We start from the raw sequence: 210,304 nt of genomic DNA, 5'->3' as shown, positions 1-210,304 counted from the left end.
ATGGGGTCTTTGTCTGGTTTTGGGATCAAGGTAATGCTGGCCTCATAAAATGAGTTTGGAAGTTTTCCTTCCATTTCTATCTTTTGGAACAGTTTCAGGAGAATAGGTATTAATTCTTCTTTAAATGTCTGATAGAATTCCCCTGGGAAGCCAGCTGGCCCTGGGCTTTTGTTTGTTGGGAGATTTTTGATGACTGCTTCAATTTCCTTAGTGGTTATAGGTCTGTTCAGGTTTTCTATTTCTTCCTGGTTCAATTTTGGTAGTTGATACATCTCTAGGAATGCACCCATTCCTTCCAGGTTATCTAATTTGCTGGCATAGAGTTGCTCATAATATGTTCTTAAAATTGTTTGTATTTCTTTGGTGTTGGTTGTGATCTCTCCTCTTTCATTCATGATTTTGTGGATTTGGGTCATTTCTCTTTTCTTTTTGATAAGTCTGGCCAGGGGTTTATCAATCTTGTTAATTCTTTCAAAGAACCAGCTCCTAGTTTCGTTGATCTGTTCTACTGTTCTTTTGGTTTCTATTTCATGGATTTCTGCTCTGATCTTTATGATTTCTCTTCTCCTGCTGGGTTTAGGCTTTATTTGCTGTTTTTTCCCCAGCTCCTTTAGGTGTAGGGTTAGGTTGTGTATTTGAGACCTTTCTTGTTTCCTGAGAAAGGCTTGTATTGCTATATACTTTCCTCTCAGGACTGCCTTTGCTGTATCCCAAAGATTTTGAACAGTTGTGTGTTCATTTTCATTGGTTTCCATGAATTTTTTTAATTCTTCTTTAATTTCCTGGTTGACCCATTCGTTCTTTAGTGGGATGCTCTTTAGCCTCCATGTATTTGAGTTCTTTCCGACTTTCGTCTTGTGATTGAATTCTAGTTTCAAAGCATTGTGGTCTGAAAATATGCAGGGAATGATCCCAATCTTTTGGTACCGGTGGAGACCTGATTTGTGACCTAGGATGTGATCCATTCTGGAGAATGTTCCATGGGCACTAGAGAAGAATGTATATTCCATTGCTTTGGGATGGAATGTTCTGAATATGTCCGTGAAGTCCATTTGGTCCAGTGTGTCATTTAAAGTCTTTATTTCCTTGTTGATCTTTTGCTTAGATGATCTGTCCATTTCAGTCAGAGGGGTGTTAAAGTCCCCCACTATTACTGTATTGTTGTCAATGTGTTTCTTTGCTTTTGTTATTAATTGCCTTGTATAATTGGCTGCTCCCATGTTAGGGGCATAGATATCTACAATTGTTAGATCTTCTTGTTGTATAGACCCTTTAAGTAGGATATAGTGTCCTTCTTCATCTCTCATTACAGTCTTTGTTTTAAAAATCTAATTTGTCTGATATAAGGATTGCCACCCCAGCTTTCTTTTGGTGTCCGTTAGCATGGTACATGGTTTTCTACCCCCTCACTTTCAATCTGGGGTGTCTTTGGGTCTAAAATGAGTCTCTTGCAGAGAGCATATTGATGGGTCTTGTTTTTTAATCCAATCGGATAGCCTGTGTCTTTTGATGGGGCATTTAGCCCATTTACATTCAGGGTAACTATTGAAAGGTATGAATTTAGTGCCATTGTATTGCCTGTAAGGTGACTGTTACTGTATATTGTCTGTGTTCCTTTCTGGTCCATGCTGCTTTTACGCTCTCTCTTTGCTTAGAGGACCCCTTTCAATATTTCTTGGAGGGCTGGTTTCGTGTTTGCAAATTCCTTTAGTTTTTGTTTGTCCTGGAAGCTTTTTATCTCTCCTTCAATTTTCAATGACAGCCTAGCTGGATATAGTATTCTTGGCTGTATATTTTTCTCGTTTAATGCTCTGAAGATATCATGCCAGTCCTTTCTGGCCTGCCAGGTCTCTGTGGATAGGTCTGTTGCCAATCTAAAATTTCTACCATTGTAGGTTACATATCTCTTCTCCCGAGCTGCTTTCAGGATTTTCTCTTTGTCTCTGAGACTCATAAGTTTTACTATTAGATGTCGGGGTGTTGACCTATTTTTATTGATTTTGAGAGGGGTTCTCTGTGCCTCCTGGATTTCGATGCCTGTTTCCTTCCTCACATTAGGGATGTTCTCTGCTATAATTTGCTCCAATATACCTTCTGCCCCTCTCTCTCTTTCTTCTTCTGGGTTCCCAATTATTCTAATGTTGTTTCCTCTTATCGTATCATTTATCTCTCGAATTCTGCCCTCGTGATCCTGTAGTTGTTTATCTCTCTTTTTCTCAGCCTCTTTATTTTCCATCATTTGGTCTTCTATATCGCTGATTCTCTCTTCTGCCTCATTTATCCTAGCAGTTAGTGCCCCCATTTTTTATTGCACCTCATTAATACCCTTTTTGATTTCGACTTGGTTAGATTTTACTTCTTTTATTTCTCCAGAAAGGGTTTCTCTAATAACTTCCACGCTTTTTTCAAGCCCAGCTAGTATCTTTAAAGTCATGATTCTGAACTCTAGCTCCGACATCGTACTAATGTCGGTATTGAGTAGGTCCCTGGCTGACGGTACTACCTCTTGTTCTTTTTGTTGAGGTCATTTTTTTCGTCTTGTCATTTTGTCCAGAGGAGAATGGATGAATGAGAGAACAAAATGCTAACAGGTTAACAACATCCCCAGCAAATATACTGTATACAAATCAGAAAAGACCTGAAACCAGGGGAAAAGAAAGGGAAAGAAAGAAAAAAGAAAGAGAAAAAAAGATAAAAACAAAAACAGAACAATACAAAAAAAGCAGAATATGATCAAATATGATCAGGCTAGTGCATAGATCAGTGCCACACACTAGATTTTGAGCGTATTTTGGTCTGTTAGAAAAAAGTGCCTCCTAAAATTTTAAAGGAAGAAACACATATATGTACAAAATAAGGGTTGATACAATGAAGGGACGGAAGATGACTGTAAAGATGAAAATTATAAAAGATTTTATAAAAGGAATTGATAAGATAAGAAGTTGTTTGAAAAAGAAAGAAGAAGATTTTAAAAAAAAAGAAAAAAGGGAGAGAATGTGATCAGGCAGGAGACTAGAACAAAGCCATACACTAGTGATTTAGGGTATATTTTGATCTGTTAGAAGAAACTGTATCTCAAAATTTTAAAGAGAGAACAACTTATATATATATGCCAAAAATAAGGGTAACTACTATGAAGGGATAAAATATGACTGTAAAAATGAAAAATAAAAAATGTTTTTTTTTTAAAAAGGGATTGATAAGATGTTGGTTGAAAATGGGAAAAAGAAAAATTAAAAAAACAGTTAAAAAAATTAACTTTGATGAATTAATGAATCATGGTAAAAAAAAAAAAAAGCCATGAATTCTATGTGCAGTATTCCCCTAGTGCTGGAGTTCTCCCGTTCTCCTTGATCGGTAAACTTGGTCTTGGCTTGCTGGCTGTTCGGTCTGATCTTCTGGGGGAGGGGCCTGTTGCCATGGTTCCCAAATGTCTTTGCCGGAGGCAGAATTGCCCCGCCCGTTGTCGGTCCGGGCTAAGCAAGCTGCTCGGGTTTGCTCTCAGGAGCTTTTGTTCCCTGCAAGCTCTCCGTACAGCCTTGGAGGACCAGGGTGAAAATGGTGTCCTCCCAATCTCCGCCCGGAGGAGCTGAGAACTCGGGGCCCCCCTCCTCAGTGCGCCCCCAGAGAAAAGCAGTCACTCCTGTCTCCCCGGTCTCCGGCCGCACTCCGTGCTCACCCGGCCTGTGACCGAGCGTTTCTATGTCTGGCACCCGACCCCGTGTGGAGTCTCCAAACCCAGCAGATCCCTGCGGTGCGCTCCCGCGCCGCTCCTCCCGGGGGAGGAAGGGGAGTCTCCCCAGCTCTGCCGCTTGTTGGGTCCCTGCTGGAGGAGCAGTGGCCCGACTGGGCCGCGGATCACAGTTTATGGCAACCCCGAGCTGAGAGCCCGCGCCTCGGCTCCGTCTCTGCAGCCGGCTTCCCCGCTCCGATACCTGGGAGCTCTGCCGCACTCCGGCACCCCCGGTCTTTCTGTGACCCCGAGGGTCCTGAGACCACACTGTCCCGCGAGGGTTCCACCCCCTGCTTAGCCACTGGAGCGACGTCCCTCAGCGGAGCCGACTTCTAAAAGGTCCGATTTTGTGCTCCGCTGCTGTCAGTTGCCAGAAGTGGCTGACGGAGGCCCCCTCCCCACCATCTATCCTCCCAAATATGGCCTCGGATTCACTTCTCCGCACGTCTTACCTTCCAGTAAGTGGTCGTTTCTCTGTTCAGAGAGTTGTTGCTACTCTCCTCTTCGATCTCCTGTTGAGTTCGTAGGTGTTCAGAATGGTTTGATCCCTATTCAGCTGAATTCCTGAGACCAGACGAAATCCAGGTCTCCTACTCCTCCGCCATCTTGCTCTGCCCCCCCATACCAGAATTTTAAAAGGGCAAGATTAAACTACTGTCTACCACAGCACTGTCCAATAGAAATAACATGCAATACACATATGTCATCTAAAATTTTCTCGTTACAAAAAGTAAAACTTTTAATAGTTATAAAAAGCTTTTAAAAAATGCATTGTAATTAAAGAGTACACTTACCATGATGAGCACTGAGTAATGTATAGAAGTGTTAAATCACTACATTGTACACCTGAAACTAATATAGCAGTGTATGTTAGCCATACCAGAATTAAAATTAAAAATATAATAAATTAAAAAATAAAAGTATATTGTAAAAAGTAAAAAAGAAACAGTTGAAATTAATTTTAGTATTTATTTGAACCAGTATATACAAAATTTTATCCTTTCAACATATCAATAGGAAAAAAACCGTTAATGAGATAGTTAATATTCTGTTTCTGTACTAAGTCTTTGAAATCTTATGGGTACTTTGTACTTCCAATTTAGACCAGCCACATTTCAAATGCTCCATAGCAACATGTGACTCATAGACCCAAAACTGGACAACCCAGGTCTAGGGATGCACGCTCAGGAGACAAAGCTATAAAAGAATGGAAGGAAATTATTCCGTTAGAGTCAGGATGGAGGTCCCTTTTGGAGATGGGCTCGTGATGGAGATGAGGTACATGAAGGGGCTTCTGCAATGGCTGACACCAGCCAATTTTATACCTTGCATGGATTGCAAGGATGCTCACCTTATGATGATTCATTAATCTCTGCCTTTGTGTGTGTGTTTTTGTACCTGTGTTTTATGATTAAAAAAAATATTTACAAGAGTTTGCCTCTGGGGAACAGGATTTGAGAAGCAGAGAGATGTGGGGACCTTCTCTTTTCACTCTGAGTCCACCCAGGCCATTCAGATGTTCAACCACGTGCCCGTGTTACTTTGATTTTTAAAATACGAATAAATAAAATTCAGAAGAGACCCAAGAAAGTTGATTATGTTGCAATACCTTCCTTTTTTTCAACTAATGCTTCTCTTAAATATTATGTATGCCAAAAGGTATACATATCTTTAAGCACCCAATTTCCTTCAAAGCATTTCTACATTTGCAGCATGAAAATATACTTATTTTAAAGCAATAATTGTCTGGATCGTTCTTTTTTGTCTTTGTTCTTTTTAACCTAACTTTTTAAAGTAGGTAATATGATATGCATAAAAATTAACATAAAACTATTTAAAAGGGTAAATGACAAGTCTCCCTCCCACACCTGTCCCCCATCTGCCCTGTTCCCAGCCAGCAGCAACCACTGATATGTTCCTTGGGTGTCCTTCCATATATAAAGCTACTAGGAGTGATCATTCTCTTTGCATCTTCTTTTTCATGTGAGCTGGCATACTCACTATTTAGTACCTTGCTTTTTCACCTAATCTGGGAGCCCTTTCCATATCATTATATAGGAAGCTTTCATTCTTTCCCAGCTGGGTCCTATTCCATTATTTCAGATCAATATTTAGCCAGTCCCCACTGAGGCCATGGAGGTCACTCCCATCTTGTGGTATTACACCCACTGCCACAGCGAATCCTCTTGGACACAAATGATGTTTCACATATCTGTTAGATAAACGTCCAGAAGTGGAATTGGTGGCCCCGTGGGGATGTGTGCTTGCAATTTTGATAGGTTCGACCAGCCTCCCTCTGTGGGGATTATTCCAATTTACACTTTCACAACAATGTAGGAGATTGTCTGTTTTCCCACAGTCTCCCCAACAGGGGGGAGGAGGAAACTTTTGAATTTTTCCAATCTGATGATAAACAACAACATCTTTGTGTAGTTAATGTGTATTTACCTCATTATGAGTGAGGGTGAGAACACTTTCCTCTCAGTACCAATGTCTCAGCTCACAGCCTTTGCTTATTTTTCTGTTGGATTGTTGGAATTTTTTTCTCAATTTCTAGGAACTCCTTTCTAATTAGAAAGATTAGCCCTTTGCCTGTCACATGAGCTGCAAATATGTTTTCCCATGAGTTGTTTTTTACTTTGGTTAAGGCGGGGTTTTTTTGTTGGTTTTTTTGTTTTGTTTTGTTTTGTTTTGTTTTGCTGTACAGAACTTTATGCTTTAAAAAAAACCTGAGCTTTTCTTTGATTGCTTCTTTTATTTTACTAATTTTTTTAATTAAGGTATAATTGCTTCTTGATTTGGGGGCATAATTATAAAGGCCTTCCACAAACCATCCTCTTCTGAAAAATTCTCACGTGATTCATTTTAGTTGTTTTATGTTCTTCCCATACCACCCTTTTTTTCCTTTCATGAATTTTTAATCTTTAATTTATGCTGGTGAGAGGTAGAATCCAACTTAATTGTGTTCTGGATGATCACCCAGTTTCTCAATACCACTTATTAAATAGTCCATCTTTATTTTTCCAATATGAGGTGATACTTTTACCTCATACTAATTTTCAATGTGTATTTGAATCTATTTCTGGACTTTCTATTCTATTTCTTTTTTTGGTCTATTCATGCACCTATAGCATACTGTCTTAACTGTGGATTTTTTATTGTATGATACAATTTTTAATATATGGTAGAAATAACCCCTTTGTGGTATTCTTAATAATGGATCACTGAGGGAAATTTTTGAAATTCAGCACTGAACATTGGGAACAGATATCCATGTTGGAGACACAGATAAAAATGACAACAAAGTTTTCCATCCAAGAGCCAGGCCATCCTTTTGTCTAGATCCAGCCCAAATTACATTTGTCTTTTAATTCTTGATCCATACATTCGCATTTACATCTAAGTTATTTTTATATAAAACACTTTCTATCTACTTCACTAAAGGTATTATTATATTTTATGTATTTATTCTCACTCATATTGTTATATTTTAATTTAAAGATTTACCTGCTCTGAAACTCAATGGAAGCTCTCTGCTTTTTCTTTTTTTAAATTTTTAATTGTTATGTTAATCACCCTATATTACATCATTAGTTTTTGTTGTAGTGTTCCATGATTCATTGTTTGTGCATAACACCCAGTGCTCCACGCAGAACGTGCCCTCTTTAATACCCATCACCAGGCTAACCCATCCCCCCACCCCCCTCCCCTCTAGAACCCTCAGTTTGTTTTTCAGAGTCCATCGTCTCTCATGGTTCGTCTCCCCCTCCGACTTACTCCCCTTCGTTCTTCCCCTCCTGCTATCTTGTTCTTTTTCTTTTTTCTTAACATATGTTGCATTATTTGTCTCAGAGGCACAGGTCTGTGATTCATCAGTCTTACAACATTCGCTGCGCTCACCATAGCACATACCCTCCCCAATGTCTATCACCCAGCCACCCATCCCTCCCACCCCACCCCCACTCCACCAACCCTCACTTTGTTTCCTGAGATCCGGATTCCACACAATACTGCTTGCTGTCTATCTGAAATAATTTGGTGCAAGTTCTTAAATTTTTCACAGTTGCGACTCTACCAATGTATCAAACCAAATAAGCTACAGAACATCAGAGCAGTGATAAACTTGTTCTAGGACTGCTCAATGTATTGAGTAACACCAAAGGTCATAATTTTAAAATTTTACATATACTAGGAAATTTTTCTAGAATTGCCATAGCTTAAAAATCTAAAAATCTTAAAAATTTTTTTTTCTCATTCTATGTAGGTTATAATGGGGATTCTTCTTCCCCCTACCATTTTGTTTTTGGAGTTTCGTACATATGACGACTTCTCATATCAGACATCCAAGGAGAATGAAGATGGCAAAGAGAAAGAAGAGGAGAACATGGTCAGTGCTACCCTTGATCATAACAGTATCAGTTCACTCTCATTCTCAAAATTGTTGAGATTTCTCCTACCATGAGTTTAGAAACCACAATAATGGGGGAACTCTGTCTAATTCTTTATTTCTGAAGACACCTATCTGTTAAATGCTGTGCATTTCCCATTTGGCAGCCTGCTTGCCGTGTGCCATTCTGTTTTCCAGGACGCGAACGCAGACGCTGGTTCAAAAAAGGATGATGAGGAGAATGAGCACAAAAAGCAAAGAAGCATCCCCATTGGAATGAAGATCTGTGAATTCTATAACGCTCCCATTGTCAAGTTCTGGTTTTACACGGTAAGGCTTCCTCCTTAGCATTTGCCACATAGCATGTTTTGAACACACAGAATTGTGAGACCCAAGAAACATGTCAAAGCCTTTTAAAAATGTTTTAAAATTTACAGAATTAACATGAATTGTGAAAACAAAACCAGGACTAATTCAGATCTTCAGCTAAAATTGTATCTGGGTATCTTGTCCTATATTTACATGCATGTAGGAATGTGGCCATCCTAGCCCCAAATACACCACTTCATAAAGCAAAACAGTCCTGTTTGCTTAAGATGAAGGATTTTTTTAAATGCCTTCAGTAATACAAACTTAGAGAAATACAGTTTTATTTTTAAGTGAACAAAGATGTCTTGTGATTTAAAGAGCAAGCTCACAGATGCCATTTTTTTTTTCCATAAAACCAGTGGGCTTACAAAAGGAGTGTGGTTGAACCCAGATCATAAACTCCTAGAACAGGGGAGCAAATCAAGGCCTCTCTACTCTGAAATGCACACCAAACTGACCACTGCTTGGCTGCACACTCTCCTCCAGATGCCTTTGGTGGCCACTGTCTCCACATCCCCAAGAGAGAGGCACCATCTGTAACAAGAGTGGCCTCGACCTTACACATGCATGCTATGACTTCTGCAGATAGGCTCTGGCTGCAGGAGGTCCCAGCAAGCATGCAGAGGCTCCCACAACCATTGCAGTCTGGGAAAGGTGGGACCAGACTACTCATGAAGTCCAAGCACCAAGCTACAGCCTACACCAAGCAGGTCCTGGCACGGGGTTCCATTTGTAACTAGGCAGGAGCAGGAGATGGGAGATGAGGAGACGGGTCCAAGGCTGTGAATGGGGCATTAGGCAATGGGGTAGGCGGTAGGCAGAAGAAGGCTTCATGGGGACCTAGATCAACCATGGGCCTGGACACCCAACCTTTTGGTGGGCATGATTGGTAATATGGAGAAGCCACTGCTACCCACCTGCTCTGGTCAGAACGAGCTGAGCACCGCTGATGCCTCGGGCCTGCAGGAGAGCTCAGCACAGGGCCGAGCCAGGAGGCAGAGGAGCCCCAGTGTCACCCCACACCTCTGAATACTACCTCTGGCCTGTGGGAGGACATCGCATGTTTTACAGCTTCCCAGGGGATTCTGATGCAACCCAATTTTGAGAACTCTGGTTCTAATCCTTCTGCAAGGAACAAATCATGGATGCAAGGGATTTTACCTATGTTACTGGTAAAGATTATACAACTGGGAGGGGGTGGAAGGTGAATCTTAAAAAAAGAACCTGCTGAATCACAAATACACAACTGCTAGAACACCCCATCCCCACTCCTCAAGCCCACCCCCATAACTCCTGAAGAGGCCTGGACCAGCAAGAGGTTCTGGAGATGAAGATGATTCATCAGCTCCACAATGAATCAACCTTAGACAATCAACTTCAGACCACCTCCCTCCACCCCATACCTCACTTCCATATATCTCCAAACTTTGCATCTTTTCTTGCCACAAAGATAAGAGGCATGCTATGCCCACAGCAAACCATAGATATGTCGATCCTAATTGTGGGGACTCAGGACAGCTCTGTGCACCTGGGCAGACAGCTCTCACCCCCGCCCCCCACCCCCGCCTTCTAACCTCCCACATCCATCAGGAGTGAAAAGATTCAAGAGGAAAATTTGCAATGCAGGGAGAGTAAGTATCATTTTCCAGCTTCCAGGAATGTAGAGGACACGTTAGTGAAATATTAAAATTTTCCCTATTATTTATCATAATTTTATGCAGCTCCATAATTCCCCCATGAGGGTGACAGTAGCCACAAATACATCTTCATTTGTAAAATGAAATGCCAGTGTCCACATCATCCTAAAGTATAAAATGCCTCCAAACCTGCCCCAAAGTTTATCTGCACTGGTTATGTGAACAGGTTTCCTCTAGATGAGTCAGTCCAGTTGGAAATGCAAATTTGTTTTAGAAGACCTGTCAACCTGAAAATAGGATTTTCAAAAGTTTTTTTTTTTTTCCAGTGTGTGTTATCTCCCCAAACACTGCTAATAGTTGTTCTGCCCTTTAGATATCATACTTGGGCTACCTACTGCTATTCAACTATGTCATCCTGGTGCGGATGGAGCGCTGGCCTTGTCTACAGGAGTGGATTGTCATCTCCTACATCGTGAGCCTGGCCTTAGAGAAAATACGAGAGGTGATTACTCCAAAGGCCTGTCCCAGCCCCACTGAACACTGACTTTAATTCAGATATAGCTTCTTATTGCAAAAACACTTCATGCAAATCATGAGTGCCATAGTACTTTTTTCTCTTTTGGGCTATCACAATCCCAAGTTTATTCCATTCCCTTGCTTAAGGTTTCTATGTCTTCTGCTTCCAACTGAAATTTGAATTTGCAAATCAAAACACAAAGCAAAATAAATGATGTTTAGTAATAAAAACAGTCTCAGTACCTGTAAAAGCAGTAGTAAATGCTGCCAGGAGATAAACCAATTACTACAACTGGGTACAAATTTTGGCTCTGTTTACTGGGAACTGAAACTAAAAACAGAGAGAGACACAAGATGATGTTTTACCTACAATTTAGGACTCAGAATCATGGCTCCCTACCACCTGCAATGGGGATTCTTCCTTCTTATTAAGGAAGGAGTCTCAGGAGACTCTGAAAGTGGCTGAGGAAATAGGGCCAGGTACTTTTCTACAAGTTTTAATTCACTATATTAGCTTGTAGAGAGAAAGCTTATATCCAGGAAAAAATGAATCTGAACTGAAAAAGCACACAGAAGGATTTCACGTGCTTCTTCCAACTGATGTAGACCCAGTACTATTATTTTGCAATTGTTATTAACCCTTTCACTGAACTGAAAAAAAAAATATTACTGGCAATTTCTTCCCAATAGAGTGAGTTTGATGCTGGCAGTCTAATGAGAGCCTGAGGAAACAAAAAAGTGCCAAATCCAACATTTTACAACCCATCTCCTTTGCTACTAGTCTTTCTTTTCTAGTTGGGCTTATCAGACTCTGCAAATGTTACAACTGGGATTCCCCAAGTGGCCTGCCATGCCATCCCTATGCCACCATGATCCCACTGAGCATCAGCCATGTGCTAAGATACTGTTCTTTATTCTAGGAGCTCACCCTCTAGTTACAGCTCACCCTCCAGTGTACATAGGTGGTTAACTAGTGAATCCCTTCTGTGCTGGCCAAAAAATAGACACAGTGTACATAGGTGGTTAAACTAGTGAATCCCGTCGTGTTGGCCAAAAAATAGACACCACCCCATCCCACTTGTGGGGTCTCCAGGACCCACCCAGTCTCCATAACTAAAGGGGTACCACAGCAAACCCCCACCTTACTGCACACCATAGCTGCATCCATGGGGTTCACTCTCTGTGTACCTGTGCATGCTGTTTGTTAAAATTTTTTAATTTTACCCTGAGGAAGTAGTGATTTTTAATCAGTGGGGTTTTTTTTAAAGATTTTTTATTTGAGAAAGAATGTGCATTGGAGGAGACGCAGAGGGAGAGGGAGAGAGAGTCTCAAGCAGACTTCCCGCAGAGCACAGAGCCTGATGTGGGGCTAGATCTCATGACCCTGAGATCATGACCTGAGCCAAAATCCAGAGTCAGATGCTTAACTGAATGAGCCACCCAGGCACCCCAAATCAATGGTCATTTTTAAAGGGTAATATCTCAAGTAGGAGAAAAACCATTTAAGTTTCCCCTGACTTCTCATATCTAAGTTGCAAAGGAATTGTGGCGAACAAACATCTCCTAGCCCAATTCTGCCATCTCCAACAGGTGGATTACCCTTTTGTGGGACCACATGGGTGTATCTCCGCTCTAGACTTTTCCTCCTGAATTAACTCTGGAATGTGGGCTGATGGGCACATATCCAGAGAATTAAAAAAGAAATCAAGAGGCAACTGCTTTAATTTCACCCAGAAGGACATAATTTAGAAGGCATTTCCTGAGAATTTGTGAAACACTGCATCTAGGAATATAGAGGATTCCATGGAATTTCCCTTTCGAGATATCTTTCTCTGTCTGAGAAGATTAATGTTTAAAGGTCTTAGACAGGAAATGGGACCAGATGCCCTGGAATGTTCCACCAGTCCTATCTTTCCAAGATTCTAAGAGGCTTCCAACACAGCACACCCTGTTTGTTGTTCTTTGGCATTTGTTTTCAGATCCTCATGTCAGAACCAGGCAAACTCAGCCAGAAAATAAAAGTTTGGCTTCAGGAGTACTGGAACATCACGGATCTTGTGGCCATTTCCATGTTCATGATTGGAGCAATCCTTCGCCTACAGAAGCAGCCATACATGGGCTATGGCCGAGTGATCTACTGTGTGGATATCATCTTCTGGTACATCCGTGTCCTGGACATCTTTGGTGTCAACAAGTATCTGGGGCCCTATGTCATGATGATTGGAAAGATGGTTAGTACCGACACCCTATTAGGACCTAGAGATGCTGAGGCTGTGGTTAAGACCTGAGACCAGGCCTTGGGTATGGCTTTGTTAGACTTCATTTGGTCTTTCCTTTGCAGTTGGTTTCTTGCAGGAAACATTTTTGCTTTAAGATACATAGTTCTCTTACATGTTAATACTGTGTGTATATGTATATACACAGCATATACTACTTTATATAGGGAAATATATATACTGTATATATGTACAATACTAATACTGTGTGTGTGTATATATATGTATATATATGTATATGTATATATATATATGTATATATATATATATATAATAACCTGGTTCATAACATGGGATGAAAGCCAGAAACAAATAGGGCCCAGGGTCACTCTCCCACCCGTATTCCAAACAGTCTTCAGCCCATGTACTCTGGCCTGGAGTGGACACAGGCAATTCATGTTATTAAGGCCAAAATAAATCCATGGCAACATTTCTTTCAGAATAAATCATACAATATGAAACAAAAAAAATGAGTAAGCACATCACTTAAAATAGTTTCAGTGTTAAGACTCATCCGGAAGAAAGGAAGTCTCTTAAGTTTAGGAATAACTCTTTATAGAGCAAGCCGCTTTGAGTGAAGGGATATATGGTTTAGCTTATCCTGGCAAGGGCTCTCATCTTCAGGGATATCCAAAATTAGGAATTATACCAGTTCAGTATCCACAGTAACCAGAGCATTTGCTCACTGTAACCACTCAGCATTTGTGTAATGAATGAATAAATACTCTGTACTCTCAATTCATTATCTTGTTCCTTTCTTAGATATCTCTTCCTCTGTTTCCCTTACAGATTCCCATGTTTACCCCATAAATCTTCCCTTTCTCCATTTGTTGTTGTAGTTATGAGAGGAATATTTGTTTATGGGCAACAATAGAGGAGAAGAAAGAGTAAGAGCAAATGAGGGAGTCAATGTTCTAGAATAAGATGTATGCTTTGCATGGCATATAAAAACAAAGAGCCCATGGATGGGATAGAGAGAAGGGAAAGAGGCTCTCTTCATCCTAATTAAACACTCATGAAGTTATCAGGGAGAGCAATAGCAAGAGAACCTGGCCCATGAGTCAAGACAATAAGAGACACATTTTCTCTCTACTCAGATGATTGACATGCTGTATTTTGTGGTCATCATGCTGGTTGTGCTGATGAGTTTTGGAGTAGCCCGTCAAGCCATTTTGCATCCAGATGAGGAGCCTTCTTGGAAACTGGCCCGAAACATCTTCTACATGCCCTACTGGATGATCTATGGAGAGGTGTTTGCAGACCAGATAGACCGTAAGAATAGAATTGATAGTAAGATTCTCTTCCCTGCTTCTGAGGCGGATGATCAGTTCCAAATGAATGGAAGAGCATGTGTTAATTTGGAAATAAATTATTTTTTATTCTGCCATGAGCATCAAATTATTTTATGAAGGAATAAGTGCAGAATAGGAAATGTAGATTTTTGAAACATCAGTCATTTCTTCTATTCTAAAAACCATTAATCAGAATTTTGAAAGAGTCTCCCATTCCTTTAGCTGGACCTGGTGAACATCTGATCACATGAATGTAGTCCCAGTGTCAATATCCCAATATTTCTTCAACCTAAAATTCCTTCTACCCCAAGACAGAGCGGGTAGTGTTATTCCAATAGAATGAGATAGTAAGCATGACAGGGTGACTGGTGCCCTGTGTCATCCTCATCTTCAAGTCTCTTCTCCAAAGCCCATTACCCACATGGCTATCAATTTCCTCTTCATTTATGGAGTTCAACTTTTTAAAATTATTATTATAAACAATAATCTGGTTGTAGCAGAGGAAATGAGCCATAATCCTGTGTGGATTTCTGAGGAGTGTAGGACCCAGCTCCTCTCCAGGCTAAGCTGGCAGGTCATGCTGTCTTTTGTGTCGTAGGAAGTGAAGCTCAAATGTTCTTATACCTATTTCACCTGGCCAGTTAATGTCCCACCAATGAATGAGGCTCTTCAGATCCATTTTTATGTCCATACCCATACCTTCATTTGCATGTTGTGCTCTGTCACAAAGATACAGATGCAACAGCATGTCTGCTCTTTCCAGTATTCTGCTTCTCGGGGATAGATGGTCTTGAACATCCTCCTCTTGTATGAAATGCAGGGTTCTCAGTACATCTTCTGCTACTGGGTTAGACTGATAACTAGTTCACACAATGCCTTCTATCTAGCTTTTATAATATGATTCCAAACATGTCATTATCACCGGTACCTTAAAGTCAATTGTTGAATGTGTTTGTAGCTTGGTAAACTGGAACATAAAAATCTAACTTGCTTTCAAAAGAATATTTGCTTTGGTAAACATATGATCCAGACATAAATTGTAATATTTTTAATTTTTTTATTATTAAATTGGGTAATGAGAAGATAAAGAGGCAAACTTGAGGCTATTTTCAGTAACACCATTAAATGTTGGTTTTTGACTCTTGGTCTGACTATTGCATAATAATTTTTCATTTATTTGTGCCTATGAGATATTTGAATTGGGATATAGAGAACGCCTGATTGGCTAACCAATTGGTTAAAATGATCATCTGCCAGTAGCCTCATATCTTTTTCACAGTATTTTTAACTAGTGAGCTTTTTATTGCTTATGACATGGTAAAACCAATATTCATGAAATATATATGTACTTCTTAGAATTAATAATGTATACAGTTTCTTCTAAATAGACCACTGTTTCTAAGCATGAATCTATAATTCCCAAACTTGAATACTTTGCATTTCTTGACACCCAAAACTGTTCTTGTGTTGCTAATCATTTGTTTTACTTTTTTCTCAACTGTCATTTTATTTTCTTTCCTCCCTTTCTGTCACAACTAAAAAAAATAAAATCCTGCTTTCCAACTGCTATATAGTCTACGCCATGGAAATTAATCGTAAGTTTACACAGAATTGATGACTCTACTCCATGAAATGTGTGTACTAATCAGTCTCTCCCTTAGCTAATTACTAACAGCCTTACACTTGTTTTAAATACTTCTTTTGTTTTCTGGTGTCAATACTTTTCTAAACTGTAAGTAAGTAAAAAGTAAGTAGACTATAAATTCATGGAAGTTACTTCACTGATCACTGTTGGGATCATTCTATTTTTCAGTTCAGGACATAGGTCCCAAAGGATCAGAGTGGCATTTTGAATGAGCAGAGAGAGAAAAGATGATTTTCCAAACATGACACCAGAACCAGTGATTAATGGATTTGAGGGTAGAGGGCACCCTTACCTCCTTCCTCATAACAAAATTATTTCCAAAGTTCATGTACAAGTAAAACCAAGGAGACAACATAAGGTGATGTTAAATTATTAGAAGACACAATAGCTTTCTAATGGATAACAGTACACAAAAAAAATACAAAGTTAGATTTAGCTGCTTAGAAATTAAGGACTTCTGTACATGAAAAACACAAATACAGAGATGGGAAAATGTTTATAAATATGACAGGTCAAGTTTCTTATTTTCGTTGTATGAGTTGATATTTTTCATATGGAAAATTATTGCTTATGAAATCAGGAAAAAAATCATCTTAAAAAAGAAATAGATCATGTAATGGCATATGTAATTATTTATTCTATTCATTTTATGTAAAAATACAAAAAGAAAAACTTTTGTTTCAGCTCCTTGTGGCGACAACCAGTATGATGAGGAAGGCAAGCGGCTCCCTCCATGTATCCCGGGTGCCTGGCTCACACCCGCCATCATGGCATGCTACCTACTGGTGGCCAACATCCTGCTGGTGAACTTGCTTATTGCAGTTTTCAAGTATGTATCAAGGCTGATGACCGGGTGCCTATTATTTATTACATTACACATTTCCAGTTTAATCTTGGAACACTCATGCGGCCATGGATTTACACAGAATTTCAGTAGGGCTTTTAAATGTGTAGAATTTTTGCATTCTCTTTCAAACTTAATCAGCCTTCACGTATTCATGAATCAAAAGTTGACACTTAAATACATTTAAAAATTTTTTTGATGGTTCAATATTTTATTTTTTTATTGAAGTATAATTAACATACAGTGTTGTATCAGTTTCGGGTATAGAGTACAATGATTCAATAATTCTATACATTATTCAGTGCTCAGCAGGGTGCATTAGTGTACTCTGGATCCCCTTTATCTATTTCACCCATCCCCCCACCTACCTCCCCTCTGACAACCACCAGTTTGTTCTCTGTGTTTAAGAGTCTGGTTTGTTATTTTGGGTTTTTTTTTTCTTTCCTCTGTTTTTTCTTTGTTTGTTTTGTTTCTTATATTCCACATATGAATGAAATCACATGGTATTTGTCTTTGTCTTAAATACATTTAAACTTAATTTTGGTTAGTATTTTAACAGTTTAACATATATTTTAATCTAATGAAAATATTTCCTTAGATGAAAGTCTCCTGGGGTAAGGAAGATTTGATTAAGACATGCCTTCAATTCATTATCAGAGGCACAGAAAGCAATGTTAATTCCATAAGCTGTGACAATTACTGTAATGTTACATAAAATATTTTCCTAATTATTTACAGAATAGAAGATAAAATGGCCTAGGAAAGACATGGCTTAAATTATAAAATCAAGTTTCTGGTAAAACTTGCCCATTTTGGCATGATGTGTTGAGCATGTGACTGTGCTTAATAAATGTTCAAAAAAATTCTAGCTTCTAAGATGAAAAATATGAGGGAAAAATCCTTCACAGAAATACAGAATCTTAGAGTTGACCAGGGCTTTGGAAAGAATCTGGTTCAAACCCTTGTTCAAGTATATTTCAGGTTTAAATACTTCAAAATGCTTAGCTGAATAGCTCCTACCTTTAAAAATATGGAATAAAATTTTCCTGAGCATATGAATCAGTAGGCTGTAGTATGGTGTTTCAAGAGAGCAGTAGGCAGCAGTTTCAATATACTTAATTCTTAATTATTTATATGCGTAAAATGTCCTTGGGTGTAGATAATCCACATTGATAGATAAACCGAAAGGGTAATCTAGGAGTCAGTACTAAGGGGCACTAAAGGGCCATTTCACTGTTTATTTTCGTTTCAATGTGACTGACCGATTGCCCTGGGTAATCAAAATGAAAAGTAAAATAACTAAACCTTTATTCTTTTTAAAGCAATACTTTCTTTGAAGTAAAGTCAATATCCAACCAGGTGTGGAAATTCCAGCGATATCAGCTGATAATGACATTTCATGACCGGCCAGTCCTACCTCCACCAATGATCATTTTAAGCCACATCTATGTAATCATTATGCGTCTCAGTGGCCGCTGTAGGAAGAAAAGAGAAGGGGACCAAGATGAACAGGATCGTGGACTGAGTATGTGCAGGACTCTTTCATTTCTATCTTGGGCGAATTTCAAGAGTGTTCCAACTGGACACCCTCATGGAAATCTCACTAAACTACTTAAATTGTGTGAAAACATAACACTCTAGTCCAACTGTTGTTCTTCGCAAATGCTTCTCATTTTATGTCGATTTTATTCCAGTTCTGTTAGTTTATGAGTAATTATGTTATGAAAAGCCTGCTCGTGAAGAGATCAGAAATTGAGAGAGTTCTTGAAAATGACTCTTCTATATAAATTCAATGTTCCTTTAAGAATGTTTCCACTTGTTGCATCTCAAGAGGATAGGAAAATAATTCTGTCCACCCGACTCCATAAAATACATGCAAAATGTTCTCCAGAAAATAGTACTTGGTTTCACTTTGCAAAAGCTATAATAGTGGTATTTTGTGTTAAAAAGTAAGCCATTTTGCTCTAACGGAAAGATGATTGCTGTATATTACAACCTGTTTGAGTAGTAAACAATTGGAATAGTCAGAGAATTGCCCACAAGTGACGGGCAAGGGAGCGTAATTCCGGTTGGGGTGTGAAATTCGCAATGGCGCAACTAAATTGATTCTTCATGGACAGGGCTCACTTCTCACTTGGCAAACCGTTCTCCCTTCATGCAGAGCTGTTTCTCAGCGACGAGGAGCTGAAGAGACTGCACGAGTTCGAGGAACAGTGTGTTCAGGAGTACTTCCAGGGGAAGGAGGATGAGCAGCAGTCGTCCAGCGATGAGCGCATCCGTGTCACTTGTGAGAGGTGTGCCCAGGGCGGGGCCAGTGCCAAGGGTGTGCGGGCTCCTCCGCCCCATTCTAAGGCGGATGCCAACGTTCGTATAAATGTTCACTCCAAGTTCTCTTGTTTGTTCAAACTTTGAGTTCTTTACATGTTTTCCCCCCGAAATAGTGTGGAAATATCTAGCATGAAATGGTGATTGTAAATTGTATATAGAAGGGAATGATGACATGTATTGCAAATATTCCAGACCCAAACTAAACCAAACCAAACCAAAACCCCTGACAGTTCTTGCCCACCCCCAGAATGGGAGATTTTACTGCAATACCCTGCATCAGTGAAGAGAAAAATCAGCTGCAGGGCTGTGTAAACACTAGGGAAGCGGTCTTTTGACTTGTAGTTGACTTTGTCAAGGATGGTATTCCCCTAGGGACTGACCTGTTCATCCTACCCTAATGTTCTTGTTGCTCCGTTCCCAACTTGGCAGAGCAGAGGTAAAGGCTCCCTCCTCTTTGCTTCTATGAGACCAGGAACTACGGGAGAGGCAGAAGTGTCTGTCCCCCATGAGGGTGGAAACTTCTAAACTGGGGCAGGGTGTGTTTTTCACACCTTTGCATCCCCGGTCCCAACAAAATCAGCATCATCCATATGGTAGTGCTTAATAAATGCAGAATGAATGAATACATGTGTGCACGAATCTGTGAATGAGCAAATGAAGGCAGGTGAGGGAGAGCCATTAAAGGGTGACTTTTTCCAAACTTTTCAGTATTGCTCTTCCTGCAGCTGGGAACGAGTAACCAGCAAAGGGTAGACAAGAACAATAAAACTACACTATCTATATTTTTCTAATCATATAATTTTTAAGAACATTTATCACTTAATAAAAGCAATGTAAGCTTTTATTATTATTATTATTTAAAGATTGTCATAATCGATAAAACATCGTTCCAAAGAGTTTAACCAACACTGCAGGTAGAAGGATGATGCCTATGGGGATTCTAGCTTATCATTCTGTCCTTCAGTACTCAGAATTAAAGTTTCCTGGTACAGCTGCATGTATATATTGATAAACATAAAGACATTCACAAGAACACAGCAACTACAACAGAATTCACAATACACCTTGAAGTCTCCCTGCTGTGCACATTCAGGCCAGTGACTCTGCCACAGCGCACAGGAGAGACAATGCCCCTGGCAGCTCCAGGTCTCTTGTCCCTCTCCCCTCCTAGCCCTAGTCACCTTGTAATCCAGCCTACCAAATTCAAGGGTTATCTGCACCAACTTTTGGCCTTAATAAGGCGCATTTTCAAAAAAAAAAACACAACAACTTTTAAATACATCTTTGCTGTTTTAATAGTAATTGCTAAGCTTTCAAGATTTAAAAAATTATTTCTTCCTGAGAAAGATAAGCTACTCCCATCTTATAATCTAAAATCTCAACTTTTTAGTTAGACATTAACTTGGATTTAATCACAGCCAGTAATTTACAATGGAAATTGTGTTTTGTTTCACTCTGCCTCTTCCCTTTCGCCCTTCCCCCAGCATTGTTTGGATTTTTACCATTCTTGGAGCAAGCCTCCAAGAATGTGGTTATCAGGTCACTACCAAACTGCATTTTCCTCTTGGGGCTCTGTGCACACGTAATAGGAATGAAAGTGTGCTGGGCAGTAAAAACATCTACTTCCCGTTTCCCTTGGCTGAGATCTCCAGGAGTGATGGCAGTACATTCCTGCCCCTCCGGTTCCCTTGTTGACCCTTTCTAGGCTGAATCACAGGTGAATATTGGAGACAAATGGAGGAGAAGTTTTGAGGAGAAGGTACTTTTCCTTCTCCCTTAACCAGGACAGCTGAGGAGCAGGAAAGAGGGTGGAAGAATAGAAATAAAATTAGTTATTCTTACCTAAATTTGACACCAGTGATTACTTTTAAAATCAAATTTTTGAGTACTCAGATATTTCTGCCATTTTTAAAAAATCTTGTATATTGGATTGTTTTTATTTTCCACGTCACCATTTGCCATTTGATGATTCTCCTGTCATCCTCAGCACCATTCGATCTGCAGGATCTGGGTAGGAGTGAGCATCCATGAAAGGTGCGCTTGGCATTAGTCCCTGCCTGGCCTCCCTGTTGTCTGGTACTTTTCAAAACCTGGGCCAGCAATTTGCATGACTCAGTCTCACAAACGTGTTCACACAGGAAGTTTACATACTTGTGCTCCTCCATGCGGGGTGTTTTGAGGGCTTACGTGCAGGAACCAAATTCATGCTTTTCCCTTAACATTTGGAAAGTAATATATGAAATTCTAACAATTTCACCCAACTTCACCATTTTGTGAGATCCAACATTTAATCCCTCAATCAGAGATTTACAATATGATTCAGTTTTTAGTTAGCACAACCCTGCAGCAGGGTATTTAACCCAAAGCCCCACCCAGCATGCCCATTTAGCTAATTTAGGGCACTACATTTACGATTTTCCTCCCAAATTTGGACATCCTCTTCCGTGCTCTGAGCTCTGAGAGCATCTGAGCACTCCATAATCATTTCTCCTCTTCCAATTCATTTTGCACTTACTAGACTCTAATCTGGTTGCATCGCTCCCTGCTAGCTCTCTTTAAAAGTCTTCCAGTGGCTCCCATTGCTCCCAGGTCCAGCCTCACCCTGGACTGTCCTCCCTTCATGCTTGGTACTCCAGTCTTGTTGGCCTCCTTTCATCTCCTCAAAGCCACCACTCCCTTCCTGCCATAGGGGTTTTTGCACATGTTGTAACCTCTGTCTACTCATCCTTTGGATCTCTGCTCGAATGTCAATTCCTTATGGAAAACTTCCCTGACCACCTCACACCTTAGACTAGGTCGAGAAGCCTGCACATCTCCACGTAGCAGGAGCTTGAGTTTTTGAATGAATGGATGATTAAAAAGTTCATGTCCTGACTTGAATGCAAATTTCCATCCTATCCTTAATGAATATCAAATAGAATATCAACTATGTTCCCTCTGAGTTTGCAACTTTGATTTTGCTACTGGCAACTAGGAACAGTCTCAATATACAAATGATTCTCTACCCATAACTGTCAGGAAGAATCTTTAATATCAGCAACACCAAAACAACTGGTGGTGTTGAAAGGTGTTGACAGGTGTTGTTTCTTTGCTTGAAAGGTTAATATCAGATAACCAAGAGGGCTTGTGGAAGAACATTTTATGAATAACTTCTGCCAGCACAACCAAGGTAGAATTCATCAACCTAGATATTCATCATACCAGGCTAATCCCTAGTAACATGTATCTTCATCAATCAGAACTTGAAGGCCATCTCTGTGTCTCTTGAAAATTCACTGTTGCATACATCACTCCTTTTGTGGTTTGGCATCCCTTGGTTCACAGGTTCAAGAGCAAGTGAGTTGGAAAGAATCTTTTCTAAAAAAACTTTGCCAGAGACTCAAGTTCTTTTTCTTGAACAATGAGAATTATGTAATCCAGTGTGTTTTCCTTTTTTCCATGGCATCAAGGAAGCTTCACACGAAACTTAATATTTAATTAATACAGGTACATTATTAGAGGTTTTTGGAATACATGGTATACATTTCCTCCTTATTATCTCTTCTTCATTCGTATCTTCCATTTACATAAATTTTTATTTTGCATATATGATATTTTCAAGTATGCAGGCTATAATTCATAAACCATATATTTTAAATGCTCTTGGTCTTGTACTTAAGCATCTATGGGTCTTAGACTAGCCAAACCTATAATAGAAGGTCTGGATTCCCCCAGAAACTCTGGGTCAAGTGGTTTCTTGCCATATTTGTGGATCTGGGTTAAGGTGTTAAGTTTCCTCTAGGCTTGATTAGAAAAACAGCAGTTTGTGGTCCTGAGATCTTATTTGGTATCCTTTCCCTGAGGAATCAAGTAGAGATGCTGGTAACAGAGACCGTAACAAGAAAGACGAGAAGGAGAGAAATGAGATAGTCAGTAGAAGGAGACTTGAAAGAGAGATGGGTCTCAGAAAGGAGGTGGGTAATTCCTCTGGTGTAGACAAAGTCATAGACAAACACACAGGGCACCTGGGTGGCTCAGTTGGTTAAGCGACTGCCTTCGGCTCAGGTCATGATCCTGGAGTCCCAGAATCGAGTCCCGCATCAGGCTCCCTGCTCAGCAGGGAGTCTGCTTCTCCCTCTGACCCTCTTCCCTCTTGTGCTCTCTGTCTCTCATTCTCTCTTTCTCAAATAAATAAATAAAATCTTAAAAAAAAAAAGACAAACACACAGTGATGGGAGAGACGTTTGGTGAAGATTCCATCTGAATGCCTTAATCTTAGAAATGAATAGGAGTCAAAGTTGCTTGGATTATGGGGAAGGGGTGGGATTAAATGTGGGAGTTTCAATCTTTCTAGTAAATGACAATCTTGTTCCTTACCTAACTTTGAGAGCCAATTCAAGGACAGATGGAGATATCAGGCACATAGAGATAAAAATAGTATTGGCTTTATTAGTAATAAATATTGTGCTAGAGGATGTGGTTCAGTTGTTGCCAAATTCACAGAATTAGCCATAGCTACTCAGTCACAGGCACCTGCAGGCCTCTGTTCTCACAGGCAGAATCAGCTTTCCCCACTAAGCTTACCATATGAACAAAACAAAGTGAGAACCCATGCTCTCTGCAGGCAGCTAGCTCCCAAAGAGAGAGAGAGAGAGAGAAAAGCAAACTGGTGTCCTGGTCCCCAAATTCCAACCAGAAAATCAGTCCTACTCAGGAATAAATAAAGGACTGGAGAGAGGCCAAGAATTTTACACTAAAAGAAAGTCCAGACACATAGGAAGAAATGATAGGAATGGGGAAAGAGTACCCGCAGCAATATTACAGACTTGAAGCCACTGAGGAGGATTTGAGTTCACTTTTAGGGGAAATATGATAGGAAAGGAGCTAGCCAAGAGATTGCTCAGCAGGAACATGGAGGACATATGTGAAATTAGCTAACATGACTTTGTATTGAGCCAATTCAAGGTGACTCTGATGACCTTCATCAGTGACTCTCTACAGCCCAAGGGCAAGGATGCAGTTAGTGAATGAAGCATGGGGCATAGCAAAAGGGAGGCTGAAAGGGACCTATGATCCCAAGAACCAATCAGTGGGGATACCACAACAATGTTAGTGTTTGTAAATGGTAGCATAAACATATTAAACTGCCTCAAGCCACCATTTTTCCCTGCCCAGCTGTTGAGTCCTAGTGGCAATAGAGGAAGGAGTAGAGTTGACACTATTATGTTGAAAGTAAGGGAGAGAGAACCTAGGATATTACTAAGAGCTTCAGTGAGTGGCTGACCAGAGTCTTGCCTGAACAGAAAGTGGAATACAGCCAGAAAAGTCTAATGATTTAGATGACTTGAATTCTAGAAACCAAGGAGGTCTGAAATATGGCCATGTTGGTATATATAAATGATGTGGCCTAGAGCTAAAATCCTAGAGAGCTTAATATTCTTTTGGTAAGTCTTCAGTATTTTGCTTATTAAAAACAATGAGAAAGCCAGAAGATTGAAGGCTTAAGTCTTGTTCTGTGTTTAGTCTTTCACATATAAAAACTCTGTAAGTAAGCACAACCAGGTTCCATCCTGAGTGTTCTCACTGTAATTACTAAACTTAAAAGGCAGCCTCACATGAAGAAGTAGATGGAAATTAAAATAGCTGGATATAAAATTTGGGCTGGATTAGACAAGTTTATGATCTGTAGACCTGGAATAAAATTACAGGGTAAGAAGAGTCTTAGAACTCAATATGGAACACCACGGAACCTTGAAACATGGGTTTCTTCAAGTATAAATTGGGTCTAGTTGTTCCACTAACATTATGTTTTTAGGTTAACATTGAGCTCTATCATTAAGGAAAAATGTTCCCATATAATTTATAAGATGCCTTGCAGGTGAAGGGTAATGACTGCACATGAAAAGATAACTGCACCTAAAACAGGTTTTGGTAACTGCCATACTACACAACTCCAAACATCTAAGTTCTGTCCTTAGAAAACACACACAGGGACTCTTACCATGAGATCATGAATCTGGACCTTATATTTAATAGATAAGAGCCTATGAAACTCAATAAAGTTATGCCGTATATAGGTATTCTCTTACAAGTTACTACAAAAGTGCCACAAATTATATATTGTTGTATCTATTAGTTGAATGAAGTGCAAAACTTTATTTATAATGCCTTAACCAAAAAATGTGTTTTAATTAAGCTACTTTCAGGTTTAGTAGTATGATGTCCACAACCAAATACCCTAAATGATAAATATATGAAGATACAGGTGAAAACATCTGGAGATTTGCAATCACACCTACTTCACATGGTCATGTTATTTTACACTTGCATAGCATTTACAGCTCACAGAGTGCTTTCATTTACACGATTTCACTTAATTCTCACAACACTATCATGCTACTTCTGTTGTTATTGCTGTTCTTGCTGATGTTGTTTATTGTCACTGGTGACAGATACATAATAAAGAAGGAGCTGGTGGAGCACTTCATCCCTAACATGAATATGGGCACATCTCAAACAGAATCCTGAAGTTGACAAAATGTTGATCTGAAACAGCCTTTCTTTTTTCTTGAAAACAAGCTAAAACAAAACGAGTCCTGATATGCAATGTCAATTGTTAATCTGATACCATTGTCTGTAACTCTTTTAACTTACAAAACAAGTAGAATTATATATGTGCCAAATTTTGAGACTGATTAGGGCATTGGGATGTGGCCTTTTAATAGAAGACACTGTAGACCAATCTGTACTAATCTCTGAATCATCTTCAGATCGCATAAATCTTTTGCCTTTTACTAATCTCTGAATCAAACAGAGAGAAATGTGAGGGGGACAAATACAACTATTATTAACTAGAACTGATAAAGCAAGTTAGGTTCTGGGTTGCCAGTGGTTTTAGTAGGAGGCACACATTAAGTAGTAAAAGGCAGTGGAAATATTGTCATAAATCAAGGGCACCTTAAATTCTATTCAAAGACAGGAAAATGATTACTTTAGGCCCAGCCAGTTTATAGATTTCACTTGGTTCTAGTTTCCTCTGACATAAAAGTCTAGCCCTCACAAATTGTTCTTCTGGCCTGCCAGTTGAAACTCAGGTGTTTGGTAGTCAGAAAAATGGCCTTCATGCCCTTTCCAAAGTATTCTAAATGGAAGAATTTTTGCTGTGAAGTAAATGCTACCACAGTGCATGAGATGAAAACCTAGGGAAGCACACATGATGTGATGAGCACTGGGTGTTATACACAACTAATGAATCATTGAACATCATATAAAAAACTAATGATGTACTATACATTGGCTAATTGAATTTAAATTAAAAAAAATTAAAACTAGTGAAGCTACTTATGTGATCTATATGTAAATCCAAACACAGAAATAATTACGAGAAGCCATGAATTCAAATTGGCAAAAATAGATAGAGGTAGATCTGGTAAGAAATCAGTATTTCAGTCTAAGAAAGTTCATTTGTATAACAAAAATACTTACCATCCAGAGGAATAGTCCCTTTAAGTCAAATACCAGTCATACTACAATAATAGTTATAAGTGATTTGACCAAATGATTTGAAATAGTCAAAAGCAAATATTGACCTCTTTTATAAAATGAATATTATTTTGAAAAATAATGAACAATGCAGTCATGGTAACCTAATTAAGTAATACTAGAAGCCAGGGTAACAGCATAATTTTATATACAATGGCTGGGATCCCTGGCATCACCAAGGCAGTTTTCATTCCTCTGGTTCTACAAACATCAGAGGTAAGAAGTTCTAGAACAAATTTTCTCAAACTGAGGTCATCAAATGCCCTGGCATTTGGGGTTCTCAAGTTCTAGGAGAATTTTATTTTTCCATTTTGGTGATGATGGAATGTTTGTGAAGCAAATTTGAGGATGAAGAAGAAGATGAGACAGAAAGGGAGGATGGGGGCCAGATTCTGAAAAGTCTTGAATGTATATAAGAAACAGAAATCTTTTTTTTAAGACTTTATTTATTTATTTGAGACAGAGAGAGAGAATGCTCACAAGCATGCGGGGGTGGGGAGGGGCAGAGGGAGAGGGAGAAGCAGGCTCCCCGCGGAGCAGGGAGCCCGGTGCGGAACTCGATCCCAGGACCCTGAGATCATAACCCAAGCCGAAGGCAGACGCTTCACTGACTGAACCACCCAGGCGCCCCTAAGTTTTCCTTTTAACACACTCCTTGGTACCCAACATTGCAATAAATTTGGCTTTTAATCTTAAGGGTTATGAGAAGCTGCTGCTGTTGTTAAGCAAAGAATGATGTGATTGGGTACCTGTGTTATTGTTTTGGATTGGAGCAAGAAGCCATTGGAGGCAAAGAGGTTATTCCTAACAAGTAATACTTTTTGCTTTATCACCCTGGGGTAAAATATGAGGTCATATCTCTTTTAATATTAAAGAAAATTATGCTGAGACCTCATCCTCCTTATTCCAGAAGTGTCCTCTTTCCCTTCCTACTGTTCCCCTAACTGAGTCAATTGTAGGAGATCCAGGGGTCTATTGAAGTCCCTACCTATTGCATCAAGAATCAAGAGGGTGGGGCCAATTATTGCTTTTTGCTCTCTCTCTGTCCTCCTGCCACTTGGCCCTGGAAGATGTGGAAGTGCAGGGCAGAGTGGATTAATTAAAGCCCCAGATTTCTGATTGGAGGTTGGAAAGAAGGAGCTCCAGGGTACTGGAAACACCAAGCAGATTATAGAGAGGGATGAGCTGGGGAAAGTAACCCTATGAAGTTGCTTATGAACTTTAGAGCTCACCCCCAAACTGTATCTGTATGTGTATGTCTGTGCATGTGTGCATACATGTGTGTGTGCGCGCGCGTGTGTGTGTGCGCGCGTGTGTGGGGGGTTCTGCTCCTGATTAGTGTACCTAAAGCATTGAGAACAACAAAGTGAACAAAAAAATGACAGAGTAAGGAACTCTTGGATCCCATCCCTCCGTAAAACTGGCAAAACTTTCAGAATCAACCTTTTTATAAAGATGGAAATGAACCAACGGCTTGCAACAATTTGTGGCGTGCTTATTCAAGAAACATAGCTGAATCTTTTTTCTTTTTTTTTTTAAGGTTTTATTTATTTATTTGAGAGAGAGAGAGAGAGCACATGCAGGGGGAGTGACAGGCAGAGGGAGAGGGAGAAGCAGACTCCCTGCTGACCAGGGAGCCTGATGTGGGGCTCAATCCCAGGAACTTGGGATCATGACCTGAGCTGAAGGCAGGTGCTTAACCGACCGAGCCACCCAGGCACCCCTGAATCTTTTTTTCCTTAAGTGAGCTTTGTGGTGTTTCAATTTACCTAGTCCCATCCCCCACTCCTCAGTTCAGTGGCATCCATGAAAATAACATTCTGAATTCCTGGTACCAGTGGAAGCAGAAAGGACCTCATCCACAAGAACTGTAATTCTCTGTCTTGACCCATCTGGTGACTCCCCGAAAGATTGGCTCACAAGACTTGTCTTAATTTCCCCTGACTTGGAACTGGCCCAGTGCTAAAACTGCTGGCTAGAGGTGGGAATGGGGAGAGGGCATTTGTCAAAAACATTTACAGGCAAATATTTTAGTTCCTACTCCCCAGGTGATAAATAACAGAATTGCAGCAAACGAGACTAACCAAAAAGCTTCAGAGAAAAGGTCGGGAAATGAGATATCCATAGGACTTTGAAAAGCTCTGACATACTCCTGGGAATCTAGAAGGCCATGTGCATGCATAGGGCTGTGCACATGCTCATAAAATACCTGAGAAGGCAGAAAGCGTCCAATTCTAGCTGACCTAAAGGCTCTGTGCAAACAGGAAGTGAAGGCTAAGACAAAGATACAAACTCTAGCTGAGTGTTGAAGATGTGCTTGCACAGAGCTCTTCAGCAAAGACTGGGAAATTTTTTTATTCCAGAGATTTAAGGAAATCTCTGTTCAATCATCAGCTGACCACTGAGCTAAAAGAACAGGATTTCAGTGACCACACACAACAAAGAATACAGGCTGTATAGAATCATTTCAGAAAAATTACTAAATAAGCAAAAACTACTACAGTATGAAGCAATAATAACAAACCCTGGGGAGGAGAGAGAATCTGACTTCCAGAGTTGCCATGCTATATTACTCAAAATGCCCAGTTTCAAATAAAAAGACATGCAAAGAAACGAGACAGTAAGGTCCATACCTAGGGAAAAGGCAATCAAAAAAAAACTGGGCCTAATAAATCCCAGATATTGGACTTTCTGACAAAGTCAGAAAGTTTAAATCAGTTATTTTAAACACATTCAAAGAGCTAAAGAAAACCATCTGTAAAGATCTACAGGGAGGCATGAGAATGATGTCTTACCATATAGAGAATATGAATAAAGAGATAGAAATTATGTTTAAAAAGAGGAAGAAGTAGAAGAAGGAGGAGGGGGAGGAGGGGGAGGAGGCGGAGGAGAGGGAGAAGCATACAGGAATTCTGGAATTGGTAAAGTACAAGAACTGAGATGAAAATTTTACTATAGAGTCTCAAAATCAGATTTGAGCAGGTGGAAGAAAGAATCAGTGTACTTGAAGATAAATTGAGATTATCCAGTCTAAGGAAGAGAAATACAAAAGAATGAATGGAGTCTCAGAGATCTATGGAACACCATTAGCATAACAGCATACACATAATGGGAATGCCAGAAGGAGACAAAAGAGAAAGTGGCAGAAAATATCTGAAGAAATAAAGGCCAAAATTTTCCCAAATTTGATGAAAAATATGAATCTACACATACAAGAAATTTAATGAACTCCAAGTAAAATAAACTCAAAGACATCCACACTTATTCAAATCATATTCAAACTGTCATAAGCCAAAGGAAAAAAAATCTTGAAAGCAGCAAGAAAGAAGGAACTCATCACATACAAAACATCCTCAATAAAGTAAAAGGCTGACCTCTCAATGGAAATCAGGGAGTCAGTAGGCAGTAAGATGAAATATTTAAAGTGCCAAGAGAAAAATACTATCAACCAAGAATACTATTCTAGCAAAACACTGTTTCAGAAAATGAGGGGAGAAATTAAGATTTTCCCAGATAGCAAAAACTGAAAAAATTTGTTGCTACTAGACCTGCCCTAGGAGAGATATTAAGAAGTCCTTTGGGCAGAAAAGAAAGGTCACCAGACAGTAACTAAAATCTACATGAAAAAGTAAAGAGCACTAGTAAAGGTAAATACATACATAAGTATAAAAGACATTATAAATGTATTTTTTGTTTATAACTTCTTTTTATTCTGTATATAATTTAAAAGATAACCACAGAAAGCAATAATTACAAGTCTATATTGATGGGCACAAAACATATAATGATGTAATCTGTGACAACAGCGTAAAGTAGAGGAAGAAGGAATAAACTTTAAAAAAGCAAATTTTTGTACACTATTGAAATTAAACTGATATTAATCTGAATTACACTGTCATAAATTAAGATGTTCATTGTAGTCTCTAGGGCAACCACCAAGAAAATAACTCAAAAATATATAATAAAAGAAACGGAAAGGGAATTAAAAAGGTACACTAGAAAATGTCCATTTAACACAGAAGGAGGTAGTAATGGAGGAATTGAGCAAAAAAAGACATAAGACATGTAGAAAACAAATAGTAAAATGATAGGTGTAAATTCTTCCACATCAGGCTCCACTCTTAGTGGGGAGTCTGTTTGAGATCCCTTCTCCCTGTCCCTTTGCCCCTCCTCCCTCTCGCTCTCCCTGTCTCTCTGTCTCTCTCTCTCTCTAAAATAAATAAGTCTTTAAAAATATTAGTATAGCTGTGGTGGGTATACTAATATCAGAAAAAATAGATTTTAAGACAAAAATTGTTATTAGAGACAAAAAAAGGACATTAAATTATGATAAAATGGTCAATCTATCAAGGAGATAGAATAATTATAAACACATATGCACCTAATAGCAGAGCCTCATAATATATGAAGCGGAAACTGACAGAATTAAAGGGAGAAACAGACAGTGCTACAATAATAGTTGGAGACTCTAATATCTCACTTGCATTAATAATAGGACAACTAGAAAGAAGGTAATAAAAACATAAAAGACTTGAATAATACTATATGCCAACTCAACCTAACAGAACACTACTCAACAACAACAGAATATACATTCTTCTCAAGAGCATATGGAACATTATCCAGGATAGACCATATGTTAGACCATATAACAAATCTAAACAAATCTTTAAAAGATTGAAATTAATCAAAGTGTGTTCTCTGACCACACTGAAATAAGATGATAAATTAATAACAAAAGGAAATTTGGAAAATTCATGAATATATGAAAATTAAACTACACGGTCTTAAATAACCAATGAGTCAAAGAGGAAATCACAAGTGAAATTAGAAAGTACTTTGAGGTTTCACAACAGTGTGAATGTACTAAATGCCACTGAAAAGTACATTTAAAAATAGTTGGGATGGTAAATTTTATATTATATGTATTTTACCACAATTTAACATTTCTTAAAGAGAAAGAAAGAAAATACTTCATGAATAAAAATGAAAACACAACATAACCAAAACTTATACGATGCAGCAAAAGCGGTACTCAAAATAATTATAACAGTAAACGCCTGTATTAAAAAAAGAAGAAAGATCTCAAAGGCATTGAGTACTGAACTAATGAATAGACCACTTCCAAGGTCCCAAACTTGTTATAAAGAAGTTATAAAAAAAATACATTACAAATCACTGGGCTGTACATACACAGGACAGATTCCAAAAGCACTGCCAAGTCTTTGAAAATTGAACTGAAATTGGATCACAACCCACAAAAATCATGGTGGAACTTGCAGCTTGAACCTAACTAGGTCAGTCAACTGCTAAAAGAAAAATATCAACATTTTTCATGGGATTTATACAAGACTCTGTCACATGACATAATATTCAAAATGTCCATGATATAATGTAAAATAATTTAGAATATGAAGAATTCAGAAAAATCCCAGTTTACCTGGTGAAAAAAAAAATCAATAAATGTCAGACCAAGATAGTGAAGATGTTTGAATTATTTGACAGACTTTATTTTTTTTAAGATTTTATTTATTTATTTGACAGAGAGAGACACAGCGAGAGAGGGAACACAAGCAGGGGGAGTGGGAGAGGGAGAAGCAGACCTCCCACTGAGCAGGGAGCCCCATGTGGGGCTCGATCCCAGGACACTAGGATCATGACCTGAGCCTGAGCCGAAGGCAGACGCTTAACAACTGAGCTACTCAGGTATCCCTATTTGACAGACTTTAAAGCAACTGTTATAAAACTGCTTGAACAAAATTGCAAAGAATGTTGAAACTAATGGAAAAATAGAAAGTCTTAGAAAAAATAGAAGATATAAAGAAGAATCAATGAAAAGTTTAGAACTGAAAAATACAATAAATGAAATAAAAATTTCACTGGCTAGTCTCAATAGCATAATAGAGATGACAGAGGAAAGAATCTGTAAATTTGAAGATATATATATATATATATATATATATATAAAGAGAGAGAGAGATTTATCTATGTATCTATATGGATATATATATATCCATATAGATATATATATGTGGAAATTACCTAATTTGAGCAAAAGAGAGTAAGTAAACTGGGGGAAAAAAGGAACCTCATGGAATTATGGGACAATAACAAAAGGTGTAACACTGTGCCATCAGAGTCTCAGTAGGAGAAGAGAAAAAATGTGATGCAGAAAATAACATTTTAAGAAATAATAACTGAAAAATTCCCAAATTGGGTGAAAAACATAAACCTACACATTAAAGAAATTTAGCAAACAGCAAACAGGAATAACTCAAAGAAATCCACACCCAGGTACATGTTAGAATCTTCTGAAAACAAAAGACAAAAAAAAAAAATTACAGCAGCCGGAGAAAAATGACACATTATTTATAGGGGAACAGCTATTGAAATAAGGGCAGATTTCTCATGAGGAACCAAGAAGGCCAGGAAAAAGCAGCATCATGGTTTTAAGGCTGAAAAAAGAACTGTCAACCCCAAAATTCTATATCCAACAAAAATTCTTCAGGAATGAATATGAAATAAAGACCTTCTTAGAGAATTCATTGTTAGCAGTTAGGCTCTAAAAGATTACCACAGGAGATTCTTCAGACAGAAGAACCTATACCAGAAGTAAACTTGGAACATCAGGAATGAAGGAATGTTGGGGTTTTCAATACATGTCTATGTAATATCTAAGACAACCAAAGCATAAAGGGGTGGACAGAAAATGGACCTGTACGGTGGTAATGTTTTTACATCCAGTTGAGGTGGTAAAATATTGATGCTAAGTAGACTGTGAAATGTTACTATCCACCTTGTAGGCCCTAGAACAACCACTATAAGATCTATATAGTAGATGATATTGTCATTGTCCAAATTATTTCTGAGACCAGCATGACCCTGACACAAAAACCAAAGACAGAACTAGAAAAGAAAACTATAGATCTTATGATCATAGATATAAAACTTCACAACAAATATTACCAAGTTGAGTCTAGCCACAACCAGGTAGAGTTTGTCTTAGGAATGAAAGGATGTTCAACATTTGAAAATCCATGTAATCCACTACATTAACAGTTTAAAGAAAACATATGATAATATCAACTGGTGAAGAAAAAAAATATTTCCACAAAATTCAACATCCATTCCTGATTTTTTTAAAAAAGAAAGAATAAAATTAAATTAAAAACCAAAAAAACAGCAAAATTCTCAGCAGGAACAGAGAGGAACTTCCTCAATCTGATAAATGACATTTATAAAAAAGCCACAGCTAACATGGTAAAAGACTGAATGATTTCTCCCCTAAAATTGAGAGCAAGGCAAGGATATCCACTCTACCACTGCTATTGAACAACATACTACAAGTCTTAAACTTCTGGAACTTAAACTTCTATAACTCTTCTAAAATTCAAAACTCAATAATATGGGAGAAAATGACCCAATTTTAAAAATGGGCAAAAGATGAAAATAGACACACCAGAGAAGACTTAAATTTGGCAAATAAGCGCATAAAAAGATGCTCAACATTATTACCTATTAGTGAAATGCAAATTAAAATCATGATGAGATAACTCTACACACATATTACAATAGTTAAAATAAAAACATACTGATAATACCAAGTGCCAACAAAGACACTGAGCTTGTGGAACTCTCCTACACCGCTGGTGGGACTATAAAATGGTGCAGCCACTCTGAAAAATGGTTTGGCAGTTTCTTATAAAGTTAAACATACACTTACTGTATTCTCTAGGTATGAAATGAAAACTTACTGGTTTAGCCACTATGAAAAACAATATGGAGTTTCCTCAAAAATTTAAAAATAGAACTACCAGATGATCCAGTAATTCTACTCCTGGGTACATATCCAAAGGAAATGAAAACAGGACATCCAAGAGATATATGTACTCCTATGTTTATTGCAGCATTATTTGGAATAGCCAAGATATGGAAACAACCCAAGTGTCCACAACAGATGAATGGATAAAGAAGACATGGTTTACATATACAATGGAATATTATTTAGCCACGAGAAAGAAGGAAACCCTGCCATTTGTGACAACATGGATGGATCTTGAGGACATTATGCTTATGTGAAATAAGTCATACAGAGAAAGAGAAATGCTGTATGATCTCATGTCTATGTGGGATCAGAAAAAGCTAAAGTTCATAAAAACAGAGAGTAGAATGGTAGCTACCCAGGGGCTACCATGGGAATTGAGGATATGTTGTTTAAGGGTACAAACTTGCAACCAGTAGGTAAATAAGTCCTGGAGATCTAATGTACCTCATAGTGGTTATAGTAAAAAATACTGTATTATTAACTTAAGCATTGCTGAAAGACTAGATCTTGGGGCACCTGGGTGGCTCAGCCATTGGGTGTCTGCCTTCAGCTCAAGTCATGGTCCCGGGGTCCTGGGATCGAGTCCGCATCGGGCTCCCTGCTCAGCGGGAAGCCTGCTTCTCCCTCTCCCACTCCCCCGGCTTGTGTTCCTGCTCTCACTATCTCTCTCTCTGTCAAATAAATAAATAAAATCTTTAAAAAAAAAAAAGACTAGATCTTAATTATTCCCACCACAAAAAATAAAGGATAATTATGTGACATTATAAAGGTGTAAGCTGACACTACAGTGGTAATCATGTTGCCCATATATAAATGTATCAACACATTTGACATCTTAAAGTTACACAATGGGTGATTCATACAACTGAAAACCGAAAGAAAAAAAACAGTCAATTTACCATATGAAAATTTCTAAAAGAAAAATTAAAAAAGGAAAATATGAAATTAGAAATATGGCATGTGAGAAATATGTCTTTAAGAGCAAATCACTTAGCCTTAGAATACCTTTGTATTCTGTGGTATGCTGAAAAATATTTCACTCCATGCTGAAAGGAAAGCAGAATTAAGACTTATAAAGTAAAAAGTTCATATTTTGCTATGAGCTCTATCAGAAATGACAGACTTCTCTTGTGTGTTTTCCTGCCACTCAGTATGTCAACAGATCTGGGACTCTTGTCAAAGTGTTTCCTAGCTAGCCTGTCCTTCTGCATCTGAAATCACTCCTTGTAGGGATGTCAAGATTTGTGAAATGTCTTAAGTAATTGAGGGAAGTCACAAAATATGGCTAGCATAGGAGATGGTTTCTTATCCATCCTTTTTGTTCATCATTTCAGATATAAGTGAACTTAAACTCATGTATTTCTTTCTTCTTTCACACATACTATAAAAACTCAATACAGTGTCCCTTGATTTGGTATAACATTTAAACTTGGTTGTCTCCAACGCTGCAGCTGCTTACAGGCTTGAAATAAGCATCTGATCATTTTTCTTAATCTAAGCCACATCGTGAAACATCGTCTCTTCCATAGTTTCAATTAAGGGAGTGGCAGTAGGAATGGGAGGAGATTTAGAGACACCCACAGAGGAGTCCTACCACGGGGCTTGGTAGTTTATTCAATGCAGGGGGCTGGGGGGTTAGAGAAGTAGGGAGGCAGAGTGCAGTAAGGGAGACTTAAGGATCAGATGACTTTGCGATTTCCTTTTTATTTTATTTTTTTTATTGAAGTGTGTTTGACACAGAGTGTTACATTAGTGTCAGGTGTAGAATGGTGTTTTGACAACTCTGTACCTTATGCTATGCTCATTACGAATGTAGCTACCATCTGTCATTTCACAACACTAGTATAATACTACTGACTATATTTCCAATGCTGTACCTTTCATCTTATAACCTATTCTATAACCAGAGGCCTGCACCTCCCATTCCCTCCCCTTCACCCATTTTGCCCATCCTCCCTCCCTGTCCCCTCTGGTAACACCAGTTTGTTGTCTGTATTTAGGGGTCTGTTTCTGTTTTACTGTTTGTTTGTTCACATGTTTTGTTTTTTAGATTCCACATATGAGTGAAATCATAGGGCATTTGTTTTTCTCTGTCTGGCTTATTTCATTGAGCATAACACCCTCTAGGTCCATCCATGTTGTCACAAATAGCAAATTTCCTTTTTATGTATGAGTGGCTGGCCATGCTGTTATCTGAATTAGGTAATACAGGAAAAACATAGGCAGAGAATTATAAAAGATTTGAGAGGAGAGATATTTATCTATATTTTAAGAGTGTATTTAATTTTCAGAGTTTGCATTATCTCTTAATGTAGTATTTATTAAAGGCTCTCAAGTCTGACGTGACAGAGGATAGTGTGGATTTTAACACAAGGAATCATTGAGGGTAACAGATTTGAAGTAAGCAAGGAGGCATGACATTTAACAGAGAAAATCAAGTCTTACTTGAAGTAATGTAAATTAATAGCGAAAGTTCTGTTGGTCCCCAAAATGCTAGAGGAGAAAGAACCCTTAGAACATGTAGTATCTGTGGTACGGAAGTCAGGACTTCTCATACACAGTGAACTTGGTCCTCCCGGTGGCAAATTTCCAGGAAGCCAGACCCTTCCTGCTAAAATGATGTGGTTTCCTAGGGGACATATAAATAGTCTTTTCCCCACAAAAAAAGTTAAGAATAGAAGCCAAGGACCCTCCCACTCATCAGAGCGTGGCTGTCAATGTGGCCAACAGAAGCGCAGCTTGGCAAAAGCAGCGCTGGGAGAATGCAGGGAAGGGTAAGCACAGAGGTAGCAGGGGGTGAGAAAAGCTCAGGAGACGGGGTCGGAGAGCAGAAACTTAGTGTAGAAAAGAGCAGCGGGTGCTCCGGAAGTAGGTAAGAGGAAATCCGGGAGAACAGGTGAAAGGATTTATAAGGATATGTAAGAAGGTAGCAAAGACCTGCTAGAAACAGACTCAGTGCAAACTGGGTGACCCTGGAGACTGCCGGTATGTTTCTAAAAAAAGATTGGAAGGCGGGAGAAAACCAAAGCATGACAGAATCAGACCCAAGTATTGGTCTTCACCCAGCGATGAACTTGCTGGAATGGCCCACCATACCACTGGTTCAGCGGGCCCAGAAGCTTCCAACTGGGAGCCGTGATCCCCATTGCCCAAACCCACCCCGTCCTGGGGGGGCAAATTCAACTTTTATTTATTTTTTTTAAGGTTTTTTGTTGTTGTTGTTGTTGTTTTTGAGAGAGAGAGAGCACATGCACACGTGAGTGCAGAATGAGGGAGAGAGAGAATCCCAAGCAGACTCCCTGCTGAGTGTGAGCCTGAGGAGGGGCTCGATCTCATGACCCTGAGATCATGACCTGAGCCAGAATCAAGAGTCAGACCCTCAACCAACTGAGCCACACCGGGTGCCCTAAATTCAACTTTTAGAAGGCAGTGCTAGGTCCTGGGCATACCTCACTGCCTCTTAGAGTTAAATTTCACAAACCAGCTGAAAAAATTCATATTGTACATATTCCTGAAATATAAAACATAGTCTATACCAGCAGGTTTTAGTTCAGACATTATGGTTTCGTAAGTTGTTGCCTGATCTTCTAGGAGTTAAAAATCTAACAGCAGATATTTATAATCTACCATGGTCTTTTTTTAAACACCCATTAAGGGAATATTAATTATTAAATATAATGAGCAATTTAAAGTTAATGGTATTCTTCAGATAATTAAATGACCTTTTGTCCCTTAAGTAAACCGTCTGATAATCTGTACTTAATTACTAACAATTCGTCGTTTGAATCCCCTGAACTTCAAATAAGGATTTTAATTAATTTTATCATCATAACAATTAATTGCTGACAGCTATAATCAAACCTCAAAAACCTAAGTGCTAGTATCTTCCTTTATTCTCAGAGGCAATGAGATAGATTGTGTGCATTCAAATTGTACAGCCCCACTGCTTACCAGTCATGTGACTTTGGGCAAATTATTTACATGATGACTTGATTTCCTCATTAAAATGGGGATGATGATAATAGTGCTTATCTCATAAGGCTGTTGTGAGGATTAAATCAGCCTAGAATAGTACCTCAGTAAGTACTTATTAATGAATACATAAGACACTTGGAGCCATGAATGGTAAATAGTACGCACTGTATGCGTTAGTTAACTGTAATTCTATTACTTTCTAATACTCCTCACAGTCATTTTTAGTAGTTTGAAGTATAAAGTAGTACAAAGTTTGAAAACATGCCCAATGATCTCCATGATTCTCAAAAGACCCGAAAATCACATAACAATAATAACATTATACTTTTGTTTTTAATATTTAGTTAATCTCAGCTTAATAAATCTATCCCTCTGTGTTCACCAGAGTTGAAAACATGTCAATGAGATTGGAAGAAATCAACGAAAGAGAAAATTTTATGAAAACTTCCCTGCAGACGGTTGACCTTCGACTTTCCCAGCTAGAGGAATTGTCTAACAGAATGGTGAATGCTCTTGAAAATCTCGCAGGAATTGACAAATCTGACCTGATACAGACACGGTCCCGAGCTTCTTCTGAATGTGATGCAACTTATCTTCTAAGACAAAGCAGTATCAATAGTGCCGATGGCTACAGCATGTATAGATACCATTTTAACGGAGAGGAGTTGCTCTATGAGGATGCTTCTCTCTCCATGCCACCAGGGACAGGATTCAGGAAAAAAGCCTGTTCCTTCCGAATGAAGGAAGAGAAGGAGTCAAAAATGCATCTGGTACCAGAGCGTCAGGGCAGTCTTCACCTTTTATCCAGCACTAGCCCACCAGCAACACCAGACTGCAGTGAACTTGCATTACACAGTGTCAAGAACTCTTCAGAGCTAACATTAGGTCCAGATATTGGGATTTCCGCCGAAGATGATGGAAGGCAGGCCTACTCTAAACGGGAAGAATCTGTTCCCCCAAGTGTAAATCAAACAGATACCATGCATGGACAGAACAAATCAGATTTTCAAAGCCCGCAGCTCACAGTGGAAACAACACAGATAGAAGGCACAATTTCCTATCCCCTGGAAGAAGCAAAGTTGACACGCTATCATCCTGATGAAACGTTCAGTGCTTTTAAAACAATGAAGTCCAGAAGTTTTGTATATTCCCGGGGACGAAAGCTGGTCAGTGGGGTTAACAATTGGAGCACAGAGTACAGTTCAATCATGGACCCAGCACGCCCCTCTACAGTTCAACAGTGGACGACAGAATGGAAATATCAAGTTCAAAAGATCACACGTTCTCGCAGTACCGACATTCCTTACATTGTGTCAGAAGCTGCAATACAAGCCGAGCATAAAGAGCAATTCGCAGACACCGAAGATGAAAAGTGTGTGTCTGAAAGAGTCCCTCAGATCTCTCGTTTATCTCTAGCTGTCACTGACAGAACTGAAAAGGAAAATTTACTGTCTGTGAAACCAGACCAAACTCTGGGATTCCCATCTTTAAGGTCAAAAAGTTTACATGGCCATCCTAGGAAAGCTAAAGCCAGTCAGGACAAACTAGACAGACCTGGACATGCCGGCAGCATAAGTAACTTAGCAGTTGTGTCTGGGATTACAACAGAAGAACAGAAGGCCAGGCAAGAGAAAACTTCCACAGAAACTCCAAGTTGACATGTTCTGTTTCTTTGACTTTTAAATCAAAACCATTGATGAATTCCATCTTGGTCATCTAAATATCATCAATTTCTGAAAACATTGTCATGAAAAATGTTTGGCAATTTGGACTTAAGATTTAAAATTGAATGCATTAAATGTAAAGTAATATTTTGCTAGCATATGTTAGGAAACTTTGTTTAGTTGGAGTAGGATCAGATGAAAGTGACAGTACTCCAGTTGAAATAAATTGCTTAATCAGTAAATGATTTTCTCAGAATAAGCTGGAGAACCTATGACTGCTCAACAGAGTGGGTGTGAAGGAGGCAAAGCTTATCTTTGGAACTCCCACCTCGGCATTCCACAGCTTCCCCGCTCCCTTTCTGAGGTCTCTCCCACCCTGCCATGGGGCCAAGTCCATTTCCGTAAGTCTCATGAGATTTGTGACATCTGCCTCCTGTAGAGGTGTTGGCTGAAAGGGATGTGACATTCAGACCCAAGGAAATACATTCTAATGGTGGAATTTCAGAACCTGTGGCAGGGACCTTTCCTGCACACCTGAAATCATAACTATATGACTATGCACTCTACCATCTCAATACAGCTCAAATATTGAGGGCCTATTATGTAGGACTTGTGATATTATTATCACTGTCATTCTAAGTTTGCTAAATATGGGGCCCTACGTGTTAGGAACAAATATCCAATCTGATCAAATCTAGTGATATCTAACACAATTAAAACAGGAACACTGTGTATGTTCAAAGCATTTAATATAAAGTTGTCTTAGTAGGGACGCCTGGGTGGCTCAGTCGGTTAAGCACCTGCCTTCGGCTCAGGTCATGATCCCGGGTCCTGGGTTTGAGCCCTGCATTGGGCTCCTTGTTCAACAGGTAGTCTGCTTTTTTCCCTCCCTCTCCCTGCTCATGCTTTCTCTCTTGTTCTCTCTCTCTCTCAAATAAATAAAATTTTAATAAATTGTCTTAGTAAATAAATTATAAGCATATTTCCTGTTCTATGTAAAACACAGTAAGAAACATACTAAGAAGGCTTTATTCTTATATCCAGTAAATTCTGGCACACATAAATGTTATGATAGTTGTATAAGCTGAAAGTAAGCTCATTTTTTCACTTTGATCAAGAGGAATTAAGAACTGAACTCATTATTAAAGTGGCTTTCTCCTTTGAAACTATACGATTGTTTATTTTCTGAATATATATTGCATCACCTTGAGGTTCCTATAGGCTTACACAATTTAGGTTTCAAAATTTTAAAATTTAACTCTTAGCATTGTCCTACAGTTATTTCATATCAAAAAATGCGTTTTGGGGACACCTGGCTGGCTCAGTCGATAAAGCATGAAACTCTTGATCACAAGTTCATGAGTTCAAGCCCCACACTGGGCGTAGTTTACATTAAAAAAAAAAGTTTAAAAAATGTATTTTAGGGACACTGGAGCGGCTCAGTCAGTTAAGCGTCTGCCTTTGGCTCAGGTCATGATTCCAGGGTCCTGGGATCGAGCTTCGCATTAGGCTCCCTGCTCAGTGGGGAGTCTGTTTCTCCCTCTGCCCCCCTCCCTCTCTCTCTCTATACTCTCTATATATACTCTCTATATACTCTCTATACTCTCTCACTTTTTCTCTCTCTCTCAAATAAATTTTTAAAAAATAAAATCTTTTAAAAAATGCTTTTTGCTGGATATATATTGGAAATAAAGACAAATGAAGTGATCACCCTATCTCCAACATAAAAAAGACTATTTTAGAGAAGTTTTTATTATAAAGGACAGAGAAAATCACACAAAACAAATATATGACTTAATTATTTTAAGATGAACATCTTTATAGCCACCACCCATATTAATAGAATTTCCAGCTACCCCAGAAGTTTTAGAAGTTCCAATCTCAATCACCTTCCTCCCCACAAAAGTGACCACTATCTATTTACAGTAGTCATTTCCTTGTTGTAAAAAAAATGACTCTGAACCTAGATGGTTTGAAACACTTATGTTATTATGCTCATGGATGTTGTGGGTCAGGAATTCAGACAAGGCACAGAGGAATGCCCCTGATTTGTAGTATTTGCTGATTTCCTTGGGGTAAATACTCCTCCCAAGACCAACTGCAAGGTACATGTGACATCACTGAATGCGGAGTTGGGAGAAGATGTTGACAACTGGCTCCTGCAAGCCAGTACAAATGGGCTACAGCACACCACTGTCTTTATTTCATGGTGTTTGAGCTGAGAAGACTCAGTGTCTGGAGGTGATTCAACAGCTGGAGGCTGACGTCATCTAGAAGCATCTTCCCTCACATGTCTGGGAGTGGATCCTGTCTGTCAGCTGTGATCTGAACCTCAGATCACAGCTCAGATAGTCCTCAGCTAGGACTATCCACCAGAGGACCCAGGCATGGTCTCTGCATGTGGCCTGGGCTTTCTCCCAGCACGGCAGCCTCCTAGAAATCAGATTTCTTACACAGTAAGTAGTTCAGGGCTCCAAAAGTGAGTGTCCCAGTGAGCAAGGAGGAAATGTCATTGCTTTTTATAACTTAGTCTCAGAAGTCATGCAGAGTCACTTCCATTGCATTCTCTCAGTTACAGGTGAGTCACTAAGGCTAGTCCAGATTCAAGGAGAGGGAGGAGTGTTTAGAATTTTGCAGACATGGAGCGTCTGCGTGGTGTAGTCAGTTAAGCATCTCTTGGTTTCGGTTCAGGGCATGATCTCAGGGTCACAGGATTGAGCCCTATGTCTGGCTCTGTGCTCAACACGAAGTCTGCTTGAGATTCTCTCTGCCTCTCCCCCTCCCACCACACTTTCTCTCACAAATAAATAAATCTTTAAAATAAAATAAAATGAAATTCGGCAGACATGTTTTAAAATCACCACACTTGCATTTCATTATAGCTTCATCACCTGAATGTCCTTTAGCACTATAATTGAGCTTTGCTCTCTATTTCTTTCTTTCTTTCTTTTTTATTTTTTTACTTACTGACTCTCATTCCTTTCTCTTATATCTATCTGTTGAAGAACATGGGCCATTTGTCTTGCACAGTTTCCCACAATCTGATTTTTACTAGTTGAATATTCATGCAGTTTGACATGTTTCACTGTTTCTGCAAGTTGGCAGAATTTAGAGACTCAGGCTTGGATTCAATTTTTTTAGCAAGGCTATTTGGGTGGTGTTGCTTCCTTTCTCATGAGGCACATATGTCTATTTGCCTCTCTTTTTGGGATGTCTGTAGCTGTTGATACTGCTTGATAGTATGAACTAAAGTTTCTTAATTCATAGGAAGCTGAAAATCATAATAATCTACCCTATGATTTCTTTTTCCTTTATTAGAATACTTCATAAAGAAATGATTCCTTTCACCTGCTATTTGGTTTCATAGTAGTATAGTTCACACCATAAGCAAGGACAATGATTGACTTTTCCCATTTATTTGCCAGTTTTTAGGATATTGAATTGGTTCCCTATCATCCTCTAATGGTGACCAACAGATTGAAATATATGTATATATACATACTTATGCCCTCATTACCTCATGGATTTTTAACATATGGATATGTTTCAATTCCTTGCAATTACCATATTCTCACATTTTTTTCCCTTGAGTATATTAAATATGTTGCTCCATTTTCTTCTGGCATAAAGCATTGCTGCCAAAAAGTCTGAGGATAATCTAATTCTCCTTCATCTAAGTCACTTGCTCTTTTTGTCTAGATACCCAAAGAAATTTGCATTATTTTCTCTTTAAAGTCTAGTATTTTTACAAGAATGTGTCTTAGTGTTGATAATTCTAGGTCAGTTTTCTCAGGTGCAATGTGTTCTCTCAATACCTAGATGCAAACATATATATTTATTTCAAGAAGGCTTTCTTGAAGTCTAGTTTGTAGTATTTGTTTTCTTATCCCTGCCTCCTTTTTCCCCCCCTGGGACTCCTATTACCAGAATGCTGGGTCTCCTTTGCCTAGCTTCAATATTTGCCATTTTCTCTCTGATTTTTTTTAAACCTCTCTTCATTGATTTTTAAAATCTTCCTCCTCTTCATCTTAAAGCATAATCAAATGCATTTACTAACCTTGGGTTTCTTTTAGTTTAGTCTTCATTTCCAAAGTAATTTTTTTCTTATTTCGATTTCTATTCTGAGTTTGTTCATTTCATTTTGATTGTTTCTAACTCTGATTTATATAGTTCGTTCATGTCTCATATCATTTTCTTAGTGTCTTTAAGTAGTGGGCACATCTTTCTGCCGTGCTTTTATTGTCTGTAGAAGTGCTATTCAGTTCTTATTCTCTTTTTCACTACAGTAGTCTTCTATGGGATTTGACTTCCATACTTTCTTGTTGCTTGTGTATATGTGAAGTGGGTTTTCTTGAACTTTTTGAAGGAGGCAGTTTTCAGGATAGCTTTTCTCACTTCACAGAGAACCTTTTTCTGTTTTTATAGTGCGGTATTAACATTTTTAAAAGTCAGCTTACTTTCAGAGACTTTCTGGTCCTATTTTTTTTTTTCTGGACCTTCTCTTTCCTTTGTCTCTATCTGGTTCAAATTTGTTTCCCTGCCCATAAGTCTGTCCTCAGTGTGGGCCCCTTTCCTAAGGAAGCCTTGGTAGGTCAGTTTCAAGAGTTCCTACGGTTCTATTGCTCCAATCTCCTCAGACCTTACCGTTGAGTCCCTCGCACTCTGATGACCTTGAAGATAACAAACACCCTTTCCTATTTCAGCGGCTCTTCTCAACTTGACTGTCCGGGCCTTCTGGTGAATACCTTCTGACTATTTTGGAATTTTCCAGATGCCTCACTGATTCCCTTTGCTGATACCATAAAGATCTTGTGATGGCTATTGCTTTGTCCTCACTTGCCTGTCCTGGAGATCATGGGGATACCATTTCACTTAGGCTTGTTGTCAACGTCATCCATGGTTTTGGTTTTGCTTTAGAACTGCTTTGCCTGTTTTTATGTGGAGCAAACAATAATGCCACTGCTGTCATTTTCCCAGAATCTCCTCTCAAGAAACAGATTTTTTGTTGTTGTTGTCGTTTTTGGTTTTGGTTTTAAACAAATTACTTAATAGTCATCTTAAAGGTCCACATACCCAGGCAATGGCATAGTTTTGTAGTGTGCTTAACCATGTCTTACCTTTCCCACTGCTTCCACCATTAGCTTCTTTTATCTGGACTATTCTAGTAGCTCCCAACTAGTCTCCCGGCTTCTACCGTGCAGTACCTCTACAGCAGTAGAAGTGATTTTAAAGTATCAGCCAGATCATGTCACTCTCAGCTCAAAATATTGCAAAAGCTTTTCTGAACTTTCAGGTCCTCTGAGATCTGGCCTGTTCTTTCCGACTTTCTCTCCCAGTGGCTCAGGTTGCTTCAGCCAGCTGCATTGGCCTCCAACACACCAGGCAGGCTTTCACCTCAGGGCATTTGCACTTCCATCCCCTCTGTTCCCAAGCTTTTCCTTCTGCTTTCCACCTGGCTTGCTCCCTCACTACTTTGGTCTCTGCTCAAATGTCATCTTATCAGAAAGGCCTTCCATGACCTCCCCTCCCATCACAAAATGGAACTCTCATCCTCTTCCCATGTTTTATTTTTCTTCATGGCTCTACCATCTGACCTGTTATATATTCATTTTTTATGTATCGTTCTACCCATAATGCCATGAAAGTAGGAACTTTGTCTTCTTGGCAACTTGAACAGGTTTTTTTTTTTAGCACAAAGGTAGCACTTGATACAAATTTGGTAACTGAATGAATAATATAAAATACCTAGCACCTAACAGGTATTCAAGAAATGTTTGCACTTTTTTTTCTTCATAGGGGAAAGGAAGGGATCTGTAGGGAATACCACTATCTGCCATGATAGAACCAATAATGGAACAGAGTGAGAAAAATAAGAGAACAAAATAGTGGCATTAAAGCCCAAAGAAGGGGTAGTCAAAGTATCAAGGAGGTCAGAGCTGAATAGAGGCTATAAGACTGGTGCTATAGACTGCACTGTATCCTCCCAAAATTCATATTTTGAAGCCCGACCCCAATGTGACTACATTTGGAGATCCTTTAGGAGGTAATTAAGTTTAAGGGAGATAGATAATGATAAGGGTGGGATCCTGATCCAACAGGATCAGTGCCCTTAAAAGAAGAGATACCAGAGCACATGTGCTCACTGTCTCTCTCTCTCTCTCCCTCTCTCCTTCTCCCACCCTCAGGCCTACGAAAACACAGCCACCATTGGCAAGCAAGTCAAAGAGCTCTTAGGAGAAACCTATCTTGTCTCTACCTTGATCTTGGACTTCCCATCCTCTAGAACTCTGAAAAATAAATTTCTGTTGTTTAAGCATAGAGTCTGTAATATTTTGTTATGGCAGCCCAAGCTGACTAATACAACTAGGTATCTGAAAAGGTCATAAAATTTAGCATTAGCTTAATAAGAAATCTGGAAATCAAAGTTTTTCTACTTGTCAATTGTAGGGTCACATCTTAGAATTGTAGATCCTAAGAAAACCAATATGACAAAATTTAAATCACAAAGTCACTTAAGTATAAAGGAAAACCCATATATTGCTTGAAGAATATTTGTGGGAAAAAAATCCATTTTCCCCCAGTTTTGAGATATAATTGACATATACCTCTGTATAAGTTTAAGGTGTACAGCATAATGGTTTGAATTACATATACTGTGAAATGATTACTGCAATAGGTCTAGGTAGCATTCATCAACTTACACAGACACAATAAAGAGAAAGCAAAGAGAAAACTTTTTTCTGGTGATGAGAACTCATAGGATTTACTCTCTTAACAGCTTTCCTATCTATCATACGGCTGTATTAACCATACATTACACCACGCTATACATCTCTAACATTTATGTATCTTGGAACCATTAGTTTGTACCTTTTGACCACCTTCCTCCAATTTCCACCTCTGGTAACCACAGATCTGATCTTTTTTGCATGACTTTTTTTTTTTTTTTAATCCATTTAAGGAAGAAAAGTCACAGACTATTCATAAAAATTAAAAAAAATATATGTTCACAAGTGTTTTTAACACCTAAAACCACATGACCGTAACATTTTAAAGTACAATTGTGGTTCCTGAGCAAATGAAATCATGTGTTACCCAAATTAACAACAAAGATCAGTAGGGTTCTGAATCCAGGATAAGTTATTTTCAGAGAAAAAGCAAACTTTTGAATCTTAAAATTTAATGTTTCAATTAGCAATACTTGTCAGTATGATTGTGATTCATATGACCACACTGCAGCTTCCTTGTGACATTAGTTATAAAATGCTGGATTAGGGTTTTATTCTTCAAAGCGAAGAAGAATCAAGTCTCAACTAATAGACTCACCAAAATGATACATCACTGGCCCCTTTCCACCAAAGGCTGCTCCAGTTTAGAGTTAAGAAATGCCCTGTGCTCGATATGCTGAAATTCATCTGTTCTTTACAATTAATGGGTGGATTATTTGCCCCATAGCCTATTGAAGGCCCCCACACTGTTAGTGCCTCACTCTCACTGGGCTTTTGATCATTTTTCTGCTCACTAGTTATCTTTACATGCGAGGATGGGCAAGAAAAGAAAGGGAGGTAACTTGCTTAATGTCTTTTTCCACATTAAATTTTAATAAGGAGGGTAAAAGTTAGTAAACTAAGTTGAGGAGTCTGGATTGCCTGCCGATATCATCTGCCGAGTCCCCAGGCCCGCGCATCCCACGGAAATCAGCAGTCGGCTCAGCTGGTAGGACATCCCAGCCTCAAAGCTTTGGGCAAAGACAACAGACGGGATGATGGAAGAAAATCTTCCCCAATTGTGGAGCCTTTGAGCTTTATCACATGCGGTACAGACCGCGCTGGACGTTTGATCCTGGTCACTGCTGGCATTACCAGTCCACTTTCCCAGTGCGGGTCCCTCACACGCTGGATGCACAATGTGACTGAGTCCGGGGCCCCAGAGGCCCCTTCCCCAGTGTCCCGGGCTCCTCCACACGACTTAAAAACCACAATGGTCACGCGAGCTGGGTGACAAACGAGCAGCTGCGCAGAGAGCTGTCCCGGGAAAGGAGAGCACGGAGCAGCCAAAAAAGAGAGAGATCAGAGTCAAGGTGGCCGGCCCCCTCCAGCCTCAGCCATGACCCCCGCGGGCCGCCGTAGGTCCCCGTGAGGCGCCGTGAGCCCTGCGGGCCGCCGTAGGAGCGCCGTCCCTAGGCTGCGCTCTCAAGATGGCTGCCGAGCCCCGCTCCCCCCGGCGCCCTCGCTGAGGTCCCGGCAGCAGGCGAGCGGGCCGAGCCTTGCCTTCCGGCACCAGCGCGGCCTAGAGGCCGGCCGCCGGCCCCGCACGCACCGTCTCTCGGGGCGGGGCGCCGGGCCCCTTCCGGGGATGGGCCCCGGCACCCGAGTCGACCCGACTTTGCCCCGGCTCCTCCCCGCTCGGGCGGGCGCTCCGCCGTGTCCCCGCCCGTCAGTCCGCCCGGCCCGGCTGGCCGCAGACGGGGCTTGGGCGGCCGCGCGCGCAGCTCCGAACCCCCGGGCATCGGGGGGCATCGGCGCTACTGCTGACCGGCGGCCGGTCCCGGGTTGCGACCCGGCCAGAGCGAAAAGGCGGCGACACCATGTTCTCCCTCAAGCCTCCCAGACCCACCTTCAGGTCCTACCTCCTGCCGCCGCCCCAGGTAAACAACCCCCGCCCCGCGAGCGCCCCTCTCCTTGGCGCTTCCTGGGAGCCGCCGGGCCGACCCCCGGGAGGCTCCCCCGGTCTCCCTGTTCCCAGCCGCGCGATTGCCAGAGCCCCGACGCCGGGAAGAGCGCCTTCTCGGGAGCCCCCACTGGCTCGGTGGAAACTTGTAAAACTTCGCCGCAGCCATTCTCAGCCCGGAGACCTGTGAGCCGTAGTTGTGCCGTGTGATGAGACTCAAGGGAGTGTTTGGAGTTGGATTTATTTAGTTCTTCGCCCGGCAGTTGTCCGCACTGTGGCCGCCGGCACGATTGCATCGCTTGTGGGCATCTGGTGGAAGAGGTTACCTGTCATAAATGTGAACACCTGGAAGCGGCACAGGCCGTTTTAATATTTTTGTCAGACTCCCAATTGATAATGAAGAGGCCTTTAAAAGATCTGGTAAAACGTGAAAGATTTTAAGGGGGCGGGGGAAATATGTGTCTGTTGCATGTGTCATCACTTAGAAAACAAAAGTTGCTTTCGTATATCTCACGGGGAGGAAAAGTTTTGATCTTGATTTATTTTGCTAATGTATTTCAGACTGACGATAAGATTAATTCGGAACCGAAGATTAAAAAACTGGAGCCAGTCCTTTTGCCAGGTAAACATCAGAGTTTCAACAGATACTTGAGGAATGTGTTTTGGTCCAAGATTATTCTACCAACTAGTACTATGTGGCTAACTTCTCCCTTGTATTTACGTTAAACTTTATCTGGTTAAAAGTCTAACGACTGAGATGACAGAAAAACTTGGTTAGAACTAAACAACAGCAACAAAAAGTAGTGATTAATTTAGTGTTTGTCCTTGAAAATGTAAGCACCCTAGAAAGCTCTCAAGAATATCACTACCTCCTTTCTTTTTTTGTCTCCTGAAATGTTCATTTTTGAAGCAATCATTAATTGGTTAGGTAGTGAGAGTACCCTTTGCCCTTCTTGTCTGCAACTTCATGCATTAATGATTAATAGGTCATCATTTTAATAGTATGAAAAGCAACTTTTATTATGTTTGGGTCGCTATACCAATAACAAAGCTTAGTGAACATCGAATTACTTACATGGCAATTGTTTTTTTGAAGGTGTCAGCTGTGTTTGCAAATTGTTTCAGTTTAGAATGGGGTTTCACGACAGAGGCTCTGCCAAACATATTGGGCCCAGTAATCCTTTGGTATAGGGACTGTCCCGTGCGTTATAGGATGTTTAGCAGTATCCCTGGCCTCTACTCACCAAATGCCAGTAGTACCCCCTTCTCCACCTCCTAGTGTGACCACCAAAATGTCTCCAGACGTTGCCAAAACTTATTTTTTGTCTTTTGCGTCCAGGAGCAAAATCTCCTCCCAGTGGAGAAGCACTGGTTTAGAACAGAATTTACCTTGAAACACCTTAAGAGGTAGAGGTAGGAATTGGTGATAGGTAGGAGTTAAGTTTTAAAGTATATAAAATATGATTTAATTGGTATTTTGAATTGTCTAACAATTATGTAATGATTAGGAAAATTTGGTTGTTTAATATGATTCTTGCGAGGAGTAGCCAGATAGGAAAGCCTGTTTTTTTCAACCTGAAATCTAATCAAATACCAATTTGTGCGGCTACTGTCAACATTTAAAAATCTTAGTCATTACTTAATGCTAAATCTAGTAAAGTGGTTAGAACTTTATAGGTAGTAATTGAATATGGAAACTTTATTTTGTGCTTCAAATTTTGAATGTTAAGTAGGAACAAACATTATTACAATCAAACTGTGGTTCAATATTGTAGATGCTAACTCTTAAAAATTGTTTTCAACTTTATTATGGGACTTAGTTATAAATATTTTGCCTTTATTTTGTTAATGCTTTTTATCCAACCAGTGTGTACTAAATAATCCTTTGTACTTTTCCTGAGAGTGAACAGTAGAAATAATAAGTAACCTTTGCTCCCTGTGCATGCTCTTGTTTTAGCCTTAGTCACTCCAGGCATTTAAAAAAAATCGGCTGTGGGAAACAGTACTCATCTTAATTGAGTGAGTGCCTATGAGCTATTGAACTTTGGCTTCCTTTACTTTGTCTGAATAGGCCTTGTTCATAGGCCTTGATTTCCCTCTTCTGATATTATGATTTGGCATTAATAAACCACAGGTCTTAGATATAAATGATAGTGCTTGATTTTTTAGGATTGAGTTTTATATTTAAGATATGCTTATGAAAGAGTTATTAAATATCAGCAGAAAGAACTACAGAATTAACTAAAAGCTTACCTTTCTACTAAAAAGTCACAGTTCTCTGGGGGAAGATATGAACTCATTTCCTGCCTATAAGTGGTTTATGAGTCCTAGAAAGGGCAGCTAAATGTAGACATTCTGATACGTGTTACTTTTTCTTACATCGGCTCTGGTATGCTGGGTTCTGTTTGCAGCTAACCTGTTTTCTTACAAAACAGTTAGCCAATCCTAGATGAGTGTGTCTTTTGCTTTCTTTCCTCAGTCCTTTCTTTCTCATCTTGGCCTTCCCATACACTCCCCAGTTTCTTTCTACCTGGCCACCCCGTTTTTGTCTCTGTTTCCTACTTCCCCTCTTGAGCCACCTGTCTGACTACCACTAGAACCTCCGTTGCTCCTCCTCTGGCCTGCGTCCTACTACTCGACCTGTGAAATCTGGAAGACAGCTGGAAAGTAATTGAGGCATTGGTGATCTAAAGACCTGGGCTAGGTTAGGGTTTTTACTAAGAGGGCTTAATAGTATAGTTCTTGCCTTAGTTACAGTCAGAAACCAAGAGGAAGCTTGGTCAAGTCACCTGTGGCTTTACACAGGCACACGGAACAAGAAGTAATTGTTCAGAGATACAGTATTGCATGTTATACTTTGGCATAGTGCCTTAGGTTCAAGGATATCCTACTTCAGTTGCCCAAAGTTTGAACTTTTACAAGCAGATGAAAATTAGACACGAAATGAATCGGGTGCAGTTACTGTGTGTTCCTTTGGAACTTAACAAGGCTAAATTTAAAATGATCTTCATCTTTTATTAAGTGAAGAAAATTGAAGAAAATAGAAGAACCTGGTAATTTAATTTCGATTGTGCTTTGTGTTAGTAATTTTCAGTTTGCCTTGTTCATGAATCTCCTTGAGATAGAGGTTTGTGTCTAATTCAGCTTTGTAGGCTTGATGTCTAGTGTAGTGCATTGAGCTGCTGCTTGAGTGTCTGACTAAATGAAAGAACTCCTAGAACACAATTGTTACCATAGCCATACACACAGGCAGACAGACCAGCTCTCAGATTCAGTAGTGGGAGACTGTTATTTTATGCCATGTGTCTCTGCTGTCTCCGAGAGCCACACGTCTTAAGAGAATTATTATCTGAGCCTGGAACTGAGATACAGTGCCCTGTCAAAGCAGTTAGCTTTGGGCTTTCTCTTCATCTTCCCATCATTACAGGAATCTTGTTCTTTTAATGATTGTGTTGTATATGTGTAAAATCACCCCAATCCTTTTGAAAATAGGGAGCGTTTGAATTTTTAAATACGTGTGTGTGCGTGTATTTCCAGCATATATTTGTTAAGGGCGAGTACTGCCAGGCTATGTTCATATATTTTGGAGGGGAGGGCAGAGAGGGAGAGAGAATCTTAGGCAGGCTCCACACCCAGGACAGAGCCTGATGTGGGGTTCTATCTCAGAACCCCGAGATCAGGATCTGAGCCAAAATCAGGAATTGGACACTTAACTGACTAAGCCACCCAGGCACCCCAGACTATGCTCATATCTTTTTCGGATAGCTGCTGGACTGCTGAAGCAGTTCACTGAGCACCTGAGCTGGGTACCTGGCTCTGTGCTAGATGGGGAAAGTGCTAGAGGAGTGGTGTGCCTGCATCACAGCAACCCCTGTGGACAAGGTAGAAGATAGTGACCTAGATTACTGTTTTCCAGGATCTGGCTGGCATCAGATCTGGATGAAGTTTTTACCAGCCCTTGGTCCTGCAGCTTTTTCCCACAGCACTAAGTTGATTTAAAGGATTGTCCTGTATTCTGAGATTTTGTTCTTCCAGGTTCCTCGGTATATATTCTCTGTTAAATGATGGTGGTAGTAGCTATGGCTTTAAAGAAGTTTTTAAGTTAGCAATATAAAAGGTTAAGAACTCTGTGTTGGTTGCCTGAATTGTTTTTATAGTATACCTGATTTGTGGAATCTGAACTAGAAACCACTTGATAAGATTTTTATAATATAGATATAAATTTCTTAAAAAGATTTATTTATTTTAGAGAGAGAGAGCGAGAGCACACGAGTGGGGGGCAGAGGGAGAGGAAGAGAGAATCCCAAGCAGATTCCTCGCTGAGCAGGGAGCCCAGTGTGGGGCTGGATCCCAGGACCATTAAATCATGACTTGAGCTGAAACCAAGAGTCGATGCTTAACCGACTGCACCACCCAGGTGACCCCATAGGTACAATTTAATGAGCACTTACACAGAGAACATCAGTAATTTTGTCTGCCTAGGAATCATTTCACTGTCTTCTGAAAAACGCACCCTCTCTCCTTTGACACATCGCTCTTCCCCATCCCCACACTGCCTTGGGTTCTAGTGTGGCCAGCAAGGATAATAACCCACCCCCAGACTGCAAGAATGGGCACAGTTCTGCCTCTGGATATTTTCAGATTCCTTTTTGGTAGTTCTGCCAGTGGCCAGACTTCCAGAAACTATGTTTTAGACAGAGGCAGAGGCATAACACTAAGGAGGACTTCTGAAGGTGTTCAAGCTCCTGGGCTCCATTTTCCTTGAAGTCCAGCTAACACAAAAGCCACAGATTTCTTTTTACTTACTCAGGGAGGCACCCATTTATCTTCATGTGCCCGATGAGATGACTATAGTTGCACATGGTAACTTGCCCAGTACACACAGCTAGCAAGGGCAGAGCCGGAATTGTGAGCCCAACTCCCAGGCTATGCCTTTAACCACTAAGTAACAGGGCCTACCTGGCCACACTGGTGACATTAGGGTACAGATTTATGCTTTGGAACTGGAGAGGGGCTGGATTGGATGTCAGCCTAGAAGTTCTCTAGTGAGGTAAAAAGAGCTCTGTCCTTGGCTGTGCCCTTTCCACAGCAGTGACAGATTTTGACCCAACTTGAGGAGCAACTTTCAATTTCAGCTGCCAGAAAACAGACTGCCTTGGTGGCAGTGGACTTCCTGTCATGGCCGTGTCGAAGCAGAGGCTGGTGGAATGCCAGCGGCTTTGTCATGAGGTGGTGAGCTTTGCAGTAAGTGGACTTGTTGGCCTTTTCTCTCTTCTAACTCTAGGGCAGGATCTTATTAAGGATCTGTGAGGTGGGAGGGAGGATAGCTTGAAACACTGGCTAACAGTAACGAGTTCACAGTTCCACAGGTATCGAATGCATGTTCCATGCTGTTCTGTTCGGCGGAGGCATAAAAAGCTGAAAAAGTTGGGGTCCTGCCCTTAGGTGGTTTCAGTTCATTGGGGGAAATGCTTCAGGAGAGTAGAGGTGGCGAGGGCTCTGAGGAAGGTCACCGAAGCGAGACTGGGGCTTGGGAAGGTGTCAGGAAATGACTTCTGCCCTGCATCTTGAGTGCCTGCTGATCCTCAGTCACCGTGCTAAGGCTGTGTGTCAGCTCAGCTCTTTCCCGTTTCCCATCTGTAATGCCAACAGCGCTTTCAGCATCAAGATTAACTGTTAGATGGATAATGAATGCACTCATTGTCAGAGTCTTTTGTAATCGGATCAGGAAAGCATAGGACCCTGGGCCATCTGGAAAATGAAAATAGCCATTGTTGGGTAGATGTCTTGTTTATTTTTTTTTTACATATTCACTGTTTAGATCATTTTTGTACTGTTCTTGTTTTCTGCCTCACTGTAATTCTTATTTCTTCACTTGAACGGTAAATCCCTTAAAGGTAGACGTTCTCTTTTGGGTGTTTTATGTTTTGTGTTGTTCTTTTAATACCTTTTTGTAGATCGGCTTTAAAGATGATTGTAGGCTGATTTTTTGCAGCATTTTTAATTCATACATGTGTTGCTTTTGAAAGCACCAAAGGACTTGTAACTCCATTTTGGAACAGTGAGGCATATAACTATCATGTTTGTCCCTCACCTATAGAGCCTTCAGAACAGTCCTTAGGCTGCTGCTGCGGGACCATAGGCCAGCATTTCATTACTCGCTTCCTCACTTCTGACCATCAGTCTCTCTGTACCTTAGCTCCTGCTCAGAATCTCTCCGTGAACTTGCACAGGTAAAATCCTACTTACCCAAGATAAAAATCCAAATTCTGTAACCCCTGTAATTTGCCAGCACTCCACCTTGCTGACCTCTGCACTGTTTCCTAGCGTTGATACTTGCCTCAGTCAGGCTGGTTCCTTTCTTTCTCCCAGATGCCTGATTCCTTATTTAGGCCTTCGTCACTGTTGTCATCACATGTTCTCTCGATCTCAGTCCTCTTCTGCCTTCAAGATTTCCTTCTGGGGGGCGCCTGGGTGGCTCAGTTAAGCGTCTGCCTTTGGCTCAGGTCTTGATCCCGGGGTCCTGGCATCAAGGCCCACATCGGGCTCCCTGCTCCGTGGGAAGCTTGCTTCTCCCTCTCCCACTCCCCCTGCTTGTGTTCCCTCTCTTGCTGTGTCTCTCTCTGTCAAATAAATAAATAACATATTAAAAAAAAAAAGATTTCTTTCTGGTTTCTTCCCAGGGTCTGCACTTCTAACCCTCCTTCAGCCCACGTTGTGGGTGGCACTTACTGGACGTGCTACTTGATTATATGCTTTTCTGTATTGTGTGACCTGCAAAATTGGACCCTTAGTACCCACGATGGCATTAGACGTTTTGTGTTTGTCTTCCGTATAGTTTCAACCTCCCTTCATAATTTTTAGGCCACTTTAATTCCTACTTTATCTACAGCTAGGGTGACAACTGGTCCCACTTTGCCTGTGACCGTCCTGGTATTAGTGCTGAAAGTCCTGCATGCCAAGAATCCCCTCAGTTCCAGACAGCCAGTCACCATATGTAAAGCCATACATTGAATTCTTTATTGGCCTAAACACATTCCGTAGGTTAATTAGCCACTGTATACAGTAAGGCTTTGTCTTAAACTATTTTCCAAGCTAAAATGTATTATGGGAAAATTTATTTTTATTCATCAAACATGTATTGACTTTCTAAATGTGGAAGGTATTATGAAAGATGACATGATTTTTTGGTTCTCTGGAAGCTAAAAACTTCCTTAGCTATACCATTTTTGAAGATTTATTAATTTTATTTCCTTATTTTTATGGGTGGAAGGGTCTTATGAAAACAAATTTTGATGATTTCTTGATCCCTTCCCAGGTTGTAGTAGAAACTCTTGATCCATCATCTGATTTAGATAGCTTTTTCTGCGGTGCCTTTTGCTTACCCCACAGTGAAACAAATTTCCTACTTTATCTTCCATGAGTCCTCCCCGTGGCTTCCCTCCAGTGGTGTGCTGGAAAGTGCTTGGTGGTGAAAATCCTCCCACCAGGGCTGATTGCAGGCTGTCAACTTGAGGGCCCAGAGCCCCGGCTGGGGGTGTGGGGCGGGGGGAACTGGAGATGGTCCTGAGCCAGTGCAAGCCGGCTAGCACAGCACTGCTCTGCACCTGACAGGCACAGGAACAGTCCCTGGGAAAACTTCATGGCCCTCTGGAGTTCTGAAGCTTTTGATAGGCAGCTTTCTTTCTTAGGGCTCAGTAATTCAAGATGAAGCAAGGACAGTCTCAGTACTCTTCTATTTATGTATCTCTCCTCTCTAGGAAGAGGCCGTATCGTATCGTATCTTTTTCTTTCCTGTCTCTAAGCTAGTGTTCTGGCCCCCAGTACTGTAGTACTTGCCGTAGCTTTAACAGTCCCTACCCAGTGTTACTGCTTTTTTATGGAGTATGAGCAGAAAATTATTAGGAGAGTGGACAGCTGTGCTACATGAGCCAAACATTTTACAGCCTGGTTCCATGTGAACATAATTTAATGTTATCAAATAAAACTCAAGCCAGGTTAACTTGACACTTAATTATATGCTGATAAGAAGACCCAAACAGAGCATCTATCCAGCAGTGCCCTCCTTTTCATCCTCCCCTCCATCCCGCCCGACTTCTCTTTCTCTCCCAAAGCCTTGTTCCCATTTTCCGCTCTCAGCACTGTTTGACGCTTCAGTTTCCTTAAAAGACCACAGCCCAGAGAGTCCCTATTCAACTTCTTTTGTTGTTACTTTTCTATTTCTTGTCCAGTTTTTTCGCAGTTTTATTTTTAAATACACTTGGATTTACAAGAGTTGCCTAAAAGAGTGCCCATAGTTAACATATACTGTTCACCCAGATTCCCCTAATGATAGTATCTCACATGACCTTTTTAAATTTAGCTAAATTAAGAAATTAGCAGTGCAAGTTTTATTCACATTTCCCTAGTTTTTCCACTAATGTCCCTTAGCTGTTCCAAGATGCCATCAGGGATACCATATTGCATTTAGTCATTATGTCTCCTTAGCGTCTTTAGTCTGACAGTTTCTCCATTTTTACTGATGGACTGATGAATTCTTTCATGTTGGAGCCTGTATCCTTTTGAAATGTCCCCCCCCCCCAATCTTTCTCCTTCCTTCCTTCCTGGCATTCTGGAACTAACAGAGACTCCCTACTTATGTTGTGTTTCCTCTGCCCCGGCCCTGGAATTAGCTGTTTTTGCAAGGATCTCAGGTTCCTGTCATTGGAGAATGGTCTTTAAATACCAAGATCCATGTGCTCAATGTGCTTTGTTGCTGGAGTGTCACACCTTAGGCCTATAGGGGCCAAAGTAGAAAATATGCATCTGTGTTACTAACCCACGTATATACACATCTCTCTCTGTGTCTGTATCCATTTGAATATATGTAAAAGTTCTTAAGAAACCATGTCTAGCAAACTTTCTGTAAAGTATCAGGCAATAAATGTTTTGGACTTTGAAGGCCATAAAGTCTCTGTTGCAGGTATTCAGCTCTTTGTCCCGTGAAAGCAGTCATAGCCAGTACACAAACAAATAAGTATGGATATGTTTCAGTAAAATGTTACTTACAAAAACCAGGTCTGGACTTGGTCTGTGGGCTGTGCCCGGCCATCCCCTGGACTCATTAAATGATTAAATGCATTCTCCTTTTATCTTTGTCTCATTCTCAGTGCATTCATGGGCTTGACATTTTACAGTTGTGCCATAAGAGGATCATATTGCTAGAGAAGAAGGGCTGTCCTTGAGCGTGTGCTTTATAAATACAGTTGGCTGATGGTACTATGAGGCTGCCATGTCCTGTCTAACAAGACCTCCATCTCTTTCCGTTATCACTTCTCCCCTTCTCAGGAACCTAAAATCCTGTGGTATGGCTTTTTTTTTTTTTAAGTAAACTTTTGAGTATAACATACATAAAAAATATATATGAATCTTTAGAGTTACGAATGAATGAATTTTTGTAGCATTGGTTTGAGAGTCCTTGGGCAGATGAGTTTGCTAGTTAAGAAAAGTGGCACAGCATGAAGTGATGTAGGTTATACTTTCTGAGCCAGTAGTTTTAGTATGAAGAAATCAGTGTTACAGGAGTACGACATCTAACTGTGTGAAATGTGAATAATTAATTTAGGGTTTTGTTTTGTTTTTATTTTCAAGTTAAGGGCCCTCTTATAATTGGTAGCTAAGATTTCTTGGTGGGAAGAAAGGGTTGAGTATTCACTAGCCCACATTCTGATATTGGGAGGCATTGGGTTCAAAGAGCTATTGAAGATTTAAATTTTATGTATTTGAATTATTTGATGAGTTTCAATGTATAGCTTTGTCATTTAAAATTTTTTTCTCATTAGAATCCAGTTAAGACTAGTACTTTGAATCTTTAATTCAGTTTTGGTGCTTCCTGTTTCTGGATACAGTACATTTAATTTTACGTAAGCGTAGAGAAACAAATACTGGATTGATAACAGAACACTTGGTTATAAGTTGAAAACTTATTTTTTTTTTAAAGATTTTATTTTATTTATTTGAGAGAGAGAGTGAGAGAGAACACAAGAGGGGGTAGGGTCAGAGGGAGAAGCAAACTCCCTGCTGAGCAGGGAGCCCGATGCGGGGCTCCATCCTGGGACTCCAGGATCATGACCTGAGCCGAAGGCGGTCGCTTAACCAGCTGAGCCATGCAGGCGCCCAACTTCTTATTATTTTTTAAATCTTAGGAAAGTGATTCTTTGGGTCCAAGTCCCTTATCTGCCATACCTTACGGGTTGTTGAAAGAATCAAATGGGAAAAATGTTGAGAAACTTGCATTACAGCTCCTTATGTATGCGATAGGCGCGCACAGCAATTCTATTCCTTTTTTCTAACTTCATGTGAGTTTATGCACGCAGCTTATCTCCTCACCCTCTTGGCTGCTTGGCCATATTAAATTCCTGGGTTTTGTTCTGTCTGGAGCACCCTCTCTTCTATTGGTGGTAGTTGCTGGATGTACCAGGGAGCAGTGAAGTGATTTAATTCATTTGCATGTTCAACACTCATTTAATAGACACCTACCCTTGTGCTAGGCATTTGTCTAGGAACTGAAATTTCAGCATTGAGGAAAAATCAGACCACCTTCTACCCTCATGAAGCATATGATCCTAAGGGTGGGATGGGCAGTAATTTAAAAATATATGTATAATTGTAGCTGTGTAAATGCTAGGAATTACAAGTATATGATGCTGGGATTGAGGGATTTAATCTAGGCAGGGAGATTTAAAAAAAAAAAAAAATTTCTGAGAAAGTGATTAGGCTAAGGGAGAATATTCCAGGAAATGGGAACAACATGTGCAAAGACCGCATCCAGTGGAAGCAGTATGATCCCTAGGAGGGATTAAAAGAGCACTGTGGTGTGAGGGTGAGGAGGACAGTGGCAGAGGGTGAGCAGTGCAGGGCCTCACAGGCCATGTGAAGGAGATTTGTCTTCAATGGAAAATTACTGAGATGGTTTAAGCTGAGAATTTGACCTGAGTAAATTTGAATTAAATCCTCAAGTAAATGGTAGGTTGCTGTTCTTAAAATAATCTTGTGTATTTTTAAGAACTTTGAATAAAAGTTATTATTACAACTCAAATTTATCATAACAGTTTTGTCGAGCGAAAGGATCGTTTTGAGACTATAGTTGCATTCTTGAATTGGTAGGTATTTGGGGCTTGTCAGCAAACAGGTTCTATTCAGCACTGTTAAGGTTTTTACAATGATAAATATGGATGAAGTAGATCAGTACCCTCACTCTTCTACCCTTGACCCTGGAGACAGAATGCTTAAAAATGTCCCTGGGTCTAGTTGAATTTTAGATCTTGAAATTAAGGTTTATTTTAGTGAAGACCATGCTTTAAATAAATTATTCCTTTCAAAGCACATTATAAATTTTGTTTTGACCTCTTATGTTTCTTTCTTTAGTCTTCTAACTCTGAAACTATATTTTAAAGTTTTATTGCCAAGTACTCTGAAACTATATTTTAAAGTTTTATTGCTAAGTAAGTTATAATTTGGGTGCAGAGGGAAACTCACTTTGGCTTTATGGAATATACCTTATTTAAATTTTTTAAAAATTCAATTTATTTAAACTAAAAAAAAACCAAACCAGTTCACCCATTTCTCCATCCTCCACCTCTGGCAAACACTAAGTTGTTCTCCGTATCTAAGACCTTCGATTGTTTTTGTTTGTTTATTTTTTAGATTCCACATATAAGAGAGATTATACAGTATTTGTCTGACTAATTTCAGTTAGCATAATGCCCCCAGGGTGCATCCATGTTATTGCAAATGGCAAGATTTCATTTTTTTTAATGACTGAATAATATTCCTATGGGGGGCAGGGAATATGTGCCACATATTCCACAGATGGATACTTATGTTGTTTCCATATTTTGGCTTTTATAAATAATGCTGCAGTGACATGTGGGTGCATATATTTTTTCATGTTAATGTTCTCATTTTCTTTGGATAAATACCCAGAAGTGGAATTGCTGGATCATGTGGTAGTTCTGTTTTTAATCTTTAAGGAACTTTTACACTGTTTTCTAGCGTCTGCACCAATTTACATTCCCACCAACAGTGTAGAAGGATTGCCTTTTCTCCACATCCTTGCTAACACTTGTTATTTCTAATCTTTTTGATAATAGCCATTCCAGTAAGTGTGAGGTGTTGTATCATTGTACACTTGATTTGAATTTCCTTGACATATAGAGCATCTTTTCATGTACCTGTTGGCCATCTGTATGTTTTCTTTGGAGAAATATTTATTCAGATCTTCTGCCCATTTTTAAAATCAGGTTTTGTGTTTGTTTTAGCTGTTGACTTTTATGAGTTTTTTATATATTTTGGATGTTAGCCTCTTACACAATTTCAAAGTATTTTCTTTCATTCAGTAGGTTGCCTTTTCATTCTGTTGATGGTTTCTTTTGCTGGGCAGAAGCTTTTTAGTTTGATGTAGTCCCGCTTGTTTGTTTTTTCTTTTGTTAAAAGCTTTTGCTTTTGGTGTCAGATTCAAAGAATTATCACCAAGACCTATGTTAAGGAGTTTACCACCTATGTTTTCTTCTAGGAGTTAGTTTTATGGTTTTAGGTCTAACATTCGAGTCTTTAATCCATTTTAAGTTAATTTTTGTGTATGATGTAAGATAGTGGTCCATTTTCATTCTCTTGCATATGACTATCTAATTTTCTAAAACCATTTATTAAAGAGACTGTCCTTTCCCCATTGTATACTCTTGGCTCCTTTGTTAGAAATTAATTGGCCATATATGTGTGGGTGGGTTTATTTCTGGGCTGTCTTTTCTGTTCCATTGATCTATGTGTCTGTTTACCAATGGCCATATTGTTTTAATTACCATAGCTTTATAATATAGTTTGAAATCAGGGAGCATGGTGCCTTCAGTTTTGTTCTTTTTCAAGATTGCTTTGGCTATTTGGGTCTTTTATGGTTCCATACAGATTTTAAGATTGTTCTATTTCTGTGATAAATGCCACTGGAATTTTGGTAGAGATTGCATTGAATTTATATATTGCTTTTGATAGAATGGACATTTTAACAATATTAATTCTTCTTCCAGTCGTGGGCATGGGATACCTTTCCATTTATTTGTGTCATCTTTAGTTTTTTTCATTAATATCTCGTGGTTTTCAATATACAGTTTTTTTTTTTTTCTTCCCATCTTGGTTAAATTAGTTTTGGGTATTTTATACTTTTTGATACAGTTGTAAATGGGTTTCCTTAATTTCATCATAAATGGATGTTGAATTTTGTCAAATGCTTTTTCTGTTTCTATTGAAATGATCATAGGATTTTTACCCTTCAATGTGTTAATGGGATGTATCACATTGACTGATTTGCAGATGTTGAACCGTCCTTGCATGCCTAGAATAAAGCCTACTCCATCATGGTATATGATGGTTTTAATGTATTATTGAGTTTTTCTGTTTGCAAGTATTTTGTTGAGGATTTTTGCGTCTATGTTCAGGGAAATTGGCCGGTAATTTTCTTGTGCTTTTGGTAATTTATTCAAACTGTTGACAATAATAGAGTCCCCAACCGTTATTATATTGCCGTCTTATTTCTCCCTTTAGGTCTGTTAATGTTTCCTTTTTATATTTAGGTACTCCAGTGTTGGGTGCATAAGTGTTTACAAATGTTACATCTTCTCGTTGGGTCAACCCTTTTACCATTATGTAGCACCCTTTTTTGTCGGTTATCACAGTCTTTGTTTTAAAGTCTATTTTGTCTGATGTAAGTATAGATACTCCAGCTTTGGTTTCCATTTGCATGGAAGATCTCTTGTTCCATCCTTCTTTTTCAGTCTGTGTGTCCATACATCTAAAGCGAGTCTCTTAGAGGTAGCATATAGATGGGTCTTGTTTTTTTATCCATTCACCCACTCTGTATCTTTTGATTAGAACATTTAGTCCATTTACATTTAAAGTAATTATTGAGAGGTTTGTGCTTACTGCCATTTTATTACTTGTTTTCTGGCAGTTTTTGTAGTTCCTCTCTGTTCCTTTCTTCCATTGCTCTCTTCCTTTGTGGTTTGATGGCTTTCTCTAGTGGTATGCTTATATTCTTTTCTCTTTATCTTTTCCGTATATACGATAGGTTTTTGCTTTGTTTTGCAACCTTGAGGCTTGCATATAACAACTTCTACCTGTTACAGTCTATTTTAAGTTGATAACAATTTAAGTTTTATCCCATTGTAAGCTCAAGATTATTACTCTTCCCACCCACACTTTATAGTTTTTGATGTCACATTTTACATCTTTTTATCTTCTGTATCCTGTAACCAAATATTGTAGTTTTAGGTAATTTCTTTTGTCTTTTAACCTTCTTAATAGCTTTAAACGTAATTAATCCACTACCTTTACTATATGTTTATCTTTCCAGTGAGATGTAGTCTTCCATATGTGTTCTTGTTATTCATTAGTGCCCTTTCTTTTCAGTGTAAAGAAGTCTTTTTAACATTTCTTGTAAAACCAATTTAGTGGTGATAAACTTCTTTAGCTTTTGCTTGTCTGGAAAATTTTTTATTTCCTCTTCACTTCTGAATGGTAATTTTGCTGTGTAGAGGATCCTTGGTTGAAAGGTTTTTTCTTTAAGCACTTTGAATATATAGTGTCACCCTCTCCTGGCCTGTGCAGTTTCTGCTGAAAGGTCTAATGATAGCCTTGTGGGGCTTCCTTGTCTGTAATAAGTTGTTTTTCTCTTTCCACTTTTAATATTCTCTCCTTGTCTTTAACTTTTAACATTTTAATTACAGTGTGTCTTGGTGTGCATCTCTTTGGGTTCCGCTTGTTGGGAACTTTCTGAGCTTCCTGGATCTGGATGTTTGTTTCCTTCCCCAGGTTAAGGAAGTTTTCAGCAATTATTTCTTCCAATAAGATTTCTCCCCCTTTCCCTACTTCTGGGAGCCCTATGATGCAAACGTTAGTTCATTTGATGTTGTCCAGTAAGTCCTTTCAGCTATCCTCACATTTTCCATTCTTTTTTTCTTTTTGCTATTCTTATTTGGCTGGGTTCTATTGCCTTGTCTTGAAGTTGACTGATTCTTTTTTTTCATCTAGTCTGTTGTTGAACCCCCCTGGGGCATTTTTGGTTCAGTTATTGTATTCGACAACCCTGTGACTTCTGTTCAGTATCTTCTTACATCTTCCATCTTTTTGTTGAAGTTCTCATTGTGTTCATGCATTTTTTTCTTCCCAGTTCTGTGAGCATCTTTTTTTTTTTTAATTTAAATGCAGTTTTTAAAATCTGTGAAGTCAGAAAAACTATCCTGAAAACTGCCTCCTTCAAAAAGTTCAAGAAAACTCATTGGGCTTGACACACAGTGTTACATAGTTGCAGGTATACAACTTAGTGATTTGGCAGCTTTACACATTATGCTTTGCTCACAAGTGTAACTACCATCTGTCCTATTACAATATCAACGATGTATTCCTTATGTTCTGCTTTTTATTCCTGTAAGTTACTCATTCCATAACTGGAGCCCTGTATCTCCTGCTCCTTTGCCCAACCACCCACTTTCTTCCCCTCTGGCAGCCATCAGTTTGCTCTCTATATTTATGGTTCTGTTTTTAACTTTTGTCTATCTATTTTTTTAGATGATACTTATGAGTGGAATCATATGGTATTTGTCTTTCTCAATCTGACTTATTTTAGTTAGCATGATACCTTCTAGGCCCATCCATGTTGTCTCAAATGGCATGATCTCATCCTTTTTATGGCTGTGTAATATTCCATTGTGTGTGTGTGTGTGTGTGTGTGTGTGTGTGTGTGTGTGTGTATCACATTTTCCTTATCCATTTGTCTATTGATGGATACTTATGTTGCTTCCATGTCTTAACTATTGTAAATAATGCTGCAATAAACAAGGGCACTTTTATCTTTTTGAGTTAGTGTTTTCATTTTCGGTGAGCACCTTTACCACCATTACTTTGAACTCTTTATCAGGTAAATTACTTATTTCTATTTAAGTTTTTTCTCTGAGGTTTTATCTTGTTCTATCATTTGGAACATACTCCTCTGTTTATTCACTTTGCTTTACTCTCTGTGTTGGTTTCTATGTAGTAGATGAAACAACAACCTCTCCCAGTCTTGAAGGAGGGGCCTTGTGTAGGAGATGAACCTTATTGTTCAGCCCTCCCCCAGCTCTTTGTTCAAACCATCCTGCTTGTCCAGTCAGCCTATTATTTTTTTAATAGTTCCCAGTAGTTTGGGATGTGCCAAATCAGTCAGTGTTGCAGAGGGGAGGATCTCAGCACCTAGATTCCAGCTGACTGCAAGCCAAACCCTCAGGCATCAACTTTTTAAGGTATGCAAGATATATATATCGTCTTGGGGGACCACAAGTGTAAGCCTTACTGGCCACGAGAGCCAGGAGAGCTGGAGGTGTCTCCTGGGTAGCAGTTAGAAAAATCGGTGCTCCAGACAAGTGTATGAGCTCTTTTCTAGGTGATACTAGTAAGCTGGTGGAAGGCAGAGGGAGAACATCAAGATGGCCTCCACAGCCCACTTTCTTTGACAACAGTTCTCTAGACCACTAAATGTATGCCAAACCTGAAGCCTGTTCTAGCGCGAGCAGAGAGGCCTCCTTTGGAAAGACTGGGGAGAGGGTCGGGGGTGGTGGTGCCTGTCTCCTGTCTATGCAGCACCTTAGGGGTGGTTGCCTGACAAGAACCATCACTCTCATTGTCATAGGGTCATGGGATCCAGGATGCAAACCCCCCTGGGGGCCACTAGAGCCAGATGATCAAGGGGTGTCCCCTGGGCAGCAGTGCAAAAACTAGGACTCCAGGCATAAAAGCCAGGACACGAGAGGCACGTAAGACAAAGAACATAAGCTCCCCCTGGCCAACTTATTACAGACAAGGAAGCCCCACAAGGCTATCAACAGACCTTTCAGCAGAAACTACACAGGCCAGGAGAGGGTGACACTATATATTCAAAGTGCTGAAAGAAAAAGCTTTCAACCAAGAACCCTCTACACAGCGAAATTATCATTCAGAAGTGAAGAGGAAATAAAAAATTTTCCAGACAAGCAAAAGCTAAGGTAAGGACCCTGATGCCCTGGAGTGCTGCAGAGATGAGCACAAAGACAGCACACACCCTCCGAGGTTTCTAGAAAGGATTACAGTCAGACCCTAGATGTGTGTGTCATTAGAAACTTGCCCCTCAGGCCACGATTGTGATGTTTCGCTAATGGTCCTCCTTCACAGAAAGACTGTGCTCCTGGGTCTGTTGCCTCTTGCTGTACCCTGGGGGTGGTAGCTGTTTAAGAACTCTTTCGTTGGTGGTTACAGTCCTGTGGGACTTATAAGTGAAAGTCTCCTCCCAGAGCCACATGATGGAGAGATGTCCCCTGTCAGCAGGCACAAAAATCAGATCTCCAGGCAGGGGTATGAGCTCCTTTCTGGGTGACATGATTATTACAGTCCCATGGGACAAAGAACATAAGCTCCCCTCGCCTTCAGAGCCAGGTGATCAAGAGGTGCTCCCTAGTTGTCAGCCACAAAATCAGGGTAATAGATGTATGTAAAAGCTCCCTTCTGAGAGATCCTGGTGCTCTGGAGCACAGCAGAGGGAGTATGTGAATGTGGTATCCACTAGTCTCTGTCCCCAGAGAGTGTTCCAACAGGCTCCTAGATACATGTGTTAAATAACACACCTGCCCTTCAGGCCAGTGATTTAATATACGCAGGTAAGCCTCTTTCACTTTTAAGTCTGGGCACCATCGCTGCCTCTGACCTGGGCCCCCGGGTGTGTGAGTCCAAGTGTCTGAGCCTTTTAAGAGCAGTTTCTCAGATCTGTAGGGTCTTGGGACACAAGCCTCACTGGTTTTCAAAGTTCCATGTTTTGAGGGCTTGTCTCTCAAGGTATGTGTTAAAACTTGGGATGCCTTATGTAGCATTTGAAGCCTTCACTCCTTTGGGTTTTGAGTTGCATCCTGGTTGTGGGTCACCATGCAGAGATGGGGTTTATAGTGAGATTATGTCCCAGCCTCTCCTACCTGCTTGCATATGGTTTAGTTCTCATTTGCCCAGTGTGTAGCCATCACTCAGCTAGCCTTAAGGGGTTTTTTTTTTTTTAAGAGGAAATTGTCTGTATGTAGCTATAGACTCAGTATGTCCACGAGAGGAGATGCGTGCAGGGTCTTCCTAGCTCACCACCTGAACCCTATTTACCAATAATAGATTGTATTATTCATTTTGAGGTTAAACCCAAACTCTGTTTCTCATCACTTAGTAATCAAAGACATTGGTTTGGGATGTCAAGTCACATGTTAATAAAACACAAATATCCCATCAAGCAGTACTCTGAAGAAGAGAGAGTAGTTTCTCTCTTCTCCAGAATGCCTTTCAGTAAAAGATAAGGAGAGGCAGTATCACAAAACAATGCAGACTCGGTTTCAGCCTTTCTGGTTGAACCATTTCAGACCCCTCAGCGATTCGTGCCTCAGTTTCTGTGGGAAGCGCCTTGCCAGTGTTGTGAGGATGAAAGCACCTGTGGTGCCTGGCACCTGGTGGGCCTCCAGGGTTTATTCTTAACTCTTGTCATCATGAAGTAGTCCTCGTAGGCCACACGGTGACTGTAGACATTTTATGGTATAATTGTAGCTCACACAATATTTTTCTTTTTTAAAAAGGAGAAATTGTCGTAAATGAAGTCAATTTTGTGAGAAAATGCATTGCAACGGACACAAGTCAGTACGATCTGTGGGGAAAGCTGATCTGCAGTAACTTCAAAATTTCCTTTATTACGGATGACCCGATGCCATTACAGGTGTGTGTTATTTGTGTGCTGTTTGCTGTTTAATTGTATCAAGGATCTGACTCTAAGCAGTACATGTAATTACATAAAGCACAGGTATGGAAAATTATAATAAAATCGTTACGTGATTAACAATGTTGGGAATGTATTAAACTTCAAAATAAAGTGTAAGGAGAATGTTGGGATTCAAGGAGTAGAATTTGTGAGATGTTTGAGTCACCTTGCTTTTGTATCTCCTGTGATTTTTGCTTATTCTTTCAATAATTGACTTAGTATTTTCTTCATATTTTAAACTGCTTTTAAAAATGAAGCTATCCTTTTTTTTTACTAGTCCTAAAGAGAAAAGCTTAAGTATAGCAAATAATTGTATAAACACAGCACATTTTATAGATTTCATAGTATCTTTAATTCCTTTTCTGAAACATCAAATTCTTGTTTGAAATTTCAGATTTCCAGTACAATTAGAATGAAGAAAAATATTAATAAAATTTTTCTTTAATAACCCTCTTGCCATTTTATGGTCTCACTGGAAAACAGTAGTACTGTTTAATTTTGGTTTCTAAAAGTTCAGGTATTCATTTTGATTGACTTAAAAATTCTGGACTTTTCCTTGTCTCTTCTATTTTGGTTTGTAAAGTGTTATGTACTTTTATCCCCTAGATTTTTATTTAAATAGGAATTGTGCTCTAATCAAATATTTGGATAATTCATGTAAACTTTTGACTGAAGTGTCTGACTCCGGATACATATATTTCATATAGTCATTCATTAGTTTTACAAAATATTTACTTTACATTTGTGTGTTTATTGCAAACTATTGTAGGTATATTTAGACTAAAGACATTTACAGATATCTAGTATGTAGACATACTGACTTATTTGGCTGTAGACTTGGGTTTCTCCCCTTTGTTTTTAGCTTCATTTTTATCTGTGGCTGCAGACTTCACTGTAAATGAGGTGGATATACTTAAAAGAGCTCACGTCTCATACCACTGATAGGGGAAATAAACCAGTACTCTACTGACAGCAGGTTAATGTGTCAACTATGTTCTCAGTTTAAAAATGGGTATAAAGTGTTTGTTGACAGATTAAAAAAAAAAAAGCTGTAGTTTGAAGATTTTTATTTCTAGTAGAATTTCTGCTCTAAAAATTAACTTTCTAAAGACTGATTTTCTAAAGTCTCCTTTGTAAAATCAAGCCATGATTTTACCCATTAAAATCTGATGACTTAAGAGTCTTTTTTTCTTTATTATTTTATTGACGGTTTAACCAGAACTAGACTACAAATGGTTGCCTATGAAGTGATTGATAATATTACATATCTTGGATATTCTAATGGTATTATCGCATACAACTTAACCTCATTTCATATTTAAAAGTATGGAGAGAAAGGTGGAGGGAGTGTGAACACAGCATATGTTTCTTTTTCCTTTTCATGACTGAAGTGTGTTCTAAGATACTCCCTCCTTAGAACTGTCATAGTTCTGCGACAAAAACTTTTTATTCTTTTTAGAGATAGTCATCATAGTTTCTTATCACATGTAAGAGTAAGTCTCTTACTTACCCTTTGAGGTTGTTGGGGAAAGACTTAACGTGAACATAATTTTTATTTCAGAAATTCCATTACAGAAACCTTCTTCTTGGTGAACATGATGTACCTTTAACATGTATTGAGCAAATTGTCACAGGTATGTAGTATTCTTACTCAGTCAATAAAAAGCTGATTCTCCTCAGGAAGTATTGCTTGAAGAATCACACCTCTCAAATATTTGGGTTGGAATTTTATTTCTGTAGGTTTATGTTCCCCCCCCTTTTTTTTGAGTCCCAAGAATATTAAAGAGAAGTCAATAAATTATTTTTTTAAACATTTATTTATTTCAGAGAGGGAGAGCAAGTGTGAGCAGGGGGAGGGGAAGAGGGAGAGGGAGAGAGAGAATCTTAAACAGACTCCCTATTGAGTGCCAAGCCTGATGCGGGGGGCTCAATCCCATGATCCTGAGATCATGACCTGAGCTGAAATCAAGAGTCAGGCATCAACCGACTGAGTCACTCAGGTGCCCCGAAGTCAGTAAGTTATTTTTAAATGGAAATATAGCATATTTAGCTTTTTATGTTTTCTAAGTATTTGTCTTCTTTTAATTAAAAAAGACATTAAATGTGTCTAGATTTTGGTGGTGATTTTGTGCAAGGATCATTTAAAATATAGTCAAAAGCAAAGTTAAAACCGATCCCCTTTCCAAGTTCTGTAAATTGTAGAAAATATGAAAGATTCCAGAGAAGCAGTGGGTAACCTTCTAATTATTTACAGTAATAATTTGTTAAGGTATACTAAAGAGTGAGTAACAAAAAGAATTTTTACACATATTTTCTTTATTTTTTCATTTTTAGTAAATGACCACAAGAGGAAGCAGAAAGTCCTAGGTCCCAACCAGAAACTGAAATTTAATCCAACAGAGTTAATTATTTACTGTAAAGATTTCAGAATTGTCAGATTTCGCTTTGATGAATCAGGTCCTGAAAGTGCCAAAAAGGTAATACTATTAAGCTTTATCAAGTTTTGGGTTTCGTACCATATTTACCAATATCAGTTCTATATGGAAGTTCTCTTTTTTCAGTTGCTCAGATTTTTTGCGGGGGCGGGGGGGAAGTCATCAGATATTTCCTTAGGTAAAGTAAAAGCTAAGAATGTTAATAGAACTATTTCCTTGGACTAATTTATGGCTGCTTTAAAGTATTCTATATAGGTTTTTAGGTTTTGTGTTTTTTTTATCAGCTCCTACAATATTAGAAACTATGATGTGGAAATTAGTATGTCTTTTGCACTTAGACCATTACCAGCTTGTTTCTTTCTCAGAACTTTAGAAAATACCTCAGAACATCATCAATGAACTAAAAGTTAGACTTAAGTTACATAAGGATTAGGTAAAGGTATAGTTACGGGAGCAGCCTGATAATAGTGCTTTAAAGAAATCTTAGTGAATTAATTTGAGTGCTATTCCACAGGAACAGCTAAAGCTAGGGACTTTTTAATTGGCTTTGTTTTTCTCCTGCCTCCCAGGGAATGTTTATTGCCTGCTCGTGGAGTAAGATTCACGGGCAGAAATTCCCACTTCCTTGATCCCACATTTTGGCTTTGGCAGAGGAGTGAAGCTGGTGGACCTATTGCCCTACTGGTCCAGTCTCTCATGCAGCAAATGCAGAGAATCTAACACTTTCTAGAAGTCTGCTCCCACACATTGGAAATAAAGGAACAGTTTCTTAGTGAAGTGGAACCTTCTCTCAGAAATGAGTCAGCTTTTGCACCACCCCAGAATGCACAGGTGCATTTGGTTTCCATGGTTAGTAGACTTACTGCAGTGAATTTTCTTTGATATCCAAATGAGGCCTTCAAAAATTCTTAAGGCAGCTGTTTTCATACACTTTGGTGAGGACATTGTAGATTTATTTTTAGAACTTAGAATCAACAGTTTCCTCACAGGAAGGCAAGCATAAGATAAATATCAACATGCTGGACCTCGAGGACTAGATGATCTAGCAGAGTGATAGCGGGCTCTCTGGCTAAAAGTTTTCAGGTAGAGTTTGTAAAACCATCTTTCGGCATGCTGCGTTACTGAAAATTCAGCTAGGTAGCTGTAACTCGTTGGTTCACGTTTTGTGGGCCCCTTTCATCTGTTTAGTTCTGCCATTTGTGATTTTGGCATTTTACTAACTTGAGTTGCCTACTTTTCTGTAGAAAGACTTTAAGACTCGTTAGGTCGTAGGCTGTATATAAAACATTTTAGCTGAGTTACTTTCTTGAGCTTAAATATATACTTGTAATTTAATCAGTCAAAACATCAAGAATCTACTTATGAAAATCTTAGTTTCAGGATATATAGCATTTCAAGAATAGCGACACCATAGAACGTAAGAGATTTAGTTAGGACAGGATTTTTTTAAAGTAAGAAATTGATACAGTGGCCCAATATTCTTTCAGAAAGTTTCCCTCTCTCCCACTCTCAACTACATTTTTCAGATGACTCTATTTCAGTAATGGGAAATCATAATTATTTGGCTTCATTCTTGAGCCTTCTAATAAACACCTGCTGGTCATTTTTAATGTGTGAGGCAGTGTGCTTAGTGGAGAAGATAGAGCATAAACAAATGAAAATTGAACAGTGGTACAAAGTAAGGGCATAAAAGATGTTGCCACGTAAGTGATTAGTTGCCAAATGAATGAAACAGTTAAGTGCTCTGGAAATTCAGGATCTCCCTTGTCTGTTGTGCTGCTGGTAAGTGATGAAGGGGGCCGCACTGAACTGTCTGCATGAAACAGTGTTGTCCAACTGTTTATGCCCTTTCCCAAGACTGCATTTCTGGTACAAATCCTTTCCCCTCTTGTCTTAAAATATTAAAAGCATATAAGCTCAGGCCTGAAAGAAATGCTCTTTTTGTCTTTTGTACAGTCCTGTTGTGGGGAAGGGCAGGTGCAGGAAAGAAAATTAGAGGCAATAAGAATATAAATAGAGAAATTTTCCCCTGATTTACATTTCAAACACAGAGGTTAGGGCATGTGTGCTGCCAAAGCTTACTGGCTTCATGAGTTAAAAACAAGAATTCTAGCATATTTTTTTATTTCAAGTGAAAGTTTTCATCTAAAATTAGGTAACAGTTGGGAAGTTACAGCTTGATTTTACCTCCCGGAAATTTTGAAAGCTAAATTTTCTCTGGAAATGCTCTGATTTTATAAGTTGTTTTAAAATGACCAGATGCACATTCAGAGTTCTCTGGTGGGTAAACCACTGATTAGCTTTGAAATACGAAAAGCATTTATATTTCTGTTTGAAATATGAAATCTCAAAATGCTAAATTGGTTCACATTTTGTTAAATATTACTCTGTAACCTTCTGGTAGTCTAGTTGGTGTTGCCTAAATTGTGTTATGACAAAATTAGATGACACTGTGCTACTGCATCCGTTAGCATTCATCCTTATCCTTGGTCTGTCACAAATAAGGATGTTTGGGACAGATCTGTAAAAAGCAAGAAGGAATTTTATATTGCAGAATTGGATGTCTAGCCTCAAAGCAACTTGGAGCCACCCTTTCCTTTTGAAGAACCTCTGTTCAAAATGGAGGGGCAAAATCGTTTTTAATGATTTATCGCTTATAAAATATATATATGTGTGTGTGTACATATATATAAAGATGGTAAGTGAAACGAATGCCCTTTGTTTCTACTTTATTCTCAGATTAGTTGATTGTGAACCACTTGTCAGGCATACTTTCTCAAAGTGAAAATTCAACCCATCTATTTAAAGAATAAGTTGGCTCTTTGTGAACTGTCTTTTTTTCCCCCCCCCTTGAATCTGAGACTTACTCCTTGGTGACTTTCAGACCACAAAATACAGGAAACCAGTTTTGTTTGCCAGTGTGCTAGAACTTGATTAGTTTGAGCTTCTCCAGTGCTGCGCCCCCAGCTGGTCTTAGAGGAGAAACCAACTGGGTACTTATGGCTTCTGTCCACAAGATTGTTCTTGGTCCAGAAATCAATTCAGAAGTAGTTTACTTTTTTCCCCCAATGAAATATTTACCATCATTTAATGTCTTTAATCCCAAGATAGTCTTTCTTCCCTATGACAGCCAGGGCAGAGGAACTATTTTCAGAAGCAGTTTTTAAAGATGTAGAGTTTTTCTAAAAATTTTTAATGCTTATGGAGTACATTGCAAAATTAGAATAATTTTACATGAAAATGAGACCTTTTTTAAGTCTTTCAAGCTCTTAGTGACAGAAGCTAAGAATGTGGACATAAGCTTTTTAAGGAGTGTATATGGAAAAGCTTGAGGGAAAGGATTCTTGGCTTTATTTCCCTTCTCAGAATGTCCTACATAACAGCATGAATGTAACCCAGATAGCACAAGTGGTGTGTGCCTTTATCTGGGTCCCCAAAGATGCCCCTTGCTTAGGTTACATAGAAATAAGTTATACACACTTGTAATTACACTACTCAGCACCAGCTTTAGTTCAGTTTGTGCCCCCCCCATCAGCCATTGTGCAGGTGATTGAACAGTTTCGGTTTCACAAGATTGTTACAGTCTCCTTGCAATGGAGATGCTATTAGACATACTCATTTGTTTCCTAACCTTTATAAATGTGATGTGCTATTCTAAAGGGCATTTTAGAAATGGGCTCCGTTGGGTTTGCCTAGCAGATAGGCTTTGTTTGTTTTTGCTTTGTGACCATAAACAACATACTCCATAATGATCTGTGAATTTCTTTTGTGTAAACAAGGCCTGTGGCTGCTTTCTAAATGTGTTAGACAAGGTGATATGCTCGTTTCATTGGCTTAGAGCATTTTCCTTACTATGTTAGTAAATAATTTTGTCAACTAGTATTTTTAGCACCGCTGCTGTTGTGCACAAAGCACCTTCAGAAAGCTACTGAGGAAAAGCAAAAATGCAGAAGTCTTCAGGTCTTCACTCAGCTCTGCACAGAGGTCTTTCCTGGTCTCCTTCTCTAAATTATTAACCCACTCCCTTCTCTGCCTCACCATAACACTTCATATCCCTCCCTTGCTGGACTTTTTTTTTTTTTTCCTTTAGCACTTACAATGATGTCACTTACTATCGTTTTCTTGTTTATTTTGTTTCATGTCTGTCTTCCCCCCTCATGATGCCAGGGATCTGCGCCTGTGTTGTTCATGCTGCAGCCCCAGGGCTTTGGATTTGGTGAATGCGCAGGAGATACCTGTCGAATGAATGACAGAGGCAGCATCTCCCCTTGAGGGATTGAATTTAATGGTGGAAGTAAAATGAAGAACCCCTGTGCCCTTTTCAGCTACACTCAAATCTTTGTCATGAATACTCTGAAACTCATTCAGCTACACAGGCACAGCTAACGGAAGGGACCCTTTAATTCAGAGCGGTTGTGATTCAGAGAGAGCAGAAGGGTTTCTGCAGTTCATTCTGTGAAATTGGCTCGGGCTAGGAGGGCCTGTGAAGAGATTCGAGTTGAACAGAGCAGGTAGTTTCCAGAAACAGGGTGGTTGGCTCCGCAGTGCAGAAGGATTTCCTGGGCAGAGTGTGGCGGAGGCGGCGGCTGGGAGTAAGGCAGGCAGAGTACGTGCAAATATGTTGTTCTCTGACAGAAGACCACTGAGGGAACGTTGGGAAAGGAAGAGATGTCTGGTAGAGGAGAGCCAGCTTGGTGAAGAATCAAGGATGAGAAGATTTCTTTTATTAGGCAGGTATCGGGGAACCACAGCAGGTTATCTGGGGAGCAGAGCTGTTGGTCAGAATTTCATTTTTAGAAGAGACTTTTTAGGCATTGTGGATTTTTTTTTTTCCCCAAAATGTAGGGAAGCTCACAAGAGATGCCAAAAGGTGAGTATGGCTTAAGAATAATGGCTGTGGTAGTGCAGAGAAATGGAACAAAAATGAATGATAATCTTGAGGAAAGTACAACAAAGCTTATAAACTACATATGGTGCTGAGAGGAATAAGAAGTGGTCGAGGACTTCTTCAAGTACAGATTTCAGTAGTTTTGCCACTAGAAGAAGCTCTCTAAGGAAGACTTGGACAGATTAATGATGGGAATGTAGATTATTGCCTCCTAATTACATAAATGGGGCTGTTCTGGAAAGCTTTCCTTGTAGTCAATTAAATGGAGGTATTACATAAAAGTTTCAGGAATGTTTTGTTACTGTTTTAGTCAAAACTAAAGCTAGTGATAAACTCTGTCCTCTTATTTGTATATATATATTCTAATTTAGTAAGACAGGAAACATTTATTCTATAGAAGACTTTTAATATATATTTTAAAACAAGAACTTGACGCATAGTTACCCGTTAGTAGAATTTGCACCAACCCTCTCAAACACCACTAATTGACATGGACTAACAACTAAACTTTTCCTGCTTGCTCACTGTCAAAAGTATATTGTTCTGGCTTAATGCTTTTCTTCTAAATGATATTTAATCTTTTTAAGTAAGATCTTCTCTTCTCTCCTTTCATATGTCTTAAATTTCTTCTTTCTGCTCCAATCATTTATTTTCTTCTGCAGTCTAGTCCAGGGCGTTGTCAACATAGGGCACTGTCCATCCTTCTCTCCAACAGCAGTTGGGAATAATATCAACCGTATTTCCATGTATGGAGCTTCTGCAGAGGCCAGGCATGCATTAAGACAATCCTTACCATAGCCATAGGTATTATCTTCATTTTACAGTTGCACAAACCAAGGCTCAGAGAGATGAACTGATTTCATACCATTTACAGGGCAAGTGTTTGGTAGACCATAGGATTCAATTCCTGATCTGTTCGATTGAGCACTTTCTCCACCCTAGATGTAGTCTCAAACCATTTTCTTAAACACAGTTGTTGTTGTTTTATTTATTTATTTTTTATTTTTTTTAATGTACCTCTTTGAGCCACCCTGTACTTTTGGGTTTCTTGCTAATTTTATTTTTTGTGATTGTAGCTTTCCTATTAAGTCTAGATTTTTTTTAATCCATGAGGTATGAACATTAAAATTTCATACCTTACATTAAGCCTTCCAGATTGCTGGTATTAAATCATTTTAGTCCACCAAAAATGAAACTTTTTTTTAATCCTTTTTTTTAAGAAGATATATATTTTTATATATATATATATATATATATATATATATACACACACACATACACGTCACTGCCTTTTTGGAGAATGTTTCTTTAGGTTTCAAGTTTCTTTATTTGAATAAAATTACTTTCCTGTTAAAATTCAACTCAGCAAACACTTACTAAATACCATGTACTCCCTAAAGATTATAAACAGTGTCCTGGGGGCACAACAATGAATGAGATACCTGGCCTTAAGGAGCTCTTTCACATTCTAGGTTTAACAGAAAAAAAACATGTAAATAAGTATCTATAATCACTGGCCCACCCAGGATGATGCTCCCAGTAATCAAGGCCTTATTGTACATTTCATTTAAATAAGTGTGTTAAAATCAAATTCTAAATGTAGAATTTTTCCTAGGTATGCCTTGCAATAGCTCATTATTCCCAGCCAACAGACCTCCAGCTACTCTTTGCATTTGAATATGTTGGGAAAAAATACCACAATTCAGGTAAATATGAAAATATTAAATATTGTGACTAACTTTACATTGTTTAAGTTTTATTCTTATGTTTATCAGAGGCTTCCAAGTACATGAGCTTTAATGATTGTAGAATTATTAGCTTCATAACTGCTAGAGAAGAAAGCACTATATACTAGAAGAGACAATATTTGTTAGATTATTTCTTAGAAAGGAACCAGGAAGAACCTGTAAGCAGCTATAAACATAGGCTTATAAGAATCATGTGAGGTCTAGGGGGCGCCTGGGTGGCTCAGTCCTTAAGCGTCTGCCTTCAGCTCAGGTCATGATCCCAGGGTCTTGGGATCGAGTCCCACATCGGGCTCCCTGCTCTGCGGGAAGCCTGCTTCTCCCTCCCACTCCCCCTGCTTGTGTTCCCTCTCTCGCTCTGTCTCTCTCTGTCAAATAAACAAAATCTTAAAAAAAAAAAAAAATCCTGTCAGATCTTTTACCTATAGTCCCTGGCTTATATTTTATGGTGAAGAAAGATCCCCCTCCTCCCACTTTTAATTGATAGCTTGAGTTGAAATAATCTCATCTTTTAAACAAAACTGACAGAAAATTAAAAGATACTTGAAATGCATGATCTTTTCTGACATGGTGTGATTTCATGCAAAAGCTAAAGTGGTTAAACATTTTAGTGGAGAGATCATTGAGATCATCAAAATACTGACTTTATGTTTCTTAATAAGATTGATGGAAGGAAGAGGAGTGTCTATCCAAAGGACAAGTATATTCTAGGCAGTGTTTGTAAAAGTAAAGTAGTACTGTTCATATGTTTACTGAATATGTAATTACTCAGTGATGACATCACCAAGGAAAATTCCAGATGATCATGTGATTCTGTACATTTCTTATATCCAAATGTAATTTTAATCAGCCATTTAAAAAAAATCCCATAAAAGGATAGAGGAGAAAAACAAAGGGGTCATGTCTCATATCAGCCACTTGTGGATTAGGGACCACACATCGACTCAACCTACCAAGGCACGTGTTCTCCCACTATTAAGGCAGAAAAATAAATCAATTACGTATTTACGAGGAAAGATCAGTTCACTCCAACATGGTCTGAACAGGGATCTTACAAATTATTAATTGTACTGGGCTTTCGTTTTATTATCTCAAAACATACTGTAGTAATTTAGTCTATGAAATAAAAGCATATTTGAGTATCACTATATTGTAAATACATTAAGATGTAGGGAATAATACAGAGTATCTGCAGATGCATATGGTATAAGTGTATTTTCACTCCTTTAAAAGATACTTGTAAACACCATAGAGATGGTATGTGAAAGTCATGCTTTGCAGAAGGAATAGCTTTTATCATACAGTGCTGTATTTATAGAAATTGGAAGACAAAGTATTTGTGACTTAATCTTATCAAAATGTAACCAATTGTAATTTAGGCTTGAGCAAAATAATTTTTGAAGTTTATTTCTTACTATAAATTATAAAATTTACTTACTGTCTAAACATAAAAGTATTGTAGATCCTACACTACTCATTAGGTGAATATTTCTTTGGATCATCATCAAGCTACAGACCATGATCATCAAGGTTATTTCCAATAAGATCCTCACCCACACTTGCAAGAGAGTAGCTGAAATGAAAGTTTCAAGAGGTCCAAGAGTTGTAAGAGTCTTTGATTCCCCCTTAAATTTATTATACAGATCAATTCTTGATGCTGTTTTTTTTTCTAATAGAAATGATTCCATCCAGGATATAGATCTGTGATTTCCGCAGTAATGTAATGACCTGAGCTCAGCAAATGCAGTAAACTTCATTATGCATTTGGGAACCTGATGCCTCCTCTAGTTAACTTTTTAGTTTTCTTCATCCATTCCTTATGGGCATCTCTGGGTCAATAATACTGCAAATAGTTATTCTACCCATAGCTCTTCTACTACTGGGTTTTCTTACTTACATCAATCAGTTCTGTATGTCTTCTTATATGTAGCTTGTTGATAAAATTGGATAATTAATACTTAAAATATTCAGGAACACTTTTTTTTATTACATCTTTCAGTCACCTCTTGCTTTGATAGGTACTTCATAAACATAACACTTGGCCAGAGTTTTGTTAAGATTCCTCCTAGGGTAACACCCTTTAATATCCTTCCGTGCTGTTGCAGAAGCATAAACTGCATCCTTAAGATCAAAAGAAGCCTGAACTATCCACACACTGCAGTCAGAATTCATTAATTTGTGAGTGAAAGATGCCCAATAATCCACTCTTGAACTTCTGGATGCCACCTTGATTCATTGGCTGGATTAAAGAATAAAGAAGTCCTTTTTGCAGGCAGGTAGGTGACAAAGCTGTTTCCACGAATAAGATCTGAAGTTAGAGGATGTCCCCTGCAGTTATCTAGGGAAAGAATCTTTGAGATGGCCTTAGGCACTCTGAGGGTTTCTTCCATGTTCAGCATCCCTTGAGTGAGAACACCATCTCTGCAGAGCTCACCAGTCATCCAAGTACTTCTGTGAGGATCCCGAAGTAAAGGGATGGTGCGTAGCACTGGGGCCCCAGGCGCGGAGCCCCTCAGGGGGTGCTGGCACAGACAAGCACGGTGGTTCTGGTTTTTTCTTAAAACTTGAAAGAAACCACAAGGACTCTGCTTTCCTCAGTCAGGTTGTTATTGGGCAAATAATGTCACAAAAGTACAGACTGATCTTTGTGATAAAATTGATAAGATGTCAGATTATGCTTCCAGTCTGAAGAATTGAAAACCTCATGAAGTTGGGGCGCCTGGGGGGGCTCAGTCAGTTAAGTGTCTACTCTTGATTTTTCGCTCAGGTCATGATCTCAGCATGGCGAGATCGCGAGCCCCGCATCAGGCTCTGCCCTGAGCAAGGAACCTGCGTAAGATTCTCTCTCTCCCTCTTCCACTGCCCCTCCCCCCCTCTAAAAAGAAAGAAAAGACAACCTCATGAAGTTATCTGCAGCCTCAGTGTTAGCAGCTCTACTCCATGACAGACATTGAGCTTGCAAATGCTGTGATGTAATCTCAAGTTGTCATGTAGTCTCATGACAGAAAATGGGAATTTTCAGTGGTTTATTTTGTAATTTTATCCTTTTTATTAACAAAGGCCTTGGTATTAGATTTTCCATTAAATGCTTATTTGAAAACCACTTACAGAGTACATAGTCCATTTGAAACTGTAGAAATTTTTAAGGTTTGTTGCCTGTCAGTTCTTTTAAGATTCTCAAGTATAGCGAGACATGGTTGTGATTGATCCTTGGGTCTCTTGAATACTGGTGGTTCCCAGCCAGCCTCCCGTATCAGAATCCCTGGAGGAACTTTTAGAAATCCAGCCATCCCAGCTCTTCCCCAGGCCCAAAGTCCAAGTCTCCCGGTTAGAACCACTTCGTTGACTCACCCTGTTGAGCTGAACATCACAGCTTTGTTTTTACCCTTGTCATCCGTTATGACTTGATTTCTGCAGTATCATCAAAGCGATAGGCTTTCTTCCCATTTGTTGACCACTTTTATTGTCTTTGCTGTTTGAGGCCATTCTAAATATAGATGGGGCTAGTTAAGTGGATAATTTCAGCACAGCATGGGTTTAGACTTTTGAACTGTGTCACAGAAGATAGCCAGGGTGGGGCGCCTGGGTGGCTCAGTCGTTTGAGTGCATTCATATACTCTTGATTTCAGTTTAAGTCGTGATCTCAGGGTCCAGGCAGGGATCAAGCTGTGTGTTGGGCTCTGTGCTCAGTGGGAAGTCTGTTTGAGGATTCTCTCTCCCTCTGCCCTCCTCCCTCCCCCGCTTATGCGCACGTGTGCACGTGCTCGCTCTCTCACTCTTGCTCTCTGTCAGACAAATAAATAAATCTAAAAAAAAAAAAGAAGAAGAAGAAGAAGAAGATAGCCAAGGTCAGGAGTGCTTATGATCTAGTTTTCACGTTTAGTTGGCTGAGGAGCTGTCCTAAAACCTCAGATAACTCTCAGGAAAGCTGGATCTTCCTAAGATGACTGATTTTGCCAGTCTGTTGCTGCACCTGTTAGTAATCCACTTGTAGAGCAGGCCACAGGCATCAGGCCTTTGGGACTTTCTGGAAAGCATTAGAATTTCCAGACTCTCTAATGCCAGATTAAGTATCTATTACACATTCTCTAATAAGCTCTCACTGAAGACGATATAGAATATATAACCTAGTCCTGGTTGTTGAGAAACGGACAACCAAAACCTGTAAAATAGTAAAATAGTGCAATATCCTGTAGTTTTTCCTCACCTGATGTTCAGAAAATTTGTCTTTTTGTGGTTAGATCTTGAGACTAAATCTTGGCTAGAGAAACAGTCTCAAACTGTATGTTCTCAGCCTAGCTTACTAAAGTCTGTAACTTCAAAACACTCAAAAGTATTCAGTTCTAGCCTCCTAGCTGAGGGTATCCTGCCAAACTATTTACACAGCTCTTTAATAATGGTGAATGTGCTCTTTATACTTCTTTTTTGGTGGTGGTTGTCTCATTGCGTGGCAAGGACCTCTGGTACAATGTTGAATAGTAACCAGGATAGCAGGCATCATTTCTCTTCTGGATTTTGATGAGGATGATGTTTACTGTGTGTTTCTGGTAATTATCCTTTATCAAGTAAGGAATTTCCCTTTTATTCCCAGTTTACTGAAGTTTGTTTTTTTAAATTATGAGTAGGTGTTGAACTTGATCAAATATTTTTCTGCACTTTGAACTGATCATATGGGGTGTTTTTTTCCCCTTTAATTTGATCATATGATGAATTATATTTTCTAATGTTGAATAGCTTTCTGTGGTTTTTGGTGTTCTGGATCACTGTGTGTAAAGTGACAGTTGCCTGGACATTCCAAGAAGGTTCTTCATCCTGGAGAGATTACAGCTCTCAAGCGTAGCTACTCTGGAGAAGGCTTTGAGATGGAGTGGCACTCCAGGATATGTGCTTAGCTTTAGCCTTTTAATATTAAACAAGCTCTGCTGAAACTAGAATCAGAATCACTGGGTAATTCTGATGCCACGTAAAGTATAAAATTCAGAATTCCTAGCATGGTGCCTAAGACCCTTTCTAATCTAGAGTAGCACTGTCCAGGGAGGGAAATGTTCTCTCCTCTGCGTTGTCTGGTATAGGACCCACTAGCCACATGCGGCTGTGGAGCACTGGAAATGTGGCTGGTACAACTGAGGACCTGCCTTTTTTATTTTATTTTATTTTGTTTCAATTTAAATCACACGTGTGACTAGTGGCTACTGTTTGGGCAGCAGAGGCCAAGGGTCTTGGCCCCACCTCATTTTCCAGCCTCTCTTCCACCATCCCTTGCATCCCTCATGCTCTAGCTGTATCTCATTACTTGTTATACAGTATACCGTGTTTTTTATGTTCTGCTCTGCCCAGCATGCCTACCTCCTTCTCATCTCACCAGCCACCTGGCAACATTTGGCTCATTCCTTAGGTCTCTGTTCAGGTGTGGTCAGGTCTTGAGGCCTCTCCTGCCCCAGCCTCCATCTCCAATGAGCGCTCTCATGGCGCTTGTACATCCAGCTCACTGTGACTGGGGCTGAGCTTACCCTCCACTGTCTTGTTGGTGCTTTCAAGATACAGATAAAACCTTACTCATTTTTTAATTTTCAGGCCTTAGCACATGGGAGGCTCTCCAAAAATACCTGTCTTGCACCAGGTGTTAATAAATGGTCCACAGAAGTGGGCATGGCATGTTCGTGGGACAATGAAGGGGTTTCCGTGGCTATGGGGGAGCATGGGGTTAAGGCAGTAATGAAAGGTCAGGTTGATTATCTAAGAGATTTATAAGCAAAATTGTTTTGCTCCAGGAAGTTGGAAAATGAGCATGAGGGAAAGTTTGGGACAAGGGTAAAACATCATGAAAGCATGATTTTGGGGCATTGTGTCCTGTAGCAGGCTGCAGTCTGGTTTGAGTGCTGTAGAACGTCGTGTCGGGGATGTCAGGCCGGAGACCTGCCACCACCGTTGCATCCTGTAGCGATAAGACACGGGGCCAGGAAAGATTGTGCCGTCTGTCACCCCAGTTTGCCAGGGTAGAGCAGGCTGACTGCTGAGACGCTCTCTTTCCCTCTGGTCACTCTGCTGGCCTTCCTGAGGCTGGGGGCATCTCCCAGAGGACAGCAGTTCTCAATGAGAGAGGGCTCCTTGCTAAGGAAATTCAAGTGTAGGCCCTCTGCTGAAATCCCCAGGTGGGAGTGGCCCTCTGAGTACAAGGAACGCTTGTGAGCTTATCAAAGGAAAATTGAGTAGATACAGGAGACCAAGAATTTTATAATGAGCTGTAGAAAAGAGTGGGGTTGTCAATATTAGAAGGATGAAAGATTTGGTCGAGAACAGACATGATTGGATGCATTCATTGTTCCAGGCAAAACGTGTGGAAAAAATGAACAGTGATTTGAATTTACCCCACAGTTTAGGGCAGGGGGAATGAGGGAGGCTCATGAGTGGCTTCCGTGGAATGGTAGGGATAGAAGGTCATGGAAAAGGAGAAAATCTGGGCAGCAGGCATTGTTCATCATTTTGGGAAGATGGGCAGTAACAGGGAGGAGGGAAAAATGTATATATATGTAGCACAGTAGCTGGCGTGGTGCAGCTTGGTCAGATGAAAGTCATTTCAAAATCAAGGTGACCTGTTTGTGTTTGAGGGTAGACAAGAGAGAGCCAGTAGAAGGAGAGAGAAGTTAACGGTGCTGGAGGAGCCAGGGAAGAGCTGGATGAGGACGAGACAAGATGAGTTCTGACAAGAGGAGGCCGCCTCTTTCTCAGGACCGTTGGGAGCAGTCAGAACACCTTAGGGAGACTGGAAAGACACGCAGGGAGGAGACGTCCCGTCCGAGTGTATTCCTGACAGGAGGCGCCGAGACAGGAGAGGGCATGTGGGGCGAAATGTGACCTTGAAACAAAACTAATACTACTGCTTTTTCTCGTAGCCAGTAACATTAATGGAATACCCTCAGGAGGTGGCCAGGGGACTGGTGGTGGCAGCGTCCAGAACACTCCGCTCTTCGAAACGTACTCAGACTGGGACCGAGAAATGAAGAGGACAGGTGCTTCCGGTTGGAGAGTTTGTTCCATTAACGAGGGTTACATGATATCCACCTGGTAAGTCCAGTTTGAACAACCTTGTGAATAAGAATCAAACTCTGCTCTCTGATAACTTGCACGTTACCGTGAATGGAATATTTGTTTTTAATAGTGCTTTCACGAATATTTTAAAGATAAGGGAAGAAGAGAGAGAGGAAGATGTGTTACGGCACAGGGAGCCTGCCCACTAGGAATTGCTGTTCTGGCGGCGTCCTGGAGTCTGGGTGTCTTCTGGGGATGAGAATGGTTAGAAGAGGGAGCTAAGGAACTAAGGCTCCTGGGGTTTGTGGGTCTGGTTTGGTTTTGTCTTGTGTGCCGTTTGTCCTTACCCGTAGAGAACAAAGGTGGGTATGTTTTTCAGAAACTGCATACATCTTTGATTAAAAATCACTTTGGAGAATATTTCAGACATCTCCTTTGGATGTTTTCCTCTGCTATAATTATAAGTTTTGTGATAATTGACCAAAGGATACAGGTTTTAGACAGAGATGTCTAGGGTCAACCTTGTCTTCCATGGTAGATGCCATGTGGCCGCCAAGGAGGGTACACATTAAATGGGGATAAATTGTGTGTATATGGGATCTGCAAAGCACACTTACCTGCCTAAAGCACAGGAACACTTTGCTTTTTCCTCTCCAGCCTTCCAGAATACTTTGTAGTGCCAAGTTCTTTAGCAGACCAAGACCTGAAGATCTTTTCCCATTCTTTTGTTGGAAGAAGGATGCCAGTAAGTGATGTCTGTTGGATTTCATTCACGTCGATGTTCTTTTCTTCTCCCAGTCAAGTAAAGGCTCTGCTTCCCTCCTAGCTCTGGTGCTGGAGCCACTCTAATGGCAGTGCTCTTGTGCGAATGGCCCTCATAAAAGACGTGCTGCAACAGAGGAAAATTGACCAGAGGTAACCAAGACGTGGCCGTTGTTCCTTTGGACATTTTTAGTTGTCATAAATGAGTAAACTCCTGACTGCTTGAAAATAGTTGGAAAACGACATAGTTTTATTAATTAGTTAGCACCATGTATTCTATATAAGAATTACCATTTTGAAAAAAATGTACATATATTAAAATTAACATTTAAGTTATACTAAATATAATTTAACTCTTTGGCTTATAAGACACTGGAAGATCAGGACACCTGGGTGGCTCAGTCGGTTAAGTGTCTGCCTTCGGCTCGGGACATGATCCCAGGGTCCTGGGATCGAGCCCCACATCGGGCTCTCTGCTCAGTGGGAAGCCTGCTTCTCCCTCTCCCTCTACCCGTCCCCCTGCTCTCTCTCTCTCTTTCTCTCAAATAAATAAAATCTTAAAAAAAAAAGAAAGACCTCGGAGGATCTTCACATTGCTGACATCTTGCTATAGCAGTGTCACCTTTAACATACTTCCAAAGTGCAGTGATTTCCAGTTGAGCTATTTCAGGATAAATCAGGCTTTTCTATTAGTTCAGTGTGTCTTAAGTCTTAGAGTCACAGTAGCTTAGATGGTGGTTTTAATTAGCTACCACAAACAAGTTTGGCATCATCTGCTGAAGTCACCAGTAATCTCCGTGTCGTTAAAGCAGTAGGCATTCGGCAGTTGGCGGGCATCACTGCTGGTCTGTCTGTCCCTAAAGCACTCTGAGTCCTAGGCGCCTGCTCCTTCCCACTCTCCTGCAGCCCCTCTTCCTCACCGGTGCTCTGTGCCCTCTGCAGCCCTGGCTCTTTGCAAACATGACCTAGAATCTGTCTGAGGCCACTGCTTCCCAGTCTGTATTTCCTTCCTAAAGAAGTTCATCTGTGGCTGTGGCTTTAGTGACCATCAAATTTTTATCTCTAATGGGACATCTTCCGTGGAAGTCTCAAAGGCCCTTTAAACTCATGATGTCCAAACCCAGACTCCAGCATACGGGCACCACGCCCTCTCCCAGCCTGCTCTCAGAAACCCAGGAGTCCTTACTTTCGCTTCCTTCCCCACGTTCAGTCCATCATCAGCTTCTGTCACTTCACTCTCTCAAAATCTTACAGACCCGTGTGTGTCCACCCCAGCTCCACCCCCCCCCAGTGTGTTGTCAGGTGTCTTCATGTCTTCCTTCCGTGTCTCATCCAGTACCACACGTGTTGCTCTGGGCCCTGGCCCCGTGGACTATGCCCGGGGCTCTCCCACCTCCTGACGTTCGCCGGTGCTGTTCCCTTCCGGGCTGCCTTTCTTTGAGTACTCTCTACCCCACCCACTTTTGGTGCTCACTCATCCTTTATATCTCCATTCCAAAATCACTCCTGAAGATAAGCTTTCCCTCACCTGCCAGATTAGATCAGGCCTCAAGTTACCCATTCTCCATGGCGTGCTCAGTTCTCTTCAGAACACTGATTTCGGTTTTTAATTATATATGTGTGTGAGTTTGATTACTGCCTGTCTTTGCTACTAGGCTGTGAGCTCGTGAGCTGAAGGGATTACATTTTGCACACCATTGTTCATTCAGCACTCAGGAAATACCTGCCATATCGGATACTTGTTCAGTACTCTATAAATGAGGAACAAAGGAGCAGATCTTAGAAAACTGGCTCAGAGAGCCTCAAATTGTATATCACACCCTGTTATGGGTGTAGCCAGGTCTTAGGGTGTTTTCCACACTGCCATACCTAAGAAAGCCATGTTTGCTGAAGCAAATAGCTGGCAAGTGACCCGCAAACGAGCCTTCAGGGTTCTGGAAAGGACAGTGACTGGCTTCATGTAATCTCTGATGGAGTTTTTACCTCGGTCACGTTGAAACTGACCTGTGTGTCGTGTCGCGCTCCGAGGCCAGTGTTGGCTGCCGTGTCAGGGGTGCTGCTGGGCCAGAGTTCATTCTGGACCCTCACAGCCAGTGGCATGTTTCATCTTTTAACTTTATTAAGCTGCAAATTGTTTTAATTCCTTTGTTTTTCCAGCTGTCCCACCCTTCATAAGTAAGACACGTTCTCTGCGTTGTCCAGGCTCTCTCCAGGCCTTTCTCCTTAGACACATCAGCTCAGCCCCACTGGCCTTCTCTAGGTTTCTCCACAGCCAAACTTGGGTCCACCACAGGACCTTTGCCCTTACTGTCCCTCTGCGTTTAGAACACTTACCCACAGATCTTGCATGGCTCCTAGGCATTTGGGTTTTGGCTTCAGTGTTGTTTTTACAGAAAAGCCTTCCCAGCCACATGACTTGAACTAGCCTGCTTCCACTCCGGTGGTGCCACCATGGCATTCACGCCAGCCTGTGACTTTCTCATCTACCCTCCCACCACCAAGCTCGGAAGTCCCGTGAGAGCAGAGGCCCCACCGGTCTTGTTCATCTATCTCCAGCTCTTAGAGTAGTTCCTTAGCCCATAATAGATCTTCAAAAAATATGTGTGGCATGAATGAATGACTCAAGGATTTTATCTTTATTAGGATTTGTAATGCAATTACTAAAAGTCATCCACAGAGAAGTGATGTTTACAAATCAGATTTGGATAAGACCTTGCCCAATATCCAAGAAATACAGGCGGCTTTTGTGAAACTTAAGCAACTATGCGTTAATGGTAATTTCATTTTTATCTGTGTGTGTGTGTGTGTGTGTGTGTGTGTGTGTGTGTGTGTGTATGTATGTATGTATATAGTGAACTGGGGATACAGCATTGCATGAGGTATGTCAGAAAAAGTGACATTCCTTGAAAATATAGAAATAGATATATTTAGGTAGAGGCTCATTGAAATATCTGTACAAATTATTATATGTGACAATATCAGAAGCTCTCAGAAAATGAAGTTTAAACTGCTTTTTGTTTTGGAGGAAAGAAAGAAACCAGTGAAATCACTTTCAAAGCATGAACTGTTGTGGTAGGATCCTTTTGTAAAAGTGCCAAGAGAACGACGAGCTACCTTACGGACAAACGTATTAAGATTCTAATGCAGACAGTTGCGTTTTGAGATGCGGGACCTGACACGGATTTCAGACACAGCCATGTTGTAATCTGTGTGGCCTTGGAGTTCTAATCGTGTGTTTGAGCAGGTGCTTCTCGGGTGCTTTCAGTGTGTCCCGGGGTGGGGGTGACTCACACAAAAGCATCTTTGGCGAGAAGTGAGTCCTCCCTGAAAGGCACCCAGAGCCTCCCATGACGCGGGAGCCAGGAGAGGCAGTCACTGGGGTGGGTCTGCAACAACGAAGGGGTGCTGGCCTGGAAGAAGAGCTGGGGCGGGGGGGTGTTAAAAAAGTACAGTGACATAAATGATTATCAGCCGTCTGGTAAGTGGAATGTGACTAGAGCCTGGAGTTCGTGAGGCAAGAGACACCTTGAGATAGGCCAGGCAGGACTCGGGAGGGCATGCAGGCCCTGCCGGGAAGGTGCCCTCATTCCTGCCGTGGTCACGGAAACCATGTGCAGGAGGCAGTGCGGGCAGCAGGGGAGGGCAGGGCTTGCAGGCAGGAAGCTGTGAGTGGGGGCTCCAGAATCCAGGCATGGGCTCACCAGGAAAGCGGGAACCACTGGGTCTTAGGAGGCAGAGGTGCTAAGACTCTGCGGGACTTCCTGAGAGCCAGAGCGAAGGAAACCAAGGCCCAGGGGAATCCTTGTTTTGTTTTTTATAGACTCATAACATGTCTCTTCATGTTTATATTGTTAAATGAAAATGCATAGTACTTTTTTAAAGCCAACTTTTAAATATGGAAAATCTGTGACGTGTATCACTTAAAATGTGATCACATCAAATCGTTTAAAAAGCCTAAACGTGTGTATACATACGTATTGTGTATGTGTGTATGTATATATAATTGGCATATTTATTGCAGAGCCTTTTGAAGAAACTGAAGAAAAATGGTTGTCTTCACTGGAAAATACTCGGTGGTTAGAATATGTAAGGTTTGTACAACTACTTGCCTGTTTTTTTTTCCTTAACTTTTTTTTATTTTGAACTAATTACAGACTCATGGGAGGAACAAAACAGTACAGCGCTCCATGTACTCCCCACCAGCTTCTCCCAGTGGTAACGTCTTGCATAACTAGAATATGGCATCAAAACCAAGTGGTACAGGGGCGCCTGGGTGGCTTGGTTAAGTGTCTGCCTTTGGCTCAGGTCATGATCTTAGGCTTCTGGGATCGAGCTCCGCATCAGGCTCCCTGCTCAGTGGGGAGCCTGCTTCTCCCTCTCCCTCTGCTCCCCCTGCTTGTGCTCGTTCTCTCTGTCAAAAAACTAAATAAATCTTAAACAACAGGGTGCCTGGGTGGCTCAGTCATTAAGCGTCTGCCTTCGGCTCAGGTCATGATCCCAGGGTCCTGGGATCGCGTCCCACATCGGTCTCCCTGCTCGGCAGGAAGCCTGCTTCTCCCTCTCCCACTCCCCCTGCTTGTGTTCCTGCTCTCGCTGTCTCTCTCTCTCTGTCAAATAAATAAAATCTTTAAAAAAAAAAAAAATCTTAAGCAACAAAACAAAACCCCAAGTCGTACAATATATAGACCTTATTCAGATTTCACGCATTTGTACGTGTTTTCGTGTGTGTGTGTGTGTGTGTGTGTGTGTGTGTGGCGTTCTGTGCATTTTTATTGCGCATATAGATCGTGCAACCACCACCACAATCACTATGGAGAACTCCTCTGTCGCCACCGGGCCCTCCGTGCTGCCCCTTCAGAGTCGCATCTCCACCCCTGCCCCTTGGCAACCACTGATCTCTGCTCCATCTCTGTGTTTTGTGATTTATGATTTCAAGAATGTCATGTAAATCACCCCCCTTTTGATAAAAGGGCTCATGAACTTCCCTGATATAAAAATCAAAATGTACTCTGTTGAAGAGTCACATAGATACTGATGAAATTCATAAAGGTTATTGAGAATACAATATAGTGAAAGATTAGGTGTGTTTGATTTCAAGTACTTTGAAAGGAATATTTATAGTGGAAATCCGATTTTTTTTTAACAGTATTTTTCCCTTTCTCTTTTCAGGGCATTCCTTAAACATTCAGCAGAGCTCGTGTACATTCTAGAAAGCCGGCATCTCTCCGTCATCCTACAAGGTAATTAGTTACTGAAAACACTGGTCACCACGCCAGGGAGCTTGGTGACTGTCGCATTCCAGTCAGTCACACGACTCCTGGCCGTCTCTTACGACGGTGCCACCAGACCCATTATAGCTTCCGCACCTCCGTCGAGGACAGCACTGCTAACGGCTGCAGGCAGGAGACTAGAACAGAGTCCGGTTTTCTGCCCTGTGTTAAACCTTCCTTCCCCAGACAGCCACTAATCTGCTTTCTGTCCCTGTAGATTCCCTCTTTCTGGATGTCTCGTATAAACAGACTCATATAGAATGTGATCTGTTGCTTCTTCTTGCTTCTTTCATTTAACATACATGATTTTGAGGTTCATTCATGTAGCATGTATCAGCAGCTTGTTTCTTTTTATTTCTGAGTAGTACTCCTTTGTCAATACCACATTTTATTTATACATTCAGTTACTGATGGACATGGGGTTGTTTCCATGTTGTGGCTATTACGAATTATGCTGCTGTGAACATTCATGTAAAAGTCTTCATGGGGACATATGTGTTTCTTTCTTGTGGGGAGGTGCTTAGAAGTGGCATGGCTCAGTTCTAGGAGTTACCATCTTTAAAGAATGACGTTGGTTGCGGGTTTTCATAGATTCCTCTTACCAGGTTGAAGGACCCTCCTATATTCCTGGTTTGCTGAGAGTTTTCATCCAGAATGAACTTGGAATATCACATAGATGATTTTTATGCATCTAATGAGATGATTGTGTTATTTCTATCATTTATTTTATTTATATGAAGTGTTACTTTGATTGTTAGATAGATGTTAAACTAACCTTGCATTCCGGGAATAAAGTCTTGTGTTCATGAGATAATTTGATTTGCTCATATTTTGTTGATGATTTTATAATCTAATTACAAGGGATACTGGTGGACAGTTTTTTTTTTTTTTTTATTACCTCGGCTGGCTTTGATACCAGGATATTTACTGGCATTATTGAAAAGGACATCAGCTATAAAAGATGGGAGGAAAATGTTTGCCACCTTTTCAGATGATGGTGGGCAGTCCTATCCCCCTCATTCACTTCTGAGTCACCATGTGGAGTTGCCAGTAGAAAGATTACGTTATATTTCATACTCTTAGGAAACAGAAGTAGAATGGACTCAGGAAAGAGTTCTACCACAAACCCCTGAAATGTAAAAAGTGTGAGGGCTCTGCTCTATTTTCTGGAAAACATTCATGTATAAAAGACTATCTCCCATTAAACACTAATTGATCTGAAAGTCTGTAGTGTTTCATAGTTGCTGGAATCCAGTGAACTTTCCTAACTTGGATTATTTTGAAGGAGCCTAAGCACAGAGTACTGTATTACCCACTTTACCCTTTGTCTCAGAATTTTTCTCTGTAGTAGTCATTTTCTTTCCATTTTCTTGACAGAGGAGGAGGGAAGAGACTTGAGCTGTATTGTAGCTTCTCTTGTTCAAGTGATGCTGGATCCCCATTTTAGGACAATTACAGGATTTCAGAGTCTGATCCAGAAGGAGTGGGTCATGGCCGGGTATCAGTTCCTAGACAGATGCAACCACTTAAAGAGATCCGAGAAAGAGGTAAGGGAATCGTAATGCTCATTGGGAGGGAGCCTTTAGGTGTGCACAAGATAAAACTCATGTCATTGTGTGAAGAGGTGTTCTGTCTGTAAAGAGACGAGGAGCCTTTTTAAATATTGCATTTGGTACCCCTTAGCTTCTTTAGTCTAAGACTAACGATGGATTAGCATCCAAATTGATGCACTTACGAAGATGATTGTAACTATATAGGTAAAATTCAAAAAAAAAAATTGTTGCATTTCTCCAAGTTGAAAACTAGTTGAAAAATGCTGTATTATCTCTTCTGCAAAGCAGATAACAAGCACATTAGGTATTTTGAAAAATCAGTTTTGGAATATGACATTTTCTTAAAATGGGGCACATGTGGAGAATGCAGAGTTGGAGAGAGATGTCTTTGTAACCCCCCACTGTGGGTATAGTGGCCACCTTGGGTGCAGAGGTGAGGAAGCTGTGAACAAGCCTCTCCCGGACGTGCTTGTCTCAGAGGGCACAGTCTGACTCGTAGGGTCTCACGTTTAACAACAAGCCGCACCATCTGAGGAAATCTCAGCAGTGACTACTTCACTTTTAAATTGCCGGGATTCCCAAGATACAGTCACTGTCATCAGCTGCTGTACTTGGGAATCCACCATGTGACCTAGAGGCTAATGCCAACCGCTTCCTGAAACTCTGGGGAGTTTTCTGGATGCTGAGCCTGCACGGTCCACCAGAAGTGAATTACAGAAGTCGTTTTTTGCTTTGGGATTATTTTTTTCTTTTTTTCCGTGTTCTAAAGAATTATTTCCAGGACAGACTTAGTCACATCTTTTAGTGTCCCCCGTTCATACAGTGACACCTGCCTGTTGATGTTGCCATTTCAACTTGATGGGCTTCTTCGGCAAGCAAGGGCTGTGATGTTCATGGCCGTTGGACGTACTTCTGAGCTTTGACATAAGCCGTGTTTAATCTGTCCGCATATCCTTGGCTCGGGTTAGGAGCCAAGTGTTTTAGCTACGATATTTTCCTAGTAGTCTCTTCCTTAACATGAGCCATGAATTTGGAAGTAAATGGGAACAACTGAAGGACAACATTAAATGTTCCCATTTTCTGTCTGTGTCTGCCAGTCTCCCTTATTTTTGCTCTTCCTGGATGCCACGTGGCAGCTCCTGGAACAGTACCCGGCGGCCTTCGAGTTCTCGGAGACGTACTTAGCAGTGCTGTACGACAGCACCCGCATCCCCCTCTTTGGCACCTTCCTCTTCAACTCTCCTCACCAGCGGGTGAAACAAAGCACGGTAAGCGGGGTTGTGGCGGTAGCGACTTCTCTGGTCGTCTTACCCAGCTTTACTGAGGTAGAATGAAAGTACACTTAGCTGCATATTTAAAATATGTAAATTAAAACTGTCTTAGCTGCCATTTTAAGCTGCAATTTCTGAATGAATTATTTAAAGACATAAAAAAAAATCTGGGAACCTGTTTCATTTTTATGAGTGAGCACTTCAGGTATTTTTCTCTGATGTACATTGTTCATAATAAACCAGTTGATCTAAGAGAAAACCTCTAAGGTTTTATCTTAGATGTAAAATGCCAGCCCAGCAGCCTGGCGGTCCCAGTGACTGCAGTGCCTTGCACGGGTGCTGGGGCAGGGGGCGGTCTCTGTGGAGCCCAGGTTGGCCTCCTGGAGACACTCACTCCTCACCCCACTTCTTGGCTGGATTCTGGATGTGCCAACGTATGTTTACAAATAGACTTCTCTACAGGGATAAAAGTTAACAAATATTTTTTTAAAGTGTATCATCTGTTTTTCCTGGTCTGTGTTTCCGTGCTGTATTTTTTTAACTTGGCTTTTTTCAAAAGCTTTTTCTGGCAAGCACTAACATTGGATCCCTCCCTCCCTTGGCACTTCATATTCATGATTTGATGTAACAGCCAGACTGGAGGCCGTTAGTGCCTCCCCTGCCCTCCCTGAGAGACTGTCCTGATTTTTATCATGACCACTGTTCTCAGTCCCTTCCACAAAGACGTTTCCTTCTTTCCTCCATTCTGAGGCCACCTTAGATACTCATGGTCAGGTGCTGTTTGTGGAAAATCTGATCTTCTTCCTCGGAGATATTTTTAGTTTTCACATTGAAAAACAAAACAAAAAGATAACTGATTTCTGCATATTTTCCCAAGGGCCATTAAAATAGATTGGGGTTTATGTTTTACTAGATTTCAGCTCTTAACAATACTATTTTTTTTTAAAGCAAATGGGTTGTTTCTACATGCACATATATAATGAAATCTCAAATAACTAAAAAAAAGTTTTTTTTAATATATTTCGTGCTTATTGAGTTCAGTTTTACTCATTTGCAGTAGACAGTGTTGTAAACTGCCCTCTGCTGTTAGCTAGCCTCCCTGTTCCCTGCTGGTCCCGAGCCGTCCTGGCGGCGTGGGTCACACCTGGTCACAGCTGTGGTGGGGAGCCGGCCTCCTCACTGCAGCGCTGCTTTTCTGATGACAGTCTTTGCCTTTTTTTCTAATTTCCAAAGAAATTCGTGTGTTTTTGGAGAATACTGAAAGGTACAAAGCAGGAAATAAGAACCCATCATCTCCCACCATCCAGAAAATCGGTATCTTGAGAGATTTCCTCTGGAGAGCTAATAATCTTCATACACCTGCTTGTGTCACTCGCCGAGATGAGGGTCATGGTTTGAGATGCTCCTCACCTCCTCCCCACGGAAGCAGTGGGCTGCCACCTCGCAGCATTGTGCCGCTGGCTAACCGGGCCACCTGAGCCCAGAGCGGGCTGGAGGTGGGCTCCGGGGAGCAGGGGGCCCGGCCCACGAGCATGGTCTTCGTGGGCTTGGCCAGATGCCGGGACTGTGCACGGTGGGGGGCGGATTCCCTCCTCCCTGCCCCTGGGCTGTGGTTCAGATATCGAAGGAAGTGAAGGGTGGCTGTCCACTTGGAAAAACGGGGTAAAATGGACGGCAGTGATTGCCATCCGAAGATTGTCCTGCATGTCCATTCGCCATGTTTTATGCCCCGCGGGTAAATGCGTAAGTGTGCGATCGATCATGTGCTCAGAAAGTAAAATGCGCCAAGTACAGAAGTAACTGCGTTGTCACGATGTACTCATTGCTCGGAGGACCCAGTTTCCTTCTTCCAGAAGAAAACGCCCTCTCCTCGCTCACACAGCGTGGGGGGTGTCCTTCTGATCGTGGTGCCGAGAACGTCTCTTCTCTCAAAGCAAAACATGCTGCTCTCGGGGGTTAGAGTTGCTGCAGTCCAGAAATTCAACTTAAATAGTGATAAATGGCTCGTCCCAAAAAAGGGAAGGTACTTAAACTCTTTCATTTGGCATCTTTTCACAGATGTTCAAATATTTTATTTTGCAGGAATTTGCTATCAGCAAGAATATCCAGTTGGGTGGTGAAAAGGGTTTAAAATTCCCCTCGGTTTGGGACTGGTCTCTTCAGTTTACAGCGAAGGACCGCACCCTTTTCCATAACCCCTTGTACATCGGAAAGAGCACGCCTTGCGTACAGAATGGTTCTGTGAAATCTTTCAAACGGACAAAGGTAAATTACAGAAATGCACCGGCGCTAAAAACCTGGTATCTGCTCACACCTCACACAAGGCGTATTTTCAGAACACTGAGTATTAAGAGCCAAGTCACTTCCCTTGACAGCACGGCTGGTGCAGATTTTGAGGGATCATTTGCTTTGTCACTGAAATGACCCTGCCCTGCCTTCTCTTCTTGGTGACCGAGGCCACAGAGCTCGCTCAGCCTCTAGGATTTGGCCGATAGGAGCTCTGAGCCTGGAAGGCCCCGTTCCTGAAACCCCATCCACTCGCCTCTTCTTTCTAGAAGGAGCCAGGTCTACATTTTTTCTTAACCCGAAAGTCTTAGAAATTTGCACATAAGCAAATCACTGAACAGCAGGGATCCCTTCCGCACCCCGACGCAGGCCGAGGCTAATAGCTGGAGTCGGTTCCTAGAGACTGGAACTCCAGGGGAGGAGGAGGGGGAGGGGCGTTACAAGGGAAGGAGCAGAGTGTTCCGTTTTTCATCGCACTAGGCTTCCGTTTGCCACTGCCCCTTTACCATCTTCCCAAAACGGGGCGCTCCGGAGAGAGAATGCTAAACCCTCTGTTTCCCCCCAGAAAAGCTACAGCTCCACGCTGAGAGGCATGCCGGCTGCCTTCAAGAACGGAGTCCTTGGCGACCAAGACTTAGTTCCCAGGAGAAATTCCTTGATACTAAAAGCAAAGCCCGAGCCTCCTCAGCACCCCGACGGCCGGAAGAGCGGGATGGAGCGCTACTTGACAGAGTGGTTTTCCAAACCGGCCGACCTGCACGGCGTCATTCTGCCGCACCTCTCCGGGCCGCGCGTCAAACTCTGGAAACTCTGCTACTTCCGCTGGCTGCCTGAGGCCCAGATCAAGCTCGGCGGCTTCATCACCGCCTTTCACAAGCTCTCCCTGCTGGCCGACGAGGTGGACGTGCTCAGCAGGACGCTGCGGCAGCCCCGGGCCGGCCCCCTGGAAGCCTGCGATTCGGGGCTGGACAAGAGCAGGATGTACTTCCGGGCCAGCGGCCCGCACGACGCCTCGGGGACGCCGGAGTTCCTCTCTTCCTCCTTTCCCTTCTCGCCCGTAGGCAACCTCTGCAGGCGAAGCATTTCAGGAACACCATTAAGCAAATTTTTAAGTGGGGCCAAGATATGGTTATCTACTGAGACACTAGTAAATGAAGACTGAAACGTACTATTTTCTGAACGTCTTGAGGGAAGCCACAAACTTCTCCGCTGAATTAAAATTGCTAACCTAGGCATTTGAGGCTCTAAGAATTTTCTATGTCAGAATAACAGTTGAAATTTGCACTAATATTTGAAAACCTGTTGAATTATGCTTCCTTTGTAATTTTTTTTTTAAAAAAAACAGGCAGAACTTTTCTTTTTGATGGCCTCTTTTTGCCATTGCAGGTCTGGCCCAGTTGTAGGTGATCTGGAGGCAGACCTTCCCCCTCTCTTAACTACTGTGAGCAAACCAGTTAACAGGAAAGTTAAGAAATTAATGTTTAGTAGATTTTCAAGATGCATCCGGTAAGCGCCCCCCACAGGCGGTAGGAGGTATTCATATATTTTTCCGGTCACTTTCCGGTCTCTCTAAATCCCCTGAGGGTTCAGTATTTCCAAGGCCATAATTTATTGTAGATCACCTTGTTGGGGACCGTAGATCACTGTGTTTTAAAATCCTGAGTTTGCTTTTACCTTCATAGGACTAATATGCACGGTTGACTTTGAAAGCATTTGCTGTAGATAATACCAACTTAGAAGTGCCTTTGACATTAATATTAATTAAGGTACGCATTAACGCAAAGTAAAACACAATTTCAGTTTTTAAAATAAGGGTGTTAAAAGCCCGCATATTGGAAAACAGGCTTTTCACCTCGGAGCTTCCTACCAATGGCCAGGAGTCCCCAAAGCCACATTGCCTTCCCTCTGAAAGTCAGCGAGGACACAGCGGGCGTGTGGGGAGGTCCGTGTTGGTGGGACAGCAGCAGGGGGGAGAGTGCTGTCCGCCGAAACCCACCCTCAGAAAGAGCGGTCTTGCTCCGAGGCGTTTGGGGCGTTTCCCGTCTATGTCCAGTGTGGTGAACCGTTGCGGACACTTGCCCTTGGGAATCACTAAGGAGGCCATGAGTCCGCTCACCTGTGCGGAAGGCCCTCCTCCCACCGACAAAGTGCCTGGTGGCCCGGTAGAGCCAACAGGAGAAATGAAAGTGTACCTCTCTCAAAAGACTGCCATTTTCATGTGGAGAGAAGCCCCCCCCCCCCCCGGCCTCTGCCAGCCGTATGGAGAGGGAGAAGCACACAGAGGTGTGTGTGGGTCAGACCGTGGGACCGGAACCCAGCCAGCGCTGGGGGGGCCAAGCCGAAGCTCCTCACGGCGATGGCCTTCACCCCTCCCTCCGGTGCGCACCCCAGGCCCTGTTGACAGGGTGGATGTTTTCAAATTGGGCTGTTGTTTAGAGTTTCTTAATTAAACTGCCATCTTAAGCTTTACAAGAGTTTTGCAGTGAAGTGGTTAATCTTTTCTAAAAGTTTTTTCAGAGCACTGTTTTACTGTTAGGTGTCATGAATAGCTGTTTCTGTTTGAATTATTCGCCTTTTTAAGATTGACGTCTCTGGCCTTCAAGGACAGAAGTTCTTATAAAATGTCTTAGGAAATTCATCTTGTGGATAAGCCCAGTGTTTTTGCCAACTTTGCCTAGAAAATCAGGGCTTTTTTCAGTAGCACTGTTGGCATTAAACATTTTATAGTCCTTGATTGGAAACCAGTCCCAATCCCTTTAAAATCCCACAGCATATCCTGCCACGGAAAGTGTAATAATTCTCCCTTTTTGATTAAGCTGCCTTTTTATTATTACAAATTATTCTAAACTGGGGGGTTTTGGAGAGGGATTGTTGAGCATTTATCTCTCTATACTTCTCTTTCCTCACATTTATCTCAACTCCTTGAGCAATTTTTTTGTTAATTTACGAGTTTAAAGAAGATTAGGTACTGTTAATACTGTTTTAAAATAGAAAATGTGCATATTTTTGTATGGTAATCAGATGTAGTAAAATACAGTTTTTCATTTTATTTTTGCTGGACAGCTGTTATATCATGATTATCGTGCCACAGTTTATCGTGCATAATATGAAGAACAGCTGTAACGGCGTCGAGTCCCAGCCGTCGTAAAGCTTCCTGACACCCCTGCTGGCAGGAAGGGTGAGGGGCCGACTGAAGGCCTGCGTGCGGGAACGGACGCCACGCCAAAGAGCGCCTCACACCCCGGCCCCGCTGCCCCGCGAGCCAGCTTCGCGCCGACGGCATGCCGCACGGGCCCCAGACAGCTTGGGACTTCCTAGTACTGGCAAAAATGTACAATGTCTTCCTGTTATTTTATGATGGAAACCGGTTCTAAAACCAAAAATGTCTTTTAACTTTATTTAAGAAAAGTGTATTAATTTGTGCTAACGGGGAAAATTAGTCAACGTACCTTCAACGAAACCTGCTTGCCGTAGCAGTAACCTCAAGTAGTTAGAACTTGATTTTGAGAGAAAACTAAAAACCTTTGTGCCTAAAATTGATGGACTTCGATTAAAGTAGGATGAGCAGGAAGGTGAGAGAGCCTGTTCAACGGTGATGAATGTGAAGGAAATTTTGACTGCTAAATAAAATTCCCACAGAAATTGGTGGTTGTAGTTATCAGTATGAAATCATCTACGAGAACGTAGTGATTCAAGAAGTGAAGGCGTTTTCTTCCAACTATACTTGTGTGGGTGTCATCCACTCAGGTTTTCTGCCTCCTCTGAAGCAAGATCGTGATCGGTAACATTTTTAACATCGATTCAGAACTGGCTGTAGTTAAGGCCATGTGGGTATTAGTGGATCATACCCTAACCTGTCCTTCTGTTCAATAAATCACCAAGCTGGGGAGTAACATTCCCCTAAGAAGGTCTCCGAACTAGTCTGTGGGGAGACCGGGGTCCCCATCCCGGACTCCTGGCCCTACAGTTCTGGTTAGTTGCCTTCCTACCATATACCTTCCTCAGCCTAGGGCTCTCATGAACAGCCCTGTTGCAGTTACGCCGTCTATACAGAAAATTGCCCCTCTGGTCATAAGGGAGGTTAGCTAAGGGTGAAAAGGGACAGTTGCCTTTGATAAAGACTGTTCATTCCTTTGACGATCTAGGCCCAATTAGTAAGGGCAAGTTAAAAGTTGTTAAGGAATTTAATGAGAATTTATTTTTAATTCCCAGAGAAAGAATTTCATCTGTTTGTGTCCTTCTTAGATAATCCTAAAACAAGAATGTTTAACAGCTGAGTATATCAGAGCAGTCTAGAAAACCTTAAATACAGGTCTCTCCAGTATACTTACCAGAGACATTGGGTATGCTACTTTCATAAAAGACCGAAAGCTGTGAAACATCCCATTGGGATTTTTTCCAGCTGTTCTGCAAGTGTAGCTTAGTAACATAGATGCATCCATTTCCTAAAATGGCCACCAAGGTTCTAACCTTCTAGAAAGCTCATTACCTATGTGGAATCAATGAGTACATTCAAGCCAAGACCAAGTTTTATGACACACAGACACTGTACAATGATGAATCTTAAACTCTCAGGTTTATTACTGACATAACAAAGTTAAATAAAATGTAATGATGCTTTATGCTTTTGAAAATCAATCCATGTGTCACCAGACACCCCCAACTCAACAGCTGTTAGGTGAGGCTTTTGCTCTTAGCTCCAACAGCAACCACGCGGCAGACTTCTACGTCGGCCCCCAACTTCTGCAGTTCGTCCAACCAGAGCATTTGCTTATGTGAAAGACGATCATTGGGGCCTTTAACTTCGACCAGCTGGAATATAAGTTTTAAGAAAGTTAGTTATTAGTATCTTACTGAAACAGAATAGCCAAGTATGCTACAGTAGTTTTCACTTACATTGCTCTATTTACATATATAAAACAAAGATACATGTACGAAATTCACTTGAGAGTTATTCTGTAGAAAGTAGGCAGTTCTTCAGAGAATTAGTAAATTGTTTCTGAATATACATTTGAAAAATAGTTTTAAAGCATGCACTAGATTGTTGCTCCCCTGCTTAAAACCCTCTGATTACTTTCTGTTATATTTGCAGTTAAATCCAAGCTTTTGCCATGACTTACAAAACTATGATCTGGACCCTGCCAACCACTCCAAAGTTCCTGAGAAAGACTAACCTCTTCCCAACCGAAGGGCCCTTCCATATGCTTGCTGTTCCCTCTGCCCAGGACATTTCTTCCTGTTCTTCACACATCTGACGTCTTACCCTTCAATGCTCAGCTTAAATTCACCTCCTAGAGGTCCAGCACATCTCTAAGCAGGGTCCTTCTATGCACTTCCTCCACGGCATTTATCAGAAGACAAAACTGTTGATTACGTATCAGCTCCATGAAGGCAGGAACTGTGTCAGTTTTATTCACTGCAGATTACTGAACTTCAAAACAGCCATAAAAACTATCCAGATTTTCCAAATTTGATAGAAACTATAAACCCAAAGATCAATGAACCCCAGGCAAAGAAATATAACACTACACAAAGAAACATAATTAAGTTGCATAACTGGTGATAAAGGGAATATTCTAAAAGCAGCTAGAATTTTTTAAAGCCTAAAGGGAGAGACTACACATTTATCATTAAAAAACAATGCACGCTAGAGGTCAATGGACCAGTATTTCAAATTACTGTAAGAAAAAAAACTCTCAACATAGAATTTTTTCCTCAGAGAAAATATCTTTCAAAAGCAAAGATGAAATGAAGACTTAGACATAGAAAACCTAAATTATTCATTACTAGCAGGCCTCCATTTCAAGAAGTGTTAAAGTTCTTTAAGCAGAGGACTACGGTACGTGGAAATCTGGGTCTTTACAAAGGAATAACAAGCAGTAAAAATTTCTATCCAGGGGGACACCTGGATGGCTCAGTCAGTTGAGCATCCGACTCTTGATTTTGGCTCAGGTCATGATCTCAGGGTCCTGGGATCAAGCCCTGCGTCGGGCTCCGGGCTCAGCAGAGGCTTGAGGATTCTCTCCCTCCCTCTCCCTCTTCCTCTACCTCTCCCCCTGCCCGTGTTCTCTCTCTCTCAAATCAATCTTTGGAAAAAAAAGAATTTGTATCTAGGGGAGAAAAAATAATTTGTATCTATGTGAGTAATTATAAAGATTCTTAAATCAACTGTAGAAAGCAAAAAAATGTAGAGTTTAGAACATGTAGAAAAATGATGTATGAACAGTACAAAGGCCAAGAGAGGAGATACAAAAACATGTTCTTTATACTATGCATGGAATAGCATAACATCACTTGAAAGACAGGAAGCTTAAGATCTACACTGGAGCAACCACTTACAAGAATCATAGCTAACAAGCCAACAAAGGACTAGAAATAGAATCTTTAAAAAAACAAAGGGTAGAAAAAGTTGAGGAAAGGAGAACAAGACAGCTAAGACAAACAGTAAACAAGTATCAGGATGGTAGCTTTTAAGCCAGTCATCAATAATCACATCAAATGTAAATGGTCCAAATACCTAATTAAATGGCAAGAGGTTGTCAAACTGAATTAAAAAGTCAGACCCAGCTATAATGCTGCCTACGAGAAACCCATTAAAGATGAAATAAGTTAAAAGTAAGAGAAAAAGATATGTCCTGTTAGCACTAATCAAAAGAAAGTTGGAGTGGCTATTTATTAATATCAGTTGATTTCAGAATGGAGAACACTACCAGAAATAAAGGATGAAGAGATCAACTAATCAAGAGGATGTGACAGGCCTTCAAGTTTATACATCTAATCACAGAGCTTCAAAATATATGAAGCAAACTGGATAGAACTGCAAGGAGAAATACACAAATCCACAGTTCCAGTCCGAGATGTCCCATGACCCCAAAAGTATGATCCATTAAAGAACAGAGAAGTTGGGACTTGGCCAAAATAAAAATTTCTGCTCTTCAAAAGACACTATTATGAGAATGAAAAGCCACAGCTGGGATGAAATATACTTGATACAGGGCTTGTATCCAGAATTTTTTAATCTCACAACTCAGTAACAAAAACCAACCTGGGATGGGCAGCAGGGGAAGACCAGGGTGAGGCAAGGTGGCCCTGACCCAAGAACACGTGACGAGGAGCTCACTCCTGGGGAGCTTAGAGAACGGCTCCCCGTCATCTCAGCCTCCTGGTGTTCACACCTGCAGAATCCCTTCCCTTGCGGGGGGGGGGGGGGGCATGCACACTGGAATCTGTGACTTGCTTCTAACAGAATAATACGGCCAAAGTGACGGAACATCCCTTCCGCAATCAAGTTATAGGAGACTGACTCCCGTCTTGCTCACACTCTGGCTCTTCTCAGCGGCCTGCTCTGATGAATGAGCCAAGTGGTGCGCTGCACGGCGGAGAGGAGAGGCCCCCACGCCAGGGGCTGCGGGGGAGGGCCCCACCAATAGCCACCGGGGAACCATGGCCCTTGGTCCCACAGCTTTCGAGGTATTCAATCTTGCCAACAATCATGCAAGAAATGCCTAGATCGGAGCCTTTGATTAAGTTGCTAATGAAACTTTCCATTCTGGCACAACTGACCTTACAGCGACGACTCCGGGAGTCCCACACCACCAGGTCAGGGAGGCCCCCTCGGCAGTGTCGGAAGTCCGCAGCCAGGCGCCGGCACACGCCACTGAGGATGGGACCGCCCAAGCAGGAAACAAGATCCTGAACCCAAAACACAGGGCTGGTTAGCCATGCCTTACGACAGAGATCCTGCAATACTTTCACTGACCACGAGACACAGAAAAGTGTAATTCCACAGAAATGGGTTCCAAGGACGCCAGGGGTCATTCTAATGCTTGGGCCACAGGGCCACTGAGCCACCAGCCAAAATGCCCACCTGCAAGCTCTGGGAAATCAGGTTTCCTTTGCTCAGACTCCTATCTAGTCGGCAAAGCCCTGGGGAACAGCTGAGGAAGAGGAAATTTGGGCTAAATCCTCAGGAAAAGGACAGTGATGAAGACCAGTAGTTGCAGGGACAGGAACAGCATCCTTCCTGCTGAGGCTCACAGGTCAGGCAAAGAGAAGCTGTCAACTAAGGGGAAGAAGGCATCCCTGGGCTTATTTTGTGCCCTGACCTGGTCCCACCGGTAACAGTGGCATCCGGACTAGGGGACTATCACCTACATAAATGTATGCATAGCACCATCACATACAGAAATACATGTGCATATACACACACGCACACACACGTACACAGATCGTGCCAAAAGCACACCCAGCACCAGAAGGTGTTGCTTTCTGACCAACTCCCGCCACAGGGTTTCACCTGAGCTTGCTGAAGAGAAGCAAAGCGATCCCAGCTCACGAGGGAAGCCACCCTGCCCTGCTGGGCCTGCCACGCGGCTGCCACCCAGGCCCGCAGGCTATCCACGGGCGCGCTGTGAATCTGCCGCAGCCTGGCCTCCACAGCCGGCTGCCGGCTGGTGCAGAAGCTGTCTGTGCACAAGTCCAGCGGGAAGGCCTACGTCATAGGAAACAAGCCTCGTTCGGTGCCTGGACAGAACCGGTTCACCAGAAGAACATCCCATACCTATAAAACTTGGAAACTGGCCAATCTGATTAAATCGACACATTCTTCTTCTCAGAAGGTAAGTAAAAATTAAGTAATCTAACATAAAAACAACTTATTGCCCTGGTTTGTCAGAGTCGTAACTGGTGGAAAGAGCTTCCAGGTTACAGCGGTGGTGCCCTCAGCGGGCGCGTGTGCATGCACCAGCACACACGGGCGCCGGCCCTGATAGGAGCCCGGTCAAGGTCAAAGCTGAAAAAACGTACGCTACAAGTTTCAAGTGGAATGAAGGTAAAGTAGGTTCAAGATGAAAATTTAACAGACTTACATTTTAAAATCTATGAATCCGAATGTAAAATTAAAGACTATTCTAACAGAGACTTAGCACCACCCCCAAGACTGTCACTGGCAGGCTTCTGATGGCCGCAGACCCACACGCACACGGGTGGGAATGAGTCTCAAAGTGCAGAAGCATCTGCTCGCCTAAAAAGCACACACCAGGGATGGCGTAACCTGAGCACCTGGTAGGCGTTTCTGAAGACGTCTGGTATCCCATCCATGAAGATGATATCCCACAGGAGGAGGCCATACAGCGTGCTGAAGGTGGACCCTTCCCCATGAATCCCTAAGACAAAGCCAACACACAGGAAAATCAGGTTTTTCTGTTTTTTAAAAACCACCACCATAACCCACTGCTTACTCAATTTGAAGGAAATAGATTTTAGTTTCAAATGCAAAAGCTGTTTTCTTGTCATTCCTAGCTCATTTGTTTACATTACATTGCTTATGTACAGAAGACTCGTTTAAAAGCAAAAATCTTAGTAAGTACGGGAAAACTTAAATACACATTTCAGAGCCATAAAGTAGCAGCTCTCTAACTTTAGTGAGAAATGTAAGGAACGTGTTTAAAGATAAGTAAGTAAAAGCCCCCTCCTCAGGCTCCAGGGGTTCGATTTGGTGGGTGTGGGTGGGCCGAGACCCCCGCGGGGGACTCTGGTGTAGGGCCCCTTGGCCACACCTGCAGAAAGGCTTCCCAGAATAGATCGGAGAAAGACTAGTACCTGGGAGCCCACGCCCTCTAACCTGGCAGGTGCTGTCTCCATCCACCTCACTGGACCTTGCATTCCACTGCTTTGTCCTGGACAAGCGTGCCCAGTGTTTTTGAGATTTGGGCTCTTCTAGAAACCTTCCACCTCAGAGACCACCTAGCTCAGACCCCTGCCTCCCACCCCATACAAACTGTACTGACTGGGCCACGAGCTCAATCGACCATGCGTCCAGCCCACGCAGGTGTCATAGAGTTGAGACCAGGGGCTCGATCTCGGCATAGCACGCAGACCTGTCTCCCAGGCAAGTGCTCTGCACTTCCACACACCTGACCAGGGATGGGGCCACGGGGGCGCTTCTCTCCCCGCATTATGGCTTTGGCCAAAGGAGGTGCTGACCCCCACGACCCTGTCCCAATAGGCAGGCAGAAGGGCTCTTCCGGCCGGTGGGCCCCGTTCCAGTCTGTGCAAGGGCATGGTGCCGCACAGGCCCTGGAGGGCAGACACCAGGCTGAGCCTGCACGTGTGTCCCGGTCGGAAGTACACAGACCAGAGCCTCTGTCAGCAGTGGCACGGCCAGGCCCCCACCCTGAGGCCATGCCTTTCATCCCCCTCTCAGTTCTAGCCCCTCGTCCTTGCAGCCTGTCTCAGAGATGCGAAAGGACAGAGCGGGAACAACCGGAACTCACTCAGGTCTCTGGGCTGGAGCCGAGCCCTTTTCACCAGCAAGCTTTACGCTGGGCTCCCGGGCTCCTGCCCGGCCAGGGGGTACTGCGGGTCTCAATTCCCAGCCTGCTTCCTGCCCGGGAGTGCACACTGTCCACTGTCCAGGCAGGAGCACTGGCGGTCAGAATTCCCGCGCTCCTAAGCGGTCTACACCGTGCGTTTGTATTGGAAGTGAAATCATTTTTGGTGAGCTCCTTCTGAGTGACTCTGAAATAAGCTTCTCCGAAGGGAGCTTGAGATTGCCCTTAGTTCCAAATCTCCTCTCAAGGAGACCGACAGCAAGGGTTCCACTCATTTTCACTGCATCAATTTTAATAAATGAAGAAAATATTTTATATAAAAGTATTTTATACTCTGGAAACGGAATCGTCTGTCCGCTTTTCAGGCTCACGGCTAAGCCGAAAGCATTCCACCGCGTCCGCCTCACAGCGTGCCCGCCGCCCCCGGCTGCCCCATTTCCTGTCTCCGTGGCTCCCCGGGGGTAGCTGCTCCTTCTGCTCTTTTATTTCTAACCTTTCAGGTCTGTGCTATCTTTGTCTTCACTGGGGTTTGTACTTCTTCCCTTAGAGCATCTCCCTTCCCTGTGAGTAATAAAGATACCACACAGATCAATCTTAGCCGTTCTCAGACTCATCGTTTCGTGGTCCTCATTAATCTTCTGAACACTGACATAATGCTCAAGAGAAATAATGTCCTGATTTTCACGGATTTGAAGGTATCAGGATGTTTTTCATGCTTGTGACCCTTCGGCCTGGGTAGAGGGGCGTCCTGCCCGGATGCAGGATGGGCGTGGTGGGCCCTTCCAGAGTGAGCACGTGGGCCACTGTCCGCGGTCGGCTTCCAGGGTCTGAGGGCAGGGAGGGTGGAAGGAATGCCAAAGCGGGGCAGTACACGGGGCTCACTGCACCTCTGCGCTTGTGTACAAAGGCCTGTTCGATAGCTTCCATAATAAAAAGTTTTTAAAAAGAAAGAACGACTAGAGTGGGTCTCTCCAGAACTGCCTTGCCCTCCCTCTTCCTCTGCAATTCCCCTCTCACAGCGTTTGATTTTACTTTTTCTAGTCGGTGCTACATTTCGCTAAGGACAGACTGACAAGCTTCAGAAGGCAAATTCCCAACATCTCCCCTTTTCCTGGGCCTCAGATAAAGCACTCATTCTCTGCAATAAAAAACGCACAAAAAAGAAAACAAAAACAAAAAGCACTGCTCTTTCTAGCAATTTCTCCGGTTCCTCTGGTGCTATGCGATCCCAGGACTTGGTCCTTCAATCCCCTTAAAGCTGTTAGCTGACTATGAGGCCCGCTCAGTCTTTCCAGAACAGCCTGGCCCACCTCCATGGCACCTACCTCCTCTAATGGGCTTTGCTACCAGGTAGCACTCCTGAGAGTCATCTGCCCTCCTGAACTCCCAGGCCCAACATAAGCTCTCTGAGAGTAAAACCAGTCCCACTTGCTTCTAACATCCCACCAGAAAGCGCTGTTCCTCCCAGGCCTTGGGTGGCAGATGCTGGTTCAGTGGAAGAAGATGGCCTTTAGCAACTATCGTGAGTAAAACCCCTTCCCACACCCTCCCAGGTCAGCAGCATTGCCCACTGGGCAGGACGGAGAGACGGCAGCCACCCGCTGCGGCCAAACCATCACCAAGGGTCAGGCGGCCCGGGAGAAACGCCGTGCGTTACCCTGGTCGAAGCCGCTGCGTCTGTAGTAGGCCAGCGCCACCTCCTCCACAGAGCACAGGACTGCAGCAGGGGCGGCAGGCCCCCCAGCCTCCAGCACAAACACGGACTTGCCTGTCCCACGCTGCGGGCACAGCCGGCCCGTGATGGTCACCTGACACAGCAGCAGGACAACATCCATCAGCCTCCCTCGAGCTGCAGTCCCTGCAAACCTGACTTCCACATCACCTTCCGACGTCCCCACCCCAAGCCACCTATTCTCAGCAGAGTGCGAGGCCACGTGACCCATGCTCTGTGTCTGTGAGGGTATGGACCAGCCACTGCCCCAGCCCCAGGTGCATGTGTGGCTGGGGGGACACGGACCCCAAAGCTGCTCTCCAGGTGCCCTGACCAAGCAGGAGACACCGGCAAACGCTGTGAGCTCCTGATCCAGGAGTTTTAGAGTCACTCAACCCAGCGCACGGGCAGACCAACCCCCGGCCAGCCCAGCTTCTGATGTAGGAGGCGCTGGTGTGAAAACGGGGTCCTGTCCCACACGCGCACTAGAGTTTTTCTAAGTCTACAAGAAAATGCACACAAAAAACTGTTCTTAGGCTGTTTCCATTCAGGAAGAAAACCAGCATAGGTACTGAAGTCCAAAGTGCCCAAAGGATATTTACTTACATGTTTAACGTCATCCACAGTTATTTCTGGTAGCTGATGGAAGAGGTGCCTGTACTTCTGACAGCTCGGAGACTCTCTCAGGCGCAGAGCTCTCTGGTAAAGTGAGAGACGGTGTCCTGTTCGGACTTCTGGATCTGCCAGCCCTTCTGTGATGCACTTAATAGCCTAGCGAAGAACACAGCCCCACATCAGCATCCTGAAAGACCTCAGGGCAGCAGCTGCTCACTGAATGTGACAGGAAACCCCTCTGTTAGTTAATTTTTCAATTTCGCTAACTACCAATTGACAAAGCAATACTTCCAGAGATAAAAGGATATTCCTTAGATCTCATGCTGCTACATTTCTCCCTTTCTCTCTCTCCTTCTTTCTTTTCTTTCTTTCTTTTTCTTTCTTTTTTCTCTCTCTCTCTCTCTCTTTTTAAGTAGGCTCCATGCCCAACATGGGGCTTGAACTCCCGATGTGAGATCAAGAGTCACGTGCTCTACCAACGGAGCCCGTCAGGCTGCCCCGTCATCCTGCTACTTTTAATGCTCAGGTGCACTCAGGAACCACAGAGCTGGCCCAGAGGCCTCATTTACAGGGAGAAGAATCTTGGGTTTGGAGAAGTTAAATGCATTTCCTAAGGCTATTCAGAGTTGGACAAAAAAAAAAAAAGTACTGAAAATACCATAGCATATCACTTCACGCCTAATAGGATGACTATAATCAGAAACAAGGAAAATATTAAGTGCTGACAAGGACGTGGGAGAAACTAGAACCCACATGCACTGTTGGCAGGAATGAAAGAATGATTCAACACTGTGAAAGTCAATGTGCGGTTCCTCAAAAAGCTCAACACAGAATTACCGCATGACCCAGCAATGCCACATCTGGGACATACCCAAAAGAACTGAAAGCAGTGTTTTGAACAGATATTTGTACACCCATGTTCATAAGCAGCATTATTCATAATAGCCAAAAGTGGAAGTGAGCCAGTGTCCATGTTGAGATGACTGGACAGACAAAACGTGGTCTGTCCATACAATGGAATGTTACTCAGCCTTGAAGAGGAAGGAAATTCTGAGACTTCCTACAATGTGGATGAACCTGGAAAACAAGCTGCTGAGTGAGATAAGCCAGAGACATGAAAGACCAAATACAGGAAATATCTAGAACAGGCAAATTCAGGCTGTGGGGGGAGGGACCAAGGAGCAATGACTGGCTACAGAGTTTCTGTTTGGAGTGATGACAAAATCTAGAAATAGACAGTGGTGATGTTGGCACAAACACTGTGATTATAACTAATGCCACCGAATTGTTATATATTAGTTACTACAATAAGAGAATAAAAAGTAAAAACAAAGAAATAAACACCACCCTGAAAATCAGTGAAAGATGATCAAGAGTGGAATGGTCAAAGGAACCAGGAAGAGCAAAGGAGACCCGGCCCCGGCTGCTGAGCACCCTGCTGACAGATTCCTTCACCAGAGACTGATGTAAAGAAATGAACAGGATAGTAACAAAATGATGAAGACCATGAGTGTGGCCAGGAAGATCTTTGAGAAAAGGCTAAAAGGAATGAGGATTTTCTGTCAATCTCAAAAATATCTCAACGGCTCGTCTACCTCTGTGCGCCTGAGTCAATGCTCCTATTAGTGGAACTGTGAACAAGGGGGAAATCCAAACCCTTATGAACTTCTATTTCAATGAAAGAAAGAGGCAGCATAAACACAGGCTTTCTCCGAATTTGGCTGTGGGCTACCAGACGCTGTCCCCTTGCTATTTCAGCCTGAGTAAACACTGAGAGGTAAGGAAGCACCACACCCACCTCCAAGAAAGCAGACAGCTTTCACCAGCTTGAAGCACTTTAGGTAACAAGGCACTTTTTCAATTTAAGGCAATAAAAATAGTCTGTCATATTTCCACACCCATGGTCAACTTTTCCACCTCCAAATCACCCTGATTCATGTTGTCGCTGAAAAAACAAAAAGCTTCCAGAGCCACAGTCCCTGAGTTCAAGGCAAACGCAAAGCTGGCAGGGAGGAACCCCAGGCAGCCACACAAAGAGCCACTGTCACCTCTAGGCTCTCAGCACAAGCTGCCTTCGGAGGTCCCGCCCTGCTCAGCTCTGGCGGCAACCAGGATCCTAGACTCCCAAGATGCCCGCCACGGAGAACACCAGTGCCTGGAGGAGAAAGTGGCCTGCTCAGCGTTGGCCAGACAACACACTTCCCAGTGGAAGGAAACATCTTTCATCAGACTTTCTACCTGGAGGCATGCAACAAATGAGTAAAATCACCATTTCCAAAACAAAAAGCACCTTCCTTGAAAGCACCTGCTGAGGATGGGGACCTCTAACTCTCCTGCTCCCGTAATTCCTAAACCCCAACACAGAGCCCACTACCAACCCATCTCCCAAATCAGTGAGAAGTCTCCTGCCCTCACTGTAATGCTTCTGTTAGCATTTGGGGGGTTGGGAGAACACAGACAAAAGAAGAATGTTAAAAAAATATATATTCTCATTACACTTAGGTTCCTAAGGTATTAAGAGTTGGCTATGTATTTTCACTTAGGCGGAAGTTAAAGGCTCAGGTGTATCTAGTTACTGAATACCGGTTCAAGGCGTTTCAGGTGTTGGTGTAAGTTGAGTGCCAGTCTATCCCACCACCGGCCTCTGCTGTCAGGACAATACACTCTCTGGGACAAGAGGCTTTCAAGCTCCTTGACTGCTTCCTGTTCCAACAACAACAAAGAAAGTACGTTAGACTCGTACACTCCAAAATAAGGAACTACATTTAGTAACCAATAAGGTTGCCAAAGTACATTTAAAAAAGCCCATCTGCCATTCTATAAGGAGGCCAAGGACCCCTTTGGGGTCCAACCCTCTGGAGCAGGCCCGAACCCCTGAGGCATCCCTACTTTTCTCCTGCCAACCAGTAGAGTGAGCGTATGGAGCTCTGTGAACACTGCATGATCCTCTCTGCACAGCCAGTCAACGGATGCTGGGCTGCACACAATCAAGTTCTAGGCAGCCAAGCACTGGTCCGGGGCTGCAAGCCCACGTGCTTCTGGGAACACAGCAGGTCAGAGGGCCGACGGTGTGAGGAATGGGGTGGGCAGACAGTAATGAGCAGTGTCTTCATCCAAACACCCCACCTTAACAGGAAGACTTTCGGGCCTAGATTTATACACAAACTGTTCAGTTTTTGTGGTTCATGGATCTCTTTCAACATCTAGAGATTCCCCTCAGAAAGTGCAGCACAAACCCCCGTATACTTGCAACTGTGGGGTTCACAGACTCCCCAAAGCAATCCCATGGATCCTCTTGGGTTTCATGGACCCACGTCAAGAAGCCCAAGTTCCGTTATCCTCTTTGTAAAACGGCACTTTTCCATATAGAAATGTTAACATAATAAAAGTTAACTCTAGCAACCTCACAATGTTTTGTAGAGGGAGGGATGGGAACAAATCTCTGATTTGTGATTTTAAATTATTTCCAGGCAGACCATGCCAGTCGTCAGGCAAACACAAGCAGATGTGAGGTTTCCACCTCAGAGGTTTCTGGAGACCTCCCAAGTCACATGTGGAGTCCTGACAGAGACTCAGGCTCAGGCTGCAGAGACTCAGTCTGGGGCTCCCTGCATGGCTCCGTCCAGGACCCCCAGGCCCTTCTGGTGCATGCACAGCAACTCACAAGCAGATGAGATGGCTGGTCCTCTTCGGCCGTCTCCCCACTAACCCTGGAGACAGCAGGCTGCCCACATCAAGCCTGCTTTCGTGACATTACTGTATGCTGACCAAATACGTGGAAAATGCTGCCAGGCAGGCTCTCCTGCACAGCTTACCGATGACCCATCGGTAAGCCGGGGGTCAGGGCTTGTGCTCTAACCTCATACATGTGAAGTCGCTGCAATATTTCAACAGTCCGAGACAAAATCCGTGTATAAATCCACCCAACAGTAAAACAGCGCAGAAAGAGTGGTAAATTCTCATGGTATCTAAAATGAAGACGGACACCAGCAGTTTAGCAATCTGATTTATTCATGGCAAGACAATTATAAAAAGTGACAAAGCAGATCGAATTCGTAGCTTTTAAAAAGATATATTCCAAATACTGTCAGTTGTACACAATTTCCTACACCACAAACCTGCATTCTTCTAGCCAGCCACCATTTCCTAGCGCACTCGCTAGGGTAAAGTAAGAACAACCGGAAATCTTCTAAGCTGGAGGTCAGCAAACCAAGGCCAAATCCTGGGCCCACCAGCTGATTTTGTATGTCCTGCAGACTAAGCATGGTTTTCGCATTTTGCAATGGTTAAAATAAATGAAAAGGAGAACAGTCTGTGGCATGTGAAAATTATATGAAACTCAAATTTCAGTCCATAAATAGTGTTGGCATACTGCCCCTCTGGTTCATTCACATTCCTCCTGGGGCTGCTTCTGCCCAGGGGCAGCTGAGGTCAGCAGCTGCCACAGAAGCCGGAGGACAGACCAGCTGACCTTCTACGAAAGTCATCTACCAACCTCGGGTCTACAGTCATCTAACTTCCTGGCTATGACCTTTTTTTTTTCTTTCTTTGATGAAGAAAATCACCTATTAACTTGTTTTAACCATTTGTTTTGCTGTTTGGTGTGAGAAATGTTAATAAATTTACCTAATTTGTCATAAGAAAGCTTCCAATGTACATGGACATCACAGGAGTAGCGACTCTACCTTGGTTATCTCATTTCTAGAAGGGCTTTTAAGTGAATGGCTCAATTTTCTGAATTAATGAATACTTCTAAATGAAATATGGGCAAAATATGCAGTTATTTTTCTTTTCCCTAACTTTAAAGGCCATTTTCCCCAGCAGTGATTTTTAAGTCATTATCATTTCTGTATGAACTTTATATCCGAAAGGTTTTTTTGAAAGAGCTATTTAATAACACAAATTTTTCTCATCCCTATGTGAAAACAAAGGAATAAAATTTCTTAATACAGAGTATGTTTAACACTGATCAAACAAAAAAAAAATCATGTGCTGTGTACTTGAACTTTTAAAGAAAATGTTAGTTTTCTTTTTCAGATTAACACCTGCTTGAATTTCCATTAGAAGAACACATCCAGCATGGCTCTTACCACCTCTGTCCTGCTGCTTTCCCCCACATTTAAATTCAGCTGACCAATACTCAGAAAAGTCAACGTACCAAAAGACAGTGAGTTAAGGGGGTGAGGGGGTGCACAAAAAGGGTGAAGGGAATTAAAAGGTACACTTTCAGTTACAAAATAAGTAAGCCATGGGGATGTAATGTACAGCATGAGGACAATAATACTGGATTGTGTAAGTGAAATTTGCTACTGAGTAGAAAAAAATTTTGTAACTATGGTGATGGATGTTAACTCGACTTACTGTGATGATCATTTTGCAAGACAGAAATATCAAATCATCATGTTGTATACCTGAAACTAATATAATGTTATATGTCAATTACATCTCAATTTAAAAAAAAAAAACAAAACAAAAAGGCAAGCGAAAAGCCATTTGTCTGCCCCCGTGCCTGTTGCACAGCGATCTGAGTTATAGAAAATTCACTTCAGACTTGCAGACATTTCCTTCTATGTCACACAACACTGACTATGCAAAGCAAGTGGGGAATTCAACTGCACAGTGGATTTGACCACAGCACAAAAGGACTAAGTTCTTCATGAAGAGATTTACCTCAAGTGGTCGAAACAACTTGGTAGGGAAGTAAATTTTGACAGGTACCTGGAAAAGATCTCACCTCAAGGAAGGGTGGCTTTTCAGTTTGTTCCAGTCACTTTTTGCGCATTGAGAGAGCTCGTGAGCTTCTTTCCAGTTCCCATTGGCCATCGCGGTAGAAATGTCACTCAGCATGTGTGCGGCAGCTGCGTATCTGGGGGCAAAACCCCACAGCATCCAAGTTTCAAATGTGAATGAACATTCACATAACAAATACCACATCCTCTCCTCGAGATCTACTTCTGAAGGGTAAAAGTGTGTTGTTTGAAAATATGAAGGGTATTTAAATCTGAGTCTAGTAAAAACACAGTACTACTGCCCTGAAGTAGCCTGAAACACTGAATATAGGCCAGCCAGCTAGAAAGATAAAAACCTTCGCACCGTATTATTACATAACATGTTCCATTATATAAATGTAGTATTGACCAGCTCATCGGTTTTGATTCTTAGTACTCATTCGTTCATTCAACAATCTGGCAGCAACCCCAGAAACATGGAACTGACTGCGAAATCACATTAGGGCGTAGATCTGGTAACAACCATTTGGTCAGAGAGAGCCCGGCAAATGCTGCCCAAAGAGACACTCTTTGGGAGACAGCAATGCTGAAAGGTTATGAAACCACTTAGCTGAACAAAGACAACCTCTCATTGCATCTTTAGGTACCAAAAACAAAGACATTTGCCCAAGTGACACTTTGAGTGCCTGGTCATTGTATTTTGGGCTCACACCTAAAAGAAAAGCAAGAGATATCATTATGGGCAAGTGTGCTCAAATAAGAATAAAAGAAATTGCCTCTAAATGTAAAAATTTGCTCATGAACTCCTCGATCTAATTCTCTTATAAAATGCTACCGGATAATTGTAAGGTTGATAAGAAAAGAAAATGCAACAGGGAGAGAGCTGTCCGGAGGCTGGCCCAGGCCCGCAGGAGCTCCTCCATGGTCAGGAGCATCAGGAGCGGCCCCCACGCTCCCAGCCCGGTGGCCCCGACCAAGCCCCACCTTCGAGGGGCCATTGAGACCAACCCCATCGTGCTCATCTCCCGGTCCACCTCCAGCACCAATGGAAAGGGTTACCAGCTCTCGTCTCCTCCGGACCTCCCCAGTGCTGCTGGCAACTGCCCCTTCAGCACCCCCCCCCCCCCCCCCAGTCTCCTGCCTCCTCTAAACCCCGGGTGAGAACACGGCTTCCCCCTTCCTGCCGCACCCCCAGCCCTCTCACGTCGGGGCTGGCTCTTCTCACAGCCCTCCTACCCAGGGATGGCGGAGACTCCCCTTCTTCCCAGCTGCTTCCAAATCTTACTCTCCCCTTCCTGAAAGCCCCCCATTCCTTGGAAGCCTGTGCTCCCTCCTTGCGGGCACCGCCCGCCTCCTGTCTTCGGTCTTGCTCTGCCTCGTGTCTCCAGCCACAGTGGCCCGAGACTTCAACGTCTGTGAGGATGAAGAGCACGCTCCGTCTCGAGACCTCCTGGCCCATAACCCTTTCCCCACCTCCCTTCTGCTACCCACATGCCCACGGCCGCTCAGAACCGCTGTCTCCGAGGCACTGCATCACCCTCAAAATCTTCACTTTGGGCATTTCATTCACTGACCGCCGCCGCCAATCCTTCCGGCTCACTTACTGACGGCAACAATTCTCCAACTCCACCGACAGCCCCCGGGGACCCCCTTCTCCAGCCATCGCGCCCCCTGTCCGGCAGGCCTCCGTGCCCTCCCCGGAGGTGAAATCGCACTGGACGTCGGGCCCGCGCTCGTCACGGCGTCCACGCCGACCACGCCGACCACCTCCTCTGAGCCCGCACCCAGCTCCCTGAACCGAGCTGAGGAAAACGCCAGGGCCAGGCTGGTGGGCTTCCACGCCTCAGGCCAGCCCTGCTCCCCCGGGGAGCCTGTCCGCCTGCCCACCCTGCGGGGGGGGAGGGGGGCCCGCCGCACCCTCCCCCTCCCCCTCCCCCGGGGCAAGCTTCCCCATCAGACCTCGCCCGCAGGGACAGAGGCCATGCGAGGGGCCCTCTCGGCTTCCCATCACGGCAGCCTCCGCCGGTGCTCCGGACCGCCGGCCCTCCGGTGTCCCCACGGCTCGCCCTCCTCTGGCTGTCCCCGCTTCCCTTCCGGTCAGGCCCTCCTCTCCCGCCGCCTGTCAGGGCGGGAGCGCACACACAGCCGCGCGGCCGCCCGCTCACACAGCAGAACAAAACTGCCTGCCTCACGCTGCCCTGCGGCAGCAGCTCACTCCGGGCCGACCTCTGCCTCCCCGTCCCCCCAGAACGCCTACTGTCCTCACCGGCACCCTCCACCAGTTTCCCTGGAGCGGCTCTTAGCGCAGGCCACCAACTGCACACCTCTCGCTAAATCCAACCGGTCTGCTTCCGGCCGCACATCTACTCAGCCTCCGAGTGACGGCGGACCGCGACCACCCCTCCCTGAGCCACTCTCCTATGGATGGCTTCCATGTTCCTGTTCTCTCCCTGACCTCTGAACGCTGGCTGCCACAGCTCAGTCCGCCTCCTCCCCCTCGGGTCTCTCCAGTTCCAGGGCTTCCAACACCGTCCACGGGCCGGTGGCTTCTCTCCAGGCTGGAGCTCCTCCCTGAGCTCCTGCCAGCAGGTCCGGTGCCAGACCTGAACGGCTAGGGGGCATCCCAGACGGCGATCCCCACCCAGCGCCCGCGCCCCTCCCGCCATCCCTCTCCTGATCCCCGGGCTCACGGATGGTACCACCAGCCCAGTCAGAACCCCAGAGCCACCTATGACTCACGCCTGTCCTTCTCCCGCTGTATCTAGTCAGAATCATAATCAAGGCTTGTCGCTCCTCCTTCCAAAATATCTCGTACATATTCACCTCGCCGCTGCCACCAGCCAGTCAAGACCTTCGCCTGGGCCACCAAAGTTAAGTCAGCCTTCTTGTGGCCTCCCTTGCTTCCTTTCACCCCCTATTCCACGGGATGCTTTTGGAAAATGTGAAACAGATCACTGGCCTGCCTAAACCTCTTCATTGGCTGCCCATTGCTCAGAGAACACCACTGAGTCCACTCACGGGCCTTCTGAGGCTGAGCATCCCCGGCCGTGCATTCCTGTCCAACTACTGCCTCTGAGGCTGTGGCCACACAGGTCTTCTGAGTTTCTCCACCTCAGCAAGCTCGCTCCTGCCTCAGGGCCCAGAGCACGCGCTCCCTACGTGGCCCAGAGGCACACACCCTGCATGGCTAGCTCCCCCTCAATCCTCAGTCTCAATCCAAACATCACCTCTCCGGGGACACTCTCTACAAAGTGGAACTTGCCCAGCCTGCCCCTCAATCATACACGCTACAATTCTTCTGTCTTATTTTCTATCTCTCCCAGAAAACATAAACCTATGGTGGCAAAGACCCTCTCTGTTCTTGCTGCAACCCCACCACCTAGGCACATAATAGGTTCCCAGCACTCAACTCATGTATATTGAATAAATGAGGAAAAAGAAAAAACAGGATAAATTATTTCAAGTACCATCGTGGCCAATAAGAGTTCTCAGACCAGGTATCGTATTACCAGGTATCATATAATTACCATTCCTGAAGTCAGTTAAATCCAATTTCATTTACACGTTAAGGTCCTTTGGGTAAAAGGAGTTTTACTTATTATTTACAGGATACCTACTTTCTCAAAGGAATCTGGCATGGTTTATTTTTTTCTCCTAGCTCCCCACTTTTGAACCTGTCAACCATGGTTTTGTCAATCACAGAACTAAAAAGTAATCTCCCCTAGATATGCCAGTAATCAGGACAATTATAATGCTAACTAAGACATACTAAGCCATCCCCAGGGGCCAGGCTCTAAGCACTTTACATGTATTAACACAGATCTGGAGGAATATACTATTATTCTCCCCGTTACGGATGAGGAAACTGAGGCCCAGGGGTGGTTTCACGGTTCATTAGTAGAGAGATTGGAACTTGGCTTCAGGGTACACAGTCTCACGAAGGAGAACAGCATAAAGTCACTAAAAATGAAAAGGTAAAAAGATATGAGACAACTCAAAACAGAGTAAGGACATATTCTTATTATTAGAATTTATTCCAATCAGACACAAATAAGACCGTGAGCTTCCTGAGAGCTAAGCAAACTGGGCTGGAGTCCATTTATATCAACGCTGCTTTGATTCAATAATTTCAATGTTATTTTTTAAAGCACACATTAGACAAACATAAATGACTCTCCTAAAATCAAATATCAGAACCAATTTCAGTTACATTTGAGTCATAAACTTTAAGTCAAGAATCAAAAGTGCCATTTTAGGAATCTGAATTAATCTCTTATAAATGATGGGTTTTTAAAAGAAATCCAAGTATTTTTTTCCTCTAAGACCAAACCATTCTTTACCAAAACCTACTTTTGCCAGTCAAACCAAACATTAACTGAGTCCATATACCAAAACAGATTGGTGACAATCTCTAATCAAGCATATGCATGATTCGAGTATACACACACAAATTAGTATTAGCTTTATCTGAAGTGCTATTGTTAGGAAAACATTCATCCTCAGTCTTGTTCGTGCCAACAACATAGTCACAAGGCAGGTTTGTTCAAATGTCTGTATTTACAAAATGTTTCCTGCTAAAGCTATTTGGGAATATGAGCCAGGGAAAATTTTTGTAGTTCTAACTCAAAACTCATTGGTTTTGGCAACCTTAATCTAAGCACTTTTCTACATTCTCCTTATAGTCTCAAAAACGTATACAAGTAAGGCAGAAAGACAACAAAAAACAAAAAATTTCAAAAACTGCTTTGGCTATGGACTTAGGTTTCTACTGTAACTGGCAAGTAACAATAATGAAACCTTTTACGTACATGTAAAGTGACACAGTTATTACGAGCTAATATGATCTTACCTAATGAGATCGTCTCGGTCTTGGAAGATTTGGGTCTTCCGATTGATGGTGTATCTAGGAAACTCCATCCGGCCAAGACTGACCAACAGCACAGGAAAAAGCTGCCCCTGACCACCACAGGCGGCTTCCTCATCTTCCAGCGAGTCCGTCAATGTAAACAGCAGCAAGACCCGAGAGAAAACAGCTCGGGGACCTTTACAGACTCGCAGTGACTGTCCCGCCAAGACTTTAGCTCTGAAAAATATACAGTATAGAAATAACTTTCAGGTTTTTTTTAAGAAGCATTTGGATGTTAGATTTTACAAATTATTTTCAGAAAAAAATAAAGATAAGTGGCATTCATTATTCTAAGCCTAAAGTAAATCTACCACTTCCAGTTGTTGTGACCCTGGAGCCTAGCTTAACCTCTCTGGGGCTCAGAGCCCACCTAGGGACATGGTGAAGATTAAATGAAATTCTATCTCCAAATGGTTTCACACATGGTTTAGCTCATAAAAGAGCAACACAGATTTACACTGGTCATGAATGTGTAAAATACCAGGAAAACTCCCAAAAGTATTACCTATTTGACATTAGCCATTCTCACCTCTTGACAAGTGACATCCAGATTAAATAGTTCTTTATTTTAAATGTCATTATTTAGGTGCCTGGCTGGCTCAGTCAACGGTGGAGCATGTAACTCTTGATCTTGGGGTTGTGAGTCTGAGTCCCATGTTGGGCACAGAGATTACGTAATAAAAATTTTTTTGGAAAATATAAAATAAAACAAAATGTCATTATCAAAAGCTGTTGATTAGGTAGCATGATTTTGTGAACCAAGAAATGGTACCAAGATTTGGTGCTGTTCTGTGATGTGCAATGTGGTCCAGAAACATCTCCATTCCAGGGTAACCTCAGAGTAAATTCAGTTTGATTCTGGATGCCTTCAAGGTAGGCCTGGAGGTCTGAATTAAATTCAGGGCTACATGGGCCCTCTGGCTCTTACAGCTTGGATACCATCTAGAACAGGGTTTCTCAAACTTGGCACTATTGACATCTGGGCAGGATAATTCTTTGTGGGGGAGGAGGGTGCTGTCCTGTGCATTACAGGGTATTCAGCAGCATCACTGGCCTCTACTCCCTAAATGCCAGTAGTACCCACCTCCCTCTTCATCATGACAATCAAAGATGCCATGTTCCCTGGAGTGCAAAGTCCCCCCCAGTTGAGAACCACTGGCCTAGTGGAAGACCTCTCTTTCCTATCCATCCCAGAAGCTATTAACCCAAAAGCAGTGCTGCATCTCTAGGCTGCTGTAGAAATTAGTGCCACCATCAGATACATGAGGGGACAGGGGTGAGACTCCTATCACACCACTAATGACTTGAGAACCACTAATGACTTGAGAACCACTCATGTACAAAGACTGATACAAAGTGTCTACTTCCTCTATCTCCATTCAGAGCCCCAGGGATGCCCCAGGTGGCGAAGTCTCTGAGTTCAGAAGGAACTATTAAACATGGTAAAATGAACAATGACTATCTACTGGGATTAAGAAAGTATAAATAATGTGCCTTTTTCTGTTTCTTCCTGATAACACAGAGCACGGTAACAATGCACTGCCCTCCTATGGGGCTGTCAGAGACTTGGGTTCCATTGCTGGGATCTACAACAAAATGAAGAAATAAAGTACAATCTTGAAGGGAAGTGATTTTAGCACAACTAAAATAGCCTTGAGAATCTTATGTTCCTACAAGTCCAAAGTCAGGGATAAAAAAAAAAAGTTAACCTTATTTCTTTTATTTCTGTTCATATGCTTAGTGCTTATGCTGAGAGAGGGCTGCTAATTTTAATGTTCACTTACTTATAAAATGTTATATAAGGATAACATAAAATACTTAAATACAATTAAAGAAAGGACTTAGACGGGGCGCCTGGGTGGCTCAGTCGTTAAGCATCTGCCTTCAGCTCAGGTCATGATCCCAGGGTCCTAGCTGGATCAAGCCCCACATCGGGCTCCCTGCTCGGCAGGAACCCTGCTTCTCCCTCTCCCACTCCCCCTGCTTGTGTTCCCTCTCTCGTTGTCTCTGTGTCAAATAAATTAAAATCTTTAAAAAAAATAAATAAAATGAAATAAAGAAAGAAAGGACTTAGAATGCAGGATACAAAATCAAGGTACAGAAATCTGTTGCATTTCTATATACCAATAATGAAGCAACAGAAAGATAAATTAAGAAAACAATCTCATTTACAATTGCACCAAAAATAGTAAGATACCTAGAAATAAACCTAACCAAAGAGGTGAAAGACCTGTACTCTAAAAACTTAAAACGCTGATAAAAGGAAGATGACACAAAGAAATGGAAAGACATTCCATCCTCATGGAATGGAAGAACAAATATTGTTAAAATGTCTATACTACCCAAAGCAATCTGCACATTTAATGCAATCCCTGTCAAAATAGTAATAGCATTTTTCACAGAACTAGAACAAACAAGCCCAAAATTTGTATGGAACCACAGAAGACCCAAAATAGCCAAGGCACAATTCCAGGCTTCAAGTTGTATTACAAAGCTGTAGTAATCAGTTATCTCTACACCCAACATGGGGCTTGAACTCACAACCCCAAGATCAAGAGTCCCATGCTCTACCAACTGAACCAGCCAGGCTCCCACAGAGCTTCAGTCATCAAAATTGTATGGTGCTGGCACAAAAATAGACACACAGATCAATGGAACATAACAGAAATTCCAGAAATGAACCCATAATTATATGGTCAATTGATCTTCAATAAAGCAGGAAAGAATATCCAACGGGAAAAAGTCTCTTCAACAAATGATGTTAGGAAAACTGGACAGCAACATGCAGAAGAATGAAACTGGACCACTTCCTTACACCACACACAAAAATAAATTCAAAATGGATTCAAGACCTAGGGGCGCCTGGGTGGCTCAGTCGTTAAGCGTCTGCCTTTGGCTCAGGTCATGATCCCAGGACCCTGGGATCGAGCCCCGCATCAGGCTCCCTGCTCAGCGGGAAGCCTGCTTCTCCCTCTCCCACTCCCCCTGCTTGTGTTCTCTCTCTCGTTTTGTCTCTGTCAAATAAATAAATAAATTCTTTAAAAAAAAAAATGGATTCAAGACCTAAATGTGAGTCAGAAAACCATAAAAATCCTAAAGAAGCGCACAGGCAGTAACCTCTTTGACAGCAACTGTAGCAACTTCTTACTAGATATGTCTCCTAAGGCAAGGAAACTAAAGCAAAAATAAACTATTAGGACTACATCAAAATAAAAAGTTTCTGCACAGTGAAGGAAATAATCAACAAAACTAAAAGACAACCTATGGGATGGGAGAAGATATTTGCAAATAACATATCCAATAAGGGGTTAGTATCCAAAATATATAAAGAACTTACAAAACTCAACACCCAAAAAACAAATAATCCAACTTAAAAAATGGGCAGAAGACATGAACAGACATTTCTCCAAAGAAGACATCCAAATGGCCAACAGACTCATCAGGAAAAGATACTCATCATCAGGGAAATACAAATCAAAACTACAATGAGATACCACCTCACACCTGTCAGAATGACTAAAATCAAAAACACAAGAAGCAACAGGTGTTCAGAAGGATGTGGAGAAAGGGGAACCCTCTCACACTGTTGGTGGGAATGCAAAGTGGTGCAGCCACTCTGGAAAACAGTATGGAGGTTCCTCAAAAAGTTAAAAATAGAGCTACCCTGTTAGCCAGCAATTGCACTACAAGGTATTTACCCAAAGAATACAAAAATACTAATTCGAAGGTATACATGTACCCTGATGTTTATAACAGCTTTATTTACAATATCATAAATTAATCTGCAATATCAACATTTTAAATGTTTTTACTGTAACAATATCCAACAAAACCTTTTTAAAATCACTGCACCAATTCCAGGCTGATTCTTGCCCCATGTGCAAACTGAAGGCTGTTTGGCCAATTTGAGAAAGGTGTCCACCAGCCGCTGTTTCTGTCCGTTGGGATTCGCCAAGTGGAAGGTCTTCGCCAGGGTTTTTAGTTCAGGAGCAGAAAGCAGTTCAAGCACTTCAGAGAGTTCTTGCAACTCAGACTCTGAAATGGATTTAAAAAAAAAAAAAAAACAAAAAATGTTAAACGTTAAACATAGTTGCAAAGATTTTACTATTTTCTAGCTCTATTTAGGAAGAATGAAGCTTAGTTAGATACAAATATAATGAAATTCTACTGCAAAATTGTAATTAGTAGAGGCACCTGGGTGGCTCCATTGGTTAAGCATCCTACTCTTGATTTCTGGCTCTGGTCATGATCTCAGGGTTGTGAGACTGAGCCCCGCATCAGGCTCTGCATTGAGCATGGAGCCTGCTTAAGATTCTCTCTCCCCCTCTCCCACTGCCCCACCCCCCCTTAAAAAGAAATTGTGATTAGTTTGCCAAACCAATTATTACAGAATATGGAAAACAGGTATCTCATAAAAGTTATAAAATAGAATTTCTCACTAAAAAGTAAAGGAAAGTCTGAATAAAACAGACACATACGGATAGCTACTATGTTTTGGACATCCTCCTAAAAAACTCACTGGTGTATTTGCTCTCTGATTACAAGGCCTCCAACCCGATCTCTCCCAAACAGGTCAGAGAGTAAACTTGACCATCAGCTCTCCTCCCTCCCCACAGGCTCCGGCTGGACACCCTTTCGTGGGTTCACTCACTCAGCATACATCGACATGTCTGCTATTATGGGAGCCAGACACCATGCTAGACCCGGGATTCAACTGAGTCAGACCTGGCTGGTGTCTGCCTTCAAGACATTTACAACTTAGGGCAGTGTCTTCTTCCTCCATTTGGTAACTACTTACTGGGTGCACACTGCATGCCAAGTAATGTTCGATGGCCTTGGGCACACTACAATGAACAAACCAAGTCCTGACCCACAAGGAGCTCACCTCCCTGCATAATAAGCAAGTCTATGTGTCATGTGCTGATAACTATTATAAAGAAAGACAAAACTGACGAAGGCAAAGCGAACGTGGCGGGAGGGCTGGGTATGTACCCACGGCAGTCAGACAAATCTCTGATGAGCTGACACAGAGCTGAGTGAGATGAAATGAGGGAGCACGTGCGGGGAGCCAGGGAGCGTGGGGCAGCAAGTACGAGGCTCCGAGAGGGGAGTGCACCGAGCACGCTGAGGAACACCAAGGGCTCTGCGGCCCTGGTGGAGCGAGCAGAAAGGGCAGAGAGCCCGGGCCCATGGGCTCGTGCAGATCAACGGCAGGACTTGGACTTGACTGAGTGCAACAATGAGCCACTGGGGTTCTGGTTTTGTTGCTTAAAGGTCATTTAAAGGTAAGTCAAGGCTCACCTGAGATACCCGCCAAACTTGTGAATTTATGAATCTGCATTAAATGCTCCAAGTCAGGTAAGGACAGAAGCTCCCAGGCGACCCTTAGGGCACTGACATGTGGGAAGCAGTGCTCCAAGCAGGGCCCTGTGTCCCGCTGCCTAGTCCCTCACATTGGAGCTTCATCATGGCGCCTCTCTGCCTTTGCCCCCAACCCCACCACCTCACCTAACCTCACCTTACTAACTGCTCTCCTCGACAAACTTCCACACAGACACCACCTGGCTTTCGCCTGATTTGCTTATTTCAGTCTAAACTGTCAGCAATTTAAATAAATAAATAAATAAATAAATAAATAAATAATAAACTGTCAGCAATTACCCAAGACTCCCATTCTCCCTCCACTTACATTTCCAGTACAATACTGCATTCAGTATGGGTAGGTGCTTAAGGAATGCCACTGACAAGACCAGCAAGGCTACCTAAGTCTCCTCAGCTTAACTCAATGAACTTCAAAACTCTAAGAGCTCTATGTGTGTGCAGGAGGGGGTGGACGAAGCTTGAAGAGGCAATATTAGCTGCAAGCAAATGAGTTTTATTCTATCACAAAGATGAGGTGTCTGAACAAGTCAGATTCCTGCTGGAAGGTGAGAGCTGACAAAGAGTTTTCTCTGGCAGCCCATGGCCACATAGCTATCCAGAGGGGACTTTATCGTCCTAAACATGAGTCAAGAAAACAATAGTAGTCTTCATCCAGGCTAAGAATGGCTTTAACAGGAATAATGAGTTGTCCTAAGGTTAAAAACTCAACTAAAACAAAAACAAAAACAATTACTATTTACCAGGCACCAACTGGGAGATGACACCATACTAGTTATCACCACTGTTCTGCAGGATCTTAGTTCTTCATGTCCTATTTTCATTTTACATTTCCTTTGACTAATCATACCTGTCTGCAGAAAGCCTGTTTGCTGCAATTCTCCAATCACAGGTGTTAGGTCAGAGGCAATCTCTTCGTATTCCAATTTATTCATCTTAATCCAGCCGAATTTACGTTGAAAAAGTCTTACATACAACTTCTGACCACTAGCTGCAATAAAGTTAAGAAAAATAGTGAAAAATATCTCTTCTCAACACAACCAATATTCACGTTTTAAAACTGAGTTTAAAAGTAAAACATATTCTATTAAAAATACACTTATGCTGAGGCACCTGGGTGGTTCAGTCGGTTAAGCATCTGACTCTTGGTTTTGGCTCAGGTCATGATTTCATGGGTCATGAGACCAAGACCCGCATGGGGCTCCACGGAGGGTGTGCTTGAGTCTCTCCCTCTGCCTCTCCCCTCCTCAACGTGCACACTTGTGCTCTCTCTATATAATACATAAAATACATCTTAAAAAAGTAAATAAATAGACTCAATGCTTACTCAAATGATCTTCCAAGAAAATCTTTCTCTTCCTTTGGAAAATATTATTTCAGATAGAGGTCCCCATGGAGACATCTCCTTGCCCTGTGTGCCTGTCACCACAGGACAGGAAGAGCATCCAGGGTGGGAAGCCCTGGGCCAGCTCTACCACTTCTGAACTCTACAAGTCTATGAACCTCACTGAGACTCCATTTTCTCTTGTTAAAAAAAAGGGGGGCTGGGGCAATAATACCATCTTCCCAAAGTTCGTGAAAAGATTAAACAAGATGAGGTATTCGATTATTGGTGGATTAACCACTAAAAAGTTCCAATACTGGTAGTGGTTATTGGCCATTTCAAAATTTCGAAGAACCAGGATTCCCATTTTCCAGCCACCACCGTTTTTCCTCCCTTAGAGAAGCCCTACCCAGAATTCTGGTTATTTTGTTCTCTGCTTTCAGTTTAATATGCATGATTCTATTGTTGGCTGAAAATAATCTGAAAAGATTTTTCAAAATATGTATAGCTTTGGTAAGGCAGCCATCCCTAACTCAGTGATCTTGGTAAAGTTATTTAATTAACCTAATCACAGTTTTCCTGTTATCTGGATTATCTTTAAATTTCTGCCAATTCTAAAATGCTGTAATTATACTTCTTAAATCTTCAACTTTTTTCCCCTTTTTTCTTTAAAGAGGCCAACTCGATTAGCACTTATTTTCACACAGAGACATTGCAAATGATATCTGTGGGGAGCCATACACAAGAATCTACAGAACTTGCACTAAGTGAACTATTCATACTTCTCAATTACACAGAAGCACAGAGCCATGACTACTCGAATGCTCACATGAACGCAAGCAGCACCCAACCAAAGATCTGTGACTTCTGTAGTAAGAGTCAATGTGGTATCATTTATGTCCATGTTCTGGTGAGGACAGCACAAGTGGAGATGGAGGCTGTGTGGATAATTTATGCAACACTGCCCAGAGAAGTATCACTCACATGTTAAAAAGTAATACAAAGACTGTAATTCCACTGTGTTTACTTAAAACAAAAACCCTCCTCTTGAACATTACTGGTAATATTTAAGATATTTTTTTAAACTCAAGAGTCAGACCTGACTGCAAACTATGAGAGATCAGCGTAGCCCCCAAGTAAGCTTTTCCTACCTCAGGGGGAACTTGGTTCCATAAAGCCATCATGGCCCGTTGGATTAGCAGTGCAACAAGGGCGGCTTCTGCTCCAAATCTACACTGTCAGCATAGAGCCACCACCAGCTCCCAAGGAACTGAGCATAGACCAATATTTTTAAATGCACCAATTTAGCCTGAAAGTTTCCAATTCCTCCACACCCTGACCTTAAAAGCAGGGCCCAGAAACCTAAAATATTATTGGAGGAAAAAAACATGCCTTAAGATACCTTGGTTTGTTCTTTCTTGTATTTTACCTCATTTTTGAGAAAATGGTGTGTGAAAACAATAGAACAACCTAAGTTAAGCTTGATTACATGCTCAGAATGCAAAGTACCCTTTTCTAAATCACTTTTTTTTCTTTTTTATCCTGGAAAAGGCTGTTTTACAACCATCAAATACACATATAAAGGAAAAACAGCTGCTTCCATTAAAACCAAAGTACGCCTTGTAAGGAGATGATGCCGCAGAAGCAGACGTTACCAGACACAAAATCCTGTCTCTTTTTCAAGCATATTCTTCTCAAACCTTGTAGCTGGCTGATTTCCGTGAGTATTCCTGGAGGACTCACAGAACCACACTGACTCCTTGTGGTCATTAGATTACCGGCCATATCAGGACAGCAAATGGAAAACAAAAACTTGGAAGCACATAAGGTTGATACCTGATAACTGATAAAATTTAGTTACAATTTCCTGCTCATGTTCATCGAAGAGCATCCGATCCTCTTCGTTCTCAAATACAGCTTTCAGCACCACCAGGAAACTCTGAAGGTAGTAAGGATGACTTGGTGGTACTGTAATTGTTTTATCAGGAACATCACAGCTTGACCCCTGCTCCGAAGGAATTCTGCAAGTGATTTCATTCTTTAAGTCACTGTCACCTTCCAGAAGGTCCTGGATGTTACAACCCTTAGAATCATCATGTGTAGAACTATGAGATTTTGCCTCCCAATCTGACAACTGTGTTTTAGCATCTGAAGCAACAGTCATTTTTACTTCTTCACAACTACCTGCCTCACATTTTTCAACATCTTTACCATCTATTCCTGTGATAGTCTCCCACTCAAGACTGTCCTCTGAAGTAGATCTCAATGGATCCCCCAGCGTTAAATTTGGTGAAAGTAACACAGAAGCGTTATCTGAGAAGGCAGGGGTGAGGGGTGATCTCCCACATTCCTGGGTAGCCTTTTGGCTTTCAGCTTCCAGTACTTTAGTGCCTTCTACAGTACGTTCAGAAGTTCTCTGTTCCTTCAGAGAGTCACAGGTAAACACATTTTCCTTTTGAGAACTGTTCTCCAAAATTTGATCCTTGTCCTCAGTCTCTGAACACTTATCAACTGGGCTCCTAACCACTGTGGATGAGGGACTCTGTGGACTCTTACTGGCAAATTCTTCATTCTTCTTACCTATTGATCTTTTAGCCTCTATGTATCTTCTGGACAATTTAGATGATAGGCTTCCCAAAGTAATGACTTTCACATTATGATGTCTCAGCTTATCTGGACTTTTGCACGCCAAGTCATTATTATTTTTAAAGTAGGGGCTGGTCTGTTTTATGCCCACTTTTGCTGAATCACTTTGGTCAGGGGTTAAACTTGTCTGTGATGGTGACAACTTTTCTGGTGTTACATTTTCTAAGACAGTATTGGTTAAATTTACTGGAGACCCATTTGAATTCTCTAAGCCAACATGACTCAGATCAACTGGGGCGATGTCATTGTTAGCACACTTTTCATCAAGATGCCGGTTTAAGTCGTATCTCGGCACCATTTTACTACAAATGGGGCACGCAAGTTTAGCAGGTGGGACATTGTTAAAAAACGAAATAATAGAGTTACACTCGCTTTTTTTAGTTTTACTGATTGATAAACTTCTACGAGCTTTTTTCTTCACAGGAGATTTCCCTCCGGACATAATGAGTATTAGAAAAATGGGGTGTTTCCAGTAATAAAACCCAGGATATCACTGGGGAAAGACAGCACTGGTATACTTTTACGTCCCTGACTTGAAATAATAGCAAGTGGGATTCTAATTCTATTTGACTTCATGTTTTTCATTTAGTCAATTTCTTCTTCCTACAAAATAAAACACACATGGATTAAAAACTTATGAATTCAACAACGGGGGGGGGGAATAAAACATGCAATGGCAGTATCCCTTGAGATAAGGAGGAAAATCCTGGACTTGGGACAGAAGACCAGGGCTCTACTCCCAGGTCTACATGCAATCTCGGTGTGACTCTTAGCCATAAAACGAGCCCAACCCTGCTCCGCAGGGATAATTTCTGAGACTTCTTACGCTCTAAAATTATCCATTTTTTTTTTTAAAAGGGAAAATCTGACTACTCCAGATCCCTTTTTTAAAACCACTGCATCAGTAATTTTTTCCGGGCGAGAGAATGCCTATCTATGTGCACGATCCCCAGAGCCCCTTCAGTCTCACAGGCCGGTACAGAGGAGCTCTCCAAGTCGCGGGCATTTGTCAACACGCTTGGGGCCCCCACTGCAGCTTCGGCCACCGAACTTCCGAGGCTCTGGGGAGCACGGCCAGCCCTTCCCCCTGGGGCCGCGTGCGCGCACCTGGGACACGCACCTGAGACTTGCACCCGGACTCCGCCACCACGCCCTCCCGTCCGCCCTTCCTCCCCCCTCCCCGCCCGGCCGCCTCTGGCCGCCCGCGGGAGCCCCTCGAGCTCGCAGCGCCCACCGGAATGCCAGCCCGCGACCCCGGCGGGCCGCCCCGCGCTTCCCACCGGGCTCCGCGCGCCCAGGCATTCCCAGCCGATCCCCGCGTCTCGGCTCGGCACAGGCTCGGCAAATGGAGGCCCGAGTGATCGATCCTCCTCCCTTCCACAGTAAAGGTTTTCCCCCATCCAGAGTGGCCGAAGCTGGCCAAGCCGTCCGGGGGGGCCCCCCGAGCACCCCCTCCTCCACACCTGGAGACCCCTGTACGTGCATTCGGAGGGAACCCCTGTCCCGAGCGGGTGGGATGGTGGCCTGTGGCGGGGCGCACTCAGTGTCGCGGCTAAGCGGCCTCCTGCGGGCAGATGCACACGGGGGCGCCGTAATCCCGCGCGGACGGCTCAGCGCTGCGCTGGACTTTCCCGTGGATGTGCTGCCCGCCGCCTTGCTGCAGTAGATGGGACTAACCTCAGGAGCAAAGGAACAATAAAATGTAGTCAAGGAGTTAGGAAGTAGTGAGTGTGGAGTAGTCATTATTTCTGTTTTTCATATGGCTTCGTTGTGAAGTTATACAGTTTAGTGTATAATGCTCCTTAACAACGGAAAAATTTACCTGAAACACTATCACTCAGCTCTTGAGCACTGATACCAGCTGGTTCCAGCATGCCCATGAATGATCCGGAATGCCTGAGCGCAGGGGCCCCGTGTTGCCCTTTACCCGTGCTTACAACTGGGGCCAGCACGGTGTAATTACTCCGTAAATACGTGGAAGATGAATACATGAATAAATGAACAGGGAAAAAATAGGGAATTCACCAACAAATATGTATTGAGTGCCTACCTCCCGTCACGTAATGTTCTTGATGCTCGAAATATGGCAGTGAACAGAATGATGAATGGGAGAAAAATCCACGCCTTCCCGGAGAATGCATTCTGGTGGAGGAAGAGAAAAAAACAGAAAAATCAACGATGTAGACAATTAAAAGATGAATACTTTGAAAAGAAAGCCAGGAACCTCAGGGGGATGGCAGGGAGGATTACAATATGAGAGTGGTAAGGAAAGGCTTCACTGAAGAAGGTAACCTTTGAGCAGACTTGAAGGAGGTAAAGCGGTGAATACTTGAGAGAAGGGAATTGTTAAGCAGATGAAACAGCAACAGGTAGTGTTCCCTGAGGTAGAAGCTTGCCTAACAAATCTAAAAACACCAAGAAGGCCGAGACAAGTCCCTGGAGCAGAAGGGAAGTGAGCAAGGTAGCAGAGGGCAGGTCATGTAGGGTACCAAACATTTTCTGTAAAGGGCCAGGTAATAAATGTTTTAGGCTTTGCTGGCCATAGGGCCTCTGGTCACACTGCTGTTGTGGTGTGAAAGCAGCCATAGAGGATATGTAACATGAGTGTGACTGTGTTACAATAAAACTTTATTTAAAATAGCTGACCACATTTGGCCTCTGGCTATAGTCTGCTGACATTTGATAAAAGGCCTGGCTGGTCATACGGATTTTAGCATTTACTGTGAGTGATAAGGAGGAACCACTCTGCCTGTTAAGCATAGATGATGGGGCCTGGGGGGCGGAGGGGGGGGAGTGAAAACAGGAGGGGAGCAGGGAACACAGAAAGCTAAGGAAGTAATCCAAGGAGAGATGATAGCGGCTTGGGTCAGAGGGCTAATGTTGCAGTTGTAAGAAATAGCCAAGATTCTGGATACATTGAGTAGGTATAACCAACAGAGTTTGTTCCTGGTGGGGCGCCTGGGTGGCTCAGTTGGTTGAGCATCTGCCTTTGGCTCAGGTCATGATCCCAGGGTCCTGGGATCGAGCCCCGCATCGGGCTCCCTGCTCAGCAGGGATCCTGCTTCTCCCTCTCCCTCTGCTGTCCCCCTGCTTGTGCTATCTCTCTGTCAAATAAATAAATAAAATCTTAAAAAAAAAAAAGATTTGTTTATGGTAAAAGATGTAAGGTATAAGGGAAAGAAAAACTTTGGCCCATCAACTAGAAGGATGGAGGGGAAAAAAAATCAAGAGTTCAGTTTCAGACACATGTCTTAGTCCACTCACAGACTGGATGGCTTACAAACAACAGAAATTTACTTCTCACATTTCTCTTGGCTAGAAGTCCGAGATCAGGGTGCCAGCATGGTCAGGTGCTTCTTCTGGATCCCAGGCTTCTCATTGTATCCTCACAGGGTGGAAGGGGCTAGGGAGCCCTGTACGGTCCGTTTTATAAGAGCACAGTTCCCATTCATGAGGGCTCCACTCTCATGACCTAATCACCTCTCAAAGGCCTCACCTCCTAATACCATTACATTGGGGCTTAGCATTTCAACATGAATTTGGGGCAGGAGGGGTGGGGCATACACAAACGTTCAAACCATGGCAACATGTAAGTTTGAAATGCCAGTCAGACATTGTTGTGGATGAAGACACTTGAATTTATTAAATCAGGTCAGGAAATAAAAATTTGGGAATCATCAGGCTTTATATGGTATCAATATATGATACCATGGAGTGACTACGAAAAGAGAATTAAAAGGTCAGGAAGACCGGACAGCGCAATAAAAAGAAGGGGGATGAGAGTGAGCGCAAATGAGTCTGAGAAGTTACCGGTGAGAAAGAAGGAAAAGAGCTAGCTTCCGGAAAACCAGGTGAATGATGTGTGTTGAGGATTGGGACGGGGTCAGATGCAGCTGGAATGGAAGATGAGTATTGAGGGCAACCATTAGATCTAACAATGTGGAGGTATTTGGTACCTTTGACAAAAGATATTGTGGAACAGTGGGATGATTGAATAGGATTCAAGAAAGATGGGGAGACGGGAATTGGAGACAATACAGGGACCCATTCAAAACCCGAGTTGGTATGAAGATTATTTTAAGCTAAAGGCATTTGGGATTCAACAGATACAGAAAGAAGCCTTCTTGGAGCTTCCCTTATCTGACTAAAAGAAACTTCTAGGAAAGAAGGCTGCCGTAAATTCCCTCTTTGGGGGGGGGGGAGTGGATGGGGGTGGGCTTTTATTAGCAGGAAGGAGACCTAGAGAATATCTACCATAAATTCTCTCTCCAGGGAAATCTTATGGCCACAGAAATGGAAAAACCACCCCCACCTGCATGAACAACCATTATCACAAACTTTCTGATCTCCCATTTGTTCTTCTAGAAACCCATGTGCTCTTCCCCAAAGACCTTTTCTAACCCCTTCCTTTCCCTAACTTTAACCATTTATCAAGCTACTTCTTTTGTAAGCTCCCATAAGTATATGAATAATTTTTCCCGTTCATCTTCTTTTGTCAGTTTAATTCACAGGCCCCCAGGCTCTAAATCTAAGAGGGCAGAGGAAAAGTTTTTCCTCTCCAACAACAGGAGGTGTAGACTTCAAGAGGTTTTGTAGTGAAGGAAAGCAGAGAGGTATAGCAGAGCTAAAAGGGGAGGTGGGGCTAAGAGTTTTGTTTATTTAAGACAGAAAAAAAAACAGTATGTTTATATGCTGATAGGAACATTCAGGTAGAGTGAAATCTGAAGCAGGAGAGAGAAAGGAGACTTGCTGGAGTAATATTCTTAGGTAGGTGAGGGGATGGGATACAGTTCACAAGTGAAGGGGTTGGCCAAGTAATGAAATAAATAGCATAGCACAAGAAAATCCCAAACTATTTATGGCACTGCAATAAATCCAGTCCCCAACATAGTAAATGTTGTAGGGTACTGAGGGAAATCTGAATGTTCAATAAATGGCTTTTGAGAATATTTTACCTATGTGGAAAAATGAAATTGGATCCCTACCTCACACCAAATAAATACAAAGCTAAAAGGCTAACGAGATTAAAGTAACAATTGTGAAAAGGAAACTTCAAAACTTTTAGAATTCAGGCATTCCTCAGAGATATGGGTTTGGTTCCAGACCACAATAAAGTGTCACAATAAAGCAAATCAAATGAATTTTTTGGTTTCTCAGTGCATATAAAAATTATGTTTATACCACACTGCAGTCCATTAAGTGTACAACAGCATTATGTCTAAAAAAAAACTGTATATGCCTTAATTTAAAAATACTTTATTGCTAAAAAATGCTAACCATCATCTGAGCTTTCAGCAAGTCATCTTGCTGAGCTTTCAGCAAATCATTGATCACAGATCACCATAACAAATACAATAATGAAAAAAGTTTGAAATATTGCAAAAATTACCAAAATGCGACCCAGAGACATGAAATGAGCAAATGCTGTTGGAAAAATTGTGCCTATAGACTTGCTCAACACAGGGTTGCCACAAACCTTCATTTTGTAAAAACGCAGTATCCAAACAATGAATCATGGAACACTACATCAAAAACTAATGATGTAATGTATGGTGATTAACGTAACATAATAAAATTACATTAAAATAAGCAGTATCTGCAAGCACAATAAAGTAAAATACAATAACATGAGATATGCCTGCATAAGAGATAATTTTATTATCCTGAAGGAATTATAGGATTCCTTAAATAAGAGAAAAAGTGCTACCATAAAATAAGAGATTGATAAACACGACTATAGTTAAAAACTTTCTAGTAATGGCTTTGTAGTTTATATTTTATTGGGCTAAAAATCTTGCATATAACAAGTATAAACAATGTAAAAATTATAAACAATATAAAAATTACAGAAACAAATGTTTCATTGCAATTTTAAATTATAAACAATTATAAAGTGTAAAAGAAAAAGTCTACTTGAAAACATTGGAGAATGACCAAAAGTAGGCAGAAACTGGAGGGCCAGCAGCAAAACTAGTAACAATGCATCATAGGATTTCAACATACCTAGATGAATTAGAGATGACAACAATAGCAAAAAGGATGAGATTATAAATGTAAATATATCACTATAAAGGTCTTACATCTTATATGCAGTGGTAAAATATTAACTCTAAGTAGACTGTTTTAAGGATGCATACTGTAATTCCTAAACAACTGAAAATCAATGCAATGTAGAGCTAATACATTAAGAGAGATATTCAAGTAGAATATTAACATATTTGATTTTAAAAACAGAAAAAGAGGAAAATAATTAGAAAATAGCAAAATGGTAAAACCAAGTACAACCAAACCAATAATTACATTAAATGTGCATGGATTAAAAGCTCCAATTAAAAGACAGAACCAGAGGAACCTGGGTGTCATTGGTTAGGCATCTGACTTCAGCTCAGGTAGTGATCTCAGGCTCTCTGCTGAGTTGGGAGTCGGCTTGTCCCTGTCCCTCCCCCTCCCCCTGCTCATGTTCTCTCTCTCTCTCAAATAAATAAAAATCTTTAAAATAAATAAATAAGATAGAACGTGTCAGACTGGACTTAAAAAGCAATTCCTAACTATGTGATATTATGTAAGAGACACAGGCAATTGGAAAGTAAGAATGGAAAATAACATATGATTCAAACAAACATCAAAAGAGCCATAGTATTATATTGAAAATAGACTTCAAGACAGGAAGTACTACCAGAGAAAAAGACGTCATTTTATAGTCAAAAGGGTCAATTCGTGAGAAAGACATAAAAAACCATAAATGGATATATACCTGATAATAGGTCTTCAAAATGCATTAAGCAAAAACTGACACAATTATAGGAAGAGAAAAATCCACAATCATAGAGATTTTAATAAAAAATAAATAAAAAATAAAAAAACATAAAGATTTTATATGCTTCTCTAATTGACAACTAAACAAAAAAATCACTAAGGATACATAATAACTGAACAAAAATATCTAAGCTTTGGACTAAATGAAATATAGAACACTATATTCAACAACTGTAGAACACATATTTTTTCCTTTTCCTAGTGGTATAAGTTTACTAGTTCTAAAAACTACTTGTATATTCTAGGCTTGAGTAAATGAATAAATATACTAACGATAATGGGAGCAAGATTTCTCACTGTTGGAAAAGGCATCACAAATAAGGAAAGAGTGAATACTAGAATTTAATCTGCAGGGGTATTGGATTAGAATCAGAGGTTTTGGTATGAACTCATATATGGAATACATATAACACACACACGCCACACACCCACAATTTTCTAGCTCTGGTGAGTGGTGCTAGGGGCAACAGTAGCAATGAGCACATTTAGCACCTACATCTGTTTGAAAATACCATTCTCCAAGAGGAACCAGGGTTCTGTGGGAAAATGGCCAATTCCAGGGAAAAGACAGGATAAGCCTGGAACATTTATTAGCCCCAGAAAATAAGGAAGTGCTCAGAGAATAATGGGAACATATCAGAACTCAGAAATTAGTTTGAAGGGCCTTCCACTGTACTGGCCCAGGACAACTGGAAAATCAAAATTCATAATAAAATGATTAAAAAACACTGAATAATATAAAAATCAGTCAATACTGAAATAAATGAAAAGGGAAAACTTTCCTTACAGAATGCCAAGTAATAGATATAGAAGAAATTGTTAGAAAATCAATGGATGCCAAAACTGGTGAGTTTGTTGAGGAATGGGATATCCAGAGTATCAAAGTATCTCCCTGATTATTAAGTAAAAAGGAAAAGCAGTAACTTTATAGTGGGGAAACCTGGTGGTCATCACTATAACAAACTCGAAATGTTTTCATCACCAGCTTCACAGAAACAAACGGATTATCCTGACCCTCTCTGTACCGGAGGTACTAAAGACACACCTCGGCTTTGGCTTTCCTGCCGAAAATGTATAACCTCAATCTAATCCTGAGAAAATAGACAAATCCAATTTTGTGAGACGGTCTATATAACTGGCCTGTATACCTCAAAAATGTTAGTCAAGACAAAGAAAGGCTCAGGAATTGGAAACTAAACAGACATAACACCTAAACACAATGAGGAATCTTAGAATTACTTGGTCCTGGACCAGGGGAAAAGAGCTAGAAAGGACATTATTGGGACTATTGACAAAATTTGAATATGGACTACAGATTAATAGCATCATATTGATGCTAAATTTTCTGATTTTGATCATTATACTGCAGCTCTATGTTCGTGAATACTCGTATTCTTAGGAAATACATACTAAGTATTCAGGGGAAAGGGCCACAATGTCTCTTAACTTCCTCTCAAATTGTTCAGAAGAAAACAAGGATAATAAAGCAAATGGAGCTAAATTTCCTGGAATTTTTCTGCAAAAATTATATATTTTTATATTTATATTTATATATATATTTTATATAAATTTTAAAATATTAAAAAACTAGCTAAAAATGAGACAGAGAACACACAACAAAATGCTCCATCTCATTAGCAGAGAAATATAAATTAATACCACACAGGTGCATCATTTTATATCCAGCAGAAAGGCACATTTTTTAAATCCTGCCAATGCCAAGTCTAACAAAGATATGATTAAGTGCAAGTTTGTACACCTACTTTGAAGAACAAGACAGCCTTAATCTTCTGCACTTTCTACCCAGCAATTCTATTCTAAAGGGCATTAGAGGCTAGAGCATAAGCGTGACAGTGTCTGGGAACAGGATGTTCAAAACAGCATTATTCCTAATAGTATAAAATGAAACAAGTATCTTCACAAAACAGGGTAAATAAAATGATAGATGCATATGATATTATGGCAGCAGAAACAAATAGCATTTTCGATGAATGAGGGAAATCAAGAGTGAAAAAGCAAGCAATAGGTGAGTATATATAGTGTTCTATTTTCCTAAAATTCAAGTACTAGTAAACAATGCATTGACTAGGGATACATGTGGTCAAATACATATGAATGTAAAAGAATGAACACACCGCTCAGAACCATGATTTCCTCTTTACCTCCTTACATAGTCAAGCGAAGCAGATGAAGAGCACCACTGAATATTGCTTTGTGTTTTTAAAGATTTTATTTTTTTTAAGTAATCTCTACACCCAATGTAGGGCTCGAATTTAAAAACCCTGAGATCTAGAGTCCCATGCTCCACCAACTAAGCCAACCAGGCGCCCTGTTGTGTGTTTTTAGATAAAGGATGGTTTCTCCAACATTTCGTGATGCTTCTAATTTATAAAGAAGTAGTATGTAAATATTCCACCAGAATGAACACTTCTTAGGTGTAAGAATTATTGTTTTGTTCAGTTATATCCCTGGTACCTACAATACTGCCTGGCACAGAGTAGGTATATGAAAAAATACCATCTTTAGAAGGTATGAAATATTACATTAAAAAAGTGAATGAACAGATATGCCCCACCTAGAGGTGGTGGGGAAAAATGAAGATAAAAGGGATTCAAACTATGCAGACATCAAACTGCCCTTGGACAGGTAAAGTGAATCATCACTTCAGGATCAAACATTCTGATCCTGATGACTGATTATGAAGAAAAGACTCAAGGGAAAGAGAACTAAGCTCGCAGTTGAATGGGGACTGGCAAACTGAATTTAAAAAGAAAGCAGGAACTCGAGCCATATAATACTCACATCACTAAGGAAATGACACTTTCACTAAGGCTAGATGGAGACCCAGGGTTGCTCAAACTGTTCAGAAGACAAAGGCAAATAGTGAAGAGAACTCTCCTGAATAAAACTTCCAACAAATGACAATTCAGTACTGACTGGTACTCCATCTAGCCCCAGCCAGCCTGGTTCTACCCTGACGTGGCCAGCTTCTGTTTATTAGGAAGCAGAAATGCAGAAAGCACACGCCCACGAGCTCTTCCTTCCTGCTGACAGACCCCTGTAGATGAAAAACCAGAAGGGCTTTCCCTGCTGCTTTGAGAGAAGCTGCTCTGAGCTGTCTTAGGGCAATTCCATCAAAGCATAATATGAGTTCCTATCAGACAAAAGGCAATTTTCTCTAGAGGCAGAGGTGAGCACCTGGTAGTCATGGAAAGTTCACCACACTGCCAGTCTACCTTCCTTGCTGTGTTCACCTTCTATCAAGTCTAGGTCCTGCCTGCCCTCTATGCATCTGACTGGGGGCGGTACCCTAGAGCCTGCACGAAGCCTTCGTTCAGGTGGGTGGGAGATCACCTCCCAAGGGGAAGGACGGAAATCATGTGCAGTGTTTTGTGAAAGGCTGACAGGGCAGTGGGAGAAGAAAGTCAGGACTCCAAAGAGTGAGGACCCCTGCTGTAGACAGCTGCCTGTGATGGGGATGGCTGGCTCCTGGGCCCTGGTCAGCCTGCAGACCAAATCCTGCCCATTGGCCAGTGCCCAAGCTGGCCTTCACCTGCCCCAGCAAGGACACAGTGTGGAAAGGGCCTTGGGAGCGAGGTCCAGCTTCACAGAGGAAGCAATTCAGGGCTTTCCAAAGACAGTTTAGAGTTTGTCTTTTCAAAATGAGGAATTCTCAAATATCTGCCATCTATGCAAGGAAAAGTTCTCAAAAAATTTATTATAAAGGAGAAAATTGACAGAATATAAGCTTACACATTAATATTTACATTATACTCAAAATATATTACAGCTTTAATTTATGAACAGAAATATCCTGTCTTTTCTTCTTTTTCTTTCCTGTTTTCTTTGCATCGCTGATTTGCATTTTTACTTGATCTTGTAATTTGGAAAAGAATGCTTGAGATGACTTTAAGGCTTTGTCTTTACCTTCATCCTGCAATTAAAAATATAACACACTTATGCTATAAAATCTGCTTATAAGTAAAACAAGCCAAATGATTTCAACAGCGTACAAAGTATAAAAATCCAGAAACTGAGAAGAAATTATGAAAAATCACACCAGTTAGCACAGAGTTATTCTATGCCTTCTGTGCTGCTGTGATGTTCTTGTAACATTAAGGGAGGAGGGAGTGGAAGGCAAGGGCTGCCAGGCCCCAGGTGCTGTGAGGGCCCAGAGTTCGGGCCGTCACCCCCGCCAGGCGCCAGCAGTCTCGCACCGGCAGGCGGGCGGTGTCAGCAGGCTCAGGCCATGGAGCCGGGTGTGACCCACTGCTTGCCACCGCCTTCCCCACGAGGGCCCCCTGCAGTTTTCTTTCCTGCATCCTTACCTTTAGTAGCGAAGCTTTGCCTGTCTTGGTCAGCTGTTTTAACTTCTCAGAAGCCACTGCCTTCGTGTATTTCTCCGCTTGGTCTGGGTGGTTCTTTTCAAGCAGTTTTCTCCGCTTCTCCTTCTCTTTTAGTTTCATATGCTTCTGATATTTCTTTTTCCTCCGTTCTCGTTTCTTGTCTGTAGCTGTTTTTTCAGCAGCTGTTTTTACATCTCCGGCTTTGTTTTTTTCCTATTAAAGGTAACCACCAGCATACCAGTTAATCCAACTTAACACATCTCGGAAATGGGAGGAGTAGCAATTCCACAGAGCATGGCCAATGGGCTGTACCTACCGCCAAGAGTTGAGTAAGCAGTACCCATCTGCACCCCACAGAGCTTTGGGAGCTCAGCTCTTTAAGACCTGGAATGCATTCTTTGACAAAGCAGACTCTTACAGCAGCAGTTCAGCTCCCAAACTACATCGCAAAGGCAGCCTGGAGAGCTGGGTTATCCCGCTGACAGTCCCAGAAGCAAGCACCCTACAGCACTTAAGACTCCAGATGGGCTTTAGGGACAACTTCGGGGCTAAGCTGCTGAGGACAGCCACTGGCTGGCAGGAGGGGCTCCCAGAAATGGAAGGGAAACATCCAGGAGGATCCATGTCCTCTCTCTTCCCCCCAGCTGCCAGCTTATCCTGCCAGGGCCGTCACCTGCAGAGGTGGCAGAGGTCCTGAAGGGGTGGGTGTGGGTGCAGCAAAGCGCAGAGGGACAAAGAGCTGTGCTGCCAGGCCTGCCGGGAAGACGAGACCTGGCAGAAACCATTGTTCCTGTGTAATGCATGAGCTCCAATGTTCATGAGCCAGGGACTGCCTACATTTGGTTACATCCAACTTCTTCTAATAACCCAAATGTTCTATTCTAGACACTGATTCCATTGTTGATAAGCATCAAACGGATACAATAATGGGGGGGAAATGCTGATATTAAAGGATTGCTAGTCTATGAGCAACATAAACCGTTTATTTTAACCCAACATCACTGCTAGTATTCAAACTGGATTATAACAAGATATAGACATCAGATATTTACAAGAAGCTTTTATAATAATTCTGATACCTGTACCTCATAATATCAGATTATAGAAGACTGATGTTTGAATACTATGTAATACAATTAGTTTGACTACACTTAGAAACTGCTGATACATTACAATAAAAGCTACAAACTCCAGGATAATGACACTGAATAGAGATCTAGCTATAAACATAATATCTAATGTCTAATCTAAAATCTTATATATATATATTGCTAAATGTTTCAACACTGGTTTCTTACCTTGACTTCCTCCGGGGCCAGGAGAGCTGCGTCACTCATGCTCACTGGGGCTACCTCCTCCATGGTTATGGCTGGCAGGTTTGACACAACTTTAATCTCTGGAACAGGCTAGAAAAGAGACAGTACATTTAAGAGGAAGTCAGAAATAGTCCTAATATAAAATATTTATATTGTGAAACTATTTTTCTTACTATCCTTAAAATTGACTTTACTATTATTTTTATGTAGTGGTTCATCACTTACATACAACACCCAGTGCTCATCACAACAAGTACCCTCCTTAATAGCCATCATCTATTTAGCCTACCCTCCATCCACCTCTCCTCCAGCAACCCTCAGTTTGCTCTCTATTGTTAAGGTGTGACCCTATTTAAAGCATAATACATAAAATACTTTATGGAGGGGCACCTGGGTGGTTCAGTCGGTTAAAAGTCTGACTTGGTTTTGGCTCAGGTCATGATCTCATAAGTCATGAGATTAAGTGCCGTATATGGGCCCATGCTCCGTAGGGAGTCTGCTTGAAGATTCTCTCTCTCTGCCCCTCCCCCCACTCACTCACTCACATATAAATAAATCTTTTAAAAAAAGCTCTCCTAGGTTTAAAAAAAATAAAAGTTTATGGAGATTATTTAAAATGTGAGATGGTTGACGGCAAAAATATTAAGCTAACTGAAATGATGGCAGTGTTGGTGGGCATTCCTGCTTGAGGAATCCTGATATCTGAGTACTTGAGGGTCTTCTCTGTCTCACTGCTGCACCAAGACCTATTTCTACATGTTTGCAGGACATTTCTGCCATATCCAAACACCAGTTCTTTCGCCTACTACACTAAACTATTCCCATCTGCCACGGATGTGGACATTTTCCAACAATCCTATCTAATGTTAAATAAATTGATTTTTGTGAATATTATCCTGCCTTTGGTCATAGAAAAAAGGCCAGCTATAAGAAATATATAGAAAAAGATGCAAGGAAAAATGCTTATCAGAACAAGAGTCAAAAATAGGCTACCTGATAAACAAATTTTCTCATCTTCCAGCTACTGAAAACATAGCTTTACAAACAAATGTGAGATGATACAGAACTGCTTTGGAAAACTAAAACAGTATTGAAGTAAATCAAACCTATTAATTGTAAAAAGGAGAAATGTTATGCAATATTAACTGAAGAGCCTTTTTTTTTTTGGAAAGAAATGCCCAGGAAAGACAGAAATTAAAACAAGCTTCATGCTGATCATGGTAATAACAGGACACCAGTGATTATTACCTAACACTTACACTAATGCTCTTTGCATCTAATTCTTGCACATTTCTGAGGAGCACCAGGGGACAGGGACAGGGACTCTGTCGCTTGAGTGGAGTAAAAGATGGAAGTGTGTCCTGGAAAGAACACAGGACTGAGGAGAGAGGGGCTCTACTGCAGAGAGTGTCACTGATTCCTTCACACACCCCTTTTCCTTACCGCAGTCCTGGCCATATGACAATCAACTAGCAGATGTGTGCCCCAGAAAATTTCAGAGACAACAACAATAAGTCATTCACACAACAGGATCCTGGATTCTAACAGAAAAAAATGTCAGCGTCTGAAAGAAATAATTTCTTCCATTGCACCACTGTTTACTTATTTATTAGGAACATTGTATTGCATTCTACAATTTAAAGAGAAATACAGAGAAAATGGGAGATAGCCCAGAAAATAACAAGAACAACAAAAATGATGAATGGTCAACAGGGCTTAAGGGGATCATGAAATATGAAACTGAATATGAAAAAAAAGTTCAAATTAAGGGGAACCTGTACCAAAAATTCTATACTTCTGAAGAGAAATAAGAAAGGCTTTCAAACTGGGTCATGTAGGCCCAAATACATTCCCTCCTTCTTCAATTCCCAAGGTTCCAAGGAAAGTCTGAGTACTTCCCCATGTCAGGCTCCGTGTTAAGTGTGATGGACACAGCAGGGAAACAGCGGTGAACAAAACACGTTTGTGCTGGCTTGGAAACGAGTACAGGACGATCGGCAATTGACCAATGGCGATCATAGTGCTATGAGGGAGGAGGGAGACGGCATTCAACCTGACACCACAGAGATAGGAAGGAGCCAGCCATGGAAAGAAGGAAGTACAGCCTAACAAGCAGAGGAGAGAGCCCAGCAGGAAGATGTGAGGAAGGGGGGCATTCTGCCCCACTGAAGGCACTGGAAGAAGACCAGTGTGGCTGGGGGCAGAAAGCTGTGGAGACGAGAGCGGTGAGAGGGAACCAGATCACATGGGGCCTTGTAAGGCACAGGAAGGGATCATGTTCCTCACATCCATAACTTTTTCACAGTAAGACCTGCTGGCCAAGAGGGGTTGAAAATTCCTCTCTTTTCTTCATCTATTACATAGCCCACACTAGGCGCTTTGGTATCTAAAGATGGCTTCTGCCACCAAAAACTTACTGTCATAAATTACACCTGATTAACCAAAAACAAACAAACAAAAAAGCAGGTGATAAATGCTGATTGTCTGAAAAGACAAGATACTCACACATGACAAAACACCTAACCATCAAAGAATTAGAAGGATTTTGGTGATTACCTCTTCTGTATAGATGAAAAGTGAAGCAATTTGCCTAATTCACAAAGCTAGTTAGGGGCAGAATCAAATTCAGGTTTCTGACTTCTAGACTAGTCCCTGAAATTCATGATACCTCATTTCTAGAAAACACAAGGGACACAAAGGGGCAATAGGTGAACAAGTACCAAAAGGATGGCACAGCATATTTTATGGGTTCACAGAGGATAGTGAGAAGGAAAGGAAGCTCTAAAAAGTAAAGAAGCACTGAGCCAAGCGTGGGGGAGTCAGACAGACAAGATACTGGAGATCTGGGCCTGGTGCAGGGAACATGATGCAACGGGGAGAACACAGACCCACAGTTAGATCCAACCCTCCCAATGTCCTAATAAGCCTTGGTTTCCTCATCTGCAAAACAGAAAGACTACTATCTGCCTTAGTGTTTTGTGGATAAAGAGTTAATGGGCAGGGCCACTACCATCATCAATCCCAACTTTAGTCCTCCTCACAAGACCAACTAACTAGCAACTATCCATAGACGAGATAGCACTGGGAAAATCCCAGAACCGGAGGGTAAGGCTGAAGCAACCCTCCCCCACCACAGAGACTGAGAAGGACTACATTAGAAGGGTAGGAGAGGCTACACTCTCACCATATCATCCCTCTCCCAGGCTGGCACAGTGCCCCATTGAGAGAGACCTGGCCTATGGTTTCTCCAGTGGGAAGAGAGGCCAAGGTGGCATTCCAGCTCCCCACGACTACAGGACACTTCCGGGCAGGCCCAATCATGTCTGTGTCACGGGGATGTGGGGCTTGACCACTGAGGATCAGACTGGGATGAAGAACAAGGGCAGGGCTTCCAGCAACCAGTGCTTGGATCTTCGCAGACTGTTGCTCCTTGCAGGAGTGCTCAAGTCGAGATCCCAGCCAGCAGCCTTGCCCATCTCTAGAGCCAAGCTGGTGCTCCTGTCTGGCTCAGAGATGTCTCCACCCCCAAGATCACTGCAGCATTATTTACAACAGCCAAGTCATGGAAACAATAAAAGTGCCCATCAACAGATGAATGAATAGATAATATGGTGCATATATAAATACACGAGCAGGCACACGCAGTGGAATACCATTTAGCCATAAAAAGAAGGAAATCCTGCCATCTGTGATAACACTGATGGACCCTGAGGGCATTATGCTAAGTGAGATAAGTCAAACGGAGAAAGACAAATACTGTGTGATCTGGTTAGGCAGGAAACTAGGCACGGGACAGGAGGATGGACCTTAGATGTCCTGCCCGAGAGCCCCGCCCAGGGACCACCGCATTCTACCCATCTAGCAGTAGTTTTAGGGTTGCAACATCCCAGCAGAGAAAGAGTTAAGTTTGTTGTGCTTACTGCACTTAATGCAGAAAGCAACATTTGTCTTTATTTGACCTATGTCTCTAGAATAGAAATAATGTTGTGGTTGCCCACTCTTGCAGGCACTTAGAATACATCTTGGAAAGGACATGAATACTTGGCTAATCATTAATAATCCAGGCCTGTCACTGAAATGTTGCCACCCTAGGACCCTCCCGAAAGAAAAAAATGATATAAACCCACACCCCAGAGTTTCTGGGGCCTTTGTCTCTCTTGACTGGCCCGCTCCTCCCTTGGAGTGTATTTTAATAAAACTCTGCTCTGCTTTAAAACAGCAGGGTGACTACAGTTAACAGTATTGTATACTTCAAAGTTGTTAAGAAAGTAGATCTTAAAAGCTCTCATCATAAAAAGAAAACTACAACTATGTGGGGTGATGGATATTAACTAAACTTTTTTTTTTTTTAAGATTTTATTTATTTGACAGAGAGAGAGACAGAGGGAACACAAGCAGGGGGAGTGGGAGAGGGAGAAGCAGGCTTCCCACTGAGCAGGGAGCCCAATGTGGGGCTTGATCCCAGGACCCCGGAATTGTGACCTGAGCCGAAGGCAGACACCCAACGACTGAGCCACCCAGGCGCCCCTAACTAAACTTACCGTGGTAATCATTCCCCAATATACACACCCAGGTATGTCATGCTTTTCAAAAGTGCACACTAGGCCACGTTGCTTTCAAAAAAAGACCTACATTAGTACCTGTTTTTACTAACTGACAGAAATCTGAAAAGAATTTTCACTTTTACAAAAAAAGTGAAAGCAAAAATAGCATTCAGCATCTGTTCTACAGCAAGTGGCCCTGCCCAGCTCCTTCCTCAGGAACTACACTTGGTATCTCAGCATCAAGCCACCATAGCTTTAAACAGTGTCTTCAAGCATCTGTGCTTTATCTTGATTTATTTGTGCATCCATTACGAGATTGGTCCTAAAGTATCAGAAAAGCCTAGAACAGGTTATTTTTGGGGGTCTGAAAAGCTAAAAAAAAAAAAAATTCCATTTAATTAATGGTAATCGCTTTTTTGCTTTACCCCATTTAGGTTTGTGAAAGGTTTTATAGTAACATTTTGCTTTCTGGTGGTGGGGGAACCTATATTATCAAGCCACTGTTGTACATCTTAAACTTACACAGTGTTACATGTCAATTATATCTTAATAAAATTGGGGAAAAGGGGTTAACATAAAGAACTTAATATGGCAAATAGCAGGTATTCAGAAAATACCAGGTACAGACATTACAAGTCTCCAGACCAACCACAGGATGAAAATACAACTGAAGGCTGAACAATAAGAAAAGTGTGAGAAATGAAGAGACCCCATGGCTAAGACTTTAGGTCTGGCAAGGGCCCATTTGGAGATCAGGGTGGATCAGCAGAGGAAGCCAGAACTGTCTAGGACTAAAAATTCCTACAGGTTTGTATCCTAAAACCAAACAAAGAGCTAGCCTCACAGAAGCTCAAAGAGGAATTAAGGTCGTATCTGCTCTGTCTACACACAAAACTGTTAACACACTTACTGGTTTAGGGATGAAGTGAAAGTTTGAGAGGGCATCCAATTTTAAGAAGAGGGAATCCATCATTTTCTGAATTTCTTTGTGCTCTGGATTTTCTTCTTCTGCCGTTTTTTGCTTAGGAAATAAGTTCAACAACATCAGACTGAGCAGCTTAATACACATCACAGACAAAACACAAGGGTCAATAAGGGTATGCCCCCATTTCTCATCATCAAGGCTTTGGCTTCAAGACACATCACAAGGCAGAATCAAAGTTATCAATACCATGACAGTGCCTGCACCAGCCAAAGAAGCAATGTGGTGTGTATTTTAGGAGTGGCAGCAGCCCCTCCCTCTATGATTCAGAACTTACAATTTAATCCCCTTGGTATTTACTTCTGTCAAGAACTAAGCCACTCCCACTCAGACAGCTACCATTAAAAGAAAGGGAGCTGGGTAACAAGGGTTGGATGTTAAGGAATTGGGAATTGTTGTGCACTGTTGGTGACGATGTAAATGGTGCAGTCACAATGGAAATAAATGAGGTAGCTCCTCAGAAAGTTAAACAGGGAACTGCCATATGACCTGGCAATTCCATCCTTAGGTAAACACCAAGAGAATTTAAAAAGAGGTTCTCAAACACATGTAAACATCTGTTCAGAGCAACACTATTCCCAACAGCCAAAAGGTAGAAACAACCCAATGCTCACAATCCCCTTTTCCCTTTGCCCGTAATGTTCATTCTAAAAGGCTAAGACTGTTATTTGCTTTTTTATTAAGGCATAACAAAAACAAAACAAAACACACCAGAATGGGGAAGCAACTGGCTCTTTGCCTCCATGACCCTGATGCCAGAGATGCATCGGGGTCTGTCTCCAATGTCTGTCATCAGAGCCCACCTTCAGCCACATCTAAGCACTTGCCAGTGCTTCTTTATTTTAACTTAACTCATTTTTTTATCCTGAACATGTTGTTTGCCTTATCCCAGCTAGTAATGGCTGTGAAATCATACACATACAACTAGAAGTTCATTCATGTGCTGTGTACCATCAGCTTGCTTACTACCTCCAGGATGGATACAAAACTTCAGAAAATACTCATCATCATCCCCAGAGGAACTCCTAATGGAATGGCTCTAGAATTAGCCTAAATTAAGTCCATACTCAAAAACTTGTGAATTCTGAGACATAAATAAAACTAATATTTACAGAGCTGGTACAGCTGTCATGTTACATATTTAATTTTTAACTCTCATCGTTACAAAATGCTTTCTGTATTTACTGAACCCTCTCAAAGTAGCCAGGCAATGTTCAATGACATGTTCCTTCAACTACCACTTTGGGTTGCAAAGCAGCCAGGAAGAACTAATTCAAATCTTTCCAGATCTTCAACTTAACAGTGGCATCGAGGGCACTGATGGCTACTGCTGCTAAAGTGACATTAATTAATCAAATCTGGCAGAAATCTTAAATGGCTTTTGCAAATAAAAACGCCATCTCATCCCCAAGCACATACTGACCACATTCTCAATAAATCAAGTGTAAAGGAATAATTCAATTACTATACTGGTAATATAGTATGATTGGAAATACGACTTTGTCCTATTTTAACCAGGGTGAAAAGAAACAAGAATCAAAAACCAAATAACCCACCAGACCAAAAATCTGAATGAATTTCACAGATAACTTCTAAAGTATTAATGAGAACTGATTTTAAAATTGTAGGACTACTATAATAATTGCTGGAAAGTTAGTAATTAGCTGTGGAACAATTAGGTGACCAATGAATAATTGCAAAATAAGCTCTCCTACCCCCTCAAATTCAGTGGCAATATTATAACCCCTCTATCCTTAACATACTCTGTCTCACATTTAAATGAGGTGAACCAAGGGCTCAAGATTTATTTCATGATTTTCAGCCACCAGGGTGGAATCAGTAGAACTGATTCTCTACTTCTCTTTTTTTAATAATGATGGCTTTGCCTTCTGGGCTTCCTTACCTGGTTGAGTTTGATGTACTCCTGCTCATAAATTTCAGCAAGGCTCAATTTGCTCTTCTCATGGTCTAACGTTAAACGTTTTTTATATTCATATGCATCCTCTTTCGGTCTTTCTTTACGTACTACATCATCCCAAGCCTGCAATGTAAACGTTGGAAGGCACATAAATTAACAGAATCTATCATTTCATTCTAGGCTCACATAAGACTCTTCCCCTGGAATATTTATGGTCAATCCAGAGTAAGCAAATTATAGCAAGAAGTAATTAATTTCAACCTGCAAAATGACTATTCAAGTCACAAAAAAATAAGTATTAATGAAAAGCAAAGAGGGCATTACTTAAGTTTCCTTTTTGTTTTTGTTTTAAGTGCATCTTTCTCCTCGTTACCAACTTTAATTCCCCATTTCCCCATCATGGTTTGTTTAAAAGTCAGTACTTTTTGTTTGTCTTGTTGCATTCAAATTTAAGGATAGTCCACATATAGTATCTACCCTTCAAACTCTTCCTATTTGGAGCAAACATCATACACGTTTTAAAGCCATCCCTTATTGTACATGTCACACACCCTGTTTTATTCTAAGTTCACAAAATAAGATCAATTCTTTCTTTTCCCATGTGATTGATATTTATTGAACACCTGTGTAGCAGAGTGTGTAGACGCCCTGCTTCATATCTCCGGCCCATCTCTGAGTTCACCTGTAGCTGCAGTGAAACCATGTCTGTACATGCTGACAGCTTCCCATATCAAGCTGGGACTCTGCTTATCCTGTGGGTTTTCTGGAATGCCAGAGGATCTTGCCTGCCTGCGCTCAAGACAGCTCTGAGGTGTCTAGCACTTAACACCTCCAGAGGCAGCTCCTGACCAGTTAAGGACTGAGTTTAGTGGATAAATATTCCAGCAGATCCATTCCCAGTGGGGTAAATCTGAGACAAATTCTACATAGATCCTCAGGGGTCCCCAGCAGGTTTCATTCCCAGTTGCCCATTGTGATGGTTAATTTCATGTGTCAATTTGACTGGGTGAAGGGATGCCTAGATGGTAAAACATTGTATCTGAGTATGTCTGTGTGGGTGTCTCTGGAAGAGATCAGTATCTGAACTAGTAGACTGAGTAGAAGATGCCTTCACTAATGCAGGTGGACATCATCCAATCTACCGAGGGCCCAAACAGAACAAAAAGTGGGAGGGAGGGTGAATCTGCTCTCTGCTTGAGCTGGGACATCCATCTTCTCCAGTCCCTGGACATCAGTGCTTCTAGTTTTCAGACCTTTGGACTCGGATTGGAACTTCAGCACCAGCTCCCCTGGTCCTCAGGTCTCGGGACGCAGCATTCCTAGTTTTCTGCTCGTGGATGGCAAACCATGGGATTTCTCAACCTCCATCATCACATGCGTCCTTTCCTTCCTCATTTGGGGTTATTGAAACACTTTTCAGTATTCGATTTTAATGTATCAATTGTGTTTTTGATTATCTTCCTATACTTTTTAAGTGGGTGCTCTAGGAATCTAAGATCAATTCTTAAAAAAAACTTTGCTAGGTTTGTTTTTTTTTTAAGATTTTATTTATTCATTTGACAGAGAGAGAGCACAAGCAGGGGGAGCAGCAGGCAGAGGGAGAAGCAGATTCCCCGCAGAGCAGGGAGCCCGATGCCGGGCTTAATCCCAGGACCCTGGGATCATGACCTGAGCCGAAGGCAGATGCTTAACCCACTGAGCCACCCAGGTGCCCTTTTGCTAGGTTTTTAACATTTGAAAAAAAAATAAACCCTTTATTTGTCCCAGCAGATACTGTGCCTAGATGAAAGGTCCCAAGTATGACCACATCAGGTCAGAACCAGTCACCATACCTATCACCCTCCACCAGCTTCACCAGGCACCACCAGAAAGGTGAACAAGGGGCAAGGAAGACTGGCAGCGGCTCTGGCTGTCCCCTTCTCCTCACGAACAACTGCCCATCTTTCCAGAGCACTAGTGAAAGGCAGTGTCTCACACAACAAAAGCAACAACAAAAGATGAGGATAGTGTATACTTAGTATAGACTTCAGGGTAGATTTAGGGCTTTAAATGAAGAATTGATAAACAAAATTTCTATGAAAACAAAGAAGAGTGATGGTCCCAAAATAGTCTCATCCTATTTCTAAAAATTTCAGTGAATTTTAAATTGTTAAGTTTCATTCTTACTGACCTGATCTCTTATCCTCTGCTTAATGATATCTTCCAGTTGAAGGGTGGTTTCCTCTGTGATCACAGGTGCTAAAGGAAATATAACATGTACTCATTAGGTAGATAGAAACTAGACCAGTGGTTCTCAAAGGGTGGTTCTTGAACCAACAGCATCAACACCTAGGAACTTGTTAGAAATGTGAATTCTTGGGCTCTATCCCACACCTACTGAATCAGAAAGTTGGGGGTGGGAGTGGAGAAGGGCCACCCTCTCTGTGTTTAAGTAGCTCTTCTGATGCTCCCTCCAGTTTGAGAACCACAAAACTAGAGGGTATCTGGTAATAAGCACTAATACTTTTAGTCCATGCACCTGGGGACTCTCCTCAACTTTTTTATTCTCTCTAGAACTGGATAAAATGGAAATTCATTTTGACTTCATAGGTACAAGAAAGAATTTGATGAGATGACCAGGGTTTCTGGTTAGAGTACACAATTTGATCGGCAGACAATGACAGTAGGCAATGCACACAGATCACTAGCAGAAATCATTATAAATTACACATTAGGTACCCTGTAGGCACTAACTAGCATATTAGTAATTCCTGGGTGAATTAATAGTACTGTGGCTATGTAAGAGAATGTCCTATTTCTTAGAAGATACATGTGAAAGTACTTCGGAGCGAAGAATCATGATATTGATAAGTTACTTTCAAGTGACTCGGGAAAAAAGTACACACCCTCGATCACTTACATACCCAAGGAAGGGAAAGCAAATATATAAAATGTTAACCGGTGAATTCCGGTGAACAGCATCTGTATGTCTGCTGTACTGTTTTTTCAACTTTTCTGTATGTTTACAAGTTTTTTTAATTTTTTTTAATTTTATTATGTTAGTCACCATACAATACATCATTAGTTTTTGATGTAGTGATCCATGATTCATTGTTTTCGTATAACACCCAGTGCTCCATGCAGAATGTGCCCTCCTTAATACCCACCACCGGGCTAACCCATCCTCCCACCCCCCTCCCCTCTAGAACCCTCAGTTTGTTTCTCAGAGTCCATAGTCTCTCATGGTTCGTCTCCCCCTCCGATTCCCCTTCATTTTTTTCCTTCCTACTATCTTTGTTTTTTGTTTTTTTTTTTTAACATATAATGTATTATTTGTTTCAGACGTACAGGTCTGTGATTCATCAGTCTTACACAATTCACAGCGCTCACCACAGCACATACCTTCCCCAATGTCCATCACCCGGCCACCCCATCCCTCCCACCCCCCACCACTCCAGCAACGCTCAGTTTGTTTCCTGAGATTAAGAATTCCTCATAGCAGGGAGATCATATGATACTACAAGTTTTTAAAATGAAAAGTTGGAGGGAAATAAATAAAACTTCTTCTCTATGAAATAGAACCGTAAAAAAGCGCGGAAACACACGCTTGCAGGAGCCCAGTGGGCTCACGTACCCATGCGGACTGCGTGGTCAAAGTGCAGAGTCTCCTCTAGGAGGCTGTTCTCTGGGCGCTTTTGAGCTGTCACTTCCCCTTGAAGCTGCCAAGGTTTTTTTTCCAACAACTCTTTTTCTAAAAATGAAATTTTTTCATTCATCTAAGAGAAAAAGTTATTACACATTTAGGAAACAAAATCAGAATTATAGCTAAATAAAAGCAACAAACAATTTTTTTTTTTTTTTTTGACATAGGGAGAGACAGTGAGAGAGGGAACACAAGCAGGGGGAGTGGGAGAGGGAGAAGCAGGCTTCCCGCCGAGCAGAGAGCCCGATGCAGGGCTTGATCCCAGGACCCTGGGATCATGACCTGAGCCAGAGACAGACACTTTTAGTGACGAGCCGCCCAAGCACCCCTCAACTAACATCTTTAAAAGCACAAAAACAAGAAACGCATTATTCCTCAATACGCTTGTTTTGCTCTTGCCACCGTTTTATTACTAGCCAACAGTGACCTCCTATTCCTGATACCTGAGGTGGCGTGATGAGCTGCAGATGACCCTCCTCTTTCCCTCCCTGATTTGAAATGCCACGTTTATAATATACTGAATTCCCCCAGAAGAATTTGGGTAGATTTCGGGGCTCTATTCTAGTCTAATGGTCTATCTATTCACAAGCCACTATCAATTTTAATTTAATATTAGAGCATTACAAGATTAATTTATTAGAATATCAGTAACTGAAGAAGCCTCTTTTGACCCCACTCCCAAATCCAAATTATCTCTAACTACTAAAAGACATCTATAATGACTTTATAGTGTTCAGAATGCCAGTCTTCTCAGTCACTTTACTGAGTTCTCGTATTTTTCCTAATAGCTTTCATTCATCTGCTTAGGTTTTTCCAGTATCTTTTGCAAATATTAATGCTCACTTTAGTTTTTCTTACCTCTTATCTTTCTCTTTTGTAGTTGCACTAATACTTCTACAAGGATGTTAAAAAACAGTGGTAACAGTAATTGTGGACATTCTTATTCTTCCTTTTAAAGGGGTATTTCTAGAATTTCACCACTGAGCATGACAGCACTTTCTGGCTAGATGGGTTTGTATAAAAGTGAAAATTAGGAATGAATACTAAATTTCATCAAATGTCTTTTTGACATATAAGAACCATATGGTTTTCTCCTTATTCTGTTATTCTGTTAAAACCAAGAATTATATTAATAGATTTTCTAATCCTGAGTCAAGAAAATGAGGCCCATTTGTTTGTGGTGGTGTTAGTCTTTCACTGTGTTATTTTGGATATTTACATCACTATTCATAAATGAAACTGTGTGTGAGTGTTTTAATGTCAGGTTTGGGTATCATGTTGTAATAGCTTCACAAGAAAAAAAGTTTAGAAGCTTTACTCTTTATATGTGGGAACTGATCAAACAACATTCAATTATGTATTTCTTGAAAGTCTGATATAATTCTCCAGTAAAACTAAACCTGCTTTTCTTTTCTTTTTTTTGAGAAGACACAGGGAGGTTAGGACACTAACTCAATGCAATTTCATATTTTCTTTCCCAATGCTGCCCGCCCCCTCCTTTAAATCTTCTCTCTCTTCTAGGAACAATCTGACAATCATGGACTTAACTCATTCTTTTTCTAATAATTCTTTTGATATCCTTGATATATTTGATTATTTGCCTAGTCTCATTTCGAATTGTGTGATATAATTTTAATGTGTTTAAATGGCAAAGACAAATGATTGGAGCCAGGCTATATCTATTTTTTGCAAATGGCACTTCATTTGTCTGAAATCATTTCATAAGGAAATAATTTTTATCAACTTTGGAAGATGTGTCTGAGATGGAATTAACATTCAGACTATGTGAAGCCATCTACAAATTATCTCAAAGAAGCAGTATCCTTATGAGCAGTTGAAACAGCTACAAAGAGAGGTTCACAGGATAGCTAATAAAAAAAAAAAAAAGCCATTAGTATAAAGAAACCAGGGACAGAGGGAAAAAACACATTTTTACACAAATCGAAAGCCACATGTTGGGAAATACAGCATTTTTGCAAATTAGCTACCATCCACATGGGGATTTTTATAGAGTGTCTGGTAGAGAGTAGCACCAAGATTTTTGTTTTTTATTTCTTTTTAAAGATGTTATTTATTTATTTGAGCGAGTGAGAAAGAGAGGGAGCACGTGGGGGGGGAGGGTCAGAGGGAGAAGCAGATTCCCCATTGAGCAGGGAGCCCGATGCAGGACTCAATCCCAGGACTCCAGGATCATGACCTGAGCTGAAGGCAGTCGCTTAACCAACTGAGCCACCCAGGCACCCAGATTTTTGTTTTTAAGCATCTGCCTTCAGCTCAGGTCATGATCCCCCCCATCCTGGGATCAAGCCCCGCCATCAGGCTCTGTGCTCAGCAGGAAGCCTGCTTCTCCTTCTCCCTCTGCCTGCCTGTCTGCCTACTTGTGATCTGTCAAATAAATAAATAAATATTTTTTAAAATAAATAAATAAATAAAGGATAAGTAAGCATTCCACCAAGAACAAGAGTAGATTAGTTATCTGTGAGTTGCACAGTTCTGGTAAACATATAAAAAATTCCTTTAATTCCCAATTCTTACCTTTTCCTGTCTTTTTTCAAAAGAGGATTTAACTTCATCAGAATCTTTCTGTACATTTAAGATATTTGTATCCTCACTTTCCTCATCATCTGGCAAAGCAAAGGTCACTCTTTTCGAGGTTTCTTTATGCTGTTTACTGTCTTCACTCTCTTCAAGGTCATTATCTTCATCACTATAGTACCAAAACACTTATGAAAGGATAATACACTATTTTTCATTAGGAAAACAAAACCAATTCTCTAGAAAAGATATTCTATATACCTCATGCAAATAGAATTCCAAAGTCATTCAGTTATTAAGGAACAGAAGGTATTATTATTCAGGTGAAACAGAACAAAAAGTGTGCAATATATAAAAAATAAATTACTCCTCAATCTATAATACAAATGTATCTCACAATAATAATAGTAAAGGTATTTTTATTGGAACAAAAAGCAAACAAAAGCTCCTTGTAATAAAGGTTTGATTGCCACTGCCAGTGATATTTATCTTCATCGGATCATCTTTAAAGCCCCTTTAAACTCAGAGACTTTCTTCTGGCTACCTTGTAACTATCTGATCTTAGAGAATATAACTTCTTAGGACAAACATATTTGACAATTATGAGTACACACATATAATTGGATGGTTCTAGCTTACAGGATTCAAAATACTCACGTTTCAGAAATGCTCCCTTCTCCTTCTTCGTCAGCAATTTCTTCCTCATCTTCATTTGAACCCAGTTCATCGTCATGAACACTTGCTAGTTCTTCATCACTTTCAACTGGATCAAAAAAGTCTTTGTATTTCAAGTTTCTGGAACTTTTACCTGACTAAAGTAAAAAGACTTTTCAAACTTTCAATTAAGAACAGAAGAACACGTTAAATCATGCGTATATGTGTATGCGTATTACATAGGGGGAACTGGTAACTGACAACATTACCATAAAACTGTAAGAACTACTAGACTTTAACAAACTGGAAGGAAGCATAGATTCATTTATAACTGGTAAGACAGAGCACAATATTCCTAACTCTAAAGCTTCTAACTATAATTATTTCCAAAATATCCCTGCCTAAAGTATACAAATGCCTTCCTCTATTATTATTTTTAGCATTTGGTGAGAATATGTTTGAGGGAAATTCTGAATACCTCTAACATGTGTGATTATGGTTCTTATACTACAAAACAAATATTCTGTGATAAGGAAATGATGGCTTTGGTTTAATTTTTCTAGTCCATTGTTTTCAACTGATCTTATATTTCATTTACACCCTGGTGAGTTTTGAGGTATTTTAAACCTCTTCTCAAGAAATAGAACAAAATCTAATTTAAGGAGGTAGAAAGTCCTCTCTCTCTTCTCCCAAAACTTTACCTTAGGTTTTTGACTTCTAAGCAGTTCTCCCTCATCTTCATCAGAATCAACGTCTTCAAAAAAATCAATGTCTTCCTCTTCCTCATCATCTTTTTGTTCTTCTTCCTTTTCCATGTTTTCTAAAAAGGTCTCCATTTCAGACAGTTTGAAAAATTTATCATCTACTATGGACTTCTCTCTTGGTTTCCTAGGCACTTTGTCTTGCACCTTGCTCTGTTGCTCCAATTTGCTGATATCAAAATCAAGATCAGAATCCTCATCGCTGAAAACTGGACTTTTCCTCAGATCAACTTTGCTCAAGTTTTTAGCTCTCTCATCCACTTTAGGATCATCACCACTCAGGTCAGCCACTTCCTCCTCCTCATCTTGTTTGAGGGCCTCCTGGCCATCAGACTCCACCTCTGAGCCTTCCTCTTCACACTCCTGCTCTTCATTCTCTGGAAGAAGACTGATGTCTTTGTCTTTAATGGTTTTACTAACTGCATTCTGGAAGTACTGTAAAATTGGTTCATTTTGCAATTCTAGTTGTTGCCAAATCTGCTCATCATCAAAATTGTCTATCACCAGTTTTTTTAACGGACTTCCGTGGATCCTGTCATTCTCTAATATTTTATTAAAATCATAAAGTACTTTTGTTAACGAAGTGAAGTTTGATGCCAATTCATCTTGAATCCTATTAAGGGAGCACAGGGAGAAAGTTTAAAGAGATTTATAATTAAAGGCAATAACCACACCTAAGCACTGTGAATTAAAAGGAAAAAGAAGCCCAACTCTTGTGCAAAATCAAACTTGAATGAAATATCAATTTTAAGTACAGATTCTGGCCCCTAAGAGTGTATTATCTTGCTAAGGAGCCACACTAATATATAACTAAGTCTATGATCCGCTATATGGATTTTAGGCAGGGAACTATTACACACCTCTTTGCTTAAAGATATATAGTGAATCTTAGCCTTAAATGCTCAACTCTGCTATATTATACGCCACTCCGTTCAGTCAGCCAATGGTTAACACTTGCTTTGGCAAGAGTGCTTAGAGAATACATCTGAAGATGTGACATCTGAAATGAGACCTGTATATAAGGAGACAGTCTTACAAAGACCTGGAAACATATATTTCAAGCAGAAAAAACAGTGAGAACAAATTTCCTAAGATAGAAATGAACTTGGTGAGTTTGAGGAACAGAAATGCCAGCATGGCTGGAGTGTGGTGAAGGAGGCAGAAGGCCAGGGAGGTAGATGGGAGCTGTATCATGCAGGGCTCAGAGGTAAGAGTTCACTATTTTAAATGTAAAGAGAAGCCATCAGATGATTTTAAGCAAAGGAGGAAAATGATGTCATTTACACTTTGGAAAGATGGCCAACTGAGGGAAAGGAACGAAAGTACAGTAATTAGGTTGACACAGCCATCCAGGCAAAGGACAATAAACAACTGTGCAGGGGTTAGAGCAGCAGATACTGTGACAAGCAGTCAAATTTAGAATATAGTTTGAAGATACAACCGAAAAAATTTGCTGATGAATTAAGAGGTAGAAATGAGAAAAAGGAAGATATCAAGGAAGCAGCTTAGTTATATGTCTGAACGACTGAAAAAAACAGAGGTGCCAGTTACTGAGATAGGGAAGGCAGGTGCACGTGGAAAAGATTTTAGGGAGGGCAGAGTATAAAAGAGTAAAACAGAAACAACAGGTCATTTTGGACATAAGAAATTTGAGATGTTGAGAGCGTATATAGCTGTAGCTGCTGTGCCCCTGAAGCTCAAGGGAAAGGTCGGGTGTGAAACAAATCTGAGAGCCACCCTTTCATAGATCATACTTTTAAGTCCTTCAACAAAATACAAAGAGCTTGTGTTGGGAAGAGAGATTAAAGTCCTAATTCTCAAGAAGCTCATCGTGGGGGCTGCAACAAACAACAAATTTAATACTTTCAATAAAGTATGATAAATAAGTAAGCACTGGGTGGTTTGGGAGCATGTTGGAGAAAAGAGCAACCAACCTAGTGCACGCGCACCTGTGTGTGAAGAGTAGGGGGGTGCGTAAGACTCAATGGAAGGCTCTGGGCCTTCCTAATCGAGCTTAGTTTGGTTACTACACGACTGGGAGATCGCACTGTACAGCATTTAACAATTTAAACTTTTTTGATAGGCTAGCGGAGCGTAACTATCTGAAATCTGGGGGAAACAGATGTACGCTTCCCTTTACCTTCCCCCTACTCCAGAATTTGCTGGGGACCAGCAGTCCGCACCCACGTGAGACCTGGGCCGCACCCCGAGCCCGGGCTCCGTTCACTTACGTGAGAAAGCACTCTGGCTGGCCAGTGGCTTTATCAACCTCCTTCAGACACCGCTCCAAGGTCCGTCGACGCCAGACCCGCGGGGCCATTGCTGTCTACAACTCGGGACACAGCGCCGCATGCACAGGAAAGGGCCGCCCGGAAACCGCGCCACAAAGACGCGCCTCGCGCAAGCTGGACCCTGGAGACAAAGGTTCCGCGGCGTACAGGTTCCGGACCCACCCCCTGATAGGGCCAATGGCAGCGCAAGAACTTTCACTGGGCCGTTGGTCAGTTCTAGCGCCTTTCTCTAAACTTTCTGTTTTGTATTCCTGAGGGGCCCACAGGGGTGACGCGTCTTTCGTTTAAGTTTCTGCTTTAGATGCACTGGGTGGTTTCAATACGTAAAATAAGAACAATCCCACCCGCGGCACCATAGGAACGCAGCAACGCTCGCCACGCCCTCGAGCCCCGTAGGCCCCGCCCCCGGCCGGGTTGACCTGCCCCCCGACTGAGCTCCTTTCCCCGGGTGAAGCACCTCAGGGTTCATTGGGTCACTTCCCAAAGATGGCGTACATGTTGAAGGCGGCGGCGGCGGCGGCGGCGGTGGCGGCCGAGAGCGCAGTAGGTGAATACCCCGCGCGGTCGGGGCTCTTCGGGGGGCGGGGCGCGCGGGACGCGAGGCCTGGAGCTGGGGGAGGCGGCGGGTGGCCAGAGCACCTAACGTCCACTGCGCTCTGTCCCCCGATCAGCACCTTAGGCAGAAGGTATCTCCGAGGAACGCCTCAGGTTAGCGTGAGGGTTCTAGTATTCGATTCTCACAGCCACCTTAGGAGGTGTGTGCAGTTGACCTTGCCCCTCTTTGTAGGTGGCCCCGGAGAGGCGAAGGACTTGCCCAAGGGGACAGACAGCAAGCCTGGGACAGAAGTAGATGAAGTAAGTGGCAGAGAGACATTGAGTGTTGATTTCCAGTACACCATAGGAGACGCGAGAAACCAGAAAGAAGGGCAAGTCCTTTAAAAAAACGTAAGCTGAACTCCCAAGTACTTCCAGTATCCCTCTGGAAACACTTGGAGGTCAGTTGTGTGAAGAATACGAAGGGAGTGTTTTTTCCCTCCTGCCCTAATATGTTTATTATTCCGTATATAAACAGGAAAGACAAAGGCAGACGGATTTGGAAGGTTCCTTGAGTCCTCTACACCTCCATTTAAAAAAAAAAAAAAAGCTGGACAGATCAGTAATGACAGAAACTCAAGTTTTCTGACTCTCAAGCCACCCACTTTCTCCTCTTTCTTTTTCCTCTTCTTCATCAGAGGGCCACTATTTCAATTAATTTGAAATTCCCTGTTAGGAAGAGTCCCAAGTGGTAATGTCTCAAGAGTTACTCCTGAACATTTGCCATAAAGCCTTCAGCTTAGAACCTTCAGAAAGTGTTCAGGGATGAACCTTTAATAATGTTAGATCGGTTTGCTAGATAGTGCTCTCTCTATTCCACCTATTCAAATTTACAGCTCTAGCCATCCGTTGAAGTCCCATCTCCAACTAACCAGTTCTTTATTGATCACTATAGTCTTCCTTACCGGTCACAACATTTCTTATACATTTATCATTGCAAGTCACCAGGGCTAAGTGATGAGCCACATAACAAAGAAGTGCACCATAGTAGTTTTAGCTGTCTCCACACTTTATCAGTTTGAAGAGGTGATATGTTACATGAAAAAATATTATAATAGGCTGAGTACAGCTTGTTGAAATGAATCTAATAGGTGATTCTCGAGTTTTTATAGTAACACACCCTCCTGGTCCCTCCTTCCTCTCCCTGGTAAGATATAAGCAGCATCTTAGCTCACACACAATTGCAAGTAACCCTTTGCAAAAAAACAAAGATAAGAAAAATAAGACAAAGAGTCATCTCTTATTATCTCTTAGAAAGCCATCTGTTAGAATGTGGATATTGTTCATAAAACATACACTGGAGATATTAAAAGTTGAAAATCAAAATAATGGTAAAAATTTCAGAGGAAAGAGAAGATTCAACATCATGGTTTAATAACATCAACTTTGATGTCAGACAGACCTGGGCTTGAGGCCCAGCTTAGTGTGACCTTGAGGAAATTACTTAATCAGGCCTATTTTCCTTGCCTGCAAATGGGAAAAATAATATTGTCTGATGCACAGAGTTATGGTGAAGATTGAAGTGCTCACTGAACTATTACTGTTATGTCCATTTTATGGCCCTGAGAACTAATAAGCAGAGCTAGGCTGGCACATGATGTACTCCCACTTCAGAATTCATGATTTCACAGTTTGCTTAGGCAAGATTACAGACTTAGGCGAGCTTACAGGGCAGTATTGTTGCATAACTCTAACAGTGAAATAAAGCCATGGGTCTCTACTGGTAATGAGGTCAAATCAACAAGATGGTCCATCATGGTATGCCATAGGATTCAATTCTCTACTATTGGTAAATCCCAGCAGTATGGAGACTAGGGAGTATCTGCATTGGGGATAATAACTAGCTTATACAGTTCTTGAAAGGCAGAATTGTTACATAGTTTCCACTTATATATGATATTAAAAGGAGTTCTCAAAGCAATAGTCATGAGCAGTGTGGGTGAGTCAGAGGGTTACTATAAACAACTAATTTTAACTTGAAAAAATTGTAAATCACTATTCTTGTATCAAAAAGCAAAAGGAGAACTATGCCTATAATACCTTCCAGCATTATTATTCCACCAGGGTGTTAGTAGTCACTAAATACTGAAATACTACCAAAGATCTTCTAAAATCACAGCGCACACCATAAGTTTTCCAGAGTAAAAGGAGACTAGTCTCCTTGTCATAAAAAGTAGTTAAGTTGTGGATTGATGAAATGATTCAGGGAATACAGAAATACCATGTATGTCAAAACATTAATACAAGTAATACAAGTAATCTTTAGTGTTTGAGAAAGATTTTTAATATAAGTCTACTATCATATATAGGGTAGGTGCACGGTCAGTTTTTTCCTTTAAAAGTGTAAAATATGATCAGAGATGCTTACATTTATAAGCAAGTTATTGATGTAACCTTTCTGTAAGTGCTAATAATGATTGTTCTTGGAATTTGTTATGTACTTTGTGCCAGGTACTTTCCTAAACCCTTTATATGTATTATTCATTTTAGTCTCATGAAAATTCTATGAGGTAGGTATTATCTTCCTATATGAGAAAAGAAGGACACAGGGAGGGTACGTAACTAGCCCAAGTTACAGAACTAATGGTAGGGTCAAGATTTGAACCAGGGCAGCTTAACACTGGAGCCCACATTCTTAACCATAAGGCATGCTGCTTATATGACATTTAGACACAAAACCTGAAAGTGAACATATAAATAATAATTTGAATATTAGAGAAGATACATTTTTATATGTGTATTTTTAGAAATACTTTTATTCCATAGTTGATGGGGGGAAACCAAGAGGAAGGGAATGTAACTTCCAAAAAGTCATACATTTATTGCAAGAATTGAATGCTAATAAAGATACATTTTTTTTTTTGGTAGATTATATAGACATCTTGTCATAAGGGAAAAGTAAAATGAAAAAAGTGTATTCTAAAGGCCAGCTCTGATTTATCCTCCTGTTTTAGATGCTTGAAGCTTAAATAACCCCACTTTTTCTTTTATTGTGGTTAAATGTACATAACAAAATTTCCCATTTTAACCATATATAGTTGTACAGTTCAGTGGCATTAAATACAGTTGACCCTTGAACAACACAGGTTTGAACTGCATGGATCCAATTATACTCACAATTTTGCAGTAAAGTACTGTAGATATATTTTCTCTTATGATTTTCTTAACATTTTCCTTTCTCTAGCTTTATTGTAAGAATATAGCATATATATTACATATAACATGCAAAATGTGTGTTAATCGACTGTATGTTATCAGTAAGACTTCTGGTCAACAGTTAAGATTTTAAGTAGTTATATGTGGATTTTTGACTCTGTTGGGGGATGGCACTCTTAACCCCCCATTTTGTTCAAGAGTCGACTGTATATTCATATTGCGCAGCCATCACCATCATCCATCTCCAGAACTTTTTCATCATCCCAACCTGAACCTCTATACTTATTCAACAATAGCCCCCGTTATCTTCTTCCCCCAACCATGGTAACCATTATTCTACTTTCTATGAATTTGACTACTCCAGGTGCTGTACATATGTGGAATTATACAATATTTGTCCTTTTGTGAGTGGCTGTTTCTCTTAGCATGTTTTTAAAGTTCATCCATGTTGTACCATGTGTCAGAATTTCATTCCTTTTTAAGGTTGAATAATAGTCCATTGTATGTGTCCACAACATTTTATCTTTTCATCTGTCAATGGACACTTAAGTTATTTCCAGATTTTGGCTATTGTGAACAATACATCTATGAGCATGGATAAATAAATATCTCCTTGAAGCCCTATTTTCAGTTCTTTTGGATATATACCCAGAAGTGGGATCGCTGGATAATGTGGTAATCTTATGTTATGACCCCACCTTTAAGGAACATAATACTTTACAGAAAAACAGGAGAAGCTCAGAAAAATGAATTCTATTAAGCACACACAATAAATTTCATTTCGGCTTGCAAAGGATTACCTTCATGAAAAAAGGTAGTTTTGAAAATAGAAGATGATCCTAATAGGAGACAACAGTGGTCAAGTTATACAACTGTGAGAGATTTACTTCTATAATGAAGTCATATGTAAATGGGGTAAAAAAAACCATGGTCTATTTGCTGACTGTGCTGAGTAAAAAGTTATTCCCACCAGAGTTTTAAACAGGTTGAAAATATGTATATGGTGCTGTGAATCCACTGGTTAAATGCTGAAAATATATGGGCTTCTTACCAAACAACTTGAAGGCACTTCTGATGAATGGCTTTCTAAGTATGTTATGTCTCCTCAAATAAGATATACAAAAGTTCAGACTTGAAAACTTATTACATGCTCTAAAATTAGATTATGTAAAATTTGCACAACTTTGCAAATATATAAGAAAACATTGAATTGTGCACTTCAAATGAGGGAACCTTATAGTGTGTAAATTATAGGAAGACCTTATTAAAGGTGACTATTAGACCTGTTAGGAAGACCTTATTACAAGTGACTATTCACAGTTTTGTGGCACCTTATGTACAAATTTAACATAATTTCTTTTAAACAGTAAGTACCCTTAATGCATTTGAGTATAGACCCTTGCAGCTAAGCCTTTAGTTGTTTGGAGCCAGTGTTTGGAAAGACTGGTCTGAGATAAATGCAATCTAGATGGAAGGAAATGCAATGTTATTTTTAAGTCAAGGCACTGAAAGTATTTAGTAAGAACCAATATTGAGGGAAAGATAGGAATCAGAGCTAACACACACACCAGATTTGGTAACATATCTCTTTCTTATATATCAGATTCCTGATTTGTGGAAGTCATTTGTTTCTTAAATCTGTAGACACTCATCTTTGCAATCCTGTTGTGTTTTACACTGCTGTTTCGTTGTTGTTGTTTTTTTTTTTTTAAGATGTATTTATTTATTTGAGAGAGAGAGAGCAGCACGTGCAAGCAGAGAGGAGGGGCAGAGGGAGAGGGAGGGAGAACAGCCCATGCCAAGTGCAGAGCCCAACATGGGGCTTGATCTCACCACCCTGAGATCTTGACCTGAGCCAAAATCGAGTCAGCCACTTAACTGACTGAGCCACCCAGGTGCTCCAACACTCCTGTTTTTAAATATCTGATACATTTATTCACATATTTATACATTGTAGTTTATTGTGAAGCTATGTGGAATAGTCACAAATTACACATTATGGAGTTCAAAGTAATGTAGTTGTACCTTTCTGAGATGGGAGGCAGAGAAACCTCTAAAACTAGAATTGTGAATTCCTGCCAATCAGAGGGCAACCTAATTAAAAATATCTTTTAAAAGTTGCCAAAGGCAAAGGAGAAAGTATAATTTTTTAAATGTTCACAGCAGACTTTTCAGAAATCTTTTTTATTAAGTAACGATAAGGATCTATATCACAGTACCCCTTTATTCCATGTTTCATGTTCCAGTTTGCTTGGTCTACAGGATTTCACTTTAGACTTTTTTAAAAAATATTTTATTTATTTATTTGACACAGAGAGAGCGAGCGAGAGCAGGAACACAAGCAGGGGGAGTGGGAGAGGGAGAAGCAGGCTTCCAGTGGAGCAGGGAGCCAGATGTGGGGCTCGATCCCAGGACCCTGGGATCATGACCTGAGCTGAAGGCAGACACTCAATGACTGAGCCACCCAGGTGCCCCCACTTTAGACTTTTAGCTAAAGTCATCCCATTATTGTTGTCCTTGTTGTTTTAAGGTAATTCACATAACGTACCATTTTAAAATGTACAATTTAGCAGCATTTGTTACATTCACCATGTTGTGCAAACATAATCTTTATTTAATTCCAAGACTTTTTTTTTTTAAGATTTTATTTATTTGACAGAGACACAGCGAGAGAGGGAACACAAGCAGGGGAAGTGTGAGAGGGAGAAGCAGGCCTCCCGCAGAGCAGGGAGCCTGATGCGGGGCTCAATCCCAGGACCCTGAGATCATGACCTGAGCCGAAGGCAGACTCTTAACGACTGAACCACCCAGGTGCCCCTAATTCCAAGACATTTTCATCACCCCAAAGGGAAATCTCATGCCAGTTAAGCAGTCAATCCCCATTCCCACCTCCATCCAGCCCTTGGCAACCACTGTCCTGCTTCTTGTCTGTGGACTTACCCATTCTGGATATTTCCTATAAATGGAGTCATATAACATATGACCTTTTTTGTCTGGCTGCTGTCATTTAGCATAATGTTGTCACTTGGTATAGTGTTTTCAGGGTTCATCCATGTTGTATCATTGCTTCAAATCCACTGTATGGACTGTACGAATATGAATCATTTTCCATGGGTATTGGGAATAGTGCTGTCATGAAAATTTGTGTACAAGTTTTTGTTTAAGTACATGTTTTCAATTATTTTAGGTACCTAGGAGTGGAATTTCTGAGTCACATGCTAATTGTATGTTTAACTTTCTGAGTTTTCCAAACTGTTTCATGGCAGCTCTATCATTTTACATTCTTGCCAGCAATGTACAAGGATTCCAGTTTTTCCACATCCTCATCAAGCTTTTAGTTGTGGGTGTGAAGTGGTATCCTGTTGTGTTTTTGATTTGCCTTTCCCTAATGGCTAATGATATTGAGTATCTTACGTGCTTTTTGGCTACTTTTATCTTCTTAACCCTTTATTTTTTAAGTTTATTTATTCAGGTAATCTCTACACCCAATGGGGACCTCATGACCCCAAGATCAAGAGCCTCATGCTCTACCAGCTGAGCCAGCCAGGTGCCCCTCTTAACCCTTCATTTTAAAGAATTATTGAATTCTCACCAGTATCACTGGGTTTATTTTTGTTCTATTCCTAGAGACCAAATAAGACCAATAAAGTGATATTTTTTTCTCAAGCTAGTTTACATTTCTAGAGGTAAGATAAACCTGTAACCAAAAAGTCTTGACTTTTACATTATATAAAGATGTTAGGGGCGCCTGGGTGGCTCAGTCGTTAAGCGTCTGCCTTCGGCTCAGGTCATGATCCCAGAGTCCTGGGATTGAGCCCCACATTGGGCTCCCTGCTCAGCGGGGAGTCTTCTCCCTCTCCCACTCCACCTGCTTGTGTTCCCTCTCTTGCTGTGTCTCCCTCTGTTAAATAAATAAATAAAATCTTTTAAAAAAAAGATGTTATCTTTCTATTTTCCTAACATATAATGAAGATTTTGTGTTCCATTAAAAAGAAAAAGAACCAGTCATTCTAATAACTATTTCCTCATGATAAAATGGTTATGGAGAAAGGTAGACCACAGGGAGACTTCCGATAGCATGAGTTGCTTGGGCTTCCTTTTCAGTGTCAGAGGTTTTGGAATGTCCCCCAACAAACCGGAACAGTATATAAAACTTCACCTTCACTTGGACATCTTGTAATTTGTTCCTTTGATATTTCCATGTGTTCCATTGCTGATAATAGGATGCCTGCCAAAGAACCACCAGCTAGCTGCCCCAATTCTTATAGAGATAACACTGATAAGGATGGGGCGCCTGGGTGGCTCAGTCGTTAAGCGTCTGCCTTCGGCTCAGGTCATGATCTCAGGGTCCTGGGATCAAGCCCCTCATCAGGCTCCCTGCTCGGCAGGAGGCCTGCTTCTCCCTCTCCCACTCCCCCTGCTTGTGTTCTCTCTCTCGCTGTGTCTCTCTCTCTCTCTCAAATAAATAAATAAAATCTAAAAAAAAAAAAAAAACACTGATAAAGAGAATTCAGAAATACCTAGACTCAATATTTGATACCCTTAAGATTTCACAGGTCAAACGACTTCTTTTGATGTGCATTTTACTCTAAAGATCATTGCCCTTACCTACAATGTTTTTTTTTAATACAAATACGTTCTGTATTGAACTTTCATTGCAGATGCACAGATAGTAGAGATGCAAGGGAAGAGCAGTTTGACCAATGATTTTGTTGGTTAGCATTTTTAAAATTCACTGTTACCATGCTCTTGAGATAGTTTCTTGGTCTCCACAGATTACCCTGCATACCACTCAGTTAGCAAATGATCATCATGAGAGTGGCTGAATTTATTGTGAACCTATTATGTATGTCTGGCACCGTATTATATTTTTACACCAAATATCTAATCTTTACAGCAAACTTAGCAACATAGATATTTAGTAGGTAGTAGCAGAATTTTTTTAAAAACTGAAATAAAATACAACAGAGTAGAAAATATCAGAGCACATCATATCTATTGAGGATTAGGTATGCTTTTCATGAAACTTACTTTCAATTGTACATTTATGTATGTACGTACTAGTTTGGAATACACTTGAATTTCAAAATACAGTGAGTCCATAGAACTGAGCTGTGTCAACCTATTGATAATGACAACCTTTGGGTATTTCCATAATCAGTAATACAGGCTCGAGCATAGCAGAAGACTATCTTAGGCTGAATTTTGCCTTCTACTGACCTATAATGCATCACGTTTGTCAAGCAGTACCATACACTGGTTAACAATCCCACGGGAGGACTCTAAACACTTCTCCCCATTGCATCTTGGTGCCAGAGTCTTCAAAGAAAACACAAGCAGTAGATGGAACAGTGCTTTACTTACATAGAAAGGAAACAGAGCAAGATTACCTTTAATAGTGGGTGTTGGTCCACCATTGCCAGTGAGTTTCTCCCAGTGGCCATGCAGGACAGTTTACCTATGCACACTCCTCTTGTGCTGTCCCCTCTCCACAGAGGACTGATATAACAGTGAGGACTCATGTAACACATGACGCACACACTTTAAGCTGAGACCAAAAAGCATTCATTGAGCCTGAAAGAGGGAAAGATACTCCCAGGGCAAGATGATAAGCCCTGCACAGGCCGTATGGGCTCTTTATCTCTTGGTAAGGAAGTTTTCATCCTTATGCAGTTGAGTGGGGGTTGAAAGACTATACACATGAGACTGCCTTTCCCCACAAGGTTTGTGGTCTTAAATAGTGTCACTTTAATCTCATTATCAATAATTTCAGTAAATGAATTAATTATTTGTTAGCTGGAGCTCTCTGATACTAAGTACTGTTTAATGTATTTTCCATTAAGAGCTAAATCTAATTGTTTAGAATATGTGTTCTTCAATTTGCTATTTTGTACCTTTTTTATTAAGTGATGTAGTTTTACAAGATTATTTTTAGACCTCGTATATGTATATAGTTTTAGTTCTGGGGAGAATCTAGCTCTTAAAATCCAGTGCGTTGGGGACTGGGGAAACAGTAATCCACAGGGAGAACACATTACAAGTCTCTTCTGTTTCTAAATGAAAACAATTTCTTCACATTCAGAAGCAGTTCTGCTTCTAATTCTTCAAAATTACAAAAAGAAACAGTTTTTAAAAATCTGGTTTCAGGGGGAATTCTCACAAGTTTAAGGACAATCTTAATCTTTGCTTGTTTTTCTCCCAACGATATATTTTCCTTAGTAATCATTAAAAAAAAACACATTGAAAAGCACTGTAACAGTCACGACTTTAATACATATTACTATAAGACAAAAAAATTCGTTATAGGTAGGGAAGAAAATTACTTGTTCTCATCATTAAATGTGTGTTGTTTCACTGTCACATTCAAACTTAACCTCTTGTGAAATGCAGAGAATAGCAAGTAATTCTTAATGCTGTGCAGTTATCCTTTAAGTGTTATCAGTAAATAGAAATTATCATGAAAAATGCCATCTTTGTTTTAAATCTAAAAAGCTCAGAATTAATTTTTTGATTCCAGACAGTTGTTTCAGAGCAGAGTAATATTGACATAGTTTTTCCATTTATCTCTCTGATTTAATTTCAGTAATTAAAACCACAATATGTATATAAATGATTTTTAAATGTATTATGCATTTAGTTTTTTAAAAAATTAATTTTATAAATCCATTAATTCTCAAAAGAAGGATGTCAATGGCTGTCCCATTTTTCAGGGCTTTTTTCCAGACTTCAGACTCCAGTTCCAAAAGTAAGAACTTTTTCCACATCACTGTCCTCGCTTCAAGTGGCAGGTCCTGTGTGGAACCTGGGTCGACTCAATCATGTAGCAATTGCAGTGCCAGACTTGGAAAAAGCCAAGGCATTTTATATGGATATTCTGGGGGCCCACGTAAGTGAGACGGTCCCTATTCCTGAGCACGGAGTATCTGTTGTTTTTGTCAACCTGGGAAACACCAAGATGGAGCTACTTCATCCGTTGGGAAATGACAGTCCAATTGCAGCTTTCCTGCAGAAAAACAAGGCTGGAGGAATGCATCATATCTGCATTGAGGTATTTTATTTCAATGTTTGGTGTTTCAAATTTCTCTTTTACAAAGTGTCTTTTTTTTGCATTTTTTTAAAGTTTATTATGTTATGTTAATCACCATACATTACATCATTAGTTTTTGATGTAGTGTTCCATAATTCATTCTTTGCATATAACACCCAGTGCTCCATGCAGAACGTGCCCTCTTTAATACCCATGACCCATCCCCCACCACCCCTCCCCTCTAGAACCCTCAGTTTGTTTCTCAGAGTCCATCGTCTCTCATGGTTCATCTCCCCCTCCAATTTCCCCCCTTCATTCTTCGCCTCCTGCTGTCTTCTTCTTTTTTTTTTTAACATATAATGTATTATTTGTTTCAGAGGTACAGGTCTGTGATTCAACAGTCTTACACAATTCACAGTGCTCACCATAGCACATACCCTCCCCAATGTCTATCACCCAGCCACCCCATGCCTCCCACCCCCCACCAAAGTGTCTTTTACTCTTTAAGACTAGATATTGTCACTGTCATCAGAAACTGGTATTAAGTTCTATAAAGGGAATGGTAATATTGGTCTTAATCAAAGATGGATCCATGGATATATTCTCTTTTCCTCTAGAAAACTAAATAATAATAATAATAAATTTTACTGAAGTCTGGATTTAACAGCCACAACAAAGGCTAGCAAAGCTGGCCAAAATAGATTTGCATCTTTGCTATAGTATTTATTGATTATACATAACCTCCCATGTAATAGGAATACAGCTGCTTTCACTATCACAAGGCAATTAGAAGAAGAAGGTGAAAAGACTTTATAGAGTAAGAATTTCTATATACATGCTAAATTCTTATGATTATTTTCTATCCTTTCAATTCTAATAACTTGTTCCTTATTACAATAGCAATATATTTTCAATTACTGACCGTGATTTTAAGACCTTTCAATTGCATCTGCTTACAATTCCCGAGAAAAACTTGAAATGTTAGACAAGAACATTCTCATTAGAGAGCCCGTATCTGTAGATATTCATGTTCAGATAACTGCCTTTTGTAATATCAGCAATACTAATTATGCTTCACTTTAAATTATTTTGATAGGACAATTCTTTTGATAGAAAGAATGGCATAATTAATTGGTAGGCCTCATTCCTAATCTAGAAGAGAAGGGGGTTGATTCTAGAGTGAATTCAAGGATTTATTCAGTTCATTTTGCAAACATATTTGAGAACCTACAATATATACTCCACTGAGTAGAGGGATTCAGCAATGAAGAAGAAATGGACCATGCACACAGTGAGGAGGGGGCAGCTATTTAAACAGGCAAGTACACTATCCTCTGATAAAACAGAATTAATACACACGTCTTCTCAGTAACATCAATAAGGGAAAGGTTGCTCCCGGCCAGCAGAGGAGGTGAGAAGGTATCACAGGGCATGAGTTGTAATGAATGTGAAGGAATTCCCCAGATCAAGGAGGAGAAAGGTATTCCAGGCAGAGGAAATAGCATATGCGAAGGAACAGTTATACTAACAGCTCACATTGAATCCTCGGGCAGTATACCAAGTACTCAGTGTGTACTATTTTCTTTAATTTTTACAGCTACTCTATGAGCTATTCTACTCCCCTTTGACAGTTAACTTGCCTGTAGTCAAATTAGTAGTAAGTGGGAAGGCTGAGAGTCAAACCAGATTTGTTCTGATTCCAGGATCTGCACTATTAGCCATGGTACCACATTGCCTCCATTATATTGGCTAAGTTTAAAATTTGAGGTGAGGAAGCCATAACATGTTAGTAGATAAACAAGCCTAATATTTAACCTTTACACCTTTTTGGAGGTTAATTTTGGCTGCAAGTCTTTATTTCAGTGGACTTGTCTAAGGGTTTGTCTAAGACACCCCCCCAAGATGAGAAGCAGGATCATCAACCTTTGAATTGACTCTTCCCTTTCCCACACTAGTGTCTGTGTTCCACATCAGAGAGTCCAGGCCTTCAAAGGAAGCTGCCATGTGAGTTAGAGTTCAGTTAAGTAAAGAACAGTGGAAGTTCAGTACTGCAACAGCGAATTCAAAAGTACAGATTAAAAGGGGGAAATGAAAATGTATGTCAGTATAAAATGAAGCTGTGCAATAGGAAAAGGTGTGAAAAGTTAGTTGCTAAGTTAGTATGACACTCCCTGCCATTGTTCTCTACTCTCTGTAAAAAATAAAGTGGCTTAACTAGGTAGATGGATAGATGGATTTTATTTTTCTCTTCTCAGTCTAAAAGTGAGGTGTCCCAGAGGGGAGGGGAGGCAGAGAGAGCATACAAGGCAAAAGAGAGGATCTAGAAATTAGACATATCACTCCTGTTCGTGTCCCATTGGCCCGAGCTTCATCACCTGGTACTCTTGGCTGCAAGTGCGGTCTGTAGTCAGGCGGTTAGGTACCCTGCTAAAACTTGTGCTATTGCTATAATTAAAAGGAAAAGGGGAGGGCGTATTGGAGACCACCCATCTATGCTGCACTTGGTAAATTTGAAAAAATGATATTGCCAGAATAGCATGACACTTTTTCTGAATGAAGGTATGCTGTAGGATGGAAACATAGGAGAGTTAGGGTCGCCTGCTGCCGCAGTCTATGAAATGAAGTCGTCATCACATGCAGGGGTTTGATTCCCTGACTCACCAGATAGAGCAGAATTCCTCACCTATCCTTGAACAGGACACATTTCTGTTGAACGAAGCCACTGAGATTTCAGGGTAAATTTTCTTTTTTAATGTAAAGACATATTTAATGATTCTTAATAATCACAGATACAGGATTAGGGAAACAGCAAGAAATGCATGGCATATTAAACTGGGTGATTCTAGGAGAGTTTAGTAAGGGAATTCCTTATAAGACATGGGCAAAGTTTAGGTAGTCAACAGTACATGGCGCAGTATCCTTAAGGCTAGCTCTGGGATGGGATGGGGACTGTTAGAACCTCTTAAGTCTGAAGGGACAAGTGAAGGACCATTACCAGGACCTACCGAGGGAAGTGTACTGAGCAGGTCTCTAAACAAGAGTGGTGGCCTTCGTTAGAGGGAGCAAGCCAGGGAAACTGGGCAGGGTGGGGGCAGGGGACTAAATATCCCCACTTCACCTGTTCCCCACCCTCCTATCTTCATGTTAGTGGACCCAGAGAAAAGCAAGTTTTTGAATGCAAATAAACTTCCTGACACACAGAGCGTGATGAAGCAGAGTGGAACACAGTGAAGAAGGAAACCAAAGGGGCGAGTGGAAGATATCTGGCACACCTTCCATCCCATTGACTCTTCAGGGTAAATTATTTGAGCACAGTATAACCTAGTCTGTTCTGGCTAATACCACTTGGGTCTGAAATTGCCTTTTACTGAAAGTGCAAAAAGTAATAGAATTGGTCAGAGAAATACTTTCTTGGTCATTACAGTTACTGTTGCCATTGATATGCATTATCCTACAACTTTGGGGTGGCAAACAACAACTATTTGATTTTGTTTAGGATTTTGTGGGCTGGGAGTTTGGGGGAGGGCTCTGCCAGGCAGTTCTAACTTGGGATCTTTCATGTGCTTACAGTCAAATGCTGGCTGGAGGTACAGTTGTGTGAAGGCTCGCCTCATTTGAGGTGGCTGTTGATTCCAGCCAGCAGCTGGGTGCTTGGCCAGGCCTTCCAGTAGGAGCACCTGCATGTAACCTGTTCAGCTTCAACTGCTGAGGGTAGTTTTAAGGATAGTTGGACTTCTTACTGGGCAGCTGGCTTCCCCCAGAGTGAGTGTCCCAAGAGAGCCAGGCGGAACCACATGGCCATTTCTGTCCCAGCCTCTGAAGTCCCACACCAGTCTCTTGGTCATACACAAGCTTTTCAGGCAGACCAACTGCAAGAGAAGAGGACATAGACCCTGCCTCTTGATGGGAGGAGCAGCAAAGAATCCATGGACAAGTGTATAGCCGTCAATATACTAATGTGTTCTAAGCAAAAGGAAAATGTGGGAAACTTTTAAATGGTATAGAATGATTTTATTTTCAAAGATCCAGAAGTGGGAACCAGCAGCATTCTCATATGCATGAGGAAGTAACCTATCTGGCCTTTGTAAATATAAGGAGATTCAAGATAGGTGCTTGATAAGGTAGAAAATGATAAATATCATCTACATAGTGATATTTAAAAACCAGTGACTTTGGCTTTTCCTGTTTGAGGGATAGGCAACATTCAGAATGTGTCTTCTGAAAATGCTCACAATCTTCTATAGCTTTATGGCTCCTAGCCACTTATTTCTTAATGCCCTTCCTTCTTTTGAAATGTTAAATACACCCCATCAGAGAAGTGAATTTCTTCTCTGTAATTATCACCAGGATACTTTATATTCTTTCCCACTTGGACTTCATATAAAACCCCTGGTTTAGCAGTGTGTCTGCTGTGGGCAGACATCATAGCTTTTTGTTGACTTAACAGATTTTAAACAAAAGGTACTTTTTTCTCGTACATGAATTAGTTTCTCACCAACTTATCAACAGCTTTCTGTCAAAGTTGGCTTTTGGTTTCATTTTCATGTACACGTGCACATACACACAATTCATTAACACTTTCAGCAGGGGTCTTCCAGAACTGATCCCCAACAAGTTCCCCTCTATTCTATTTGGTTCATGTCTTTGTCTACATTATATTGCTGATTGTCGAGTATTTTCAGTTTCACTCTGATCCTTGCTGCCTTAGGTGCTGGAGATATGTAGCTGAACAAAACACAGAGTCCCTTTCTTCCTGGAGTTGTGCGTGCCTCATTTATTCACACAAGCCCTGCGTTTTCCACAGAGGATTGGTGGGTGACTGACCAAAATATAGTTTATAAGATATAAAATAATGAACATAAGTAATAGTGCAAATTAGAACAAAAAAGAAATATAAGGCAAAATAAAACTAAAGGTAAGATTAGTATGTCTATTTGTTTTACCCAATATCACTTTGTAGTTTCCAAAACAAGAGGGAAAATAAAGAATATTCAGAATAATTATGGCTCTTTCCTCCTTCCTTCCTTTCTCTTCTTGAACAATTCAGTATTGAAGACTTTAGGTAGGACGCAGCAAAATAGTTGTCCGTGTTTGTGGGGAGAGCTGGAGTAGCCCAGAGCAGGGTGTTGGGGCCAGAGTTGGGTAAGAAGAGCATCTGCAAGTGGGAGCTGCCTGCCATGGGAAAGCCAGGGACTGAGTAAAATGCCCATGCATGAGGAGGTCCAGCTCAGGGTGTCAGTATCTGAACAGGATGGGGTTGGGGTGTACCTGCAGGGAGACAGCTCAGCTTCAGATGTCAGCGTGAGAAGGGCATCAGCATGGAAGGCTAGCCCAGTGCAGGCCTGTTGAGGGTGGCATCCATGTGGGTGGGAGCAGGCAGCATGGAGTGTAAGAGCCTAAATAGTGTGAGGGAGGTATTAACACTGTGGGGGAGGGGGGGGGGGAGGGTAGAGTCAGGACCTGAGTCCTGTGAGGAGTGTATCAGTGCAGGGGGAGATGGTGACTCAGAGTGGGGAATTGAAGCCAAGTGGGATGGTATGATAAATGTTCTCGCATGAGGTGGCCTGATATGGGGAGCCAGGGCCTGAGCAGGGTGAGGCAGATATCCACATGGAGTGGAAGCAGGTATAGGGAATCAGAGCCCAGAGTGAGAAGCATGTGTACACCTTGGGACAATTCTGTGCACAAGGTTGGGGCCCAAGCAAGGTGAGGAGGACTATTACACAGGGAGTGCCTGAACCCAAGTGGGTTAGGAGGCCTCCACACGGGGTCTGGTGATGTGGGGTAGTGATTGGGAGCTCAGATGGAGGGGGAGGGGCAGCCAGGGGAGTGGGGAGGGGACACACGTGGTGAAGAGTACATTGCTGAGGGAAGGACAGCAGCGGGGGTAAGGGCTAATTTCTTAGAGGGTTTAATCAAATAAGTATAGTGAGGATCATGGGAGTCAGGCTTGCCAGTCTGAGAAATGGCATTACAAGTACAGAAAGGATATTAGATTTCATCTAGAGGTAACCCTGCACCAGGCTGATGGGGAAACATGAATGATAAAAATGTTATGTAAAAAATAGGATTGGGGTGCCTGGGTGGCTCAGTGGGTTAAGTGTCTGCCTTTGGCTCGGGTCATGATCCCAGGGTCCTGGGATCGAGCTCCACGTCCAGCTCCCTGCTCAGTGGGGAGTCTGCTTGTCCCTCTCCCTCAACCCCACCCCTGTTTGTGCTCTCTCTCAAATAAATAAAATCTTAAAAAAGATAAAATAAAAATAAAAAATAAGATTAAAAAAAGTGTAAAGAAATGCAGCAGTTTTATTTTCTGAGTAGTCCCATAGTAGAGGACCAGTTTTTTTCTTTATGGTTTTGTATGTTTTATAGATCTGTTTCCATTGAGCATATATTCCTTATGAAAGAAAAATTGTAAGGCTAGTAAGACAACTTATTTTTTGCATACTGGGGAATGTCTATTCTTCAACCAAAAAGGCAGAAAATTCTGCTTTTTAAAAAGTTCCATTCTCTTTTTGGCTTTATGATAAACCCTAGGGGATAGCTAAGCTCCATGAGTGATCTGTATGTCACCAGTTCCCAGATGTGAGGGTTTCATAGAAAGATAACATTTCCAGAAAAAAGAACAAAACAAAAAAGTAGACAGTTTAATGAGGTTTTAAACTTTGTGTTAAGGAAAAAAATCTAAACTTCCAACTACTGCTAACATCATTTTGTAAAAGAAAATGCAAATTTATTACCAAGAAAAAATAAGAAGGAAAATGAGAGATCCTCTTAGAATAAAAGAATCCTGTCAATTAAACAAATGTGGAAGTTGAGGTGATCTATGCCCTTCTGTCATAATTCCGAAGAATACATAAGAACCCTCTGAACCCCATGCAAAGTAACATTGTTAGGTTTGCACAATTTACTTAGTTTTTAGTTTGGAAGGCGGGGAAGACAGTTGAAACAAATATTTTATCCAGACTTTTCATTTTAACTTTAATGGGTTGATGTCAATTTGAGGATTAAATTTCATTCATTGTTGATATCATTTAGGATCATTCTAATATTAAATAAAAAGCCTATATTTTTGGAAGTAGTCAAAATATGCACCATTGAAAGCACATTATTCTGTACATTACTCAGTGTAGAATTATTGAATCCATATAATTGTATACCTGAAATTAATATGTTGTATGTTAATTATACCTCAATAAAAAGTTTTTTAAGTAGCACACTATTGTTCATAAAATTTGGTTACAGAGAATTATATACCTTAAGATTTTTAAAAAGATGTTACTTAGTCCAACTCCTTATCGTCTAACAAGTACGACTGCATTGACATTTTTTAGATGAGGCAGTTCAGGATCAAAGAGAGCATAAGATTTACCTGAGGATTCTGAATTCCGACTGTGACAGTCCAAACATCTTTTATTTGGAGTATTGGCACTCTTAATTTACAAATGACAGGAGAAAATCAAGATAAATTTCCTCAGACACAAGGTACAACCCACACAACCACTACCACCAAAAAAAAAAAAAAAAAGCTGATAAGAAGATGAGATAAATAGCGCAGATTTTCACTTAATGGCATTCAAGGTCATAGAGAGCTATAAGATGCATAACTGTAATTGTACAAAGGACTATAAAATAAAAAATTTGTAGATGGGTTATTATTGACTGTGTTACTTTTATTCCTTAAGGGGAAAGACTTAATTTCCCAAATCAAATTGCTTTGCATTTCTTATAAACTTAAAGTACATAATGCATCCACTTTCAATTCAGAAAATTAAGACAGTTTTATTTCATTGTTTTTATTACTGCCAAGCAAAATATTAGGAGTACTTCCGAAGAATTGTAAATTTTATAGCAACACTCTAACAAAAGGATGAATATGGTACAAGATCTTTAAAATCAAAATCAGTAATAGAAATAGTAACAGAAATAGAAATAGATGCTAGTGCAGTGTTAATGTAGGCATCAGAGACACAGGGGTCAACTCAAAGTGCCCTGTTAAGTGTCTGTGTTAGTGTAGGCATTTTTTCAAAATATAAATCTAATTTATTAAGTCTTAGAAGTATTTCTTGAATTAAAGGATATTGAAGAGGCAGTATACTAAAAATGGAGATGCAACATCAGAATTGTAGATGTTTGTACTTGGGTAGAATGTTCTATGAGAATATCCATGATTATATTTATAGAGTAGAAGTTACCAAAAGGGCACTTGGAAAAAAGTCATGATTCTGTTACGAATTTTTTCAAACATATAAGAAGTAGAAAAAAATAATGTAATGAACTCCCATCACACAGATTCAGCAATTTTCAAGATCTTGGCACATTTGCTTTATTTTTTTTTCTTAAACTATTTAAGAATCATTCACAAGATGTCATTTCATCTTTATGTAGTTTTTGTCTCTAAAAAATTAACCATGATGACGTTATCATATTGATCAAAATTAAAAATAAATCTTTTGTCACCATCTTATACACAGTCCATGAAGCAAATTTATTAGATTGATTCACAAATGTCTCTAGATTGACTTATTCTAATCAGGACTCAAACAAGGTCCACTTATTACAAATGCTTGTTAATCTCTTTAGGTCCTTTTTAAAAAAAAAAAATTATTAACCTCTTGCTAGTATAGTACATTTGTCACGATTAATGAACCAGATTGATAAACATTATTATTACCTAAAATCTGTATTTAGATTTTCTTAGTTTTTACCCAGTGTCCTTTTTCTGTTCTAGGATCCCATCTAGGATACCACATTACATTTAGTTATCATGTCTCCTTAAGCTCCTCTTGCCTGTGACACTTTTTCAGAGTTTCCTTGTTTTTGATGACCTTGATATTTTTGAGGATTACCAGTTAGTTATTTTGTAGAAAGTCCCTCAATTGAAATTTTTCTCATGATTTAGACTAGGGTTATTTATTTTGGGGAGGAAGACCACAGAGGTAAAGTGTCATTCTCATCATATCACATCAAGGATACATATTATCAACATGACTTATTACTGTTAATATTGACTTTTATCCCCTACCTGAGGAAATGTCATCATGTCTTTCCACTGTAAAGTTACACTTTTTTCCCCCTTCTCCATAATATAAACTTTGGGAAGGAAGTCACTGTATGAGGCCAACACTGAAGGGATGGAGAGTTAGGCTCCATCTCTTTGATAATTCCATAAATTATTTGGAATTTTCCTGAATGGAAGATTCATCTGTTCTTCCCTGTTTATTTATTTAATTATTTGTTATTCAATAAGTTACTTATCCATTAAGACATTTATATCAGTGAAGATTTATAGTTATTTATACTTTGGGCTATAACACAATACCACTTTATTTTGTTGCTCAAATTGTTCCAGCTTTGTCAAAAGGGCACTTTGGGTTGACTCCTGTCGCTCTGATGTACCCCATCTTTTTGTTTGTTTGTTTTCCTCCCACACATCCTTATTTTCTGGCACTGCAAGATGCTCCAGACTTATCATCTATATTCCCTGCCCTAGCCTAAAACCAGATATTTCTCCAAGGAGCCCTGGTGCATTTTATTGGAGAATGGTATTAGAAACCAAGATCTGGGCTCTGGTATGCTTGTTGCTACTGGGGTGTCTGTCACTGTTAATTGGCCTTTTGAGCTAACAGAGCAAGGGCATATATGTGTATATACTAGATAGATAGATAGATAGATAGATAGATAGATAGATAGATAGATGATAGATATTTACATAACCAGACAGAAATTTTATGATGAACTCATGAGTTCATACTGGTGTCTCTAGCTATAACCCATTACCATGTGAACCACTGGGAGCCTTTTTTGCTATTCATAACTGCCCGTTCCAACAGTGAGAAACTTGACTCCCACCATCTGCATTTATTTAATTGTTCAATTTCAGTATGGATATATAGTGGTTGTATTTGTTTCCTAGGGATACCGTAATAAATTACCACAAACTTGGTGGCTTAAAAGAGCAGAAATTTATCTTCTTAAGTTCTAGAGCCTAGAGTCCAAAATCAAGAGGAAGAAATATGGAGGGGGGAAAAAAACCAAAATAGATCATAAGAGAGATGTAGAACATGGTCAAAGGTTTTATAGTTGTATAGTTGGAATCCCAGAAAAAGAGAAGAGAGAAAATAGAACAGAAACAATAATTGAAGAAAGAGTCTACAAGTACATTACCAACCTGAGGTAAGACATCAACCCACAGATTCAAGAAGCTCAGCAATCCCAAGTAGGGCAAATTCAAACAAAACCATACCTAAGCATACCACGGTCAAGCTGAAAGCCAAAGATGAAGAGAAAATCTTAAAAGCAATCAGAAAAAAAAAAAGACAACAGAAATTATGAAATAACATATGTAATGACATTTTTTTAGATACTGACAAAAAACCCTGCCAATGTGGAATTCTAATTTAGCTGAGATAATATAACAGAGGCCAGATTTATCCATTTGCCTCAAACAAACAAGCAAAAAAATCTAAACAAAATATATGAAATGATTTTTGGCATTGGACATCAGACGGCACAACACATTCCTGAAAGAAGGGAAACAAGATGAGCCCTTCTATTTCTCAGCTTACTGGCTGGGGAGAGTTTCGAGACTGCAGTGCAGGAAGAGGAATCCAAGTGAGAGTTAGCAGTCTCCCTGAGTTGAGGAAATAGAAGTTGGGAGTCCGGGGAAGCCAGGGTGATTGAGTTTGCAGTATAAAGTATGGGAAAGAGATCTGCATAGAGAGTGTTTTCTAGAGATCTGCAGTACCTCCCAGGTCTTCATCTGAATATTGAGCAATGCATGCATATGAGGAAGCTACCTGAGGTTGGGAATAGAACACTTTGAAAGTATTAGAGGGGACAATCCTTACACCAGTTGGAGTAGTTTGTGTTCTTACCCACCATAGTGGAAGTCCTTGTGATTTATGGGACATGGGGTAGAGTATTCAGGACTGACTTATCAGTGAGGAGAATCAGTTGTAGATTAAAGGCTGCTCTGATCCTTCAGTAAGTGAATGGGTAAATAAACTAGTACATCGAAACAGTGGATTATTTTCAACACTGAAAAGAAATAAGCTATCAAGGCGTGAAAAGACATGGATGAATCTTAAATATATATTACTAGTGAAAGAAGCCAATCTGAAAAGGCTATCTAATATGTGATTTAACTATATGACATTCTGGGGCGCCTGGGTGGCTCAGATGGTTAAGCATCTGCCTTCGCTTCAGGTCATGATCCCAGGGTCCTGGGATCAAGCCCTGCAGCGGGCTCCCTGCTCTGCAGGGGGCCTACTTCTCCCTCTCCCTCTGCTTCTCCCCCTGCTCATGTTCTCTCTCTCTGTATCTCTGTGTCTTAAATGAATAAATAAATCTTTAAAAAAAAAAACTATATGACATTCTGGAAAAGGCAAAACTATGGAGACGGTAAAAAGATAAATGGTTACCAGGGGTTGGGGATGGGGGAAAGGATGAATAGGCAGAGCACAGAGGATTTTTAGGGTAGTGAAAACACCTTGTATGATACCATAATGATAAATACATTTGTCCAAACCCATAGAATGTACAACACCAAAATGGCCCTAAGGTGAACTGCACTTTGGGTGATAATGCTGTCAGTATAGGTTCATCAGTTGTAACAAATAGCACACTTTGATGGGATATGTTGATAATGACAGAAGCTATGCATTTGTGGGGGCAGGGGTTATATGTATGAAATCTTTGTACCTTTGGTCAATTTTGCTGTGAACTCAAAACTACTCTTACAGAAAGTTTAAAACAAAACAACCCGTCATCGTAGAATTTTGCAATTGATGAAAATATCCTTCAAAAATGAAAGTGAAATGGAAACATCTTACATTGAACAAAAATGAGAGGATTCCTGTCCAGTAGACCTGCACTACAAGAAAAAACAAAGAAATATTCAGGATATCTTTCAGTATTCATCCTTTTAGGATAAAGGGAAATAATACCAAATGAAAATTCAGATCTGTACAAGGAATGAAGAGCACCAGAAATGGTAAATTTGTAGGTTAAAATAACTTTCTTCTTACCTTAAATTATGTGAGAGACAATTGACTTGAAATTTTTAAAATGTAGGGTTTATAACAGAAGAAAAACTTATGATAATAGTATAAAGGAGGGGAATTGGGCAAAGGGAAGTATACTGTTGTAAGTTTCTTATATATGAAGTGGTAGACTAATAAGATTGAAATGTACATTGTAAGCTCTAGAACAATCGTTAAGAAAATTAAGCAAGGGATAACTAAATATAATTAAGATAAAATTGAATAGTACAGAAATACATGTTTTTTCCCCCAAGTTTTTATTTAAATTCCAGTTAGTTAACACACAATGTAATATTAGTTTCAGGTGTAGAATTTAGTGATTCAACACTTACATACAATACCCAGTGCTCATCCCAACAAGTTGCACTCCTTAATCCGCATCACCTATTCCACCCTTCCTCCCACCCACCTCCCCTCTGGTAACCATCAATTCTCTGTAGTTAAGAATCTGTTTCTTGGTTTTACTCACTCTCTTTTTTTTCCTCAAAAATACATGTTTAACCAACAGAAGTCAAGAAAGGAAGAATGAAATATTAATAAGACAAAAAAATAAAATGATAGACAAATTCAACTATATGAATGTTAATTAAATGTAAATGGATTAAACAATTAAAATGCAAAGATTATGTATCTGGATTTTTTTTTTAAAAAACCCACACATCTGAAAATTTAATTAAGAAAGCAATTCCATTTCTAATAGCATCAAAAATGGTGAAATACTTAGGAATAAATTGAACAAGAGAACTGCAAAAATTGTACTACAAATCATTGTTGAAAGATTAAAAAGGCCTCAATAAATGGAAAGATATTCTATGTCATGCATCATATGACTGACTATTATTAAAAATGGCAATATTCCCTAAATTGATCTATGGAAAGAATGCAATCCCCATCAGATTCTAGCTGGCATCTTTGCAGAAATGGACAAATTAATCCTAAAATTCATATGGAAATGCAAGGGATCCCAAATAGCCAAAGCAATCTTGAAAGAGAATAGTAAAGTTGGAGGATTTACACTTCCTGATTTCAAAACTTTATACAATGCTACAGTAATCAAAATGGCATGGTACTAGCATAAGGATAGATATAGAAATCAGTAGAACAGAGCTAAGAGTCAGACATAAATCCTCATATTTACAGTAAGTTTTCAACAGACATACCAAGACCATCCAATGGGGAAAGACTAGTCTTTTCAACAGATGCCATTGGGACAGCTAGATAGCCACATGCAAAAGAATGTATTGGGACACTTGCCTCACACCTTATGTTTTATAAGATTTAAAGATTCTTTTGATGGTGGGACACAATACAGTGACACTTGGATAGATGAAAAGCAAAACTCTTTGTTCCTTAGAACTCCAGATGAGAGAAAGCTGCCCTGTAGGCCACATAGGATTGCACCTGGGGACAAAGTACCCGCAAACTGGAGCTGTAGGGGCAGCTTAGTGGGGCAAGTGGGGTGGGGTTAGTTAGGTTTCATAGGCTCCCTTTAGATTGGCTAATTTGAATAATTCTGTGGGCTCTGGGGCATAGGGATTGTACCTGGTTGTCTGGTATCTATCTCTGGGTCAATTAGAGTGGGCACATAATGGCTAGAGAGTGTAAGGCTGACAAGAGAAATGGTTGGGATGTGGACTTTATCAGTTGCTCAAGAAGAACTAACCAGCCTCTAGCCCAGGGCCTCAGAACTGGGTCAAGATGGCATTTTACTACAAAGCTGTAGTACACCATATATAAAAATTAACTCAGAATGGGTCAAAGACCTAAATGTAAGAGCTAAAGCTATAAAACTCTTGGAAAAAACAGGCACAAGTTTTCATGACCTTGAATCGAGCAATGATTTCTTAGATATAACACCAAAAGCACAAGTAATAACACTGGGCTTCATCAGAATTAAAAAGTTTTGCATAAAGACAACTCACAGAATGGAAGAGAATATTTGCAAATCAAATATCTGATAAGGCACATATAACCAGAGTAGTCAAAGAACTACTACAGCGTGTCTTTATCCTTAATCTTTTGTCTGCTTGATGTATGAGAGACTGAGAACTATGCATGTTCGGTTTGCTTTCTATTTTTCAAGGTGGTACTATTAGGTACATGCAGAGTCAAGATTGTTTTGACATCTTGGTGGATTGTTCATTTTATTTTTGGATATATCTATTTTTATTTATTTAGCGTGTTTCGCCTTAAATTTTGAACACATGGTTGAACTGTCTCCAGATCTACTGATATCATGTGACCCACAGCTCCTACCTTAAATCGCATGGTTTCTGGCATGGCCAGCCCCCACACTAAGACTTGGGTATGGCCAGCTCTACTTTAAGAATCAATCTGGTCAGTCTCTACCCTAAACAAAGACACTCCTCTCAGGTTACATAGATTATCTCCCAGACATTGAAGCAAGACCTCTCTTCAGACAAAGCCAATTCTTTACTAATACACATATATTTAAATTTATAAGTTTATTTCAGGATTTGGAGGAACATGTGCTGAACTGAGGATAATAGTTCCCTCTGGAGAGAAAAGTGATAGTGGTGGTAGTAAATGGGTACTTAACTTTATCTGGATGATTAAATTTTCATGTACTGCATAATTTTTTAATTATTTTAAAATGAAAAGACTAAGACTAACTTTGGGAAAATGGAAAGAGAAGTTAACATTCAATAGAATGAAATTCATTAATTATATACAGATATGGAAAGATAAGCCATCAGGAGGAATTCTATTGTTATGAGAGTAGACCAATTATTTCAAGATACATGAAGTAACCATGATCATAGTCTGGGCATGACTTTGATATAGCTATCAAGTTTAAAATGAAACATTGTCAGGAATGTACAAATAGGATGTATACTATTTGAAGAAATCATCATTTATATATAGTAACATCTAGTATCCTTATCAGTTGTTTGTCAAGTTTTAGAATTTAGTTTATAATCCTTGGCTCATTAAAAATCAGATTGTATAAATATGAACATTTGTTTTTGTTTTTTTCAAAGATTTTATTCATTTATTTGACAGAGACACAGTGAGAGAGGGAACACAAGCAGGGGGAGTGGGAGAGGGAGAAGCAACTTCCCACTGAGCAGGGAGCCCAATGCAGGGCTCGATCCCAGGACCCTGGGATCACGACCCGAGTTGAAGGCAGACACTTAACGGTTGAGCCACCCAGGTGCCCCAATATGAACAATTGTAAATCTATATGTTGGGTACATGGGTATTATATTCTCTGTGCTTTTTTTATGTTTAGAATGCCATTAGATTATTAAACTCCAGGGTAATTTATGACTGCCTAGGAATAGGAGATCTCATATAGCTTTCCATCCATTTACTGGGTTCTCAGTCTAAGAAGGATGACTTTTCAAGATAGAGGAGCATCATTCTTTCATCAAGTGTATAGATACAGCCACTCTGGAAAACAGTGTGGAGGTTCCTCAAAAAGTTAAAAATAGAGCTACCCTATGACCCAGCAATTGTGCTACTGGACATTTACCCCAAAGATACAGATGTAGCAAAAAGAAGGGCCATATGCACCCCAATGTTCATAGCAGCAATGTCCACAATAGCCAAACTATGGAAAGAGCTGAGATGCCCTTCAACAGATGAATGGATAAAGAAGATGTGGTCCATATATACAATGGAATATTACTCAGCCATCAGAAAGGATGAATACCCAACTTTTGCATTAACATGGATGAGACTAGAGGAGATTATGCTAAGTGAAATAAATCAAGCAGAGAAAGTCAATTATCATATGGTTTCACTTATTTGTGGAAAATAAGGAATAGCATTAGGAGAAGGAAGAGAAAAATGAAGGGGGGGATTCAGAGGGGGAGACGAGCCATGAGAGACTGTGGACTCTGGGAAACAAACTGTGGGTTTTAGAGGGGAAGGGGGTGGGGGGATGGGTTACCCTGGTGATGGTTATTAAGGAGGGAACATATTGCTTGGAGCACTGGGTGTTATACACAATGAATCCTGTAACACTACATCAAAAACTAATGATGTAATGTATGGTGACTAACATAACCAAAAAAAATAGATACATATTACAAATACCCATCACCTTTTCACTCTTTTGGGGGAGAGTCTCTGAGGAACAGAAGTTATTAATTTTAATTAAATCAAATTTATCTATCTTTAAACAAAAGTATATAGAAACACATTTGTTCCTTTCCCAGACTGCCAATAAATATGAAGAAAATAGAAATGATTTAGAAGAGAATTATAAAATTATAAATGTTTGGATTTTTTAGAATGGGAAAAAACATTAGGTGGCAATTTCATAGTAATTTATATGAAAATATGAAGTTTTAATCTCAAAAGTAATAACTAGGTGGTTTGGCAGGTGGGAGGTTTGGGGATCCAGAGAAGCACTCCTATCTTTTGAATACATACTATTACCGTGTCATATACTGCAAAGAGCTTCTGTCGTCTCATTTTTATCTCTTGCCCATTTATATAGGCCTCATCTCTCTATTATAAATTAGGAACTCAGAGCTTTTAAGAAAAAACAATATATGTAGTATTGCCAATAGTACTGCTAAAAGAAAATATTATAAAGTGTAACAAATTTTTTAGGTTGTAAGGAGAAATGTTTACTAATGGTGAAAACTCTAAGCATTGTGGTTGCTCACCTACGAAAATTTACCAACTTCTTTTCCTTCTCTGGAAGCATTAAGCTTATTTTTGTGATGGTTTAAGAATGATTCTACCCAAAGGTGGAGGAGAAGGACCTCATGAGCTTGCAAAGTTTCTTCTAAGATCCTATACTTTGGTATGTTTGTGATCTCAAAAGTGTCCTTATTTATTTCCTTTTCTCAAGGTGGACGATATAAATGCAGCTGTGATGGATTTGAAAGAGAAGAAGATTCGTAGTCTAAGTGAAGAGGCCAAAATAGGAGCACATGGAAAGCCAGTGATTTTTCTGCATCCTAAAGACTGTGGTGGTGTTCTTGTGGAATTGGAGCAAGCTTGATTTATATTTGCAAGAAACTTTAAAAATCCCCACCAAAATATCTAAAAATCCCCATTGAATTATAGTCCAGCATTGAATCCTGCACTCCTTCCATCACTTAAGAGTTCACAATTAAAGGGGCACCTGACTGGCTCAGTCAGTGACTCTTTATCCCAGGGTTGTGAGTTCAAGTCTCACGTTGGGTGTGGAGATTACTTAAAAATAAAATCTTTTAAAAGAAGTTCATAATTAAAAGCTAAATTACAGGGGTGCCTGGGTGGCTCTGTCGATTAAGTGTCTGCCTTCGGCTCAGGTCATGATCCCAGGGTCCTGGGATCAGGCCCCACGTCAGCCTCCCTGCTCAGCGGGGAGTCTGTTTCTCTCCCTCTGCCCCTCCACCCGCTTGTGCTCTCTCTCTTTCTCTCTCTCTCTCTCAAATAAATGGATAAAATCTTTTTTTAAAAAAAGCTAAATTACAGAAAGAGATTTTAAATTGTATATATGTATAATAAATATCAATATATATAATTGACATATTTGGTAATTACTTTGGGTTTTTTCTGATTTGGAGGAATCCTTGATTATTAAATACTTAGGGAATATTATTAAAATCATAAAAATAAATTATTCTTGTCCAAAATGGGGTCATTGACTACAGTATGTTACTGTGTGAAAAAGTGTATCTGCACATGTGCACATGTGTATGTGAGTTGGGGTGGAGTTAGGAAAGGGTGCTTGACAGCTGCATAGCTACATATTTGGGGCAGAGTGCTTTCTGAGGATGTCATGGAGAGTTTTTTACACCAACTTTGAGGTTAAGGAGTTTCGACCTCAATGTTTTTGCTCTTCTACAACAATTCTTGTTCACAGGTTCCATATGGGCAGGTATTTTGGGTGCTAGTGCTAGATATATGAATATGAAGTTTTGTGGAAAACTTCATTCATGATCTAGTGAGTGCATAGGTAGCTGAATTTTTTTATTCTTTACTTAAATTCAGTTTAGTTAATATATACTGTATTACTGGTTTCAGGGGTAGAATTTAGTGATTCATCAGTTGCATAGAACACCCAGTGCTCATGACATCAAGTGCCCTCCTTAATGCCCATCATCCAGTTACCCCATCCCCCCACCCACATTCCCTCCAGCAATGCTGTTTGTTTCCTAGAGTTCAGCATCTCCTACGGTTTGCTTCCCTCACTATTTTCATCTTATTTTTTTTCTTCACTTCGCATATTTTCATCTGTTTTGTTTCTTAAATTCTACATATGAGTGAAACCATATAATTGTCTTTCTATGATTGAATTCTTTCACTTAGCATAAAACCCTCCAGTTCCATCCACATCATTGCAAATGTTACGATTTCTTCCTTTTTGATGGCTGAGTAATATTCCATTGCATATATCTATACCACATCTTCTTTATCCATTCATCTGTTGATGGACATCTGGGCTCTTTCCATGGTTTGGGTATTACGGACATTGCTGCTATAAACATTGGGGTTCAGGTGCCCCTCCAGATCACTATGTTTGTATCCTTTGGGTAAATACCTAGTAGTGCAATTGCTGGGTCATAGGGTAGCTCTATTTTTAACTTTTTGAGGAACCTCCACACTGTTTTCCAGAGTGGCTGTACCATCTGGCATTCCCACCAACAGTGTAAGAGGGTTCCTCTTTCTTCACATCCTTGCCAACATCTCTTGTTTCCCAAGTTGTCAATTTTAGCCATTCTGACCAGTGTGAGGTGGTATCTTACTGTGGTTTTGAGCTGTATTTCCCTGATGCTGAGTGATGTTGAACATTTTTTCATGTGTCTGTTGGCCATTTGTATGTCTTCTTTGGAGAAATGTCTGTTTGTTTCTTCTGCTTATTTCCTGACTGGATTATTTGGTTTTTGGCTATTGAGTTTGGTAAGTTTTTTTAATAGATTTTGGATACCAACCCCTTATCAGATAAGTTATTTACAAATATCTTCTCCTATTCTGTAGGTTGCCTCTTAGTTTTATTTTTTTATTTTTATTTTTTTGCCTCTTAGTTTTATTGATTGTTTCCTTTGCTGTGCAGAAGTTTTTTTTATCTTGATGAAGTCCCTATAGTTCATTTTTGCTTTTGTGTCCCTTGCCTCCAACGACGTGTCTAGTAAGAAGTTGCTACAGCGGAGGTCAAAGAGGTTGCTGCCTGTGTTCACCTCTAGGGTTTTGATGGTTTCCTGTCTCACATTTAGGTCTTTCATCCATTTTTAATTTATTTTTGGTATGGTGTAAGAAAGTGGTCCAGTTTCATTCTTCTGCATGTGGCTGTCCAATTTTCCCAACACCATTTGTTGAAGAGACTGTCTTTTTTCCATTGAACATTCTTTCCTGCTTTGTTAAAGATTAGTTGACCATAAAATTGAGGGTCCATTTCTGAGTTCTCAATTCTGTTCCATTGATCTATGTGTCTGTTTTGTGCCAGTACCATACTGTCTTGATGATTATAGCTTTGTAACAGAGCTCGAAGTCCGGAATCGTGATGCTTCCAGGTTTGGTTTTCTTTTTCAACCTATCTATGGTTATTTGGGGTCTTTTCTGGTTTCATACAAATTTTAGGATTGTTTGTTCCAGTTCTGTGAAAAATGTTGATATTTTGATAGGGATTGCATTGAATGTGTAGATTGCTTTGGGTAGTATAGACATTTTAACATTTAACAATGTTTGTTCTTCCAATTCATGAGCATGGAATGTTTTCCCATTTCTTTTTGTCCTCTTCAATTTCTTTCATAAGTGTGCTATAATTCTCAGAGTACAGATCCTTTACCTCTTTGGTTAGGTTTGCTCCTAGGTATCTTATAGTTTCTGGTGCAATTGTAAATGGGATTGTTTCCTTGATTTCTCTTTCTTCTGCCTCATTGTTAGTGTATAGAAATGCAACAGATCTCATCTACAGCCATACCACCCTGAACACGCCCAATCTCATCTGATCTCAGAAGCTAAGCAGGGTCTGGCCTGGTTAGTACTTGGATGGGAGAAATGCAACAGATCTCTGTACATTGATTTTATATTCTGCGACTTTACTAAATTTCTGTATGAGTTCTAGCAATTTTTGGGTGGAGTCTTTTGGGTTTTCTACATAGAGGATCATGTCATCTGAAAGTAGAGTTTGACTTCTTTGCTGATTTGGATGCCTTTTATTTCTTTTTGTTGTCTAATTGCTGAGGCTAGGACTTCTAGTACTGTGTCGAACAACAGTGGTGAGAGGAAATCCCTGTCGTGTTCCTGACCTTAGGGGAAAACCTCTCAGTTTTTCCCATTGAGGAAGATATTTGCTCTGGGTTTTTCATATATGGCTTTTGTGATATTGAGGTATATTCCCTTTATCCCTACATGGCAGGGAGTTTTTATCAAAAAAGGATACTGTAGGGTTGCCTGGGTGGCTCAGTTGGTTAAGCATCTGCCTTCAGCTCAGGTGATGATCCGAGGATCCTGGGATTGAGCCCTGCATCAGGTTCCCTGCTCAACGAGGCGTCTGCTTCTCTTTCTCCCTCTGCCCCTCTCTTCCACTTGTGCTCTCTCTCGTGCACTTTCTCTCTCTCTCAAATAAATAAATTCTTTTTAAAAAGGAAAGGATGCTGTTATTTTGTTCAATGCTATTTCTACATCTATTGAGAGGCTCATATGGTTCTTATCCTTTCTTTTATCAATGTGGTGTATCACATTGATTGATTTGTGGACATTGAACCACCCTTGCAGCCCAGGAATAAATCCCACTTGGTTATGGTGAATGATTGTTTAATGTACTGTTGGATCCTATTAGCTAATATCTTACTGAGAATTTTTACAACCATGTTCATTACAACCAGGGACATTGGGCTGCAATTCTTTTTAGTGGGATCTTTGTCTGGTTTGGGGAATCAAGATAATGCTGGCCTCTAGAATGAGTTTGGAGGTTTTCCTTCCATTTCTATTTTTTGGAGCCGTTTCACAAGAATAAGTATTAATTCTTCTTAACTGTTTGGTAGAGTTCCCCTGGGGAGCCATCCTGCCCTGGAATCTTGTCTGTTAGATTTTTTATTACTGCTTCAATTTCTTTGCTGGTTATGAGTCTGTTCAGGTTTTCTATTTCTTCCTGTTTTAGTTGGGTAGTTTATGCATGTCTAGGAAGGCATCCATTTCTTCCAGATTGCCTAATTTGTTGGCATATAATTGCTCATAATATTCTCTTATAATATTTTCTATTTCTTCAGTTTGGTTCTGATCTCTCCTCTTCATGGTTTTATTTATTTGGGTCCTTTCTCTTTTCTTTTTGATAAGTCTGGCTAGGGGTTTATAGGTCTTATTAATTCTTTCAAAGACCTAGCTCCTAGTTTCATTGATCCATTCTACTGGTTTTTAAAATTTCTGTATCATTGATTTCTGCTTTAATCTTTATTATTTCTCTTCAGCTGGATTAGGCTTTATAGCTCCTGTAGGTATAAAGTTTGGTTGTGTATTTGAGACTTTTCTTGTTTCTTAAGAAAGGCCTATATTTCAATATACTTCCCTCTTAGGACCGCCTTTGTTGCATCCCAAAGGTTCTGAACTGTCGTGTTTCATTTTCATTTGCTTCCATGTATTTTTAAATTTTTCCTTAATTTCCTGGTTGACCCATTTATTCTTTAGTAGGATGCTCTTTAACCTCCATCTATTTGTGGTCCTTCCAAATTTTTTCTTGTAGTTGACTTCAAGTTTCAAAGCATTGTGGTCTGAAAATATGCAGGGAATAATCTCATTCTTTTGGTACCAGTTGAGACCTGATTTGTGACCCTGTATGTGATCTGTTCTGGAGACTGTTTCATGTGCACTCAAGAAGAATGTGTCTTCTGCTGCTTTAGGATGCAATGCTCTGAATATATCTGTTAAGTCCATCTGGTCCAGTGTGTCATTCAAAGCCCTTGTTTTCCTTGTTGATCTTCTGCTTAGATGATGTGTCCATTGCTGTGAGTGGGGTGTTAAAGTCCCCTAATATTACTGTTATCAATGAGTTTTTTAATTTTGTTATTAATTGGCTTATATATTTGGCTGCTTCCAAGTTAGGGACATAAATATTTACAATTGTTTGATCTTCTTGTTGGAAGACTCTTTTATTATGATATAGTGTCCTTCATTTCTTATTACAGTATTTGGTTTCAAATCTAGTTCATCTGATACAAGGATTGATATTGCATCTTTCTTTTGATGTCCATTGTCATGATAATCGTTCTCCATCCCCTCACTTTCAATCTGGAGCTGTCTTTGTGTCTAAAACGAGTCTCTTGTAAAATTGATGGGTCTTGTTTTGCTATCCATTCTGATACCCTCTGTCTTTTGATTGGAGCTTTTACTTAATTTACATTCAGAGTAATTACTGAAAGATATGAATTTAGTGCCATTGTGTTACCTGTAACTTTGCTGTTCCTGTAGATTATCTCTGTTCCTTTCTGGTCTTTGTTACTTTTCATCTCTCTCTTCACTCAAAGGATCTCCTTTAATATTTCTTGCATGGCTCCTTTAGTGTTCACAAATTCCTTTAATTTGTGTTTGTCCTAGAAACTCTTTATCTCTCCTCTATTCTGAATTACAGCCTTGCTGGATAAAGTATTCTTGGCTGCATATTTTTCCCATTTAGCATGCTGAATACATCATGCCAGTCCTTTCTGACATGCCAAGTCTTTGTGGACAGGTCTGCTGACAGCCTTATGTGTCTACCCTTGTAGATTAAGGACCTCGTGTCCCGAGCTGCTTTCAGGATTTTCTCTTTATCTTTGAAATTTGCAAGCATCACTATTATATGTTGAAGTGTTGACCTATTTTTATTGATTTTGAGGGGGGTTCTCTGTGCCTCCTGGACTTGAATGCCTGTTTTCTTCCCCAGATTAGGGAAGTTATCAGCTATAATTTGCTCAAATAAACCTTCTGTCCCTGTCTCCCTCTTCAACTTCTGGGACCCCTATTATTTGGATATTATTTCACTTTATGGAATCACTGAGTTCTCTAAGTCTCCCATCATGATCTGGTAGTTTCTCTCTTCCTTTGAGCTTCCTTATTTTCATCATTTTATCTTTATCACTCACTCTTCTGCCTCATTTATCCTCACTCTTAAAGCCTTCATTTGGGACTGCATCTCGGTAATAACATTTTTAATTTCGGCCTGACTAGATTTTAGTTCTTTTATTTCTACAGTAAGGAATTCTCTAGTGTCTTCTATGCTTTTTTCAACCCCAGCTAGTATCTTTATAATTGTTGTTTTAAATTCTAGTTCAGACATCTTACTTATAACCATATTAATTTTATCCGTGGCAGTGAGTTTCTTTTGGGGTGAATTTCTCTGTCTCTTCATTTTGTCCAGAAAAGAATAGAAGAGAGAAAGAGAAAATACACCAATAACCACAATGACAACAGAAACAAAACAAACCAGAAAAAAAACAAAAACAAAACAAGAAACAAAACAGAACAAAACAAAAAACTAGATCCTGGGTGTGTTTTTGTCTGCTTGTTAAAAGAAACTAGATCCCAAAATAAGAAAGAAAAATTTATATATATATATATATATATATATATATGTATATATATATATATATATATATACAAAAATTTTAAAAATAAGATAAAATACAATGAAAGGAAACAATAAAACAATAAGTATATATAATGTATATAAAAATAAAAATTCAAAAGAATTGAAAAAAATAAGGAAATAACTGAAAAAATAATACTGAAAGACTTAGGAATAAAAAACCCATGGGTGCTATATACTGTTGTCCCCAAGACCTGAAGCTTTGCAGCTCTCTATGATCAGTAAACTTGGTGCGGGCCAGTTGTTCTTGCTGGTCTTCTCAGGGAGGGGCCTGTTGTGCTGATTCTTAGGTGCCCTTGCCCTAGTGGAATTGTGCCTCCCCTTGCTGGTGGGGGGGAGGGGGGGAGAGGGCGGGCTCAGTGTAAGCAGCTCCAGATTCTACTATGTGGTGCTCTTTTGCTCCCTGAAGTCTTTCAGCACTGATGGGTGGGATGAAAATGGTGGTGTCCTTGTCTCTAGCCCTGGAGCTGAAAGTTCATGGCCTCCACTCTTCAGGGAACCCTCACATAAAAGCAGTCAATCACTCTTGTCTCCCTGGTTTCCATCTGAACTCTGTGTTCACCCAGGCTGTGACCAAGCATTTTTATCTCGGGCACAAGACTGAGTTTCAAAAACCAAAGTTTACAGACTCCTTTGGCGTGAACCTGAGGTATTCCTCCTGTGGGAGGGAGGGGGGGGATCTCACCGTGCTTCTGCCTTTTGCTGGACCCCGGCCAAGAGAGCAGTCGTGCAACCATGCAGTGGTTCACCGTTTATGGCAACGCAAAGCAGAAAGCTGGGACTTAGACTTGCTGTTTTCAGCCAGCTTCCCTCTCCCATGCCTGGGAACTCTGCTGCACTCCAGCACCCCCATTCTTCTTGTGACCTTGGGAATCCTGAGACAATGCTGTCCCACCTGGGATTCCAACCCACTCCACCACCTGAGCACCTTTAAGCCAGGGACATACCCCACAGTAGCAGACTTCTAAAAATTCTGATTTTGCACTCCAATGCTTGTAATAATTTGTGGTAACCTTCTTAAGCAGGCTCCCTCCCCTCCACTGTATCCTCCAATATATTACCCTGGATTCAGGTCCCCGCACATCCTATCTTCCAAAAAGTGGTCACTTTTCTATTTGTAGAATTGTAGCATTTCTTTTCTCAGATTTCTGATTTATTTCACAGGTGTTCAGAATAATTTGATAACTATCTACCTGTATTTGAGGGACCAGAGAAATTTAGGGTCCCCTACTCCTCTGCCATCTTAACTCCTTCCCCTTTTTTTTTTTTTTATCAGCAGACAGGGAGAGGGCAGTGAATTTGTAGGGTTATCTATCACTTCATGTGGTGGAACACCACAAATCCTAGAGGAAGATACAAAATAAATAGAAACTCATTGCCAAGAAGCTTATGGTCCAGTTGGGAAAACTACTTCATGAAATAAATGTAAATACTTAAAAAGCAACATGAATGATTTGAAAGGAAAAGAGAAGAGAAAGGAATATAGAGCTCAGAGGATGGGCTTAGTGGTATATCAGGTTAAAATATAATAGAAGTAATCAGGAGGAGTTTCAAGAATCATGGATTGGTGAAATGCATAATGTATGGGAATGTGGCTAATGTCTTCAATTCATGGATGATTGGATGTTGAGTAAATGAGTAGTTGTGTAAACACTGAGCTGTTATGGAAGACAAGTACAACATCTGGTTATACTTGTCACTTAAAAGTTAAAAGCAAAAATCATAATATCTGATGTGGTTGTATGTATGCAGAGGCAATATTTAAGACAACTGTAACATAAGGGAGGTGAGAAGAATAATGGAACTTAAGTAGTGATTAAATACCTACATTCCCCTTGAAGAGGTAATTGTTGACACTAGTGGACTGTGATAAACTGCATATGTATATTGTAATCCCTAGTGCAACCACTGAAAATACTACACAAAGAATTACACTAAAATATGTAGATAAATCAAAATGGAATACTAAAGAATGCCCAAATAACCCAGTTGAAGACAGATAAAGAGAAACAGGAAAAAGAAAGAAAGAAAAAGAAAGAAAGAAAGAAAGAAAGAAAAGAAAGAAAGAAAGAAAGAAAGAAAGAAAGAAAGAAAGAAAGAAAGAAAAAACAATAAAATGATGAACCTACATCCTAATGTATCAATAATTACATTAAATGTAAATGGTCTAAGCATACCAATTAAAGGAGATTAAGTAAATGGATAAAATACAAGGCCCAGTCATATGCTATGTACAAGAAATTCACTTCAAATACAATGGTAGACAAAAAAATGAAAAATATATATACTCTGCAAATACTAATCTAAAGAAAGCAGGGTGGCTGTAGACTTCAGAACAAAAGAAAATTGCCAGGAACAAACAGATACATAGCATATGATAAAAGTGCCAGATCATAAGAAAACATAACAATATATGTATGTGCACCAAACAACAGAACTGAAAAATAATATGAAGCAAGAATTGAAAACAGGACTGGAAAAAAATAGATTAATTCACAGTTAAAATTGGGGACTTCATCACCTCTCTTGGTATTGAACAGAACCACCAAAAAAAAGTCAACAAGTACACAGAAGAACTGAACAGTACCATTAGCTAATATACGATACATATTCTTTTCCAGCATGTATGGGACATTCACCAAGATAGACCATATCTTAGGTCATAAAAAGAACATTAACATATTTTTAAAAAAGTAAAACCATAAAAAATATGCTTTGTGATCATAACTGAATTAAACTATATATCACAGATAATAAGAAAAAAATCTCCAGAAATTTGTAAATTTTACAGAAAACGTTTTTTAAATTTAAATTTTAGTTAACATACAGTGCCATGTTGGCTTCAGTAGTAGAATTTAGTGATTCATCTTATCTACAATCCCCAGTGCTCATCGCAAGTGCCCTCTTTTTTTGTTTCTTTGTTTTGGTTTTCTTTTTAAATTTTTTTATTGTTATGTTAATCACCATACATTACATCATTACTTTTTTGATGTAGTGTTCCATGATTCATTGTTTGTACATAACACCCAGTGCTCCACGCAGAATATGCCCTATTTAATACCCATCACCAGGCTAACCCATCCCCCCACCCCCTCCCCTCTAGAACTCTCAGTTTGTTTTTCAGAGTCCATCGTCTCTCATGGTTCGTCTTCCCCTCTGACTTACTCCCCTTCATTCTTCCCCTTCTGCTATCTTCTTCTTTTTTTTTCTTAACATGTATTGCATTATTTGTTTCAGAAGTACAGATCTGTGATTCAACAGTCTTGTATAATTCACAGCGCTCACCATAGCACATACCCTCCCCAATGTCTATCACCCAGCCACCCCATCCCTCCCACCCCCCACCACTCCAGGAACCCTCACTTTGTTTCCTGAGATTAAGAATTCCTCATATCAGTGAGGTCATATGATACATGTCTTTCTCTGATTGATTTATTTCACCCTACAGTTCCATCCACGTCGTTGCAAATGGCAAGATCTCATTCCTTTTGATGGCTGTATAATATTCCATTGGGTATATATACCACATCTTCTTTATCCATTCTCTGTCGATGGACATCTTGGGTCTTTCCACAGTTTGGCTATTGTGGACATTGCTGCTATAAACATTGGGGTGCATGTACCCCTTCGGATCCCTACATTTGTATCTTTGGGGTAAATACCCAGTAGTGCAATTGCTGGATCGTATGGTAGCTCTATTTTCAACTGTTTGAGGAACCTCCATACTGTTTTCCAGAGTGGTTGCACCAGCTTGCATTTCCACCAACAGTGTAGGAGGGTTCCCCTTTCTCCGCATCCCCGCCAACATCTGTCATTTTTAAGGGGCTTTCTTTTTAGAGCAGTTTTAGGTTCACAGTAATATTGAGCAGAAAGCACAGAGTACTCATATAACCCCTTCCTCATAAATGCATAGCCTCCTCCCACTATCAACATCTGCATAAGAATGGTACATTTGTTAAAAGTAATGAACCTACCTTAACACACCATCATCACTCAAATTTATGAAATTTGTTTCATGATTGAGTTTACCTAAGGGTTTACTCTTGGTGTTAGATCTTATATGGGTTTTGACAAATATATAATGACATATATCCATCATTATGGTATTGTACAGAATACTTTCACTGTCCTGAAAGACCTCTGTGCTGTCTATTCATCCTTCCCTCCCCCCTTTTCCCTGGCAACCACTGATATTTTTACCATCTCCATAGTTTTGCCTTTTTCAGAATGTCATATAATTGGAATCATTGAGTATTTAGGTTTTTTTGATTGCCTTTTTCATTTGACAGCTCATTTCTTTTCAGTGCTGAATAGTATTCCATCATCTGGATGTAATAGAGTGTATATATCCATTCACCTAGTGAAGGAAATCTTGGGTACTTCCACATTTTGGAAATTATGAATAAAGCTACTATAAACATCTATGTGTAGGTTTTGGTGTGGACATATTTTTCAGCTCATTTGAGTAAATACAAAGGAACATGATTGCAAAATCTTACAGTAAGAGTATATTTACTTACTCTTAAGTATCTTTCTCTTAAGAAATCACCAAAATGTCTTCCAAAGTGGCTGTACTGGGCGCCCGCATGGCTCAGTCAATTAAGAGGCTGCCTTCCGCTCAGGTCATGATCTCAGGGTCCTGGGATTGAGCCCTGCATTGGACTCCCTGCTCACTGGGGAGTCTGCTTCTCCTTCTGCTCCTCCCTTCCTGCGTGTGCTCTTGCTCTCATTTAAATAAATAAAATCTTTTAAAAGAACCCTAAAAACAAAGTGGCTATACCATTTTATGTTACACTACATCTCTACAAGCATTTGGCATTGTCAATGTTCTCGATTTTGGCTATTCTAATAGGTATATAGTGAAATCTTGTTGCTTTAATTTTCATTACCTTGAGGACATATGATGTGGAGCATCTTTTCATATGCTTATTTCCCGTCTATATATTCTTGATGAGGTGTCTGTTCAGACCTTTCCTCCATTTTCAAATCGGGTTTTTTTTTTTATTATTATTATTGAGTTTAAGTGTGTTCTTTGTTTATTTTGGATAATAATCCTTTATGAGATATGTTGTTAACAACTATTTCTTTCCAGTCTGTGACTTGTCTTTTCATTCTCTTGACATTGTCTTTTGCAGAGAAGCTTTTGTTTTAATAAAGTCCAGGTAATCAACTTTTTCTTCAGCTTATCAATCCTTTTTTTTTTTTGGATGGGTCATGGCTTTGGTGTTATCTCTAAAAAGGCCCCACCGTGACCAAGGTCATCTAGGTGTTCTTCTATGTTATCTTTTAGGAATTTTACAATTTTACATTTTACATTTAGGTCTGTGATTCATTTTGAGTTAATTTTTGTGAAGGGTGCAAGGCCTGAACCCAGATTCATTTTTTTTTTTGCATGTAGATGTCCAGTTGCTACAGTTCCAGCGTGCTTTGATTAAGTGATTATCTGCTTCATTGTATTGCTTTTGATCCTTTGTCAAAAATCATTTGACTAAGGTGCCTGGGTGGCTCAGTTAGTTGGGCAACTGCCTTCAGCTCAGGTCATGATCCTGGAGTCCTGGGATCGAGTCCCACATTGGGCTCCCGGCTTGGTGGGCACCGTGCTTCTCCCTCTGACCTTCTCCCCTCTCATGCTGTCTCTCTCTCTCTCTCTCTCAAATAAATAAATAAAATCTTTATAAAAATCATTTGACTATACTTATATCAAATGTATACTTATACATTTGATTATACTTAAGTTCCTGAGCTCTCTATTCTGTTTCATTGATTTATTTGTCTCTTCTTTTACCAATACCACACTGCTTGAGACCTACAGGTTTAGAGTACATCTTAAAATCAGGTAGTGCCAGTCCTCTGGTTTTGTTCTTCAATATTGAATTCCCTGTACTTACTATTTTGCCTTGGCATATAAACTTTAGAATTTCTTTATTAATCTCCACAAAATAACTTGCTTGAATTTTGATTGGAATTGAATTTAATCTATAGATCAAGTTAGGAAGAACTGACATCATGACATACTGAGTTTTCCAACCATGAATATGGAATATCTTTCCATTTTTTAGGTCATCTTTAATTTCTTTCATCAGAGCTTTGTAGTTTTCTTCATATAGATCCTGTATATTTGGTAGATTTATACCGAAGTATTTCATTTTTGATGGAACACTAATGGAAATGGTAATGTGGGGTTTTTTAAAGATTTCATTTGTTTATTTGAGAGAGATATCAAGCATGAGCAGGGGGAAGGGGTAGAGGGAGAAGCAGGCTCCCAGCTGAGCAAGGAGCCCAATTCAGGACTCAATCCCTGTACCCCAAGGATCATGACCTGAGCCAAAGGCAGATGCTTAACTGACTGAGCCACCCAGGTACCCCCCCCAATAATGTGTTTTTAATTCCAAATTCCACTTGTTCATTACTGCTATATAGTAAGGAAATTGGCTTCTGTATATTAACCTTGTATCTTGCAACCCTGCTATAATTACTTGGTAGTTTTAGGAAGAAGTCTTTGGATTTTCCACTTGGATGATTATATCATCTGTGAACAAAGACAGTTTTATTTCTTCCTTCCCAATCTGTATACACTTTATTTCCTTTTCTTGTCTAATTGCTTTAGCTAGAACTTCCAATACAAGTTGAAAAGGAGGGGTGAGAGGGGACATTTTTGCCATGTGCCTGATCTTAACAGGAAAGCTTCAAGTTTCTAACCACCGAGTATGATGTTAGTGGTAGGGTTTTCATAATTTTTTTTAATCAATCAATTCTGCTCTCTTCGTAGTTTACCGAGATTTTTTTTTTCTATCATGGGTAGGTGTATTAGGGTTCTCCAGAGAAACAGAATGAATAGAATATATATACATATAGATAGACAGATAGATAGATGATGATAGATAAATAGATAAAAGATAGATGATTGATAGGTAGATAGATAGATAGATAGATAGATAGATAGATAGATAGATGATAGAAAGATTTATTGTAGAAATTGGCTCATATGGTTATAAAAATCAAGAAGTACCAATATCTGGTATCTGCAAGGTGGAGAACCTGGAAAGACTGGAGTAATTCAGTCCCAGTCCCAAGCCTGAGAATTGGGAAGCTAATGGTGTAAATTCCAGTCTGAATCTAAAAGTCCAAGACCCAGGAGTGCCAGTGTCTGAGAGTTTGAGAAGATGGATGCCTCAGCTGAAGCAGAGAGTGAATTTGTCCTTCTTCTACCTTTTTATTCTGTTTGGGCCCTCAGAGGATTAGATAATGCCCACCCACCCAGGGAGAGCCATCTGCTTTATTAAGTTTACCAACCCACACAAATGCTAATCTCTTCCAAAAACACGCTCACAGACACACCCAGAAATAATGTTCATCAGCTATCTTGACTTCCCTTAGCCCAGTCGAGTTGACACATAAGATTAACCACCATAATGAGTGTTGGATTTTGTCAAATGCTTTTTTCCATATCTATTGATATGATCATGCGATTTGTCTTCTTTTGCCTGTTGATGTGATAGATTGCATTAATTGATTTTTGAATATTGAACCAGCCTTGCATACCTGAGATAAGTCCCACTTGGTCATGGTGTATAATTCTTTTTACACATTGTTGGAATAGATTTTTTAGCATATTAAGATTTTTGTATCTACGTTCATGAGCTACATCAGTCTGTAGTTTTCCTGTAATGCTTTTGGTTTTGGTATTAGGGTAATACTGGCCTCATGGCATGAGTTAGGAAATATTCTCTCTGCTTTACCTTCTGAAATATTATAGAGAATGGTATAATTTTTTTTTAATGTTTGGTAGAATTTACCAGTGAACCCTTCTGGGTCTGGTGCTTTCTGTTTTGTAAATTTATTAATTATTGATTCAATTTCTTTAACAGATATCAGCCTGTTCAGATTGACTTATTTCTTTTATGAGTTTCAGTAGATTGTGTTTTTCAAGAAATTAGTCCATTACATCTAGGTTATCAATTTTGCGAGCATAGGTTTGTTAATAGTATTCCTTTACTATGTTTTTAATGTCCAGGTGATCTATAGTGGTGTCCCCTCTTTTATTTCTGATATTTGTAATTTGTTCATATCTCCTTTTTTCTTAACCTGGCTAAAGGCTTATCAATTTTATTGATCATTTCAAAGAGCCAGCTTTTGGTTTTGTTGACTTTCTCTATTGATTTATTGTTTTCAATTTCATTGGTTTCTACTTTAATTCTTATTTCTTTTCTTCTGCTTAGTTTGGATTTAGTTGCTCCTAAGGTGGAAGCTTAGATTATTGATTTTAGGGGTTTTTTTTCTAATGTATGAATTCATTGCTATATTATAATATATCCTTTTAATCACTAATTTTACTACATCCCAGAAGTTTTCATAAGTTATATTTTCATTTAGTTCAGAATATTTTTACATTTATCTTGAGATTTCTTCTTTGACCCATGTGTTAGTTAGAAGTGTCTTGTTTAATCTTTATGTATTTTGGGATTTTCCAAGCTATTGTTCTGTTACTGGTTTCTATCTTAATTTCACTGTGGTCCGAGTGAATACACGGTATGATTTTTATTTTTTTTTATTGTGTTAAGATGTGTTTTATGGCCCAGAATGTGATCTGTCTTGGTGTATGTTCCATGTGAGCTTGTGAAAGATGTGTTTTCTGCTGTTGTTAGATGAAGTATCCTATAGATTTCAATTATACCCAGTTGATTGGTGGTGCTGTTGAATTTAGCTATGTCCTTACAATTTTTTGCCTGTTGGATTTGTCCATATCTGATAGAGGGATGTTGAAGTCTCCAACTATAGTAATGGGTTCATCTATTTCTCCCTACAGTTCTATCAGTTTTCCCCTCGTATATTTTGACCTTCTGTTGTTAGGCATACACAAATTATGGATTGTTATATCTTCTCGGAGAATTGACCTCTTTATCAGTATGTGATGCTCCTACTTATCCCTGATAATTTGTGAAGTCTGCTCTGTCTGAAATTAATATAGCAACCCCAGCTTTCTTTCAACTGGTGTTTACATGGTAGATCCATCACTTTACTTTTCATGTATTTGTGTCCTTATATTTAAAGTAGATTTCTTGTAGACAACATATAGTTAGGTCTTATTTGATTCATTGTGAGTTTTAAAATCTGTCTTAAATCTTTTAAATCTGTTTTGGTGTATTTAGACAATTAACATTTAAAGTGATTCTTGAGGGGCACCTGGTGGTTCAGTCACTTAAGTGTCTGACTCTTGGTTTTGACTCAGGTCATGATCTCAGTGTCCTGAAGTCAAGCCCTGCATCAGGCTCTGTGCTCAGCTCAAAGTCTTCTTGAGATTCTCTCTTTCCCTCTCCCTCTGCCCCTCCCCAGCTCACTCTCTCTATATATAAAATAAATGAATAAATAAATATTTTTTAAAAGTGAAAATTGATGTGGTTGAATTATTATCTACCATGTTAGTTATTTTTCTCTATTTATTGCTTTTTCCCCCTTATTTCTCTCTTCTACAATTTTCTGCCATTTTTAGTTTTCATTAAGCATTTTATATGATTCCATTTTCTCTCCTTTCCTAGCACATCATTATACTTCCTTTTTAAAAAAACTTTTTCTTAGTGATTGCTTTAGAGTTGACAATATACATTTACAACTAATCCAAGTCTACTTTCAAATAACACGATTTCACTTAGCAGGTAGTGCAAGTATCTAATAATAACAAAATATTTCTAATTCCTCCCTCTCATCCCTATTTCATTTATATATAATCAAATATATTGTTGCTATTATTATTTTGAATAAGCTGTTATCTGTTAGATCAATTGAGAATAAGAAAAATAAAAGTTTTTATTCTTACTTTTCTTATTCCTTCTCTAATACTCTTTCTTTCTTTATGTAGATCTGAGTTTCTGACCTATTTTCCTTTTTCTAAAGAACTTCTTTCAATGTTTCTTGCAAGACAAGTCAACTGGCTTCAAGTTCCCTCAATTTTTGTTTGAGAAAGCCTTTATTTCTCCTTCACTTTTGCAGGATAATTTTCCAAGCTACCAGATTCTAGTTTGGTAGGGTTTTTGTTTGTTTGTTTGTTTTTCTCTTTCTCAACACTTTATATATTTCACTTCACTCTCTTGCATGGTTTCTGGAGAGAAGTCAGTTGTAATTTTTATCTTTGCTCCTTTATAGGTGTTTTTCCTTCTGGCTTCTTTCAAGAATTTTTCTTAATTTTTAATTTTCTGTAGTTTGAACATGATATGCCCAGGTGTAGTTTTTATTACTTTTTATTATTTCTTATTATTTTTTATTTTATTTTACTTGTTGTTCTCTTAGTTTCTCAGATCTGTGGTTTGGTGTCTGACATTAATTCAGGGAAATTCCTATAATTGTCACTTTAAATATTGAGTCTATTCTATCTTTTTCTGTTATTCCAATTACACATATATTCTGTTCTTTTTTTTTCAGTCTTTTTCTTTGCATTTCAGTTTTGGAAGTTTCTATTGACATATCCTCAAGCTAAGAGATTATTTCCTCTGCCATGTCTAGTCTACCAATGAGCCATAAAGGCATTTTTTGGGGTGCCTTGGTGGCTCAGTCAGTTAGGTGTCTAACACTTTTTTTTAAAGATTGTATTTATTTATTTGAGCGAGAGAGTGAGCAAGAGAAAAAGAGAGAGAGCAGGCACATGAGAGGGGGAAGGGGCAGATGGAGAGGGAGAAGGAGGCTCCCCGCTGAGCAGGGAGCCTGATGTGGGACTTGATTCCAGGATCCTGAGATCATGACCTGAGTCAAAGGCAGTTGCCAACTGATTGAGCCACCCAGGTGCCCCAGTTAATTGTCTAACTCTCGATCTCAGCTCAGGTCTTGATCTCAGGATCATGAGTTTGGGCCCTGTGTTGTGCTCTATGCTGGATGTGGAGCTCACTTTAAAAAGAGAAAAGACATTCTTTATTTCTGTTACAATGTTTTTTTTTAAAGATTTTATTTATTTATTTGAGTGAGAGAGTGAGATATATATAGAAAGAGCATGAGCAGGGGAGGGGAAGAGGGAGAAGCCAAGCAGACTCCCTGCTGAGCAGGGAGCCTGATGAGGGGCTCCATCCTAGGACCCTAGGATCATGACCTGAGACAAAGGCAGATGCTTAACTGACTGAGCCACCAGGTGCCTCTATAGTGGGGTGTTTTTTTAAACTCAAACATTTCTTTCTGTTTATTTCTTATAATTTCCATCTCTCTTCTTACATTGCCCATCTGTTTTTGCATGCTGTCTACTTTATTCATTAGAGTGCTTAGCATATTAATCAGAGTTGTTTTAAATTCTCAGTCTGAAAATTCCAACATCTCTGACATACTTGAGTCCAGTTCTCCTGCTTGCTGCTTCTTCAAACTATGCTTTGCCTTTTAGTATGCCTTATAATTTGTTGTTGTTGTTGAAAGCTGTTTATGATGCACTGGGTAAAAGAAATTCTAATAAATAGGCCTTGTGGTGGTAAAGTGTGGAAGGAGGGGAAGGGAAGCTTTCAATAGTCCTATGATTAGGTCTCTTAGTGAGCCTGTGCCCCTGGGCTGTGAACTTCACAAGTGCCTCTGGGTTCCTCCCTCTTCCCCCTTAAGTGAGACAGAATGGCTGGAGGTGGCTGGAATTGGGTATTTTCTTTCCCCCAGGTTGGTTAGGTTCTAATAAAATACCAGTAAATTAGGATCTGGTAAATTGTTTTCTCTTGTTAAAAAGAATAAAATGCCCTGTTGTGTTACAAAATGGGTACTTTCCCCCTATCCAAGGCCATTTTTTTTTCTTATATTCACTGAGAGAACATGGTAGAACTTCTGGAAGTAAAGTGTACAGAAGTGTGGGGTTTTTAACTATTAGACTTGTCCACACTGAGCCTCCAGCAATTCATCAATTACAACTTACATTTTCCCCTAGTTCCCACAGTAGTTTCTGACTGTGGATTTCTGCTCCGGTAAGTTGTGGTTCTCAGTATATGCCTTTCTGGGCCTCCAATTTTGGGGCCCTGGAAATGACCTCACCTCTCTAATGGCTGTAAAAAGAGTTATTAATTTTTTCATTTCTTTAGCTTTTCACTTGTTGTGAGGATGGAGTGGTGAATTCCAAGGTCCTTATGTGCCAGACCAGAAACTGGAAGTCTACAGTTTTCAAAGACATTTTTAACTGCTGGATTATTCAGTTCTGAAATCACTCTTCTTCCTCTGAACTGCCTTTTATATGAGCTAATTAATATCCTTAGTTTTTAAGTCAGTTTGATTTGAGAGTTTTGCTACTTGTAGCTGAAAGCGTCCTACTAAAGTACAATTGACCATAAAAATGAAACAAACTAAAGCTGCCAAAACTACATGAAGAAATTCTAATTAGTTTCAAGTATAGAAAAAAAAAGATTAAGTGTTCAAATTCATGTCAAGAATAATCCAAAAGTATATCACTGGAGAGAAAAGCTGATAGCCAAATAGATTTTAAAATACTATATTTTATCTTGTTTAACTATTTTAACAATTAGTAGTGATTGTATGACATCGTGAGACGTTGTGAGAATGGTTTAGGGTGTGAGCTGTTTTGCTCACACTTTGCATTTAGTTGGTGCTCAGTAAATTGTTGAACAAATTACTTTTGTTGGTTTAACCTCTTTAGAAAGCAGTTTAATAAAATATAAAATAAGGGCTTCTTAATTCTGATAAGTTTCCTTATAGCCCACATGGGCAACTAAACCACGTCTTTGACCTACTTGAACTTCAAATTAGTGTTGCAGGTGCACATCTTATCACTGTAAATGAGGGTGATGACACTAATCTCAGTGTTAGCATTGCAGAGTTCAGATCAAATAAGGTCCCCAGAAAAGACAAATCCTTGTAAGCCATTCCCCCTGATACTTGCTTGATGGCTATCAGACACATCACTCTCTAGGGAATACATAAAGGCATGAGGCTTTTGAAGCAGTTTTTTCAAAGAAGTTTCAAAATATCTTGTTCCAGTTACTAAAACAATTACCATATCTTTCTTGCCCTTCCATGTTGAGACTTCTGAGAAAGCCAGCTGGATTAAAGATTCATAATAAACAAAATCAAGGGACAAATTAATTAACTAATGGCTCAGGAATAGTGGCATGTGAAGAAGCACGAAGTGGTGACTGCCTTCACATTGCTTTCACAATGGATATAAGCCAATGCCTATTGGTTTTACCAAATCTAGGTGCTTATATATTTGAGTTTTCAAATTTTACAAGAATTTGGTCACCAAAATCTAAAGAACTTGTGGGGAAGCTGGAAAGGCATTTTCTTTTAAAAACATTTTATTTTTTAAAGTTATCTCTGCACCCAATGTGGGACTCAAACCTACAACCCTGAGATTAAGAGTCACTTGCTCCACTGACTGAGCCAGCCAGGCACCCTGGAGAAGCATTTTAAAGACATGGCAAAATGGTTCTTTGGTGGAAAGACTAGATTTGAATTTCCAAGCCCAATTCAGGTTTTCTTAAAGTTCCCATTACTATAACTTTTTCTTAATCTGAAGTTAGTTTCTTAATCTGAAGTTGGGGAGGGGGGGGAGGTGGAATCCCCAGAGTTTTAAATTGTGCATAAGACAATCCACTGGAATGCAGAAAGGTTTTTTCTTTCCATTTTTTTTTCATTTCCATTTCCCTTTCTCTTTTACATCATTGGAAATTTTCTGCTTTTATGTTACATAATATACATATTAATATTTACATAGCGATATAATAATTATACCTATATAGGGAGATGTACTCAAGATGTTTTTATCAAAAATGTAATTAAGAAAGTCTAAAGACCATTACACTCTCTGGTCCTCTCTGTCTGTTGAGGACAAAAAAGGAAGGTGAAGAAACAGGGGTTGCCTAGAGTGGGCTCACTTGCCATTGGCCCCCTTAGTGTTGGCAAAGGAAGGAGACCACTAGGAGTGTGGAGATCTAGGTGGCTTCATGCCACTGGGCAGATTAACCAACAAATGGAGGTTTTTCTCTCTGAACTCAGGAGAAAACTGTCCTGGAGTCTATTTCTTTTTTTTTTTTTTTTAAAGATTTTATTTATTTATTTGAGAGAGAGAGATAGAGAGCACAAGAGGGTCAGAGGGAGAAGCAGACTCCCTGCTGAGCAGGGAGTCCGATGTGGGACTCGATCCCGGGACTCCAGGATCATGACCTGAGCCGAAGGCAGTCGCTTAATCAACTGAGCCACCCAGGTGCCCTCCTGGAGTCTATTTCATCCTGCGGTGGCTTGCCGAGTCTTCGCCACTCTACTTAGTATAGGCATTATGACAGGTGAAAGCTTAACTCTCAGTCCCATCTGTCAGAGCCTTCAGTCTGGGGGCAGTGGGAATATCTTGTCCCTCCTCTGTCCCAAGGGTTTGTTCCACCTACCTTCTCTCTGAGTTCCCTCCCTGGGTAGATGATTCTCACCTCCTCCTAAAGATAATTTTTTTTTTATGTGGGCACAATCTCCATCCCTCAACTTATGCTAAATATTTTAAACTCCCAACAGCTCTATCAGATTGGGCTCTAACATTAACCCCCTTTCACAAATGCGGAAATAGCTGGGGGTAAAAACCCACTTCTGCCTGATCTCCCCAAAGCATACTCCCTCCACTATTTCTGCCTCCAAGGAATAAACAATTAAATGTCTTAGGGGAATCTACACCTGCATAGAGGCCAGAATCTGGACTTGCATATTTCTAGATATTTCATCTAAATCTGTGGTTCCTTGCCCTGTTTACATTGACAGTGGGCACAGAGTGCATGTGGGTACTTAAGCAACAAGCACATTCTTAGAAAAGAACAGGCCCAGAGTGATGTTCTAGTGAAAGAGAAGATCTAGTTTTGAAAATTATTCTTGGAGTAGGAGAATAAACTTTTTTTTTTCTGTATCTCTCTCTACCAAGGCATTTTCTAATTTCCTTTTCTCAGAGCTGTTGAATGAACTGAGAGTTTTATGGGCTTATATGTACCTGTTGGTCAGGAAACCATGTTCACCTTGCAGCTACAGAAACAACAGGCTTCTGTGTCTCAGGGTGACTTACAAATGTGGCATAGGTCCCCCAACATCCACAGGGTATAAGTATGGATGGTGCCACCTTGCTGTGTGTGTGTGTGTGTGTGTTACAAAGATACATATAAAATGACAGAATTAAATAGATCTTAAATTTACAGTAAATGAGGGATGCCTGGGTGGCTCAGTCAGTTGAGCATCTGCCTATGGCTCAGGTTGTGATCTCAGCGTCCTGGGATTGAGTCCCACATCAAGCTCCACACTCAGGGAGAGTCTGCTTATCACTCTCCCCCTGCCTCTTCCCCCGCTTGTGCACTCTCTCTCTCTTTCAAATAAATAAGTGAAATCTTTTAAAAAAATAAGTCATAGTAAATGGAAATTTAGGGTATAATAGTAAAATAGTAAAGTAATCCACATCATTAGTTCCTGTGCAATTTCCAGAGGTCAACCACACATTTATTTCTGATTTTCTTAGTAGCCAAACAACACAAGAAAACAACCAGTTGCAAATTGCATGGGTTCCAGAACATAAAACCTCACCCATAATCTAAAACAATCAGGTTTGCCTAGTAGTGACATCTGAGAGAAATTTTTCCATAGGTTCTCATAAAGAAAACACTTTGACTTTATGGAAAATATTCTCAACAGTGTCCCCATGATAAATAAGGAGAAAATTTCAAACAACTGTTTCCTGTAATGTCTCTCTAGGCAGACTAATGGAATAATGCCAGAAGGCAGTCCAGTAAAAAGCAATTAGATGAGGAACTAAGACTCCTTAATCCATATGAAATAAAATGAAATGAGGCCTTCAGTCCTGTTGCTTGTAAATCAAAAAATATCTGTACACTCATGTCATTGTGGCATTATTCACAATAGCCAAGATATAGAAACAATGCAAATGTCCATCAGCAGATGAATGGATAAAGTAGATTATATCTATATCTATATATCTTCACAATGAAATATTATTCAGCCACGAGAAAGGAGGAACTCCTGACATTTGTGACAATATGCATGGATCTTGAGGACATTATGCTAAGTGAAATTAGTCAGACAGAGAAAGACAAATATTGTATTATATGTGGAGTCTTACAAAACTAAACTCAGAAATAGAGAGTAGAATGATGGTTACCAGGGACTGGTGGAGGAGGGAGGTTGTGGAGGAACTGGGGAAATGTTGATTGAAGGACAAACTTGCAACTAAATGATGAATAGGTTCTGGAGATCTAACGCACAGCACAGTGATTATGGTGAACAATACTGTATTACATCCTTCAAAGTTGCGGAGAGACTAGATCTTAAATGTTCTCACCACAGAAAACAAATGATAATTTTGTGATGTGATAGAGATGTTAACAAATGCTATGGTGGTAAACATATTGCAAATACAAGTGTATCAAATCAACACATGGTACCTCTTAAACTTACACAATTATATCTCAATAAACAAAAAGTCCAGGAGAAAATTTTACAATTTTGGGAAGAGTTAAGATGGTGGAGGAGTAGGGGGACCCCATGCTTGACTCGTCCCTCGAACACAGATAAATATCAAATCATTCTGAACACTAAAAAATTGATCTGAAGGACCGAGAGAATAAACTGCACGTCTGGAGGGAGAAAAATGACCACATCATGGATGATAGGAGCTAGAGAGAGTTGATTTGGGGGAGAAAAGAATTGTGGGTGCTGCAGAGGGAAGGGAGACCTGATCACGAAGAGAGGAGCAAGAGAGAGAGAGGGAGAGAAAGAGAAGGAGAGAAAGCAGCATGAAAGGGACTGAACAAGAAAAACTCTTCCCTAAGATCATTGGCTGGGAAAAGGAGAGGGGCTGACTACCATAAGTCTTTATAAGCAGTAGAGCACAGTCTGAAGTTTTAGAATTCTGCACCCAAACTAGGGTTGTGCCTTGTGGTCTTATCAGTGCTCCTGTGGGGAAGGAGGGTGGAGGTCCAGGAGCAGACAGCATGGTTGAAGGATCCCCTGGGTCACACAGGAAGAGATAGTCTCCCTTCTTGGAGTGCATCGGCCTCTCAGGGGGGAGGTGGCACAGCCTCTCAGGGGACAAAGGAGCTGATGGGCACCAACGTGCTGCCCCACTCATTAGCAGTGGAACAGAGACATTTGTTGACGGCAAGAAGCCTTGGTGCCAACTTTTAGCTGCACTTTACCACAAACTCCAAACCACTATGTGGTCACGCAACTGCTTTTCTAGGATAAACCAGCACTGGCCACAGCCTGGGGAGACCCTGCCCCAGAGGATCAGTGTGGGTCCACACTGCGCCAGGTCCCTAAAATTTGGAGTTTTGAAACCCAGCGATACACCTGAGATAAAACATAGGGGAACTGTGCTGTCTGGCAGGCAGACAGCTTGGACACAGAGTATAGGCAGGGATCTGATGGAAGCCAGGGACACAAGATGGGAGAATGTTTGCTCTCCCGTGAGGGCTTCCTGAAGAGTGGCAGGTGTAAATTCCCCTGTCCAGGAGAGAGCTGGGTGATTCCACTCCCCTCATCCCACCTCCCCACCCCTCCCACCCCCCTGCCATCAGTACTGACCAACACAGCACCCCTCAGTGGAAACTGGAGCCACTCACACCAAGCTCCATCCCCTTACACTCTGCAGGTGCACCTCCACTAGGGCAAGTCCAAGTGAGAATCAGGGCAGCAGGCCCCTCCCCCAGAAGACCAACACAAACCCCTTGCACGAACCAAGTCTACTGATCGTAGAGTGCTGCAAAGCTTCAGCTCTAGGGGAAATAGGATCTAGCTTCTTCTTCCTTTTCTTTTTTTAAAGATTTTATTTATTTATTTCAGAGCAAGAGAGAGCATGAGGGGGGAGGGGCAGAGGGAGAGGGAGAAGCAGACTCCTCATGGATCAGAGAGCCCAATGCAGGGCTCAATCCCAGGACACTGGGATCATGACCTGAGCCGAAGGCAGTCACTTAACTGACTGAGCCCTGACTGAGCCAGCCAGAGACCCCAGATCTAGCTTCTTTTAACAAGCAGACCAGAATACAGCTAGTTAAAACTTGCCACACGCTGGATAAGGTCCAAACACTCCCCACTGCAGGCAAGAAGAAATTCTGCAGAGTACTGACCTGAGGGAAAGAGCAGCCAAAACAAAAGAGCAGAGTGCACCTCTGAAGCACTTCCTGATGCACCAGGCCCAAGACAGTACAGGACCTCTTCTTAATATAGCCATTACTCTCAGGAGCAGGAATATAACAGGCTGTCTTAACACACACACACACACACACACACACACACACACACACACACACACACAGTGACCTAGACAAAATGACAAGACAGAGCATGCCAAAAGAAAGAATAGGAAGAAGTCTCAGCCAAGGATTTAATCAACACAAATATAAGTAAGATGCCTGGACAGAATTTCAAACAATAATCATAAGGATACTAGCTGGACTTGAGGAAAGCATTGAAGACACTAGAGAATCCCTTACTGCAAAGATGAATGAACTAAAAACTAGTCAGGCCAGAATAAAAAAACGCTATAACTGAGATGCAAAACTGACCAGATGCAACGACAATGAGGACGGATGAAACAGAGGAACAAATCAGTGATATAGAAGATAAGATTATGGAAAATAATGAAACTGAAAAGAAGAGGGAAAGAAAAATATTAGATTATGGATGTAGACTTAGAGAACTCAGTGACTCCTTAAAGCATAATAACATTTGTATCATAGGGGTCGAAGAGGAAAAAGAAGAAGAAGAAGAAGAAGAAGAAGAAGAAGAAGAAGAAGA

General features: G+C 40.7%; 5 protein-coding genes and 1 long non-coding RNA gene across 9 annotated transcripts in view; 3 read left to right on the top strand and 3 right to left on the bottom strand.

Moving 5' to 3' along the window:
- Positions 1 to 19,541, top strand: part of TRPM1 (transient receptor potential cation channel subfamily M member 1) — a 43,341-nt gene extending 23,800 nt beyond the window's left edge. Inside the window, exons 7-14 of the mRNA XM_073882547.1 lie at positions 7,998 to 8,120; positions 8,319 to 8,450; positions 10,500 to 10,628; positions 12,622 to 12,873; positions 14,016 to 14,190; positions 16,540 to 16,684; positions 18,022 to 18,224; positions 18,861 to 19,541. Of these exons, the coding sequence (XP_073738648.1) occupies positions 7,998 to 8,120; positions 8,319 to 8,450; positions 10,500 to 10,628; positions 12,622 to 12,873; positions 14,016 to 14,190; positions 16,540 to 16,684; positions 18,022 to 18,224; positions 18,861 to 19,111 (1,410 nt within the window). The 3' untranslated portion in view covers positions 19,112 to 19,541. The remainder of the gene's footprint in view (positions 1 to 7,997; positions 8,121 to 8,318; positions 8,451 to 10,499; positions 10,629 to 12,621; positions 12,874 to 14,015; positions 14,191 to 16,539; positions 16,685 to 18,021; positions 18,225 to 18,860) is intronic.
- Positions 19,542 to 48,155: 28,614 nt separating this feature from the next.
- Positions 48,156 to 98,380, top strand: MTMR10 (myotubularin related protein 10). 2 transcript variants are annotated; one of them, XM_073882535.1, is made up of 17 exons: positions 48,590 to 48,659; positions 49,244 to 49,304; positions 65,376 to 65,727; positions 67,321 to 67,457; positions 69,061 to 69,133; positions 69,834 to 69,976; positions 76,438 to 76,528; positions 83,461 to 83,632; positions 84,254 to 84,341; positions 84,423 to 84,511; positions 87,002 to 87,132; positions 88,380 to 88,449; positions 89,528 to 89,598; positions 91,006 to 91,175; positions 92,279 to 92,449; positions 94,535 to 94,717; positions 95,304 to 98,380. In XM_073882535.1, exons 4-17 carry the CDS (start codon positions 67,446 to 67,448, stop codon positions 95,898 to 95,900), a joined length of 2,061 nt encoding a protein of 686 aa, XP_073738636.1. In that variant the 5' UTR covers positions 48,590 to 48,659; positions 49,244 to 49,304; positions 65,376 to 65,727; positions 67,321 to 67,445; the 3' UTR covers positions 95,901 to 98,380. The 2 variants fall into 2 exon arrangements, with proteins under 2 accessions (XP_025748743.1, XP_073738636.1); XM_025892958.2 differs by lacking the exon at positions 65,376 to 65,727 and having other exon boundaries at positions 48,156 to 48,659.
- A 915-nt stretch (positions 98,381 to 99,295) lies between these two features.
- Positions 99,296 to 128,688, bottom strand: FAN1 (FANCD2 and FANCI associated nuclease 1). 3 transcript variants are annotated; one of them, XM_025892953.2, is made up of 14 exons: positions 128,614 to 128,688; positions 126,570 to 127,982; positions 124,260 to 124,400; positions 121,864 to 122,065; positions 117,974 to 118,207; positions 113,130 to 113,261; positions 111,255 to 111,363; positions 109,979 to 110,098; positions 107,387 to 107,551; positions 106,727 to 106,877; positions 103,799 to 103,902; positions 103,035 to 103,229; positions 102,302 to 102,430; positions 99,296 to 99,550 (listed from the first exon to the last, which is right to left on the bottom strand). In XM_025892953.2, exons 2-14 carry the CDS (start codon positions 127,819 to 127,821, stop codon positions 99,413 to 99,415), a joined length of 3,072 nt encoding a protein of 1,023 aa, XP_025748738.1. In that variant the 5' UTR covers positions 127,822 to 127,982; positions 128,614 to 128,688; the 3' UTR covers positions 99,296 to 99,412. The 3 variants fall into 3 exon arrangements, with proteins under 3 accessions (XP_025748738.1, XP_025748739.1, XP_073738635.1); XM_025892954.2 differs by having other exon boundaries at positions 128,500 to 128,653; XM_073882534.1 differs by lacking the exons at positions 102,302 to 102,430; positions 103,035 to 103,229 and having other exon boundaries at positions 128,500 to 128,653.
- LOC141370836 (uncharacterized) lies at positions 111,389 to 113,120 on the bottom strand. Its single transcript, XR_012375267.1, has 2 exons — positions 111,927 to 113,120; positions 111,389 to 111,882 (listed from the first exon to the last, which is right to left on the bottom strand). It is a non-coding gene; the product is annotated as an uncharacterized lncRNA (long non-coding RNA).
- A 9,200-nt stretch (positions 128,689 to 137,888) lies between the features above and the next one.
- MPHOSPH10 (M-phase phosphoprotein 10) lies at positions 137,889 to 157,374 on the bottom strand. Its single transcript, XM_025893227.2, has 11 exons — positions 157,165 to 157,374; positions 154,874 to 155,546; positions 154,176 to 154,330; positions 153,519 to 153,690; positions 150,915 to 151,056; positions 149,472 to 149,539; positions 147,287 to 147,424; positions 145,312 to 145,422; positions 139,840 to 139,947; positions 138,524 to 138,754; positions 137,889 to 138,129 (listed from the first exon to the last, which is right to left on the bottom strand). The coding sequence occupies exons 1-11, from the start codon at positions 157,251 to 157,253 to the stop codon at positions 137,980 to 137,982; spliced, it is 2,037 nt and encodes a 678-aa protein (XP_025749012.1). The 5' UTR covers positions 157,254 to 157,374; the 3' UTR covers positions 137,889 to 137,979.
- Positions 157,375 to 157,562: 188 nt separating this feature from the next.
- Positions 157,563 to 185,642, top strand: MCEE (methylmalonyl-CoA epimerase). Its single transcript, XM_025893262.2, has 3 exons — positions 157,563 to 157,771; positions 167,685 to 168,022; positions 184,871 to 185,642. Exons 1-3 carry the CDS (start codon positions 157,711 to 157,713, stop codon positions 185,021 to 185,023), a joined length of 552 nt encoding a protein of 183 aa, XP_025749047.1. The 5' UTR covers positions 157,563 to 157,710; the 3' UTR covers positions 185,024 to 185,642.
- Positions 185,643 to 210,304: the final 24,662 nt, after the last annotated feature.

The sequence above is a fragment of the Callorhinus ursinus genome, unplaced genomic scaffold (genome assembly GCF_003265705.2).
Source record: "Callorhinus ursinus isolate GAN/ISIS: 27379988/994484 unplaced genomic scaffold, GSC_fseal_2.0 scaffold47, whole genome shotgun sequence".
In the NCBI taxonomy this organism is placed as follows: domain Eukaryota; kingdom Metazoa; phylum Chordata; class Mammalia; order Carnivora; family Otariidae; genus Callorhinus; species Callorhinus ursinus.
This window is presented reverse-complemented; position numbering and strand designations above follow the sequence as displayed.

Coding starts and splice junctions, on each gene's coding strand:
- MTMR10 (XM_025892958.2), top strand. CDS start 48,600: ATGTTCTCCCTCAAGCCTCCCAGACCCACCTTCAGGTCCTACCTCCTG. Junction 88,450..89,527: donor CGGTGGTTAGAATATGTAAG/GTTTGTACAACT, acceptor TTCTCTTTTCAG/GGCATTCCTTAAACATTCAG. Junction 94,718..95,303: donor AATCTTTCAAACGGACAAAG/GTAAATTACAGA, acceptor GTTTCCCCCCAG/AAAAGCTACAGCTCCACGCT.
- MCEE (XM_025893262.2), top strand. CDS start 157,711: ATGGCGTACATGTTGAAGGCGGCGGCGGCGGCGGCGGCGGTGGCGGCC. Junction 157,772..167,684: donor GGCGGCCGAGAGCGCAGTAG/GTGAATACCCCG, acceptor CCCATTTTTCAG/GGCTTTTTTCCAGACTTCAG. Junction 168,023..184,870: donor TGCATCATATCTGCATTGAG/GTATTTTATTTC, acceptor CCTTTTCTCAAG/GTGGACGATATAAATGCAGC.
- MPHOSPH10 (XM_025893227.2), bottom strand. CDS start 157,253: ATGGCCCCGCGGGTCTGGCGTCGACGGACCTTGGAGCGGTGTCTGAAG. Junction 154,331..154,873: donor TTAGAAGTCAAAAACCTAAG/GTAAAGTTTTGG, acceptor TTTTTACTTTAG/TCAGGTAAAAGTTCCAGAAA. Junction 138,130..138,523: donor GCAAAGCTTCGCTACTAAAG/GTAAGGATGCAG, acceptor TTTTAATTGCAG/GATGAAGGTAAAGACAAAGC.
- FAN1 (XM_025892953.2), bottom strand. CDS start 127,821: ATGTCCGGAGGGAAATCTCCTGTGAAGAAAAAAGCTCGTAGAAGTTTA. Junction 111,364..113,129: donor AAAAGCCACCCTTCCTTGAG/GTGAGATCTTTT, acceptor TCTTCATTTTAG/ATACCATGAGAATTTACCAC. Junction 106,878..107,386: donor CTGTGGATGACGTTAAACAT/GTAAGTAAATAT, acceptor CTGCTGTGTCAG/GTGACCATCACGGGCCGGCT.